This window comes from Hevea brasiliensis, chromosome 15, assembly GCF_030052815.1.
Source record: "Hevea brasiliensis isolate MT/VB/25A 57/8 chromosome 15, ASM3005281v1, whole genome shotgun sequence".
NCBI classification, from domain to species: Eukaryota; Viridiplantae; Streptophyta; class Magnoliopsida; order Malpighiales; family Euphorbiaceae; genus Hevea; species Hevea brasiliensis.
The window spans coordinates 73976524-74260636 of NC_079507.1; the positions used below are offsets into that span (position 1 = coordinate 73976524).

The 284113-nt window shown below is 35.1% G+C and overlaps 28 protein-coding genes, 2 long non-coding RNA genes and 3 pseudogenes across 56 annotated transcripts; 22 read left to right on the top strand and 11 right to left on the bottom strand.

The window, feature by feature from the left end:
* Window positions 1–903: 903 nt before the first annotated feature.
* Window positions 904–5111, bottom strand: LOC110670907 (BTB/POZ and MATH domain-containing protein 2). Of its 2 annotated transcripts, XM_021833209.2 has the most exons (5): window positions 4289–5111; window positions 3321–3472; window positions 3124–3221; window positions 1508–1784; window positions 904–1263 (listed from the first exon to the last, which is right to left on the bottom strand). In XM_021833209.2, exons 1-5 carry the CDS (start codon window positions 4708–4710, stop codon window positions 1088–1090), a joined length of 1125 nt encoding a protein of 374 aa, XP_021688901.1. In that variant the 5' UTR covers window positions 4711–5111; the 3' UTR covers window positions 904–1087. The 2 variants fall into 2 exon arrangements, with proteins under 2 accessions (XP_021688901.1, XP_021688900.1); XM_021833208.2 differs by having other exon boundaries at window positions 3124–3472; window positions 4289–5109.
* Window positions 5112–7109: 1998 nt separating this feature from the next.
* On the top strand, window positions 7110–9302 carry LOC110670868 (guanylate kinase 3, chloroplastic-like; annotated as a pseudogene).
* A 1491-nt stretch (window positions 9303–10793) lies between these two features.
* LOC110670863 (uncharacterized) lies at window positions 10794–14044 on the top strand. Its single transcript, XM_021833145.2, has 2 exons — window positions 10794–13237; window positions 13414–14044. The coding sequence occupies exons 1-2, from the start codon at window positions 11168–11170 to the stop codon at window positions 13858–13860; spliced, it is 2517 nt and encodes an 838-aa protein (XP_021688837.2). The 5' UTR covers window positions 10794–11167; the 3' UTR covers window positions 13861–14044.
* An 806-nt stretch (window positions 14045–14850) lies between these two features.
* On the bottom strand, window positions 14851–22321 carry LOC110648319 (uncharacterized). 3 transcript variants are annotated; one of them, XM_021802517.2, is made up of 15 exons: window positions 22151–22320; window positions 21914–22030; window positions 20652–20733; window positions 20232–20335; window positions 19812–19938; window positions 19440–19534; window positions 19101–19224; window positions 18108–18188; window positions 17360–17458; window positions 16813–16971; window positions 16648–16708; window positions 16462–16544; window positions 15999–16043; window positions 15617–15793; window positions 14851–15544 (listed from the first exon to the last, which is right to left on the bottom strand). In XM_021802517.2, the coding sequence occupies exons 2-15, from the start codon at window positions 21949–21951 to the stop codon at window positions 15068–15070; spliced, it is 1752 nt and encodes a 583-aa protein (XP_021658209.2). In that variant the 5' UTR covers window positions 21952–22030; window positions 22151–22320; the 3' UTR covers window positions 14851–15067. The 3 variants fall into 3 exon arrangements, with proteins under 3 accessions (XP_021658209.2, XP_021658204.2, XP_021658218.2); XM_021802512.2 differs by having other exon boundaries at window positions 21914–22321; XM_021802526.2 differs by having other exon boundaries at window positions 16462–16538; window positions 21914–22320.
* Window positions 22322–24832: 2511 nt separating this feature from the next.
* On the top strand, window positions 24833–29859 carry LOC110647574 (glutamine synthetase leaf isozyme, chloroplastic). 4 transcript variants are annotated; one of them, XM_058136860.1, is made up of 14 exons: window positions 24833–25058; window positions 26012–26295; window positions 26494–26533; window positions 26643–26746; window positions 26852–26900; window positions 27020–27126; window positions 27365–27452; window positions 27549–27677; window positions 27764–27838; window positions 28352–28405; window positions 28502–28539; window positions 28665–28824; window positions 28935–28995; window positions 29376–29859. In XM_058136860.1, exons 2-14 carry the CDS (start codon window positions 26042–26044, stop codon window positions 29513–29515), a joined length of 1299 nt encoding a protein of 432 aa, XP_057992843.1. In that variant the 5' UTR covers window positions 24833–25058; window positions 26012–26041; the 3' UTR covers window positions 29516–29859. The 4 variants fall into 4 exon arrangements, with proteins under 4 accessions (XP_057992843.1, XP_057992842.1, XP_057992844.1 ...); XM_058136859.1 differs by having other exon boundaries at window positions 24843–25058; window positions 26026–26295; XM_058136861.1 differs by lacking the exon at window positions 24833–25058 and adding an exon at window positions 25214–25750.
* Window positions 29860–30978: 1119 nt separating this feature from the next.
* LOC110648338 (membrane protein PM19L) lies at window positions 30979–32498 on the top strand. The gene is made up of 4 exons (XM_021802550.2): window positions 30979–31695; window positions 31799–32018; window positions 32120–32165; window positions 32248–32498. Exons 1-4 carry the CDS (start codon window positions 31569–31571, stop codon window positions 32350–32352), a joined length of 498 nt encoding a protein of 165 aa, XP_021658242.1. The 5' UTR covers window positions 30979–31568; the 3' UTR covers window positions 32353–32498.
* A 196-nt stretch (window positions 32499–32694) lies between these two features.
* On the top strand, window positions 32695–36861 carry LOC110670877 (protein ABCI12, chloroplastic). Of its 3 annotated transcripts, XM_058136865.1 has the most exons (9): window positions 33021–33159; window positions 33386–33442; window positions 33564–33680; window positions 33809–34045; window positions 34348–34512; window positions 34685–34760; window positions 35411–35475; window positions 36147–36322; window positions 36456–36861. In XM_058136865.1, the coding sequence occupies exons 3-8, from the start codon at window positions 33612–33614 to the stop codon at window positions 36297–36299; spliced, it is 765 nt and encodes a 254-aa protein (XP_057992848.1). In that variant the 5' UTR covers window positions 33021–33159; window positions 33386–33442; window positions 33564–33611; the 3' UTR covers window positions 36300–36322; window positions 36456–36861. The 3 variants fall into 3 exon arrangements, with proteins under 3 accessions (XP_057992847.1, XP_057992846.1, XP_057992848.1); XM_058136863.1 differs by lacking the exon at window positions 33386–33442 and having other exon boundaries at window positions 32697–33159; XM_058136864.1 differs by lacking the exons at window positions 33386–33442; window positions 34348–34512 and having other exon boundaries at window positions 32695–33159.
* An 8075-nt stretch (window positions 36862–44936) lies between these two features.
* On the top strand, window positions 44937–46196 carry LOC131173953 (uncharacterized). The gene is made up of 3 exons (XR_009144288.1): window positions 44937–45008; window positions 45447–45505; window positions 46070–46196. It is a non-coding gene; the product is annotated as an uncharacterized LOC131173953 (long non-coding RNA).
* Window positions 46197–62932: 16736 nt separating this feature from the next.
* LOC110670939 (F-box/kelch-repeat protein At3g23880) lies at window positions 62933–64557 on the top strand. Its single transcript, XM_021833262.2, has one exon. It carries the CDS (start codon window positions 63033–63035, stop codon window positions 64386–64388), a length of 1356 nt encoding a protein of 451 aa, XP_021688954.2. The 5' UTR covers window positions 62933–63032; the 3' UTR covers window positions 64389–64557.
* Window positions 64558–68248: 3691 nt separating this feature from the next.
* Window positions 68249–70459, top strand: LOC110648344 (F-box/kelch-repeat protein At3g06240-like). The gene has a single exon (XM_021802561.2). The coding sequence runs from the start codon at window positions 69198–69200 to the stop codon at window positions 70269–70271; it is 1074 nt and encodes a 357-aa protein (XP_021658253.2). The 5' UTR covers window positions 68249–69197; the 3' UTR covers window positions 70272–70459.
* A 1067-nt stretch (window positions 70460–71526) lies between these two features.
* LOC110647579 (F-box/kelch-repeat protein At3g06240-like) lies at window positions 71527–75914 on the top strand (annotated as a pseudogene).
* A 921-nt stretch (window positions 75915–76835) lies between these two features.
* LOC110670945 (protein FAR1-RELATED SEQUENCE 7) lies at window positions 76836–83120 on the bottom strand. 4 transcript variants are annotated; one of them, XM_058136955.1, is made up of 2 exons: window positions 82964–83120; window positions 76836–79361 (listed from the first exon to the last, which is right to left on the bottom strand). In XM_058136955.1, exon 2 carries the CDS (start codon window positions 79319–79321, stop codon window positions 76994–76996), a length of 2328 nt encoding a protein of 775 aa, XP_057992938.1. In that variant the 5' UTR covers window positions 79322–79361; window positions 82964–83120; the 3' UTR covers window positions 76836–76993. The 4 variants fall into 4 exon arrangements, with proteins under 4 accessions (XP_057992938.1, XP_057992937.1, XP_057992940.1 ...); XM_058136954.1 differs by lacking the exon at window positions 82964–83120 and adding an exon at window positions 79927–80262; XM_058136957.1 differs by lacking the exon at window positions 82964–83120 and adding an exon at window positions 79927–80249 and having other exon boundaries at window positions 76836–79356.
* Window positions 80967–83365, bottom strand: LOC110670895 (pentatricopeptide repeat-containing protein At5g18950). Its single transcript, XM_058137206.1, is given in 10 exon segments — window positions 80967–81766; window positions 81768–82023; window positions 82026–82092; window positions 82094–82174; window positions 82176–82261; window positions 82264–82365; window positions 82368–82616; window positions 82619–82781; window positions 82964–83027; window positions 83355–83365. Coding segments are annotated over 10 exon segments (1149 nt in total). The 3' UTR covers window positions 80967–81696.
* Window positions 83366–83429: 64 nt separating this feature from the next.
* Window positions 83430–85022, top strand: LOC110670944 (BI1-like protein). Its single transcript, XM_021833268.2, has 4 exons — window positions 83430–83776; window positions 84065–84178; window positions 84342–84499; window positions 84618–85022. Exons 1-4 carry the CDS (start codon window positions 83509–83511, stop codon window positions 84822–84824), a joined length of 747 nt encoding a protein of 248 aa, XP_021688960.1. The 5' UTR covers window positions 83430–83508; the 3' UTR covers window positions 84825–85022.
* A 25257-nt stretch (window positions 85023–110279) lies between these two features.
* Window positions 110280–116204, bottom strand: LOC110670919 (uncharacterized). Of its 2 annotated transcripts, XM_058136141.1 has the most exons (11): window positions 115895–116203; window positions 114984–115148; window positions 114780–114898; window positions 113863–113937; window positions 113614–113707; window positions 113448–113507; window positions 113006–113071; window positions 112824–112922; window positions 111743–111787; window positions 110945–111047; window positions 110280–110801 (listed from the first exon to the last, which is right to left on the bottom strand). In XM_058136141.1, the coding sequence occupies exons 1-11, from the start codon at window positions 116015–116017 to the stop codon at window positions 110713–110715; spliced, it is 1038 nt and encodes a 345-aa protein (XP_057992124.1). In that variant the 5' UTR covers window positions 116018–116203; the 3' UTR covers window positions 110280–110712. The 2 variants fall into 2 exon arrangements, with proteins under 2 accessions (XP_057992124.1, XP_057992125.1); XM_058136142.1 differs by lacking the exon at window positions 111743–111787 and having other exon boundaries at window positions 115895–116204.
* Window positions 116205–121379: 5175 nt separating this feature from the next.
* On the top strand, window positions 121380–147896 carry LOC110670943 (AP-5 complex subunit mu-like; annotated as a pseudogene).
* Window positions 147897–149418: 1522 nt separating this feature from the next.
* Window positions 149419–151074, bottom strand: LOC110670933 (probable galacturonosyltransferase-like 4). The gene has a single exon (XM_021833253.2). The coding sequence runs from the start codon at window positions 150976–150978 to the stop codon at window positions 149926–149928; it is 1053 nt and encodes a 350-aa protein (XP_021688945.1). The 5' UTR covers window positions 150979–151074; the 3' UTR covers window positions 149419–149925.
* Window positions 151075–160429: 9355 nt separating this feature from the next.
* On the top strand, window positions 160430–162162 carry LOC110670867 (S-adenosylmethionine decarboxylase proenzyme 4). The gene has a single exon (XM_021833149.2). The coding sequence runs from the start codon at window positions 160672–160674 to the stop codon at window positions 161692–161694; it is 1023 nt and encodes a 340-aa protein (XP_021688841.1). The 5' UTR covers window positions 160430–160671; the 3' UTR covers window positions 161695–162162.
* Window positions 162163–166343: 4181 nt separating this feature from the next.
* On the top strand, window positions 166344–170236 carry LOC110670857 (probable protein phosphatase 2C 35). 3 transcript variants are annotated; one of them, XM_021833135.2, is made up of 4 exons: window positions 166349–168146; window positions 168731–168862; window positions 169379–169588; window positions 169800–170236. In XM_021833135.2, the coding sequence occupies exons 1-4, from the start codon at window positions 167250–167252 to the stop codon at window positions 169809–169811; spliced, it is 1251 nt and encodes a 416-aa protein (XP_021688827.2). In that variant the 5' UTR covers window positions 166349–167249; the 3' UTR covers window positions 169812–170236. The 3 variants fall into 3 exon arrangements, with proteins under 3 accessions (XP_021688828.2, XP_057992653.1, XP_021688827.2); XM_021833136.2 differs by lacking the exon at window positions 168731–168862 and having other exon boundaries at window positions 166344–168146; XM_058136670.1 differs by lacking the exon at window positions 169800–170236 and having other exon boundaries at window positions 166344–168146; window positions 169383–169559.
* Window positions 170237–181367: 11131 nt separating this feature from the next.
* Window positions 181368–184210, top strand: LOC110670901 (peptide methionine sulfoxide reductase B5). Its single transcript, XM_021833200.2, has 3 exons — window positions 181368–181648; window positions 183600–183756; window positions 183865–184210. Exons 1-3 carry the CDS (start codon window positions 181554–181556, stop codon window positions 184012–184014), a joined length of 402 nt encoding a protein of 133 aa, XP_021688892.2. The 5' UTR covers window positions 181368–181553; the 3' UTR covers window positions 184015–184210.
* Window positions 184211–184864: 654 nt separating this feature from the next.
* On the bottom strand, window positions 184865–185509 carry LOC110670903 (uncharacterized). Of its 2 annotated transcripts, XR_009144198.1 has the most exons (3): window positions 185339–185509; window positions 185004–185077; window positions 184865–184903 (listed from the first exon to the last, which is right to left on the bottom strand). It is a non-coding gene; the product is annotated as an uncharacterized LOC110670903 (long non-coding RNA). The 2 variants fall into 2 exon arrangements; XR_009144197.1 differs by having other exon boundaries at window positions 184865–185077.
* Window positions 185510–187748: 2239 nt separating this feature from the next.
* On the top strand, window positions 187749–192352 carry LOC110670904 (putative E3 ubiquitin-protein ligase RF298). Its single transcript, XM_021833202.2, has 4 exons — window positions 187749–187967; window positions 188236–188279; window positions 188528–190692; window positions 191676–192352. Exons 3-4 carry the CDS (start codon window positions 188536–188538, stop codon window positions 192204–192206), a joined length of 2688 nt encoding a protein of 895 aa, XP_021688894.2. The 5' UTR covers window positions 187749–187967; window positions 188236–188279; window positions 188528–188535; the 3' UTR covers window positions 192207–192352.
* Window positions 192353–193069: 717 nt separating this feature from the next.
* Window positions 193070–201095, top strand: LOC110670935 (pyruvate, phosphate dikinase, chloroplastic). 3 transcript variants are annotated; one of them, XM_021833254.2, is made up of 21 exons: window positions 193070–193264; window positions 193351–193634; window positions 194527–194583; window positions 194895–195128; window positions 195265–195402; window positions 195657–195819; window positions 195913–196148; window positions 196272–196400; window positions 196623–196802; window positions 196883–197020; window positions 197166–197330; window positions 197428–197589; window positions 197686–197775; window positions 198124–198262; window positions 198532–198709; window positions 199036–199165; window positions 199400–199528; window positions 199722–199859; window positions 200001–200078; window positions 200539–200630; window positions 200708–201095. In XM_021833254.2, exons 1-21 carry the CDS (start codon window positions 193078–193080, stop codon window positions 200748–200750), a joined length of 3090 nt encoding a protein of 1029 aa, XP_021688946.2. In that variant the 5' UTR covers window positions 193070–193077; the 3' UTR covers window positions 200751–201095. The 3 variants fall into 3 exon arrangements, with proteins under 3 accessions (XP_021688946.2, XP_021688948.2, XP_021688947.2); XM_021833255.2 differs by having other exon boundaries at window positions 193125–193264; window positions 193355–193634; XM_021833256.2 differs by lacking the exon at window positions 194527–194583.
* Window positions 201096–201595: 500 nt separating this feature from the next.
* LOC110670864 (uncharacterized) lies at window positions 201596–204130 on the top strand. Its single transcript, XM_021833146.2, has 4 exons — window positions 201596–202077; window positions 202174–202275; window positions 202554–202680; window positions 203635–204130. Exons 1-4 carry the CDS (start codon window positions 201853–201855, stop codon window positions 203844–203846), a joined length of 666 nt encoding a protein of 221 aa, XP_021688838.2. The 5' UTR covers window positions 201596–201852; the 3' UTR covers window positions 203847–204130.
* A 258-nt stretch (window positions 204131–204388) lies between these two features.
* On the top strand, window positions 204389–207249 carry LOC110670893 (uncharacterized). Its single transcript, XM_058135924.1, has 4 exons — window positions 204389–206213; window positions 206303–206510; window positions 206599–206728; window positions 206835–207249. Exons 1-4 carry the CDS (start codon window positions 205333–205335, stop codon window positions 207095–207097), a joined length of 1482 nt encoding a protein of 493 aa, XP_057991907.1. The 5' UTR covers window positions 204389–205332; the 3' UTR covers window positions 207098–207249.
* A 563-nt stretch (window positions 207250–207812) lies between these two features.
* On the bottom strand, window positions 207813–208921 carry LOC110670869 (protein DMP2-like). The gene has a single exon (XM_021833150.2). The coding sequence runs from the start codon at window positions 208621–208623 to the stop codon at window positions 208063–208065; it is 561 nt and encodes a 186-aa protein (XP_021688842.2). The 5' UTR covers window positions 208624–208921; the 3' UTR covers window positions 207813–208062.
* Window positions 208922–209830: 909 nt separating this feature from the next.
* Window positions 209831–211309, bottom strand: LOC110670892 (uncharacterized). Its single transcript, XM_021833192.2, has one exon. It carries the CDS (start codon window positions 211027–211029, stop codon window positions 210406–210408), a length of 624 nt encoding a protein of 207 aa, XP_021688884.2. The 5' UTR covers window positions 211030–211309; the 3' UTR covers window positions 209831–210405.
* Window positions 211310–217116: 5807 nt separating this feature from the next.
* Window positions 217117–220412, top strand: LOC110670948 (uncharacterized protein At4g15545). Its single transcript, XM_058136224.1, has 9 exons — window positions 217117–217474; window positions 217559–217627; window positions 217805–217861; window positions 217983–218022; window positions 218534–218629; window positions 218859–219122; window positions 219707–219749; window positions 219985–220063; window positions 220148–220412. Exons 1-9 carry the CDS (start codon window positions 217205–217207, stop codon window positions 220232–220234), a joined length of 1005 nt encoding a protein of 334 aa, XP_057992207.1. The 5' UTR covers window positions 217117–217204; the 3' UTR covers window positions 220235–220412.
* An 827-nt stretch (window positions 220413–221239) lies between these two features.
* LOC110670909 (receptor-like cytosolic serine/threonine-protein kinase RBK2) lies at window positions 221240–224432 on the top strand. Of its 4 annotated transcripts, none has more exons than XM_021833214.2 (9): window positions 221240–221477; window positions 221909–222015; window positions 222086–222544; window positions 222664–222915; window positions 223014–223168; window positions 223268–223347; window positions 223428–223563; window positions 223649–223798; window positions 223905–224432. In XM_021833214.2, the coding sequence occupies exons 1-9, from the start codon at window positions 221443–221445 to the stop codon at window positions 224103–224105; spliced, it is 1575 nt and encodes a 524-aa protein (XP_021688906.2). In that variant the 5' UTR covers window positions 221240–221442; the 3' UTR covers window positions 224106–224432. The 4 variants fall into 4 exon arrangements, with proteins under 4 accessions (XP_021688906.2, XP_057992208.1, XP_021688904.2 ...); XM_058136225.1 differs by having other exon boundaries at window positions 222098–222544; XM_021833212.2 differs by lacking the exon at window positions 221240–221477 and having other exon boundaries at window positions 221621–222015.
* A 321-nt stretch (window positions 224433–224753) lies between these two features.
* LOC110670911 (probable prolyl 4-hydroxylase 4) lies at window positions 224754–229132 on the top strand. The gene is made up of 7 exons (XM_021833215.2): window positions 224754–224996; window positions 225110–225167; window positions 225250–225354; window positions 226233–226290; window positions 227794–227969; window positions 228450–228519; window positions 228638–229132. Exons 1-7 carry the CDS (start codon window positions 224857–224859, stop codon window positions 228931–228933), a joined length of 903 nt encoding a protein of 300 aa, XP_021688907.2. The 5' UTR covers window positions 224754–224856; the 3' UTR covers window positions 228934–229132.
* A 2618-nt stretch (window positions 229133–231750) lies between these two features.
* Window positions 231751–233741, top strand: LOC110670953 (histidine-containing phosphotransfer protein 1). Of its 2 annotated transcripts, none has more exons than XM_058136243.1 (7): window positions 231751–232046; window positions 232133–232259; window positions 232408–232538; window positions 232725–232793; window positions 233089–233160; window positions 233324–233396; window positions 233504–233741. In XM_058136243.1, the coding sequence occupies exons 2-7, from the start codon at window positions 232200–232202 to the stop codon at window positions 233561–233563; spliced, it is 465 nt and encodes a 154-aa protein (XP_057992226.1). In that variant the 5' UTR covers window positions 231751–232046; window positions 232133–232199; the 3' UTR covers window positions 233564–233741. The 2 variants fall into 2 exon arrangements, with proteins under 2 accessions (XP_057992226.1, XP_021688973.2); XM_021833281.2 differs by having other exon boundaries at window positions 231751–231937.
* A 1385-nt stretch (window positions 233742–235126) lies between these two features.
* LOC110670858 (nucleoside hydrolase 3) lies at window positions 235127–240589 on the bottom strand. Of its 4 annotated transcripts, none has more exons than XM_058136241.1 (13): window positions 240153–240586; window positions 239818–240043; window positions 239088–239267; window positions 238817–238921; window positions 238283–238618; window positions 237996–238172; window positions 237613–237897; window positions 237365–237487; window positions 237060–237257; window positions 236688–236926; window positions 236389–236593; window positions 235977–236282; window positions 235127–235768 (listed from the first exon to the last, which is right to left on the bottom strand). In XM_058136241.1, the coding sequence occupies exons 1-13, from the start codon at window positions 240167–240169 to the stop codon at window positions 235478–235480; spliced, it is 2688 nt and encodes an 895-aa protein (XP_057992224.1). In that variant the 5' UTR covers window positions 240170–240586; the 3' UTR covers window positions 235127–235477. The 4 variants fall into 4 exon arrangements, with proteins under 4 accessions (XP_057992224.1, XP_021688831.2, XP_057992225.1 ...); XM_021833139.2 differs by having other exon boundaries at window positions 239818–240050; XM_058136242.1 differs by having other exon boundaries at window positions 237452–237487; window positions 239818–240589.
* Window positions 240590–274546: 33957 nt separating this feature from the next.
* LOC110670940 (sugar transporter ERD6-like 16) lies at window positions 274547–278449 on the bottom strand. 3 transcript variants are annotated; one of them, XM_021833263.2, is made up of 18 exons: window positions 277914–278449; window positions 277620–277682; window positions 277431–277520; window positions 277282–277341; window positions 277087–277152; window positions 276936–277001; window positions 276778–276853; window positions 276613–276677; window positions 276443–276535; window positions 276262–276342; window positions 276094–276178; window positions 275962–276008; window positions 275797–275859; window positions 275652–275711; window positions 275509–275562; window positions 275358–275417; window positions 275139–275253; window positions 274547–275038 (listed from the first exon to the last, which is right to left on the bottom strand). In XM_021833263.2, the coding sequence occupies exons 1-18, from the start codon at window positions 278109–278111 to the stop codon at window positions 274923–274925; spliced, it is 1458 nt and encodes a 485-aa protein (XP_021688955.2). In that variant the 5' UTR covers window positions 278112–278449; the 3' UTR covers window positions 274547–274922. The 3 variants fall into 3 exon arrangements, with proteins under 3 accessions (XP_021688955.2, XP_021688957.2, XP_021688956.2); XM_021833265.2 differs by having other exon boundaries at window positions 277620–277765; window positions 277914–278060; XM_021833264.2 differs by having other exon boundaries at window positions 277620–277771; window positions 277914–278053.
* Window positions 278450–284113: the final 5664 nt, after the last annotated feature.

Consider the following 284113-nt stretch of genomic DNA (forward strand, 5'->3'; position numbering starts at 1 on the left):
ATTTGCTTGATTTAAAATTAAGTAAAGATTAAATAAAATTAAAATTCTTTTAGAAATAAAATAAATTCAAATAGAACTAACCAATTATTTTATTATTTTAATTTTTTATGATTAAAATATATTGAATTTATTTTTAATTCTTTACAATGAATATATTTAAAAATATATTTTTCTTATTGCCAAATAAATTCAAAATTAAATCCATAGCTTAAACCAATTGTGCTGAATGAAAAGTTAAATAATTAAATTTGATTCATTATATTTTAACAAAAATGTATATTTTTATTTTTATATATAATATTTATATAAAAATAATATATAATTTTAATCAACTTAATTCTATTTTTATTATAAAAAATAAACCAAAATACATTCCCATTTCAAATGCTTTTTATAAAAGAATACAAATAATTTACTAAGTATTATTGTAGCATTTTTAGAATATAAAAATGTCAAAAAAATAAATATTTGTTGAAAAACGAATCCACAACGCTACAGGCTTGGAATCCAATTGTTGAAAGCAAGCACGTCATACATTGGATTCCCAACATACCGAGAAATTGGTACCACGTGGCTTCTTTAAATCTTTCAAGCCAAGTATCATTTAATTTTAATACAAGGAGATTAAGGATGAAAGACATCGACAGTTGGACATAAACTAAAACTAAATGCGCAATCAATAACGAGAGAGAGAGAGAGAGAGAAGCAGGCGTTGTCCCATCATCTGCTGCAATAACGGTAACTAAAATACATTTGCAGGAGTAATGGAATATTTATTCTGCCACAGCCTACTGGAAATCCCCCAGAAAGGACATCTACATGGCACACTGCCGTAATACAAATAGTAACTACCCCTCGACAGCCGACAGCCATTCCATTTCACATTGAAAAATGGCCTAATGGTTGAGTTGCAACAGAGAACTTGAAATTCACAAAATTATTTAACCAAGGTACCGGAAAACATAACAAAATAACCACTACCATTGAATTTTCTATTAAATAGTCAACTGTTAGTACAATCTCAAAAACTGGAACAAAATTATGCTCCAGTTTTTGTTCAAATGCCGAGCTATATGTTATTCCTAAATCAGTGTAGCCTTTGCTTCACTCGCCTTCCATTCATACCACCATCCAAGCTTTCATTTCCATGTCCACAAGCAATGACAGAATGCTCACCAATTCTACCCACGTATTGTAGAAGTTCTGTGATAACAGAAGGACAACTTTCCTTTAAGTACTCGAATCCATCTGTCTGCATCACAGCTGAAAAGAGAGCACCAGCAAATTGTCAGTAATAATGCATGATTAAAATTCATAATCTATACATTAGTCACTACTCTTTATCTTATAATAGTGTATTATAGTTTATCAAATATAAATAGAAATATTTACTCTCAATTTCTATAACATACTTTCCACGTAACAGATGCAGCCATGTTGTAATGGAAAAAGACAGCTTTCTAAAACACATCAGCAGACCTCCACAGGTGTTGCCAAGAAAGTTTACCTTTCAAATTTTCAGGCAGTGCAATAAATTTGAGACAGATAGCTTTTAATTGGAGACACTGATGCTGCTCTGCCAAAGCAAGTGTCGTTGCAACAGTGTTTATGGCAACATCTTCACACAGTTTAGCCTCACAGAGCAATCTGAGCCTCTCCAATGCATAACGGTCTGCTGCTGCAAGCAGATGCTGAGCCATCAGTGTAGAAGCCCATTTAGAGTTCAGGCCGAAAAGCTCTTCCATATCTGGTAGGGTATTCCGGTAAATAAAATAGAGCAATGCCTGCAAACATGCAACCCATGAAAGGAAAAAAACAAGTTATATTGTGAAAGTTCACTTATTCACCTAGTAATCAAGGATGTAATAAGCTCAAAATATTGCAGTTATTAATCCTTAGTCGAATCCAGTTCAGAGAACATCACTATTGCCAACATGAAAAGGCAATTTGCTCAGTGAAAGAGATCGACACAAATGTGCATGGCAGGGCAGAAGGAAAGTACAATGGAGATTTCCTTCTTTAAACCTCCCCTAACAAGAAGCTCCTTTCTTTGGTCCAATTCCATTTTCACCAAAGGTCAATGGGGGGCACTATGTCACACATGACTGAAATTTAACAATAACAAGACCTGCTTCATCCATATCGCTTGCCACAATGCATGCTTGAGAAAATCTAAAAATAAAAAGTTCCATCAAATGAAAGAAAAATTAAAGCTAATTCAATTTAAAAGATCAGTATTTTAGTCACAAAGAATGAGGACAGCAAACTACTTATCCAAGGCCAATTTTATGAATTCATATATTTAGCTATTGCAATGCTGCAGAAATCATAAAAACTTTTGTCTACAATGCATTTAGAAAAATGAAAAATAATGTAGTAGTTAAATATCACCAGAGCACACACTGATAAAAATAAAAATGTTGTCAACTGGGCAAGTTATGGACTATTCATATACAACAGAGGGATCAGGAAGAAAAGCAAGAATAGTAAACCTTAGCTGGATGAATAAGATTGTGTACAGGAAAGCACTTAAGAGATGGATCCAGATGTAAGTTTGTGTATGGCACCACAATCACTCACCTTATGAACACAACCAACCAACAAAGCTACCTTTTCCTATGACTCCTATCACTATCATTGGAAATAAGAATCTCATACTCAACACATAAATCATCTTAAAAGCACAAAACATATGATACTTGAAGATAAGGGACAATATGCAGTATTATAGAACAAAACCGTTTGCTTGCTAGATCCATAAACAAATTATCTAATTGTTGTTAATCACAAAACTAAATAATTTCACCTCCACAATCTAAAAGGCCAGACTGCAATTGCACGAAATATATTTCTTGTATGGAGGAGCTAGCATTTCAGAATTTAACTCTTACTGCTGTTTTCTATAAGTATTTATCAGAGAATGAAGTGGAAAGTAAACAAAAAGGAGAATGAAGAACTATCTGTGAGTACGCAACAAGAGAAAAAATATGGTACAGATTCAACGACAGTAGAAAATAAGTAACACGTATGACTGGTTTTTGCAGTCTGCATGTTTGTATATGTAAGAGAGAGAGAGAGAGAGAGAGAGAGAGAGAGAGAGAGTGAGTGAGAGAGAGGGAAAACCTTAAAAACTGGAGCTTCTATGTCTTCAACTTTTATGCATTCAGTGTTTTGATCCTTCAATGGACCAAAAAGTTGTGCCCTAAACACAGGTGACCGTGCCGCAAGAACCAACTTGTGAGCAGCATATACTTCCCCATCAACCTCAAAATTTACATCAGTTCTCTTTCCACTTTCTAAAAGCTTTCCGAAATGCTTACTGATATCAGAGGGCGGCACTGCAATGGTATAGGCCTTCGGTCCCTCAGTCTGGGATTTTACAACACCAACACAACAGCGAATTACCAAGGTATCATCTTTGAGATAGTCTGATGTCTCTATTTGAGTTCTCTTAAAAAACCGTTTATAACCCCTGCAACATCCATAAGTAGCACCCTTAGGCTGTGCTTTTCATCCACCAAAATATCCACTCATGTTATTAATCAATACACATTATGAAAAGATAGCACATTTGTTCCTTTGAAATAAAACCTATCATCCAGAACAATAAGAGCTTGTTTGATTCAATTCCAAAACACAAAATGTTACGAAATTCAATTGTATTCCATGTTTTGTGTGTTTGGTTTGAAAAAAAAAATATAGAACTCAATTCTAATAATTTAACTCTAGGAATTGGTTATAACTAAAACCAATGTCTATCCAAATTATTGGAATTTGAAATGAATTCCACAAAATTTACCTAACAAATTTTTTTGACTAAAATACCCCTATCAAAAAACTTACTCCCAATTAAACTCCATTGACTAAGGAAGATGGAAACTAGCTTTTTATCTATTTATTATTAATATAATTGGACAAGTATATAAGATATTTTATATTATGTTGTTTATATATATCTCTTATATTATGTGAAAATTTATATTTATTAAATTATTGTTAGTTTATTTATATATTTGTTAATTATTATAAATTTATTGTATAAGATTTTGTTGAATTATGTAGAAAATTATAATGGTAATTTGAGGACAAATGAATTTCAATTATGAAATTATAACATGAATTATATGGAATTCCATTGGATTCTACATTTTAAGTTGTGCGTGGAATTCATTTAAAATGAATTCTAGCTAGAATTCATTCTAAATTCATTGCAAATGAATTCCAAAACTCAGGGGTAGAATTGAAACAAACACTGTGTACAAGTACTGTAAGAATCAGCAAAACTCACCACATACTGCCGCGATATTTCAACGTGTAAGGGCCACTTTCAAGAGCTCTACCGAAATGGCTATGAACCTTATGGTTTTCTTTCCCGCTCTGATCCATCAGCGAAAGCTCAAACAATGCCCTCACGTCAGTGCCCTCGCTTGCGAGCGCTATGAATAATGACACATATGTCGCATTATCTTCAAGGCTCTTTCCATCAGGGTAAAAGTAGATTGCCCACGCGTACCCACCAACGATGAACGTATCTGATGCTATGTACTTTCCGATTCCGATGCCCTTCGATGGAGAGTAGCCACCGATTTTGAACTCGTGAGATCCATTTATTGTCTCAGTGCGAGAGGTGGAAGTGGTGGTTGGGACAGGGGAGGAGGAGGTTGATGTGGGTTTGGAGAGGTCTGCGGTGGTAGCTCTGATTGTGCCCATCAACAAGAGAGAGATTTGATAATCTGAGACTTGTTGATGGGAGACTTAAACAGTGTTTGATTGAATTATAGGGACAGGGTGAGATTTTTTGGGTTTAGTAGAGAATTAGGGTTTCCAAGGATTTGAGGGGTAAAAGAGTCGAAATTGGAGAGGGGAAAACACGGGGGAAATAGATTGGATCAGGTATTGGGCGGAGAAAGGAGGAGAAAGAAAAGAGAAGGGATGTGATGGCGGAGATGGCTTACTATTGGGGAATGAGAAAAGTGTTTAGAATGGAGGCAGTGAACATAAGAACACGTTGAGGTTTTGTTTGTTTATTTATATTGATTTCTGTCAGAGCCGTGCCCTGACTTTACCTGTGCAAGAAGCTTCATTTTCATTTCTGCCATTTATCCAAAACTAATTGTTATTTTAATATTGTGGCATTCAATTTTATATGATTTTTCAATTTCTTTTATACTCTTCTCAGTTTGCTACCGATTGCTTACCCTCAAACTCGTTGCAATTTGATTGGAAAAGTGCAGTCTCTCTCTAAGTTTTTAGAGAAAGAATTTTTCTCTATTTGGTTTTTTTTCCTAAGGTTTAAAGGCATTTCTTTCTGTCATTTTCTATGGCCTTCTTCTGCCCCTCCGAGTAAGAGAAGGCCATCCTTTCTCGGCTCGGCTTATGAGTACCTTCTCTATTATATAGGCTAGATGTATGTTATTAGAAGATGATTCTCTAATAGCCTATTTGTTATGTTTATTGTTAATATTTAGTCTTTCTTAACTCTGAAAAAGAAAAATTGACTTTGCATAGAAGTTTGGTGTCCCTAGACGGGCCACTTGACCATGAGAGAGTGAGATGCCAGTGGACTCTGTCGTCTTTTTACCGTTGTCCATTGAATTGTCAAAGATTTACAATTTTTTTATCCCTTGTAGGTTGTGAATCTCTTACTTTGCTTGGTATAAGCATGCTCTTGGATAATAGCTTCTATGAAGATCTCTTAGTGTCTTCCAACCACAAAAAGCTTTGGGAGATGATGGCGCTAGAGCGACTGGAATACGAAGTTTCTTTGGTCATTTACTAGCTAGGGTTTTACTTTATTGGTCCATGGACTTGTTCGTGGACCTTGGGTACAATAGTTGTTTGTTTTCTTTATTTGGGTTGGATATCAACTTCGGCCTTATTGTAATGGTTAATATCTTTAAAAATTCTAATGTTTCCCTCTTTCACACATCTATTTATTATATAGATTATTATAAATAAATTAGTTATATTTTTTATTTTTTAATTTTTTATTTTAATTAATTATTTTTTATAAAATTATTTTATATTTAATTAAAATTATAGTATAAATAGGACTGAAAATTTCAAATATATTCAAATATTAAAATAATTTAAATAATAAAAATATAATTTTAAAAAATAAGTGATATTTTTAGTAAAGCCAATATTTCCCCTTCAAGAAAAAAATTTGCCATAGTGATTAAGTTTATTCGTATGCATTTATTATAATCAATAAAATTCATTAATGTCTTTTTTAATTTTCTAAAATTTAAATTAATTATGATAGTTAATTAAATAATAATATTATTAAAATGGATGCATTTAACATAAGTTTGATTTCATATGATAATAAAATTAATAATAATTAAATTAAATATTTATATTAAAATTTATACAAAATTAATTAAAGTATATATAATGATTGCACAAATATAAATACAAATATTTAATAACCAAACCTTATAAAAATACTTTATTATTTTATAATAATATAATTAATTTTCTAATAAATTTAAATTTATATTCATTAAAATTTATTTAATACATAGTTTATATTCATTTAGCACTGTTTTTCTATAAGATATTAGTTAGTAAAATTGTAATTTTTTGTATTAATAGATGCATTAAAAGATTTAATGAATTTAAATTTACATTAATTAAAAAATTATTATATAATAATATTTTCAATGAATGCAAATATAACTCATTAATATGTATTTAATATATAATTTACACATATTAATATTCATTTAATACACGATACTAATATATTAAAATATAATTAGTGATAAATTCAATTGTTTTATAATATTATTACTCATATTAATTAAATATATTAAATGAATCATAAAGGGTGTGTATTTTTTTTTTCTCACGAAATGAAGGTAACTAAAAGGACTATGTTATTTATTTTCTTTAGATAAATTTTCATACATTAAAATTAAAATTTTTTCCAAAAAAAAGTGTAAAATACACTCTTTTACATTCACTACTTTTAATGAAATTAAATTTTAATTAATAAAAAAGAAAGTTTTTATTCTTATTAATTAAATCAATTTTGTATGTTATCAAGAGTCTTTTTAAATAATAATAATAATAATAATAATAATAATAATAATTTAGATTTTCTGCCTTGTGCTTATCTGTGGGGAAACATTAGAGATATCCAGCTATTGCAGGCTGCAGCTGCTGAAAAAATTGGATATAATCAAAACAAACTCTCGCTTCAGTGGACCAAAACCCTAACCTCAACTATACCCTTGTAAATCCTAATTCCTTGTTCCGCTTTCTCCTCTTTATATAATCTCATCACCAACCTCTCAACAGCCTCATGTCTCGCAGAATCTGTTACTCTTTCTCCCTTTCCTTTAATCTCCACTCCTCACTCTTTCACGTCGAAACCCCTCTCCATTCCCTAAATATCTCGTAAACCAAATTCTCGCCTTTCACTTGTATTCTTTGAGTTTTTACCAAAATGGGCGATACCCACAAACCCAAATCCACCATCCCACATCTTGAAAAGGCAACTAAACCCGAATTGCTCCGTGCCCTTGAGTCCTCTTTAGGCTCTTCATTCAGCAGAGACCCCATTTACCCACCGCCGAATCCTCTAATCATTGTAATTAGCGGCCCGAGTGGGGTTGGCGAGGACGCTGTTATCAGAAAATTAAGAGAAGGGCGATAAAATTTGCATTTTGTTGTAACAGCGATTAGCAGGCCAATGCGGCCGGGCGAGGTTGATGGCAAAGGCTATTATATTGTCTCCAAAGAGGAGTTTTTATCAATGGTAGATAAAAGTGAGCTTTTAAAGTATGCACTTGTATATGGTGACTATAAGGGAATATCGAAGAAGCATTTTAGAAATTATCTGGCAAAAGGGTATGATATTGTGTTGAGGGTAGATACACAGGGAGCACAGACGTTGACGAAGACACTGACTAATTCTGCTGTGTTTATATTTTTGGTAGGGGAAAGTGAGTTGGAGCTTGTGGAGAGGCTAATTGATAGGAAGACGGAGACAGCAGAGTCTTTGCTTGTGAGGATTGCCACCGCCAGAGAGGAGGTGAAGCACGCCAAGAATTTTGGTTATTTGGTGATGAATGCTGAGGGGAGATGAAGCACACCAATAAATTTGATTATGTGTTTGTGAATACCAAGGGGAAGTTGGATTATGCGGTGAAGCTGGTGGAATCATTATTGATGCTGAGAAGGCTAAGGTTCGGCAAAGGAGAGCCATGATTTACCCTTTGTTTGGATTGAAGGAAATGGAGAGAAGAGAAATGAAAAGAAACCTAATTTCTATGAAACATGGCCACCGAATTGGCTCTTAAGATTTGGTGGAAACTGTTTGTTTTGTGGTAAGTTTTGCTTTCATGCTTTGTTAAGAGATAAATTATTTTGATTAGTACAATGGAGTTTCATGGCATTTATTTGAAATAGCTATTATTTTTACTGAATCTTTCCCTCGCTGTCTTCAACTCAGTGATAAAAGGTTATTTGGTACAAGTAATTCTTTTATTACTGTTTGTTTACTTCTAAACTAAGAGAAAGTGCAAGAAAGAGAAGGAAAACAGAGAGAGAGAGAGAGAGAGAGAGAGAGAGAGAGAGAGAGAGAGAGAGAGGAAGGAGAAGAAGACAAAGAAGAGGTACAGAAGAAACAGTTACAAATCACACAGGAGATTCGACCAACAGCTTAGCTGCTTCCTCTTGCTTACATCAGTTATTCCAGCTCTAACAACTAACAGTTTCCGTTTGACAGTTGTAACTAACAGCTCTTAGTTTTTTCTGCCTTCATTCTTTTCTTCATATATCATTATTAAACGTACAGAAAACCAAGCTATGAAAAAGGTAACTGTTGTTTTGACCAAATCTAGATGTTATCTCATGGAAATTCTTGAAATAATGTTCTTTTTCTTTACCCACATTTTGCGGTTATTTTGGTGAAATGTGTTTCTTGCACACTCGTAGCAGTGAATTTTCATTGCAGGAGAAATGTGATAATTGGTCGAAGACAGAATATTGGTCAGCTACTTTCCTAACAAGGCTCTTTGTTGATTAGCAAGTGGTATGTGTTATGTGCAGAGGCCTGTTTGAGAATCAAATTATCCACAGTACTAGGTGGGAAGTAGCAATAATGTTAGAGGAGAACTTGGAATGGTATTATTTTATGATTACATAGTTTGTACAAATCTTACACTAGGCGGCTCTTTCAAAGTTTATTAGCAAGATTTGTGTTTTAGAATTTATTTTTCCCCCTGAAAGGTTACTGGACAAATTTGAATGTCATTGAAATGGAAATAAAGAATTTTCAGAAGGTTAGCTCAGCCGTAAAAGCTTGGGAACTCATTAAAAGAACTCAAGTTCATATATTTTTGGTTGAGAAAATGGATTATTGGAAGGGAAGAGCCAACTCATATCATCTAACTTAATTAATATTTAGATGTACCGAAGGAAGAATTTTCCAGAAGGTATTAGATATGTGGTGATTTTGTGCTTCTGGTGCCCCAACATTATAATTGATTTGCCAAAGTTGGTGTTTTACATTTATTTTTAGCAGATGAAATTGAAAAGATGTGAATGAAGACTTGATAAGAGTATTAGGTGTGATGCCAACAGCAAGTCTCCGTCTCTGTCTCTATATCTTTCAGATATTATCTGGCAGGGCAAGCCTCCCTTGTACGATCGCAGTTTGCCATATTCTGAATCAGAATAATATGAGGGCTTGATATCGCATTAACAACGTGAGATTAATTTACTTGCCACATAGTTTCTAAGGTGGACTAATATCGCGGAACTATTTTTTATTAATATAATGACATCAAGTCCTTATTGCTGCCTGTGCCCTGTGGCTGTGGTTTCCCTCCCATAAAATAATAATTTGACAAATTAATGTGAACTGGCTTTCTTCGCTTATAAGTTATAATTAATCATTTGATAAGTCTTGCTGTCTTATTCTGCTTCCGTACATCCAAGCTTAAGACTTGACGATTCAGTAGTGTGTTTGTTTTTTTTAAATAAATATAGAATAAAAAGGAAAGAAAACTGGTTGGAGTAAAGACTACACGTAACAGCAACAGCAGAAGCAGAAGCAACGCTACCTTTTCGGCGGTGCCGAAGGAGATAATCTCATACAGTTAAATCCATTAAAGATCTAGATCACACAATTCTTGTAGTTAAAGGGATAATTGGTAGACTTGTGTTCCATTTGAGCCTTTAACTTGACACAATGAGACTCCCTTTTCTGCAAGTTATAACCTACCCAGTTGCCAACATTTCAGCGTTACAAGACTTAAACATATTGACAGTAAAAGAAACAGCCGGAAGATGGAATGTGTCAAGAAAATCTTGACGCAAAGACTCTTTCTGGAAACCCATTTCTGCAAGTCATGGAAGAGGATAGATAACTCTTGCCACGTCAACACCAGAATTTAAAAATTGTGATGCTAATAGTTTTAAGGTACGTAAGATCATTGAATCAGATTGAATTATTTAGAGGGTGCAACCAAATTGCTGATTAAGAAATTCATAATTAGATGGTGACAGTACCATATTCTTTTTCGCGGAGAGGAGGACCATGAATTAACACTGATCTTCATTAGTCAAGGGCTAGCTGGATGATAATGAGATCAAAGGGATATTCAAAGGACATGGAAATGTCAAGGCAACTTCTCCACTTTGACATTTATACCCTCTATGACATGGTCTATTGGTTCCTCCCAAAATGGGTTTGTTTAGGTTTGGAAATAAACAAAAAGGACAGCAAATCAGGAAAAGTAAATTTACTTTTGGCCATGAAAAAAACTTTTTGGATAATCCATCAAGTTCAAGCAACATATTAGTAAGAGCCAACAGGAAAACTAACTTTAAAACACACAAATCATCACTAGAGCAAAGACAACCCTTGCCGCCCAAGTTTAAGGGAAGTTGACTGCAAAGCATAGCAAAATTTTCCAGGAAAAGCAGCAGAGAAAAGGAAGCAACTTCCTATTTCCACATAATAAACGAGTTTCCTAAGATCATTCTTCCCTTTATAATCAACAATACTTGCTCATTTTCCCTTGCACAAACATTAAAGAAAACAGCAAGTATTTAATACCACAATCAATTTTTTTTTTTCCTATTTCAAGGCCAATTCTTTTACCAAACTCCCCTAGAGCATCCATTTTCCAGGCTTGTCTAATCCAGCAATATGGACACTGGCAAATCTGCAGTAAACGATGGTAGCATTTGTCTGCCGGTTGTTGAGCTTCGTAGGCTCAGCGAAACCTATGGTTCGGGCGGCACCATTTTTGAGCCTCGCAGTAGTATAGAGAAGAGAGACAGCGCTGCAAATTCTGCTTCAACAACACCAACTACACCAGTACGTGCACCAGAGAAGAAACTCACCCTCTTTGCCCTTCGCCTTGCAGTTTTTGAGAAGGCAGCTACCGGCCTGGGAACCCTCGGGTTTATCTGGGCAACAGTTGTTCTTCTAGGAGGTTTTGCCATCACTTTAGATACAACAGACTTCTGGTTCGTCACTATTATATTGTTGATTGAAGGAACTCGAATATTCAGCAGGAGCCATGAGCTTGAATGGCAGCACCAAGCCACCTGGTCAATTGCTGGTGCTGGAATCACTAGTTTCAGAGCATTGAGATCTAGCTCCCACTTTATCATTGAAGCTGTAAAGTCAATTTTCAGGCGGATTACTCAGGTTCGAAAGCAGAGTCAACATAAAAGAAACGTGACGCAGAGTTCTGATACAACCAACTCTACGAATTGGGATTGCCAAAGGAAGACAACTCGGACATGGAGAAGCTCAGATGTCCCTATTCTACCGTATGCTCAATGGTTTTTCCTTACAAGAAATATTAGTAAAATTCTCTATTGGCTTCAGCTTGCATCTGCTACAGCATGTGTAGCTTTATCATTAATGAAGCTCATCAAACATAACTATGGTGAGATAGCGAAAGGGGATACTGACAAGAGGAACAGACAAGCTGCTCTGACTATTTTCTATGCCCTGGCTTTGGCAGAAGCTCTGTTGTTTCTTATGGAAAAAGCTTACTGGGAGTGGAAGGTGATCTATTGTAAACTGTTGGAGGAGGTGAACAAAGAGTGTGAATTGGGGCCTTCAGGTATGATATCAATCAAAAGGTTCTTCTATGATGCTTATTCTAGATGTGTTAATGGAAGCATCTTTGATGGCTTGAAAATGGACTTGGTTGCTTTTGCTATGGATCTCTTGGCTTCAAATTCCCCTGATGAGCAGCTCATTGGAGTTCAAATTCTTTGCCAATTTGCCATGAGTGAGCGGTTTTCTGATGATACCCTCCAGAAGATTGGGACAAATATATCAGTTATAGAAAGATTAGTTGAGATGTTGAATTGGAAAGACCCACAAGAAGAAGTAATCAGGAGGTCGGCCGCGGAAATCCTATCTGAACTAGCTGGAAAAAAGCAGAACTCCCTGCGAGTTGCTGGAATTCCAGGTTCAATGGAATCAATTTCATCTCTACTCCAAACCAATAGAAGCTCCAGCGCCGCAGCTGATGAAATTGGCGAAAAGACAATCATCACTGATCATGTACATTACGGATTCTGGACATTCAATCATTTAGGACTTCTTATCCTGAAAAAGCTAGCTCATGACCATGATAATTGTGGAAAGATTGGCAATACAAGGGGCCTCCTCCCAAAAATTATCGATTTAACACACGCTGGAGAGAGAATATTGAAAGATGAAAATGTTGCACATTCTCAGATCTTGACAGTGAAAAGATCTCTGCAAGTGGTGAAGATGTTGGCAAGCACCACAGGTACGACTGGCAGTCATCTTCGAAGAGAGATTTCTGAGATAGTTTTCACCATCAGCAATATTAGAGAAATCTTAAGACATGGGGAGAAACGCCCAGTGCTGCAAAAACTCAGCATAGAAATATTGACCAATCTAGCACTAGAAGTGGATGCAACAGAGAGGATTGGGGGCACAGGTGGAGTTCTCAGGGAGTTATTCAACATTTTCTTTAGACATGGAGCACCTGAGAGTCCAAATCACGTAAGAATTGCAGCAGGAGAAGCTCTAGCCATGTTGGCCTTAGAAAGCAGAAGTAATTGCCATCGTATATTGAAATTGATGGTCCTAGAAAGACTTGTGGAAGCACTTGAGGATCCATTGCTTCGTGTGAATGCTGCAAGAATCCTACGAAACTTATGTGCCTACAGTGGTGCAGATTGCTTCAGCCGCTTGAAGGGAGTCACAGCTTCCGCGCCTACAGTAAGTGTTCTTCTGCATCAAATCAGAAGCCTATTCTAGTTCAAATAATATATAGCAAAATCTAGTTTCAGAAAGGCACAAACATGAGTTTTCGTTTTTCCATTCATTTAAACTATAAATATAAATACTTCAGACTAACAACCTTAGTCTCTAAAATCCTTTTTCCCCTATTGCAGGTGCTTATGGGAATTATGTCAGAAGAGAACAAACTGCAAGAAGTAATGGTTGGACTAGCCGCTGAAGTTTTCAAATTCATGAGTTCTCAGGAATCAAGCATGATGTTCAAAAGGACAGGAATTAAAGAGGCTGAACTAGCCAGCACAATAGTGCAGATCCTCAAAAAACATGAAAATCCATCGACTAAGGTTCCAAGAATTCGGAGGTTTGTTATAGAATTGGCAATTTGGATGATGCGAGAAAACGCAGAAAATGTACGTATTTTTACTGATTTGGAATTGGAGAAAGAGCTGGAGCATGTTTTAGAAACTACAGCAGAACTTGAAAGCTTCAACATATTCTCTGGCACAGTTGGGCTGAGCCGCCACAGCACAACTATTCACTCACTGGTTGAAACTGCACTGAAGCTGCTGGAAGAAAGGCAAAACCATGCAACAGAACAGTGATTTTTCATATCAGTACTCCATAAATCATTACAAATAAATGAACTTATGGCCTTGTAAATAAGAGTATACTATGGAAATTCGTTTTTTTATTTTTTTAAATCAAGTAATTATCACATGGAGGTAACTGTGATTATGTAAATAATACAATTATTTGGAGTTATTATTATTATTATTATTATTATTATTATTATTATTATTATTATTATTATTATTATTATCATTCTTGCCAGATTATGCTTCAATTATGTCCATTTTACTCGACCTTTGTAATAGCAGCAGTTTAGAGTAGTTCAATGGTTCTAACATGTGAGGTTTCCTACTCTGAAAGACGAAGATATTGGCAATTTACATTCCTTGGTTTTCTTTTCTTTATATATAGATTGATGGGACGAGTGAAAATGGCCATAGATCATCACCATAAATAGGAGGCGGCAGAGGCATTTCCATTGAGTAAGAGGGAAACAGACTAACAGAGGAAGAAACGAAAGAGAGAAAATGCTTTGAACTGCGGTTTCTGCGAGCATGAACAGCCATGGAGTTAGGACAGAATCTTGGAAGAGCAGAGGGTGTCAGTGATGAAGGAGTTAGGAGAGTGACTGTTGAAGCGATCGGTGATCAACATAAAAAAGTTACCATATTATTCTTTATTCTCTAATTTTGTATCTTTTATCTATTTTCTGTCACACATTTGGATCAGTAACCGATGATGTGAATCAAAATCCAAGCATCAACTTCAAGAACCAGAATCTAATACTGGGATCAAAGTTGCCCCCATACTACATCGAGGAACACTTTCATTGCGCAAATTTGCAGCCAACACAGGGGGTTCGGTTTCGCACAAGTACCGGAGATAAGCCTCTTGGAGAACAGATCAAGTAAACAACTAATTTTCGAGAATCCCATCGCTCATCAAATCAAATTGCTACCGCATTAGCTAAAGGCAAGAATATATGAAAATGGCATTCAAAGATCAGTTTCCTCGATCGTGGGTAGAAGAATAACCACAAACCTTTTCACAAATGAACAGTACAAATGATTTTGTATCAAATAAAACCAGCACCATCAACTTTAAACACATTCAATGAACCTAATTTCCTTCCTTACGTTTTGTGCATTTTTACAGTACTAAATCATTGCTACTATCTTAATTACAAAACAAATCATCATCAGACTGTTGAAACCAAAAAAAAAAAAAAAGTTTTAATTTTCATCGATTTCGGAACAAGCTGAAATCCCAACGGCGCATCAAACCATCCATAATGTGGCTTGCTGGGTTCCGTTCTACTGTCAATGTGGCTTTCGTGTTACTTGACATGTCAGTATCTGTTGGGTTCTGGACACTCCCTGAAGTATCACTACGAGTAGAGGTGCCTGTGCTACCAGATTCTGTCATGGATGGTGGGGTGTCAAATGCTGGTCCGCTGGATGACACACTAGGATCAGGTGATGGGTGTTCTGTTGCTGAATTTTCAACACTGGTTGCTGGAGAGGAAGCAGGCTCTATCTTTGAAGGTTCATGTTGCTCTACTGTCTTCAAGGAACGTTCTGCAATGGAAGATGCATCTACATAATGTTTTTGTGAAGATTCCATGGAAGTGGGGTTGACACTAGCCTGTTCTTGTTCAGCATTAGGATATCTCATCTCCAAGTCCTTTAGTGATGCAATCACTGCTTCCATAAACATCTGAAAAATGCAAACAGCCTTAGTCTCGAGAGGGTTGACATCATGTCACACATGCAATGTAAGATTACTCACCCTTTCTTCCTCCTCTACATTGCATGGAAAACCAGCCAAGTCATCCAGTTGATACTCCACATATTGATCATCATCCATCATTGTTGGAACATGTGGACCATAGGGATGACCATTGGATAATTCAAAGCTTATCATTTTGGATGATGATGGCAAATGATTGTTATTGATTTCTCCAACCTGCAGCAAAAACCATGCCATGTCAGTCTTCTTTTTGGTGCTCAGTGATCCTATGAATGGGGAAAAGACCAAATCATGTTACAAAAACAAGGACTCAAGTTTTGAAGAGAGGGAAAGAATTATGAATTGCTGTTAGGGGTCATATGTTTCCTAAAATGAACCATCAAGTGTTGTCTACTCTGTTGACAAAAATGCAAGAGGATACCTCAACTTCAGATTGTTTGCCCTCAGATGGAATCTCGGAAGGAACCTGAACAGAGTCAAAGAAGCTCCTCAATATAATGTAAGATACAACACAATACAGCCAAAAGAAACCAAAGTGTTATTTCTTTTCAGGTTAATGAAGTAAACCTAATTCTTGAAACTACTTTGTTACCATGCCACACGGGCAAATATTAAAATGGCTCTCAAGTTCTCTTATTCTGTTCACTCTTTTCTAGTTCCCTCCTGTAGTAGCATGTATAACTTGGGTTGGAAATGTGGTGTGTTAAAAGAGAAGGATCATAAGAGATATTAAATACTTCCAAATTTTGTACAAATCAAACAACGCTGGGGGCATAACTTAGGTATTTGAGGCATTTAGTTTAAAAAATGTCAAGTGTCTTTCACTTTTCATGCCGAGTGTCATTCTCATATTCAAGCAAAAAGCATAACAAATAATCACTGACCTCTGTCCGACTCATTGGTCTTTTGGGACGAACTTGTTCAAGGGCATGGGCATCTTCTCCACTGCTTGTTGATGGTTCTGCAACTAATAATCAATCAATAGGAGAATGAACAAAAGAGTGCCAAATCAAGGGTAGATGGAAATTAACATTAAGAAGTTAGAAAGTCACAAGGTATGTGAGCCATGCCTTTAGAAGCAACTGAAAATTCCAGGTTATTGCCTACTTCATGCACAGTGCTCCAATCACCCTGAAGGCAAAACAATCAACAATTGGCAAATTGTAGAGGATATGAAATCTGGTTCTTCCAATAAAGTCAGGACCTACAGCCAGATGCATTTTTGTTTAATTTACCTTACCAAAGTTATCAAGCATTGTGTCAAAATATGTTCCCCCCACCTCATCCTCTGGAGGATGCAAAACATTGTGGAAAAATATATTTATGGAATCAAAGTAGAACTGAGGACGTGGAGAATTGTGATCTCCTTCAAACTTGATAATATTCTTGTCCCCCTGCAAAATTCATTTCGAAGAAAACAAGTGCAATAGAGTATGAAACAGAGAAACTGCAAGGCAATATACACCAACAAACTATCTGCAAAAGTGTCAAACCACAAGAAAGGAATGGCATACAAAAGGAGATTTTTTGCAAACTTTTCAAAACCATTACCTAAAATTAAAATAACCTGATAAACATATTTAAGTGCCATTACCTAAATTTTAAGATAAATATAAGGCATATATGCCAAACTTTGGTAGGACTAGCACAACTTTAAGTTTGAAAATCCTGAACAAACTTTTAGGGAAAGAAAAAAAAGAGATGGTGTAAACTGTGGCATGACTGAACAATTAATGCACAAATTACTTCCAAGTGCTCATCATTAACAAGAACAGAACTTACCACATAAGCTTCAAATATACGATCTGAATGATGAGGTTGTATAAAATCATCATCAATGGCATGCCCAAATAGAGCCGGAACAAAGCAAGACTTAGCCACCTGTAATACAAAATTATTAATGGAATAATTTTCAGGATTAACAGGTAAAATGATTAAATTACACCAACAAAGACTTTTATTTTGCTTTACCAAACAAACACATTACTTGATTTTGAACCTTTTTTATGTGTATTAAGTCTGCCAGAATTAGTTAAGATTGCTCATTCCTGCTCCTAAGCTTCTTAACAAATAAAGTCATCTTATCATCTTGTTAGAAGAACTGAAAACCTAATAATCTTCTGATAATTTATAAAATTCTGTTGCTGAACTGATATCTTAAAGTTTATCAAGTTACTGTATAGCAACAACTGCATATTCCAGTCAATAAAAATATCATACAAATTAGTGACTTTAATTTAAATTTATTCATCTATGAAAGTATGAATAATCTAACATTAGGATCCTTACTAGTTCGAGATTTACAAAAATACTACCATAATAAGCTTTTTTAGAAAGAGGTGGCAATTATTAGAATGACAGAGAAGAGAATTGATAAGGATATAGGCCAAATGCTTCGATAGATAATATAAAGTTCTACTTAATTAAATTCAAATTCATCATATTAAGTTTTAAAAATATGTATTTAGTAAGTTCTTTATTACAAAACAATAATCAGATATACGGCCTAACAAACAAATAAGAACAGAACCTTGATAGTTTTCAGATCCATAATGTCAAACTTTGCCTTCTTCTGGATAGCTCTCCGCATATATTGGATTGCAAACTTCACCTAAAATGGGAAACAAAGAGTGTCAAGGTCATAGGACTATACAAGAGCTATGACTTGAATGTTCTAATAAAACATCAGAGCACTCATCAGTTATCATTGCATTGATTATTAAATATATGTAAACAGTCTAATATTTAAAGAGTGTGGTTGAGTTTCTGTTTGGAGCAACAACAAACAAAGACCACTATCACTTGGGTGCAAAATCAAATTTGAAATTTTGAGGAGAAGAAGATGGCTAACAAGCATACTCTGAATATCATTCACAAGTGTAAATATTCAAAGAAGTATCTCAGCTCCCAGAGCAATGTGCCTAAAATTCACTTTACAACATTAGAACAATCACCTTAAGTCATCAACATGCCATCCCCCCAACTTATGCTTCTATTTTCTCTCTCCCTATTCCTAAAAAGGAATTGAGTATACCAGTGGACAAACTTAAACAACAACGTGCAAAGTGTCCTAACCCATGTCTCCAGTAATTATTGAGCTTGACAAACCAGTAAAAGAGGTTTGTATTGGGTTTTGAGTTCAAGCTGATGCTTCATGAGACACTTGAACCCAATTACCCAAGACTAGAAGCCAGCCCTTGGGATTTACAAAACCATTTAAACCACCAAATGAGCTCCCAACATTACCAATTTGCCTTTCCGAGAGCACAAACAGCTTGAAAACATAAATGGATAAAATTATCAGCAGGCTCAAATACAGATAACAAAGTTACAGCTTATAGACATAGATAAGGAAGTGATTATAGGGATCTGTTACAAATCACCAACTTCTCAGTCCCATAACTTTATATATCATTCAAAACTTCTTATCATAATTATTTTGTTGTCCTTAGAGTTGTAAAATTATTGCATATAATACATTAAGGAAATAACAGTTATGATGTGAGCAAAAATATCTACTTACAGTGAATTTGGGAAAACGGAATTTGTATGTATCCACCAGTTCCATCATCAGGTCAACCAAATCAGAAAAGGGACTGTCAAGAACCATACCTGCGATTGAGGGATCTTCAGCTCCATACATTAGACTACAAAAAATATGCACGTCATTAATTACAGGAAAGCCACAGAGAGCATTACAAAGGGCAAAGAACAAAGTAAAACTTTTTTTTTTTTGCTTTGAAGAAATAAAGTAAGAGAGAATGTAGAGTGCAATAGCAAGAAAGAAAAACAAGCAGTCCCCTTTGTGTTCAAAATTTTGGATATGCCAACAAAGGAACCACAGCAAGTACATGAAGAAAACCTGGTGACAGCACCCATTGAACGGCCCCATAAGCCAATCAAAGAGACATTTCCATCTTGCCGCAGATAATCAACTACAGTCCTGAGGTCATCTTTCTGGAAAGAAGCCAAAGAATGTAAGATGGCAAATCTATAATGACAAGTAGCAATCATCAATTTTAAAAGAAAAAGATTTGTAATATGATGCATAAAGTAGAACTTGAACTTTTGTAAAGCCTTTTTAGGAGAAATACAAACCATAATTCTAATACACTATTTTTAAAGGGACAGGGAGGTTGGAAATCAATCTATTTGGATGATGTGGTTGATCAATGAACATCCTGCTTCGTTAATCAAACATATAATATATTCGACAAGATGTGCAGGCACTTACTTCATTCCACCCCAGAGTGACATGCTCTCCTCCAGAAATTCCAGATCCTGAGAAATCAAGAGTGAAAACTGTAATATTTGAAGGCAGCAGTATAATAGCAGCTTCACTTGCATCAGCCCTGCACCCACTGCCAAAAGCACACACTGCCAATCAGTAACAATCAATTCAACAAAAAAATTGTTGGGAATTCAACTTGATTGATCATTTCTATATAAGCTGTGTCACTGAAAGAACTGAACCCAATTTCACCCCCTCCAATGTTGATGGCAACTTATCAACAGGAGTAGGCAATTCTTAACATCTAGATAAATAAAAGTTCATTGATTTTGAAGATAAGATACTAACTAAAAATGCCTGTTAGAATATTAGTAGATGCTAACAAACAACAATGTTCATTCTAATCAACAACTTCCCAGTTACCTGTTTCCATGACAGTATATTACGCATGGCAGTGGCTTTCCTTCGGGAGTAACGATGGGTACGTAATGACTGCATTGAAGAATATCCCCCCGGCTATTTTTAATCTGAAGAATATTCAAAATGCCTATCAATGAGCTGAATATGCATTTAAAAAATTCAAGTTTCTGAAAAGGTATAAAGATTTTGACTTATGAAAATAAAAGAAAAAATAGCAAAATAAAGAGAACATCATTCCAAAGGATAGAAGAATATTAAAAAAAAAAGAAGTTAATGTGAACAAGGTTATTTACAAAATATTGATGAAAAAGTTTTGATGAATGGAGAAACTCTTCAGTCATATTTTTACCACCACAACATTGCCAATGAGATTGTTCATTAAAAAGGAGAGAGAGAGAGAACACACATAGTCTATTGATTTACCTCCAAATCCTTTCTTTGGTACCATTTCCCTTTCAGTATAAACTCCTGATCCAACAAGTCATGTTTTGGATTGTACTCAGCCCTGCAGTCAAAAAATGTAAAAAATAATTTAAAAGCTACAAAAGGAAAAAGACGCAATAAATCATCAAAATTTGAATTTCCTTTATTTAGACATCATAAAGCCTAGATAACAGGTGTCTCATATAAGTGTGCCTCATTCTCATTGAACCTTAATGCCAAAGAAGTGCATCTCATCAAATACATCTAAACTAGAAAACTTGAACATGTGGACCTAGATTACTACTACTAATGAGTGTTTTGATTTCAAATTCATAATTCAGAGACAAAGAAAATTTTTTAATTCAAAAATTCAACATTACAAACTCAACTCAACTCAACTCAACTCAACATTACAAACACAGTTTAAAAAACCAACTATTACCATTTTGAACTCTTATCCAAATTGCAATAAAACATCGACTTTTATCACATGAATCACATTAAAAGTACAAAAACCAAATCAATAGAAGTAAAAGAACCAAAAAGTCCTGAGCCTCACATGCTGACCTTATCAAAACTGCTATTAAATTTCAATACTTAAACCACTAAAAGAGACAAATATTACAATTTTCAACAGCGCATGTTAACAAAACATAGGATTTCCACTAAGTAATGTAAATATGATTGAGAAACTAATGAGATTGAAAATATCTAATTAAATTTTACATAAGAACATCAAAACCTATATAATACATTAAAAGATTCTCCATAAAGGACTTTTAAGAGGAGAAAATCAGCAAACCAGTATAAGAGATTTGCACATATATACTATGAGTTAGTAAAACCGTAATTAGAACACAGAGATCTCGAATTCTTAACGAATCAACTAAGAAAATACAAGTTAGATTATTTGAATGACTGAATCCTAATATGGAAATCGATACTAAGTCAAAATTAATACATGCTTCGGTGGCTAAGAAACCGATGCAAGTAAAATCAAAATCAAATCAAATTTGAATCTCGTACTCTACGTTCATCCCTTACATAGCCTAAAATTCAAAATTAAGCTCAATTAGAAAGGCTATCAAATTTTATTTCAACCTAGATGCCAGATCACCGAGATTCGACTTCTACTCCGTTTTGCTCAGGAACCCCAACTGACTAAACGCGAAAACGCCATGTACAAATTTGACCCCAAAAAAAGAAAACTAAAAATTACACAAAATACAAAGACAGAATTCAAAAGTAAGTAAATTGCTTACCTAGGAGGACGTATTATAAAGTTGACAAGCTGCTCCATATAGAGATTGAAAGCAATCAAGTTTGATTTGATCCCTTCTTCTCCTGCTTTGTCTCTCGTTTATTGCTCTCTTTCTTAGCTGTTGTATTTTACTTGTTTAGCAAATAAAGTAACAAAATATAGAGGCCATAGAATATTGGAAATAGTGAAAAGAGACAGAAGGGAAGAACAAAACAAGGGAACAGAGAAGAGAAGATACTCTGGCTGATCTCTGTATCTGAAGCAGATTTTATCAGACAGAGAAAGGGGAAGAAGAAGAAGGAGAAGGAGAAGAACCGGCCTCTGCAGATGTTTTTAACTGGTTTTTGTTTTGGTTTTTCTTGTCGCAGGTGGCTTCCATAATTCCATTTGGGGTTGTTCCTTTCATTCTCGACCCATGAACCAAAAATAATAATATTCTAAAATAATAATAATTTATTTAATATTTTAATATTAAAATTTATTTAATATTTTTTAATATTACAAATAAATTATTTTTAAAATTAACATATTATATTTTCAATTTATATTTTTTTTATAATTATTTAATTTTATATAAAATATAATTATTTTATAATGAAAAATAAGATAATTTAAGATAAATTTATAATTTAAAATTTTATAAAATAATTTTTTTATAAAATTATTATATTTCATTTTATTTTTTTAATATATTTTTAAAAAATATTATATTTATTTTTTATTTAACAAAATTTATTTTTAAATTAATAAAATTTTTATAATTAATTATTATAAAAAAATTAATTTACAAAAATTTCATGAAATGGATTGTAAATTTATATTAAATTATTTTATGTTTTAAATCTTTATTTATTATTAAATAAAAATGTTAATAAATTAATAAATAAATTATTATTTAAAAAACTAAAATAATTAATAATAATACTATATTCCTCTTCAATCCATGTCCCTGTCTTGACTCACAGGTGCGAATGTGGAACTTCGTTTTTGAGCCATGCAAGTGTGTGGATGATTTCAAGGCATTCCACGAGTTCATTGGGCTTAGTCCAACTCCCCTGTATTTTAATATATTAAAAATAGCTATTAACAAAGTTAACTTTATTAAAACCAAGATTATACTATTAATTAAAAAAAAAAAATCGACGATGCATATCTTATAGAGTCCTCAGAAAGTGGAACTGAGTTATGGAAGGAATATTTTAAACAAAGAAATCACTAAGGTTTGCTCAAAAAAAACAACAACCATTCAAAGTGCAATGTTGGAATCCAAATTTCAGTTCTTGAAGACAAAAACTATGTAATGAGGACATTCAATGGGAAGTTTCTATGCATTTGAGTTGGTGCCAAATCAAGGCTATGGTACTTCCAAAGAGCTATGGTATAATTTGCAAGGCTAATTGTTGATTTTGATTACAAATGAAAATGGCAACTTCAAGTGGGAAAAGGATGAAAAGGTTTGAAAAGCTCTAGCCAGTGGGCTTCAAATATAGCCTCACTTTTTACCAATGGTAAATTCAATGATGATGAGAAAGGAAGATGTGAGGTATTACCCACCCTACCAATTGGATCTGTTTGTTCAGGAGTTGGGTTTGGATTCTACTATTATATAAAAGTGATAGCTTAACCAAAGTAATTGGACTTTAGATGGTTTGAGTATAATGTTGGTGTATTTTCTGACTTTCAAAACTAGACATTTGAACATAAGCAAGGAAGCTCCAAGGGAAGGCTCCTTCCTCATCCTGTGGTCCCAGAAGTGCTAAAACAAATTTCATGATCATTACCCACCATTCCAAAGCCATGTTTGGAGAATTTTTGAGGACAGAAAAGGCCTCACCATCAAACATCAGCCAGCTTAGGTTCATCCATACAACTAAACCTGCAAAAAAGCAACAATCCATTTTACGTCAATTCCTAACTTCCATTGATCAATCCTTCATTTTTACTTTGCTTTTCACGTTTAATTACCTTTCCAATTATGATTTCTTCCTTTTTTTTTTTTTTATCTATGGATTTGAAATTAACTAAACTAACCTAATTAGCGACACCCCTCATGAAAAGCCAGAAAAAGGTTGGTGAGCTTCCCTTCACTGGAGGGCTAAGCAATCTTATGGCTGAAATTTAATTAAACAAAGACAGGGTACATACCCAAGTGGTCGCTTGTGGTTAAAATATGTCTACTAATCTGGTTGACTTGGAAAATATTTTTCTCCTTTGAGTAGAAGAAATATTTCTGAAGCAGGATAGAGGTTATTTACTCAATAGAATAGAGACTATATTTCATTACAGTCTTATGAGGAAAAAGGCTTCGGTTTCAATCAAAATAGAGAAATGACATATAATAAGAGGAAGGAATTTTGTTCTTTAATGATGGGATTTGCCTATGCAATTAAAACGGTATACAATGTAGTTAAAAGTAGTAAATATATTGAGTTATGTATATTAACTAATGTATTTATTACTTTTGGGTAAATTTTATTGTTGTAAATGTTTACTTTGATTTTTTTTTTTTAGTTTACATGTTTCTACTGTACACAACAACAGTCTCTGCTGTCTATTTGAGTTGGTAAATCTCTCACTTTTGCTTTCAATTATATATATATATATATATATATATATATATATATATATATATATATATATATATTCTGATCTCTTAACTTTCAAGTGTAATTTTTCTTTAACAGCAGATGGTTTTCATGAACATTGATATTCTTCTGGCATTATGTTGGGCAAATGTGTAATGTCACCTGTGCTCGGGGCTAAACATAGTTAAATTGGTTATTAATTTTATTAATTTATTATTATTATTTTAGAATCTCAATTGGAAATAATAATCAAATAGATTTCCTACTTCTCTGTGACAGTGATGTTGTAGAGAGAGAATATGAGACCCTTATCTATAATAATGTAAATGTAGTCCAAGCTTCTCTTGGCGTCAATGAAGAGCCCAGAAACTATTTTCTGCCACTCAAAGCACACCCCTATCTACTCAGGAAAAGCCAACACATACTATTTTATTTTACTCGTCAGTGCCTCCTTGCTGAACAGCCTCTCACTCCCTCTTTACCTCTCTACACAAACTCAGAGGCAAGTCCTGCAAGACCCACATTCATTTTGCTGTTCTTGCCTTTTCAGGCGGTTCCCAGGTAAGTTCTTTGTTCATTTCTCTGTCAGTCCTCGAGTGCTTTTCTATGCAGTGGTCTAATAAATAAAGAAAATGGACAAATGGGTTTTGACATTAGGCAACAATCATCTGACACACTATTTGTCCAAGATTGGGCCATGGAGAGATAGCATGATGAAGCTCCAGCCCATTTTGCTTTGTTAAGTGGAGCTCAAAGAGTTTTTAGTTTGCAACAAAAGGTGAAAGAATGGCGAATCTGTCATCCTATCTACCTACCTACCACGTTTTCATGATATATTATCATAGTTATACAGTAAGTTTTGGTTGGGGAATAGAAATACCACGATCAGTTTGGGACCTTTTGGTCATTTATGTAAGAGATGTACTTAATGTTCAATATGCCATTAATGACCTGGTCCACGCGAGGCACAATAGGAGGATAGCCCAACATACTCAACAGTCCACAGACCATGGCCATCCAATCTACATGGTTGGACTCGCTTTTTTCGTGCCATTTATTCCTTCCACTTTTATCATAAGCTACGCAGTTTGAGCTTCTCTCTCTACTATGCTACGTAGTCATATAAGCCTTGCTTATTGAGATCACAGCACAATGCCTACTGCGGTTTCATCTAGTTAAATAACAGTTAGGAACAATTAATAACTGTGAAAACCTTCTAACTTCCTAAGGTTGAGCAGAACTGGGCTAAGAAGGTGAGCATACCATCTAATCTAGAAGAATTCTACTGAAATATATATATATATACACACACACACACACACACAAAAGAAAGGAAAAAAGAAAAGCGGATATAAAGTTGGTTGGTTTACTTCTCGGTGAGTTTTGTGGTTGATCCACCTTGATCTTTTGGATTGTGCCAATAAAATTTCCCAGCTTTGATTTATCTGTCTCAAATTAAACATTAGTCTGCTTTGTTCTGAATTTTTCAGTTGTTAAGTTCTTGTTTATGCTAGTTCTAATTTTCCAGCAAGAAGTTGGTGAAAATGGCACAAATCTTGGCACCCTCTTCCCAATGGCAGATGAGAATACCAAAGAACTCTGCACTTGCAAGTCCCACGACAGCAAAGGTGTGGAGTTCTCTACTGTTAAAGCAGAACAAGAAAGCAACAGCTAAAAACACTGCCAGATTTAGAGTGTTTGCTGCGCAGTCTGAGAATAGCACTGTCAATAGGCTAGAGAATCTTCTAAATTTGGACATTACCCCGTACACTGACAAGATCATTGCTGAGTATATTTGGTACAAACTTCTTTCTATAATGTTTTGGTAACATATTGTGAGTTTTGGGCTATTTCCTATACAGTCACAGTTGGTCAGTTGACTTTTTTTTTTGGTGGGGGGTTTTTGGGGGAGGTGGGGGTTCTGGATTGAATTCTAGTTTCAAGTGGTCTTGAAAGTTAGCTGTATCATTAACAATGCTGTATCATTTTGAAACAGGATCGGAGGATCTGGTATTGATCTGCGAAGCAAGCCAAAGGTAATAAAACAGTACAACTTTTAGAGAATTGAAATAACTTGCATATGTTTTGATCTGATGCTTATTTTTTTTACTTTCCTGTTGAAATGTTATTTATTCGTGTCTTCAGACAATCGCAAAGCCTGTAGAACATCCATCAGAGCTTCCCAAGTGGAATTATGATGGTTCAAGTACTGGACAAGCACCAGGAGAGGATAGTGAAGTTATTCTATAGTAAGATCGCGTGAAAAAAAATGGGTTAATTTATGAGTGTATATATATATATATATATTTTTTTTTTTTCATCAAGCAATAATTTTGACTTGACATCATATCCAGCCCTCAGGCAATTTTTAAGGATCCATTCCGTGGAGGTAACAATATCTTGGTGAGTGTTGTTTGATTCAAGTAACTAGCAGTTATGGTTCTGAAATAGTGAATTGTTACTGAAATTGAGCCGGATAAATTGTCTTAACCATGTCGACATTGTTTTGTTTATTCTAAAAGGTAATCTGTGATTCATACACGCCAGCAGGTGAACCCATCCCTACGAACAAACGCCACCGTGCTGCTGAGATTTTCAGTAACAAGAAGGTTGCAGTTGAAGTTCCATGGTATGCCTTTTTTTAGTTATCTTGGTCTATTCTCCTGCTTTGCTATTGAAATTGATTTAATTATTAATTGAAAAGATCATGGATTTTTTTTTAATTTGGCCATTTTCAGCTCTAATTGTTTCAGAATATTATAATCTCATTTGTATTGTTATGTTTTAATTCAGCAATTATCATTTGCATGTTTGTGATTTGTATTTTTAACAAAAAATGTGCTATATTTCGTAATCACTTGATCAAGGTTTGGGATTGAGCAAGAGTACACCTTACTTCAAACAAATGTGAAGTGGCCTTTGGGCTGGCCTGTTGGAGGCTATCCTGGTCCTCAGGTAATAATCTGATAGCAATGGATTCCTCTCTTATGTTGATGTGATCTAACTCAATATGACATTTTAAGGTGCATAGCTCCTCTATGTTTATTCCAGGGTCCTTATTACTGTGGAGCTGGGGCTGATAAATCTTTTGGTCGAGACATATCAGATGCTCATTACAAGGCCTGTTTATATGCTGGAATTAACATTAGTGGCACCAATGGAGAGGTTATGCCTGGCCAGGTTTACCCCTCACTGCAAGCTTTTACATTTTGCATATGTCCCTAGTCATGCTTTATCCATTCTTATTCTGTTTCAACATTATGCAGTGGGAGTATCAGGTGGGACCCAGTGTGGGAATTGATGCTGCAGATCATATATGGTGTTCAAGATACATTCTTGAGGTAATTTATCTGTCGTGGTTATTTCAATAGATTATGACAAAGGAAAGAAATGAACTCTGTAAGAACAAAACAATTGCTGGAAAAAGCATGTTCCTACAAGTCAACTCGAGTAATCCTCAATACCAAACTAGTAGGGATTGGTTGTATGAACATTTTTCCACCATTTCATGCAGGTTAGGCCGTTAGGTTTACATCATCAGGAAGATTTAGGGTTGCTAAGCCCATTTATTGGCCATTCATAACCTTATCAGCAGTCCTAGTGATAGGTTTCACTGCTTTTCTTCTTTCTGAATAGTTCCTAATCGAATTGTTTTGGAGTCAATCATGTGCAACTTATTGCATTTCTCACAATAGTTTCTTGCTGCATTTCAAGTTTTCTGGTTCTGCCTTTGATAAGATGGCCATCAATTTTTGAAAAACCCCAAACTGGAAATAGGAGAAATTCAATTTTATTTTATGCAAAATTGGTTTAACATTAAACTATTGATGTTTTGTTTGTCTTCTTTCTCACAGAGAATCACTGAACAAGCTGGTGTTGTTCTTTCACTTGATCCAAAACCAATTGAGGTAATGTAAATCATCATATGGTTTTTTTTGCCTTCTTGAAACAAAATATTTTTTAATGTGAGATTATGTAAAACTCTCCCTTCTTTGCGCCAACAGGGTGATTGGAATGGTGCAGGATGTCACACTAATTACAGGCAATATGATATTACTAGTCCTTTAATATGAACTCTCTCATATGAAAATCTACCTAAGTTTTACAATAATAATGAGTTTTACAATAATAATGTTGACTATACTCTTTTGTTTTTTTTTTCGACAGCACAAAGAGGATGAGGGAGGACGGTGGCTATGAAGTGATAAAGAAAGCAATCTTGAATCTGTCACTTCGCCATAATGAACACATTAATGCTTATGGTGAGGGAAATGAGAGAAGGTTGACTGGAAAACATGAAACAGCCAACATCAACACATTTTCTTGGGTATGCTTTGACAATGTTATTATTGAATTCTAAAGAACTGAAAAACAATGATGAAACAAGGTTTTCTTTGCCATATGTTGCTAATTATGTTTTTAATTTTACATTTTTAGGGAGTGGCTAATCGTGGTTGCTCAATCCGGGTGGGGCGTGATACTGAGAAGAAGGGCAAAGGTATGTGACAGCACTACTAAGAACGTGAGAACTAGATAAAATGAAGAGGTTCAAACCTCTAATCACATTAGCGTCGTAATGAATTTGAGGATTATTTCTCTAGATGAAGGGAGTTGACTTCACTGAAACAAACAGAAGTTCCCATAAACAACCATCATCATCTATGAAAAATGTAAATCTAGAAACTTTTTCTTTAATGAATTCTGGATAGATGAAAAATAAATGCGTACATTCTAGTATCTCAAATGAAATGCTTCCTGTTACTTTCACCACATTTTAACATCCTGTGTCTAAAACTATTTTCTTTACTTCAGATTCATCACCAGAATCAACATCACATTGCTGGTCAATTTCCTGATATTGCCTTTTTATGCTATTAGGTTACTTGGAAGATCGGCGTCCAGCTTCAAACATGGACCCTTATGTGGTGACCTCACTACTGGCAGAAACTACAATTTTGTGGGAACCAACCCTCGAGGCTGAAGCTCTTGCTGCTCAGAAGTTGGCCTTGAAAGTTTAATGTTATTTGGTTGAAGACAACCTGACGGACGTAGGCAGCAATGGCTTGAATTTAGTTGGCCTGTCCTCAGGGAAAGTTTTCTCTTCTCAGTTATCAGTCATTAGGAAAGATCTTCGTAAATAAAGGTCCCGATGTCAGTAGACAGTTTATGCCCAAGCTTGTAAAATGGGCACACAGATGGAAGATACAAATGGATGAGAGTCTCTTCACTATTAGTTTCCACTTACGAGCAATTGGTTGATGTTTGAACCATTGACATCCTGGTCTTTTTCTCCCGCTTTTTGACAATGTCTGCACATTTTAATTTGGTGATATCACATTGATGTTCTGGATTTGTTTGATTAGCCTTTATAGTTGAAGTGCCTAGAGTTGAAACGAATGATGATATTAGACGTAACAGTAGTTTTTTTTTTTTACTTTCTTGTCATTGAAAGAGGCAGAAAAAGACAAGAAAATTAGAAATTGGAGTGCTGCTGTAACAAGCCCCAGGACCACCTTCTTTGGTACTGTTTTTACAGTTCAAAAAATAATTACATACTAGAGTCACCAAATTAAATTTATGATGTCCTGTTTCTGAGCTACAAAGGTCATGGCTTTACCTTTTCATGTCCTTGATGCTCAGTGTCTCAATATCAACCATATTTCAGTGTGTAAACCTTAATCACTGCATAGACTGTAAACGATGAGATTTAAGTTTCGGTTGAGTCATGTATTTTGGCTTGTGATACTACCCGCCCAAAATCGAGTCAAAAAGTCAGTGCTCGGTGTAAGAATCCAATATGCTAGTCAAAGTGTCAGTACTCAGTGAGGAGCCAGATTGACCATCACATGGTTAGGACCATCCATACTGAGCAAATGAAATCCAGGCTAACCAAACCTAGTAAAAGAAGACGTGTTTTAGGCCGAGCAAAAGATTGCTCAGAAAGGTATAGTTGAACAAACATGAACAAGATAACAATAAGTGTAGATGCTCATCAGACGAACCGAGCAGATAGCTACAATGACTACTTGGCATATAGTCTAACAAAAATAACATTAGTCAGATATGCTTACTATGTCAAATTGATTACTGAACTCTTAATTACTTATTCTCTCACTCTCAATCAACATCTCTAACTTGAGTCTTGGAGTGGCTAGCCAATAAGACACCAACCTCACTGTTTCACTTGGTACTTAGACTGGTCTTCAAAGGCTCACGGTTCTCTGAATATTAGTTGGTCTGTTGATTATTAGTCACTGATCTGTGGTGGTGGCTTTATTAGGCATCCTTTTATCATTCCTCTTCACATTTACTTTCTTTGTTCTCATTTTTTCAGTCAGTAAATATGGTACACAGAAGGAACTCTGGCAATTGGACACATGATTACGTAGACCTGGCGAAAGGGCCGGTTTTGGGCGGCTTGGGGGAGACTCAAACCGAAATGCAAGGTCTTCAATTTGGATTTTAGTTTGGTTCAATTCTGAATTTGATTCGATTTTAAACTGATTTTGATAATTCTGTTATGGTTCCAATTTCGAATGAATTGATCCCACTCTAACCTGTTTTCGATTCTGGACTGGCCCTTGACCGGGTCTATGCTTACGTCCAGAATTTTCTCATTTACATGTATCTGTCCAACATCCCAAAAAAGCTTGTGTGTCGCAAAGAGAAGGGAAAACTGCACACAATTAATTAATGCCTGAAAAATTATTTTAGAGCTTTTTAGAGCTTACAAAGGATTACAAGCAAACTTTATTCCTTCACTGTCTGCAGAGCCTAAAATATTCCAGAAAAAAGTAACCCAGAGACCCAAATTCAAGGCTTGGTTTGATTCCTTCCTCTTCAGTAAGGCAAGTCAGGAATTTAAGACATTTCTTGGAAATTAAGAAAGTCCAGAAATCCATTTTTATAATGAAAATAACAAAAATTATGCATAAAAAGACCACTTTTATCGTAACTTTTAGTCTGGAAAAGAACTCCTTGTATTGCATATTTATAGTTCTTCTCCAAGATACGCAAGGGTGACACAGAACAAGTTATTTTGTCCTTTTGCCTCCAATCTGCTAAATAGCCATGGCTTCAGGAGCATCTAAATCGGCAGCCTTCTTGCTCTTAATCGTCAATATTGCCCTTTACTTCATTATGATAGTAATTGCTTCATGGGCTGTAAATCATGGGATTAAAAGATCTCGGGAAACGGGTAATTCAGATATCTGCAAACATTAATTTTTAGTTACTTACAAGAGCTATTCATGTCAGCAACAAACAGCTAATAACTAGTGCTTGCCTCTGTGCATATGCAGCGTCTGTTTTATCAATTCCGGCTCGCATATTTCCAATATACTTCCCAATGGGAAACATGGCAACAGGTTTCTTCATCATTTTCTCCCTCCTTTCTGCCGTAGTTGGCATCGGTACCTCCCTTACAGGACTCCATAATATTGTTCAATGGAACGTTTCAAACTTACATGCGGCTGCTGCTTCCTCTGTGACAACCTTGTCACTCACTCTACTAGCCATGGGGTCGACATTTAACTATATTTATGATCATTTCTATGTTTCAGTTTGTTCACTTAGTGTTATTTTAAAATCTTATTCATTTTTTTGTTTGTTTGGTTTTGCAGATTGGCATGTAAAGAGATTAACATAGGCTGGACAGATTCAAACTTGGTAAGTTCACTCTTATTTAATGCAAGAAGTAAGAATTTTTGGCAGAAAGTTCTGATAGTGACATTGCTGTGTTGACAAACAGCGCACTCTTGAAGTTGTGACGATAATAGTGAGCGCTACCCAGTTGTTCTGCACTGGTGCTATATGTGCTGGGGTTAAAGATGTGTCTGCACGATACGGGGCCTAAGCCAGGAACAGTTCGATCTGCCAAATAATTGTGTTATGAATGTTCTATATATCTTTGTTGAGAATTTCAGAGGCTGATGGTTACACTTATTATTATTATTATTATTATTTAAAGTTAATTGAGCCATGGAATGGAACTATTATATATGTTTCTTTTGTTTGTAAATGCAATGATATGTGGTTTTGTTTTGGGAAAGAGAAGACCATATTCTTCATAAGACGACATGCCGTTTAGAGAAACGACGGTTCTTAAAAATTTACTGCTGTTCACAAATGAGAACACGACATTTCGTTTGCCAACGGTATTTAATTTCGTATAAAGCGGCCGGGTGCAATACAGCAATTGTCACTACTAAACGACAACCGTTTTTTGCCTGTCATTTAAAGGTAGGTTTGCAGTATCCGCTCTTCTCGCTCTCCAACAACACTACCGATGAACTCCGCGCACAGGCACAGCGCAATCCTAACGATCACTTCCCCTTCTTTCTCCGGCGAATTTCGAAACCCTAATTTCAAAACCTTAATTCCTCAAAATTGCGCTCGAATTTACACTAAATGTCGTCTAAACCCTAAACCTAGTATTTCCATTTATAAAATCCCTACAAGTTTGAAGCTGAGAACTTCCAAAATTAGAGCTTCAGTGGACAACACGGGTGAGACTGGGAACTGGTTAAATCGGTTTCCGACAGGCGCTTTGGCTGCCGATAAGATTTTTAGTCTTATTTCGGGTGCCACAGCGAGTCCTATTGGCCAGTTCATATCTTCGCCAACCACCTTTTTGCACTCTGTTGACCCCAGAATTAAATTGGTAAATTTCATTTTGAATTCAATTCTTGTTTTGTTGGTTAATTGGGTTCATGGTTTTTTTCTACACGTCTTGGGTTGGACACTCTCTTTGATGTCAAAGAGTGCAATGAGTTGTCAGAGTAGCGAAGTTAGAAAGCACTATTTTGTATAGCTATCGTTTGCAAATACTTTAGCACTCAGGCGTTTAGTTAACTTAACGTTTTGGCAATAAAATTTTATTGCTGCAGTGCACCCAAAGTTTCTAAACACTGTATGTTGCTGAGGTTGTCTTAATGACTTGACTGGTAATGATATTATTCATGCATGCGTTGGTTAATTTATCTTCGTAAAGCGCTGATTATTGCTAATTTTGAGAAGAAAATATATTTGCTTTTGCAAATTAATCCTATTATTTTGCTTATGTAGATATGGCTCTTGGTCTTAGTTGTTTTGCCAGCACGGTCACATATAGTAATGCGTTTTGGATTGGTAGTGTACATTGCTCTTCTGTCAATATGGATTCTCCCAAGACAAGTCTGGATGGTAAATTCAGTACTTTGACTTCTTAAATGCAAAGAGCAGATTATATTTTGAAATTTGCTTATGCTAATTTACTCTTTTGAATGGTTTTGTAGTGATACTCATTGCTGAATTTCCTGCAATCCTTGTAGGATCAGTTGGGAAGAGTGTCATTGCTTTCTGGAATTCTATTGATAATGTTGGGGCTGGGTTCAGATAGTGCACCTCCTCTTGTCCAGCCAAGAACTCCACCACCTGCAATGATGGACTTACCCAATCTTCCTATGTCTTTGGGAGGTTATTCGTATTTAATCATGAAGCTAGGGCCATTAAAGTTTACAAGGAAGGGTCTATCAGTAGCAAGCACAGCTGCATGCTTAACCTTTACTGTAAGTTCCTTTCATATCTTTAGGTCCTTTTTCTCTCTCCATGATAATTAAGTTCTTATGAACCGTTTCATGTAGCATCTGAGGACACAAATCATTCATACGTGCGCATGTGTACTCAGACATTATTAACATGGAGTCATATCTCAGACCCTTAAAAAAAAATTTATGTCATGGGTTTTAATTGAGCAGAGCTAAGTTGAATTCAGATTTGGTATATTAAGCACATATATAGTAATAAGTGTTTTTTGATGTACAAATAAACTATTGGTCATTCTGAGGAGTAGGTCTATGTTTTTTGAAAGATTTTCCAAAGTGCAAGCCTCTGCTTGGCAACCACAACTCCAGAACAATTGGCATTTTCATTGCGGTGGTTTATGCTCCCTTTGAGGTATATTGGTGTACCAGTGGCTGAAATTACCCTTACCCTCTTACTGTCTTTGAGGTTCATCAATCTAGTGTTTGACGAGGTAAGAGAAAGATCAGTTGATTAGTTAATTATTTGTCAAATAAACTGCAGATTTTTAAATATTTTCTGATGTTCTCTTTGACATTTCAACATATTATTTTGATGGCTTTTTGAAAATTTTTTACATTTGTAATTGCCCTCATAATCTGTTTTTTTTTTAATTTTGTTCGCAGGTACGGAATGTTGCACTAGGGATTGTATCTCGTAGGATCAATTGGGAGCAATTGACAATCATGGAGACAATTGATAGTAAGCACACAGTTCTGTCATTTATTCTTTTAAGAGTAAAAAGAGTGGAGAAAAAGATTTTTTTTTTTTTTTTTTTAGAGAAAAGGGGGGGGGGGGGGGATGGGATGTGTGGTTGCGGGGTGGAGGTGAGATAGGAGTTTGATTCTTTATTGATGTATAAAATTCATTTTATTGCCTGTTCTCAAATAAGTTCTTTCAAACTCAATGAAGAAGGCTTTTAGAATCTGGTCATGGATCAAATGCAGCTCTTCAGTTACATGATATTTATCTCACAAATGAAAAGAAACAATTTCCACTCCTCCATTTCATGTATAGTATTATTTAATGCTTCCATACTCTGTAACCCTTCATGGTTTTAAGCAAAAGGAATATTGTAATGAGCAACTGTGAGATATATGATATATATTGTACGGCCTAAGTTACTTGGATGCAAGTATGGGTATTAAATATGGGCATTCTCTGGGATTTCTCAAATTTTTAGGTTTTTCCTCTGATCTGAAGTGTTACTCAGATCAAAGCAACCTGATGATATGAGCAGTTTTGGGTATGGTGAAAAGTGAAACGTGTAAAGTAATAACAAGTTTTTGATTTATGCTTGAAAACAGTTTGTTGTAGTATTACTGATTTTCACTTTGTTCTTGGCTTTTCAGTTTTTGCTTCCTACATACGTAGAATCTTCAAGAATATTTTTAACCATGCAGAGCAGATATCTCAGGTTTTCCTCCACCTCCTCTTAATTTTTTTTTTCTCCCTGACAATGAGTCATCAATTCTAACGTTTGTCTGATTTTAACTGTGTTACTTCTAATAAGGATGTGACATCTCAATTAGTAAATTTCTAGCATATGCCAATCTCTTTGAGAAAATTTGATACTGGCCCCTACAAGAAAGCTCGATGAACATTCCAATGGAAGAGAAATTTGACAGGATATAGTATTGATAGTAGTGGTGGAAGTTGGGAAAATAAATTCCTTAAAAATAAGGGATAAGTTGTCATACGAACTCTTTTGAAGAAATTTATGCTGCATATTGATGATTCCTTCTTGAAAATGATAACAGAAAGTGGGGTATTATATTTGTTTTTGAGCTCAGACAAAATTCACTTGTGTGCTTAATGAAAATGGTAACTTTCAGGCTTCTTAACCAATTTTCTGAACTTTGGCCCCAATTTTAATGGCAGAATCCTAGGGCAGCAACCATTCATTATATTAACAACATCATGCATTAATTTTATATCCCTGTATATGAAAAAAAGTTCAAATCTTCATCTAATTGGCCTTTACCAATAAGGTTAGAAGAGAGGGATAATTATGTGATAATACTTGCTGTTTGCTGCTAGCTAAAGGTTTCTGCTTTTAATATTGTACCTACTCTATGGAATTTACAGGCCATGATTGTGCGGGGTTTTAGAGGGGACAGCAACTCTCATAAAATCTACTTCTTATCAGTGTCATCAATTGGGATGGCAGATTTTATTTCTGTACTGTGCCTGATTGGTGTTGTGGGTGGTGCTTTTCTATCTGACCATTTCCTTGTCTGAGTGCCATTTCTGCAGTTATATGGGTAAATTCATTTATCACAAAATATCTTGCCATGAATTTCAAATACGATCTCCCTGCTCTTTTCTAAGGCCACGATCAAAATGATCTGGAGGTCAAAATGCTAATTAATTCTTGGATATCATCTATACGTACAGATTCAGCTGCTTGTTAGCGGAGAGATTGTTACATGACACATGAAAATTTTACAATTCACTGGAGATAATGCATTGCAACTATTGTTAACAATGGTTTAGCCCTGTGACCAAGGCATCAAGTGTGAGTGTGCCAGGTCATCTGCTAAAATACTGAAGATTTTTGAAGTAGATATTTTGTGCATTTAAAGTGCTCAGGTCCACGCTTAAATTTCTAGTGCCTCCAAGGCAAGTTTCTACCATCGTTGTTAAGATTTTTGTAGCATACCCTTATACGTGTATAAGCATTGTTGTATGTGGCTGAAGGAAGTACTTTTGAAATAAGATCACTGCACATTTTAGCTGTGTCACTTGTCAGGATTCTCGTTTAAAATAGAAAATAAAGAAAGAATTTACCCGTTCTGTGGAATGGATCTCAGATTCAGTGAAGCCTCTGTGCGTTTTCTACTTCTATCTATATTTTTTTTGGGGAAAAAAAATCCCCAACTCGATATATTGGTGGATTGGGATTATTTCTCCCTAAACTTTGCTTGATTTTTCTTGGAATATGTGCAGCAGGGTAAGAATGACACGAGAAAAGAAAGCAAGCAATTTATTTAGAGTATTTTATTGTTACTTAATTCTATATAAAATATAATTATTTTATTATGAAAAATAAAATAATTCAATATAAATTTACAGCTTACTTTGTGATATCTTTTTAAAATAATTTTTTTTATAAAATTATAAATTACAGAAATTTTATTAATTTAATGAATTTTTTTTTCACATAAAAAATATATATAATATTTTTTACAAAAAATTTAAGAGATAAATTATATGTGATTTTTATTTTCATGGGATTTGGGAATAATCATTTCACTGATCATTACAAGAAGGTTAGATTTGATGAGCCGGAAAACCACCCTAGCTGGTTGAACGCGGTGGATAGGATGACAAGAATGTCGGTTGATATGTATATTCTAATTCCTAGAAGCAGATGCCACGCCTTCCTAGGGCTTTCCCAATTGGAGAACTGGGAACTTCTGTAAATTCGCTCTTCAATGGCTGGTGAATTATGTCAAAATTCGACATCAATTCAAGGTCATTCTTCATTTTGGATTTAATCACTGACAAAGTTCTCGATAGATGCTATGAAAGTGCCGCCAATACACCATTTTAACGACGAATTTGCTATGCGGTTGCTAAATTCATAGCACAATGCAGTGCTATCAGCACTTTTGACGATGAAAATCGTCTCTCAGTCAACTTTGACGTCAATAATCATATTTATTACCGTCGCCAAACATTGTTTTTTTTTTTTTTTTACATGTGCTCTGTGTGTGTGTATATATATATATATATATATAAAATTAAATAATTATATTTTACTATTAATCCTCGAATTGGCTTGATGGAATGATTAAGACATATAAATTTTTTATTCCACCCGCAACTAAATCAAATTAAAAGCTCAGGTCCAGTTTCTGAACTAATCCTGTCATTTGGAGCTTTAATGTACAACTGCATGCAAGTTGTATTGCGGCACGGACGGACTCATATGTTTGTTTAGATATCCTTTGGCTTCAACTTTATGCAAAGTTATGCATATGTGTTATGGAGTCTTCTTTTGCCCTTTACATATACCAAAAATTCGAAGGACTTTTGATTGTAAGTGATTGGAATTAGCAAGTTCTATTGCTCTTCCCAGGTAGTATAGTTTTCTTGCATAGCAAATACAAAAATTGGTGATAATCACCAGGTGTGCAGATTGAATTCGTCGCATATTGATTAGACACTTATAAATAGTCCCACTTTGGCGATGGCTGGGGTCACAAAGGGGAGAAAAGCCATCCACAGAATGCAACCAGAGAGGATGGCACAGAAGAGTTGCAAGCAAGCAAGCAATTCCAAGTGATGTTCATTATGAGATATTTCTATTTCTGTAACACTCCTAATTTTTAAATTAATTATTTTATGAATAAATATTAATATTTTATTTTATTTAAATTTTGAAAAATTATTTAAAAATTTTTGAATTTTTTAAATCGGGTTCAATTTTTCAAAATATAAAATTTTGATGATTTTTAAAAATTTATTTAAAGACCACATGGCAAAGTAAAAATATATTTAGACTCTATGAATTTTTCTGAGTTTTTTAAAAAATTTTCGAAATTTTTAGGCCTCATTTTCGATTCTAAGGCAGAATAAAAATTTCAATTTCAGATACCCTGAATCGAGTCAGCCGAATCGAACCAGATCCATTGAATCGGACCGGCTCTCTTTCCCTTCTTCTTTTCTTCCCCGCGCGCCCCCGACACCCTCCCTTCCCTTCCCTTCCCTTCCCTTCCCTTCCCTTTTTCTCTCTCCTCCCTCCTCCCCTCGTCGGCCAGCCACCGCCCCTCCCTCCCCAGCTCGTCGGCGCACCTCCAGCACCCCTCCCCGCTGTGGGCCGACGCTCCAAGCCACCGAAAAATGGCTCAAAAACTCTCCCTATGCGCCGCGCAACGTTTCACCTTTCCGCCCAAAATTCGATTGATCCGGCCACCAATCGGACTGGGTCTTATCCCAAAACACATCTACACCTCGAGAGCTTTCCATAGACACCAAGAACACAAAAATTCGTAGAGCTGTTTGTCTAATTTTTACCTGAAAAGTTTTAGCCCATTTTGACTTTCAGGCTAGATTTCTCAAAAATCGTAAACCCCACCAAAAATCCGAGAGTACCGGAGTGCTCCACTTGTCAACAGATTCGTGACAATACTCATTTCAAAATTTTCCAACACTGTTTTTTGGTGGATCCTGCGAGACTTCACAGTGTTTTTCCGAGTATTAAATAAGTTTAGAAAATTTCGTAAAAATTATATACTAACCCCCGTATTATGGGCTTCGTGTAGGTACATTCAATTCGCGAAAATTTGATGGTTGCTCGGATCTGCAATTTCGAGTCGGACAGACAGATTACTGAGAAATCTTCAAAATCGGGCTGAGAGTATAGGCTAACCCATCATTTTCAGACGTCCCGGACGCGTCTCCAAGGTCAAAATTAGCATAGGTAAATCCGAAGCCTCATTTTTCTTTATTATATAATGCCTGATTTCGATTAAAAATCTATAAAATATTCGTGGTACGTTAGAAAAATATAATTCTTTTTACGTTAGCTCTATAATATTGTTAAGGACCGCAGAGCAAAGTTTTAGAATTTTTGGACCTCAAATGGTTAGTTTTTGCAAAAGGGGTAATTATAGGAATTAAATTATAATTTTTAAATGATGGTTGTTGACTGTCTGGGTAGGTCCAGGAAGGGCCATGTGATGTGATTGAGTTGTGAATATGTGACTTGTGGATATAGAAGTGCATTTTGAACCATTTTGCAGGTTGGGTAGGTCCTAGATATAGGAGAGACTCTGCCGGATTTTCGGCACAACTTAGGGTATCTTTGGTTTTGTTTTCAAGCTTGTATTAAGTCAAATATATTAAATAATTGCAATGAAATTTGTCAGGTGAGCCGGAACAACCTTCCTCCTCCACCCAGCCGCCGCAGTGACCTCAATTTAAGTATGTGAGTAAAATATTAATTTTAATTATAATTTCAATATTATTATATGTTCAAGCATGCCTATGCATCACTTATAAATATGTATCTATGTAGTTAAACACTAGGCACATCTTATATTACATTCTTAATTGATGAAATACCATGGATGTTGTTTGTGATAATTTGGAGCCGTGTGCGTGCGTTGGTATGCGTGTGGTATTGGATATGAACAGGACGGGTAGACACGGCTTGAGAGACACTCGCTGAGACCCGGTCCTTTATGGATGAGTAGGAGTAGGCACGGCTTGAGAGACACTCACTGGCAGAGGTTGGATTAAGAGAGCTGTATAGGAGATCAGCTCCCATATATGTACCGTTTGAACAGTATTAGGTGTATGAGTGCTCCAAATTGCCTTTTTACTATTATGATGTGATTTGTATGAAATTTATGATGATATTGTATTCTATTTCTTAGGATGCATTAACTTTAGATAGCTATAGAAATTGTGTTAAAATTAGTATTTTACTATCTGAGTCGAACGCTCACCCTGTTCATCTATTTTTTCAAGCTACAGGAGAATTACTTGTTGTGAGTAACCTACTCTTCTTCTTCGCAGGTCAATTAGTAATATCTAATGTATTTTGTACAATTGAGTTAAATTTTAGACTCCGTATGTGTTAAGAGTATTTTAATAAATTTGGGTCTGTAATATAATATTGTGTTGAATTTGTAAAAATATTAAATACATGCATGACTGGATTAGATGAGGGAGCTGAGCTCCTATTGGATTTTATGAGTATGTGGAGGGTGAGCTAAGCTCCCCAAATTATTATATATTGTGTTTACAGGTCGGACGAGTAAAAAACTCCCTGTTAAATGGTCCATTTTATGGCCGAACTCTGTCCGATTGAATTCTTGAAATTGGGCTCAAATGGACAAAAATTAAAATTATAAAATTTTAATTATAAAATTTAAAATTTAATTCCTCAACAAAAATTATAAATTTTTTAATACTATTTTTTTCATGTTATTTAATGTATTTTTTTTCCATCCTCACTCATTACATCACTATTTTATCATGTTTTTTTATTAAAGCATTTGATTCTTTGAATTACATAGTTATTAAAAAAATTTAAAATAACAAACTAATATTTTTAAATTAAAATTTTAATAACATTTAAAATATAATTTTAAAAATTTATTCCGAATAAATTTTTATCTTTCAATTATAATTTCAAGAATATGAGAACATCATTACGCAAATGGCCCAAACTATGGTGCATGGAGTGGTCACATGGGCATGCCCTAAAAACTCTCTCTTTGAAGCCGGAGCCCAGCTTGGACAAATCCGTCTTCATCCCTTGACTCTTTATTTGAAATATATATATATAAAGTAGGTAAATTAAATTATCATTAAGTTTTCTCTTTTAAAATGAAATTATGATTAAGTTAGAAATTCTTTAATTATATAAATATTATAAATTATTTAATAATTATTCTTTTAATATTATAATAAGTAACTATTATTATTAGGTAAGTTATTGTCACGACCCAACATATGGGCCGGATTGGCACTAAGACCTGGGCCAGCCTAAAGCTCCCGAGGCCCGTAGTAAGCCTAACTATTCCTCAACCCAACTCTAAGGCCCATTTGGGCCCAATTTCAAGAATTTAACCGGACAGAGTCTGACCATAAAATGGACCTTAGAGTTGGGTTGAGGAATAGTTAGGCTTACTATGGGCCTCGGGAGCTTTAGGCTGGCCCAAGTCCCCATGCTTCTCCAATTTTTCCTGTTTAAGAAACACTGTATTTATGCTCTACGGACAGAGAAATAATGAAAATAATCTTACCAGAAGTTTATCTGTGTCTCAAAAATGTCAAAAATTTATGAGGAAGCCTTTGGAAGTTGAATCATCTCCAAAACCCACCGGAGCCACCGCCAGAACCACCGCGCACGGTGGCTGGCTGCCGGCTACATTTGCCATATCTAATCATACCATCATGTTCTTCTCCTCTCCCTCAGTCCATAGGTGGTTTCGGATCGTCAATCCAACGATCGGATCGTCCTAGATCTGACCCAAAAGCTTAAAAAACTCGAAACTTCTCTCCTTCATATCTCACTCATCCGACCTCCATTTGCTACAAATTTGGTATCAAAAGAAAGCTCTCAGAATAAGCTTTCCAATGCCACCTGAATCGCGTCGATCGGACGTCGGATGAAGCCGGAATCGCGACGGGAAGCCAATGCCCACTATGCGCGTTTTCTCTCTTGAATCTACTATTATCATAAACTTACTCTGACTGGGTAATCCATTGACAACTGCCAGCAGTTGTATCCTCACCCTTATCTAGTGCAATTATACTATCAAAACTCACCTTTATGTACTCATGCCTAGCACCAGATAGGCACAACACTTATACCCATACTGATAGAAATATAGTGTTTCTTGGAGAATGTATTTCCATGGCAGACCTCAACATGTCTGCTAACTCTATTTCACACTTCTATGTACTTCACAAAAATCAAGACACTAACTGAGGCACTTTTATATTTTCCGAGGTATAACGCAGAATCTAGAAACAAAGAATTACAGAAAAAGACAAAATAGAATTCTATACTTTGCATGTGACAACTCTAGATGTACACTTTCCCACGAATCTAAAGCCTAAGCTCTGATATCACATTTTGCAACAAATGGAGGTCGGATGAGTGAGATATGGAGGAGAGAAGTTTCGGTTTTTTTAAGCTTTTGGGTCAGATCTAGGATGATCCGATCGTTGGATTGACGATCCAAGACCACCTATATACTGAGGGAGAGGAGAGGAATATGATGGTATAATCAGATCCGGCAAATGTCGTCGGCGGCAAGCGGCCGGCCACCGTGCGCAGTGGTTCCGGCGGTGGCTTCGGTGGGCTTTGGAGATGATTCAACTTCCAGAGGCTTTTTCATAAATTTTTGAAATTTTTGAGACATAGATAAACTTTGGGTAAGATTAATTTCATTATTTCTCTGTCTGTAGAGCATAAATACAGTGTTTCTTTAACAGGAAAAATTGGAAAAAAATTCTAAGAAAAATATATAATGAAAGTAAAATTATTTGGAGATATTCTATGGTATTTGTTAAATTTTTGAGTGATTGTAGAATATTTTTGAAAAATATAGATGGATTCTAGTTAGATTTTTAGCATATGAGCATATAAGATTATTTAAGATTATGATATTTAAATTTTATATGATTGGTTGAAGCTTGAGGATGGAGGTTTAAATATGTGAATATTGAATTGGGTTGAATTAAGAATATGTTAGCTGTTGAAAACTTATGGAATTGAGTAATATTTTTGAATAAAATATTTATGGGTGATTAGAAAATTACCATTACTTTTGCGATAGCTTTATAACTTTATTAAGGACCGCGGGGTGAAATTTTAGAATTTTTAGAGCTGATTTGAGTGGATTTTTGCAAAATGTCAATTATATAGACTAAAACGTAATTTTTAAGATTTTGAATATTTGCTTGGTTTGAAGGGCCCAGGAGGGGCCATATAATGATGATGAGATATGGGTTGAGTTTAAAAATGCTATTTGAACTATTTTTGACAGGTTGGGTAGGTCCTAGGTATAGGGAAAATTCTGCCAGATTTCCGGTATGAATTAGGTTGTCTGTTGTCTCTTTAGAGTTTTATTTTGACTTAGTACTAATAAATTTATAATATAATTATTAGGTGATTGAGATCAGCTATCCTCCTTCATCCAGTAGCCACAATAGTCCTCGGTGTACTATGAGTAAAATATTAATTTTAATTGTAATTTCGATATTATTATATGTTCAAGCATGTCAATGCATCACTTATATGTATGTATCTATGTAGTTAAACAATAGACACTTTTTACATTGCATTCATAAATGTTAAAGTGCCATGGATATTATTCTGATAATTTGGAGCATTGTGTGTGCATTGGCGTGCATGTGGTATAATGTTGGATATAGACAGGACAAGTAGACATGGCTTGAGATCTTCGCTGGGACCCGGTCCTTCGGTGTAACACCCCAAGATTTTAAATTTTATTATTTATGAGTATTTTTGGTATTTTAATTTTATTTAAATTTTAGGAATTTTTTTGAGATTTTTTGGATTTTAAAAATCGGGTTCGATTTTCCGAAAATATAAACTTTGAGGATTTTTAAAAATTAATTTAAAGACCACGTGGCAAAACTAAAAATATATTTGGAGTCTACGTATTTTTCTGAGTTTTACGGAAATTTTTTTCGGAATTTTTGGACCTCGTTTTCGGTCCCGAGGCAGAGTAAAAATTCAAAATTTTGTATTTCGAATCGAACCGGCCGAATCGAACCGGACCGGATCGGACCGGTCGAATCGGACCGGTCTCTTCTCTTTTCTTCCTCCGCGCGACGCCTCTCCTCTCTTCTCTCGTTTCTCTCTCCTCTCGCTTCGCGCCTTGACCAGCGGCCAGCCAGCCCGGCGGCGCGCCGGCCAGCCAGCCGCGCCGCGCGCCGGCGTGCGGCGTCCCTCTCGCGCCGATCCGGCCACCAATTGGACCGGTCTTGTGTCCAAAATCATCTACTCGTGAGAGCTTTCCATAGACACCAAGAACGCCGAAATCCATCGAGCGGATTGTCCGATTTTTGCTCGGAAGATTTTAGCCCATTTCGACTTTTGGGCTAGATTTCAAAATCGTGAATCCCACGAGAAACCGAGGCCACCAGCACGCTCCATTCGCGAGAGCTTCGCGACATAAATTTTGAATTTTTCGACACCGTTTTCGGTGGGTCCCACGGAACTTCGCAGTGTATTTTCGAGCATTAAATGAGCTTAGAAAATTCTGAAAAATTTATGTACTAACCCCCGTGTTATGGGCTTCGTGTAGGTATCCTCGATTCGCGGAAATTCGGCGATTGATCAGTGCAAAATTGGCGAACGGACTGTTCTGGAAAAGTCTCGGGTGGGCCGAGGTTTTGGCTAGCCCCCCATTGTCAGACGTCCCGAGCGCGTTCCCGAAGTCGGAATCGGCAAAGGTAAACCCGAACCTAGTTTTTACGTAATTTTCTAGTGCTTAAATAGGATTAAAAATCCATAAAATATTCGTGGTAGCTTAGAAAATTACGATTCTTTTGCAATAGCTTAGTAATATTGCTAAGGACCGGGGCAAAGTTTTATAATTTTTAGAGCTTGTTTGGGCAGTTTTGCAAAAATGATCAATAATAAGGACTAAATTGAAATTTTGCGTATTGTGATGGATGATTGATTTGATGGGCGGGAGGGCTGTGTGATATGATTGAGCTGATATATGGATTGTGAATATAGAAGTGCGTTTTTAGCCCTTTTGCAGGTTGGGTAGGTCCTAGGTATAGGGGAGACTCTGCCGGATTTTCGGCACGACTTAGGACGTACTTGATATTTTTCTTTGTTTGTATTGAGTCAAATTTATTAAATAGATGTAATGTAATTGTCAGGTGAGTCGGGATAGCCTTCTTCCTCCGCCCAGCCGCCACAGTAATTTGTCGTCAAGTTTGTGAGTAAAATATTAATTTTAATTGTAATTTCGATATTATTATATGTTTAGCATGCCCATGCATCACTTATATGCATATATTTATGTAGTTAAACTCTAGGCACGATTTATGATGCATTGATAAATGTTAAAGTGCCATGTATGTTGTTGTGGTAATTTGGAGCAGTGTGCGTGCGTTGGCGTGCGTGTGATGTGGTGTGGACTATGGATAGGACGGGTAGACACGGCTTGAGTTCTTGGCGGGACCGGTCCTTGGGGTAGACACGGCTTGAGTTCTTATTTGGGACCCGATTTGGTAATTAAGTGGAAGTCCGAAATGAGTTCTTGGCGGCACCAGTTGGAATTAAGAGAGTCTGTATAGGGGATCGGCTCCCATATATTATGAATGATGTTACGAGTGCGTGAGTGCTCCAAATTACCTTTTGATGCTATGATGTGAATATGATGTTGATGTTGCATTTCACTCTCTGAGTTGCATTAGTTTGAGATAGTTATAGAGATTATAGTTAAGATTGATATTTTACTCTGAGTCGAACGCTCACTCCTGTTCAAAAATTTTTACAGGCCACAGGAGGATATTTTGTTCTGGGTTAACCTGCTTTTCTACCTCACAGGTTGTTTATCAATATTGTGTAATTTTAATTACTCCTAGAATTTTCGCATGTGTTAGCAGTAATTATTTGAATTTGGTCTGTAATATTATTATCATGTTGGACCTGTAAACTTAATATTTTAAGTCTGTTTTGATGGATTGGATGAGGAGCCGAGCTCCCATTTATTATTATGTTGATGAGTATGTGGAGGGTGGTGAGCTCCCAATTGACTATATATTGTGTTTACAGTCGGGTGAGTCGAAAACTCCCCGTTGGTAAGTCCATTTTATGGCCGGACTCTGTCCGTTTGTTTTCTTGAAATTGGGCCCAAATGGGCCTTAGAGTTGGGTAAATGAATAGTTAAGGCTTACTACGGGCCTCGGGGGCTTTAGGCTGGCCTAGGTCCTAGTCTTGGGTCAGGCCCATAGGTTGGGTCGTGACAAATGTGGTATCAGAGCTTAGGCTCCAGATTCTTAGGGAATGTTGTCTAAAGTGTTGGGAAGAGTCTACTAGGAGTCACATGCGGAAATATAGGGTCCACATTCGTCTTGCATTGTCATCTTTGCTTCTAGTTTCTGCTCCATATGTTATGTATAAATATGAGTCTATAGAGCTGTGTAATGCACAGTTTTGAATTTTTGTGGGCTAATCTTGAATTTCGGGAAAATGCGTAGAAGCGGGAGAGCCGCCACGCACTGAACGGATGTGCTGACGAGGTGTCGGCAGGATGAGGCGCGCCAGGAGGCGGGGTAGGAGGCCTAGAGCTGCTCAAGTAGAAGAGCGACTACCCACGCTTAGGAACAGTCTTTCATGGCACAGGTCCCATGGACCCCATGGCGGCTTCTCTGGTGCAGAGAACCATCGACATGATGGCACAGTACATGGTCCACCCTCCACAGCAGCAGCAGTCCACCGCACCAAGAGAGGAATCTTACAAACAGATTATAAATTTCAAGAAGTTGGTGCCTGGTACCTACGATGTGTCAGACGATGCATATCGGTTTTTGGATTCTGACGGCAGAGCAGTCTGATTGGTGATAGAAGATTGATAGAGTGTATGCAGCACGTCATGGGGCCCATGCCTAGACAATGGATGAATGACTACGTGTTACCTCGGATGGAGGGATTGACATGGGCTCAGTTTGTGGAATTATTCATCAATCGGTTTGTGCCAGAAAGCTTCAGAGATCAGAAACAGTGGGCTTTTGAGGCCCTAAGACAGAATGGCAGGTCTGTAGATGAATATGCTACAGAATTTCTGGAATTGAGCAGATATGCCCCTACAGCAGTAGCTACAGAGACTATGAAGGTGAAGAGGTTCCTAAAGGGGCTTGACAGGAGGTATGCGAACCTGGCCATGATGTCGGATCAGTCTTTTGATGTGGTGGTTGATCGAGCCAGACAGATTGAGATTAGCTATGCTGTGGATGACAGCGGGAGAGCAAAGAAAAACAGAGCAGAGGGTTCTTCAGGTGTTCCCCACATGGGTACTACGGATAGTGGTGGCCAAACTACTTATAGAGGAAGAAGCAGGAATAAGAGGAGTATGCTTCAGGTGTGGCCAACCAGGTCACTTTGCTAGAGAATGCCCCGTTTTCAGTGAGCCACAGATGGGGTCACAGGGTTCTGTTGCTAATGTTCCTCGCCAGTTGTATTCGGGTACTTCCAACATGGCGATCGATTCGAGAACAAGGGGACGTGGATTTGGAGGCGGTCAGAGGTAGAAGTCGATATCAAGGTTACGCCACTCGGGGTAGGGTCAAGCTCGGGTTTTCACCACGACCCACCAGGATGCTCGAGCTTCCAATGCGTTGTGGCGGTATTCTTCAGTGCATTCTTATGAGACTCGTGTTTTGATAGATCCGGGTGCTACGCACTCATTTGTCTCCCCTGTGTTTGCCATGAGGTTGGGTAGAAACCCTACAACTTTAGAGTGCCCTTTGTCAGTAGCTACCCCACTTAGTGATAACATAGATGTAGACATGGTATTTCCGGGTAGCCCAGTGATAGTGGATGGAAAGATCCTCCCAGCAGACTTGGTTCCTCTACCAGTAATGGATTTCGATGTAATCATGGGGATGGATTGGCTGTCAACTCACTATGCCACTTTAGACTGCAGGAACAAAAAGGTGTATTTCCACGTACCTGGTGTGGAAGAGTTTAGCTTTGATGGTGACAGGAGCGTGGCTCCATATAATTTGGTGTCAGCAATTAGTGCTAGAAAAATGTTGAGGCGTGGATGCCAAGGGTATTTGGCATTGGTGAGAGATACATCTGTAGAAGGTGTCAGCATGGAAAACGTTCCTGTTGTCAGAGAATTCATGGATGTCTTCCTTGAGGAGCTTCCAGGATTGCCACCAGGAAGGGAAATAGAGTTTTGTATTGATGTTGTGCCGGGTACAAACCCCATATCCATGCCACCTTACAGGATGGCACCGTGAGTGAAAGAGTGAAGGAGCAACTACAGGAGCTTTTGGACAAGGGTTTGTGCGTCCGAGCACTTCACCGGGTGCTCTGTTCTATTTGTTAGAAAGAAGGATGGGTCATTGAGGTTGTGCATTGACTATAGGCAATGAACAAGGTATTTGTGAAGAACAAGTATCCACTTCCTCGGATCGATGATTTGTTTGATCGGCTCAAGGAGCTAGATTCTTTTCCAAGATAGACCTACGATCGGCTACCATCGGTTGAGAATCGGGGATGAGGACGTGTCCAAAAGCGGCTTCGGGACAAGGTATGGTCATTATGAGTTCTTGGTGATGTCTTTTGGACTCACTAATGCACCAGCGACCTTCATGGACTTGATGAACAGGTGTTCAAGCCATTTTGGACCGTTTTGTCATCGTATTCATAGATGACATTCTGGTATACTCTCGGACCGAGGAAGAACACGTGTGGCACTTGAGGATGGTGTTGCAGACGTTGAGGGAGCACCAACTATATGCCAAATTTTCAAAATGTGAATTTTGGCTAGAAAGTATCTCATTCTTGGGACACGTGGTTTCTAGTGACGGCATTCAAGTGGATCCCAAGAAAATTGAAGTCAGAATCGATTGGCTTAGGCCTACAACAGTCACTGAGGTGCGAAGTTTTCTGGGTTTAGCTGGCTACTATAGGCGTTTTGTACAAGATTTCTCTAGGATAGCGGCTCCCCTAACTAAGTTGACCAGGAAGAATGTTCCATTCATTTGGACAGATGACTATGAGGTGAGTTTCCAGAAGCTTAAGGAGTGTCTAACCACCGCCTGTGTTGACACTACGTGAGTGGTGAAGGATACACCGTGTATTGTGACGCCTCGAGTTGGCCTAGGGTGTGTTTTGATGCAGAATGGAAAAGTAGTGGCTTATGCTTCAAGGCAGCTAAAGAGGCATGAGCAGAACTACCCCACCCATGATTTAGAAATGGCAGTGGTAGTCTTTGTACTAAAGATTTGGAGACACTGCCTGTATGGTGAAGTGTGTGAGATATACACCAACCACAAGAGTTTAAAGTACATCTTCCAACAGAGGAATTTAAATTTGAGACAGAGGAGATGGATGGAGCTTACGAAGACTATGATTGCACCATCGGTACCACCACAGGAAGGCCAATGTTGTGGCGGATGCCTTGAGCGAGAAAATCTTCCGCGATTTGGCGCACGTTTGATGAGGAAGAGACCATTGATTAAGGAGGTACATGGTGATGGATCAAGGTTTAATCCTAGATCTTTCGGATGAGGTATTGTTGGCTCACTTTTGGTGAGGCCGGACTTGAGGGCGAGTTAGAGTTTCCCGGCCACGAGACCAACAAGCGATGAAGATTATAGAAAGAGTACAGCAAGGTGAAGGTGGTGAGTTTGGATTTGCCAATGATGGTGCCCTAGTGCAAGGTTCTAGGATATGTGTGCCCGATGTGGACAACCTCAGGAATGAAATCATGCGAGAGGCACACTACACACTGTACAGTGTCCATCCAGGTTCCACCAAGATGTACCATGATGTGAAAGATAGCTATTGGTGGAATGGCATGAAGAGGGACATCGCAGACTTTGTGTCCAAGTGCTTGACTTGTCAGAAGGTGAAGTTTGAACACCAGAGACCGTCAGGGAAGCTGCAAGAGCTCCCTATCCCAGAATGGAAGTGGGAAATGATCACTATGGATTTTGTGACTGGGTTGCCTCGTACCACGCAAGGATATGATTCGATATGGGTAATTGTAGACCGCTTGACCAAATCAGCTCACTTCTTACCTGTAAAGACTACATACTCTGTGGCACAGTATGCCCTCTACATTCGAGAAATAGTCAGATTGTATGGAGTTCCGGCTTCCATAATATCCGTGAGGGCCGATTCACTTCTCGGTTTTGGAGAAAGTTGCAGGAGGCACTTGGCACACAATTGAACTTGATCTGACTTTCCACCCTCGGGCAGACGGATTGAAAGGACAATCCAAACACTGGAAGACATGCTTCGCATGAGTGTCTTGGATTTTGGAGGTCAATGGGATGAGCAGCTAGCTTTGGTGGAGTTTGCCTATAACAACAGTTATCACTCCAGCATAGGGATGGCACCCTATGAGGCATTATATGGAAGAAAGTGTAGGTCTCCTCTGTGTTGGACAGAAATGGGGGAAGCAAGGGTGCATGATGTAGACCTAGTGCAGTACACTTGAGGTAGTTCCTTTAATCGAGAACGGCGAGGGCGGCTTTCGATGAAGCGAAGAGTTATGCAGACCCAGACGGAGGATGTGGAGTTTGCGATGGCGACTATGTATTCCTGAAGGTATCTCCAATGAAGGGAGTCATGAGATTCGGAAATAAGGGCAAGTTGGCACCTCGGTATATTGGACCTTTTGAGGTTACGGATAGAGTTGGAGCAGTTGCCTACCAGTTGGAGCTACCACCCAACCTTTCTCACGTTCATCCCGTGTTTCACATCTCCATGCTCAGGAAATACATTCCCGATCCTTCTCATGTCTTTATTGGATGTGATAGAGCTAAAGGAGAATTTGACATTTGAGGAGCAACCTGTAGCCATAGTGGGCTACCAAGTAAGACAGCTAAGATCCAAACAGATCCCTATGGTTAAGGTTTTGTGGAGGAGTCAGTCGGTGGAAGAGTGCACCTGGGAGTCAGAACGGGACATGCGTAGCAAGTACCCTTATCTGTTCAATGTATAATCATGTGCTTTATTCTGCCTTGTGTAAAAATTCGAGGACGAATTTTCTGTAAGAGGGGAAGAATGTAACACCCCAAGATTTTAAATTTTATTATTTATGAGTATTTTTGGTATTTTAATTTTATTTAAATTTTAAGAATTTTTTTGAGATTTTTCGGATTTTAAAAATCGGGTTCGATTTTCCGAAAATATAAACTTTGAGGATTTTTAAAAATTAATTTAAAGACCACGTGGCAAAACTAAAAATATATTTGGAGTCTACGTATTTTTCTGAGTTTTACGGAAATTTTTTTTCGAAATTTTTGGACCTCGTTTTCGGTCCCGAGGCAGAGTAAAAATTCAAAATTTTGTATTTCGAATCGAACCGGCCGAATCGAACCGGACCGGATCGGACCGGTCGAATCGGACCGGTCTCTTCTCTTTTTCTTCCTCCCGCGCGCGACGCCCTCTCCTCTCTTCTCTCTCGTTTCTCTCTCCTCTCCGCCTAAGCGCGACCCGGACCCGGCGGCGGTAGCCAGCCAGCCAGTAGGCCGCGCCCAGCAATGACGCGTGGCGTCCCTGCGCGCGCTCACCCGACTTCCTCAGCCAAATCCGGCCGCTCCGGCCACCATTTGGACCGGGTCATCTGTCCAATAGCATCTCCTCGGCGAGAGCTTGGCATAGACACCAAACGCCGAAATCCATCGAGCGGATTGTCCGATTTTTGCTCGGGAAGATTTTAGCCCATTTCGACTTTTGGGCTAGATTTCTCGAAACCGTGAATCACGAGAAACCGAGGCCACCAACGCTCCATTCGTCGAGAGCTTAGCGACATAAATTTGAATTTTTCGACACCGTTTTCGGTGGGTCCCACGAACCGCGGTGTATTTTGAGCATTAAATGAGCTTAGAAAATTCTGAAAAATTTATGTACTAACCCCCGTGTTATGGGCTTCGTGTAGGTATCCTCGATTCGCGGAAATTCGGCGATTGATCGGTCCGCAAAATTAGGCGAACGGACGTTCTGGAAAAGTCTCGAATTGGGCGAGGTTTTGGCTAGCCCCCATTGTCGACGTCGGCGCGCGTTCGAAGTCGGACTCGGCAAAGGTAAACCCGAACCTAGTATTTACGTAATTTTCTAGTGCTTAAATAGGATTAAAAATCCATAAAATATTCGTGGTAGTTTAGAAAATTACGATTCTTTTTGCAATAGCTTAGTAATATTGCTAAAGACCACGGGGCAAAGTTTTATAATTTTTAGAGCTTGTTTGGGCAGTTTTTGCAAAAATGATCAATAATAAGGACTAAATTGAAATTTTGCGTATTGTGATGGATGATTGATTTGATGGGCCCAGGAGGGGCTGTGTGATATGATTGAACTGTTGATATATGGATTGTGAATATAGAAGTGCATTTTTAGCCCTTTTGCAGGTTGGGTAGGTCCTAGGTATAGGGGAGACTCTGCCGGATTTTCGGCACGACTTAGGACGTACTTGATATTTTTTCTTTGTTTGTATTGAGTCAAATTTATTAAATAGATGTAATGTAATTGTCAGGTGAGCCGATGACCTTCTTCCTCCGCCCAGCCGCCACAGTAATTTGTCGTCAAGTTTGTGAGTAAAATATTAATTTTAATTGTAATTTCGATATTATTATATGTTTAGCATGCCCATGCATCACTTATATGCATATATTTATGTAGTTAAACTCTAGGCACGATTTATGATGCATTGATAAATGTTAAAGTGCCATGTATGTTGTTGTGGTAATTTGGAGCAGTGTGCGTGCGTTGGCGTGCGTGTGATGTGGTGTGGACTATGGATAGGACGGGTAGACACGGCTTGAGTTCTTGGGGACCGGTCCTTCGGGGTAGACACGGCTTGAGTTCTTCGCTGGGACCCCGATTTGGTAATTAAGTGGAAGTCCGAGCTGAGTTCTTCGCTGGCACCAGGTTGGAATTAAGAGAGCTGTATAGGGGATCAGCTCCCATATATTATGAATGATGTTACAGGGTGCGTGAGTGCTCCAAATTACCTTTTTGATGCTATGATGTGAATATGATGTTGATGTTGCATTTCACTCTACAGGTTGCATTAGTTTCAGATAGTTATAGAGATTATAGTTAAGATTGATATTTTACTCTCTGAGTCGAACGCTCACTCCTGTTCAAAAATTTTTACAGGCCACAGGAGGATATTTTGTTCTGGGTTAACCTGCTTTTCTACCTCGCAGGTTGTTTATCAATATTGTGTAATTTTAATTACTCCTAGAATTTCCGCATGTGTTAGCAGTAATTATTTGAATTTGGTCTGTAATATTATTATCATGTTGGACCTGTAAACTTAATATTTTAAGTCTGTTTTGATGGATTGGATGAGGGAGCTGAGCTCCCATTTATTATTATGTTGATGAGTATGTGGAGGGTGAGCTGAGCTCCCCAATTGACTATATATTGTGTTTACAGGTCGGGTGAGTCGAAAACTCCCCGTTGGTAAGTCCATTTTATGGCCGGACTCTGTCCGTTTGTTTTCTTGAAATTGGGCCCAAATGGGCCTTAGAGTTGGGTAAATGAATAGTTAAGGCTTACTACGGGCCTCGGGGGCTTTAGGCTGGCCCAGGTCCTAGTGCCGGTCCGGCCCATAGGTTGGGTCGTGACATTCGGGGTAGACACGGCTTGAGTTCTTCGCTGGGACCCCGTATTTGGTTTATTAAGCGAAAGTCTGGCTTGAGATTTTCGCTGGCAGAGGTTGGATTAAGAAGGCTGTGTAGGGGATCAGCTCCCAAATATGTATTATTTGACAGTGTTGGGTGTGTGAGTGCCCCAAATTGCCTTTTTGATGTGATTTGTATGAAATTTATGACAATGTTGCATTTCACTCTACATAGTGCATTAGCTTTAGATAGCTATAGAGATTATGGTTAAAATTGATATTTTACTCTCTGAATCGAACGCTCACTCCTGTTCACCTATTTTTTCAGGCTAAAGGAGGAGGCCTTTTTCAGAATGACCTATTCCTTTCCTCACAGGTTATGGAGAAAATTACTTAACGGTATTATTATTATATAAATTTGTAATTTAGAACTCCGCATGTACTAGTAGTAGTATTAAGCCAGTCAGGGACTGCATGAATTTAAGTTTTTGTATTAACAAATGAAAATTTTTTATAAGTTTTAAATAGTTGTAAATGATGTAACAGGGTTGAGCTGGGCTCCCCTAATTTTAGTTTCTGATAATTACTAGGCTAAGTTGGCCTAAAATAAAATTATAACAGTTTAATTTAAATTATTTTATATGCATATTGGCCCTAAATTGTGGGCTTGGTCATAGGTTTGAGAACAATAAGGCTTACTACGGGCCTCGAGGGCTTTATGCCAGTCTAGGTCCTAATGCCGGTCCGGCCTATAGGTTGGGTCGTGACAGTTATAATATATATACATATATATATATATATATATATATATATATATATATATATATATATATATATATATATAATTTATTTATTCTATTTATTTATAGTTTTATACAGTGCATATATATATAATTTTATTTTTTTATTTTTCTTTAATATTACTTTCAAATCATTAATACTATTTTGTAAATATTATTAATATAACTAAAAAAATAACAATGTTTTAATATATTAGATTTATTTAATATATTATGATAATATAAAAAAAGTTTGAAATTTTAAAGTGGAGAAAATCATCTTATGATTTAACTATCTCAAGTTATTTCATTTCTTTAACTAAAATTTTTTATAATATTGTTATATTTTTATTTAAAAATTTAAGAGATAAAAAGTTTAACTCTATATAAAAAGTAATAAAAATAAAATATTGAATAGCAATAAATTTAAAATATCATTTTATTTCATATATTAAAATTAAAAAATATAAATTAAAATTATTTATATATTAAAATTATTAAATTTTTATGAATAGCGAGTGTAACTTGTGATGCTATTACATGTTACTCTTTATAAATAGTGAGTTTTTTTATGCTAATTATTCAATTTTTTATTATTTTAATATTATCATTATTTATATTATTTTAATTTTTATAATTTAAATAATTATTTTCTTTAAAAATTGATTGTCAAAATCCAAAGCTTTTAAGATTAAATGTCTTATTTAAAAATTTATTATATTTCTTTTTTTATATTGCTATTTACGTAAAAATAAAGTATTTTAATTTATACTTTTATATTTTATTTTCAATTAATGAAATATCTTTATTTTTTATAAAAAAATTAATTATTATAATTTATTTTATATTAACTAAATGATAAGTATGAATTTTATAACATTATTATCATTTTAAATGTGTTTTGACTCCTGAGGGAATTTTGTATCATTATTATAATATCTTTTTAAATATTTATTATATTAAACATGTTTACATATAAATAGTGTATAATTATGGAATATTATTTAAATAATTTTATATTATTACATTGGAAATATTATTTTATTGATTTAAATTTTTAAATAAAAGTATATATTTTTTATTTTATTTTACTTTTTATTTGTAATATTTTTTTATAATTATTTAAGATATTAATATAAGTTTATGCTCATAATGATTTATTTTAACATGTTACATAGTTTTAATTTATTTTACATATACTTTTAATAATTTGTGTAAGTTATAGCCAAATGGGCCGGGGGCCCTTACCATACGAATAATTTACTCATACTATGCCTTTTCCCTCTCTTAGGTACTCTCTGGCTATGCCCTTTTGTAACATTGTACGTATGATAACGGGACCATCGCATACAATATCATAACAAAGATATTTCTGATACACAGGATCCTCTAACAAGGCAAGTGTAGAGCATACGTATATCTGATTACAAGAGTATAATACACGTTCCAAGGTTTTCAGAAGAAAGAGAAGAGAATTAGAAAGCCATGGAGAATAAGAGATATGATTGGAAAACTTTACTTAGATTTCTCCGATTGATTTACAACTGATCTGGGAGTCTCTTTATATAGACTAAGAGACTCTTGCTTTAACAAGCAACCGGGTAGCAACTTGCTACCGACACTTAAAAGTAAAAGATTCACTCTTAAAGAAAAAGACACACTTATTACATAATATGGCCAACAAACTTTATATTTAATTATGGAGTTGTTGGCAGGTTGAGTGTCTCGTAGTCAGAATCATCTGAGTCATCAATTCCAAAAAAGTCTTCAGGCCACTGTCCATAATCAGTAGGAGAAGGTGGGTCAGCATTCTCGATGGTTTCATGTGCTTCAATGTCCATTGGGTCCTGAGAGTCTTGCTAGATTGGATTGGTCCAATCTATAGGTTCATTTTCAAGGGTCCGAATGGGTCCAAGGGACGTACAGTTCACATGGGGAAGAGCCAGAGGCTGGTAACGATTTATTTCACAGAGATGCTCTGCCAGCTATCTTCTTAGTGGTCCCATGGTGGCTTTTTCCAATATTGAGCTATCATAGTTCCTCCATTCATATTCAGAGTTTTGGGACCAAAGGAGTCCATCCGGCCTTCTGGAGAAGGGCCTATGCATGATAAACATTGTCTTGGTAGTGGGCTGAGTCCTGATGGGCCTTTCTTTAACTCCATGGACTTCTATGAGTCATCTGAGACTGTATTGCCATGCAGAGATGGGCTTGAACCATTCAAAAAACCTAAACAGGAGGGTCCTGTTTGTGTTGTTGAGTGTATGCTGATGAAGTACCAAGAGAGGAAACTCTATACCCGTAGAGTATAAAGTGACCATACACCATAGGAGCCATAGTTCCTCGAGGATAAGGTCTATGTCAGAATGAATGCTGAAGCATGTTAAGAAAGGATTGTCAGGGATGAAGAGAGAAGAAGAGGGGAGTAATCCTCTTAAGGTATTTCTAACACTCAGGTAATGGAATATGTGGTCTTTTGTAAACTGAGCTATCTTTGGGATGGGTTGATCAGGAGAGCAAACAAGTGGGAAACTATCTGGTGTAGGGATGAGAAAACCAGGAGTATTTAGAGAGGACGAGGAAACCATAAAAATCAAGGGGAATGAGAAATGTGATCTGATGAGGTGGAGCTCTTTGGGTCTAAATAGGAGATCTAGGATTAAGTTATGCTTTCCCTTTATGTGTTGGACTATGAATTTATACTTGGCGAACCAGTCCTTTAACCTTAACAGTTGTGGTTCTGGAAGTGACTTGTTTTTGAAGTCGAGGATCTTCGGGAAAGATGAGCTGTCCATGACTACAGTGAAATGGTGTCCAATGATATGGAACTCAAACTTTTTAATCTCACTCTTGATAGCCATGATTTCTTTATACACTGAATGGTAATGCTTTTGTGGCTCTGGGAACTCACCACTAGCATGTCCACAGATGTATTTTTCTCCTTGAATTTCTTCAATGAGGATAGCACCCCAGTGGGTGTCATTGGCATTAGTCTGGAGAGTGCGATGTCTTATGCTGGGAATCTTTAGAGGTGGCAGATTTGAGGCCACTGCTTTAAGAGCTTTGATTGCTTCTGTTTATTCTTTTCCCTAAGGTGGTGCAGTTTTTCTGAGCATCTTTGAAAGTTTGCAAGTGTGAGTGGCGACATGAGGAATAAACTTCCTAATGTAATTGATGATGCCTAGGAATTGCTGTATTTGTTTTACCGACAAATCCTTATCAGGGAACTTTAACAACTCTTCTGCAATGTGTGGTCCTGGCTGATACTTCCGTCTTTGAACCTCATTCCAAGGAAATCAATGTCAGTCTGTGCTAAAGAGCTTTCTTTTCAGACAGCATGATGCCATGAGAGTCTACTATTGATTGGAAAGTAGTCAACAGTGCTTTATGAGTTGTGACATCTTTTGAGAATAGGAGAATGTCATCAATGTAGATGAGGGCACTGTGGAGTATGGGCTAAAATATTTTTGTCATAGCCTTTTGGAAAACAGAAAGAGCTGTCTTTAGACCAAATGGAAGAACGGTCCATTGGTACTGGGCCATGGGAATGCAGAATGCAGTTTTGGGCCTGTCTGAAGGCTTGATACCTAATTGCCAAAAACTGGCTTTGAGATCAAACTTAGAAAAGATATGGGCTTCATGGAGTTGGGTGAACTGGGCTTCAGGCTTGGGTAAAAGAAACTTGTCATCTTGTAGGAAATGGTTAAGAGGCTTATAATCAATCACGAGCCTCTTTTTGCCCCTTAGTTTTTCAAATATTTTTTCCACATAAAAGGCTTGGCAAGCCCATGGAGAGGATGTGGGTTCTATGAGGCCTTATTGAAGTAACTGTTTGCATTCTTCTTGGGCCAAAGCTAGATCTGCTGGTTTCATCCTTGGGTGTGATGCCGTAGTAGGGTTTATGTCTTCATTTAGCTTAAATGGAAGATGGACAAAGAACTCTGGGTTTCTCCTTAAGGGGTGATGGTGATGGAACTGTGCATGAGAATCTGCACAAGATCTAAGGAGAAGTTCTTTGTGTTCTTGAAATTCTATTGATGCATCTGCTAAGGAATATAGTTTAGGGACATAGGTGAAAGGTTGGAAGTTTCTTTTGTATTTCAATCCTTTTGGAAAAATCTTCAAATGTTTTGCCTGCTGGTATAAATCAAATCTGATCAGCAAGTCTTTATTAGGGAGATTGGATCCAATGATCTTAGTCCACAGGATGCAGGTGGAGAAAAACTGAATACCAATGGGTTGTTTGGTAATCAAGTTAGTCTTGAAGATGTTTCCATCAGCTATTACTCTGTGTGCGGAACCCAATATTCTGGAGGGAGTATGGCATGGTTCATCATACTCTTGTGGGCTCCAGTGTCAAGAAACCCAATAACACTTATAGGCCACTCATATTTGCTGGGCAGGATATGCATTGGGACTAGAGGGATAAGAATAGTGTCTGGGCTGTAGGAAGGTTGAGAAGATTGGATATTTTGGGCTAGGTAGAATGGGTAATGGGCTTCAGAGTTAGACTCTGAGCTTTCTGAAGATAGAGACTGGGCTTGGTCAAAGTCATTATCTTCTCCAAGAGCGAAGATAGTTTCTTCATTGGGCTCATCTTGTTTTGAAAACAAAGATTCAATATCATCATGCTCCAAAGAGATATGAAAAGCCTGTTGAATATGCTGTAGCAGCTTGATAGCCTTGTTAGGATTCTTGGGATAGTTTTTTGCATAGTGTCCCCGGTTTATGCATATGTAACAACGATCAGACTTCTTTGTACCCATTCTTCTTTTCCTGAAATATCTGACTGGCTTCTTTCCCTTTCGATGCTTGAAAGGAGGCTTGAATCCTGAAGAACTAGGATATTTCTTATAATGACTTTTCTTCTTTGGCTTGCATTCACAGTTCTTCTCCTTGCACTTGATGGCAAGGTGGGACTTCTGGTAGATATTCTTCAAAGTCTTACTGTTGTCAACAATGTCTTTGAATAATTTTTGTTATTCACACATTTTGTCCAAACAAGCCAGTGTCATCTGGTATATTCTCCAATGGTTATGGCATTCATAGCCCTGTAGGTGGCAGCAATGCTATGGTGTAGCTCTGGTTGTAATGCTTCTGGGAGAGAGGCAATATAAGTATGCCACAGTTTTATGTCCTTATAGTCATTCAGTAGACAGTAGCGCTGGACCATACGCTGGTAATGCCTTTCTATGTCTATCCTTTTCAAAGAACAGCATCGCATGTCAAAGAACTCTTGTCATAGCTACTTTCTATATAGAGAGGCGTCTCAAAGGAATTCAGCAAAGATGGCATTGATTGCTTGCAGGATATTTAAGTGGCAGAACTGGGCTTTGTGGTATTCTCCAAGGGAAGCAAACCAGTCTTGAAGTGTTCCAATGGTTCGAGATATGAATTCCCTAAGAACAGTATGGGAATCAGCACCTTCTCGAAGCATTTGGACATCTAGCCAGGCTTTGAATTCTGCAAGGCGGTCTCTCCATTTGGATGGAGGTATATCATCTAAAGTGAACCATGGGCCTAAGCTGGGCCTAGACTATTTTTGGGCTCCTAAAAGACCAAAGTTCAATATTGGATCGTCTTCAGGTATTTCTACATGCAAATCTTAGGCTTGGGGAGGTCCTGTAGGGCCTATGGTGTCGCTGGTAGAATCTGTGGTCAGAGAAGGACCAATCTGTGATGAGGTTGGTGGAAGATCAGCCATGAGCAGTGTCGTAACATCCATTTTTCCATACTCACTATCATCACTGGAAAAGTCATCTTCATTGTGAGAAGAGTCATCTTCTGAATCAGAAGGGATATATATCATATGCTGAGATGGTGGTTCAGGATTCATCTTTTCTTTGCCTTTGTCAATCTTCCTTTTGGTGGATTGGGATTCATCGGAAGAAGATAGATTACTAGGTTCATATCTGGATGGTGCTGTAGGAGGTATTGGTCTTTGGAATAAGGGAGATGGCTGATATGTTACAGGAGCGAGATCATAGGAGTAGTTGAAAGGGCCAAAAGGAGAGTAAGCAGGCTCAGGTATTGCAAGGAAAGGATTTTGTGATCTTGGGGCAGAGAAAGGGCTGTAAGAACCAGGTGCTTCTGTCGGCCTGTGAAGTTTTACCTCTACTTGAGCCAATTGTTGCTTTAGTCTTTTGATCCTAGCTTCCTTTTGGGAAAACTCCATACCAAATCTCTTTTGTTGTATTAAGGACTTAAGATCCTTGTCAAGCTGTATAATCTTTCCTTATAATTCTCCGTGCATTTTCTAGGCAAATGCAGTAAAGGAATCCACCTTTTGATCAATGTGCTGAGTTCTGGTAAGAACTTGATCAATCTTAGAATCAATTCGTAGCAGCGTCTTGTTCTGAATTGCTGCATTCTTTGTTTGCCAGTTTAGAACTTCCTCAGCTTGAGTGATCGGGGTCATCTGGCCTTCAGCATCAACTTTAGTTGAGTGAATGAAAGGCCTTATAGAAATCTTGGTTTGCTGGTCTATTTGTTGAGCTAGTGGGGGAAAATCTATTTCATATGAGACAGGTGAAAACATCATACATGGCTATACTAATGGCAATGCAGGAGGTGGAGTGGGAAGAGCAGGATGAGAAGGAGGAGGAGGAGGCCATCCTTCTTTTCTGATGATTTCCAAGGCAAGTTCATAAATTGGAAAAGGCTTCTTCTTCTTTGTTTCTTTATAGATGCCTATCCATGCACTATTGTTAGGATAATCCTCCCTAAGAGTCTGGGGAGGTTTGCAAGAAGCTCTGGACTGCTTGTTAAGTTTCTTTCAATTTTTTTTCTGACAAAGGATGATCATATTCATTTTCCTAACAATTGTCACAACAGTCACAATCTGGGTCGCACATGCCAGATCCTGGGAGATCCCAAGGACAATGACCATTTATCCTCATAGGATAAACATAGTGGTTATCAGGTGTTACTGCCTCGATAGGAAAGTGTTTATGCTCCTTTTCTAATGGCTAGACCATCATGGTTTGGAACACAGGCAGAGATCCTGTGGAGTGCCTGGGTGGCTGGAAGGTAGTTTGTACTGTTCCATCAATATTCCTTCTAAAGGAGACTCAGTGATTTGAATTGGCTGAGGGTTGCATGGATCCTTTCATAGTTGGTTAACTAGGTATTTGGAATGAGCTGCTCAAGCTCGCCCCTGGGCAGTTGCCTAGGTATTTAGACTATAGTTGGAGTAGTCTCAGTGTCTGCGAGTGCTAGTAAGGCATCACTTGCAATAGAAGGCTATGACAGATCTACCGCATGGTCCTGTAGTCTGTAGATAATTTGATGATGCAAGGTGGCCATCATAGATGACATCACCTGTTCTGCTCCTGTGAGCTGGACTTCTACCTTCAGTGCGGTGCAGAGATGAGGATCTCATAGTGAGAGATTGTAATTTGGAAAGAATGTTATACCACGCTCCCAGCGTGAAGGGTGGTAAGACACGTTCCAATGACCGCATGCTCATACTAGAGAAATCTAGTGTCAAGAAGTGACACTCTAGCAGTTACTGGTAGTCCACGACTTCCATGTAGACTGAGAATAAGTTTTACTACTTCAAAGTGTAAATGAGAATATCATTCTTGTCTCCATTTGGGGATTAATGGAGGTGGGATTTCCAAAGTAACGTATTGTTTAGCAGAAGAACTCTGGAGAGAACATTGGTCTATTCGAGAAGCTTGGACATATTCTTTAGAAAGAGATCTCCTAGGAGAGATTAGAGATCTGATACTGCTGGTAAGAGATCCAGAACGTCTATAAATATTATAAGGACTGAGAAGTGAAAGGAGAGATTCCCCAACTTGAGCATCTTCAGGTAAGGTAGCTATTTCCACGAGGTTATCGATTCGAGAAGAAAGGGTTCTTCTGAGAGAAGAAGAAAAAGAAAGAGAAAAAGTAAGGTTTATTATTTCAGAAGGGGTAGGTTGTTGTAGAACTGTTTGAGAAGGAGTAGGTGTTTGACAAGACATTTTTTAGAGAAATTCTTCTTACTCACCATCGAAGTATGTACCATACAAGTATAATCAGGCTCTGATACCAAGATAGGCCGGGAGCCCTTATTATATGTATAACTTACTCATGCTATGCCTCTCCCCTTTCTTAGGTACTCTCTGATTGTACTCTTTTATAACATTATACATATGATAATGAGACCGTCGCATTCAATATCATAACAAAGATATTTCTAATACATGAGATCCTCTATCGAAGCAAGTATCTCTTGTTCTCCATGCTTTCTAATTATCTTCCCTTTCTCCTGAAAACCTTAAAATTAATAAGCCCACATGTTTTTGTATATAACATAGGCGGCCAACGCGTAATTCCATCTTCCAAAAGCAGAGACTGGGTGCAGTCATTCACTACCGGTCATGGCAGAGAAGAACGGCCTGGTGGCCGATTCGTGTCTCGAAGACCAATCATCAACGACTCCATCTCCGTCTTCTTCCACCCACAGCAAACCCTCAACACCCCACCATGACGAACTCTACCACTCGCTATTTCACGAAACTGGAATGCCATCACAAAATCCCAAAAAAGCGAAGAAATCACCCCAATCTGATCATCCACCTTCATTACCCACCCTTCCTCACCAAATCATCGCGGAAATTTTCTCTCGATTACCAGTCAAAGCTCTAATAAAATTCAGGTGCGTTTCCAAAACATTCAAAACCCTGTTTTCAGACCCCCAGTTTATAAATGCCCACCTCCGAAAAATCACATCTTCATCAGAGAAAAAACCCAATCGCTATCAGAAAATTGTTTTAACCTATAGTGGTCCTCCATCTAGTCGCCACAAATCTTGCTCCTTATACTCGATTTATAACAATTTACAAACTGATGCTATTGAGATCGGCCATTTCTTATTAAAGGATAAATATCGTTATGATTGGCTTGTTGGGTCTTGTGACGGATTACTATGTGTGGCTGCCAAGCAGAATTACGTGGCTTTATGGAATCCATCTACAAGGGTGGTTGATAGATTGCCTGGTTTAGGGTTTGGAAAGAAGTTGGGAAGCTATACTGTTTTTGGGTTTGGTTATGATAGTGAAATAGATGATTATAAGGTGGTGGCTGTGTTCTGCTTTCAAAATAGGGGTGGTAATGGAGGTATTGGATATGAAACTAGAGTTGAAGTTTGCACCTTGTGGACCAAATATTGGAGGAGGATTGAGGGTTTCAGATATGGTGTTCCTTGTGATGTCTCAGGGAAGTATGTCAATGGCAGTCTTATTTGGCCAGTGATGTGTGAAAGAGATTCTGGATTAGCGTGGATTATTGTTTCCTTTGATTTAGCAAAGGAGACATATAAGGAGATGGTGCAACCTGATTATGGGGAGGTTGGTTGTGATAGGACATTGGGGGTTTTAGATGGATGCCTTTGTGTGATGTGTAATTATAAGGCTGACCGTGCTGATTTTTGGTTGATGAAGGAGTATGGAGTGAGAGAGTCTTGGACCAAGTTGCTTAGTATACCATATTTGGATGATCCTGGGTTGTTGCAGTATTCAGTGCCATATTGCATTGCAGATAATGGTGAAGTTCTGCTGGAATTTAAAGGCCTCTTAATCATTTACAATCCTAAAGATGGTGCATTTAGGCACCCTGTGATCAATGGTGCTTGCCAGTGGATTGAAGCAGAAATTTACATCGAGACCCTGGTTTCCCCCAAAGTTGGGAATTGTAATTTGGAGACAACAGGAATGCTTGCGAACACTGAAAAGTAGATTGGAAACGCTTTTGTGATTCATGTTGTTGCTTTTACTGTCTAATGCATTTTTTTTTTTTTGTCTTTTCTTCCTTTTTTTATCATTTTCTGTGAAATTTAATGGAGTTGAGATCACAAAAGTTGTAGATAATAATCTCGCAATAAAAAGAAAAATTTGTAGATAACAATCTTGTTTGAGCAATGATGGCCGTCGTAGCCAAGACGGAGATTAAGGATGGTTGAGCTTGAGTAGAGTGAAGCTTAAAATATTAATCATTCCATCAAGGTAAAGGTGTGCCTGTGATCTCCCCTACGGGACTTCTCATAATGTTTGTTCTGGTATCAACTGCTTTATCTTCAACAGCTTTGGTATCGTTGATCCCAAACATATTCTTTATCCCCTGCAAAACAATCCAACCCACTACAAGAACCTATGATTTCGATTATACTAAATTTACCCAGTACTTCGAAAACGAAACATCTCAGGCAGAATGATCCTTCAATATGAAACCAAGCCTCTATGGTACAGAAACAGGTCTATCGGGGGAAACAGGGCAAAGCCCATTGTGAACAATATAGAACAGAGAGTTGAAATGCAGAAAGTAAGGCTCGTTATTGGCCTAAAGAGAACTCGTATCCATAATGATTCGAAGGTGGCTTAGGCAGGGTGCAATGGGTGTGTGCAGCTTCCAACAATTCCGTTACACTCATCAATTAAGCCACATATTTAATACAAGGATGACATGCAAAATTCTAGTATTTTCGCTCCACCTTTTATGTTGCTTTCTTGCTGAAATTGAAAACTCAAGCAGTTGTAATTAGAGTGCTATGAAATTGATTATAATTAAAATAAATTATTAACAAGTTTGATAGAATTTGAAATGAATTCTACAAAACTTATATATCAATATTTTTGGAGCTAAAATGACCTTCTATTGAAAATTTCATCACGACCATTCACCATTTTATATGAGTATGCTGATATTATTTATTTTGAAACTTTGATTACTAATGTGGCGATAAATTTATTATACACTATTTATGATATATAAATATCTTATATTATAAGATATGTGAATTTATGTTTTATTTATTAATATATTGTTAATTAGTTTATATGTTTATTAATTTTTGAATTTTATAAAAAATTAAAATTTTTAATTTTTATTTTTGAGTATAAGTTGGAAAATGAGGATAAATGAATTTTAATTCTAAAATTATATTAAATATGAATTATTTAGAATTCAATTGAATTTTATGTTTTAAATTATAATATATGCATTTTATGACAGTTTTGTATCTTATTTTACGTTTTTAATTAAATATTTTACATACTTTTAATCTTTGTTTTAATTATTTATTGATTTAATAGTTTTATATTAGATTAATGTGATTGTATTGTTTTTGATAAATTGAAATGAATTTTGGAGGCGAGTTTGGTGATAATTTAGAAGCTAAAAGTTGCGAAAAAATAAAAATTCTGCTAAAGAAATATCTAATGCTGAGGGGCAAATTACCAAAGGGGTGATATTGAAAAATTAAATTGCTAAAAGGTAGTGGGACAAATAATTTATCAAAAGGGGTGTAAATTGATGAGTCGACAAAAAGAGAACGAGGAAGACTCAACTATGGCTAGCATCAATGGGTTAAAATGAAATTAAATTAATTTATGTGAATTGAAATGAAAAAAATAATGTTACAAATAAGAAAAATAAATAAATAAATGCATGTGGCAGCAAGGTGCTACTATAAATAGCGACTAAGAAATACTTAAATTCCCTCTTCCCCCTTGTCTGGTATGAAGTGAATTGACTGAAAAAAAATATATATATATATATATATAACCGAGCAGCTAGGCGCTACGTATAGTAACGTCTCTCACTCTCTATATAAGTCTTTCTTTTCTTCTCTCATTTTCCTTTTATGCACCAGCTCTCTCTAAATTTTGAAAGTATGTGAGTGTGTGTGTGTCTATATATATATATATATATATATATATATATATATATATATATATATATAATTTATGTGTAGTGATAATTTTATAATTTTTGTATCAGTTAAATATTTTTTTAAAATTTAATAATAAAATAAAATATTATGTAATTATTATAATAGCATGATTAATAATTTATATTAATAAAAATAAAAAAAATATTAGTAGTGAAATTTAAATATTATGCTATAAAATTTAAGTTAGAAAAAAATTATTAAATTTATGGTATAAATTTATGTGTAAAGAAAATAATAAAATAATTAAAAATAAGAAAAAAAAATAAATTATTAATAATCTGTCAGTTGATGCACGGCAGCCTTGGTTGCTACCATTAGCAACGCCTTGCTGCAAGATACCTTTTTTAATTAATTTTTTTTTATTTTCACTTTATCGTTAGACGAGTATTTTTTTTTTTTATTTTATCAACTTCACATTAGATGATAAAGTAAAATATATCAAATGTCAAGTCGGTCTCTACTATGATAATACTTTGATGCCACATATATTTTTTTATTTATTTTTATTTATTTTTAACATCATTTTTTCATTTTAGTCTACATAAATTAATTTTATTTTATTTTAACTCTAAACACTAGTCATAATTGAGTTTTCCTCTCTCTCTTAACTCATTCATTTTTCACTCCCTTTTAATAAATAATTTATATCTCACTTCTTTTTAATAATTTAATTTTTTAATGTCACCCATTAATAATTTGCCCAATGATAGAATAACATGGCCAGCAGTATGCCCCCATATAAGTCATGCATAGCAAAAAGAAGAAAAGAAGAAATAATTTTAAGAATGACACGGTCTCTAACACGGGACATGTCATGGATCATGCTTAAATGAGTTGCACCAAAATAATTTTTTACATATGAAAAATAAATTATTATATTACTCACATTTTCAAAATATTTCTTATTAATAAAATACAATCATTTTTATTAATTTTAATTTAATTTTTAACAAAATTTATTTTATAATTTCTAATTAAAAGAAATTAATTTTCATATTATTTATTTACCATTAATAAAATATCACATTTATCATAAGACATTAATTTTTATTATTTTCATTAGATAACGAGCATTTTATTTAGACATCTCATTGTGTTTATAGTATTTAATTATATATATATATATATATATATATATATATATATATATATATATATTAACTATTGCACTATTAATTTTTCTGTGGCGTTTCTCCTTCCACAATTTGCCAAAAACCACCTTGATTTAGGTCTCCAAAACAAAACCTTTTTTTCTTGGGGAGAGAATCTCAATTTCTCTGCATTTAATCTCTATTCTTTTGAGTATGATTCTATATGCAATGCTAGTGATGGCGATTGTGTAGCTGTTGAGCTTTGATGAAAAGACAACCCTGGTGCTCGGGGTGATGTGTTGGAATCTAGGAAAAATGACTTGGCGTATTTTGAAGTGTCTGAAGTTGAAGACGAGAACCCAGTTATTGTTAAGGTCGATGCGCAATCCTCTGTTAATCCGAGAAATTGCGTTGAAATTTGGGGTTCTTGTATTGAATTGGTGTGTATAACCCTAGATAAAGATACCCCTTTCTTATTTAATCCTTCCACTGGAGAATTCAAGAGAATTCCAGAAGAATCCCTTTCTGGGCCTGCGGCATGTGGTGTTACTGCTTATGGATTTGGTTATATTTCAATTAGTGATGATTACAAGATGGTGACAATTGATGCTGCTTGTTCCTCTACCCTCAGTTTGGGTGGCAGAGTAAAAGTAAGGTTCCTTTTTTTTTTTTATAATTTTTAAATTTTTTTTAATTTATTAATATTTAGAAGAAAATGAAAATTTTTAAAGTATTTAGAGATTGTAAGTACAAAATCTCATTTCTTTTTTTTTTTTTTTTTATTAAATTAAAATACTGATAAAGGTTATATCAGTATTTGGAGAGTAAAAGTAAGGTTTTTTTGAAGTACAAGATCAAATCATATACTTCTTTTGACAGCCTCATTTCAACTAATTGCAACTGAGGGAATGGAATTCAGGCAAACCTCTTGTGTTTGTTTCAACTTGTATTATTGTTGAACACTTGACAGCCTATCGCTAGATTGAGTTTTACCTTGTTGTAATCGTGGAAAGCTTTGTTTGATGCATAGTACTTCTTCTCAACTATACTCGTACCTGTAAATCATTTTCAGAGGTGAACTTAGAGAAGAAAAATGGAAGCATTTACTCTAAAGAGGACCTTACTCTTGACAGATTAATTATTTAGTTAATCCGTAGCATCTGTTGTAGAGGACGGCCGTATAGAAGATCAATCCTTGATACTACCGCGTTTGATCCTGCGGTTGTACGGTCTTTCCCCACTAATCAATGCACGACAATTTATATCATCCGATTATACCAGCTTGTTTCTCTATGCCTGGTACTGACAAAAATTTTAGGCCCTTTTCGAGAGACGAATGAAATAGAGCCGTTAAAGTTTAGTTGACTTGGTAGCATGGCCTTTAGGCATTTTAGTAACATAAAGAATTTCTTTAGATAGTTCTGTTTCGTTTGCTGAGAAAATAAGACCATGAGTACGACATGGAGACCATAATGAATTCCTTGAAATTGCAATTGGGTTTCGTAGTTAATAAGGACTGTGACTAGAATGCTAAAGACAAACCTAGCATCGATTATTCCAGTGTTTGCTAATGTAATAGTGACCTTTACAATTTTAAATGTGATGACAAGGTTTAAGCATATCCTGCCAACATTGGAACCCGTCTATAAATGTTGATAAACCAACTTGAATGCATCAACTCTTAAAATCTTAAACCTGAGGTCTGTTTGCTTGAACTGAGATCGATGGTGATGGCTAACCTTGTTAAAGATGTCATCATCCAAATACTCTTACGACTATCTGTAAAGTCTCTCTGCCGATTAAAGTGTGTATGCAAATCCTGGCGTTTGCTTATTTCTGATCCGCATTTTATCAGAATGCACCTTAATCTAGCAACCAGAAATAATTGTGTAAACTGCCAAAGATGGAGACTGTGTCTCACATCTTTCTCTCTTCCTTCTGTTTACTCTGTAGGCTATGAAGCATATGATAGAGCAGTAGCAGTAACGATTGATTATCCACTGAAACGTGATTTCTACGATGAGGTCAAGTTCATTGGTTCTTGCAATGGCTTATTATGTGTTGCTTCTGAACCAGGAATCTTACTGTTGATAAACCCTTCTACCAGAGAAGCTGAGGAAATACCAAGATTAGGCAATCGTCGCCCCTTCACTCAATCATCGCTGCCTTACATGTATGGATTTGGCTATGCTCAGTCCATTAATGATTACAAGCTGGTGAAAATCTCTTGCAAAGGTTCTGTCTTTGTCTACTCATTGAAAGCCAACAGCTGGAGAGAAGTTGGAATGTTCCCTTACCGCATCCTTGCACTTGATCCTGGGATTCAGCTAAATGGAGCTATACATTGGGTGGTAAGTCACAGTACGGATTCACAAATAATCGGTGCCTTTGATTTAGTGGAGGAGAAGTTCTGGGATGTGTCACCACCTGCTTCCGTTAAAAATTTTTATGGGATAGGGGTTTTTGGAGAATGTCTCTGCATACTTCCTGATACTGATATAACCTCCCATAATGACTTCTGGATAATGAAGAGCTATGGCATTAAGGAGTCATGGACTAAAGTTGTGATCACCATACCATATTTTAGAATGAAGCCATTAGGCGTTTTTGAGAATCATAGAGCCCTATTAGAGATTGATGGAAAATTAGTCGTCTACAATTTCATAGATGGAACTTGCACGGATCTTGTTATTCATGGTATCCCAGTTGGAATCGAGTTTGAAGTAGAGACATACATAGAGAGTCTTTTTTCACCTTACCTGAGATTGGCACTTAGAGCAGATATCCGACAGAGTTGAATTCACAAGAATGGTTGAAGGTAAATGCATAAAGTCTCCATCTCTGTTTTCCATTTTCTGTCACGTGCTTTGGTTTCTTTGAATCAAGATTTTCGTTTCTTGTTGAATTACTTTCCTAGAAGACAGGCACAATGACAACAGATTTATGTAAAACTTAAAAGTTCATCCAAATCCAGTTTTGTTTTCAATCTCTATTTCCATTTTTTATTCTGAAGCATAGTTCTAGCAATCAGAGTTTCAGGATTAGTAAGACTTCTTGGGCTTAATTTCGGATATTAAATTTATCATTGATTTAAACAATATCACTAAATCTCAAATTTATAAACTTCTTTCAAAATTTTGGCAATATTGAGTGTTAATTTAAAATAAAAATGAAGTAACTTTGCTCAGTGATTATACTAAAATTTAATTCAATTATAAATGAAATTAAGTTGTCCTTTGGGTGATGAAAGAGATGAAAGTGTAGATGTGGACTTGACGTTGCCAAATAACACAAAGATCACAACCATAAACCGGCAATAACAATGTAATAATTCCTTGAAATTTCAGTTGGATATCATTATTAATCATTTGCAGCTAGAAAAATATATTTTTAGCCTCCTAACTTCACACTAAGCTCTGTTTGTTTCGCAAAATATTTTCTTGCATTTGGGTACTCAGGAAAATGATTCAACAGCAAATATTTTTTTGATTAAAGAAAAATTAAATCATTTTTAAAGAAAATAACTTTAATAGTCTTGTTAAAATATAAAAACACTTATACACATATATTATATAAATATATACAATTAGTTTAACATTATAACTAAATAACATAAAATATTTTTTAAAAGTAATATTTTTCATAAAAAATATTTTTCATACATAAATTATTTTCCATGAAACAAATTCATCAAACTAAAAATTATTCAAGTTCGCCAAAGCCCATTTAACAAGATATATGTCATTTTCCCCCTATTTGCTGATTCTTCATTAACTGACCACCTGTTGAAGGAATTTGGAATCACTCCAAGGAACGTTTCTGTTCGCTGATAGAGTTAAGACAACAAAGATAACAACAGAGTTCCTTGAAATTGCAGTTAGATGTTTTTATCAAAAAAATAGAGATTGGAATTAGTTAACCTGAAGGCAACCAAGTTAGATTATCCCAAGGCTTGATAATAATGATACTGCCGCATGTTCTGTTCTACCAATGTTGTAATGGGAAATTCTTGTCTATATACGAGATCATGATGCTATTGATCTGAGATGAACAATGATGGGTAATCTTCCTCCTGATATCATAATCCACATACTCTCAAGGCTACCAGTGAAGTCTTTACTTCGATTCAAATGTGTGTGCAAATCATGGTGTTCTATAATCTCTGACCCACAATTCATTAGAACTCACCTCAATCTGGCAGTCACAGACAACAATTTCAACTATGAGAGAGGGAGAGACTTATTCTCACATCTCCTTCTCTTCGCTCATTTTACTCTGTACGATATGAAGAAAACAATGATGCAATTGCAGTGGAGCTTGATTTTCCAGTCGAGAAGAACAGCTATGATGAAGTCACGTACTTCGGTTCTTGCAATGGTTTGTTATGCCTTTCTCCCGAGCCAGATACATTCTTGCTGTTCAATCCTTCTACCAGAGAGTCCAGGAAAGTACCGAAAGTAAAGAATGATTGCTTCCCATTCTCTAGATATCTAACTCGTGCCTTTACACATGGATTTGGCTATGATCATTCAGTAGATGATTACAAGTTTGTGAAAATAGCACTGGGAATTTATGTTCTTGTCTACTCGCTGAAAACAAATACTTGGAAGGGAGTTCAGGACTTTCCATACAATAGTCATGGCAGTGATCCAGAGAAACCACTGAATGGAGCTCTTCACTGGATTGTTAGCCGGACTGAGGATTGGCAGGAATCACAATTGATCGGAGCATATGATTTAGCTGAGGAGAAATTTCAGGATTCGTTCCCACCTTTTTCTGCAAAGAATTTCTATGTAATTGAGGTTCTTGGAGGATGCCTTTGCATACTTGCTGGTACTGTTCTAACTTCACGAAATGATTTCTGGGTGATGAAAGAATATGGAAGAAGAGAATCTTGGACAAAAGTTGTGATTACCATCTCATATTCCCACATGAAGCCATTGGGTTTTTTGAAGGAAGATGAAGCACTGCTAGAACTCCACCTAAGTAGTTTGCGCTTAGCCGGTCTCAAGGCCAGATAAAGGAGGAGGGTTACGGTAGGTGACAACAGGCGTAAAAATTTGGTCACACCATATAATATGGATTCAAATGATATAGGGGCGTCATCTACTTACGACGCGTTACATCGAAGCCCAGGTGTAGTGAGAAATATGCAAGGGTGTAGGGCGTTCACCGAAAGCGATGGGCCATGCCGACGCCCGGGTGTGGTGTTAAGTGAACAAGGATTCCCACATCATGGACAGGCGTAAATAAAGAAGTTAGTCCATAAGACAGATAGTAGAATATATTGTGGAACAGAACATAAGATAGACATAGAAAACAATAGAAGATATCATAGGAGACCAATTAGGAAGGAACATGATAGGAGGAAGATCAGGGTTAGTACTTGGAATGTTGGATCACTTACAGGAAAATTAATGGAGCTTGTGGATATCTTGGAAAGGAGAAGGGTGAATATTGCTTGCATTCAGGAGACTAAATGGGTAGGAGAGAAAAATAAGGAAGTAGGTAATTCAGGGTACAAATTGTGATTTACCAGAAAGGAGAGAAACAAGAACGGAGTGAACATAATCATAGACAGGACATTGAAAGACGCAGTAATAGCTGTGAAAAGAATAGGAGATAGAATTATACTAGTAAAGCTAGTACTAGAAGGAGAAACAATAAATGTAGTTAGTGCTTATGCCCCACCAATAAGACTAGACAGTGAGAGTAAACAAAGGTTTTGAGAAGATATGGATGATTTAATACACAGTATACCGAATGAAGAGAATGTTTTCATTGGTGGAGATTTGAATGGACATGTAGGAAGTGATAGGCAAGGTTATGAGAATGTTCATGAAGGTTTTGGTTTTGGCAGTCGAAATGAGGAGGGAAAAAGCATCCTAGATTTTGCTACGACATACGACCTAATACTAGTATATATCTACTTTATAAAAAGAGAGTCACATTTAGTGACTTTCAAAAGTAGACAACATAGAAGCCAAATCGACTTCCTCTTAACCAGGAAGACAAATAGAGCTCTATGCAAAGATTGCAAGGTCATTCCAAGAGAGGTTTTAACAAGTCAACATTAGTTAGTGATCTTGGATGTCAAGTTTAGGAACAATTAAAGTAAGATTAGAAGAAATAGTGTAGCTTGGACAAAGTAGTGGGAGTTCAAAGGACTAAAGCAAGTGAAGTTCAAAATGAGCTTCTCGAGTCCGAAGCATAGAAGCTGGATGTGGAGGCCAATGATATATGGATACAGATGGCATCAAAGATTAGAGAAGTAGCTAGAAAGTACTTGGAGAGTCTAACGGACATGGACCACCCTCAAAAGAGAGATGGTGGTGGAATGAGGAAGTACAAAAAGCAGTGAAGAGAAAAAGGGAATGGTATAAGAAATTACTTAAATGTGATAATAATGAGGCATATGAACAGTACAAGATAGCAAAGAAAGAGGCAAAAAAGGCAGTTAGTCAAGCAAGAGCATAGACTTTTGAAAAGTTATATGAGAAACTTGGAACTAAAAAAGGGGAGAAAGATATTTATAGATTAGCAAGGAGCAAAGAAAGGAAATGTCAAGATCTCAATCAAGTTAGGTACATTAAGGATAAAGAAGGAAAAATGTTGGTGAAAGATAAGTACATTAAAGAAAGATGGAGAAATTATTTTAATGATCTCTTTAATAATAGTCAAAATGGTAATAGCGTGAATATAGACTATAGAACAATAGGAAAAAAAATGCGAATTATACTAGAAGGATTAGATCTTTAGAAGTAAAGGAAGCATTTAAGAGAATGAAAGTGGGTAAAGCCTGTAGACTCGATGAAATACCAATTGAAGTATAGAAGTGTTTGGGAGTTATGGAAGTGACATGGTTAACTAAATTATTTAATAAGATTCTAAACTCAAAGAAAATGCCTAATGAATGGAGTAGGAATATTTTAGTATCTATTTTTAAAAATAAGGGAGACATACAGAGTTGCTCAAATTATAAAGGAATTAAACTCATGAGCCATACTATGAAGTTGTGGGAGAGAGTTGTGGAACATCGACTATGTCATGATACTTGTATCTCTCTCAATCAATTTGGTTTCATGCCCGGTCGTTCAACTATGGAAGCAATCTTTCTCGTTAGAAGCTTGATGGAGAAATATAGAGATGTGAAGAAAGATCTACACATGGTTTTTATTGATTTGGAGAAGGCTTATGATAGTATTCCAAGAGATATCTTATGGAATGTGTTAAAACAAAATAGGGTATCTATTAGGTACATATAAGTGTTGAAAGATATGTATGAAGGAGCATTTACTATTGTGCGGACAGTGGGAGAGGGCACAAGAGATTTTCCGATCTCAATTGGATTACACCAAGAATCAACCATAAGCCCTTACCTTTTTACATTAGTTTTAGATGAATTGACGAAACATATACAAGAGAGTATTCCTTGGTGCATGATATTTGCCAATGATATTGTTCTGAGAGATGAGACACGAGAAAGAGTCAATAGAAAGCTAGAGCTTTGGAGAAGTACTCTAGAATCATAGGGTTTTAAGTTAAATAAAACGAAGACAGAATACATGCATTGCAAGTTCAGTGAAGGCCAAACTGGTGATAGGGAAGAAGTTAGTTTGGATAGAGTGGTACTGTCATAAAGTAATCACTTTAAATATCTCGACTCAGTCCTTTAAGTAGATGGGGGATGTGAGGAGGATGTTAGTTATAGGATTAAAGCCGGATAGTTGAAGTGGAGACATGCCACAAGAGTTTTATGTGATCGCAAAATTCCCAATAAATTGAAAAGAAAATTTTACTGTACAGCCATACGACGGGCTATGTTATATGGTAGTGAGTGTTGGGTACGTCTAAAATAAGAGTTGCAGAGATGAGAATGTTTAGGTAGATGAGTGGCCATACTAGACTAGATTAAGTAAGTCCGTAATGAGAGTATTAGAGAAAATGTAGGAGTGGTGCCAATTGAAGATAAGTTGAAAGAAGGGAGATTGAGCTGGTTTGGTCATGTGAAGCGTAGACATACGGAGGCTCCAGTTAGACAAGTAGAGCACATTAGGTTAGGGGATAGAAAGAAAAAAAAAAAGAGTAGACCTAAATTGACCTAAATTGACTTGGAGGAGAGTAGTACAATATGACCTAAAAGCATTACACATTTCTGAGGATTTAACCCAAAATCGTTTAAAGTAGAGAAAGCGAATCTATATAGCTGACCCCAAATTTTTGAAATAAATGCTTAGTTGAGTTGAGTAGATGAAGCACTTCTAGAAATAGATGGGAAACTAGTTTTGTATAACCCGAGAGAAGAAACTTACAGAGATTTGGTAATTCAAGGAGTCCCTTATGGTATAGAGCTCAAGGCAGAGAGCTACATCGAGAACCTTATTTCACCCAATTTATGGAAGTGGCAATTAGAAGAGACAACTAACACAGCTGAAAAATAGTTTGCATTCTGAATATAACCCCTGTGCAATTTCCCAGTTCCTGAGTTTATCCTCTTTCAAGGATTCTTTGTAATTTGTAATTAGAATGAAAATTTTTCTGAAACAACCATTAATAGTTTTTTTTTCTTTATTAATATTTTCATTTTATAAGTTTTCGAATATACCTAAAATAATCCTATCTTGACTAGTATGTTCTACCGTGCAAAAGGAACGACATGTCGTGTTAGACAGAACTTCGATTCAGATTAACCACCTGTGCTTTTAGGGTAAAAAAAAAAAAAAGGGAAACTTTTGACTTTTGGCTTTCAAGGGAGAGATCTTTTGTGACTAAGGATCATTCTTTTACTGAAATTTCCCAGCAAATTTCAATTTCAAATGCAGGTCTTTATGAATCAAACCCAGGTACATACCACATTTGGAAGTGCTCTCCCTCTGGCACATATGTGGGCAACTTCATCTGCTCGAGAATGTATTCTTTCCACTCTCCTGGAATTATGAAAGGCCTAGATTTCTCTGAAAATGAAGCTCCAAACTAGATTATACGATAAAGGGAAAATGGCAAAAAAAAAAAAAAAAGATAGGTTAACAGTGACCAGAAGTAAATTATTCAGTTATGAAGATGTGATCTACCTTTTCTATGGTCACAATTACACTATAGCTAAAATTCATTTCAATTTTCCCTTTCACTGATAACTGAATCATCCAACAAACAATGTTCACAGGAAAAGCAGGAAGGTAGACAGTTTGGGTCAGGATACGCATATGAACCTTCAAAACATAAGCCTTCAGTCCCAAAAAAAAAGGAGGCAGAATAATGACCATATGTGTTGATTTTCAAAAAAATCACTATTAATCAGCATTACATCTCCATTCTCCCAAGAACAGCATCAAGTGATTCAAGAATCAGAACTCCAATTCAAATACAGAGAAAAGAAATACTTCACTATTCCTTTGCAAGTTATCAGTCTTTGGCCACACTAGCAAAAATTAAAACAAAAAATGTATATTATATATCTACAAAACAAGCTTAAACTACAAAATTTAGCCCTAGGTTGACATCTGACCTTTGTCTCCAACAATTACCTTTGCCAGTGAAGTTTTATTCCACCTTCTCTCATTATCTCATAGGCAATTTTGTATTTTTCAAGAGATGTTGTCCCCGCCTCTACAAATTTACAGGCCGTTTCTCTCAAACTCCACATGATTAAGGACTTGAGTTCCTGAGGGCTAACACCAGATTCAATATCACCAATAGTCCCATATTCAGCATCTTTCGTCCACCGATGCAAGATGTAGCAAGGTGGAATTTCCTTTATATCCAACAGGTTGAAGACTCTCAAAACATGTCTACACAAAATACCTTCAAATTCAAACATTTGACAGCTGCAACGCACATTGAGATTGGATGCACAGCAGGTAACAGCATGTTTCTCAATCTCATTCCCACACCTCCGCACTGAATATCTGCTAATGGTCCCTTCTTCATAAGTCTTTATCCCTAGATAATTGTAGCATTGTAGCAGTTCACTTTGAAATATTTTGAACACAGTGAGTGTATAAAGCCTTCTACATTGTTCTTCTACTGGTTCTTTTGTATGCAGAAAAGCCTGCAAATTATAACAGTTAAAGTCCTCTTTTCTTTCCTCATCACGACGTCGTGCAAGGCCTTGGTCGAATCGTGAAATAAAATCTTCAAGTGGTGTTTGAGCATTCAAGAATGTACCAAAGAATGATTCCAAACTTTCATTTATGGGGATTCCAGCACAAAATTTTCCCCTCAGGTACAATGGCACCCAACTTTCACGCTTTTCATACATTTCTCTAAGCCAAGCATTCTCATTCAGTGCATATCTGTTGATAAGTCCACTCCACATAGTATTAAACTCAACAGATGTTTGGCTCTGATAGATACATTTCTCATATTCATATTTGAATTCTTCAGTCATTGACCTTAAATTCTCTCGTTCCTTTGCTCTAATCTGCCACATTGAAAACCGATGATGAGTCCCAGGAAAGACTTTCGCAATTGCTTGTTGGATGGCCACATCTTGATCAGCTATAATACACTTAGGTCGACATCCAGACATTGCCCTAAGCCATGTCTGAAACAACCAAGTGAAAGAATCCTCTGACACATTGGCGAGTAGAGCACAAGCAAGAAGAACTGGCTGCTTGTGGTGGTTAACTCCAACAAAGGTTGCAAATGGCACTAGATAATTACCCTTCCTGAATGAGGTATCAAACACAATGGAATCACCAAATTGACTGCATGAGAATCTAGACCTGCCATCTGCCCAAAAAACACACATGCAACTGCCATTATCAGCCTCCACCGAATAAAAGAATCCAGTATCTTCTGCTTGCTTAGTTTGAAAATAATCCAGAAGCAATCGATACCAATCACTTCCAATGTTGTTTTCTCGAGCTCTCCCTATAGGACTACCGTAATTTATTTTAGCTATGTCTAAAGAGTCCAATCCACCATTTACATCGCCATTTACGTCATCTATGAATTTCTTTGAAGCATTAGAACTTTTCTGATGAGTTCCTGTTTGCAGCTCAAAATCATGATTATGATCCTTTTGAAGACGGTCCACTATCCAAGTTCCAGATTCTTGCCTCTTAATCCTCATAAATGCCCCACAGCCTACTCTTGACGGGTGTTGAAACCCTTCCTTGGAGCACACAAATCGCCGAGATGTAATAGACCCATCATTCTTTGAACGAAATAACTGACCAATCCGAATTCTAAATCCAGCACCATCTGCATATACTTGGTATAATTGGTATGCTTCATCAACTGAATTGAATACTAGACCTACATAAGGTTCAGCTTTGAATTGACCTTCATCTCCTCCCTTTTTAAATCGTTTGACATTAATGATACCAGATGAGCATGAGCGCTCATTATCGACATCCTCAATCAGTTTGAATTTTGGCCTCTGAGACACCTCAGTCAGTTTGAATTTTGGCGTTGACAACACTTCAGCTGATGATTTCTTAGCTCTAGGAGCTCTCTTCTGCAAAATAGGTGGATGACTTTCGTCTATAAGTCCAAGTTCATGGTTGTGATCCTTATGGATTTGATCAATCATCCATTTTCCAGAATCACGTCTTTGCACCCTTATGAATGCTGGGCAACCTGACCTTGAGTTAAGCTGAAAACCCTCCTTTGAGCACACAAACCTTCTTGAAGAAACTGAACCATCAGTTCGTGATCGATAAAGCTGGCCAGTCCTAATTCTGAATCCTATTCTCATTGCATATGCGCCATAGAATTCACGTGCTTCATCTGCTGAATCGAACTCTAACCCTATGCACGGTTCATGTCTTGACTCCCCTTCATCCTTTCCATTGACCCTGTTGTTCACTCGAGTCATACCTAGTGGATATGCTTTTACAATCATGGCGGTCCCACACTCCTCACTGTTGGGATTGGTTTCTGAACTGCATTTAGAGGAGCACCAAAAAGAGAATTAAGAAAAAAAAGGAAAATATCTATTGCAGTAGGAATTGTTGGGCAGCAACCAGAAATTGCTCTCTTCAGAAAAGTCGACATAGCTTCTTCTTTTTCCCCCTTAATATGCGGAATTGAAATGAGCACCTGTCACTTAGCAAGACCCAACAAAATCGTGTTTGTGTTTTTGCAATTTTATGATTGATAATGTATCTAAAAGGAAGTTATTCCCGCAAAAGTAAGATATTGTAATTGAAAAAAGAGAAATGGTAAATTTGCAATACTAAAACGCAGTTCTCAGCTCATAGAGTAATGAATTCCCATTTAAGCTCTTAGTAGCAGGAGAAGGAGAAGGAGAAGGAGAAGAAGAAGAAGAAGAAGAAGAAGCAAAACACTAATAGATAAATCCAGATAAACTGGAGAAATCAAAGAAAAGAACAAGAAATGAACCAGTCAAATATGCAACATCCAATCAAACCCAGCACAAATGTGAAGACAAATTAAATTCAAAGATCAAAGCAAAATTAGGGTTGTAAGAGCAAAAGAATGAATTACCTTCTGATATTGCTGAAGAGACCTGAACTCGGATGAAAACCCATATTATCCGGAAAGGGTAGAGAGAGCATAAAGAAGAGGGTGCGATTTGATAAGAGATGGTAATTGAAAAGGCGATTTTAATTTTACCTTTTCGGCCGGGAATTATAGGCCTCGAAATTAGGGGAAAGTGGAGGAGGGTAATTTTATCTGTGGTGGATTGCTGATCAATCTCAGCTCAGATGATTTAAAAAGCCCAAGGAGGAGTGGGAGGAGGATAGCACCGCTCCTCAGCCCGGAGGAGGTGGCAACTTTTTTTTTTTTTTTTAATGATGCCGATGCTCGCACTTCTGACTATTGGCCAGAGTTGACCTGGCCTTGGCTAAAAGCCTAAAACAGAGCCCATAAACCGGTGAGTTTCAAAGCAATAGTTTGGTTGTTATTGTTCGCTGCATCAAAGGACAAAATTCTTCATATGTTACTTTTTATACCTTCTTATCCTATTTTTCTTGATTTTCACAGTTTTATTTTAAATAAAAAAATGGAGCACTGATTATATGTATATACAAAGGTGTATTCGATAATTATTTAATTTAAAATGAAATAAAATTATTTTATTATAAAAAATAAAATGATTTAATAAAATTTTATAATTCATTTTATTAAATTTTTATAAAATAATATTTTTTTTATAAAATAGTTAATTATAAAAATTTTATTAATTTAATAAAAAAAATTCATGTAAAAGAATATATACAATATTTTTTAATAATATTAAAAAATATTATGAATAAAATTAAATAAGATATATTTATTTAACATTTTATATTTATTATTTTAATTAAAATTTAAGAGGTAAAAATGTGATAATTTAAGATATCGAAAAAATTTTATTTTTTTTGTTAAACTAATAAATTTTTCATAATTGATTTCTTTATAAAAAAAAGCATAATTTTATAAAAAAATTAATAAGATAAATTATAAAATTTTGTTAAATCACATTGCTTTTGATAATAAAGTAATTTTATTTTATTTTACATAAGTAACCATATAATACGCCATGAAACAACTACAAAGCTTTATGATTCTCCAATATATGAGAGCACACTAGCCACATGAGGAAGGACTTAACAATCCAACAGGATCCACTTGGTCCATCTTATTGGTCAACTTTCCACTTAATTTGGCGAAAAACAATTCTTATCTTTTGCAGGGCTTAAGCCAACTAAGAACCGTATTTCTTTCAACAAGATGAACTTCATAACACGTTCTCTCTTTCGCATGTGTAGGGGTAGGACCGATACAACGAGCTATTTTTCATTGGCGTGTTGGCCTCTCATTGGAGCATTGTTCCAGGTCAAAGGAGCAATAAGTATTCACAAAGGTGAATCAATAAAAATGCCAGAGTAGCTTTCGCACTTGGCAGAAGAACCTAGTACAACATGCTGCTCTTCCAATTCAAAATAAGGACAAATGATAAATCACAAGCATCAATCACTGAAAATAACACTCCAGTTGAAGCTTTTATGACTCGGATTTAAAGTAGCTGATTACAGGCACTTATTAGACTATAGTAATTCCATAGAGGAGATTAAAGAAAAAATGGGAAGGCAAATTGTATATCTTTTCCTTGCAGGAGTTACAAACAAGTTGAAAACGCCCAATTTAATTTCTTTCCAGGATCCTGTCCAGGCAAGTTTCAGAATAAAGAGTACTGCTTTTGCAGATTTTACTAACCAAAGAATAGCATATGCCCATTTCTAAGAGAATAACCTATCCCAAACAGAAAACCTAAAATAAAAAATCATCATACAGTTTCCTAGCCTCTTCAAAATCTTCATTCTTAGAAATTCCATGAATCAGTGTATTCTTTCGGAAGAATACCCTTATTGATCATCTCAAACCAAAGCTTCTAAGCATCACCAAGCCATCCCATCTCACAAAGACAATGAGTCGTTGTATACATGACCCTATCTGGGGCATAGCCTCTATCTTCAAGATCATTGAAAATCTAAGGCCTCAAAAGTGACATTTTATACTTGCAAAGTCCATTGATGACTTCCGGATATGTATTAATCTCAGAAGCACAATTCTTGGCTATCGTTGTGTGAAGAAGCGTACTCTTGCATAATTCCTCCACTTATAAAACCCAGATATCAATGCATTGAAAGTAATATTTCTAGGGACAAACCCCCTTTTCTAAAACCTGTCTTTCATAACCATTCAGAAGTTGACTATCAGCACAAAAGGCTCAAATAAAATATTCAACATCTCTCAACATCAATATCTGCCACAACCCCAGATTCCAACATTTCATTATGCAATTTCCAAACAAGATCAGTCCTCCCGAAACTAGACAACCCAACAAAGCTGAATTCCAAGCTTCAAGAACACATCAAGTGAATCCTGATTCCTGAACCATTCAACCATCACAAAGACAACATATATGGCGTTCTAAAAACCCTGCTCGGGACTAAAACCCGAAACTTGAAGGAAATATTTTGCTGCATTGCAAGCTTTAGCCTCCAAAATCGAACCAAAAAGCACATTGCAGGAAACTTGAACAGGTGTAAAATTGGAATGCAAACGCAGCCCAAGAAAGAATTTTAGTGAGAAAAACGCATTTGTTTTGGTGCTTCAGAAGCTAGTGAAAGAATTGGGGATGGTAAAATTGAAAGAAGGAAAATTCAACAAAAGAATTTGCTCCCATTGGAGTTTGTTCTCGTGATCTTCCCCACTCCTCTAGCTATATCACTGAAATGTTGGTTTACGTTCTCAGGGAGTTCGTGATTCCGAATTGGCTTGATTCCTTCACTAATAAATTCAATTTCTTCAACAGTAAGTTTTTTGATTTGGGTACTAGAGTTTGGCCGGTGCTATAAGGGCGAAGTAAAATCACAATAAGATGATGGAGGTCTAGCCATGAAATATCACAGATTCACTACTTCTCACTAACAATTTCCTTCTTCTATAGCTACATATTGAAGATAAAATAGAAAAATGATGAACAAAACCAATGATTAAGCAGAGAAGATTAGAAACTAGAAATTGAACTTACAGGCAAAAATGGAATCAGCGAATGCGATAAATCCCGAATTGCTACGTTTTCCAGTTCTGCCCACCTTCAACGGCACTGCCAAGGTAAGAATAGCATAGTTTGCTCCGCCCTTGATCCACCGCTTTGTGCTTAGCAAAATCCTAGTTTTTTATTATTATTTTTTTAAAAATTATTCGGTGCATATATATATATATATATATATATATATATATATATATATATATTTTATAATTATATAAAATTTATATTTTATATAATAAGAAAGATGAACGTTATTTTTTAGTGTTTAATAGTGTTTAGTGTATTTATTATTATTTTTTTTTCACAGCTTAATAATTGAAAAATGAAAATATGGATTTTTCTTTATCCATTTGTCGGTCACAATTTTAACCTCACCGCCATGTGACGTTAAGCTGTCAATGGAAGTCCTCGTCTACCTTCCCCACGTATAAACCATAAAGAAAGGCATTCTATTTCTATATCTCATCTGTTTCCCTGAAAAAACAAGGTAGACAAGAAAAGTCAAGAAATAGAGAGAGGAAGAAATGTACGGATTCTCGAGCCTGAGTACCAAGGATTTAGGGAAGGAGGTTGATCTCGAGGCTGGCAATGGAGAGACGTTGTACCCTGGTTTGAGTCTGGGGGAGAACCAACTTCGATGGGGCTTGATCCGCAAGGTCTACGGCATTCTTGCCGTCCAGCTGATGCTCACCACCATAGTCTCCGCCTTCACCGTCCTCTACACCCCTGTCAACGCTCTCCTCGGTGACAGTCCTGGCCTCCTTTTGCTCCTCTGCATCGTTCCCTTCATCCGTACGTTACAATTCAGATCTCATATCTTTCCTTGCATATTTTTGTCTTTCGAATTGAACTTTATTATGTGATCTGACGCTGGGTTGTATGGATTGATCATGGGTTGAATGATTAGTAGAATCTTTTTTATTTATTTTTGGGAATGGAATTGATAAATCAAATTTCTTGTATGATTTTCTTGGGGAAGATGGCAAAGGTCATGAAATGATAGATAGGGCGAGTCTTGGTTTTTTTATTTATTGAAATTATTGTGCTTTATCTCAACAACAACAAACTCAATAATTGCAGTGCTGTGGCCCTTGCACGTTTTTCACCAGAAGCACCCAGTCAACCTGATTCTCCTTGGTCTCTTCACTGTGTCGCTAAGCCTTTTGGTTGGAGTAAGCTGTGCTAATACAGATGGTAAGTATATTTTTTTCTCCCCTGCTTATGATTTCTATCATGTGTTGCATTTTGATAGTTCCATGGACAGTTTTACAGTTCCTTTTGTAATCCTATCTATCCGAGAACATACGGATCTTTTACTAATATCATCTGATTATGATTGTGCTATGTTTGTTTTCAGGGAAAATTGTGCTTGAAGCACTAATTTTAACCTCAGTTGTGGTTTGCTCTCTAACTGGATACACTTTCTGGGCTTCTAAGAAGGGTCATGACTTCAGCTTTTTGGGACCAATTTTATTCACCAGCCTCATCATACTCATCGTAACTAGTTTTATCCAGGTTAGATGTCTCATTTGTCTTTGTTTATTGAAGCGATGCAGCAATGAATTCATTAGTTGTTTAACAAATATTGGGGAATATATGGTAATTTTCTAACTTTTTATGTTTCATCGTGTAGATGTTCTTCCCTCTTGGCTCAACATCTACAGCTATCTATGGTGGAATCAGTGCTCTGGTTTTCAGTGGATATATTATTTATGACACTGACAACCTGATCAAGCGCTTCTCATATGATGAATATATTTTGGCCTCTGCTGCTCTCTACCTGGACATTCTGAATCTGTTCCTTTCCATTTTACGTGTTCTGAGTCAAAGAAGCAATTAGTTTTTACAAGATACTCTTTACCAGCCTAGCAGGCATGCAAGCTATACCTTCATAAAAACTAAATCCAGTTAAGATTGTGGATGGTTGATATTGTGTTGAATGTACTTGTGACGAGAGGATTGTTGATTCATGCAGAATCCTAATGTCTTGCATTTACCTTAATCAAATCTACTATAGTAAATAGATTTGTTGTTGGAATTGTTTCCCATTTATGTTTTTTTTTTTTTTTTATCTGCTTGTTTTATTAAAAAAAAAAAGAAGAATCTGTTTCTTTATATTTCTTTCTTTTATTCTTTTGCATGATATACCATAGCATGGTGGGATGGATTGAACTATAGATTGGTGTTGCAATTTTTGTTTTCCCTTTCGGTTGATAGACAGCAGCAAATCCTTTTTGCTGAGGAATTGCTTCCCAAATTCAAAGGTTCGCTCCCGGCTCTATTAGTAAATGAATGAGAATCCTCAGTGGGAGGGGAAAAAGCAAGAGGACAAACCTCCTTGTCTCAATACGTATGCGGTTGTCACCCTAGGCCTTGGTGGTGGCAGATTTATTTTTTTTTTTTTTTAGAATAAAGATTCATTCATGAAGAAAATCAGATGGATAAAGCATCTACCACAGATGGAAGGAGGAACCTCTTCCATCAAAATGTGTTCAGCAACCAGATTAACCTCTCTAAGCACATGAACACAATTGACGAAACTGCAATCATCCATCTCCATTAAGAGTTATTGTATTCTGGTTGAAGGCAACACCAATCTCTTCTACACATGATTAACGAGAAGCAAGGAATCAGATTCTAATGTGAAAACTCGGAACCCAGCATCTCGTGCACGCTGAATACCAAGACAAGCAGCCTCGACCTCCGCATCTTTAGGTGGAAGAGAATGGTTAAGGCGAAAAGCAGCAGACATGAGAATCTCCCCTTTTTGATTACGTAGCACCATTCCTAATCCACAACAAACTCCTTCAATAATTGCTGCATCCACATTCATTTTCAATGCATCAGTAGCAAGCGCTTTCCATTTAACAGAACGCACTAAAGGTCTGAACCATTTGAGAAGTGAAATTGCTGATATTCCTGTAAGAGTGTATCAACTCTAGAAATAATCTGGTCAGGTGGAACAATAGTCCCCTTAAAGAGAACTGAATTTCTTGAGTTCCAGCAAGCCCATACCAGCATATAGAATTGATGGAATTGTTCTCTATACAATTTATCTTTGCAAACATTAAACCACTGAATAGAAGATGAAAATGGATGCAGTATAACTGAACAAAAAGGAGATACCTCTCATATAGCCGAAGCACCAGGTCATTCATAAAGAGCATGTGTGATAGTCTCTTCATGAATGTTGTAGCTAGCACACAATGAACTGATATCCACACCTTTTCTATGCAACTTTGATGCCACTGGAAGTTGATTATTGCAAGCCCTATAGAGAAAATGACGCACTTTGGGAGGAAGGCACAAGTTCCACAAATATTTCCACATAGAGTCATATGTAGATCTTGATGAATTAGCTGACGTAGAGTTGCGCTCCAGCTTCATGGCTAAATAATAGGCACTCTTAACACTAAAGAGACTAGTTTTATCAAAATGCCAAATCAAAATATCTCTTTCTCTAATTGGACAAAAGGGAATGGCACAAATTTAAGAAGCTTCAAAGGGTGGGAATATCAAGTTAATTAAAGAATTATCCCATCGAAATTGGCCCTCCTCTAAAAGCATATCAACGTTGCATGTTCATCCAGAATTGAAGGGGGAGATCATACCGGAAATCTATTTTGAGCTAGGAGCCAAGCATCTTTCCAAATGCGAATATCTCTACCATTACCAAGCAACCATCTTGACCCTTCCTCCACTAAACATTGAGCATGCATCAAACTTCTCCATGTCTAACTTGGTTGAAATCCATAATCCGCTTCTAAGAAAACTTTTCGAGGATGATACTTAGCTTTAAGGATTTGAGCTAAAATGGAAGAAGTATCCATTGAAAGGCACCAATACTGTCTTGAGAGCATGGCTAAATTAAAAGCATGCATGTTACGGAAACCACCATGAGATTTGGATTGGCATAAAATGCTTCCATCGAGCCCAGTGAATTTTCCTTTCATCATTCTTTTTTCCCCACCAAAATTCAGCCATGAGAGACTCAAGCTTATCACAGATATCTTGAGGAATCCGGAAACAATTCATGAAATATGTCGGTGGGTTGATTGAACAACTGCTTTCAAAATCACTTCTCTCCCTGCTCTTGAGAGTTATTTTTCCTTCCAGGCCTTGAGTTTTTGTGCTACTCTATCCACTAGAGAGCTAAATACAACTTTCTTTTTTCTCCCAATAACAGCAGGTAAAACCAGATACTTTTGATATTGATCCACAGCTTTAACTGGGCAAATGACAAAAAAGGTGTAATCAAAAATACAAAATACAAAAAAAGGTTGACTTTAAAATTAATTATCAAAAAGGAGTGAATTATGCTGAGTTGGAGGAAGTGAATGCGGGACGCTAACTATAATAGCATTTTTAAGGTCCGGACGCTATTCAAAATAGCGATCTACGTCAAAAATGTGAAAGGAGAGCTGGACGCTATTCAAAATAGCTTCCAGCTCTCAAGTTTAAAGGTTGGACGCTACTTATAGTAGCGTCCAACCTTTTTTTTTTAATTTTTAATAATTTTATTTTATATTTTAAATAAAATATAAATATTATTTTAATAAATAAAATTATAATATGTAATATTATATATTATAATATTTTTATTATAAATATTATTTATTAATTTAAAATTAAATTAAAATTTAATAAAATAAAAAATTAAAATTAAAAAATAAATAATTAAAAAAATTTAAGAAAAGTTGGACGCTACTATAAGTAGCATCCAACTTTTTTTCAAATTTTTAATAATTTTATTTTATATTTTAAATAAATTAAAAATATTATTTTAATAAATAAAATTATAATATGTAACATTATATATTATAATATTTTTATTATAAATATTATTTTTTAATTTAAAATTATATTAAATTTTAATAAAATTAAAAAATAAATAATTAAAAAAATTTGAGAAAAGTTGGACGCGTCCAACTTTTTTTTAAATTTTTAATTATTTTATTTTATATTTTAAATAAATTAAAAATATTATTTTAATAAATAAAATTATAATAATTAATATTATATATTATAATATTGTTAAATATTTATTAAATTGATATTTATGGTCTTCCAAAGCAAAATAAACAAAAGGAAACAAAAGAAAAAAAAATTAGAAAAGTCTCATTTTTTCTTCCTTGTGCCGCCCCCATCCCCTCTCATTTTCCTCCATGGAAAGCCACCATTAAAGCTTGCATACAAGCTTTAATTTTCCCACTCAATTCTCATAACTCCCCTAAAAATACTACTAAAGCTTGTTATTACTACTTAAGAAGAAGATTTCAAGAAGAAAGAAGAGCAAAGGTTAGGGTTTTGAAGCTTTAAGTGAGGTTAGCATATCAAACTCTTTATTTTTCCATTTAAATGCATGTTTAGGTAATTAAGTGAGCTTAGAACTTGATTTAAATGAAACAAACATGGGAGAGGGACCAAACTGAAATTTTGGCAGCTTGATAGGAGTATGATTTACATGAAATTGATGTATTAGAATGAGTTTAAAAGCTTTGATTAGTTGAATGGTTAAGGTTAAGTGCATTAGTTATGGTTAAATGCAAGAGTTAGTGAGTTTAGGGTTTTAATGCAAGGGTTTATGAACAAAAAATTGGAGAAATGCATAAATGGCATATTTGACCTATTGTGAAATGAAATAATGATCAATTAGGACCAAATAAATTGTATGGGAATGGTGGAAAATTTAGCTAAATTCGTAGGTCAATGGTCATGCTGCTGGCAGCATGACCAAACCCACTTTGAAGGACCAAAACTCAAATTTTACAAGTCCAATTGATATGCCACCAATTGGAGATGAAAATAGACATAAAAGAGCACAATTTTCATTAAGGAACCATGGCCAAAAATTGACCAAAACTTGGTGAAACAATTGACCAAAGTGAATTGATAGCAGGCTGCCCTGCACCAAAACTGACCAAATGAACAGTAACTTTTCATTTGGTCATAACTCGAGTTAGACAGGTCAAATTGACCTGAAATTTGGCCAGGGGTTAGAGGGCATATAGATCTAAAACTTTCATGAAGAACATCACCCCAAATTATGCCATTAACCCATTCAAATTATTGAGCAAAGTTAGGGTACCAAACCTGCACCTCTGCAGAAATTTCATTGAGCAGCAATGTTTGGATGGCTATAACTCTCTCTAGGAAACTTGGATTTAGGCGATTCTTGAACCGATGGAAACCTAAGACATAGTAGAACATTTCATATGAAGAAAGTTAGACCAAATTATGAACTTAACTTAATCAAATTACTGACTAAAGTTGAACCAAAATCTGCCAGAACCCAAAAGTGCAGTATGAGCGATTGCGTGAGCGATAAACTTATTTTGGCCATAACTTGAGCTACAAAACTCTGATTGAGGTGATCCAAAAATGAGAATACACTTAAGACAATAAGAAACATTTTCTATGAAGGAAGTTTTGTCAAATTCCAACAGTAGATCGACCAATGGAATAGTGCAACTTCGGAGCACAAAACTGAAAACTGGCAATTTTTCCAAAATGACCTATGCTTTGAAAAAGTGACCAAAACCAACAAGTTTAATGAACAAAATGTGGTATGTGGGTGAAGTTGGAGTTCCCATACCTATTAATCCTTAGAAAGTTAATTATTTGACTTAAATAGTGCAGTGAATAGTAACCCGAAACACAAAATTTGAAGAACGTCGAATTTAACACGTTAAAAATAGGTAAATGCGAAGTTAAAATTTATTTTGGGATTTATGTTAAGTTCTAGTACTGAAACATTGTAAAATTTTGTGTTTCAGTTGAAAAGAATATCGGGAAGGAACCCGAGGAAACGAGTCGAGGCTAAGGGACGACTCGCTTGAGGTTTGTGCACAATAAACCCTATTTAAGCATTTTATCCTTGAAAAATTGATTTATTACGCATTATGAATTTATGAACTTTTGTGTTGCCACCTTGTGATCAAATTGTAACTTTGGAAATGGATTTGATTTTTGTATGCAATATTTGAATGAAATGTTTGAAACGAATTTTTGATTCACACTTAGCATGACAGTTACTTATTATTCCTCCTCCATTTATGGGGTTGAGATCGTTTATTTTCCTCCCTCTCTGGCTTGCCAGTTGAGGTTGTAGATCGGATGAGTACTCATTAGCTAGCTAGCTAGCCACCTCCCTCATTGGTTTCGATTAATGGGGTTGAGATTGCTTTGTCGTGGTGTACAACACGGCATTGATCGGAAATTTTGTGTCATGGCTTAAGTTGTGTACGACTTTGGCAACACTGTGTTTATGCAATTGTTTGACTAAACTGTTGTTTAATATATTATTTGACAAAATGAGTTGTTATGAGCTTTGATATTTGCGAAATGTGATTGTGAAGTATTCAAATTATGTTTTATCAATAAATGATTTATGTATCGCATTTTAAATCTTTATTGTGCACCACTGAGTATGTTTATACTCAGCGATAGTTTAATTTACTGTCGCAGATAAAAGTAAGGAGAAAGCAGCAGAGTGAGTCATGGATTGACAAGATCTTTTTGATCCCTTTTTGTACGGGTATTGTTTTATACCCTTATGGTTATTTTGATGTAAATACTGTAATGTCATAAGTATCAATGTAAATTGAGCAGTTGTAAATAAACTATAATAATATTATTTTAGATTTTCTTATGTAAATTTGATATTTGTACATATGGATTTTCTGCCTTATGTTTTGTGAATGGAATTATTGAACATACTGAGTTGACAAATTTGACTTGGATTGTGAAATTGTTTTGAAATGGATTGACTTGAGTTGAATTGTGAATTATTGGAGGTTGGGAGTTGTAAAATAGTTTTGGAAGTGCTTTTTATAGGTATTTGAAGAACTGGTTTCTCAAAATACAGAGGGAACTCTGTCAAAATTTTTATGAAATTTGCGACAAAATTTGAATGGACAAAAATTTTTACTAGTATTTAAACTTTGAATAAATGGTTTTTAATTCTTACCAAAATGCACACCACTTCCAAAATGTAAGAAAATTGTTTTAAAATCCCTTGTAGGGTACTTAATGAGTTATCGGTAGGTGAAGTTCGATAGTTCATTAAGTATTCTACGGGAGCATGCTATGCCTTACGGAGGGGTAAGGTGTGATAGATTTTCAGTGCAAAGACTACAGCCGCCATTTCCAAATCATGGGTGGGGTAGTTCTGCTCATGCCTCTTCAGCTGCCTTGAAGCATAAGCCACTACCTTTCTATTCTGCGTCAAAACACACCCTAAGCCAACTCTGGAGGCGTCACAGTACACGGTGTATCCTTCACCACTCACAGGTAGTGTCAACACAGGGGCGATGGTTAGACACTCCTTAAGCTTCTGGAAGTTCTTCTCACAGTCATCTGTCCAAATGAATGGAACATTCTTCCGAGTTAACTTAGTTAGGGGAGCCGCTATCCTGGAAAAATCTTGCACAAAACGCCTATAGTAGCCAGCTAAACCCAGAAAACTTCGCAACTCAGTGACTGTTGTAGGCCTAAGCCAATCGATTCTGACTTCAATTTTCTTGGGATCCACTTGAATACCTTCTCTTGAAACCACGTGTCCCAAGAATGAGATGCTTTCTAGCCAAAATTCACATTTCAAAAATTTGGCATATAGCTGGTGCTCCCTCAAAGTCTGCAACACCATCCTCAATTGCCACACGTGTTCTTCCTCGGTCTGAGAGTATACCAAAATGTCATCTATGAATACGATGACAAAACGGTCCAAAAATTGCTTGAACACCCTGTTCATCAAGTCCATGAAGGCTGCTAGTGCATTAGTGAGTCCAAAAGACATCACCAAGAACTCATAATGACCATATCTTGTCCTGAAAGTCGTTTTGGACACGTCCTCATTCCTGATTCTCAATTGATGTAGCCTGATCGCAGGTCTATTTTGGAAAAGAATCTAGCCCCTTGGAGCTGATCAAACAGATCATCGATCCGAGGAAGTGGATACTTGTTCTTCACAGTCACCTTGTTCAGTTGTCTGTAGTCGATGCACAACCTCAATGACCCATCCTTCTTTCTCACAAATAGAATAGGAGTGCCCCAAGGTGAAGTGCTCGGACGTATAAAACCCTTGTCCAAAAGCTCCTGTAGTTGCTCCTTCAGCTCTTTCAATTCTGCTGGTGCCATCCTGTAAGGTGGCATCGATATGGGGTTTGTACCCGGCACAACATCAATGCAAAACTCTATTTCCCTTCCTGGTGGCAACCCTGGAAGCTCCTCTGGGAAGACATCCATAAATTCTCTGACAACAGGAACATTTTCCATGCTGACACCTTCTACAGATGTATCTCTCACCAATGCCAAATACCCTTGGCATCCACGCCTCAACATTTTTCTAGCAATAATTGCTGACACCAAATTATATGGAGCCACGCTCCTGTCACCATCAAAGCTAAACTCTTCCACACCAGGTATGTGGAAATACACCTTTTTGTTCCTGCAGTCTAAAGTGGCATAATGAGTTGCCAACCAATCCATCCCCAAGATTACATCGAAATCCATTACTGGTAAAGGAACCAAGTCTGCTGGGAGGATCTTTCCATCCACTACTACTGGGCTACCCGGAAAAATCATATCTACATCTATGTTGTCGCTAAGTGGGGTAGCTACTGACAAAGGGCACTCTAAAGTTGTAGGGTTTCTACCCAACCTCATGGCAAACACAGGGGAGACAAATGAGTGCGTAGCACCCGGATCTATCAAAACACGAGCCTCATAAGAACGGACTGAGAAGAATACACCACAAGCGCATTTGAAGCTTGAGCATACTGTTGGGTCATGGAGAAAACCCGAGCTTGACCCCTACCCGAGTGGCGTAACCACGATCGACTTCTACCTCTGACCGCCTCCAAATCCACGTCCCCCTTGTCCTCGGCCTGTTGGCCATCACTGCCATGTTGGAAGTACCGGATACAATCGGTGAGGAACATTTGCAATGTAACCACGTGACCCCATCTGTGGCTCACTGAAAACGGGGCATTCTCTAGCAAAGTGACCTGGTTGGCCACACCTGAAGCATACTCCTGATCCCATCAAACAAGGTCCTGAATGTCCTCTTCCACACTGTGCACAAGGTGCCAAGGAGGATCCTGAACCAGACCCAGGCTGCTGTACCTGAGCGTGACCCGCTTTGGATCCGTACCACAGTGCGAATCCTCGAGGTTTGTGTCTAAAACCACTCTTCTTGTTCCTACTTTTTCCTCTGTAATTACTCTGGCCACCACTGTCCGGAGTACCCATGGAAGGAACACCTGAGGAACCCTCTGCTCTGTTTTTCTTTGCCCTTCCGCTGTCATCCACAGCATAGCTAATCTCTATCTGTCTAGCTCGATCAACTACCACATCAAAAGACTGATCAGACATCATGGCCAGGTTTGCATACCTCCTGTCCAGCCCCTTTAGGAATCTCTTCACCTTCATAGTTTCTGTAGCTACTGCTGTAGGGGCATACCTGCTCAGTTCTAGAAATTCTGTAGCATACTCATCTACAGACCTGCCATTCTGTCTTAAGGCCTCAAAGGCCCACTGCTTTTGATCCCTGAAGCTTTCTGGCACAAACCGATTGATAAAAAGTTCCACAAACTGAGCCCATGTCAAACCCTCCATCCGGGGTAACACGTAGTCATTCATCCATTGTCTAGGCATAGGCCCCATGACATGCTGCATACACTCTATCAGTCTTCTATCAGTCAACTGTAATTCTGTTCCTGCCTGTCTGCAGGAATCCAAAAACCGATATGCATCGTCTGACACATCATAAGTACCAAGCACCAACTACTTGAAATTGATGATTCGTTTGTAAGGTTCTCCTCTTGGTGCGGTGAACTGATGCTGCTGTGGAGGGTGGACCATATATTGTGCCATCATATCGATGGTTCTCTACAACCCAGCGAGAGTAGCTGCCATGGGGTCCATGGGACCCTGTGTCATAAAGGACTGATCCTGTACTGGGGGTGGCTGCTCCTCTACTTGAGCAGCTCTAGGCCTCCTACCCCGCCTCCTCGGGGCAGGCGCCTCATCCTGTGCCGACACCTCGTCCGGCACATCTAGTTCTGGTGCAGCGGCATCTCTCCTGCTTCTACGCATTTTTCTGAAATTCAGCAGCATTAGCCCACAAAATTCAAAACTGCACATTACACAGCTCTATAGACTCATATTTATACACAATATATGGAGCAGAAACTAGAAGCAAAGATGACAATGCAAGACGAATATGGACCCTATTTTTCCGCATGTGACTCCTAGTAGACTCTTCCCAACACTTAGACAATTTTTCCCTAAGAATCTGGAGCCTAAGCTCTGATACCACATTTGTCACGACCCAAGTTATGGGCCGGACCGGCACTAGGACCTGGGCCAGCCTAAAGCCCCCGAGGCCCGTAGTAAGCCTAACTGTTCACTAACCCAACTCTAAGGCCCATTTGGGCCCAACATTAAGAAATCAACCGGACAGAGTCTGGCCATAAAATGGACCTACTAATGGGGAGTTTTTGACTCACCCGACCTGTAAACACAGTAAATACTCAATTGGGGAGCTCAGCTCACCCTCCACATACTCATATCATCATAAAAACATATGGGAGCTCAGCTCCCTCATCCAGTCCATCAAACATACATATCATTATATGTTTACAGGTCCAACATGATAATAATATTACAGACCAAAATCAAATAAATACTTTTAACACATGCGGAATTTCTAGGAGTTAATAAAATTACACAAACATTGATAAACAACCTGCGAGGAAAGGAAGCAGGTTAACCTAAAAAATATCCTCCTGTGGCCTGGAAAAATATTGAACAGGAGTGAGCGTTCGACTCAGAGAGTAAAATATCAATTTTAACCATAATCTCTATAACTATCTAAAACTAATGCACCCTGTAGAGTGAAATGCAACATCAACAACATTTTCACATCATAACATCAAAAAGGTAATTTGGAGCACTCACTCACCCTGTAGCATCAATCATAATATATGGGAGCTGATCCCTATCTGACTCTCTTCAATCCAACACAGTGCGTGAAGAACTCAAGCGGACTTTCGCTTAATAAACCAAATCGAGGGTCCCAGCGAAGAACTCAAGCCGTGACTACCCCTCGAAGGATCGGGTCCCAGCGAAGAACTCAAGCCGTGACTACCCGTCCTATCCATAGTCCACACCACATCACACGCACGCCAACGCACGCTGCTTGCTCCAAATTACCACAACAACATCCATGGCACTTTAACAGTTATCAATGCAACATAAATCGTGCCTAGAGTTTAACTACATAAATATATGCATATAAGTGATGCATGGGCATGCTTGAACATATAATAATATCGAAATTACAGTTAAAATTAATATTTTACTCACAGACTTGACGATGGTCACTGAGGCGGCTGGGCGGAGGAAGAAGGCTGTCCCGGCTCACCTGACAATTTTATTACAATCATTTAATAAATTTGACTCAATACAAACAAAGAAAAAGACCAATACGTCCTAAGTCGTGCCGAAAATCTGACAGAGTCTCCCCTATACCTAGGACCTACCCAACCTGCAAAAGGGCTCAAAACACACTTCTATATTCACAATCCATATGTCCACAACTCAATTATATCACACAGCCCCTCCTGGGCCCACCAAATCGATCATCCATCACAACATGTAAAATTTCAATTTAGTCCCTATAATTGACCATTTTTGCAAAAACTTCCCAAATAAGCTCTAAAAATTCTAAAACTTTGCCCCGCGATCCTTAGCAATATTACTAGGCTATTGCAAAAAGAATCATAATTTTCTAAGCTACCACGAATATTTTATGGATTTTTAATCCTATTTAAGCACTAGAAAATTACGAAAAAGCAAGGTTCGGGTTTACCTTTGCCGATTCCGACTTTGGGGACGCGCTCGGGACGTTTGACAATGGGGGGATAGCCAAAACCTCGATCCAATTCGGAGACTTTTCCGGTAACGGGTCTGTCTGGCCGGAAATTCACAAACCCGGACAACTGTCGAATTTCCGCGAATTGAGGATACCTACACGAAGCCCATAACACGGGGGTTAGTACATAAATTTTTTAGAATTTTCTAAGCTCATTTAATGCTCGGAAAAACACTGCGAAGTTCCGTGGGACCCACCAAAAAACGGTGTCGGAAAATTTTGAAATTTATATCCCCACGAAGCTCTCGACGTGTGGAGTGCTCTGGTACTCTCGGTTTTCTCGTGGGATTCACGGTTTTCGAGAAATCTAGCCCAAAAGTCAAAATGGGCTAAAAACTTCCCCAGCAAAAATTGGACAAACCGCTCGATGGATTTCGGCGTTCTTGGTGTCTATGGAAAGCTCTCGCCGAATAGATGATTTTAGACACAAGACCCGGTCCAATTGGTAGCCGGATCGGCCGGATTTTGGCCGGGGAAGCCGAAACGCCGCGCGTGCGAGGGAGGGAGTTTGCGTGCGTTTTCCGACCGTTTAGCGGCGCTGGGTGGAGGTCGGGAGGCAGCGCCCGATCGGTGGGGTGGCGGAGGTGGTGGCGGCGAGGCGAGGAGAGAGAAAAGAGAGAGAGAAGGAAGAGAGGTCGACGCGCGCAGGGAAGGAAAGAAGAAAAATGAAAAGGCCAGTCCGATCCGGTCCGGTTCGATTCGGCCGGTCCAATTCAAGATACAAAATTTTGAATTTTTACTCTGCCTCGGGACAAAAAACGAGGTCCAAAAATTTCGAAAAAATTTCAAAAAACTCAGAAAAATACGTAGACTCCAAATATATTTTTAGTTTTACCACTTGGTCTTTAAATTAATTTTTAAAAATCATCAAAGTTTATATTTTCGAAAAATTGAACCCGATTTTTAAAATCCGAAAAATCTCAAAAAAATTCCTAAAATTTAAATAAAATTAAAATACCAAAAATGCTCATAAAATTTAAAATTTTGGGGTGTTACATAGTGCCTCCAGATTTTCAAAGCAAAAATTACTGCAGCCATTTCCAAATCATGAGTTGGATAATTCTGCTCGTGCCTTTTCAACTGACGAGAAGCATATGCAATAACCCGTCCATGCTGCATCAAAACACATACTACATAACCCCCTGATCCAGATGGAAGGGCTAACACTGGTGCTGTAGTTAAACGAGTCTTAAGCTCCTAAAAACTTTTTTCACAAGCCTCAGACCACTGAAATTTCACATTCTTCTGTGTTAACTTAGTTAAAGGTGCTACAATACGAGAGAAGTCTTGAACAAACCGTCTATAATAGCCTGCTAAACCCATGAAACTACGAATTTCTAACATAGTTGTGGGTCTAGGCCAATGAAGCACTGCCTCAACTTTCTTCTTATCAACGCACACCCCATCCTTAGATACTGTATGGCCTAGGAAAGCCACACTACCTAACCAAAACTCACATTTTGAGAACTTGGCATATAGCTTGTGTTCTCGTAAGGTCTGATGGACAATTCTCAAATGCTGTTCATGCTCCTCCTTACTCTTTGAGTACACTAGAATGTCATCGATGAACACTATAACAAATTGATCTAAGAAAGGCTTGAAAACTCTGTTCATGAGATCCATAAAAGCGGCAAGAGCATTGGTAAGACCAAAAGACATTACAAGAAATTCATAGTGTCCATACCTAGTCCTTAAGGCTGTCTTGAGTATGTCTTCTTTCTTGACCCTCAATTGATGATACCTAGATCGAAGATCAATCTTGGAAAAATACTTTGCACCTTGAAGTTGGTCAAACATGTCATCTATGCGTGGAAGAGGATACTTATTACGCACAGTTACCTTATTCAATTGCCTATAATCAATGCATATTCTCAAAGACCCATCCTTCTTCCGTATAAATAACACAGGAGCACCCCATGGAGAAACACTAGGGCGAATAAACCCCTTATCTAGTAGGTCCTGTAGTTGCTCCTTCAACTCCTTAAGTTCTGCGGGTGCCATACGATAAGGTGGCATAGATATGGGCTCAGTTCCAGGAACTAAGTCTATACCAAACTCTACCTCTCGCTCCGGGGGTAAACCTGATAAATCTTCTGGAAACACATCAGGAAACTCCTTAACCACTGCAACATTCTCCAAACCTGCACCTTCTACCTGAACATCTCTAACATAAGCTAGATACCCTTTACACCTCTTTCGCAATAATCGTCTGGCACTCACTACAGAGATAAGATTACTAGAGGCCATACTGCGATCTCCCTGAAATTGAAATTCTGCCTCCCCAGGAATTTTAAAGAGTACAACTTTATTATGACAATCCAATGAAACGTGATAAGTGGCTAACCAATCCATGCCTAAAATCACATCAAACTCAAACATATCCAAGGAAACAAGATCTGCAGCTAATTCCCTATCTTCAATGTGAACTATACATCCCCTATACACCATATCAGTGTCTATTGCATCCCCCATAGGTGTTGATACAGATAAAGGATACTCTAACAAAGTAGGTGGTGTACTAAATCTCATGGAAAAGTATGGAGAAACAAAGGAATGACTGGAACCAGGATCAAACAATACTCTAGCATCAAATGAGCAAATAGGAAGTGTACCTGTCACTACTGCATTAGATGCCTGAGCATCTTGCTGAGTCAAAGCAGAAACTCTAGCTTGACCTCTACCACCAGATGTCTGTCCCTGAGTTTGAGAAAATCCTCTACCACTAGAACCTCTACCACCCTATCCATGACTACCAAAACCCTGACTTCTACCACTATACTGTGAAACTGGTTGAACCTGAGAGGGAGCAGAATGTGTTGCTTGACCAGCACCCTGAGTTGTCTCACTAGTAGGACGATCCTGTCTCTGATGTCCCGGTATCCACAACCAAAGCATGCTCCAGTGACCCAATGACAAGTACCCTTATGTGGCTTACCACAATGCTGACAAAGAGTGGTAATAGGCTCAGTGCTAATCTGGTTATACCAAGCATTCCCTGCAAGTGTCCTCTGCTCACGTCCCTGACCAACTCCAGATTGATGTGCCCTATTACCAACTGTAGACTGAGAACCCTGCTTATTATCCTGATAAGAACCCTGATGACTCTGTCCTCTGTTAAATTGATTACCTTGACTATCTTTCTTAAATCGCTTGCGCTGCTCACGAGCCCAACGTTCATCATCATACATCTCCATCTGTCTAGCCCGATCAACCACCTCCTCATATTTAGGTAGTCGTAAAGGAGCTACACGATCAATTAGCCTGTCTCGTAAGCTCCTTTCAAACCTACGAGCCTTCTTCTCCTCATTTGGAATCAAGTGTTTACCAAAATGGGATAATTTGGTAAACTTCATCTCATACTCTGTAACTGTCATTTTACCTTGCTTCAAGGTTTCAAACTCCTAGGCCTTAGCCTCTTGAACACTAGGAGGGAGAAATCGCTCTAAGAAGAGAGAGTGAAACTCAGGCCAGAGGATAGAACCTTCGGGTCGCCCATTCTTCTTAGAGATATACCACTCACGAGCAACTCCCTTAAGCTGATTTCCTGCCAACATCACCATCCTAGCACTACTGCAACCCATAGTGTCATAACACCTCTCCAAGTCATCTAGAAAATCTAAGGGATCAGCTAATGCATCCTCTCCAGTGAACTCCCTTGGTTTTAGCTTGAGAAAATCTGTAGAGTCAAGGAATCGAGCCCTATCTTGAGCTGGTGCTGAAGTAGAGCCAACCACTAGTTGTTGTGGCTGAGTTGTAAGGTACTCAGCTATAGTATTAACAGCACGATTCACTGCATGTAATCCCGTTGCCAGATCTGCCACAGTAACTTGACCAGCCCTAGGTGCTTGAGCTGCAGTAGCTAATTAGAATGGTTGTGCCCCAGTCTTAGCCATAGGCGTCTGTTCAGATGTCTGATTAATAGTTTGAGGTGGTACTTCCCCTGTTGGATCAAGGTTTGCACCATTAAGACCCTTGGCCCTAGTTCTTCTCTTACGTCTAAGAGACCCAGGCACCTATTCATTTTAATAAACAAGCATTAAATTTGAAAATGTGAGCCAAATTAAGACAGGTGAAAAAGTATGAAGGACGCAGACATCTAAAGCAATGATAAACTGAAAAGACGTTAAGGATCCTATGCTCCGCAAGTTTACTAGACCTCAACCGAGCTCTGATACCAACTTTGTCACGACCCAAAATTCTGAACCGTGACCGGCGCATAATTTAAGTATTCTTAAATCATGCAAGCCTTATCAGAGTATCTTGAATGAATATATTGTCACTTACTAATCCAAAAAAAATAGACAAAATCCAAATAGACAAAATACTGAATAAACATCATAAATATCCCATAAGTAAACTGCGGAGTCTCTACAGATTTCAAATAAAAACTTAAACTGTTCGATAAACTAAACTAATTATTAGCCCAAGAAAATATGAATTCGAGCATACCATGAGAATAAATCAAAGTTGTCCCCCTCCAGAAAATGGACTGAATATTTGGATCATTGCGAATTCTCTTGATCTCAAGCAGATAATGCATGAGAAAAGCGTGGTTTGAGCTAGATGCTCAGTGAATGATAATTATAGCACACAACGGAATAGGAACAGGCAGACGCTTGATTAATTTCACAATAAATTTTCTATTCAATAAAATCATGCTCATGCTATCAAAAAAAAAAATCATTAATAAAATAACTTCATAAAAACATAAATATAAAAGAAATTCATTCAATAAAAATTTTATGGTACAGTGCACCAGGGTGATGATACCCTACATCACCAAAGGTCAGATGGTAAGTGCGCTACCAGATATCAGATACCTTCCTCCTCCTTCACAGATATCAATGCATATGATACTAATGCAAACCATAAACTGCAATGATGCATGACTCAACAATGCAACCTAATACCGTGATAGTCCACATGGCGGGGCCAGATAACAGAAACAGATACTGGGCACAGGTACTAATTCAAAATAGAAAATCAATTTGTACAAATCAATCAAAATCAATAAAAAATTTCAGATAGCAAATAATAACTGATAGTGCAATTTCAATAGTGTATTTCAATAGTTTCAGAGAGTCAATAAAACCAAATCAATCTCAAATAAATTCAGTAACACATCGGTAAATTTTATAGTCAAATATCAATCAATATAAATACATTAAAGGCTTGTTCCCAGAATCCTAATAGGTCTAATGCAAAGATAGTTGACAAAATCAATTATTTAATCAAAATCGAAATAAAATTCAATAATAAAATAAAACTATAGAAAATCACATATAAAATAATTGTTAAAATATTAATTTAAAATTTCATTTAATAACAAACTTAATGCTAAGAAATTTTGAAAGGGACTAAAACGGTGCCATGTTGTAACACCCCAAATTTTATTATTTATGAGTATTTTTGGTATTTTAATTTTATTTGAATTTTAGGAATTTTTTTGAGATTTTTCGGATTTTAAAAATCGGGTTCGATTTTTCGAAAATATAAACTTTGATGATTTTTAAAAATTAATTTAAAGACCACGTGGCAAAACTAAAAATATATTTGGAGTCTACGTATTTTTCTGTGTTTTCGGGAATTTTTTTCGGAATTTTTGGACCTCGTTTTCGGTCCCGAGGCAGAGTAAAAATTTAAAATTTTGTATTTCGAATCGAACCGGCCGAATCGAACTCGATCGGACCTGATCGGACCGGTCTCTTCTCTTTTCTTCCTCTTCCTCCGCGACGCCTCTCCCCTTCTCTCTTTCTTTTCTCTCTCCTCCTCGCCCGCCGGCCCCGCCTCCCTCTCGCTGCCTCTCACCGGCCACCGGCCCCACTGCCCTGGCAGCGCGAAGTCGCTGCGCGCAAGGCTTCCTCACCAATCTGGCCGATCCGGTCACCGATTGGACCGGTCTTGTGTCCAAAACCATATAATCGTCGAGAGCTTTCCATAGACACCAAGAACGCCGAAATCCATCGAGCGGATTGTCCGATTTTAGCTCGGGAAGATTTTAGCCCATTTCGACTTTTGGGCTAGATTTCTCGAAAACCGTGAATCCCACGAGAAAACCGAGGCCACCAGCACGCTCCATTCGTCGAGAGCTTCGCAACGACATAAATTTCGAATTTTTCCGACACCGTTTTTCGGTGGGTCCCACGGAACTTTGCAGTGTATTTTCGAGCACTAAATGAGCTTAGAAAATTCTGAAAAATTTATGTACTGACCCCCGTGTTATGGGCTTCGTGTAGGTATCCTCGATTTGCGGAAATTCGGCGATTGACCGGTTGCAAATTTCGGGCGAATGGACTGTTCTGGAAAAGTCTCCAATTGGACCGAGGTTTTGGCTACCCCATTGTCGACGCGTCGAGCGTTCGAAGTCGGAATCGGCAAAGGTAAACCCGAACCTTATTTTTACGTAATTTTCTAGTGCTTAAATAGGATTAAAAATCCATAAAATATTCGTGGTAGCTTAGAAAATTACGATTCTTTTTGAAATAGCTTAGTAATATTGCTAAGGACTGCGGGGCAAATTTTTATAATTTTTAGAGCTTGTTTGGGCAGTTTTTGCAAAAATGATCAATAATAAGGACTAAATTGAAATTTTGCGTATTGTGATTGATGACTGATTTGATGGTCCCACGAGGTGATCAGAGAAATGATTGAACTGTTGATATAATGATTGTGAATATAGAAGTTCGTGTTTAACCCTTTGCAGTCGGGTAGGTCCTAGGTATAGGGAGACTCTGCCGGATTTTCTACGACTTAGGACGACTTGATATTTTTCTTTGTTGTATTGAGTCAAATTTATTAAATAGATGTAATGTAATTGTCGTGAGCCGATGACCTTCTTCCTCCGCCGCCACAAGAATTTGTCGTCAAGTCTGTGAGTAAAATATTAATTTTAACTGTAATTTCGATATTATTATATGTTCAGCATGCCCATGCATCACTTATATGCATATATTTATGTAGTTAAACTCTAGGCACGAATTATGTTGCATTGATAACTGTTAATGTGCCATGAGTGTTGTTGTGGTAATTTGGAGCAGTGTGCGTGCGTTGGCGTGCGTGTGATGTGGTGTGGACTATGGATAGGACGGGTAGACACGGCTTGAGTTCTTCGCTGGGACCCGGTCCTTCGGGGTAGACACGGCTTGAGTTCTTCGCTGGGACCCCGATTTGGTATTTAAGTGGAAGTCCGAGCTGAGTTCTTCGCTGGCACCAGGTTGGATTTAAGAGAGCTGTATAGGGGATCAGCTCCCATATATTATGAATGATGTTACAGGGTGCGTGAGTGCTCCAAATTACCTTTTTGATGTTATGATGTGAAAATGATGTGGATGTTGCATTTCACTCTACAGGGTGCATTAGATTTAGATAGTTATAGAGATTATGGTTAAAATTGATATTTTACTCTCTGAGTCGAACGCTCACTCCTGTTCAATATTTTTACAGGCCACAGGAGGATATTTTGTTCTGGGTTAACCTGCTTTTCTATCTCGCAGGTTGTTTATCAATATTTGTGTAATTTTATTTACTCCTAGAATTTCCGCATGTGTTAGCAGTATTTATTTGAATTTGGTCTGTAATATTTTTATCATGTTGGACCTGTAAACTTAAATATGTTATGCATGTTGATGGATTGGATGAGGGAGCTGAGCTCCCATTTATTATTATGTTGATGAGTATGTGGAGGGTGAGCTGAGCTCCCCAATTGACTATATATTGTGTTTACAGGTCGGGTGAGTCGAAAACTCCCCGTTGGTAAGTCCATTTTATGGCCGGACTCTGTCCGTTTGTTTTCTTGAAATTGGGCCCAAATGGGCCTTAGAGTTGGGTAAATGAATAGTTAAGGCTTACTACGGGCCTCGGGGGCTTTAGGCTGGCCCAGGTCCTAGTGCCGGTCCGGCCCATAGGTTGGGTCGTGACACATGTATTATAATTACCACTCACCTGGAATCTCCAAGATAATAGTTATTTTCAATGGACGAGAGACAATTTCAACTGACTAATTGAATATTTGAATCTCCTACATACTCAAAATATAAAAGAAAAATATTAAATAATAATAAAATAAAATAATTTTAATATATATATATATATATATATTGGGTGGGACGAATTTGGTGAACAGAATTCGATGAACAGGGGGACGAAGGTTTATATATATATATATATATATATATATATATATATATATATATATATATATATATATATATATATATATATATAAAATCTAAATTGAAAGTTATTATCTCACAGTAATCATGATCAAGAATTTTTACCTTGAAAACAAATCGAACGTGATGCATAGAGAAGTAAAAATTTTGGGATTCTCTGTTGAGACTATTTGATAGAAAAAGGAGGTGACAAATAGGTTTTGAGAGCAAAATTTAGCAGAAGAGATTATTAGGGTATATATATATTTCAAGAGTTCTATTAGGTGTAGAATGGGATAAGAGTTATTATTGAACTAGGTTGTTCAGATTGCAGATATATATTTAATTTCAAAGATAATATATATATATATATATATCTAAAAATAAATACGCAGACCATCCAATAAAAAAAATATATTTTTTATAAGTATATTAAATTATTATTAGCTAACTAAAATAAAATAATAATAAATAATAAATATATATATGGATTCCCACAACTCAAATAATGAATTGCTTTATTACTATAAATAGAAAAAAAATAATATTTTATCAGTGGATGAAAATAAAAAAACCATTTTAAAGAAAACCATTCTAAATCACATTTTAGAGAAAACTGGGATCGTTTACCGTTTATCCCCCAATCTATTTTGCAAAATGAAAGTTATGTTGAAGAATGATCATTTCTATTGGGCAATCAATCAAGTCGATTTAACCTAAAAATAAAAGAAAATAAAATTTTAAAAAGCAAATAAGAAAGGATGAACTTTGATATGCAAAACCCAATGGTTCTTAGAAATTTCATGTCTTGGTGATGCTAATAAGGATTTACATCAAACATCTTCAGTGCATCAGCCATGACTACACCCTTGCTTATCTAAGGAGATCGCCACCAACACAACTCAGAACTAAAATTCCTCCATGAACACAAGGCATGATTCTCATGACCGAATGTAATCAACTCAAAAGCACTTCAACATAACCAATGTAGGAGATGATTAATGGATTAACAGAGAATGGGTATCCATTGTGAGCTCGCAGCGTGACTCATGCACCCTCCAACAAGAACCAGCGCGACTCACTTTGAACAGCTTAGGTTAGTTTCCTTGAGAAGGGAAGGAGCCCAACGAGAACCAAAATTCTTCATTATTCTTCCCCAAGACAGCAAGCAAAATCAATACAACCAACCTAAAAGAGCTCAAAATCAGGAACAGCACTAAAACTAGTGATTAAGGATACTCACCCTTGACTCTTGGGCCCCAAACAGACAACAAACAAAGCAAACTGAACGCACCAAATTAACCTCAGCACAAGCCACAAAATACACAAATTTCACCTACGAAAACCAAAATCCCACACACCCACTTCTTCAAACAACATCTAAGCCATTTACGATCATAAATCTTAGAAAGACACAAGTCGCACCAGGCCCCATCATGCCAAACATCACCACAACCCAAGAAAAAAAAAAATCCAACTCTTACTAAGCTTCCTCAAAATGAAACAGCTATCACGACAAAGCATGAAAATATTGTGAAAGAACCGAGAGAAGAGACAATCGCCAAATAAAAAGCAAACAATATAATAACAGAATAGGAGGAAGAGAACCACCCCTAATTCTGATTGTTATAGCAAAGGTGATCCTCTGAAATTTGTTTTTGATAGTTGATCAACTTGTCCATCACCTTCAAAAATCAAGCTAAGATTCTTCCCTAATTCAACTGTGAGTGCAGCTTCTTTACTAGGATAGAGAATCGAAAGTTCAGTTGTCTGCAATAAACCATTCTTGTACCCATCCCTCCATGTTATTTCTGCCATACTCAGCGCACATTATCTAAATAACCAAAGAATATCCAGCACAAGCGCAGAAAATCTTAAAGAAGCATCCTTGCAAAATCACGTTCAAACACAGCACCCAGAGCTACTGGATGCTTGTCCTATCCTCAGTCCTAAGATATCATCCAAACAACCTCAAGCCCTACTCATGGCAATCCCTTAAGTTTCCTTGTCTAAATTGAAGTAACCCCATACTAGCTTAATTTTGTCATAAGAAACAATCATAGACTGAATCCAACAATCGGTACAAATTATATATCATGCATAAGAAATGGTTATCCATCTATACTCGCAACAAAAAAAGAAAAGAAAGAAACAGTAATCGTAGCTACAGCCGGCGGCAACCCGTTAAAAAATTTTAAAAGACCAAGAAGCATGTTCAACTTTTGTTAACCCTAACACACTCATCAATCCATTCACTGTAAATGTCGATCGGCTCTGTCAAAGTGGTGATGGAGGTCGAGAAGCTTGCTTTGCACACACGGCATCCAGCTTCGCCCACGAACAACTTCCTATGGATAATGCACTCCACAGAGTTGGGATGGTTGCAAAAGGGACAAGTGAAGACTGTGTCGAGCTTCTGCACCCGCACTGGCTTCTTAACAGCCCGCTTCGACTTCTTTCTTGCCATGACAATTGCGGAAGATGATTGACAAAGAAAAGATTGCAAAAGACGGACTCGATGAATATCACCTTTCTTGATGACTTACTTGATTGATAACGATTTAGTATTGCTTATATATATATATATACAACCTTCACAGTCCAAATCCTACCAGGATTTGGATTTTGAGATGGCGGTGGCTAGCTGCCGGTTTTATTTTTTTGTTTATTCTTTGGAAAATCAAATGCAGGATTAAATTTTATGTCTATTACTTTTTAATCCTTGCATTTACCTAAAATCATAAAAAAATACATTTTTTTTTTTTATTGAGGTCAAATTCTAAAATATAGAACCAATTAGTAAAAGTACATGCAGTGCTGAATAATTTTTTCTTAATCGGAAAATATTAACAATATATTATTGAAAAAATATTCAATTTAACTTTATACTTATTGAGAAAGTTTAATTTAATTTATTTTTAATTTTTTATTTAAATTAATTTAAAATTTTTAATTTAAGCTCAATTTAATTTAAAAATTAATGTTTATAGGCTAAATTTTTTTATTTATTGATTTAAATAAAACATCAAAAAGTTAAATTTCTTAATTTTAGAAATAAATTTCTTGATTTAAACCCACAAAAATTTCTTGATTTTCTTTATTTTTGAGTTAATTTGAGCTTAAAATAAAATTTGTTATCTAAATTAGATAAAAAGTTAAAAATATACTAAATTGAATCTTTGCAATAAATACATAAGTATAATTAAGTTTTAAGAAATATATTATTTCTTAAACATTTTCTTTATTATTTATCTAAATTTTATTTCGCATAACTTGAAATCTATTATATAGGTTCAATAGAGTTTCAAGTTAATAAAGTAAGAATAATTTACACACTTTGTATTTTTTAAATAAATAAATTGAGAACTGATAAAATAAATATAATTGATGAATAAAAGTTTTAGTTAATGTAAAATTTTATTACTTCTTATTTTAGAAAAATAAAAGGAAGGGGACTCAAACAATCGCATTGCTTTATTATTATAATATATATATATATAGAAAGCAAGAATTTTTTTTTATCAATGGACGAAAGTGTAAAACCATGTTAAAGAAAACCATTCTAAATCACATTTTAGAGAAAATGGAGCTCGTTTACCATTTATCCCCCTGAGCTATTTCGCAAAATAAAAGTTATATTGATAAAAAAAAAAAAAATCATTTTTATCGTGTAATCACTAATCAATCCAGTTATGCATTGGCGCATAGGCTTGAGTTAGCATGGAGCTGTGGGAACCGATATTTATCTATTTATTTATTTTAATTATCTAACAATAATTTAAAATATTTATTTAAAAATAAAATAAAAAATATTTTTATCGGATGACCTATATATATATATATATATATATATATATATATATATATAATCTAAACAATTCAATTCAATAATAATTCTTATCCCATTTTACATTTAATAGAACTCTTGAAATATATATACATCCTAATCATCTTTTCTGCTAAATTTTACTCTCAAAACCTGTTTGTCAGCTCCTTTTTCTACCAAATACTCTCAACAAGTATTTTCATCATCTTTTATTTATTATTACATATATATATATATATATATATATATATATATATATATATATATATATATAAATTTACAATTTATAATCTGATGTGCGCAAAGAATCTCTAAATTTTAACTTCTCTATTCATCACCTTCGATTTTGTTTTCAAGATAAAAATTCTCATTCTTTGTTCAATAATGGGTGAATTTGATTTTATTTTCCTTCCTTGATTTGTTACAACTACTCTAGAAATTAATTTTTTTTTCTTCTTTAATCATTGATATTGAATTGGGTTAATAATGAGTACTGTGAGATAATAATCTTAAATTTAGATATTATATATATATATATATATATATATATATATATATATATATATATATATATTATTTTATTTTATTATTGAATTTTATTTTAATTTTGATTAAATAATTAATTTTATCAACTATCTCTGCATTAGAGCCAGTAGAATTCAGGGAACAGGTCTTTAATATATTTATATTAATTGATATTTGACTATAAAATTTACCGATGTGTTACACTGAATTGATTTGAGATTGATTTGATGTTATTGACTCTCTGAAATTATTGAAATAAACTATTGGAATTGCACTATCAGTTGTTATCTGAAATTTTTTATTGATTTTTATTGATTTTGTACAAATTGATTTTCTGTTTTGAATTGGTATCTGTGTCCAGTATCTGTTTCTGTTATCTGACCCCACCATGTGAACTATCACGGTATTAGATTGCATTGTCGAGTCATGCATCATTGCAATTTATGGTTTCCATTAATATCATATCCATTGATATTTGTGAAGGAGGAGGAAAAGTATCTAATATCTGTTAACACGCTTACCATCTGGCCTTTGGTGATGTGGGGTATCATCACTCTGGTGTACTGTACCATAAAATTTTTATTGAATGAATTTCTTATATATATATGTTTTATGAAATTAAATTATTAATGATTTTGACAGTATGAGCATGATTTTATTGAATAGAAAATTTATTGTGAAATTAATCAAGCGTCTGTCTGTTTCTATTTCGTTGTGTGCTATAATTATCATTCACTGAGTATTTAGCTCAAACCACATTTTCTCTGTCTGTTATCTGTTTCAAATCAGTAAAATTCTGCAGCTGATCCAAATATTCAGTCCATTTTCTGAAGAGGGACAATCTTTGATTTGTTCTCATTGTATGTCCGAATTCATATTTTCTCGGGCTAATAATTAGTTTAGTTTATTGAACAGTTTAAGTTTTTATTTGAAATCTGTAGAGACTCCGCAATTTACTTATGAGATATTTATGATATTTATTCAGTATTTTGTTTATTTGAATTTTACCTATTTTTTGAAATTAGTAAGTGACAATATATTCATTCAAGATATTCTGATAAGGTTTGCATTATTTAAAAATATTTAAATTATATGCCGATCATGATTCAAAATTTTGGGTCGTGATAGAAGCCCTGTTTTAGCATAGCATAGCCAATGTCAGGTTGCTATTCCAGTGTTGGGTGGCAAAAAGAGTTTGCTGATAAGTTGGCTAATTTATCTATTGAGGCGAAGTTAGGCGTCAATGTTGTGCATGCTTCTGCTGGCCTAAACCTGTTCGGATTACTAGGTGACCTTACTCCTTTAGGTTCTCCCCCGCCATTGCATTAAAATAAAATAAAATAAAATTTTACTTAACCTAAAAATTAAAAAAAAAAAATTTAAAAAGCAAATAAAGAGGATTTGATTCGCAAAACCCAATTGTTAGAATTTTTTTTAACCAAAAAAGAAAAAATTTATTCCCAACCAAAAGAACAAAAAAAACAGGTCAGCTAATATGTTCGCTACACGCCACGGTAACCGAAAGCAAGAGAGCACATAACCATCCAAGATTCCAAAGCACGCTATGAGAATAAGCCATTCTTATTCCCACGTCTCCATGTTATTTCTGCCATACTAGGCGCACATTTTATAAATAACCAAAGGTATATCCAGCACAAGCGCAGAACAAACTTAAACAAGCATCATTGCAAAATCATGTTCAACCAGAGTCCCCAGAACTAATGGATGCTTGTCCTATATATCATCAGATATCATACAAAACAAGCGCTCAACCCCTACTCATGCCAATCCCTCAAGTTTTCTTATCTAAATTCAAGTAAGCCATGCTAGCTTAATTTTTTCAATAAGAAACGATCATAGAATGAATCCAACAATCCGTTGAAATTATATTTCATGTATAATATGCATTTCCAATGCTACAATCACCAGTCTTGAACCATATAAGTGTAATAAACTTAATATTTGCTTACAAGAAAACCATGCCTTGAATCCACCAAGTGTTGCACGAACAAGATCAAAAGCAAGAACAACAAACTCCATATGATACAATACCTTTGATCACTCAAAACCAACAAATTTTATACGTGTTTTAGACCAAGGATACTCAGTACGACTTCTGGTGCAAAAAAAAATGACCACCAAATATCTCTCAGACTAGTGCTTGAAACTCCCCAAAAACCACTTCTCAGCGAACAGCAATTGCAGGTCATCACATAGAATTAGCATAAACCACAAGATGATATCTCAGTAAAAATGGGGGAACAAAAAAAACAGCTACTAAGATTAGGACCTAACTATCCAAAATTGGCTGGCATGATAGCCTCTTAATTTCCTTAATTATCAGTTCCTTTTCCTCTTCAAATTGCTCATCCTCAGAACCTGAAAGGAGAGGTTGTAAACAGGAGAAATTACAAAATTTTCCACAATGATTCTTTAAAAACACTATCTCAAGGGAAAATTTCATATGCCACTTGTACGTATCTGGTTCCACTGTAGCAGAAAAACATCATAATTGTAGTTACCTTTTCCAATGGAAAGATTATCAAGTAGTTCCACCAGTCTTTCATTGTTTTTTGCCAAAATTACTTTTACTTCTCGTGGCTTGTTGGGATTGGCAACAAAAACCTGCATGACGACCAAGGGATTGAAAACTCTGAATGACAATTTCTACTGCAAATTCCTAATTCATTATCCAAGCTGAAAATAAAGGATTTTTAGTTTAGTGGGGTGCATACTGCCTACGTGTACCAGAACCACTGCTTGTTAAGGGAGGAGAAAGAATAGGACAGTGCCAATGACATATGAAACTAAATACAAAAAAGCCAACTTGCATATTAAAATGCAGAAGGAAAAAAAAAAAAAAAAGGAAAGAAAGAAAAGAAAAGAAATGTTGAAACCCTCCCTTCTATTCAGCTAGCCTTTTGGGAAATAAAGGAAATGGAAGGGAAAGGGAAGAGTCTATTAATTTATGATCCATATCAAATTACCAATCAACTTAATATGGAAGAAAAAATTCCATACGCTAAAGCATATGCATATTTCATGTGCTAGACTGCAAGTACAAATGAGGCTTCCCCTCCACATTGTAGCCGTGTGGGCTTCAGGAGAAACTATTAGCTAATAATATACTTGCTCCATAAAAGAAAAGCTCTAGTTCCAATGGTATTGCACCAATGAGGAAGATCTTGGGACTGAATTGTAGACCGAAATTATGGGGAAACAGCATAGTCATTGCAATGGGATAGCTCAATCTGAATATTTTTCCTTGAGCCCTTGAAAATGACAGAAAGAGAAGAGATGACAAAATGAGATTGCAGAACCTTGAAAATGTGGAAAGCAGAGATCTGAATGTTTTTGCTCGAGTCCTGCTCACACCCAAAAACAAAGTAGATAAAATGGTCACACAACAAATCAGTTATTAAAAATGATTCAAATATATATTCAGAAAGGAAAAACAATCTATTAAACTCAAGATATCCATGAGTTCAAAGAACTAACAAATGCTACATTTTGAAGTTTGTAAAACACCAAGGAGACAGACTGAGACAATCATAGTATCTTATCACAGAGACAGGTAAAAAGCATGAAAATCTGATAGGCCCATTGCATATTGGACATTTAAATTGAACAGAAACACAGAGAGTTTCTGACAGCCCCAAGGACAGCCAAGAAGTGAAAATCTGTCTACTTTCCTATATAAAGAGATACCTCTCTGGACTCATTAATCCATCCCACTGGAAGTAGTCAAATCCTCCATAATTCAGTGTCCTGAGAATAAGTCTAGAATCATACTCAAATCATTCAGCAGCTCTCAAGCTTGTTTACCATCAAACACAAAAAACATTCAAGTATTCTTGTGCGCTGCGTATAACACAAATGTGGAGTGAAGTTTGAAAGCATGGCTGCTGGAACAAACAGGAAAGTCAGCAGATAACCGGGTGCCAACTCCCATGAAATTGTTTAGTTTCTTTACATTGAGGGACCGCATAGAAGTTAGAACTACAACTGTTTGTAAAACAGAACTAAGACAAACAAACCTGATTACAGGGGGATAACAGATAAAGATAGCTATCCTATTACTCTTAATAATTATCCATCCTGATATAATTGCAATCTCATTTATTTCTACAAGATATTGAGGTAGTTCCCATTCTCAGTAAACAACACTTCAAAACATTAGAATTGCAGAGACCTCTTCCCGTTCAAGGCTTTAAGGTCTTTAATTTCATGTCTATTTGGGCTTTTTTGAGCTCAGTCAGGATTCCAAATTTAGCGGTTGGCTACAAGGTAAAATTGCTTCAAAAAACCCATCTAATCCATTTACAACATATCCAATTGGTAAGACAAAATAAATCCAAAATTAAGATGCAAGAAATAGTGTCAAAATGAAAATTTAGATACCTTCAGCAATGTCATCATGACTTTTAAGTACCGAACTTCTAAAACATAGCGCTTCATTATATGGGAATTTGGAGCCTCCAAAAGGAATTCCGAGAGAAGCTAAATCCATTAACATAGTCCGGTTAACTTACAGATCAAAACAACAGCAGAGTAGGATTAGAAAACTTATAGTAGAAACTAACCTTCAATGATTGCCTTCTTGTCACATAATTAGGAGATGTCAATAGTTTTTCATACAGATCAAAGAACTGAAAAAACATCCACTTATCATATTAGCTATCTTACACAGGCAACAAAATAAGAATAAGGTGGAAATGCCAAGATAATTGAAAAGAGTGGTCTTCACTGTCCACACCATACAGGTGCAAAAAATCGGTGACAGATGTGCTTTTCTAAAAAGCATCAGGAGTTCAGATACTTTATCATCCTTCTCATTTACTTGGATATCAATAATTTGTTACTCATTGAAAAAAAAAAACAAAAAAAAAATTTCTTGACAAAGCATATTCTTTTGTTAGATACCAAGAAACTTACACAGATAGATCAACAGATTCTTAAGAAATATCTACATCTGTATAGATCTATCCAGAATCATACCATAAGAACAATTAGTAGGAAGTGTACCTCGTCATAGTGTGCAGTGAGATATTCAGCAACCACAGTGCCATGTTTAGTAAGCAAATCCTGAGAAGCATTTACTTACAAAAATTTAAAGTATGCATAACTAGAGGCTTAAAATTTAACAGGTATAACATAAAGAAACTAGAACTTACAAACTCATAACTCTGACCTTGAAAGTAGAGAAAGCATCAGAAGCAACATCAAAATTTGGCAACTCCACAAATTTGAAGAACAATTCAAAGCTTGCAGACTCTAATATGTATCTGAAAAAACACTACAAAAATTAACAGTGTGAAAGCTTGAAATTTGATTGCCTTAAATTAGCAAAGTTTCTTTTACACACGCCATCAACTTTGGAACTATCGTTAAGGACTTACAATAACCATTAAAGAAATTGACGAAAAGCTTGATGTCTTACTTTGCAAGGGTTGGAAATTTGATGCACTCCCTTAACATAAGTCCACAGTTCAAGGCAATTTCCTTGTTATCATAACTGCATCCAGAAGGCAATAATAAGTCCCATACAATATCACACTATTGGATTTCATAATCAGAATGCAATGCAACAACTCAAGAATTCAACTCTCTTTTTTCACTTCACACGACTTCTATAAAAATCGCAATTAGTGGATTCATGTGTTTGCCTTTAAGCATATTTACTTCAGCATTTAACCAAAATACATCTACCATATAAGGATACTTAGGCATATATATTGAAATTTTTGCATCTCAAATCAGTGGGAGATTATATTAAAATTTCACCAAAAAAATTGACTCTGAGTCTTAGACATATACACATAATCCATTACTAATACTCAAGTCCAAGTAACACAGCTTTAACTACAAATATAATGGTGTCAAATAGAAAACTGCATGCTCAGCAATAATTCAGATTTCTTACAGCTAATGGTTCTTTGCACTTATTAGAGTTAAACTAATACACCACCTACAACTGTAATAGTCTTAGTTTCAGATTTTAGCTCCACCAGTCAATGGTCATACCAGAGCCAGGTTGCCTTTAAAACATAAATCCTGAAATGTCATTAGCGTGAGAACTGAAGCGCCCTCTCTCTTCAACTTTTTGCGAATAATAATAATGATGATAATAATAACTCCAGTTTGCGATATGTTCAAAATGTTATCCCTATCCTTCCAAACGAAACTTTATAGACTTCTTGGCCATATATTTCACATGAAATACTCAGAAAGGAACAAAATCCCAAGTAGAAACAAATACTATATATATATATATATATATATATATATATATATATATATGGACATACTGATAATATTAACAACAGAAACAGAGAGGGGAAAATTATGTAAGCTTACCACACGACAAGAAAGTCTAATAATTCAAAATGGTTCTCTATATATTCTACGGAGCAATATTTGGAATCAACCTTTTGCTTCAACAACACGGACCAACAATGGACTAAATCCTTTCTCGCCTGTGTTAAAAAGATATATATCACATCAATGCATGCAAATAGACTTAGAATGCTTGTCAGAGTACTAAGAACAGTTCAAACTCACTTCCCATCCCAAGTTAGGGAGTTTGTGAATCACAAGAGCAAGAACGTCCTCTTTACAAACTTCAAGCACCAGCTGTGATACTTGATCTATATTTGGTTCGACCTCTCCATCTCCACAGAGCATACATCTCACTGCCACAAGATTTTTCTCAACTTCTTCCATCGCCTATGTTGAAAGGAGTATAAAAAAAAAGTCAAATATCTTGATTAAGGAAATGGCAAGCATAACGGAAAAACTTCTTCTCCTGCTTTTGCTTCCTCCAATAACAATTATCTTAATGGAAATTGGATTTGGATTTGGATTGTATTTAAATATAAGAAGTAACATAGATCTCTACGAGCATAAGACCAATTCAATTACCCTCCTAGCGCATTGCTCTCTTCTAACATTTTAAAGCTCTTTTTGCCCACTTGGCGACCCAAAGGACCAGTTTCTAGTAAAACTGCTGGGCCTGCAAGAAGGGATCGCAAGTTTGAAGCTTGAGAGTTATGAGCAGTCACCTCATGCAAACCGCCCATTTAGTTACTGAGCTATGAAAATACGACGTTTCAAATAACCACCACCGAGACAAAGGGGAACCTTGATTTCCATATCTTCGATATTATGACCATAATACCAATTTTCTTTGTTCTTAAAATCCTCAATCAATGTGGTTGTATTCCATTGTATCTATAAGCAAACAGTAAACAAGGCCCTAGGTTTTTCCCCCTTTTCCTGTAGGATTATTTCATGATTGACACAATCAGCCAACTAACCCGAGAAGATTACAATCATAAGAAACTGTTGTAAAAGCGTAATTGAATCAGCAGTAAACGAATTAATGCCTTGGAAACAAAATAAAAGATAATTTTCCATCAAATCGAGCAACATTTCGATTAAGCAGTTGAAAAAAAAAATAGAAAGAGAAAGACCTTCTCGAGAGCTTTAACGTCAACAACAGTTTTGGTATCGAGAGCCATGAGGCTATCTTTCACTGCTCTGACCACCTCTTGCGGCGTTTTAGGCCGAGACGGCTTGAAGAAGGAAAACGACATGATAGGATGATGATCGTCGATCGATCAAATTTTAATTTGCTTAGAGTTTCCCTCCCTCTTTTTCACTGATTTTGGTCGGGCATTCAGAGAATCTGCAAAAGTAAAAGGGGTTTTTGGATTCCAAGCTCTCTTCTTTTTTGCCCTTTTTTTCGGTTGTGGAAGGCAACCAATTTCATTTTCTTTTCATTTAAAAAATAATATATATATATATATATATATATATATATATATATATATATATATATATTTGCATAAATTTTATATAATTAAAATTGTTCATATAATTTTTTAAAAACTGTAAACTTAAAATTATTTTTTTTTTCTAACATCATAATTTTACTGTAAATTTTAACGATAAAAAAATTAAACTCATATTTCCCCACGTTATTTTATTTTAATTATGAATTAATTAAATTAGATAGTTTATAATTTAAAAAATATATAAAAATTAATTTTAATTAAAATTTAAACTCTATAAGAGAGAAATTTAATAATTTTAATTAAAACTCAATTACACTCATACACTTATGGTGAAATTTTAATTTACTTAATTTTTAACTTTTTAACTAATTTAATTTATAAATTTCAATTTAAACTCAATTTAACTTAAAAATTAAAAAAATTAAGAAATTAATTTTTTTAATTTTTAAACGTAACTCAATAAATTAAGAAATTTAGTTCTTAATTTTTTTTTATTTGAATAAAAAAAATAAAAGAAATTAAATTTTTGAGCTAAATTAAATTAAAATTAAAATTTATAAATTAAATTAAATTAAAAATTAAAAATAAATAAATTAAACTTTCTCAATAAATATAAATATTAAAATTAACATTTTTTCGTTTAAAAATTTTTTTGGATGCATTGCCCATTTTGCAGGGGCATATTATTATTGTACTTGCAAACACTCACAAGCCAACGATGCTGTTTTATCTCGTCATCTCTTTCCATCTATGTGTGTAGTAGCTTAGCCTTGAGCTTGAGGTATCTCCAATTCTTTGTTCTTCATAATTCCCGATGCTGCCATGAGTTCCTGGAATCTGGTCCTGATGTAACGTAAACCTGCAATAAAGAAAAAGGTGAAGTGGATGACCTTCTAGCAGACTACTCTAACGCTTAAATAAGAGAACTGAATATAAAAATATAGAGAATAACTGTAATGAGATTTGAGAATAAGAATATGCGCACCTTCTTTCTGATTACTTTGTTGATATTTATAAGTCTTTTAGGAAATAGACGTTTCTTCTTTTATAGAGATAATCTCAATTGATATGCTGAGATTATCTTTATAAAATCCGCTCTTATTTCATTACTGACGTGACTATTGCTCGATACATGAGATCCGATCTTGCTTAATTACTGGCATGATTGTTGCTCAGTATATCTTCCGCTTGCCTTGTAGGGTGAGCGAAAATACTTCTGTTTGGTTTTGTTTCAGTTCAATTATGCTTTGTTCTACTCACTGGTTTTTTTTATCAGTATTTGACTTTTCTAACTGTCACGTTGGATATTTATGTGAAATTTTGAGATTTGACTTAGATTTTTAGGCACATAGTATCATCATAATTTAACCAAAACTACGGCGATAGTCCGCCAGGCTAAGTACAATAAGGGTGCTTAGCCTATTCATGGTGATAGTTTGCCAGACTAAAATAAATGGTGCTTAACCCATCCATGACAATAGTCCGCTAAGTTAAAAAATCTAAGGGTGCTTAGCCCATCAATGGTGATAGTTCGCCAGGTTAAAATAAAGGTGCTTAGTCCATCTACGGTAATTGTGACACCCCTCACCCGTGTACAGTATACTCGAATAAGTAATGCCACACGGTGTACCGGCACACTCTAATATACCTTAATTAATTTATATCATGCTTTTGAATATAATTTATGAAATATAATTTATTCAAGCCATTTATCAAAATTATTATTTATTTGAGGTTTCAAAAATTTTAAAGAAAATCCGGCAGAGTACCGGCTAAAAATGGAGAAAACAGTTCTTCGGAACCTGTTAAAAACACTTCCAAATAATTTCCAAACAATCCCAACTTCAATTCATCAATAGAGTCTCAATATCAAAATCTCACATTTTTCAGTTTCAGTTCTCAATCATCATTTCTCAGGGTTCTCATATATAAACAACAATTAAATACTCAAATTACTTCCATATATAACCATAAATCTTTATTATTTACATGAACCTCAAAATGCATTACATAAATCCAAATACATATGAGAAAATAAAAATTTAATTACAAAATGACAAAATGACACCTAGTGCCCTACCAATGCACTGCAGGTAGTGAGGTGACACGGACACTGTGCAGAACTGCAAGATGGACTCACCCAGTCTGCGGTCTACTGGGCTTACGATCTGTATCTCCAGAACCTACGCGTGGCAAAAGCAACGCGCTAAGCAATAATGCTTAGTGGTGCAATAATAAAGTAAAAGAAAATAGCAGAAAATAGATAGGCATTGAATGTATATATATTATTTGTTTTGTATTTGTTATATTCATTTATTTCGTTAACTTTGTCCATTTTCATTCATTTGGTTGTCCAAGTAACCTATACTGGACGACTGGACTGGATAACGGGTCGTTGGCTCTGGACACCGCGGTGCCTCGGGCCGTCATACCATGGGACGCAGAACGTCAACCATGTATGCAGTCAGTATGGCTAAAAAGCCATGATATCACATAATCGGGCATAAAAGCCATGAATATGGGCATAACAGCCATGAATACGGGCACACAGCCTTTCGCAGTACTGCTAACACAATACCCTATTGGCATGCCAAACTATCCAAACCAATCTAGTTAGGTATACTAGGGCATTTGATACTTTTAAATTCTTCAAATTTTGAATTTCAAATTTTGGTGTCACTATTCACCTCATTGGTCAACAAAAATGTTGACTTTTAGATAGAAAATATGTACATTGACTTTGGCACTCCCAATATACCACATTTGGCATTCAAAACTTGTTGGCATTAAGCATTTATACCATTTTAAAGTTTAAACCAAGGGAAGCAGAATTTTCAGTTTTTGTAACTCAACTTTACTGTTCCATTGGACACTGTTACAGTGGGAATTTGAAGAAATGGTAAACATGAAAGTTGTTCCTTATTTTGTCTAGTTGAATTTCCTTTTTTGAATCACTCCATTTGGAGTTTTGTAGCTCCAGATATGGTCCAAAAACCACAGCTGGCCGAATTTCCATTCTGCAAAAATTACCATATCTACAGTAACATGAACAGTGACTATGAGTGCATGTTTGAATAGGTTTTGGCCATAATTTGGGGTAGGTTTCTTCATAAAAAGTTGTTTGTCTATGTCTTAACTTGTTGCTGTAAAAATTTCAGGTCAATTGACCATATCTACAGTAAGTTATGGCCAAATGAACAGGTACTATTCATTTGGTCATTTCTGCAGATGCTGTTGCAGGGTGTCCGGATTGGGGCCAACTTTTGGTCCTCTTGCTTTGGTCTTTTGAACATGGTTTCTTCAGCAAAAATGTGCCATTATAAGCCTAGTTTCATGTCCAATTGGCCAAACACCAATTGGACCTACACAGCCAAAGTTATGGCTGTCTAAGTGGACTGAAATCTCAGTCACCTTGCTGCTGTCTTTAGGCAGCCTACACATTCACTTTGCCAAGCTATATTTCAGTCCAAATTGTGGTCAACTTATCTAAAATGGTCACTAATTGACCATTAGAGTGTTCTTTAACAATTTCATAAGCCAAGTCAAGTTTTCTCTCCTAAACCCTAGCTCAAATTTATAGTTTTGTACAAACTACCCTAGTTAACTAACTAAATCAATATCCTTATGTTTATATACTTTAAACTTGATTTGTAGTTCATTCCAAGTCAATCAAAAACACCCAATTCTATTCCTTCCCTAGGGCAGCCGAAATCCATGGGGTGCATACACTCAAATTTTATTCATTTAAGTTACAAAATCTCACTTATTTCAAGTCACCATCATGGATTAAAAGAGGTTCATATACAAATATGCACTAACCTTTAAGTGGCAGATTTTTCCCAAGTTTAATCTTCACTTTCTTTCACTTTCTAGGCTGCCAAACACTTCCCAAGAGGTATAGACAAGTTTTTAGTGAAAGGACTTAGGGAATTTGAGGTAAGGTTGAAGAGATTTTTCAAGCTTGAGTGGAGAAGGAGATGAAAGCTTCCATGGAAGGATTCGGCAAGCTGAAAAAATGAAGAAGAAAACTGATTTTCTGTCCATTTTTTTTCCTTTTTTAATTGTTTTAGTGTGTGCTTGTCAAATTCCAATTGGTGGGAAAATTTAATTGCATCATGCTTACTTAAGCATGATGGCATATTTAAGCATTTACTTTCATTTTTCTTTTCTTTTCTTTTCTACTTATTTTCAATTCAATTTTTAGCAATATTTATTCATATTTTAGATTATAATAATTATTTACTTAACTGGACAAGTCGGCCAAAAATCGTCTCTGAAGGCGAAATGACCAAAATGCCCTCCGTTTGGCTTAACGGGTCAAAATTGTCTATACCGATTGAAAAATTTTTCTAAATATTTTCTTGGCATTCTAATGCCATAGGAACCTCAATGACCCTTCTCTGGAGTTCCAAAAATTATTTTATGAATTTTTCCCCGGGTCTAGGGCTCCTCGTTACGAGAACCGCAACTTACCTCTGGTTACCCCTCGCTTGAGCACCGGCTCATTTGACTTGGTTGTATTTTATTTCTAAAATTTTTCCTAAATTTTTCTTATTAATATTTGAGTTAATTATGATTCCTGACTTTAGTTTAAATATTTTTCCGGACGTTCTAACTGTCCGGACCGACACCGGTCACCGGAACAGTAGAATGTACGGAGTTGCTACCGGGAGGGTGTTACAGTAATAGTCTGCCAGGCTAAAACAAAGATGTTTAGCTCATCTACGACAATAATCCACCAGCTAAAATGATCCATCTACGGTAATAGTTTGCCAGGCTAAAACAAATACGTTTTGCTCATCTAGGATGATAGTCCATCAGGTTAAAACAAAGATGCTTACCCCATTTAAAATGATAGCCCACTAAGTAAGCAAATTAAAGGTGCAAGTCCACTTAAGAAATAGTTTACCAAACTAAGGAAATCAAAGGTACAAATTCACCTAAGGCGAAAATTCTACCATTATCAAGTTTATCAAGACCATAGTTCGCACTCAACAAAAAAAATTTAGGGGGATGACCAAAGCTTCCATATGTAAATGAACTTAAAGATTCGTACTCGAGGAGGGGATTAATGATATAGCTCCTCAAAATATATATAATTAATTCAGTAACTCGAGTTTTTGGATAGCCCATGATCCTAATGATATTTAATAGTTCAACCATGAGATTCATTCAATTGGTTCAACCACTGTAAGAACCACTTAATAAAAGAAAAGAATCTTGATTAAAGATAAGCAATCTTGATAAGATTATCAAATATAGCAATGCCTATAATTATGCACTATAAATAGAAATATAATTCTATAATTATGGTAACTGATAATATCTATATAATGTATAATTGACTTATCATAACTAACTATTATTTATATCCTATATAAAGAGATCAGATCATCATCTATGGAAGTATATTCTTTATTCCTAATCAATTTAATATACTATTCTCTTGTATCAGCTCTAACTTGAGTGTCAAATGACAAAATTATAAAGAGAAGGTGAAGTTCCACATGCCGGCAGTTGCAGCATCAGAGCTCTATGGATCATCAACAATCTTAATGTTGTCATTTTCTCCGGGCATCACCAGGAAATTACAGACATCAATGTTAAGTATATTCAAAATTCTCTCTTATATAAATGATTGGCATCTTCAATCTTTACTTACTAATATGTTGATTGGATTTCAATTTATGAATGGGATTCAATATGAGGTCAATTGGATATAAGTGTGGTTGATTTGAGGATTATGCATTTCTTCCTTTGCTATGTCTAAAGGTTGGCTTATTTCATGTATTTTTTATTATTTTCTTCATGTTTAAATAACATAGGAGGTTTCGGGTGGTGGAGAAGCAGTGGCAAGCTACTTGCAAGACCAAAAACGAGAGCTCAAATGAGGATATTGTTAAGTACACTCTGCTACCCTTTCTTCCAAATGACTCAAAAATAGCTGCTACATTTATGGAGAGGAAGAAAAAGTGTTACACCTTACCCCTCTGTAAGGCATAACATGATCCCGTAGAATTCTTAATGAACTACAGAACTTCACCTACCGATAACTCATTAAGTACCCTGCAAGGGATTTTAAAACAATTTTCTTACATTTTGGAAGTGGTGAGCATTTTGATAAGAATTTAAAACATTTATTCAAGTTTAAATACTAATAAAAATTTTTGTCCATTTTAAATTTTGCCGCAAATTTTATAAAAATTTTGACAGAGTTCCCTCTGTATTTTGAGAAACCAGTTTTTCAAAGACCTGTAAAAAGTACTTCCAAAAATATTTCACAACTCCCAACCTTCAATGACTCAATCATCTCAAAATATTTAATATTTCCATTCACAAAGCATAAAGCAGAAAATTCATATGAACAAATATTAAATTTACAGAAGAGAATCCAAAATAATATTATTACAATTTATTTGCAACTGCTCAACTTACATTGATACAAATAACATTTCTATATTTACATCAAGATTATCTACAAGGGTATAAAATAATACCCGTACAAAATGGTCAGAGTAGTCCTCGATTCAACAGCAGCTCACTCTGCTGCTTTCCCCTTACTCTTATCTGCGACAGCAAAATAAGCTATCGCTGAGTATAAAAATACTCAGTGGTGCACAATAAAAATTTAAAATGCAATAATTAAATCATTCATTGCCAAACACAATTCAAATGTTTCTCAAACACATTTCAACAATTATCAAAGTTCCTAATAACACCATTTTGTCAAATAATCTATTAAACATAGTTTAGTCAAACAATTTCATAAACACAGTGTTGCCAAAGTCATACACAACTTAAGCCATGACACAAAATTTCCGATCAATGCCGCGTTGTACACCACGACAAAGCAATCTCAACCCCATTAATGAAAATCAATGAGGGAGGTGGCTAGCTAGCTAATGAGTACTCATTCGATCTACAACCTCAACTGGCAAGCCAGAGAGGGAGGAAAATAAACGATCTCAACCCCATAAATGGAGGAGGAATAATAAGTATCTGTCATGCTAAGTGTGAATCAAAAATCCATTTCAAACATTTCATTCAAATATTGCATACAAAAATCAAATCAATTTCCAAAGTTACAATTTGGTCACAAGGTGGCAACACAAAAGTTCATAAATTCATAATACATACTAAATCAATTTTTCAAGGATAAAATGCTTAAATAGGGTTTATTGTGCACAAACCTCAAGCGAGTCGTCCCTTAGCCTCGACTCGGTTCCTCGGGTTCCTTCCCGATATTCTTTTCAACTGAAACACACAATTTTACAATGTTTCAGTACAAGAACTTAACATAAATCCAAAATAAATTTAGCTTCACAATTACCTAGCTCTAACGTGCTAAATTCGACGTTCTTTAAATTTTGTGTTTCGGGTTACTATTCACTGCACTATTCAAGTCAAATAGTTGAGTTTCTAAGGCTTAATAGGTATGGGAATTCCAACTTCACCCACATACCACATTTTGGTCACTAAACTTGTTGGTTTTGGTCATTTTCTCAAAGCTTACGTCATTTTGGCAAAATTGCCAATTTTCTGTTTTGGTGCTCTGAAGTTGCACTGTTCCATTGGCCAATCTACTATTGGAATTTGGAAAAACTTCCTTCATAGAAAATGTTCCTTATTGTCTTAAGTGTATTCTCATTTTTGGATCACCCCAATCGGAGTTTTGTAGCTCAAGTTATAGCTAAAATACAATTACTGTTCACGTGCACTGTTCATACTGCAACTATGGTTCTGGCAGGTTTTTTATCCAACTTTGTTTAGTAATTTGATCAAGTTAAGTTCATAATTTAGTCTAACTTTCTTCACATAAAATGTTCTACTATGTCTTAGGTTTCCATCGGTTTAAGGATCACCTAAATCAGAGTTTCCTACAGAGAGTTATAGCCATTCAAACATTACTGCTCAAATGGCAATCCTGCAGTTTTGCAGGTACAGTAACTCAACTTTGCTCAATAATTTGAATGGGTTAATGGCATAATTTGGGTTGGTGTTCTTCATAAAAGTTTTATATCTATATCTTATCTAATTGCTAGTAAAATTTCAGATCAATTTGATCTGTCTAGCTCGAATTAAGACTAAATGAACAGTTACTGTTCATTTGGTCGATTTAGTCTTGATGTGACTGCTCTCATTTCACTTTGGTCAATTGGTTCACCAAGTTTTAGTCAGTTTTTGGCCATGGTTCCTTAATGAAAATTGTGCTATTTTATGTCTATTTTCATCTCCAATTTGTGGCATATCAATTGGACTTATAAAATTTCTGTTTTGGTCCTTCAAAATTGGTTTGGTCATGCTGCCAGCAGCATGACCATTTGACCTACGAATTTAACTTCCATTCTCACAATTTCCACACATCTCTTTTGGTCATTATTGACCATTTTTCATCTCACAATAGACCAAAGTCATCATTTATGCATTTCTCCAAAATTTGCCTCAAAACCCTAATCTCACTATTTTGTTGCAATTAATCACATTTAAGAATTTCAACTTAACCATTCAACTAATTAAAGCTTTTAAACTCATTCTAATGCATCAAACCTCAATTACATGTTCAATTCTATCAATTCCATCAAACCCTAACCCCCATCAAGTTGGTTGAATTTCCCTTTTTCCCTCAACACAATATTTCTTTCCTTTTTTCATTAAATTTTCACTTGCTCAACATCATTTTCATAAGTATAAATTAATTTAAGTTAGGAGAGGGAGACTTACCTTTGCTGAAGCTTTTTCCAACTTCAATCTCTTCACTTTTTCTTCCTTTCTTTGCTTCTAAGTTCTTAACCAAGGTCTAATATCAAGATTTGGTGTTGGGAATTATGGGAATTATGAAGAAAATTTAGGGTTTTATGAGCTTCAAATATTCATCAATGGAGGATTTTTGAGAGAAATGGTGAGAGAGAGGGACGGTTGGACATGGGGAGGAAGAAAGTGATTTTTTTCTTTTTAATTGTTAGTAATTATCCCCTTTTAGAAGACCAAAAATCCCAATTTAATAAAATAAATTAATTAATCCTTTATGACATCATGCATAATGTCATCACCTTTGATTTTTCCATCTTCTTTTTTTTTCTATTTATTTTTTTCTATTAGTTCTTTAATTTAATTCTCGATTCCAAAATTTTCTTTTCTCCGATTTTATTTGACAGTTAGGTCAGGAGTCAGCCTCGGGGTCAATTGACCAAATTACCCCTCGCCGGTTCAACCCGATTTGTAAATAATTCCATATTTCTTCCAGCTCCCTGACCTAATTATTTGACTGGCTTAACAGTTCTTTTTCGTGATTTTCTCTTTTCCACTGTGTTCATAAGGGTCCTAAGGACTGCGGCGTCACTTTTTACAGTTCGAAATTTGAGTTTAAAATGACTTCGCAGTCGTTCCCGAGAAGGTCACTCATCGCTGCGACTCTCGGCTCGTTTAACCTCTTATGTTCTGTTTTTCTTATTTATAGTTAACTAATTAAACATTACTAATTATTTGTGTTTATGGCTTCTCAAGTTGTCTTAAGTGTGGCCCTAATCCCATTAATTGTCCGGACCGACACCGGTCACCGGAACAGTGAAATATACCAGGCTATACAAATAGGGGTGTTACAAAAGGTTAGCTTATTCTTTTTACTATACATTTTAGCTTTACTAAACTTCAAAGAATCAATTGACTTAAGATGATTTAAGTACACCTCAGGTAGCTGCATTACTAGATTAATCTTCACGCTTATAATGGCACTTTAATCATTTTAACTTATTGATAGTTTCAAAATTAACATGAATTCAATAGTTTTACATCGACTATACAGGTTTTATTTTTGCTTAAATTCCTTGTGTACAATGCTATTACTTTTTTCTCTTTTTAATTGTGGGAATAGCTATGTTAGACTGTTTCATTCCGCTGTAGTTATTGGTTTTTTTTGTCCTTGTAGTGAAGGTTCAACACGTGGGCATGGCATTGAAGGAACGGAAGCGTGAAAAATATAAGTTTATACCATTGAATTCAAAAATTTTCACCTAGAGTCACATGCATCATGCAAGATTTATTTTTATCTATTTGATTTCAATGATAAACAACATATTAAAACTCTTTTAATATGTTTTTGGATCTGTATTTGCCATTTAAGATTTTAAAATTAATCAAATTAATTTTAGAACCCTAGATTAAATCAAGAACGATTACACTAACCTCTTGATGCACTGCAGCGTGTCTGCGCCTTTGAGATTCGTCTTCAGGACACCAGATGTTGTCCCTCTAGCTTGTCCACACCAAGAACACCTATGGCAGCCCTTGAACAACTTCTAAAGCCTTTTCTATTAATTAGAAATTCAAGTTCTACCTTTTAAGAGATTAGTGATGTAAACAGGACACTAGAAACAATTTCTAGTGTTCTTAATTCAAGAGATTGATGGCTAATCTCTTTGAATTGATGAGAGATGAAGAAGAATAGAGGGAGGGCTGCAAAATGGCGTGACCAAGGAGTGTGGCTGCTGGTTATATTTTATTTTCTCATAACAACACTTAAATAGCTAGGTTAACACATTAAACCCTTGCCACATGTCACCCTTTGATTAGCTCTAGGTTTAAGTGACCCAATCACATTGTGTCAAGTGTCAAACTATATGTAATCTTGATTTTAATCATCTTACATGATTAAAAAAACATTTGGCAAGCTTATGTGTTATGCCATGTGTCACCATCTCATGGTGCCACGTGTCACACTGCAAAATGACCAAAATGCCCCTGTGTCTTAATTTTGAGTTCTCAACCCAAAATAATTATTTTTCTTCTTCTAATTAATTTATATCAAATATAAATTAATTAATTAATCTCTATTAATTAATTTCTCATTAATTAAATTAATATTTAAACACTTTAAATATAAATTTAACTTATATTATACATCCAATAATCTAGATTTAGTTTCAAGTCATGCTAGGGACTTTGCAAACTAATTGCAAACCAAACCTATTTAATTAATCAATTAAACTCTTTAATTAATTAATTAAATCATATTTAATTATGTGATAACTTGTGTATGTGTGTGACTTACTAGGCTCATCACTAATTGGCAATGAGACATGATATCAACTCTTAATATCATCAGAACTCTTTCTTACCATAAATGATTTCTCTAAATCATTTTATGAACCTCATAGACCATGGTTAACACCTAGCATAGCATGCCATGGCCACCCAATTAGTAATAAGGTTTACCTCAAATGAACCTATAATCATATGTTACCATGCACTAGAATCTCTCTGTTACAAAATCCCAACTCAAGCTGGAGTCATGGTTTATGTCAAACTCCATTTGCTATGAATATTATGTTCTCTTTTAATTCCAGTTCTTAATTAAAAAGATTTTCTCATCGAAACTCTTTTACGAATAAATCTATCTGTCTGGCAGGAACTTGAAACATCAAGAACAATTAAATGAACATAGGATTTTATCTCTATTTACTTAGAGGAACAGATTCCATCTTGATCAACACCTACCTCCATATATAACTAGTAAGAGCCAACACATGCCCATATACCCATACACAGTACAAGTATGAAAGCAGTATCAAACTCAAACTACCTATATACAAGATAACTGTGCTATCTCAGGTCTAAAGATTATATGCACTGATATGATTTATGACAAAACATTGACAAGAGTAAACTCCATGTGCTTATCATAAGTGTCACTGGTTCGGCCTACTTATTATTTATAAGTGCCTATCATGTTTGTTATATGGCATAAGACTCACCATTCCATCTTATTTATATCTCATATAAATAACTTGGGAACAAACATGAATACAATCTTTCTGGATAAGTCATGTCCTTATTATGAAGTATCCTCGATTGTGAACCTATTTATGATACTTCGTGCTAGAAATATTGTCACTCATTTTCTTAACAACTTAAGAATAATATTTCTAACAAAATATCAATGGACCTTTTCTATTACACATAAATATATTATGTAAACGGAAAAGTGGAAATGCCTTTTATTAATAAAAATATGTACAAGATACATACTAAATGATATGCTCTAGGGCATACTACTAACAATCTCCCACTAGCACTAGAGCCATTCATTACAATATCTTAGACCTATCTTCTCAAGATGTCGGTCTAACTGAGTGCGTGACATAGGCTTAGTGAATGGATCACTGGATTTTGGTGATGCTATTTCTGCATGGCTATATCGCCTTGCCCAACTATATCTCACGATAACGTGGTAGTGCCTTTCTATGTGTTTGGATTTTGGGTGAGACCTTAGTTCCTTAGCTCAGTATGATCGCTCCATTGTTGTCACGGTGTGGGGAACTCTTGACTCAATGGAAGGAACTACTGTAAGTTACATCACGAACTTCTTTATCCAAGCGACTTCCTTTGCGACATCGATCTGACAATATACTCACCTCTGTAGTGGAATCTGCGATCGTGCTCTGTTGGAACTCTTCCAACTCGCACCTCCATTACAAATGAACACATATCCAGAGGTAGACTTTCTATCATCGATATCTGATTGGAAATCAGAATCAGTATAACCATCCAATTGCAAGTCTCCACCTCCATAAATCAAGAATAAATCCTTAGTTCTTCTCAAGTACTTAAGAATATTCTTGATAGCTATCCAGTGTTCCAAACCTGGATTGGATTGATACCTGCTAGTCAAACTAACAGCATATGCGATATCCGGCCTAGTACACAACATTACATACATTAAACTTCCAATAGCCGAATCATATGTAATCCTGGCCATCTTATCTCTTTCTTCAAGTGTCTTTGGAGACATCTCTTTAGAAAGATGGATACCACGTCTCACTGGTAACAATCCTCTCTTGGAATCAAGTATGTTAAACCTCTTTAACACATTTTCCAAGTATAGACTTTGGGATAAACCAATTATTTTTTTCGCTCTATCTCTATAGATGCGAATTCCAAGAATATAGGTTGCCTCCCCTAAGTCTTTCATGGAGAATGTATTTGACAACCATACCTTTATAGTCGTCAACATACCTGTGTCATTACCCATCAACAGTATGTCATCCACATATAAGACAAGGAAAGTGATAGCACTGTCACTAACCTTCTTATATACACATGGCTCATCCTCATTTTTGATAAAACCAAAGGATTTAATGGCTTCATCAAAACGGATGTTCCAACTCCTCGAAGCTTGTTTCAACCCATAAATGGATCGCTTTAGCTTGCATACCTTGGAACCATCTTGGGATTCAAATCCCCTAAGTTGTTCCATGAAAATGTTTTCTTCAATGTATCCATTGAGAAAAGCTGTTTTGACATCCATCTGCCAAATCTCATAATCATAGTATGCAGCTATTGCTAATAAAATCCTAATTGATTTAAGCATGGAAACAGGCGAGAAAGTCTCCTCATAGTCGATTCCTTGCCTTTGGCGAAACCCTTTCGCTACTAGCCTTGCCATATAGGTCTCTACCTTTCCATCAGAACCAATTTTCTTCTTGAAAACCCATTTGTTCCCTATAGGTATAATACCTTCAGATGGGTCAACAAGATCCCAAACTTGATTCTTATACATGGAATCAATCTCGGATTTCATAGTATCAATCCATTTTGAAGAGTCTATATCTGATATAGCTTCTTCATAGGTAAGTGGATCATCTCCATGATCTACTTCTTCATGAGTAGACAACTCTTGTTTTTCTTCATGAAGAAAACCATATCTCACTGGTGGGTGAGATACCCTGGTTGTTCTACGAGGAACAGCTGTAGATGTTTCATCAATGGGTATTGGTTGACTAGATGGATCTATATCCATCTGATCTGTTGGTTGGTCAGAATTCTCCAATTCTAACTCTATTTGCCTTCCTTTGCCTCCTTCTTGAACAAACTGTTGTTCAAGAAATGTGGCATCTCTACTTATCACAACCTTTTATGAAGTAGGCAAATAAAAATAATATCCAAAACTATCTTTTGGATATCCAACAAATCGACCTTTTTCTGATCTGGTCTCCAATTTATTAGTGTTCAGTTTTTTGATATAAGCTAGACAACCCCAAATCTTAACATACTTAAGACTTGGTTTTCTTCCATGCCATATCTCATAAGGTGTGGAAGAAACTGATTTTGATGAAATCCTATTCAGAATATACAAAGCTGATTCTAATGTAAATCCCCAAAAGAAAATTGGCATATCAGTATAGCTCATCATACTACGTACCATATCCAATAGGGTACGATTTCTCCTTTCAGATACACTATTCAGCTGTGGCGTTCCTGGAGGAGTCAGCTGAGAAACAATGCCATGCTCTCTCAAGTATTCATGAAATTCAGTACTCAAATATTCACCTCCACGATCTGATCGAAGAGCTTTAATATTCTTTCCTGTTTGATTTTCTACTTCAGATTTAAATTCTTTGAACTTTTCAAAAGATTCATGTTTGTATTTCATCAAATACAAATACCCAAACCTTGATTTATCATCAGTAAATGTAATAAAATAATGAAAACCCCCTCTTGCCATTTCTTTAAATGGATCACATACATCACTATGTATTAGCTCCAAAATATTTTCAGCTCTTAGCTCTTGTCCAACAAAGGGTGATCTAGTCATTTTACCCTGAAGGCAAGATTCACAAGTTGGAGTAGGCTCAGAGCCCAATGAGGATAGAATCCCCATTTTCTCCAGTTTTGCAATCCTATCTTCTGCAACATGAAATAACCTTAAGTGCCAAATATATTTTTGAACTTGAGTTGGTTTTCACCATGGCATTGCATTAATTTAGATTGTTATACTCTGGGCAATGGAAACACTTTCTTACTGGCAATGGAAACAATTTCCTGTTGGCAATGGAAACACTTTCTTACTGGCAATGGAAACACTTTCCTTTGCCTTTGTCAGCTTTGGTCTTTGTTTTCTGTTTAGCTATTTTCTTAGAAGGACCAGGAATCTGAGGTTTCTTTTTCTTATTGCCCTTCTTCTTGTTGGACTTTCCAGCAGAAGAAGATGCAACCAAAGCTACCTCTTTCCCTTTATTGCCTGGCATATTCTTTTGGGCAATAACCAGCATGTTGAGTAAACCAACTAAGGTGCATTCCTGTTTAGTCATATGGAAATTTGTCACAAAATTCCCAAAAGACTCAGGAAGGGACTGAAGGATCAAATTAAATGCGTAGTTGGAAATCCATGTTGAAGTCAAGATGTTCCAACTGCTCAATCAGCCGAATCATCTTGTGGACATGATCCCCAACATTCTGTCCCTCAGACATCCTCATACGGAATAGCTGTCTAGATATCTCATACCTAGCATTCCTGCTGTACTCACCATACAACTCTTGTAGGTGAAGGAGGATCTCACTCGCACTCTGCATATTCTCATATTGCTTCTGTAACTCATTACTCATGGAAGCAAGCATGTAACACTTAGCTCTCATATCATGCTCCTTCCACTTATCCAAAGTATCATGTTCCTCTTGTGTGGCCTCTGGAGGTAAGAGACCAGGAACATTTGAATCTAGAACATATCCTATATGTTCAAGGTTCAGGACAAGCTTCAAATTTCTTAGCCAATCAGACAGATTTGGTCCTGTCAACCTATTGTGATCAAGTATGCTCGCAAGGATATTGGATGGTGGTGGTTGTTTTGTGCTCATTTTTATCAAAAAATTAACTGCAGAAAATAACCAGATTAATTAGTAAATGTATCATGTAATTAACCAAAATGATTATGGTCTTTTAATCAAATTGGTCCTCCCACTAACTTAGCGAATCCTACACTTCCAAAGTAGGAAACGGAAATCCTAGTTGGATGGATTTCTAGTGGGTGATTGAATTCTTATAATTCTATTGATCATCCTCAGGTACATCCATTATTGGAATTACAATAGACTATAAGTGGGCAACTCCTTGCCCATCACATCTCATGTGAGGTTCAATCCTTTACCTAGCCTCTAATGCTCAAAATCTCAGGTACATCCATTATTGACTTATCTTGCATTAGTTAAGTTGATCTCATTGAGCCAGTAATTATGTAAATAATTTTAATGTCCTCAGGTACATTCAATATTGGCCACCAAACCATTTACATATTTACAACATCTCATGCTTAACAATTATTCTTAAGAAAATCTCTTAAATTAATTGCATCTCATGCAACTATTTAAAATTTCTTAAAATAACTGCCCCAATGGAGGGCCAATGTTATAATTACTTTAATTATAGCATATCCAACTTAATCATTTGTTTGGAAGATTTTATGGTCATTCTAATTACTATTAAGGTCTCACTTTGCACATTATCCATTTAGCATGCATATATCATATAATTGCATACATTTCCATACATCTCATGCATTCATGGATAAGCAGTAAATATGGTATGATCATGGACTTTCTAAGGGATTCAATTCTGAGCCACCAAGAATTGAATCAGGGCATTCCTAGGTGCATTTCATTCATTCATTTTACAAGAGTTGCTGAAAGAGTACATAATCAACATTTGATCTTGAATTCCTCCCACTGGTCCCACCAATGCTCTTGACCTCCTTGAACTTCTTGCAATCCAATATTACATAGTAATCCTTGGCATACCAAAGCGAATTTACAAGAACTTAAATAAATGAAATTACAACCCAAAAATTATTACAAACTTAATAATACATTCCCAAAATAAATTAAAATAAATTAATTAATTTACAATCCCAAAGAAATATAAAAGAAATAAATCCAATCACATTGGTCTTTTATAGTCCAGATCATCCATCATGCATATCACTATTTAATAATTAAATAAAACATACATACTTAAATTAAATTGAATATCTCATATTCAACTTAAAAATCCAGATTTGAATATGATTCAAATAAATTTAAAAATTCAGATTTGAATCTCATTCAAACAAATTTAAAAATTCATATTTGAATCACATTCAAACAACTTCAAAAATTCAGATTTGAATCACATTCAAACATTTTTTTAAAAATCAGATTTGAATCACATTCAAACATTTTTTAAAAAATCAGATCTGAATTTTATTCAATCAATTTTAAAAAATCAGATTTAAATATGATTCAAACAACTTTAAAAATTCAGATTTGAATCACATTCAAACAACTTTTAAAATTCAGATTTGAATCACATTCAAACAATTTTTAAAATTCTGATTTGAATCATAATTTAATTGTATGATTAAAAATCATAATTAAACATTTTAATTAGTCATATGATGAACCTTTCATCATGCAACAATTGCAGAATTTAATAACAACCATGCGCACCATGATCTTCCAAAGCCATGCGCACCATGTTGGAGTTCATCAAGCATGCCGCCACACCTCTTGCTCCAACCAGCAATGGATCAATCATCTCATGATCAAATCACACAATTAAATCATATAATCAACAATATAAATGGCAAATATAGTGGCTCTGATACCAATTGAAGGAACGGAAGCGTGAAAAACACAAGTTTATACCATTGAATTCAAAAATTTTCACCTAGGGTCACATGCATCATGCAAGATTTATTTTTATCTATTTGATTTCAATGATAAACAACATATTAAAACTCTTTTAATATGTTTTTGGATCTGTATTTGCCATTTAAGATTTTAAAATTAATCAGATTAATTTTAGAACCCTAGATTAAATCAAGAACGATTACACTAACCTCTTGATGCACTGCAGCGTGTCTGCGCCTTTGAGATTCGTCTTCAGGACACCAGATGTTGTCCCTCTAGCTTGTCCACACCAAGAACACCTATGGCAGCCCTTGAACAGCTTCTAAAGCCTTTTCTATTAATTAGAAATTCAAGTTCTGCCTTTTAAGAGATTAGTGATGTAAACAGGACACTAGAAACAATTTCTAGTGTTCTTAATTCAAGAGATTGATGGCTAATCTCTTTGAATTGATGAGAGATGAAGAAGAAAAGAGGGAGGGTTGCAAAATGGCATGACCAAGGAGTGTGGCTGCTGGTTATATTTTATTTTCTCATAACAACACTTAAATAGCTAGATTAACACATTAAACCCTTGCCACATGTCACCCTTTGATTAGCTCTAGGTTTAAGTAACCCAATCACATTGTGCCAAGTGTCAAACCTATATGTAATCTTGATTTTAATCATCTTACATGATTAAAAAAATATTTGACAAGCTTATGTGTTATGCCATGTGTCACCATCTCATGGTGCCACGTGTCACACTGCAAAATGACCAAAATGCCCCTGTGTCTTAATTTTGAGTTCTCAACAAAAAATAATTATTTTTCTTCTTCTAATTAATTTATATCAAATATAAATTAATTAATTAATCTCTATTAATTAATTTCTCATTAATTAAATTTATATTTAAACACTTTAAATATAAATTTAACTTATATTATACATCCAATAATCTAGATTTAGTTTCAAGTCATGCTAGGGACTTTGCAAAATAATTGCAAACCAAACCTATTTAATTAATCAATTAAACTCTTTAATTAATTAATTAAATCATATTTAATTAGGTGATAACTTGTGTATGTGTGTGACTTACTAGGCTCATCACTAATTGGCAATGAGACATGATATCAACTCTTAATATCATCAGAACTCTTTCTTACCATAAATGATTTTTCTAAATCATTTTATGAACCTCATAGACCATGGTTAACACCTAGCATAGCATGCTATGGCCACCCAATTAGTAATAAGGTTTACCTTAAATGAACCTATAATCATATGTTACCATGCACTAGAATCTCTCTGTTACAAAATCCCAACTCAAGCTGGAGTCATGGTTTATGTCAAACTCCATTTGCTATGAATATTATGTTCTCTTTTAATTCCAGTTCTTGATTAAAAGATTTTCTCATCGAAACTCTTTTACGAATAAATCTATCTGTCCTGGCCAGGAACTTGAAACATCAAGAACAATTAAATGAACATAGGATTTTATCTCTATTTACTTAGAGGAACAGATTCCATCTTGATCAACACCTACCTCCATATATAACTAGTAAGAGCCAACACATGCCCATATACCCATACACAAGTATGAAAGTAGTATCAAACTCAAACTACCTATATACAAGATAACTGCTATCTCGTGTCTAAAGATTATATGCCTTGATATGATTTATGACAAAACATTGACAAGAGTAAACTCCATGTGCTTGTCATAAGTGTCACTGGTTCGGCCTACTTATCATTTATAAGTGCCTATCATGTTTGTTATATGGCATGAGACTCACCATTCCATCTTATTTATATCTCATATAAATAACTTGGGAACAAACATGAATACAATCTTTCTGGATAAGTCATGTCCTTATTATGAAGTATCCTCGATTGTGAACCTATTTATGATACTTCGTGTTAGAAATATTGTCACTCATTTTCTTAACAACTTAAGAATAATATTTCTAACAAAATATCAATGGACCTTTTCTATTACACATAAATATATTATGTAAACGGAAAAGTGGAAATGCCTTTTATTAATAAAAATATGTACAAGATACATACTAAATGATATGCTCTAGGGCATACTACTAACAGGCATAAGGGTGAAGGTTCAACACGTAGGCATGGCATAAGCGTGAATCATTCAGCTAAAGGGTCAAACTCCTGGGTTGATGACCTCATTATGCTCCACATTATAAGCCTTTGTATAGACTCAGAGAGGGAAGAAGAGAGTTATCTTTTATGGCCTTTAATTTTGCATGTAAGGGGCCCTTATTTTATTGTTGCATTACCATTGGTTGAGCCAAGGCATTTAAAAGTATATTTAAGATTATGCTCAATATCTGATTGTGGAAATGCTCTTGGAGTGGACGAAAGCATATCTTCCCTCCTGCCTGATCTTCCATCCATCACAGGGTATGGTAAGTTACTTGGAACATTATTTTTGATAAAGCTCTGGTGGCCTGGTTATCTTTTGGTTATGTTGATAGTAGTAAGCAGTGGGTGTTTCTGGTTATCTTCTGCCACTGATGGCCTTTAGAGTTTGGGCCTTTTTTGGGTGGCAAGTGCTCCTCACATCCTCCATTTCTCCCTATCACATCTCATTGCCATTTTGAAAGCCTTTCATCTTCCAGCATCTATCCTCATGGAATTTGTATGTCCCACAAAATAGGGATTTAAATTGGCCCTAAATGGTGTTGTAGTATATCTCATGGACCACTCAAATATTGGATAAATTGATCTGTAGTCGATCTTAGCATTTTGCATGTACAAAACAGGGTATAAGTGAAAATGTTGCATCTTTTTGGAATTGGATATGACTGTTCCATTATTTTTAACCTTTAAATATTTACCCTTTGATATTTCAGGTATGGCCTATTCTAAAGTGTCCTATCAGGGTGGTGCTTGAGTATCATGCAAGATGCAACAAATTAATTAGTTGCTTTGCATATAAGCTTTACTTCCAACAATTTGAATTTTTTCCAAGTGCCAATTGTATTGAACATTGAAGTGATTAAAATAATCATTGATACAATAAAGGTTTTAGTTAAGCTAATGCCTTGTTGGAATCTTGTATTCAACTAAGCCATATATCAATTGTTTAAAGCATGATAATTGGTGTCACACTTTCTAATAAATTTCTAAATCTCCTCAAAGTAATTTTCTTTGAACTTGGGAATAATCGATGCATTTCTTCCATTTTTCTTTTCCTTTACTAATAACATGTCATTCTGTTATGTCAAGGAAGAAAAGTACTGTCATTACATAGTGATATAACTTGCCTTTGAAGTTGATTGGTTTTCAAATTTTCATTATAGGGCATTCATGGTAGCGTTAGCCATCGGTGACATAATTATTGGTGATGTGGTGGATCCAAAGGTGTTTGTAAGTGTGTCACCATTTGTGAGAGGACTGTTGGATTCCTTAATTGGAAGCATAGGGATATCAGGGATCTCCTCTATGGCAAAACCTATTGCCACACCAATTGCATTTGCAACCCCATCCATCATTGCTGTAATTGGAGTTATTGCATCAAATGCTCCAAAAATTGGTTTGAGGCCTTTGGATAAAGATGCACTTCAAAATTTCATAAGTAGGGCAATGCCTTTCGATTGGTACTTTTTATGGTTTCTCTTGTTTCAAATCTTTACAAGCATTTAAGTTGTGAACCAATGTGTACTTGCATTTGTTTAATCCTACTAATTTTTGAGAAAGTTTGAAGAAAGAAATTTTATTGAATGAAAAGAGAGATTACAGAAGATATGTTTTGAGCTAAGTAACTAGCATATAAATACAGAGCCAAAGTAACTACTTTTCTAACTGACTTGTACACGTGGACTGTAACAAACTAACAATTTCTTCAGTTGACTTAACAGACTTTGGCACCTTTCCAATTTCATCCGATAGTCCCCGTAAGCTAGATAATAAATGTTGATCATTCCCAGCTTGAGAATGAGATCTTGAAAAGAAGCAACAGGCAATGGTTTGGTACAAATATCAACAAGTTGAGCTTGAGAATGAACTGAAAGTAATTTGATAAGACCTGATTGAACTCTCTCCCTGACTATATGGCAATCAATTTCAATGTGTATGGTGCATTCATGGAATGTAGGATTGGTTGCAATTTGAAGAGCTGACTTGTTATCACAAAATAGAAGAGCAGGTTGGTGATGAGGTACATGTAAATCTTGAAGGAAATAGGAAAGCCACTGAATTTCACATGTAGTTGAAGCTAAAGCCCTATATTCTACCTCTGAAGAAGATTTAGATACTGTGGTTTGCTTCTTGGCTTTCTAATAAATTAAAGATGAACCAAGATAAATGCAATAACTTGTAATAGACTTTTGAGAATCAAGACAACCTGCCTAATCTGAATCACAAAAAGCCTTAAGTTGAATGTTTGATTGAGAAGGGAAAAAGAGGCCTGTTCTAGGAGATGCTTTTACATATCTTAATACTCTATGTGCAGCCTGTAGATGTTGAGAAGTGGGCTTATCCAAGAATTGACTTAACTGTTGAACAGCAAAAGCAACATCTGGTCTGGTGGAAGTGAGATAAAGTAGCCTACTAATTAACTTTCTGTATTGAAGAGTGTCAAGCAAATGTTCACCTTCAGCTAGGCTTAACTTCAACTTGCTGTCCATTGGTGTCTTAGCAGGTTTAGAATCTAAAAACCCTATGTCTAAGAGAATATCCAAGGCATATTTTCTCTGATTTAAAGCAATACTAGAGTTTGTTCTTATAACTTCTAAACCCAAGAAATACTTCAAGTCCCCCAATTCCTTGATTTTAAATTGATGATCAAGGAAGGTTTTTACTTTGTTAATCTCAGACAAATTTGTCCCCACAAGTATCAAGCCATCAACATAGACTAATAATACTATCAAATCTGTATCAGAATGTTTAACAAAAAGAGAATAATCTAACTGTGATTGCTTATAGCCTAGAGATAAGAGAGCCTGAGATAACTTGGAGAACCATTGTGTACTAGCCTATTTTAGGCCATACAAGGACTTCTTGAGATGACATACTTGGTTAGGTTTTGAAGTAATGAAACCTAGTGGGAGTAGCATATAAACGTCTTCATGGAGATCTCCATGAAGAAATGCATTGTTGATATCAAGTTATTAAAGATGCCAATTACTTGTAGCAGCTAAAGCCAATAGTAACCTCACTATTGTCATCTTTGCAACTGGAGAGAAAGTGTTGAAGTAGTTAACACCTTCTATTTGCGTGTAACCCTTGGCTACCAAGCATGCCTTATACCTTTCCATTGTCCCATCAACCTTGTATTTGACTCTGAACACCCATTTACAACCTATAGGATTCTTTCCTTTTGGAAGGTCACTAACAACCATGTATTGTTTTATTCAAGAGCATCTATCTCTGTCTGCATTGCTTGCTTCTAGTAATCATGTTTCACAGCTTAATTGTAAGTCTTAGGCTCATGATGGACAGAAATGGACAAGCTAAAGTGTTTTTGTGTAGGAGATATATGAGAGTAAGACAAAACAGAAGATAAGGGATGAAAGGTACCTATATTGGAGAACTGCTCAGTAGCAAATGAAGTGGAGAGAAGGTTACAATGATAATCCTGTAAGTAAGAAAGAGGTTTTCTTAATCTAGTTGATTGTCTTATAGGTTGAGAATTATATATGGGAGGATCAGGAGATGGAGAAGTAGTAAAACAGTGTGGAGGAGTAAAAAAAAAAAAACCAGTAACAAAAGTGTAGAATCTTGAGGCAAAGAGAGAGGTGGAAAAAAAGGAGGTTCAGAATGAAATGAAAATAAATGTTCATGAAAAACAACATTTCTAGAGATGAAAATGTTTCTAGTGTGAAAATCAAGAAAGATATAACCTTTGGTACCAAGTTTATAGCCTAGAAAAACACATTTCTTGGCCCTAGGGTCAAATTTGGACTTACTTGCTATCAAAGTAGAAGCATAGCAGAGAGAACCAAAGACTTTAAGATCACTGATATTAGGTAAATGATTATAGAGAAGTTGAAATGGAGATTTATTTTGTAGAAGAGGTGAGGAAATTCTATTGATTAAGTAAACTGCATTGAGTAATGGTATAACACCAATATGATTTAGGAAGATTAGCTTGAAAATGTAAGGATTTAGCAACATTTAAAATATGTTGGTGCTTTCTTTCAACCAAACCATTTTTCTCAGGAGTTTCAACATAAGAACTTTAGTGAATAGTCCCTTTTGCAGAATAGAAAATAGGCATGTTAAACTCAGGACCATTGTCACTTCTAATGACCCTTATTTCGTTGAGAATTGAGTTTCAATTAAAAGAAAGAAAGACTGCAGAATTTGTCTTGGTTATGATTTTAACTGCAAAAGAAAAACCCAAGTTTGCCTTGTATAATCATCAACAACAGTCAAGAAATACTTGTGATTATGGATAGAGGGAATAGAAAATGGACCCCAAATGTCCACATGGATAAGATCAAATGCTTTATTGGATTGAGATTCACTTACAGGAAAGGACAATTTCTTTTGCTTAGCTGAATGACATATTTTATAACGCCTTTATTTTAGATAGTCCATACGTTCTACTATTCTGGTGACCAAGGTCTGTCCAGACAGTTAAAATGTCTGAAACTATAATTAGACTAGAGTGAGGAGTCATAAATAATTCAAATAAGTGTAAGAAAAATTAAGAAAAAATTTTAGAAATAAAATACAACAAAGTTAAATGAGCCGATGCCCCGATGATGGGTGATCCTAACGGGAAGTTACTGTCTTCATAGCTAGTGGCTCTAAACCCAAGGAAAATTCCGTGAAATAATTTTTGTACTTCAGAGAAGAGTCATTGAGGTTTCGATGGCATTAAAATGCCAAGAAAATGCTTAGAAAAATTTTTAGATTGGTACAGATAATTTTAATCTGTTAAGCAAAATGAAGGGCATTTTGGTCATTTCGCCTTCAGAGATGATTTTTGACCAACTTGTCCATTCAAGTAAGTAAGATTTGTAACATAAAATATGAATAAATATTGCTAAAAATTTAATCAAAAATTGATAAAAGAAAGAAGAAAAAGAAAATAAAATAAATTAAAATTTAATTAGAATTATTACGTATGCATGATGTAATTAAAGTCTCCCACCCAATTAAAACTTGACAACACATAAAATAAGAGATAAAAATCTATTAAAAAGGAAGAAAATGATATTCTTCCTCATTTTTCTTAGCCTTGGCCGAACTCCATTTTTGCAAAGTTCCTCACCATTTTTCTTCATACAAACTTGAATTCCCATGCAAACACACTTCAAAACTCATAACCTCCAACACAAAAATTAATAGTTAGACCTTGGGGAAGTGATTGGCTACCAAGAAATTAAAAGAAAGTAAAGATTGGACATCTCAAGATCTTTGCTCAAAGAGGTTAGTGCATATACTTCTTTCCTTCCTTCCTATCTTTTGTTTAGAAAGCTAAATTGAGTTCAATTTGTTGAAGAATAAAAGAAAATATATACGTATAACCACCCATGAATTTTGGCAGCTTTAAGTGAGTGATGATTTTGATGATTTAAACTGAATTAAATTGGTTTAATGATGGTGTTTGAGGAGTGTGTATGGATTAGAGGTTGAAGTCCAAGTGTTATGCATGAGTAGGAAGTTGGAAGTTAGGGTTTTGGGACTAAATTGGGAATTTTGTGCTTGGAGGTTCAATTGGTGTTTTAATGGTTAATTAGTGACCATTTGGTAAGGCTTGACCACAAAATGAAGAGAATTGTGGCATTAGATTAGGGATTTGGTATACTGCCCTGTTGTGCCAGTAGGTCTGGACTTTAGTCTAGTGTGTTTGGGCAGCCATAACTTGGTTTGTGTAGCTTCAATTGGTGCAAGACAAATTGGAGGTGAACTTAGACACATAATGACATAATTTTGATGAAGAAAGCCTGCCCAAAAAACCAACTTAGGATGACCTAAAAATTTTTCAAATCCCGGCAACCAATTCTGGACCTAGAAAAATTGACAAAATGAGGCCATAACTTTGTGTAGAGAGGTCCAAATGACAAGATTTTTATGGCAATGGAAAGCTTGAACAATTTAGAACAACTTTCATGAAGAACTCAAATTATGACCATAACCAATTCAAATTGCTAGTCTAAATTAGGACACCAAATCTGGTAGAACCAAATTTGCCCAGAAAATATGGGTAAAGACCAATCCGACCAGTTATAGTAAATTGACCATAACTTGAGTTACAAAACACCAAATGGAGTGATTCAAAAAGAAAATTAAAGAAGACACATAAAGGAACAACTTTGATGAATAGAATTTTGTTAAATTTCCACTGTAACAATGACCAATGGAACAGTAAACTTAAGTTATGAAATCTGAAAATTTTGAATAACATAAAATAAGTTTTGAAATGGTATTGAAAATCAATGGCAGCAAAAATAAAATGCAAAATATGGTATCTTGGTGAACTTAGGTTCAACAAATCTATTATGTATTAAAAAATCAACTTTTGTGTAGGAATAGTTAAGTGAATAGTAACCTCAATGAAATGAATGCAAATGACCAAAACTTAAATTACTAATGATATCTCACTTAAATGATTTAAGGTTTGTTTAAATCATGTGATTAGTTTGATGGGATTTATAGGCTCATCACAAATAGAACTTAGGAGAAATAGTTGATATAATTTGAAATGTGAATTGTCAATTACTATAAATGAAATATTAAAGGTATAAATGATGTGTAAATAATATTTGGAGACTTTCCTTTTTATTGAATAAAAATAAAAATTTGCTTGAACCTATGTACATATGAATTGGTGTGATAGATTAGAGATGAAATTATAAATGAACTATACAAATGAAATTTACGAACATATGCATTAGATAAAAATGAATTTGGACATTGTATTCCAACTAGGAAATAAAATAAAACCTATTGACACTTAATGGTACATGAGTGAAATTAAGAGTAATCATAAATACTTAGTAAGCAAAAACATTTCTTGAATTTCAAATGATAAATTATATAAATAGTGTAATAAATAAATAAACCATATTAATGTATGAATGAGATATGAGTTCTCATTATTGTAGAAGGAAAAAATATTTTGAGTACAATGGTAAAGAAAGATAATTGATGTGAATTGTGATCATATAAATGATCAAATGAATGTATAAATTATAGAATTTGTCATGAAATAATGAAGTTATAAAACATAATATATTAACATTTAATGGTACTATGTGCCCATGTATTGCCTAGACACGTGTGTCAGATTGGATAGATTAGCATGTCAATAGGCTATTGTTTTAGCAGTACTGCGTAAGGCTTTATGCCTATATTCATGGCTTTATGCCCGCACTCATGGCTTTTATGCCCGATTATGTGTTATCATGGCTTTTTAGCCATATTGATTGCATATGTGGTTGACGTTCCGCGTCCCATGGTATGACAGCACGAGGCACTGCGGTATCCAGTGCCAATAACCCGTTATCCAGTTTAGTCAGCCTGTCATAGGTTACTTGGGCAGTGTAAATTATTAAAATTATTTAAGAACATAGTAATTAAAAACATTAGAAAGTATTGAATGAAATGAAAAGAAAAAAAGGGATATACCTAAATTGACTTGGAAGAAAGTAGTATAACATGACCTAGAAGCATTACAAATTTCTGAGGATTTAACCCAAAATCGTTTAGAGTGGAGAAAGCGAATCTATATAACTGACCCCAAAGTTTTGGGATAAAGGCTTAGTTGAGTTGAGTATGAGAATTTTGATATGTGAATGGAGTATGAGGGAAAGTGGATGGAAATGAATGTGAGAATTGAAATACATGGATGATATTGAAATATGAGATGATTATAAGATTTTATTTTGAAAATATTATTGAAATTTCAAATAGGTGAATGGTGAAATACACCAAATGGTAATAGAAACAGGGGAAACTCCGTTGGTTTCTCCATAGAAAAATAATTGATATTAAAATATACAAAAACAAAATTTTTAAAGGAATAAAGTAAGATAAAATGGGGTGCTCCGGCACCAAGTATGACATGCTTTGCTCGGCTACACTTTAGTCGGGTGAGGGGTGTTATATATTTCACATATACTATTTTTGGTAAAAGTAACATCAAGAAAGAAATGCTGTAAAAGTTTTATTCTAGAAGTAGAAGGGTGACCAAGTCTATAGTGCGAGGTGTCAAATGTGGTGGAAGTAGCTAGAGATGTATGAGATGTGGATTTACAGAACTATGCATCACATATAGTCCTCCTTGAGCTTTAGTTGTACCAACTATCCTCCATTTGTTCAGGTCCTGAATGAAACATTTATGATGATGAAAAATGAGCAAGTAGTTAGTGGATGATAAAAGTTTAGTAGCAGAAATAAGATTGAAGTGAAAATTAGGCATATAAAGAACATCTTGAAGAAATAAAGAGCTAGAAAGTTGAACAATGCCAGAAATAGTGCTAGAAGTTTAACACCATTAGGAAGAGTAACATATATGGGAGAAATGGATTTAAAAAAAATGAAATTACTTATTGAATATGTGACATGGTCTGTAGCACCTGTATCCATGATCCATTTATGAGAATCAGTAAAGTAAGAGAAGATAAAATGAGTACCTGGCTATGGTGTAAAAGAAGAAACTAAATTAGTGACAAGAGTGGAATTAGGATATGAATTAGAGTTGGGAACAGAAGTGTAGAATCAAGTTATGATGCTTAAAGCAATGCTATCAGATTTTGATGTTGTTCTTGAGTCAAACCAATGTTGAAATTGCCATTACTTCCTTGAGCAAGAGAAATAGGTGTATTTATTGGTGATTTAACTTCAGCTCTGCCAGAAATATTATTAGCAACAACAGAATAACCTCTTGGTTTATAACTAGGAGGATAACTATGCTTCTTGTAGCATGTCTCAATTGTATGTCTAGGCTTTCCACAATAAGTACAAAATCTATTATCTCTACCAGAAGAAAACTGTTTTGGTATACCAGTGAATGTCTTAGGAGCAGAAAATGAACTTGCAGCAGAATTTGACACATCATATCTAACTGATCTATTCACAAACACCTTTGGTTCAGTGGCCAAAATAGGAGCTAACTGCCTTTCTTGTTGCACCACTGGAGAAAAAGCCTTATTGATGGAAGGAAAAGGATCAAGAAGCATAATTTGAGATTTAACAGTAGCATATTGATCATTTAGGCCTTTAAGAAACCTAATGACATAGTCATGATCATGATACTTCTTGATTTTCAAAAATGCTCCACATGTACATGAATTCTCACATGAACAGACAGGAATTAGCCTAAAATTTAGTAATTCATCCCAAAGAATCTTCAATTCAGTAAAGTAATCAGTAACAGATAGAGAAAATCTCCTCCTGTAAATTTGAAATCTGCAAAATATCTCCCTGAGAAAACCTCTCCTTCAGATCTTTCCAAACATCTACTACCTTATCAATCCAAAGAATAGTACAAGTAATAGATGGAGAGAAAGAATGGATTAACCATGAAAGAGCCATTGTATTGCATCGTTCCCAAGCACAATAAAGAAGATTTGTAGTTGCATGAATCGTCAAAGAACCATCGACAAACTTCAGTTTGTTTTTAGACAAAAGAGCCATTTGCATTGCCCTAGACCAAGAGTGATAATTGGGACCTGTAAGTACAGGAGACACTAAATTCAGTGCGGGATTTTCATTTGGCTACAAATAATATGGATTAAAAGGATTTTGTGTTGGATCACTGTTCGCAACCATGAAGAACAGATAGCAAAATCAAAAATCAACAAAGGAAGAACTCAACCTTGCAAAGAATTAAGAAAAAATAACCGCTCTAATACCATGAGAAAATTTGAAGAAAGAAATTTTATTGAATGAAAAGAGAGATTACAGAAGATATGTTTTGAGCTAAGTAGCTAGCATATAAATACAGAGCCAAAGTAACTACTTTCTAACTGACTTGTACGTGTCGACTGTAACAAACTAACAGTTTCTTCAGCTGACTTAACAGACTTTGGCACCTTTCCAATTTGATCTGATAGTTTTTTACATTTATCTACTCTTTCTTTACAGGCCTCTGGACCTAAACCACTCCAGTGTTTTCACCATCAAGGTTAATGGTTTTTCTTCATTAGATCTGCCCCCATCAGACCTAAAACAACTAGCATGGAAACCATATCTTTACAAAGGACAACAAAGAATACTATTCATAGTTCATGAGATTGTTCATGCTGCCATGTATGATAGAGATGACATTTCAGACACTCTATCCATCTCAGGCCAAATAAACTGTCGAGCAAAATTGGAAGGCTTGCACATTTGACAGGGTTGAACAAAGGTTCATGTTGAGGTTTTATCTTTCCTTCCTTGTGCTCAATTTCCAAAACAAGATGTGGATAAGCAGGCTATGATGTTTTCACCACTATTAGGCAATTTTGTTTTGGTGCGTTCCTAGGCAAATTGTGCCTTTGGTCCTCCTATAATAGGATTTTACCATTGTCAGTGGTCTTTGAAGATGAAGGTGCATTTCTATTCAAGGTGCAAATAATGAAAGGTTATAAGGCTCCTTTGACAATGGAGTTCTGTAATGTGACTATGCCTTTTCCAAGAAGAAGAGTTGTATCTTTTGATGGGACTCCTTCTGTTGGAGCAGTTTCAAAAACAGGGCACTCAGTTGAATGGAAAATTATTCCAAGTGGTAGGAACCTTACTGGGAAAAGTATTGAAGCAACTTTATCTGGAACAATTCGATTTGCACCACTGCAAATTCAAAGAGTGCCTTCCTCCAAGTATGGTTCTGAAAACATGAGTGAAGGAGAAAGTGATATTGAAGCAGAGAGTGCGAACAATATGGTAAATGTGGAAGAATTCTTAATAGGGAAAACGAAGGATCTTCCTCCAGTTGATCTAAAGGGCCATTTTGCTGGCAAGCATATAATCATGCCAATGTATGGGCTTTGCCTCCATTTATTTATCTTTGGTTGGTTTCATGCATTCTACAAGACACCTAAATTCATAAATAACATGGTACTTTTGTTACAGATATCTTTCAAGATTGCTGGGGCTTCATATCTGGAATATCTATTGATCCTAAATCTGTGAGTTTCTTACTCTCTAATGTATAAGAGCAGTTGATCTTCCATAATATAACAAGTGCACATTTGCAGATGCAACGCTGGTATAAGAGTAACATTTCTACATATATATATATATATAAACTGTGTGCACCTTTTCAATAATATCCCTAGGCTTTTAATTTTACCAGTTTGGGTCGTAAGTTACTGATTTTGTTTCAATTTTACTCAAAAGCGCTAGGGCATCGAGCAGGTGCTCATCCTAAAATGGACAAAAGTTATTGACTCGGGTCAAATGGGCTTCTCCTAAGCCTGAAGAGCCACCATATGGTTTGTCTTGCAAAATATGAATTACAAAAAGCATTCTATGCATTTTTTGTGCATACCTGTGTTCATCAAAATAGACATTTAAGGCACATTAACAAGAAGTTACAAGGAGACTTATGAAATATTCTGCCTTACAATTATTTGCTAGCTTTCTTGCATATCATGCTGAAAATAGGTGAGCATCTATCCAGCGGTTAAAGCGCCCATGGAGTTGTCAACTCAGGTAATCTTGTCTTCAAAATCCCATCATTTTAAATCTTGTAATATATAGACAAACTATAAGCAAGCAACTGATTAACTTCGTCTGAAAGTCGAAACTGGTTTATTATTGTCTGTCAATGTAACGTGTGAACATATTTGCAGAGGTTTCTACCCGAGCGCATTTCAGTTGTATCCCTAGAACTTTTTCTTGTCACCGCTGCTCATATCTTCTTCTGCTTCTTTCCTGTTTGAGTTCTTCCAATATTTAATTTTGACACCACTATGTCTTTACGTTAGTTTATTAAAATTTTTGATATCTTAAACTCTCAATCAAAGGACAAAGAAGTTGTTGTATCTTGAGTTAATTTGTTTAGATTCCTTGTATTTGCTGATATCATTCCTTTTTGTTTAGTTTTATCACATTCATTTCCAATATGCCCCAACTTTATGTGTCCTTGTAAAATAAATTTATGAAGCCTCTCCAGAATAGATGTTAATATAATCTTTTTTCACTTCTTCCAATTGCATTGACGGCACAAATACTTGAACCAGAATTATACATATGTGTGTGTATTGTTTTATACTCATTCTATTTAATTTAACAGGTTATTTCTGGGGATTGTATATTGTGGAATACGCTGAGGAAGTGTCCATCTGCAGCAACAGCTTAGGCGCAGGGATTTTATTGCAATGAAATAATGCAAGATTCATCTGATAGCACAAGACGGATGATTGCTGTTGGCTCGCACATGCTTTGAAATCCTATACATGCTGGCTGTTAATTACTTTGCCATAGGCAGACTTTTGATATTGGGACACTTCGTTGAGGCTCATTATTTAGTCTGTGGTGTGGACCCTGTTTTAGAACAGAGGAACGGGAAATGAGGGTAATGTAAGATTTTGGTGGGTTGGCTATATAAAGGACAATTTGCGGATGTTGTAAACTTTGTATCAGAATTGAGCCATCATGTTGTTCCACTGGATTTACTGGGAGAATAGGGCATAGTCTAACACGAGCAGCCAAATGCGTCCACCTTTGATTCTCCTCATGTTTGTCTGTATTCTGTAATTGGTATTTTCATTGTTGTATTTGCTTATTATTAATTATTGAAGAGGTGTAATTGAAAGGATTTTGAATTTGGTGGATTCCGACTTTATTTTTAAAAATTTGAACCGCTACTTAGGGAGAAGAGCTTGTTTGCGTATGGAATAAGATAAATGATTTTTTGTGGAGAATAAAACGACAGCGTATTGTTGGGATAAATATTGAATGTCAAGGCAGAAGCAGATGGCATTTTTCAATTTTCCTGTCATCAACTAAAGTCTTGTTTGGCATTGAGTTTCAGATCTTAAAATTATTTTTCTGAATAAAAATACTATTTTAAATATCGTTGAGAAAAACAATTTAAAAAAGCTATTTTGATATTTTAGTATTTTTATGACTAAAATTGATCAAATTTAATTTTTAATTATTTTTTAATAATCTCTAACTAATATATTTAAAAAAATTATTTTCTCAACAACAGTTTAAACAGTAATGCCAATAGGCCCCAAGTCATGCTTGACTATCCAAACTGAAAATTTAGCTACGAGCAAGTTGACGCTCCTCTTATTAGATCTACACATTTTTTAAGTTATCGTGTAGTTTATAGTTTTTTTTTTTTAATAAAGAGAGTAAAAATTCGAGTCTGTTATATTTATAGTCACTAAATTAAGGTAAGCGCTTGTTGATGCTCCTCTTATTAAATATTCTATACATTTATGAAACCGTAGTGTAGTTTTTATTTTTTATTTTTTAGTAGAGGGAGTGGAGACTGAGTCTATCAAGTGAGTGATATATTTTTAATCATTGAATTAAGTCAAACTATGTGAGAATATAACCTATAAATCTATAATGCCAAATTGTATATTTCAATCTCTACCAAATTATCTGAGTGTAAGCAATAACTATATTAGCAACTATATTTATAATTAAAGGAAAGATATAATGAAAATAAAAAGATTTTATGGTTAATTTTTTTTGGGAAAAATCATTTTATGTTGTAAGAAATTTTTGTCTATATTTAATAATCATATAATATGTATAGAGAGAGATTCATATATTTATCTTAAATTATAATAAATTGAGTTTAAATTATTTCTGTAATGTCAATTAATAATAATATACAAGACTATTATGTTGGAAATTGAATATCCATTAAAATGTTTCACGCTAAGAGTGATGCTGGCATAATGCTGGATTAGCCCTTTGATGCCTAACCAAAAGGTGACATGCATTATCTTGTTTTGTTTATGATGTGTATATATACAATTTCAAACCTAGCAACTGAAAGATCAACGATAGAGCAAAAAAGGGCAAAAGTAAAGAGTGAAAAAGTAAAATTAATCAACAACTTGGTATTTCCCTCCATGATTTTAATTTTGAACTCAACTGCATGAAGGCTAGCTGAAGCCATGGGGAGTTATAGGATGCCACACCCCCACCCTCAATCACTGCCTTGCTTGGAACAAACCTTACTTCAGGCTTGTTCTTGCATTTGTCACCAAGTCTCATTCAAGTCATCATTTTGTCAATGTGGGAAAAATACATACATATAAAAAAAGCCTTCCTTGTAGATCCTAATTAGAGTTCGTAATAGACACGATCTCACGCTTTTCTCTTCCTCAACATTTCCATTTCTTCTTTTCTTCCTCATTCGGCTATTCTTCTAAGTAATGTCTTGATGAACGGTAGAGATCATATGGAGCCCACAGATGATCAACAATGCATGGTTTCCTAGAATCTAACCTCAGCCATGGCTTACCCTTGCCACTCCAATGGAGGAGGCTAATTGGACCAGGATGAAGGCTCCTGCATTTCCCTTCAAAGTTATCACCACCTAGCCCATGTTGGTTCCACCTATGATCCACTGCCTTAATGTTTCCAGCAAAAACAAGCAAAAATGGTGGCAAAGAACCCAACTGATATATTCTCTTTTGTTTCTGCACTGCCATCCACTCCTCAACTTTCTGTGTATACTCTCCTTTTCTCCATTTATCTACGTCCACCACCATCACCCCCGTGTTAAAATAACAAGGAATCCTTCCTTCAAATGTTTTTGCCATTTCTGGGTCCGACCAAAATGTTTCGGTGAAGTACTGACTGAAATTTGCATGGCAATATTCTGGTGCAGCCACCACCTTATCCTCCATATCCACATCCCATAATTTTGCAACATCATCCACCACGATAATATCAGAATCCAAGTAAATAACCCGTCTCACATGGGTTGGTATGATATCAGCAAGATATATTCTTGCATAATTTAAAGGCTGGTCCAAAGCTTGTCGAATGGACCTTGAAATCTTTCCCTGAACCCGCTTAGAATCGAACCTATAAATCTTGAAGTTCAAGAAAGGGAAGGTCGAGTTTATGCTGGAAAAGAGCTCAGGTTCATAATGAACGAAAAGGAAATGGAATGACAGGTTTTCAGGGCACGTAGAATGTTGTAACATTGAGAGCACTGCAGCCATTGTACCTCGAAGATAATTAACGTCTAGGGTCATGGCAACATGGATAATATCACTCTCCTGTGATCCACAACCATCGCCATTGCGAAAAGAGGGCGCTTCCCGGAAAATGGGAAGCTCCGGGGAGGGCTTCCGAATAACCGTGCCAACACGGATACTTCCTACTGTGGTGGTGAAAGGGTGGAGGAAAGACAGGAGGCCAAGGAGGAGAAGATGGGAGAGGAAGCTCCAAATCAAGGCCATCCTGCCTAGTTAGGGCTTTGGGAGTTTTGGAAATGCTAAAGAATCATGACAAGGTAGAGAGAAATGTATCCCAAAATTAAAAGGAACAAGAGAGAAAAACAAATGCTTGAATGAATTTAAGGTTAAGTTTGGTGAAAATTGTGAGGAAGTGAAAGAAGGTCGGATTATCCCTAGACTTTGACAGTACCCTTTTTTAAAATTTTGTTCTTGGAGTTAACAAAAAACAAACAAATTAAAATGAATTAATTAACAAGTAATAATCTATTTCAGGGTTTAAATTGGTTTTTGAATGGTTATTAAGAATTTTCCTTAGAAAATTGGGATTGCATGCATCATTTCCTTCAATCTCTCTATCTGATTTGTAATTAAGCTTAACAACTTTGTTCTATTTTTGGGTCTTAGGTTTAATTTCAAATAAATGAATCCTCTTATGCATGTGCTGGATTTGCTACTTTTTCTTTCCTATATTGATTTTGATTCTCCTGGTCAGTCTCCATCTAGATTATGATTCACAAGGAGTAAGAAATGATTCTCATTTTTATGTAATAATTTTATTTTAATAATTAATTATCATAAATTTTATTATAAATAAATAATTAATAATCTTTTACCAATAAATATTATTAGATTCAGTGGTAAACGCACTATATTTTCAAACAGAGATATTATAAAGAATAATAACAATAAATATTAAAAAAATTAATCTTTTATAAACAGTAAAATTAACAATGAGAAATACTTAATTTTTTATTTTGTTTTTCCTTTTATAGAACCTCTTTCGATTTTTTAGTAGTTAATTTAGCAGTCTTCAAAATATATATATTTTCCTTTAAAAGAGAAAATATAGCTATTTTTGTATCCATCAGACAGATTTTATCCTAGGTAGGTAGGTGGCAACTATTTATAGAAATTATTAACATCTTAAAATAGAAATTTATCATTCCTATGAGCCTGACATGATAAATGTTTCGTGCCGATAGTCCATGATTTGGTGAAGTTCCGACACCGAGCCCAAAAACCTATGGGCCCAATCCTACAACTTGTCTGGGCTTACTCTTATCCTTTTTCAGATGTTAATTTCCATTTTAATATTTCAAAAGAAAATTCCTTTTTTTTAATAAAAATTTAAAAATTTGACTTGTTGGGAATCATAATTATCCAAAATCAAATTGATTAGAATTAACTTACCCAGTCAATTCCAACATAATATCTGTAAATCGGTGAATTCAGTTCTCTGATTTGAAGGGTTATGAGTGTTATATACAAAGAGCTTGAGCTTTTTTTTTAATAATAAAATATATATATATATATATAATACCAGCAACCTATCATTCTTTAAGGAAAATATATTTTTCAATATATAACATATGTATAATTGATTACTAATCTATTAAATAATGGCTGATGAGCTGTTTATGAAGAGAAGGAAATCTACAAGTATCTATATAGGTCTTGGGGTGTACAAAAGTCTCCAGCATTGATATATAAAATTAAATGGGTGAATCATAAATAAGTTAAATATTTTTTTTAATAAATATTTAATTACAAATTTATTAAATTTATTTTTATATAAAATTGAGTAAATTTATAAAAAATATATAAAAAATTTGTTATCCATGATCTAAGTTGATTGGAAAGGATTTGGTATTTCAATGAGAAACATAGGATCCTAACTCAAACCAAAGATTTGAATGGGAAAATTAAGTGATTATTCTTTACACTGACAGAGAGCTAATTGATTAATTACTAATTAATGTAAAGTGAAAGGTTAATTAGGGAATAAATTAAATTAAATACAATTGTATTATTCAAGTCACGTTAAGCATACAATCTACTCATAACATATCAACAATACAATCATTATGTTACATTTGTAGCAGGATACACTCTTCTCATTGCCCCTAATAGATTCTTGTCTGCCTTGTAACCCTCATCAAATCAAACCCACCATATGGGTTTCTTAAGGGTTTGTTTGGAAACCTAGAAAATCCTGCCCTAACGAACATTCCAGACTATTTACTAAAGAAAAAGAAACACTAGCTAGGTAATCATATGCAGTACGCCATTAGAATCTAAATGTCACAAAAACCACTCATTAAAGCAAGGATTAAGAGTTCCCAGATGTCGGCAATGCTTCCTAATCACACACTTTCTTAGTATTCTCATTGGAGGAACTGAAATTTGGAACAACTTTTCATCCACTTTGACTGGAGGAGATTGAACAAGCTAAGTAATAGAGTTATTGGTGGTAAAAAAGATAAAAGAAAGTTGGCACTTGTCATGGCAATGGTGGATGTTAAAAACCTAAAGTAATAAGTTAATTTGAAGAGGACGGAGAGTTTGGAGCAGAAGGAACATGATGGCTTCCATGTTTACATATCCATGCCTGACCCCTCACTCACTGTAATATCAAACCTATTCAATTGGGTCTCTCTCCAATTTCATCAAATCTCTTGAAAGTTTAAGGCAAAATTATATACTTGTTTCTCTTTCTTTGGACCACTTTCCAATTTTTTTACACTCCTCTTCTCTTCGGTGCTTTGCCTGACTTTTGCACCTACGACTGACGCATATGCTTATGTCAGCACCCATCAACACTCGTCCATCACTCGCTTCCCTTAACTTAATTTCTCTAACCCCAACCCTAACCCTAACCCTAACCCACCCATTTCAAGAATTTACTGAAATACAAATGGATTTGTTTCATTTGCAACTACAAATGAATTTTCAATGAGTATTACAATAAAAAAAAAATTATTCAATTTATGAACGGATTTTAAATTTATTTATAAATTATTTAGTTTGAAAAAAATAATTGTGAGATTTATAAATGGATTTGCAATCCATTTCAATCCATTTGTAAATCTCATAATTATTTTTTAAGCAAAATAATTTACAAACAAATTAAAAATCTGTTTAAAATCCGTTTGTAACTTTCGTTTGTAAATTTCTAAGTTTAAAAAACAAATATCGAGAATTACAAACATATTCTAAAATTCGCTTAAAAATTTAAATGGAAAAAATTCTTTTTTTTTTAAATCCCACCTTCAATTTTAATTAGAAATGGTCACAAATGGATTTTGTAATCTATTTGTAAATTTTGGAAGAAAAAAATTCTGCTTTCTTGAAAACCTTACAAACAAATTTTTGAATCCATTTGTAAATTACACTATAAAAAATAACTATACCCTTTTCATTTTTTCACTTTCATTTTCTTTCATTTCACTCACATTCTCCCATTTCTTTCTCCCATGACATTTTTTTTTTATTATTTCACTTCTATTCTCCCATTTCACTTTAATTTTCTTTTCCCTTTTTTTCATCTTCATCTTATTCTTCTATTGTTTTTTCCTCTAATTTCACTCTTTGTTCTATATTTTTTTATCACTATTTTTTTCATTTTTTTAATTTTCTTATTCTCTAATTCCTTTTTTCTCTTATTTATTGATTTCCTTTTCTTATCATTAATAATATTGTTTTAGTTATAAAATAGTATATTTTTAATAATTTTCAATTAATATAATTTGTTTCTCGAAAAATATTATTGTGATTTTATAAAATTATATTATTTTATTTATAAGTTTTTATAACATTATTTCATAGTAATTTTATTATAATATATTTCTGATAAATCATTATTTACAATTTCTATAGATAAATTATTTTTAATAACATTAGTATAGCATTTTTGTAATAATATATTTATGGTAAATTATTTTTATGATAAATTATTATTATTTACAATTTTTAACTAATTTTTTTTATTTCTTTTCTGTAAATACAAATGAACGGACTAAAAATTCATTTGTAAAGCACAAATGGATTTAAAATTTATTATTTTTTTTATTTTCCTTATAAATTACAAATGGATCGACAATCCATTGACAATATTATTTGCTGTAAAAATAATTTAACTGACAAACAGCTTGAATGTAGGTGTATTAGATACTGAGTGTATCAACTATGAAATTTGTACTTCCTAACTTCTGAATCGAACGATTGTGAAAACTGATTATACTGAATACAGTTTCCCCTTTAAATGTAATGTGATTGTGAAAGATAACTAGAATTGAAAAGCAAAACTGTATTGATTGTTGAAGAAAATTACAAGGTTTCTGAAAAGTAAAATAAAACAATTTGAAAATTAAAGATTACTTTGAATTGAAATTGGCAATAAATTTAAATGATAAACTGACTACTGGAGTCCTAAATTGATTGAACTACTGGAGTCATTTGATTGTTATTGATTTATTGATTGATTGAACTGGATATTTGGTTGAGTTGTTGGGGGCACTCATATTGTTGTATATCTCATATTTATAACACTCCCTGCAAGTCCCTGGAATAATCTAGAAGACCCACTTATTCTACATATGATGAAAGGTAACTATTCATTTCTTGTAACTTCTCTTTAATTTCTTATCACTCCATTAAACTACTCTCTTAGCTAACCACCTACTGTTGATAATCTCTTCTTATATTTATTTTATTTATTAATTCTCTTAAGCCTTCAATTAATTAAACCAATAAAATAAAATTAATTTAATTAATTTTATAAAAAAAATTAATTTAATTAATCTTAAGCCTACAAATAATTAATAAATAAAATTTAATTGTTTTGGTGCAAATAAATACAAACAGAATTTCCGTTAATAAATACAAATAAATTTTAAATCTGTTTGTGAAAAATTACAAATAAGAATTATATGAACTAATTTTATTCCGTTTGTAAATTTACAAACGATTTTTTCTACACTATCCATTGTAGTATGGAAAAATCTTGTAATGACCTCTAACCAAACTATTAATTACTTGAAGGTTTTCTCAAAGATATCTTAACTGGGAAATTTTTATTTCATTAAAAAAATTGCATATATATATATATATATATATATATATATATATATATATATATATATGTTTTTACGTTCTTTGGTATCTTCGGCAAGAAGTATCACAGCTTTTGCATATTAAGACTAAATCTTCTATCCAGACAATCTTAAAGGCTATATATTTTTATTTAAAAAAAAAAAGAAAATTAGAAAAATCACTCACAAGAAAATTACTCAAATGAAATAATAAATTTAAGAAAATGAAAAGTAAAATAATAATTTAATTGTTTTATAATTAAAGTTAATTTTCTACATTATAAAATATGCAATTAATAAATATTATTATTTTTTGTTCATTGATAGACATATTATTTACCTAATAACAAAAGTTTTATTAGCTAATATTGATTCTTGAATTAAAAATGTTTCGATTTTGAAAACCCTAAACAATTTGATAAAATGCCCATTTGCGTGGAAAATTGAGGTAACTTGACCAGTTTCCATTTCTGAGCCAACTCGGTGGTGAGTCGTAATAGACTTGATTGGGTGGGTCTCTTTAGCACAGCAGACTTAAACCGTGCAGGAAAGGAAGCGGATAAGACAGCAGTGAGCAAGAAAGGTCACACGGTAGAATCATGGTAGCTTGAAGATAATAGGATTTTTTTTTTTTTAATTATAAATAAAACTTAAAAAAAAAAATGAAGTTTGATATACAGGCAAGCACGTGGAATGATGTGGGTTGCTAGTGACCCTCTCTCTCTTCAATCTTGGCATTCATTCAACCTTGGAGATAGATTTTTGCCCTCTCTGGCTAAGGCTGGGGCTCGAGGTACAGAATTATTTGGTCACTTTGGGGATAGTGTTATGGGTTATTGTTTTTGTGACTTTTTGTGGGGGCAAACATGGCTTGGCTTCTTCGATTATGCCCACTTTATAACTGTCTTTCCCCTCCTAACATGTCTTGTTTGCCTCAAAAATCTTTGCCACCCTACCAGTTATGATGCTTGTGGGAACCATCCTTCTACATCATTTATTTTTAATCACCTTTCTAATTTCATTTTCCAATGCTACATATTGCTTAATTATGCATATATTTTCAACAAATGTTAGGAATTGTTTACTAGTAAGAAAATAATTCTCTGTATTTTTTTTTTTTCATTTTCTGTGAAATACAAGAAAAAAATATAATAAATACATTCAATTGTCAATAATAAACAATCATTTTTTAATTTAAAAATTATTCATATGTTTTATAGTTACTCATTGATTAATTTAGTTATTACTAAACAATTTATTACATATACGATATATTGTTAGTTTTATTAATTAAAAACAAGAATTTAGAGATGTAAAAGTAGTTTAATATAGTCAAAATTTCTAGGTATTAATGTATTTGACTTATGGTTAATTAATGTGGTTCTCTTTGGGCTATAGGGATCACTAGTCGATGAAGAGAAAGATATCAATTGTACTTAGAAGTACTAGAAATCAACATATGGGAAACAAGTGATTAAAAAATAAGAAAAAATTGTAAGGCCGTAAAATTCAGGGGTTAACTATCTTGATTTGGGTGAAACCACAGAGAATATGGTTTTCTATCTGTGGTTATATAAATAAAAAAGGGTCAAAGGAAAGGACAAAGACTTATCATATGACACCATTTAATCTTGGCATGACCTCAAAGGATAAAGCTTCCATAAACACCCGAACAAAAAAAAAAAAAAAAGCTTTGAAGCTTTTTCTTGAGATTATTATTGGAATCCCATGAGAATGAAGCTAGGCAGGTCTCTGAAATCTCATAACTTTTGGGCACTACCTCATCACAGTCACAGACACAGTGGCCACATCCAAACAACAATGGTGGTGGACCTTTTTAAAATTTGTCAAAATTTTTGTACGCATGGTACAGTAGCACTCACGGAACAGAAGGATGCTATTGCTAGCTCTCATTAGTGCTAAAGAAAAAGAGAAAGAAAAATAACCGTAAAATATATAGCAGATAAAACCTAAATACTCTGCATCAAAAAAATTGGCACATGTGTGGAAATGTGCGCATGCAAGGCAATGTATGGCGGCTAAAGGCAACTTGTTTCCATGCCCAACAAGATTGAAATGTCTGCCCAACCTAGGACCACATTAGTGGGGACTCCATGTCCCAAAAACAAATTTAGCCGTAGATCAACCATGGACCCCTTGTGTGCCAAGAAGTTAGGGCACACAATAGATGATGTGTAGTTGTGTGGGTCCAGCCACGGTGGTTGTCGGGAACACATACAGACTACAGACTGATGAGTGGGACCAATCATGGGTTGAAGACTAGCTGCATGATTTGGGTGGAAGGGGGTTAGCGTTAAAAAGGTGACTAGTGGGTCCAAAACTCAGGATTATTTTTTACTAGTGTCTTATGTCTTAGCTAGCTAGCTAGATATAGCTCTAGCTTTCCAGAATTCTTCATAAGAAAGAAGATTTTGGTTGCATCTTTTGATGTAAAAGGTAGGACTTTTATTTGCCGAGGAAGAAGATCAATATGGTTGAGTCTTTTTAAGCAAGATTTGATTCAATATTTGGTATTGTAGTTGGAATTGGTTGACCATTTTAAAGAAAGAGGCTTATGGATGGTTGTGTGTGTGTTCTTTGTATTGGATAGTGTTTTGAGTTTGGTGGGTGCGCGTGCAGCTCAAGATGTGGGAATTGTGGTCATAATGGAGGCTGCCAGCCACACCCCCATAAGATTATTCATGACGCTTACATTCTGAATCATTTCTTGCCCTTAAAACTCCTAACTTTGATTCTAAACTCACCATTTTCCATCATTGCCTTTCCCACTCTTATTCTCTATCTTAGTTGCCTGCTCATTTTCACTCACCTTTTCTTTTGGTATTTCTATTTCTACACTGTGTTTATCCTCCCTGCCTATCTCCTCTACGTTTTAATATTACAGGAAACTTTCATTACTTTCCTAGACTTTATCATGTTGAATTATTAATTTTTATCAATACTCTTGCTGTGTATGCAAAGTCTTAAATTATAAGCCAAGAAGGGTGTAAATTAAATTGATGAGTAAGGTAACACAAGTCAATTACGTAATCTACTTAGGCCTACCAAGCACTAATTACTCCATTTAAACTATTTCTTTTTTTCAACTTAATTTTTTTTTTATTGAAGATAAATACATACATATGATTTAAGAAAAGAATATACTCCTTAATAAAAATATAGTAATTTTATTAAGATCTACACATAGATCCATCCACAATTAATATAGAATCTTGAAAGACTAGTAGCCCCGAATTTTTCCCCACAAACACACGCATAGCAACTTTCATTGGTATTTCAAAACTTTTTTTTTCAAAGTATAAACTTTTTTAATTTGAACTTAACTGAGACTATATCGTTAAAAATTTTGCATTTAGGTACATGTTTCTAATTTAAGGGTATTTTTATTATCAAGTTTTCCATTTTTACATATGAATGTATAAACCTATTTAAATAATAATTAATACACTATTTAAAATTATAATAACTAGTATCTAAAATTATGATAGGTCATAGTTAAAATTAATTCTAATTTCTCACTTTTCATTAATTAAGTATAAATCAAAATATACATCCAAACATAAATAAATCGTTATTTATCACGTATTATTTTTTTGTCTTTTTCTTTTTTTTAGTATGTATACTTTTTCAATTTATAAACTTGTATAGTTTGTGTTGTGCATAATTATTATTTTAACCGTAATACATTGATGATATTTTGGCACGTCTTTGTTAATTGAAACATTGCCTTTAATTTCTTTGAAAACGACAAGATGCTTCATATGATCATACTATAGTTTTCACCTTTCCATTATCCAATAGAGTATAGACATCACAAGAAATTTTTTTAAGCAATGGAAGCTTTGTATATATATTAATATTCATTATGCTGTGTTTGCTGTAGCTACTTGAGATGGCCTATAAACGGCAAATTAAGATCTCATTGCATTAATTAGTAATTACTTTATTTTTTTTGGTTGCGATGCTAATAATTGTTGTCATGCATATATAAAAACATATAGTCGATCTAGCCTATGATTATGTTTGTGTTCCATAGAAAAGTGTCAATGCGAATGACTTGGGCACATTAATTGGTTTCTAATTGTGATTGTTGAATGTAATTTTGACCTGCAGGCCCCATGTCAATTTTCTCTGTTCAATTCCTATTTCTTGGACTGTTTTCATAATCATCCTTAATTAATTTTAATTAATGCCTAATAATGTTTTTAAAAAATCGATCTTGAAGTAAAATTGAACATTGTCTTAGGAAAATGTAAGAAAATGTGGGCATGTGCTGTCAGATGGATAGATATATATAGTGGCTGGAAACTGATACTGGAAAATTTGGCAGAACACACTCAAATTCAGGAGTCAATAGTAGTAAGAATATAGACAAATAACACAAGGAAAAAAAAAAAAAGGCATGCGCGTGGGCATAAAATCCATTCCCCTGTTCTTGTCTGAAGAAAGATTTAATTTTAGATGTAATTTCAATTTTAATTTTCTTTTTTTTTTTTTTGAAACCATATCATCATCTTATTCACTTCATTATGCCTGCAATCATGATTCTTGGTTGCCTCACCCGCATGCCCCCTCTCTCTCCTTCACTCACTATCTCCCTCTCCCTAACCCCACTGTCTCTCAAATCTCCTTTTCTCACCCAACTATAAATCCCATACAGACCCCCTCTTCTCTCTCTCACCTGTAGTCCCTCACACCCTCAAAATCTTCCTCTCCTATTTTCTCTGCTCCCTGCCTCTCTGTGTCTTTTTTTCTTTAGTTTCTATTCAGTTTGTGTTCTTTCTTTCCTTGCTATACTTCATTAATGGCTGTGTCTGGTTTTGAAGGCTTTGAGAAGCGCCTGGAGCTTCATTTCTTTGGTGATGATCCTGTGGTCGACAATATGGGCCTTAGGCTTCTTGATTTCGAGTCTTTAGTGAAAGTTTTAAATGCTGTGCAATGCACTGTGGTATCTGCTGTTGGGAACCACTATTTTGATGCCTACGTGTTATCAGAGTCAAGCCTCTTTGTCTACCCCACCAAGATCATCATCAAGACATGTGGGACCACCCAACTCCTCAAATCCATCGGTCCATTGCTACACTATGCTTGCAATCTCGGCCTCACTTTGTGCTCCTGTAGGTACACCAGAGGCAGTTTTATCTTCCCCAAGTCACAGCCCTTCCCTCACACCAGCTTCAAAGAAGAAGTCATTTACCTTGAAGAGAATCTCCCCTCCAATCTTTGCTATAGAAAAGCCTCTGTTATGCCCTCTAAAATGACTTCTCACTCTTGGCATGTCTTTACTGCTAGTGACCAAACTCACATAGTATCCCAAAACGATGATCTCTACACTATAGAGGTGTGCATGACTGAGCTCGACCGCGTCATGGCTCACAAGTTCTTTCAACCTCCCGGCGATGGCAAGAATGGTGATATAGCTGGGAAAGAGATGACGAAACTTACCGGTATAGGTGATATCAATCCAGGAGCTATCATTTGTGATTTTGCATTCGACCCTTGTGGATACTCCATGAATGGGATTGATAATGATCGTTACTCTACCATTCATGTCACTCCAGAGGATGGTTACAGCTATGCAAGTTTTGAGTGTGTTGGGTCCATTTTCGACGATAATGATGATATAGCTGAGGTTTTAAAGAAGGTGGTGCAGGTTTTCCGGCCGGCGACCATGTCGGTGTCTACTACATGCGCGAGCCACGAAGTTTGGACACGGGTTGCAAATGCTGTGGAGCCGCTTGGAATGAAATGCAGAAGTTGCGCGGTGGATGAGTTTCCAGATAGCGGAAGTGTGGTGTTTCAAACGTTCACAGTTCGCCGGAAGTAAACCGGAATATACTGGGGGGAGGGTTAGGGGTTTAGAGTCGAGTAGGAAAAAATTTTTGTTAGGGCGGGTGATGAATGGGAGCAATTACGTGGAGAGAAGTGATTGGTTAATTGGGGAGGGGGGAGGGGGGGGATGTTGGTGGTTGATGAATGTTGGGTTGACTTGTGTAGAAAGATAAAAGTGGGGAGGAATTAGAGATGAGAGGATGATGTGGATGCATCAAAAAAGATTGGGAGAGTGTGAGCATTTGGAATCTATCATGATAATGCACCCCACTTACGCTTGTCACGCCTAAGATTTTTGAGCTTGTGTAGTGCTCTTGTTTAATTTTCAGGTTTATATGAACTTTCGCTTTGTATTATTTTTCTTTTCTTTTTTTCTCCCTTCCTCAATTTGTCTTTTATAAAATCCACACTCTTGGTTAATTATACCCTTTTTTAACCCTTAATTCAGTATTGTTTATGTGCATGTTTGAGCTCAATCCCAAGAAATATGAAAAAAAAAAGAAATGGGTATTAGGTTAATTTCTTGAAGAGTCTGTGTTTGCATGGGAATTTTTCTTTTTTCTTTTTCATTTTTCATGTGAGTATAAAAAATATATGTATGATTTGGGTACGATGATTATGCATCTGGCGTGGAAGTCACCACAGACCCATGTACATGATGCAATCTAACAGCTCTTTGTCCCATTACAATACAGAATCTGCACGTGACCATGATTTGCCATGCGTTATCCTTCTCACTTTTGTCCAAGAATTATTTGCTTCACAAACTATGGATATATGTGGCAACCCAACTTTCTTTTCTTTTCTTTTCTCTTGTTTTGGAAAAGTCCCTCAAGTTTTCTTCTACCTTCTCTTCCTATATGTGGCTTTAATTCATTGATCTAAGACTAGTGGCTTATAGCTCATACCAGAACATGATTATTGGGTTACGAATTAAAGAATAACCAGACCATTTCAGGGTAATTATCTGTGAAAATTGATAAAGAACACATATCTTTGAGTTTGAACTGGGCTTTACAATCATAGGAGTGCGTTCTGATGAAGCTAGTCCTCAGGTTCTGATGATTGTTTGCTTTGCGTTTTGAATGTATATTTCTGCTTGCTGTGTTTTACTTGTGGGTTGGAGCTTTAATGGGATTTTGGGTCTTTCTGTCTCAACTACATTTCTAACTCCAAGCCATTGCAGACCCAAATAGTCAAATTCAAGAGAAAATTCCTGATGGGCCAATGTCCATATCATAAGTGTATTCAATAACTTCTGTATTAACTGGCATATATTTCTATCAGACAGTGTCAAGTTACCTTCAAATTTTTTAAGGGTCAGTTCTTCAATTCGATAGTTAAAAGCTATAACTTCTACTCTTCCTGAAAGAAAACCATTATAAGAAATCTATATATGCTTCCATGAGAGGTTCAACAAATAATATTGTTATATGGCATTAATTTTGTTTTATAAGAAAAAGATTTTATTAATATTGTGCCTTGCAGAAGCATATAAACTATTAAAAAATAAAATAAATATAAAAAATAATAATACTTACGTACTTCACTCTCTTAACTTAGAGCTATATTTACGTGCATTACATCTTCTACTATTATCAATAATAAATCATCAACGTCAAAACTATAATACCCATCAACCTAATTACACCCAAAAAACTCTTACTTCAAGTTACTCATGATAAATATATTAGTTAGTCCTCTCAATTTTTTCTAAATATAACTCAATATATTTATTATTACAACTGTTACATGGACAAGAGCCCAATTTCTTCCTCTTAAATTTTATGTCCTTTATCCACCTTAAACTGAAATCTCTTTCCTTCAATGAGACTGCAATAGGCAGAGCCTCTCATTAATAAGTAAAGCCAAATCCTCAGCAATTGAAAAGGCAACTCTATTCAATGGGCGAAAGCCCCTCTCAATAGGTAAAACCAAATAAATCTCTCATAATACTAATATTTTTCCTACTCAAATTAGAGAAATATCTTCTAAATCAACTAGTACTTGGGTCATAAATCTAAGTTAGGAAAAATTAGCAAACACCACCAAAATAGAAGATGAATGCTATAAGGAAAAACCTAGCACAGGGAGAAAAGCAAGGAAAACAATACATCAATGAAAGAGATATATGGCATTTTTCTTAATCTTCTCCTGCTAGAACACCAGAAATTATCACATCACCCAAGCTGCAAGTTTTGCTTGCAAAACTTACCAAGTGAAATGCAATTTTGATCTTCTTTCAACAGCACTAATGGAGCCTCAGCCTGATGGCAAAAGATGACTATTGAATTCACCAACAATACAAAAGAAAGAAAATTTTGACTGTTTAATTTTTGAGTTCTTTGCAGCATAGATGACATTGTTACTGAGATTTAATATATAGATGACATTGTTAATGCCTGTTTAATTTCTAGTTGGTAAAGGTCGATCTTGGAAACATGTTAGTGGAAATCAATTAGATTTCATTAACAATATTAAACAAACAATTTTTTTGGTTAACTAATTTAAGTAATTATGATTTGCTTTACTTTATTTCAAAGGGTAATATTTGCTTTTGAACAAGTGGGGTAGGAAAATTAACCAGGCAGTGACTCGTTGGCTTCATAATTACACAATAATCTTTTCTTACTTAAAAAATTTAATTAGTGCAGTGAAAACTAGAAAATGTGTCACTCAACTATGCTTTGATCTAAAATACAGCCAAAAGAAAACAAACAATGGTGGAGTCCCATTTGATAACATGAAATCATTATCATTTGAGATACACAATTTAGTGGTTTTATCTAACTGGTCAGCTAAACTATAATAAAAAAATTAAAAAAAAAAAAAGCAAATTATACTTCCACAAGTAGTAAAAGATAATATGTACCACTAAGTGTGGTGGAATGATTATGAGAATTTAATATTGAATGTCTCAATTCTGATATAATTTTTTGTTTTAGTGTTGAGACTAAATATTATCCCTGCTTTAAGTATAAGGTGTGAATTGTTATTTAGTTGTTCATATCTTAACGTTTTGACACCCATCTCAAATTTAGTAATAGGTCGATTCTTTTCAAACGCTGACCACAAATCTTGGATCCAAGGAATTACTCATTTTTCAAGAAGAAATAATATTTATTGAATATTTCTGTTTGACACTGCTTCACACTTGATAAAAGAGAGCTTTGTATAAGTTAAATTTGTTGACGAAAGTTATATTTCTCAACAATAAATATCAAGCTCATGAGTTTATCATCCTAAGTCGGAATAAGTTGATAATATTCTCTTTTTTACATCCTCATGCCCCTCTCTCATGGCGACATGGGAGCGAAAAGAGGAAAAAGAGGGATGGGCTCCGGATATTCCTCATATTTTCAAATATAAAAAAATAATAATTATATATATATATACACACGCTATTGGGCTCTTTTTGGTCATTGACTACACCGACAAATCGAAGTTTTGGGCTTCAGATTATAGGTTGTTGTTGGACCCTTGGTGGGTTGGACCTACTGAAACCCACAATGATCAGCCTCAACATTTATATAAACAACAAAGAAAATGGTTCTTTTTCAACAAGAATGGATATGGTAATTTTTTGAAAAATGAAAATAATAGTAGTACAGGCAATAATTTGAAATAATAACAAGCTTAGGTGATAAAAAGAAAACATTATTGTAAAATTATTAGAAAAAAGATTGAAGGATTATGATAAAGGGAGAGTGATGAAGAAAAATAACAAATGAAGGCTTAAAAGTGAGAGTATCCTGTGAGGATGTGAGACACACTTTTGGCCCCCTCGTCATCTAGAAAATTTTGCCTTTCTCAATTTTAGAATATATTTATTTAGATCTGATTTATTATAAATTTAAAATATAAATATAAGTCTGTATATATTAAATCTGATAAGTGTAAATGATACTTTCCTTGTGTGTTATAGCCTTGTGAGGTGACATCACTCAGATATTTCTATCTTTATATTCTCATATTATCTTCACACACTTTGAAAACAACTTATTAGAGATAAGGACAACCTGAAACATGCAATCCAATACATACACCTAATCCATGAGATGTTCATCTCAAAATAAAATGAATGATGCATCTTTATTCCTTCTTAAATTCCCAGTAATTAATGAGTTTTTTCTTATTTATTTGAACTACACCATTATCATGATTACAGTTATTTGATAAGAGTTTTCCTTCCAAGTAATGATTTGTCTATTTTAATATTAAGTTTGAAAGATCTAAGCTATTTTTTTTAAATAAAAATATTATTTATAAAAAAATATAATTAAAAAATAATATTTTTATTATTAGAATTTATTAAATTTAATTTTTAATTATTTTTTAATTAATATGCTTTAAAAAATAATTTTTTAAATAACAATTTAAATAAAAATGCTAAGCAGGCCAGTATCAATTTCAACTTTGATAGCAGCACTCAAAGATCATTTTTAAATTTGGATATTTTAATTCAAAATGAATAAATACAAATAATAATAATAATAATAATAGATTATAAATTTTAACATTTTTTTATGGAATAATAATAAATTTTTAACTTTTAAGGTAACCTATATATTAAACATTGTTTATTTACTAACACAAGGCAGAAAGATTTTAGATTTTAATGAAATCGAAAGAATAAACTACATAAAAATGGAAGAAAAGAGAATAGATCAACTGGTATCTGGTCTGGTCCCCTGGCACAAGCAAAAGAAGAAAGCCAACATCTCAGAGAGATTAATGCACAATCTTGGTAGTTCCTTCGCATTCGTTTCATTGTGGCATCTCTCTTACTTGGCTTTTGTTGTGTTGTTTTCTTGGAAGACGAGTTATTGTCTCTGTGCAAACAAAATCCACCCATGCGCACATCGAATCTCTCTGTATTCTCTCTGTCGAAAGAAATCCCTTTATTCGCGTCAGCATCAAACCCTTTCATTTTCATATTCTTTACTTTCTTGAGTTTTTCATTTTCTTCAGTCTTTAACATTGGTACTTCCTTTCTTGCTCTTGAGCCTTGATCTGGTACCCTAAACACTTGCATTTCATGTTCTTTGGAAACCTCATGAGAATAGATGCCACACTATGACACTAAAATGCCACTCGACTTTTGCTTCTTTTATAGCCTTTTGTTGAAAAAAAAAAAAGAAAAAAAACTTTATTGAGGTAAATTCGTTTCTGCTGTGCCGGACATTCTAATCTTTGAATGATTATTGTGGAAAACGTTTTCTTGGGTGTAACCCAGATGGGGATCATCATTATTTTTTAAGAAAAATTTCTCCTTAAAAACTGAGTTTTGGGGTTATTTTGCTTCTAGGGTGGGTTTGTTAGTTCGTTCTTTCCCCATTCCTCTTCTCTCACATAAATTCTCCGCAAAATTACTTTCCTAGGAGCTTCATTTTCGAAATCGCCTAGTTGACTACTTCTATAAATAACTTCATCTCTGCTATTTTAAGACCCAAACGCAAATAGTTTCGTGTTTCTTTTGGGACATTTCGCAAACAGCAAGTCTGAAGTTCGAAAATTTTCTCTTTTACCACTCAATTGCCTATCAGAAACATGGGTTGTGTCCACGGCAAGTGTGGCTGCTACCCGTCATCAGTAGATGGTGATTCAAGGGGCCGCCCTGAAGCGGGTCATGTTGGTAATAAACACGTACTCACTCAGAGACCGCTGGAGATTATTCCTGTCCCTTCCCATAACTTAAAATTGCAGTACTCTGTTCTGACTCAGCGAGGTTATTACCCAGGCTCGCCAGACAAGGAAAACGAAGACAGTTTCTGCATTAGAACTCAAATTCAAGGTAACCCTAATATCCATTTCTTTGGTGTATTTGATGGGCATGGTCAATATGGTGCTGAATGTTCAAATTTCGTTAAGGATAGATTGGTTGAGATATTAGCAAATGATCCCACGTTGTTAATTGACCCTGTTAAAGCTTATAGTTCTGCATTTTTAAGGACGAAATCTGAGTTACATAGTAGTAAAATTGATGATACGGAGAGTGGTACCACTGCAATAACGGTTCTTGTTATTGGAGATAAGATTTATGTTGCCAATGTGGGTGATTCGAGAGCAGTCATTGCTGTTAAAAATGGGAATAGAATTATGGCTGAGGATTTGTCTAATGATCAAACCCCGTTCAGGAGAGATGAGTATGAGAGGGTCAAGTTATGTGGGGCTAGAGTTCTGAGTGTTGATCAAGTGAAAGGGTACAAGGATCCTGATATACAGACATGGAACGATGAGGGTGATCCTCCAAGGTTGTGGGTGCAGAATGGGATGTATCCAGGGACTGCATTTACGAGAAGTGTAGGGGATAGGGCAGCTGAGACGATTGGTGTTATTGTTGATCCAGAGGTTTCCATTGTTCAGCTCAGGCCCAGTCATTTGTTCTTTGTGGTTGCAAGTGATGGAGTTTTTCAGTTCCTCTCAAGCCAAGCTGTTGTTGATATGGTATGCATTCACCTTTGTGTCTTTCTTTTGTCTGTATGTTGTTTCTATGACTCGCCAATTAATTTTCAAATGTGTTGATATGGTAAGACTATATTGTATGCTGTCTCTAATAGTTCTGAGCTAAGTAATAGTCTTTTCCTGGAAGTTCATGATTGCTAGCTGTTTGAGAACTGGACTCAGAAATCGACTTCATTCTAAAAATATATTGAACATGAATGTGCCTGTGTGTTTCTGTTTGTAAAGTTTCTTGAAATAATCAAGTTTGATTTGCACCCATAGTTCAAGATTTGAACACAAGGGTGAATCAAACATGGGTGCAAATCAATTCTTTGTCAAGTTTGTCAGACACCACAGTCAGTAGCATATGTTCGAATGTCAATTGTCAATAAACTGTGTGTTTTCCATTTACCTAGTTGAATGAAAATCTATTATATTTCCAGTTTAAAAAAAGGGAATAAAAATTGACTGATGGATTCAATTCCAAGGATGACAAGAACTTTCTTGATACCATATCATTTTTCCCCTTTGTTTACCACTTCTCTTATACCTGTTGTTCCTTCCATTACAAATGCATCTCTCTATAGGTGGCAAGATATACCAATCCCCGAGATGCATGTGCAGCCATTGCGGGAGAGTCTTATAAACGTTGGCTGGATCATGAAATCAGGACAGATGATATTACAATCATTATTGTACACATTAAAAACTCATCTAATGTAAGTACTAAGAAGACAATCCTCAGCCTCTATTGCTTCTTAATTACCTTTTCCAATGCTTTAGGTTGAGTTTCATGTTGATCTTCATTGTGTAGTAATTTTTTGTGGTAGCAATTTTAAGTGTTCTATGACATAAGAATCCTCAAATGAGGCCTACATATATTTTGGTGTCATCTGATGTTGAGAATAAGTTGCATATTGTTCCTCTCAAAAACTGCTATAATGTATGTGAAAAAATGAAACCCCCTCTAAAACAACAGTTTTAATATTTTAATCTTTTTATTTTTTTAAACCCAAGTGGGGTGTCCATTTTTTTTTTGGGGGGGGGGGGGGGGGGGTGGGTTTAGATTAAATTTTGTTTGGCATTTAGTTAGGTTAAATCCATCACTTGGAAGAAAAATGAAGAGAATTAATGGGGCACTGACAGTTAGTAATGACTTACACTCTGCTTCTGACACATTAGTATAACGTGCCATTGGTTGCCTGTCATTTTCTAATTTTAGTTCTGATTAATAGCCAGGTGCTGGTGCTATTGATGGAACTGCTAAAGTGAATAGGAACTCAGTGAGTTCAAGGGCACGAAAAGAAAATTCTGACTTTTCCATTGCCTCTCAGTCTGAAATTTTCCGTTCGATGAGGAGTGAATTCTCAGATCAGCAAGTTTCAGTGAGTCTAAGTGCAGCTATTGTTGTTCCAGCTCCTTCACATCAGAGGGCCTTGGAATTGGTGGATCTCCTTGGCTGTCTTAACTTTTGACGAGCAATTTTTTTTTCCTTTGTTTGCTGCAGTAGTCTTGTTGCATTGCCAAGCTGCCTCAGATCCTTTGTTTCATTCTCTGTTGTTTTGCTTCCAGTGAATTCGTTCTTTTTGATACTTATAGAGTGCAGTCTTGTGAGCTATTGGTTCATTGATTTGACTTGCTTTTGGCCTGTATCAGGATGGGGGTTAGCGATCCTGGTTAGAAGTTGAAGACCATATGCTCCACGTTCAAGATGTACTTGCCCCAAGTATCTGCATGCAAACCATGGTTTCTTGCTAATGTTGCTGAAACACTGCCACTAACCAGTAACCACACACAATGGGTGTAGGAGAACAGAATGCTCTGATTTGTGCTGTCACCAATTAGCAGCTAAATCCAAAACACAAGAGACATGGATACTGAAGTTAGAGGAGATTCCTGGAGGCTGGGAAATGATAGTTGTAAATTTCATTACTTTCTCATTCACACTGTATTTAGGAAGAAGATGTAGTTTATTAATTATGACCTATGAAATGATAATTCAGCACACTTGTGTTCAATCAAATGGTTGGCGTGCTTACTGAATTGATATTTAATCAGAAAGAAGTAGAGTAAAAGGATTAATAGATTATCAACCCTTTTCTTCCAATTGATCATTTAGGTGCATTTTCGCCTGCATGCATCTATAACAATGCTAGTTAAATTTTATCTTTAAATTATTCATTTCTGTCTAAATTCTATTATTAGTACTGAGTAATATTTTAATTAATAATATATGTAAATATATATTTTTATTAATAATTTATATTAAAAAATTAATAGTTCTATTAAATATTTTTGTTATATTTATTTAAAATATAGTATACAAATATTATTATAAAAATATTTGTTTATATTTAATTAATTACTTATATAAATAAAATTTAGAAAATAAATATCTAATAAGTAAAATTTAAGTTGAATATAAATATTATTTTTAAATTTAAATTCATATTTGAGTCGAAAATATCTTCCTAATGCTTGCCTATTTCTAGGGGTGGTCACAGTTTAGAAATCGTCAGTTCATGTTCAATGAAATCATGAACTTGAATCAAACTGTTAGGGGATGGTTTGAAAGATGATTCTTGAATCATCGGTTTTGGTTCGAGCTCCGGTTTAAAACGATTTTAAGCGCAGTTCAAGACGGTTTGGGAGCGGTTTAGGGGTAGTTTAAGGGCTACTTAGATAAAAAAATTAGAGAAAAATTTTATTGATTCAGAATTTAAGTTATATTTATAAAAATATTTTAATTTTTCTTATAAATCTTTCTATTAAAATAAAATTAGAAAAAAAAGAATGAAAATAATTTATCTTTAAGAAAAAAATTAATAAGTAAAGACTTGAACTTGATTAAAAAATTAGAGATAAAATTATTTTTTTTTAAAGAAATTAGAAAAAAGTGTGAATTTAATTTTGTCTATGTTTCCCTTTAGTATTTAGAGGAATCAAAATTTCTAGTTCTATTACTTACTTTTTTTTTAAATTATATGATAATTGATAATTAAAAAAGTATAAAAGAGAAAAAAAATTAAAATAAAGGGTATTGAAAATTTTATTGAGGATATAAAATAATAACAGAGTAATTGAGATAGTATTAAAAATTTCAGTGAACATATAAAATAATAAAGTAGAAAAATTGAGAAGCTACTGAAAATTAAAAAAAAAGTATAAAAAATAATTGTTTAGAGAATTTGAGAAAAATTAAAAAAGTATTAAGAATTAAAGAGAGTGTAGAAAATAATTATATAGAAAATTAATGGTATATATAAATAAATTAGGAGTGATGTCACGACTCGACCTATGGGCCGGATCGGCACTAGGACCTGAGCCAGCCTAAAGCCCTCGAGGCCCGTAGTAAGCCTAATTATTCTTCAACCCATGACTAGGCTCATAATTTGGGCATAATATGCATATAAAATAATTTAAATTAAACTGTTATAATTTTATTTCGGACTAATTTAGCCTAGTAATTATCAGAAACTAAAATTAGGGGAGCCTAGCTAAATCCTGTTACATCATTTACAAACTATTTAAAACTCATAAATTTTTTTTTTCATTTATTAATACAAAAACTTAAATTCATGCAGTCCCTGACAGGATTAATGCTACTACTAGTACATGCGGAGTTCTAAATTACAATTCAGACAATAATAATACCGTTAAGTAATTTTCTCCATAACCTGCGAGGAAATGAATAGGTTATTCTGAAAAAGGTCTCCTCCTGTAGCCTGGAAAAATAGGTGAACAGGAGTGAGCGTTCGACTCAGAGAGTAAAATATCAATTTTAACCATAATCTCTATAGCTATCTAAAGCTAATGCACAATGTGGAGTGAAATGCAACATCATCACAAATTTCATATAAATCACATCAAAAAGGTAATTTGGAATACTCACACACCCGATAAGGTCAAACAATACATATATGGGAGCTGATCCCCTGTACAGCCCTCTTAATCCAACCTGTGCCAGCGAAGAACTCAAGCCGGACTTTCGCTTAATAAACCAAATCGGGGTCCCAGCGAAGAACTCAAGCCGTGTCTACCCTGAAGGACTGGGTCCCAGCGAAGATCTCAAGCCATGTCTACCCGTCCTGTCCATAGCCAACACCATACCATAAGCACGCCAACCCATGCACACTGCTCTAAATTACCACAACAACATCAATGGCACTTTAACAATTATGAGTGCAACATAAAATGTACCTAATATTTAACTACATAAATAAATATTTATAAGTGATGCATGGGCATGCTTAAACATATAAAATATCGAAATTACAATTAAAATTAATATTTTACTCATAGTACACTGATTACTATTGTGGCTGCTAGATGGAGAAGAATAGCTGATCTCAATCACCTGATAATTATATTATAAATTTATTAGTACTAAGTTAAAATAAAACTCTAAAGAGGCAATAAACAGCCTAATTCATGCCGGAAATTCGGCAGAGTTTCCCCTATACTTGGGACCTATCCAACCTGCAAAGAGGCTCAAATAACACTTCTAAATTTAACTCATATCTCATCATCATTATATGGCCCCTCCTGGACCCTCCAAACCAAGCAATACTCAAAACCTTAAAAATTACGTTTTAGTCCCTATGATTGACATTTTGTAAAAATCCACTCAAACAAGCTCTAAAAATTCTAAAACTTTGTCCCGCTGTCTTTAATAATATTATAAGACTATTGCAAAATGAATTGTAATTTTCTAATATCCCATGAATATTTTACTCAAAAGTATTACTCAATTTCATAAGTTTCCAACAACTAACATATTCTTAATTCAACCCAATTCAATATTCACATATTTAAACCTCTATCCTCAAGTTTCAACCAATCATATAAAATTTAAATATCATAATTTCAAATAATCTTATATGCCTATATGCTAAAAATCTAACTAAAATCCATCTATATTTTTCAAAAATATTCTACAATCACTCAAAAATTCAACAAACACCATAGAATATCTCCAAATAATTTTCCTTTCATCATATATTTTTTTTGAAATTTTTCTCCAATTTTTCCTGTTTAAGAAACACTGTATTTATGCTCTACAGACAGAAAAATAATGAAAATAATCTTACCCAAAATTTATCTGTGTCTCAAAAATTCCAAAAATTTATGAGGAAGTCTTTAGAAGTTGAATCATCTCCAAAGCCAATCGGAGCCACCGCCGGAACCACCGCACATGGTGGCCGGTCGTTGGTCACCGGCGACATTTGCCGGATTTGATCATACCATCATGTTCCTCTCCTCTTCCTCAGTCCATAGGTGGTCTCAGATCGTTGATCAAACGGTCGGATAGTCCTAGATCTGACGAAAAAGCTTGAAAAACCCAAAACTTCTCTCCTCCCTATCTCACTCATCCAACCACAAAATGTTGCAAAATAGGTATCAAAAGAAAGCTCTCAGAACAAGCTTTCCAACGCCACCTGAATCGCCTCGATCGGACGTCAAATGAAGTCGGAATAGGGCCAAAAATCCGTTGCCCACTGTGCCCGAGTTTCTCTCTCTTCACCCTCTCTTGCCGCCGTTTCTAGTGGTTCTGGTCGCCGCTGGAGAGTCGCCGGAGTTTTGCCGTGTTGGTGGGCGTCGCCGGTAGTAGTGGTTTGCCAGAAAAAGAGTGGAAGAGGTAGGGAGAGGTGAGAGAAAGTGAGTGAGAGAGGTGAAATGGGGGGGGGGTGTTGTGCTGCGAAAATTTTCTGGGTTTGTTTTTCTTTTCTTTTTTTTCAATTTCTGGGAATGAATCTGGACAGCCATGTTGTCCATATTCATTCCTGGAAAAATTTTAAAATTAATGTTTAATTTAATTTTTAATTAATTAATTTATTTATTTTTATTATTTTTAAATTTTTGGGTTGTTACATTCTTCCCCCCTTGAGAATAATTCATCCTCGAATTTTTGAATAAATAAGAGATAAGGAAAAGAAGATTATTAGAATAAGTGCAATCATTACTCCTCCAGCTATGCAGAGATTGGTAAAATATTTATTCTTCAAACTCTTTGTATATTATATATGACATTCTACTGCTCTCTGATTCTACTATAGTGTTCTATTTGTCATCATCTCTTTCTAGAGATGCTCTTATCTCTTGGCTATTAATTGACTATTCTTCTGACATCTCAGGTATTCATTATAACTCCACTACTCTCGACTTGATATCTGATAGCTTTAATCAACTTTGACGATTACCTCACTTTTATTACGCCCTAACGTGTCTCTTGGTGACTTCAGTCCTTATTCCTTTGTTTCAATAATCTTTGTTTCCCCAAAACATGACTTATGTTCCTTATCCTAAGGCATCCTATGAGTAGCTTTCCTGTAGCACCTATCATAGGTATCTTATTCTAAATCTTTACTTGTCCTTTGACCTCAATGGTTAGCACCTATGCATCTTCTTATTTTCATGATACTTCAGATTTCCAATTTATTTGTGTCATTACTAAGGTACTTAGACTAACCTCTGTCCATTTATGTAACTAGTCAGGTAGAGTCCCCTCTAAGGGCCAAGTGTATCATTTATCAATATTGAAAAGTGAACTGGGTCTCTCCTTCTAGATGACAAAAGTGTTTAAGTTCCCTGACAACTTAATCAATGCAACTTTATTGTTTCCCACTCTTTCTCTGGAATGGAAATATTTAGACTTCTTTCTATAGCTTCTTAGTATGTGGCCTACTTCTGACACATTGGCACTTAGATCGAGGCTCCACTACTCCTTTAATCTATCATCTCATAATAACTTGTTTCAAATATTTCTTAGTGTGTTCCTAGCATACCTATTCCTTCTTATCCTCATCATTATAACTAGCTCTATCGAGCTTTCTTCCTGTCCTTTGGATCTTATCCACTTCCTTTTCCTATTTCTGCTATTGTTGATATCTTTTCAACCTGCTATACCTATTCCTTAATCTTAGTCCTATTTCACCCTTACACCTTTTCCTTCAAGGATGTTCATCCCATCATCAATTTTTGCCTTCCTTTCGTTCCTTAGTCCTATCTTGATTACTAGTTCCATTACTTTAGGAATTTTAACCTTATGATTTACTCCTACCAGCACATTCTTCACCTTATGTAACACTTATAATTACCCATAGAAAATTCTTTTTGTATCCCCTTTTTCCAACTTAACTATCAGAACATTATTATTCCCTTCCAGCCTCAGTAGGAAATTGCTCATCCTGGATGGATAGGAGCCCCTGAAACTATAAGTTCCATCTGAACTAACACGGTTGTGGGAAATGTGTGTCATGCCTTAATTCTAAACAAAATCCTTTATGTGTTCATTTTCCTTAATATAATCACATATGCTGCCTATAGCTTTCCAAACTTCAGCCTCAAATTTTCCCATTAGCAACAATTTCATCTATTAAAACTCATCCACAATTAGTATTCCCTCCAGCTCATAGTTTAAAACAGTTGCAAGCCTTAGTAGCTAACTCAATTTAACTCCTCTCATTACTCTGATCGTCCTTTCGTACTTAACACTAGGTATGCACTTACTGTCATTCTCATATCAGGAAATTGTGTATGAATTGGTGCCTGCCAAACTCTCAAATAACTAGGTCTCCTTGACTCAGTCTCTGTTCCTTATATAACCTTCTAGAACTAAAAGCACAAGCTAAACTTGAAAAGAAAGAAAAATATATCCTCTTATATTCAACTACGCCCGATTGTCCATATAACAACATTTAACCTATGTTTCTTGGTCTTTCTCTTCAAATTTCATCATCTCCTAGCACAATTGTGCTATACCTATAAGGTATCATCTGCATGAACCCTTTACCATACCATTGTCCTTCCTGACATAATATTTTACAATTTGTTAACTTTACTTATACTCGACCTATGATTCATATCTATCATCGTTTATATTGTGCCCTTAACTTTTGTTGAATCTTGAAAGATTTCTCTCACTAATAGATTCTTCCAGCACTAATTCCACCCTTATCTATGGTCATTAATTTGATCCTTGAACTTTTTAGTGATTTATTACCACCCATACTTGTCACTTTTCGTTCTACCCCTACTGTTGTTCTGTCGTTATTGCTTCACTGCAAAGTGATTCTGTTGGTCACACTAAAAATGTTTGCCTGACATTCATAATGAACCTCTAACCACCTTTTCACTATCTCAAAAGTCTAACCTAAAGCCTCTGTGTCATTATCTATCATTCTTTTCCTCTCATCATACCTATTTGATCCCTTAGATTGACTTTTATTCAACTTACTACTTACTAACTTCTTTTTCTTTGCCTAATCTTCTTTATACTGTTAACAAGTTAAAAGAATCTTGCTCCATTGCTATCCACTTCACTTTAGGAATAGGGAATAGATAGAGTATGATCCAATCATACAACTCCAAGCACTATATTTTTTTGCCCCTGGTACTACCTTAACTACATCATGCTTTAAGTATTAAATTACTAGATTCCATACCTCCATCACTATTCTCACTAATATGGTCCCATTTCAGGTTCTCCATCCTTGTCATTCACCTTGCCAAGAATAACACTTAGCCTACCCTATATCTTAACTTTGTTCCTTTTATTATACGCCATTCAGCTTTTCCTTTCATTTATTTCCTTTGTTTTACCCAAAAATAGAACTTGACTATTCTATCCCTGGTTCCATTCTTCTTCCTAACATGATAGTTGTACTTGCTAACTATATCTTTCAGAGTCTCTATCGCATTATCACATATCTGTGCTACTCAGATTTGGTCCTTTGACCACTCTAGCTAGTACTTCCATTGGCATTTAGATTATATTGCATCTGCAATCAATTTGTCCAAACTTTCATTCTGCACTTTCTCTATCTATTGGCCTTCTGTGATTTATCTTCGCTAATTTATTACTCTTAACACTATTATGATTATATTATACTATTGTTTTGAATAATACGAAGTTAGAAAGGAACTCAGGAAATTGTAGTCATACCTTTATCGTATGACTTCTATTTTTATCCTTTAGCTTACATAATACCCTTACTACCTCGAGAACTGATTCTGCAGTAATTTTATTTATTTTTTTATTAATAATAATAATATTATTATATATATATATATTTATTTTTTTTTATTTTTTTTTTCATGTTTACTCAATTAGCCAAAACTTAAGATTCCGGGCACCTAAACCCGTCATCCAATTCAAATGATTTACATCCATCATGATCTGATTATATATGATTCCTATAATGGAACTTGTATCCTCTCCAGGATACCCGAGCCAATTACTCTCTACCACACTCTACAGTCCCATCTGGGACACTATTCCATAAGTCATCATTATTATTAATAACCTTCGATCCTTTCTGAAAAGATAGGACTATACCCTAACTTACTGCAACAAAGGTACTACATTTACCACCTTGCCAAAACCATGTCAAATTAATGACTCTCTTATCATATCATAGCTCTGCAAATCATCAATTCATAGTTTTGACCTTCTATAAGTAGTAAGGTTGTACTTTACACTTTGCTGATACACACAAGGTATACTATTCTCACTAAGCTCTAAGCAAAACGTTTATCGTATAGAAAAAAAACCATCCAAAATTCCATACTGAAGACCAGATGGTCTCATTCTATAGATGTCACCTTTACTTTGCAACTAATCCGCAACCTCTGGTCTGATGGCAACTCTTGATGTAACTCTAGCTCATGCTAAGGTAACTAAGTCACTGACTCTAGTTATGACCGAACTGTGATCTTTCGATATTCTAGCTTTAGACCCCTAACCAAGAGTTCCCAACTCCTCTGCAGATATAAAACTCTATTCTGGCATAACTGTATCAAAACAGAGGCCATCCGCAAACACCCTCATTATGGAGCACTACGGGGATGCACGTAGCTCTACACAATAATCTCATGTCGGTACTGTAATCTGCAGCTTATAGAGCAGACATCGAGAACATTGTATAGTTACTACGATACGTCCTAACAGACTAGGTCTCCTAATCTCTTATCTCTCTTGAATCTACTATTATCATAAACTTACTCTGACTGGGTCATCCACTGACGACTGCGAGTAGTGGTATCCTTATCCTTATCTAGGGCAACTGTACTTTCAAGACTCACTTTTATGTACTCGTGCCTTGCACGAAATGGGCACACCATTTAAACCCATAAAGACAGAAACACAGCGTTTCTTGGAGTACGTATCCTCATGACAGACCTCAACATGTCTGCTAACTCTGTTTCACCTTTCTATGTACTCCACAAAAATCGAGACACTAACTGTGGCACTTTTATATTTCTCGAGGTATAACGCATAATCTAGAAACAAAGAATTACAGAAAAAGACAAAACAGAATCCTATACTCCGCATGTAACATCCTAACAAGACTCCTTTTACACTCCCAAGTATATTATTTCCCATGAATCTAGAGCCTAAGCTCTGATACCAAGTTTGTCACGACCCAACCTATGGGCCGGACCGGCACTAGGACCTGAGCCAGCCTAAAGCCCCCGAGGCCCGTAGTAAGCCTAACTATTCCTCAACCCATGACTAGGCCCATAATTTAGGCCCAATATGCATATAAAATAATTAAAATTAAACTGTTATAATTTTATTTCGGGCCAACTTAGTCCAGTAATTATCAGAAACTAAAATTAGGGAAGCCCAGCTCAACCCTGTTACATCATTTATAAACTATTTAAAACTCATAAAAAATTTTTCATTTATTAATACAAAAACTTAAATTCATGCAATCTCTGATAGGATTAATGCTACTATTAGTACATGTGGAGTTCTAAATTACAATTTAGACAATAATAATACCGTTAAGTAATTTTCTCCATAACCTGCGAGGAAAGGAACAGGTTATTCTAAAAAAAGTCTCCTCCTGTAGCCTGAAAAAATAGGTGAACAGGAGTGAGCGTTCAACTTAGAGAGTAAAATATTAATTTTAACCATAATCTCTATAGCTATCTAAAGCTAATGCACCCTGTGGAGTGAAATGCAACATTGTCACAAATTTCATATAAATCACATTAAAAAGGCAATTTGGACCACTCACACACCCGATAAGGTCAAACAATACATATATGGGAGCTGATCCCCTATACAACCTTCTTAATCCAACCTGTGCCAGCGAAGAACTCAATCCAGACTTTCATTTAATAAACCAAATCGGAGTCCCAGCGAAGAACTCAAGCCGTGTTTACCCCGAAGGACTGGGTCCAAGAGAAGATCTCAAACCGTGTCTACCCATCCTGTCCATAGCCAACACCATACCACACGCACGCCAACTCATGCACACTGCTTCAAATTATCACAACAACATCCATGGCACTTTAACAATTATGAATGCAACATAAAACATGCCTAGTGTTTAACTATATAAATACATATTTATAAGTGATGCATGGGCATGCTTGAATATATAATAATATCGAAATTACAATTAAAATTAATATTTTAGTCATAGTACACCGAGGACTATTGTGGCTGCTGGATGGAGGAGAATAGCTGATCTCAATCACCTGATAATTATATTATAAATTTATTAGTACTAAGTTAAAATAAAACTCTAAAGAGGCAACAGACAACATAATTCATACCGAAATTCGGCAGAGTTTCCCCTATACCTATGACTTACCCAACTTGCAAAAAGGCTCAAATAACACTTCTAAATTCAACTCATATCTCATCATCATTATATGGCCCCTCCTGGACCCTCCAAATCAAGCAATACTCAAAAACTTAAAAATTACGTTTTAGTCCCTATGATTGACATTTTGTAAAAATTTACTCAAACAAGCTCTAAAAATTCTAAAATTTTGCCCCGCGGTCCTTAATAGTATTATAAGGCAATTGCAAAATAAATTGTAATTTTCTAATCACCTATGAATATTTTACTCAAAAATATTACTCAATTTCATAAGTTCCAACAGCTAACATATTCTTAATTCAACCCAATTCAATATTTACATATTTAAACCTCCATCCTCAAGCTTTAACCAATCATATAAAATTTAAATATCATAATTTCAAATAATCTTATATGCCCATATGTTAAAAATCTAACTAAAATCCATCTATATTTTTCAAAAATATTCTACAATCACTCAAAAATTCAACAAACACCATAGAATATCTCCAAATAATTTTACTTTCATCATATATTTTTCTTAGAATTTTTCTCCAATTTTTCCTGTTTAAGAAACATTATATTTATGCTTCACAGACAGAGAAATAATGAAAATAATTTTACTTGAAGTTTATCTGTGTCTCAAAAATTTTAAAAATTTATGAGGAAGCCTCTGGAAGTTGAATAATCTCCAAAGCCAACCGGAGCCACCACCGGAACTACCACGCACGGTGGCCGACCGCCGGTCACCGGCGACATTTGGTGGATCTGATCATACCATCATGTTCCTCTCCTCTTACTCAGTCCATAGGTGGTCTCGGATTGTCGATCCAACGGTCGGATCGTCGTAGATCTGATGAAAAAGCTTGAAAAACCCGAAACTTCTCTCCTCCCTATCTCACTCATCCGACCACCAAATGTTGCCAAATAGGTATCAAAAGAAAACTCTTAGAACAAGCTTTCCAATGCCACCTGAATCGCCTCGATCGGATGTCAGATGAAGTCGCAATCGCGCCGGAAAGCTATTGCCCACTGTGCGCGAGTTTCTCTCTCTTCTCGCTCTCTTACCGCCGTTTCTGGTGGTTCTAGCCGCTGCTAGAGGGTCGCTGAAGTTGTGCCGTGTTGGTGGGCGTCGCCGGCAGTGGTGGTTTGTCGGAAAAAGAGGGGAAGAGGTAGGGAGAGGTGAGAGAAAGTGAGTGAGGGAGGTGAAATTGGGGGGGGGGGGTTGTGCTCCGAAAATTTTCTGATTTTTTTTTAATTCAATTTCTGGGAATGAATTTGGACATTTCTGAAAAAAATTTTAAATTTAATATTTAATTTAATTAATTAATTTATTTTTATTATTTTTAAAATTTTGAGTTGTTACAAGTGAGATGAGATATTTATTAAATTTTTTTATATTTAAATTATTAATTTATTTTGATTCAGAACCATCGATTTAATTCGATTTAAAACAATCGATTCACAATTTCTAATAAATATAAACTTGAACAAAATCATAGAAAAATAATTTCCATTCAATTTAAAATTGATCAAACCAATTCTGATTCAATTTCTATTCGAAATCAGACCTGGGCCACCGTTACCTATCCCCACTCTTCAAAGAGAAATTGTTGTACCGGGTGTACTACTGTTCGTGAACATCTGCATATGCCCTGTATTCCGTCTTCATACATTCCACGAATATCGGGTCTATGCAAGGGTGCGAATATTATAAAATAAAAAAAGAAAGAAAGAAAGAATATAACTCTGAGCGGCAGTCGAGTGATCGAGTCAGTCTCTTTGGAGGGAAGAGAAAGGTAGATAATTGGCGATGGCTGCACCAGCTTCGATTCAAAAGACGGAGGAAGAGTGGCGGGCTATTCTCTCTCCCGAGCAATTTCATATTCTCCGGGAGAAAGGAACTGAGTAAATTCCAAAATTTGCTCTATCCTCAATTATATTATTATTTGATATTAGAACAATTAGTCCGTAATGTTTGATTTATTTCGACTTTTCTATTTCAGTCGAATTACTGGCTCTTTGGATGATTGGAGTTGCGATTCTATCTTAGTTATGAAACTGAGTTTGTCGATGTGATAACATCGAGCTACTTTTAGGCGTAGAGATTGTTGATTTTTTGGGGGTGTTGCTGGGATTCTTGTGGTATCACTACTTCAATTCAATTGGCATGTGAAAATAATTATACTTTCTGTACAACAATGGAAGTGACCGCCGTTTTGATGAATCGTTTCATTTCTTTTGTGGATCTTACAACTCATTTGTTTAGTTAAATTTTTTGTTTTCCAGAAATGTTTTGGAATGTCTCTATTCTATCAAATATTCACCTTTTTGCTTAAATAATGAAGGAATTAATTTCTGAACAAGGATTTTCATTTATGACCAAAAATCTTAGTTAATTCGAAAAAATTTTCCCAATTTGGGTGGGACCTTTATAACTCTTATTTTAATATTATTTCTAAATTAGGATTTCTGATTAGATTAGGAGTGAGGACTAACGTGTAGAGATTAATTTGGCTTTACACATAGACGGTGACTTTGCCTATCGAAGATATTGGCTTTTAGCTTATGGTGTGGGGGTTGTCGAATATAGTAAAAAAGGGCTTTGGCTTAATGTGGAGAAAGGATATAATGCAAGAGAAATGGATTATTGTCCATTGTAGTTGAAGACACTTTTATGGATGGTGTACTAATTAAAGTAGTAACTATATTAGGTTATATCTAGAGGAGACTGAGAGGATTAAACTAATATGGGTAATATAATTTTGAGTTTGTAATGATTTAGCATTTGATTGTAGCGGATGATCGCATACCCGTAGATGTAGTTCTATGTGGAGAAAGTAACCATGTAAATATTGGTGTTTTGTGTGTTTATTTTATTTCTTTTTAGTTTATAGGCTTTGGCAGTGCACAACAATTGGGTATGGGGATAATTTTGGTGAGTTTGGTTGAAGGTAAAGCTGTTGAGACATGTAAAAAGTCACACATGCAACAATGATAATGGTGGAGAGTTGATGCAAAATCAAGAAAATTGATGATGCATAGATTTTTTTTGAAAAAAGAAGCAAATTATATCCAAAATGAAGATCGAAGAATAGAAGATTTAAAAAATTCAAGCTCAAGTAGGAAAATTTGCCGATTTGATAACACTAAAAAATTTGAGGTATGCAATGGTTGATGGATTTTGTGTCAATGTGAAAATTGTCGGATTTATGACAGAAAATCTTAGTTTATTTGGAAGATATTTTCCTAATTTGAGTGAGAGGAAAATTTTTGAATAAGATAGAGTTATATTTCCTATATTATGTAAATTAGGACTGAGTACTAACATTATTAATAGAAGTACTGTATAGAAGTTCTTTTGAGTTACTATAGTTTTGAGCCTGTAATGATAATTTATTATTTGATTGTAGTGGATAATGGAGCCCATGGATGCCTGTGATTATAGTAAAGGGTGAATCATGTAAATATTGATATTTTGTGTATTTATTTTATTTCTTTATAGTTTATGCGTTTTCGCGGTGCATAACACCACTATTTAGGTGTTCGCTAGAAATACTTGGAATGATCAAACGATTGTATGATGAAAAATATTCATCATGCGATTCCAAATGTTATGTGTTCAATAGAACAAATTAAAATTTGAAGGAATTTAACAATTTGCTTCTATCATTGCCTGCTATTGTAATGACTGGCTCCTTTCATCGTTTGATATTTATTTTGATTATTCTTCTTGAATATACGCTAGTAATGAGTTGTAGATTTCAATGATTGGCAGCCTGTCTCTGACCTTCAAGATGTGTAATTTAATGTGATCCTGTATCTCTCATTGTGCCTGTGTTGATGACATGACATACAGGATGAAATTCACTGGAGAATATGATAAGTGCTTTGGTGAAGGAGTTTACAATTGTGCTGCTTGTGGGACGCCACTTTACAAATCAGTTACCAAATTTGACTCTGGTTGTGGTTGGCCTGCTTTCTATGAAGGTCTTCCTGGAGCCATAAATTGCTCTGTGAGTTTTGCTCTTTTTCTTTCATTTAGTTGAAACTTTAATGTCTTTACCACTTGTAGGCATCTTTGGTTGGATTTAATGAAAATAGAAACAATGGATATATTTCAGCCAGACCCAGATGGGAGGAGAACTGAGATCACATGTGCAGCTTGTGGGGGGCACTTGGGTCATGTTTTCAAAGGTGAAGGGTTCAAGACTCCTACAGATGAACGTCACTGTGTCAACAGCATCTCAATCAAGTTTGTTCCAGGAAATTAATTCTCTATGTGAAGATAATAAGGTAGTCATCATGCAAGAAAAAAAAAAAAAAAAAAAAAACATTGTTCCTACTAGTTATTTAAGTAGCTACCACCTGCTATGAGCAGTCGCTTGGCAAGTAAAGTGATGAATAATAATATCCAAAAATTCTGATAAAAATGTTATAAAAGATGTGTGGATGTCTGTTTTTCTCTTCCATGGTGAATTCGTGTTTGTAATATTATCCAATCTCATTTTCTCTTCCTTGTTAAATTCATAGTTGCAGAAGCTGTATTCAATGTATATTATTATAGACCAAGACATTTCACCGACTCAGTGCTGATGCTACTTTTGTTTTTCTTTTTTTTTTTTTTTAAATTGTTTTCAAAGGAGAAAGACCACCATATCAGTTTATGGCTATAGTAATGATCAAGTTTATTTTCTAAGACATCTTTTTTCTTTAAAATGTTAATGCAGGTTGTTGCTACTTATATTAGTTATAATGCTATAGCATAAATTACCAATTTTCCAGTGTGAAATAATCCCCTATGATCTGTGTTTTTCCCTTCTTATTTGGTAATTTATTGCTTTGCAGATTATTTGTGTTTATATATCAGAGTTGATGAAGATTTGATGAGTGAATCCCTGCAGCATTAAAGAGCCTCTATGATTTCTAGTTAAATTTTAGTCTGTAATGATCACATGAACCAAGACTAAACTATTTACTACATCTGAAAGATTGACACTATCATTGAACTAGAATAATGTATATTTGAGCTCTCATACCAAAGCTCAATCTCACCAGCATTAGCTCAAGCTCGAGGACAGTTTCACGCGAACGCAGACCAGCATTAGCTCAAGTTAAGGATAGTTTCACGCGAACACAGTAGCTCTCATGCATTTAAGGTGACTGTTTGTCCAGCAAAAACAATAACAAAAGATCAGATTTTAAATGTTCTAATGAATCCAAAAGGTTTAAAAAAAAAACGCCGCCAATGAAGCCAAATGACCTGTGAGGTACGCAACGTCTTCATTTCCCTTTATCATTCCTTCTTCTCATTGCACTCCTTCGAGGGTTGAATTTCTGTTGAGCATTTTAACAAACGCCACATGTCAACAACTTGACAAGCAACAACATATAATACAAGAATCACCAGACTTAAAAAAAAAAAAAAAGAAGCAGCACTCAGCCCAGGAATGGAAAATTGGAAAATCATTCAACACCAAAAATTGCATAAAAAGTGGCATGAGGCCCCACACCTACAGTTAATCTTAAATAAGCAATGCAAAGGCTTAGGCCGGGGCCACCTCAAAACAGATGAAACAAAAAAGCAGAATAGCATACCCTTCTGGCAAGATTTCCATTTCCTATTATTGTTAAGAAGACAATCCTACAAGATCCAAAAAGGCGGTTGGTTCATATGAGACGTCATTTGGAGGTGTTGGGCTTTGGAGTTTCTTCGATTTTCTTTTTGTAAGTTAGAAAGTAGTAATTGCTTAGTGAAGCAACTGTAGGGAAAGGTAGGGAGAGGAGCATTCTCTGAGCTGCTTGACGTTCTCGTCATCATCATCTGCGTCGATCTGAAGCACCGGCTACTGTTGTTGTCATGCAAATGCAATTGATTGGGCCATTGAACCAATCAACAGCGGTATAGGGAGAGTTTTTAATCATCTTTCTCGCATTAAAATTTATTTTTTTAAAAAAATCAATTTTAATGATGTAGTTTTATATCGATTTAATTCTTTGTTCATAATTAATATTTAATATGATAAAAATTGAAATTTAATAGATTTATTTTCAAAATGTAAAGTTATAAATTCGAATTTATAATTACATTGATACATTATACCATATTTGAAAACAATAATTTAATAATTTTATAAGAATTTAATTCAATAATTAGTATTTTATTAATTCTCAAAAAAAGACAAACAAAGTGAAACATATATATATATACACAAACAAAAGAAGTAATATTATTTATGAGAATTAAAAAAAAAAATTAAACAGTGATTTAATTGGTATTAAGAAAATATCTATAAGAGTAAAATACTTATTTTGAGATTGAACTTAGAAAATAATAATGATGAATAATTAAAGCATTAACAAATATTTTTTATACAATTAATTTCAATTGTTTGAAACTCCTGCTTAAATTAATTATATATATATATATATATATATATATATATATATATATATATATATATATATATAAAAAGGACAAATGCCATTTTCTCTTTTCTTAATAGTTTCTCTAAATTTTAAATATATTTTTCAATTTTTATTAGAAAAATAAAGAATAAGAGCAATTTTTTAAATCTCATTTACCAACTTTTAATTAAGGGAAATAAATAATTTTTAATTAAAATCTATTTATATCTATATCTATCTATATAAATATATAAAAATAAAAAACATATGTAATTTTCTATTTCTTACTTAAGAGTTTCTCTAAATTTTAAATATATCTTTTAATTTTTATAAAAATTAAAAAATAAAAATAATTTTCTCACCCCTATTTAGTAACTTTTAATTTAAAAAATAAGTGATTTTTAATTGAAATTAATTTATTTATTACTTGGTAATTCCTCAAATTACTTCTACGTTCCATTTTAGTTTTTGATATACAAATATTGTAATATCTGTAGTAGCAATTTTCTCACTACTACTAATAATTTTTAAGTTTTAATTAAAAAAATAAGTGAATTTTAATTATAATAGATTTATTTATTACTTAAAACTCCTCAAATTACTCCATCATTTTCATTTTAGTTTTAATATCCCTTCATTATAATTCCATAATTATAATTCAATATTTGTATATTTTTGCCTGCTCCTTTTAAACTCTCAAAATATTTAATTATTTTCATATAAAAGTAATTAAAATGCTTAACTTTTTTTTCTTTCCTTTAAAATTTTAAAATATTTAATTATTTTTACGTGAGTTTGAAATTTTGGATTAACTTTATGATTTTTAATTTCAAAAATTAAGATCTTGTTTGAGCAATTATATCGCTATCTCTCTTTTCCCTATTGCACAAAAGTGAGTATGCTTTATACTATATAATTTAATACATATTCATATTCATAGTTTATTTTATTTTATTTGATTCCTAATAAATAAAAGTATTTTTAAAATTAAAAATAAAATTAGAGTAAAAGTGGTTTGAGTAGAGTCGTGTAATCTTAGAAAAGAAGAATTAGTTCTTAGTATTCAAAAAAGTTGCCTAATACATTATCTTATTTTCTTTTGTAGCAACAAAAGAAAATTTTAAAAAATAAAATGAATAATATAAGAGTCATGTGATTATGCTCATTTTTTAAATCTACGAACAATAATTATTTTTAAAAATTTAAAAATATTAATTATAAATATAATATTTTGTAAAGACAAATAATATTTACATATAAAATTTCATGATATATTTATAGTATAAATATATAAATTCAATATAAAAAAAATCATCATATGTGATGTAATAAAATTATTAATATTTAATTATAATTTAATTATTATTATTATGGTTTATTTTATAATATTTAAATTTTTATGATTAAAATATTATATAAAATATATAAAAATATCTTTATTAATAATTTTTTTTTATATATAAAAAATAAATTATTAATAATATAAACCTATGCAACACATAAACATAATATATATATATATATACATATGTAACATTGGTATGTCTAACCATGATTACTTAGTTCGGCTAGATGTAATAAAAACAACAAATTATAAAAATTCATAAAGGCCATATTTATTTTGTAGAGAGAGTGAGGGTGAGGAGAGGGGAGGAGGGGAGAGGAGAGGACAGGCGTTCGCTACTAAATCAAAAAGGAAAATTAAAAAAATATACCAAAACGAGCCATATATATATTTTTGTATTCTTTTTTCCTTCAATGTTCTGAGATTCGTCTCGCGTGCCTTTGATTTTGCTCCAACAGTAACCTGAGAAATCCGGTACGTCTCTATCGTTGATTATGATTATACATCTCAAATTCTCGTACTTGTTTCGTGGATCTTCGATATTATAATCACAGTATTGTCTCATTTATGGGATATTTTTTTGAGCTGTTTTGTTCTATGGAATGATTCCTGATTTTAGAAATTGATATAGTCGATGTAGAAATGTCCTGTTGTTTGAACTGGGTATGTTTTAATGCACTTGTTATTAGTTTTTCGTATCTGGGTACTTGTTTTATTGACTGATTTGCGATTTTTGATGCAGAAATTTGATTTTTGATTCGTTAAGGTTGATAGGAAGATAAAAAGGTAATTTTTCTTTTTTCTTATCGCCATTTAACGCAAAGATGAATTTCTGTGTTTTGATGGTTTGATATAAATATATATTGTTTCATTTATAAGTAGATGATCTATTGAGCTAGGTTTGATGTTGAATTGCAAAGTTTATCTTTATGTTTTTTTCATTTTGATGCATTTAATTAGTGTTATATCGAGGATTGGCATATGGATGATCAATGAGTTTGACAATTGAATTGAAATATTTCAAATTTATGCAGCTAAAAAAATGGCATCGATGGTTGCTAAAGCCACTGGTGGTAGCTGTTGCAGTCAAGTGTCACCATTGCATCCGGTCCAGGAAAAAGGAAGCAGAAATAAGAGAAAATTCCGGGCTGATCCACCTTTGGGCGACCCCAGCAAGGTTATGCCTTCACCTCAGAATGGATTTTCTGGTTATGAATTCTCTGCTGAGAAATTCGAAGCTATCCCGGTTCATGGGCAATCCAGTGTATGTGACCTGTGCGGCATTAACCAAGGCCACTCTGATGGGTTGAAACTTGACCTTGGATTGTCTAGTGGGGTAGGATCATTGGAGGTTGGAACAAGCCAGTCTAGAGAGGAATTAGAATCAGAAGAATCCCATGAAGCTGATTGGAGTGATCTTACAGAATCCCAGCTAGAAGAACTTGTGTTAAGCAATTTGGATGCAATCCTTAAGAGTGCCATTAAAAAGATTGTTGCTTGCGGTTATACTGAAGAAGTTGCTACAAAGGCTGTTTTGAGGTCTGGTCTTTGTTACGGGTGTAAAGACACAGTGTCTAATATTGTGGATAATACTTTAGCATTTCTTAGGAATGGTCAGGAGATTGATCCATCAAGGGAGCACTTTTTTGAGGATTTACAGCAGCTGGAGAAGTACATATTGGCAGAATTGGTTTGTGTACTTCGAGAAGTTAGGCCTTTCTTTAGCACTGGGGATGCAATGTGGTGCTTGTTGATTTGTGACATGAATGTCTCTCATGCTTGTGCAATCGATGGTGAACTCTTTAGTGGTTTTGCTGCTGATGGGGCTTCAAATGGGACTTCAACTATTTCTACACAATCCCAGATGAAAACGGAAGCCAAATGTTCTGAATTAAATCTTCCAAATCCCTGTAAATTGGAACCTTCTGTTCCTTGTTCTCCTAGTTATCAATCTGAGGCAACCAACAACATGACAGGAGTTCCAAACATGACCAAAACAAAAAACTCTGGTGTTCTTAACGGACTAGTCTCAGACAAAGATGGATTGAATTCTACATTTGATCCTGCAGATAAATCTTTCCACATTGCAGGAACATCTCAACCTCCTGCACTGGAAGAAAAGTTTATAGTCAGTAGAAAGGTTCATGCCAATAGCACCAAGAGGGAATGCATGCTACGGCAGAAGTCACTTCATTTGGACAAGGGCTACCGGACATATGGGCCTAAAGCATCAAGAACAGGGAAATTGAGTAGTTTGATTTTGGATAAGAAACTAAAATCTGTTTCAGATTCTGCTTTAAAAATGAATAATGCTTCTTTAAGATTGAGTAAGGTAATGGGAGTTGATGTGTCTCAAGAAAATGGAAGCCAGAATCTTTCAATCAATTCTGGATGCTCTCCCCCAGCATCATCTAGTCTAGGAACTTCTACCATGATTTCTTCTTTGTCAGAGACCAATGCCCCGTCTACACTATCCTTGGTTAACACCCCACCTGCATTACCTACACTCAATACTCCACCTGCATTGGCAGCTTCTGATACTGAGCTATCACTTTCATTGCCTTCAAAAAGCAACTTGACTCCAATCTCTGCAAATTGTAATGCCGAGGCATCTAATTGCAGTTTTACTGGTATGCCATATGATAAATCACTCGCACAGAGGGTTTCAAGGGACAAGAAAGATGAGATGATTATGGAGCTGGCTCCTAGGGTCCAGGAATTGCAAAATCAGCTCCAAGAATGGACAGAGTGGGCAAACCAGAAAGTTATGCAGGCTGCTCGAAGGCTAACTAAGGATAAGGCTGAACTTAAGTCACTTAGACAGGAGAAGGAGGAAGTTGAACGGCTCAAGAAAGAGAAACAAACTTTGGAAGAGAACACCATGAAGAAGCTCACAGAGATGGAAAATGCATTGGGCAAGGCTATTGGGCAAGTAGAGAGAGCTAATTCTGCTGTCCGGAGGCTTGAGGTGGAGAATGGTATGCTGAGGCAAGAGATGGAAGCTGCAAAATTGCGTGCAGCAGAGTCAGCTGCAAGTTGTCAAGAAGTATCAAAGAGGGAGAAGAAGACGCAGATGAAGTTTCAATCATGGGAGAAGCAGAAAACTATTTTACAGGAAGAACTTGCAGCTGAAAAACGCAAGGTCACACAACTATTACAGGATCTAGAGCTGGCTAAACAACTACAGGAACAACATGAGGTATGCTTCTGAACATTCAATTCCAATTTCCTTTTGCACCATCATTCTTCAGAGGTTACATGTGCAGGAAATGTTTGAACCAGTTGCTTGATTTTTAAACTTGGCATACATAACATGAGTGGATTGGGCCAATCAATGGATGTGGTGGGCATTAACAGGTTTCTGATTACTACTGAACTGGTTGTGCATTGTAACTTTTCTGTGTTGCATATTTTAGCTGGTTATTCAGGAACATAATTATTTTGGATATAACGACAGACATCATCCAAATAGTCTGACTCCTGGTGTAGAAGTTTTTGACATTAAATTAAACTTCATTATCATTTTCCATATCCTCTGTATTACATGCAGTTACTTTGCCATGGGCACGTGCATACAATATACACAACTTCTGCTAAGTACGAATTGATATGGTAAGCACACATGTGGAGGTAATTATGCATGCATATAACATAGAATTTGTGCCTCTGCTGCTAAGGGAAAGCGGCACATTACATTGCCAGCATTGGAATGTACCGGTATAGAGGTGATGTAAATGTAGATGAGTGTAGATTACATAGGATCATATTTGGTCAGACGTTCATGTGTTTTTCTTTGGCATGACAATTATGTTTCTGTTTTTTTTTAATCAAAATTTTGTTCATCTGAGTTTTTCTTTAGTTTATTGCACACTTTATTTGTTTTTTCTAATTTTGCTAGGTGCTTCCAAAATAAAATTTAAAAAATTGAAGGAAAAGGCTGATCAGATACGCCTTGTGCTTAAGTCTTTACCTTCAAGTCAGTTGATAGATGTATGTATGTTTGTGTTTACCTTATTCTGATCTGTTTGCACCATTTCTTTACCTTTTTTCATCATAAATGTTTTGGGTATTGTTCTTTTATTTTTGGCCAGACTGCCTCACACCAGAAGCAAACTATCAATAGGATGAACATCTCACATCCAATTCCATGTCTCTAGTAGTTATAGCTTTATCATTTTACAGGCTAGATGGCAACAAGAAGTGAAGATGAAGGAAGAACTAATTTTGCAGGCTGGTTCAATAAGAAAAGAAAGAGAACAAATAGAGGCTTCAGCTAAATCTGAGGAGGATACAATTAAATTGAAAGCTGAAACAAATTTGCAGAAGTACAAAGATAATATTCGGAAGCTTGAAAAAGAAATCTCCCAGACGGACTCATTGAAAGTTGCAGCACTACGGATGGGCATCAATGAAAGCTATGTTAACAGAGTCACAGATGTGAAGTATAGTACTGTACAGAAGGAGTTCTTGACTCCTGATTACTCAGTAATGGATGCTGATTTTCAAGAGTACTCCAACATAGGAGGTGTGAAACGGGAGAGAGAATGTGTGATGTGCCTTTCAGAGGAGATGTCGGTAGTTTTCCTCCCATGTGCCCATCAAGTAGTTTGCACAACATGTAATGAGCTCCATGAGAAACAAGGGATGAAGGATTGCCCTTCTTGTAGAAGCCCCATTCAGCGTCGTATTCTCGTACGTTATGCTTGCTCTTGATTTATCTATACGAGGTTGGTTGAGTGCTCTAAATAATGATTATGGTAATAATACATCTGTGTTGCATCTTAATAGACAATTAAGCAAGCTTTATGCGATTGTTGATTTGAATTAATACTAAATTTCAATTTATAGCTTCTCCCAAATATCTCGTACATAGTCCTCATTGTCTGAATTTGATAATTTTCTTTTTTTTTATTTATTTATTTGATTCTCATTATAATGAATTCATAGATAACTGAAATATTATTAAATTAAAATTAATTAATTAATAATTTTTCTATAAAAAAAAAATAAATCTATAATTTCGGCATATGATGTTACTAATTATATGTAAGAACAGAGATAGTACAATGTGAGGGAGCACCTGAGCAGCCGAGCAGGACCGCATCTGCATTATGTGTCTAAGGCTGAGCCACGTGGCACCATTTATTTGGATTCAAAGAATATTCCATCCCAAGTATAGTGGCCCCACCACCGGGGCACTATTTTTTTCCTGGCCTCAAGTTGTTGTGAAATTCTAAGCTATTACTATTAGCCTAATCCAAAAGGCCTTTGTTCGCAATAAATTATTTTTATTTTTATAAAAAAATATTATTTATCTCTGAATTTTGACGTGGATATTATTAATTTGCGTGGCCGGTTTGTCCATGCACGAGGAATTGTTGCAATCACTCAGATTTTCAGAAAATGATGACGCGTATATTTCAGAAGACGCCACGTTGCAGAATAACATTTAATTCACTGTGCACCCCCAGGTCAGCATAGAACAAATAGGGGCAATCCGGGTAATTCACATATCTATCTTGACTTCATTCATCTTCCTTTGGATAAATGCAAACCGGTCAGCCAGCGAGTCAAAACTCAAAATATGGGCCGCTATAACCGTAATTTCTTGGCCACTTACCTCGCTCCTCATCTGAAGTTTTCAAAATATTATATATTAATAATACCAAATATCATCAACCGCCATTTCTGTTTTCAAGCACTACAGTTCAGCTCTGGCCTAGCTAGTTCTTCACCAAAATACTTTCCTCTAGCCTTCTCTGTATTTTCAGGTGCGAATCTTTGATCGAACAAGATGACTTCACGATCACAGTTTTTTTTCCCCCTAATTTTTACTAATTTTGTTTTGGTGTGGAAGGTAGAGGTAGAGTATCGTCAAAAATGTCGTCGACAATGAAAGGAATGTTTATCAAGACTGCGCCGGATTTTGGTAATAATCAGTGCTTATTCAAGGGGAAGTATATCGATCCGAGTGATCATTTTCTTTTTCGATCGAACCGTTCTATCTTACGCTTCACTTGGAATCCTCATCTCGTTTTCAATGGTTTTGCTAATTCAAAGAGCCAGAGATTTGACCAGCCTTTACAAGGCAGAATCCGAGGGCAAGTTCTCACTCCGGTGTCTGAATCGACCATCAAAAAGGTCCGTCTAAGGTTAAACAAGTATTCAACGTGCAAAGATTAATAAGAACAAGTTTAATGCGATTTTTTATTATATAATACTCAAAATTAATTAAGCTAAATTTCGAGCTTATATTTAAGAAAATATATGATTTTAGGACTTATCTTCAAAATTTTCCACAACTTATCATTAGTTCTGGTGATTGATAAGTTGGAAAAAAAAAAAAATCTGGTGATTCACATTACGGTTATGTATGGCATTCTAGGAATATTCCCTGTGTAATTAGCCTTTCCCCCACCCTCCATTTTGTTGGGCCACCAGTTTGTTCCGTTTGGGAGACGCATGGCCTGTGTAACAACTACCAACTGGGGCTGGAGCCCACTTTTTTGAATGACGTGTCTCTCACTCACCTCCATGGGAATGATGGGATTGGTACCGTGCCTCTCACATTGCCATTGGGCTAGGCCGGCCTGGGCTGGTCCATTCACCAATGTTTTGTTCGATGCAACAATTTGGTCAGTTGCCAACAATTTATTGCGGAGTCACATTGAAATCGGAGGGAAGCAACGAGAACATCTTTGGCAATTTAATTAATTTCCTTTTATTCTGCTCACTAGTGTCAAAGCCTGAAAATTGGAACTTGAGCAATTGTCAAGTGCTAAAGCTGGAAGTTCTGAAACAAGTGCAAGCTTTTTCTAATTGAATCTACCAGCTCTAGTACCAAATTTCAAATGTTTAAGCCCAAATATTTGAAGTTGTCAATTTTGTAGCTAGACAGCCTCAACTTCAAATTCAACGATGGAATTGGTAGACAATAGTTGTTATCCAGCTGATAAATATGTACGGATTAATGCCTGCGAAATAGTTCCTAGAGCTTCAAAGCTGAAACTCTTTTCTTCTTTCATTTACATAGCAAGTATTTACTTTTGGCAAAGGAAGGAGCGAAGGCAACAAGAGCATGAAGTCCTTAGTAAGTAATCTTTGTCTATATTTAAGCTAAGTAATACTGCATTTGAAGAGTTTTCTTTCACATTTCACTTTTCTTTAGTTCGCATCCGTCATTGCAAATTTCTTGTCAAGGAAAATACATTTTCCTCACATCATCTCTACCTAAAAGAATTTTGTTGGAAAGAACTATATTTCATTTTACTGTCTAATTCATTTGATGCGATGATTGTTTTTTCTTCTTCTTCTTATATATCTTGAAATATGACATAGATAAGCAATCCTTACTCCAAATTATTTTGCTTATATGAAGTTATCCATGTGTGCTTATTATAGTTGGGAGGGAAGGGAGCAAACCTGGCAGAGATGGCAAGCATTGGGTTATCAGTGCCGCCTGGACTTACCATATCAACAGAAGCTTGCCAAGAATATCAGCATAATGGGAGAAAGCTGCCAGAAGGTTTGTGGGAGGAGATATTGGAAGGCTTGCAAAGTGTGGAAGAAGACATGGGAGCTTCCCTTGGTGACCCGTCTAAGCCTCTCCTCCTCTCTGTTCGCTCTGGTGCAGCGGTAAGAGTTTGGAAAGATTATCCAGGGCAATGGCTCCTGAAACCACAGTCGACTCTAGCAGTCACTATGACTATGTGTACCTTCAGAGTGTTTAGACCGCCGCACATACTAATTAAGATGTCATCTGTTTGTCTAGATTTCTATGCCTGGCATGATGGACACTGTCCTTAATCTTGGATTAAACGATGAAGTGGTAGTTGGTTTGAGTTTGAAAAGTGGAGAGCGTTTTACTTATGACTCCTACAGACGTTTTCTAGACATGTTTGGAAATGTTGTAAGTGATTCTTCTTGATGCAGTCCATAGATTGGTGTATCTCATCCTTTAGCTTTTATCAACTAATGTGCTCCACTTCCATATAATTACTCCATTGACTCAAGGTTACAAAAAGATGGAAAATCTTATGTGCAATCTATTGATATATTCTTGATTGTGAACTGAAACACATTATGTATTCTTGATATGGAATAGTCCTGTCATCTTTATCTCTGTTACTGAATTTGTAGAAACATTCTTCTACTTAATTGAAGGTAATGGGAATCCCACGCTCATCATTTGAGGAGAAGTTAGAAAAGATGAAGGATGCAAAAGGAGTAAAACTTGATACTGATCTATCAGCCCATGATCTCAAAGAGCTGGTGGAGCAGTACAAGAAAGTCTACCTTGAAGCTACTGGTGAAGAGTTTCCTTCAGGTACTTAAGACACCATCAATAAGTTTGTTCGTTTACAACAGATGGAGCAAATACTAAATCTAATGCTGATCATCAATCAACCTGCACTTTCAGATCCAAAGAAGCAACTGCAGTTAGCTGTTAAAGCAGTGTTTGACTCTTGGGACAGCCCAAGGGCCATTAAGTATCGGAACATCAATCAAATTAGTGGCTTAAAGGGAACTGCGGTAAACATTCAATGCATGGTGTTTGGTAATATGGGAAATACTTCAGGAACCGGTGTTCTGTTCACTAGAAATCCAAGCACAGGTGAAAAGAAGCTCTATGGGGAGTTTCTAATTAATGCTCAGGTTATTCATATGCCAATCTTTATCCAGATATATGCTATCAAGTGCTATACATGTACTCCAACTGTTAGTATAGAGAATGCTATACAATTTTGACAAGTTTAGCTGGTGTATGGCTCTGGATAGGGAGAGGATGTAGTTGCTGGAATTAGAACACCAGAAGACTTGGATACCATGAAAAATTGCATGCCCGAAGCTTATAAGGAGCTTGTGGAGAATTGCGAAATTCTAGAGCGTCACTACAAAGATATGATGGTAAACATTCTCATTTCCATTGGTCATCAGAAGATGATCCTGAGATCATTCAATCATCTCTTTATTAATGTATAAATAGTCTAGCCTCTATTTAGAAGATCAGTTGAACATTTTCTGCCCATCTATCTGGAGCATATTTATTTAATTTTCCTTGTAATGAAGCATTCCTAAAAATAATTGCAAATAAAAAGAAATAAGCTAGGTCATCTCTGGTACATACAGGATATTGAGTTCACAGTTCAAGAAAATAGGTTGTGGATGTTGCAATGCCGATCTGGAAAGCGTACTGGTAAAGGTGCAGTGAAGATTGCGGTGGACATGGTTAATGAAGGGCTTGTTGATAGTCACTCTGCAATCAAGATGGTGCAGCCACAGCATCTCGATCAACTTCTTCATCCCCAGGTGCATACTTATGCATCTGTTTTCTGATGGAATTAGATAGTAGGAGTTCAACTCTGATAATTAACACCTTGTATGGCTAGTTTGAGGATCCATCTGCGTACAAAGACAAAGTAATTGCAACGGGCTTGCCTGCATCTCCGGGGGCAGCAGTGGGGCAGATTGTGTTTAGCGCTGATGATGCCGAAGCATGGCATACACAGGGAAAAAGCGTCATTTTGGTATGTTGAGTCTCTTCAAATTACATATCTGGTTCAAGCTGACAACTCATGCATTCCCTACATGCAAGGCAAACCATTTTGATTGTTTATTTACACATACTGTAAATGAATGGATGAGGAAAATTATGATTCTACATGATTGAAGGTAAGGACAGAAACAAGTCCAGAGGATGTTGGGGGTATGCATGCAGCTACTGGAATATTGACAGCTAAAGGTGGTATGACATCTCATGCTGCTGTTGTAGCACGGGGTTGGGGCAAATGTTGTGTTTCTGGCTGCTCCGATATTCGTGTAAATGATTCTGAGAAGGTGAATTTTTTGTTCTTCTCCCCACATGCAAATACAACAGTAATTTCACTAAATGGCTATTCTATAAATCTATAGCTTTGTTAATTTTATAATGCAGGTTGTTGTAGTTAGGGATATGGTGATTAATGAAGGAGAATGGATCTCACTCAATGGGTCAACAGGTGAAGTGATATTGGGGAAACAACCACTATCTCCTCCAGCTCTAATCGGTAATTTAGAGACATTTATGTCTTGGGCTGATGAAATAAGACGCATCAAGGTGCTATATTCCCCTCAGCATCTAGAATTTCGTATTATATTATTATTTATTAATGTGAGTTGTCTCTTCTGATTTAGCTATACGATGTTGTAACAGGTTATGGCCAATGCTGATACTCCTGAAGATGCGCTAACAGCAAGAAATAATGGTGCACAAGGAATAGGACTTTGTAGGACAGAGCACATGGTAATTATTTCACTCATCACCAGGCCCAGCAAAACAATTAAAAAAAATGAACATCAGGGCCATATATATATATATATATATAAGGAAAATTGTATAAATTGCAAATTATTGCGGTTTATCAGATTCTCTGCACAGGATTGATAAAAAGTCCCATGGAATTCAATTTTTCATTGTGTTCTAAACAGAGTTTTAAATGAGTCTTCAGTCACCGATATAACTTATGCATCTTTCCTTGACTAAAACAATAAGAAGCTTCAATACTGTATTTCACTTACCATGTCATTTTTTTCTGGTACAGTAAGGTTTAATATTTATGAGTTTTTAAATCTCTGTGGTGGAATGCTCTAGTTCTTTGCTTCAGATGAGAGGATAAAGGCTGTAAGAAAGATGATAATGGCAGTTACTCCAGAGCAGAGGAAGGCAGCACTAGACGTTTTACTACCTTACCAAAGATCAGACTTTGAGGGAATTTTTCGTGCAATGGATGGTACTTTCTGTTATTGTAGTTTCCTTTTTCAATCAGATCTAATAGTCTTATTTTCGACCAATAATGTGGATATAGAATCACAGGTTTATGTCACTAACTGTGCACTTCATTATCATTTTCACCTTCTGAGCTGCAGCTAAGAGTGCAAATGGGTGTGTAGAAGTTAGGTTTGGGTCCTAACATGAAAAAGTAAAGGGCTTGCTCATATCGTTTGGTTTTCTTCAATGGCTACATGTTCACATTTAAGGAATTTTTTTCTGGCATTTCAGGCCTTCCGGTAACAATCCGACTCCTGGACCCTCCACTTCATGAATTTCTTCCAGAAGGTGATCTGGAACAGATTGTTGGTACACTAACTACTGAGACTGGCATGACTGAAGATGAAGTTTTCACAAGAATCGAGAAATTATCAGAAGTAAACCCTATGCTTGGTTTTCGAGGTTGCAGGTTTGATGGCTTTTCCTATGAGCTTTTTAGTCTAATGTTTTCTGAAATATGTTTCATGAACCAAACAAGTCTCTCCTTGCCCCACTTGGATCCATCCCTGCTTCAGAATATAGATTGATCCTCAAATTTCAGTGTGCAATCCATGTCTTGACTAATGCAGTACAAGGGCAGTGTTGTCCATAAAAAAAATGTAATGAAAATACTTTGAAGCAGGTAACTCCTATATGAACAAAAGCAACCAAGCTAATCAATTTCAAGTAATAAAATGAAAATTTTACTCCGATTATCCGATTCTTGATGTGTGGAATTTTTTAATATGTACACAGGCTAGGGATATCGTACCCAGAACTTACTGAAATGCAAGCACGTGCAGTCTTTCAGGCTGCAGTCTCAATGAGAAACCAGGGTGTTACAGTTCTTCCAGAGATAATGGTTCCCCTTGTTGGAACACCTCAGGCATGACTATTATTTCTTCCTCCCTTCTTTAATATATATATTTCATTTCCAGCATTAGATTGAATGATATGCATAAGTTGGGAACAAATTGTAGCTTTTTCCTTGGGTTTTAATCCTGTCTTCTTGACTACTTATATATCTTGAAACGGGAGAAGAATTTTGTGTGACAACATGCATGCATCTCCAGTTTACGTTCTGTAAACGTCCATAACATTGGTCATTTTTCATTGTCAGGAATTAGGACATCAAGTGACTTTAATACGTAGTGTTGCAAAGAAAGTGTTCTCAGAGATGGGTGTCACCTTAAGCCATAAGGTGGGGACTATGATTGAGATTCCTAGAGCTGCTCTGGTTGCAGATGAGGTATGTTAAGACAAATGTTTCTTCCATTATTGTTAATTTGAATATGCTGGAATCACAGAGCATAACAATGAGGAAAAGCGGATCTTCCTATAGCTCCAGTCAGGAATCAACATCTGGTGTTAATATAACTTGCAGCTGGGAGTAAAATATTCTGCAACTAAGTTCTCTTATTTTTTCTATTTGATCATAACAGATTGCAAAAGTAGCAGAGTTCTTTTCCTTTGGGACCAATGATCTCACTCAAATGACATTTGGCTATAGTAGAGATGATGTTGGCAAGTTTCTCCCCATATACCTATCCAAAGGCATTTTACAAAGTGATCCATTTGAGGTTAGTCACATCATTTGCAAGTTTATTTGCTTTTGAAGAGATTATATTAGTTTAAAAAAAATCAATAGAATTCATCTGACTAAAAAGAGAATAGTTATAGCTGTTAGCTTGAAAATAACCATCTGGATGTTTTACATGTAGGTACTTGATCAGAAAGGTGTAGGCCAACTCATCAAGATGGCCACAGAAAAAGGCCGTGCAGCTAGGCCTAGCTTGAAGGTTAGTGATGCTTAATGTGAGTTTGTACAAAGCGTATAAAATGCATGGTGCTGGTGCTGATGAATCATACCATCTTCAAGGAAGTTAATAGAATATTGAATTTTATGTGGAAGAAATTAAGTGTAATGGTCATCTGATTGTAGGTAACTTGTAAAGTTCAAAAGCAGTCAAAAGTTTCTCCCTGATATGCTGTAACTGTCCTAATATTTGTAACAACTTTAGATACGATACCACTCTTTACGTTGTATATATTCACAGCTTCAATAATACAAAACATAAGTTCAACCCAAACACTTTCACTAAGCAGTACAATTTTATATTGGATGAAAATAGATGGCGTTTCATCATATTTTCTCTATAACTAGGTCTCAACTAATCAGCAGTATTAATATTATGTCTTGCAGCATTCATTTTCTTTATTTTCCTTGACATATATAATTGATGATATGGTGAACAACAGGTTGGAATATGTGGAGAGCATGGTGGGGAGCCTTCTTCTGTTGCATTCTTTGCAGAGGCTGGACTGGATTATGTTTCATGTTCTCCATTCAGGTAGTTTTTGTTTGTGTAAGATATTCAATAGTACAATGAGTATTGGATCAAATTCCTGATTTCAATTTGTTTGACAGGGTTCCCATTGCAAGGTTAGCAGCAGCACAAGTTGCTGTCTGAAAGAGAATTCAAGAGGAGCAGCTCTCCATCACCATGTTACTGTCACTTTGTGCAGTTGTCAATAACTTATCCCTCGAATGCCAATAATAACCTCGACCACAGTTGAATAAGATAGCTTCTTTTTTTTTCAAATAATAATGATAATAGCAATAATAAATGAAAAAAAAAAAAAATTGAAGTGAACATTATAGAGGTGTAAGTAAGAAATGTTCGACTCCTTGTAGGGGGCCCAGGTCTTCTGAATTATAGAGAAAGCTCCTAACAGCGATTATATATAATCAGTGAATAAATTATATTCAATGTGAATAATATCCAACAGTCCCGGGGGATGCATGTTCATGTTTATGTACATATTGCTGATAATAACTAGGTAGGGGTGTCCATCGAATCGGTTCTAAATGGGAGGATCAGAATCAAATTACAGTCATTTTGTTCAGATTTTGATTTTGATTAAATATAATGATTGAAATTTTTAATTTTTTTAAATGAATTTTAACTAAAAATGGATTGAATTGACCAGTTTAGTTTGGTTTCAGTTTAATTTAAAATAGAATCGATTTTAATTTTGAATTAGATCCATTTTGATTTTGATTTGGTCTACTGCAATTTGGAATCCAAATTTTCGCTTGAATTTTGTTTTTTGATCAGAAAGTGAGGCCAGGAAAGCCAGGGGAATGAGCTAATCTCTATTACGCAAATTTGATTTAATTCAATCGAAGCAACTACAATACGACCAACTTCTCAAAAAAAAACAAAGTCTGATTAAGGTTAAACGACATGTAGTTTGATGGATAAACGACAGCAGTCGAGCGCTGGTGGTTTGACCGCTGAACGCCTCAAAGTCGAACTATTCTCCGTGGGATAAACACGTCTCGTCGTTGAATGACAGCGTTGTTATGCACTGTTGTTTCTCTAAATAGGGACCGTGTGCAGTGTCCGTTTATTGCTGGTGTACTCTCCCTCTCTGTCCGAGTGTCCCTGTTCAACAGTAAAACCCTAGGCCTAGAGTGGAGAATAACCCAAAGCCTCTTTGCGTCTCTTTTTCTCTCTGTGTTTCTGTGTGGGTAAAACTGAAGAACAAAAATCGAAAAGAAAAGAAAGAATGGTGATAGAAAGTTACGTGGTGGTGCACAACATTGCGAAGAGGCACAACATTGCGAAGAGGCACAACGTGGGCACTCTGGCACGAAGCGCCACCGCATTTGGCGTGACGGAGCTCATACTTGTTGGCCGTAGGGACTTCAATGCTTTTGGTAGCCACGGCTCCACATCTCACCTCCGATTCCGCCATTTCCACTTTCTCCTCGACGCCCGCCATTTCCTCAAGGTTCTATCAATTATCTCTCTCTCAACAAAAAATTGACCTTTTCTATTTCTGGGGTTTTATTTTGGCGATTGTGATTGGATATTATGTTATTTGTAGGGGAAGGATTGTGATATTTGTGGTGTGGAGATTGCCAATGGTGCTTTGCCAGTCAATGAGCATCCTTTCAAGAAGAGCACGGCGTTCCTTCTTGGCAACGAGGTTACCTATTTTGATTTCTAATGTTGCTTTCTCTTTAAATGTACTGTTGTTAGTTTTGTCCTCGATTACTACAGAATATTTGCTTGCAACATCTGAAAGTTCAATGTTTCCCGATTGATTAATAATTATATACTTCCAGTTGTTAATTGACCTGTTTATGTTTGATTACATGTCGGTAATTTTCCACAATGCATTTTGCTACTTGCACTAATTTATTTGGCTGCCAACCACGCTTGCATGTTTCAGCTACATTATGTTTTATTTTGTACTTTTTGCAGGGAACAGGCCTATCTGCTAAAGAATGTGAGATATGCGACTTTTTTGTTTATATCCCACAATATGGGTGTGGTACAGCCTCATTAAATGTTACCGTAGCAGCTTCCATTGTTTTGCATCATTTTGGAGGTAATTGTCCAACTGATTAGAGCTTACCTATTGGTCTTTGATGTGAGATATATTTTAGAATGGTTAATTGTGCAGTGGGCATGGAAGTTAATGCTTAAATTTTTATTCTTTTGTGGTCAGTGGTATTGATTTAAGATTCTTTTGTGAATCTGTTCTAAAGAATCATCAGTCCATATATTAGAATTTGTTTCTCTTGTTCAACATCTATTCTAACTTTTATTGTGGCCTTACTCGTTAACTGATTCCATTAAGATTTTTCATCAGCTTATTCCTAAATAGTTGGGGTCAGCTATATGGATTATTTCCCTCCACTTTACATGATTTAGGGTTACCTTCTTAGAAAGGTTTAATGCTACAAAATCATTTTTTAGTGTTTTGCCCGAAGTCAAACTAGTTCTACCTCTGATCCTCTTCACTCCAATAACTTGGATATGCTCAACGTTTCCCTTTAGTTATTAATGATGGGAAAAAAGAAATCTGACGAGTAATATGTAAAAAGCTTTTGCCGGAGAAGTTACACAAATTAATGTTTTAATAGTGTCTTTTACTGCTGATTGCCAACAAATGCTTAAACATCTTCTGGGTGCTTTTGTGTTGGGCACACCCAAGAGGATATTGAACGAACCTACAAAGTAACCATATTAGCAACTTTAGTTATTTTAACTGAAGATTCCCATCGTTGAGTACGTCTATTCTAGATGTAGCGTTTGGAGAAGTTATTCTGTTTTGTATTCTAGCTATTTCTTTTTACTCTCCAGTACAAGTTTGTGGCAATGTTCATATTTGGTTTTCTTTATTCTCTTTTCAGTTGCTTGCCTTATGTTTCTATTATCTTTACCTAATAACCAAGAAACTAAATTAAAATAGAGTTTTCCCCCTGCAAAAAGAAAATCAACTAGATGGGAATTCTGTTCGTAACCTGTCAAAATTCTCACTCATGGTTTTTCTTTTCAGTTTGGGCAGCCTTTTCTGAGAGAACCCGTGATGGAAATAAGTTTATTGTGGCAGAGAGACCTGTGAAACAGGTGAGATACTGCACAGAAACTGAAGAATCTATCATTGCAGAGCGAAAATCTAGAAAAGAACATACCCGTAATGGATTCTTTGATGAGACAAGAAATGAAGATTCAACTTCTAACCTTCTGGATGTTTTGTTTAGTGAGTAATTGAACTATGTAATTTTTCTCGACCTGATAAAACCCATTGATGTCACGAAATTCATGAGGTACAAGTGTGAGGTCATGGATCGTCCTGGTTATGCATTGTTGTAAGGAAGCAGCAAGCAGCTTATAACAACCGCTCAGTAAGGAGAAAAGTTTATCATCAGTGAAAGTTTTGTTAGTTAACCTATTTAAAAAGGAACTTAATGATAGGGTTATGACATTTGCAGGTTAACTCTTCAAGGAGAACATTAGCGGTAAGGAAATGTTGAAATTGATTTTGAGTATAACCATGAATGACCAAATACAGGATTTTTGCCTGGGCGCTATTGTAAAGGGTGCTTAAAAAAGTGTCATACCAAAAAACTATTTAGAAGCATCATTTAGATGAAGTTAATCATTTCCTTGTTTTGTATCTGTTACCAATAAAACATGCGACTTATCTTTTTAGTTTTTAATTTTTTTTTTCTCTCTTATCTCCTATTCTGTATAGTTGTACTGTTTTGAGGAGTCCATTATTTCACGATCCTATTGTAAATGCATGCCAGCCAAAAGTTGAAAAGAAGTGTCTAAAGAGAGGAAAATTCAAGTGCCCATAATTTCAACCCAGAGACGTTCCTTCACCCATCTCAAGACGGAATTATGGCTCACACTTTCTACTGGTGTATGCCTGGATTGAAAGATGACAATGGTTTTTAGCTATGGACGAGTCAAGTCTGCGCAGCGTGGTCGTGAACCCAAATGACCAGTCACAGTCATCTAACTGTTCACCATTGATTATGGTTCTAACTGGTCGCCATTGATTATGGTGCGCTTATAGTTGGGCCTTCATCTCACTATGAGCAAAAATTCTCTTGAAGGAACCTGCATTAACAATTAACAAATATTCTAATTTGTAATTGCATCGCAGTCAACGTAGTTAAGTATGATTGCTTTTTTTTTTTTCATCCGCAGCCGGCACTGGATGAAATTTTATTGGGGTTTATATCATATCCTGACCTACCAAAGAAAATTCATTCCAGTTGTATTCATACGCAACACCATTTTTCAAGTTATTATGGTATTGGAGACTTGGAGAAAGTTCTTTTTGATGTCTCCTCACACATGGTGGGTTCCATCTTCAAATTAGATAATTAAGAAATTTGAGATTCGTATTTAGTAGTTGGTCTGTTTTTGTTGTGTTGGAAAAGGAGCTCAACAATGTGGCTATTTTGTCAACTCTACCCCACTTCTTGGAGCAGTTGGGAAAGCATTTTTGTCTTTTTAACAACTTTCTCGCTACCATACTGTTTTTTTTTTTCACCATTAATCTCGTCTTGCCTCCCAACTTTTCCATCTATCTAGTTCTAAAATGACTAGTTATTTGACATAACGTGAGTATAGAATCAAATTATAGTGTAATAAGGGAGAATTGAAAAGCATTGAGCTTCTTATCAAATTAAGAAAGGTTCAAAAGATCCTGATTCTTGCAATTACACATTTAACATCTTACATGTTAAGTTCAGTGACCAAGAAATTGCGCCAGCTCTGCTCAAGGATAAGTTGGCTGATATGGAAACGTCCAAGGCCAAAAGTTATCATCAGAAGGTTTGGAAAAACCCCCAAAGATCGATGTAAATGGAAACCTGGCATCCATAAATCTTCTCCTCATCTAAACCGCAAACGAGATGATCAAGAATCCAGTGAAAGGCCGATTCGAATTGCCACATTCAATGTGGCCATGTTCTCTCTTGCACCTGCAGTTCCAAAGGCTGAGGAAGCAGTTGTTTGCCGCCAAGAACATGAAGATTTTATGATGTTCAAGAATTCAGTGGAGATGGATACTCAAGCCAAGTCTGTGAACTATCATCCCAAGAGTATTCTCAAGCAGTCTCCCTTGCATGCCAGCCTGAGAAGTCCTGAGCAACTATCCCCGCAAAAGAAGAACTCGATATCCAGACGGAAGGTTTCCATTAATCTTCCTGATAACGAGATTTCATTAGCACATGGTAAATTACTTGGCTTTATGGAAGATGAAAGAGTGGGATCATCAAATATTATTGCTAGCAGAAACTATAGAAGCAGTGTGGTGTTGAGGTCCCCCGTGTGCCTGCCTGCCAAGTTTTTGACTCAGTTTACAAATGAAGAGAACTTGAAAAGCAGCAGAAGCATCTTGGAAGTGCTTAGGGAAGTGGATGCTGATATTTTAGCCCTGCAAGACGTCAAGGCAGAGGAAGAGAAAGCTATGAGACCTCTGTCTGACTTGGCTGCTTCCTTGGGGATGAAATATGTGTTTGCTGAGAGCTGGGCACCAGAATATGGAAATGCCATTTTATCTAAGTGGCCAATTAAGAGGTGGAGAGTTCAGAAGATTGCCAATGATGAAGATTTCAGGTTCTTATTACTCTCACTAAACATGTAAATCAATTTCAATTTGGAAATTTGTGATTCATCTTTAAGTTTAACCATCTTGTGCAATGCAGGAATGTGCTAAAGGCCACAATTAGTGTTCCATGGGCTGGAGAAGTAGACTTTTACTGTACACAACTTGACCATTTGGATGAAAATTGGAGAATGAAGCAGATAAATGCAATAATACAATCAAGCAACTCTCCACACATATTGGCAGGAGGTCTCAACTCTCTCACTGGATCAGATTACTCTCCAGACAGATGGATGGACATTGTCAAGGTAAAATCTTTAGCAACCTTAATTACCTTGATAAATTTTCTTTGATACCCTTCTTGTCTGCTGATCATCTGATCAACTAATCTTGCAGTACTATGAGGACATTGGAAAGCCAAGGCCAAAAATCGAGGTAACCAACTTTCTAAAAGGAAAAGAGTACATAGACGCGAAGGACTTTGCAGGGGAATGTGAGCCAGTGGTAATCATTGCCAAAGGCCAAAGTAAGCAAACAATCTTATTTTAGCTTCTTTCCCTGGTATTTTGTCTTTTTTTTTTGTTTTTTTCCTTTTGAGATGTCAAGCTTGAGTGTGGATTTTGGTAATTTAGATGTTCAAGGAACGTGCAAGTATGGCACACGAGTGGATTATCTTTTGGCATCTCAAGGTTCGCCATACAAGTATATTCCAGGATCATACTCGGTGATTTCATCAAAAGGTACCTCTGATCACCACATAGTTAAAGTTGACATTGTGAAAGCAAGTAAGAGTCATCAAGAGAGTGCTGCTAGGCAAACCCAGAAAGCAAAGCAGAAAGTTTTTCGGATAACAAATCCTTGGCCTTCAAAGGGTATATGGAAGTTAAACACCTGAGATTTCTTCTTAGAAAATTATTCTTTTCAATTGCTACTGTCTCCTATATATTTTAGTGCATTATTTGTAAATCACAGTACTTTTTGACAGAACAAAATTGTATCTCATGTAGATCCATAGTAACTTAATATAAGAAACCTTTTTTGCTGCTATCCAAGTCACCTGCAACCATGCAATTCCCACAAAGAGATATTGCTCTGTAAAGTAATTCTGTAATATTTCTAGGAAAAAAGGTTTGCCATTTCTTGAAATGCATAAAACTGTTTTAAATTGGTTTTTACTTATTAATGGGCTCTGCAAAAATCAGGACCACACGGTAATGGAACTTACCTGATTGATGGAGCCTTTTTTGCCCCAATCTTATTTTGGTTGGCAGCAGCTTAGCTTTTGCTTGCATTTGCATTCTTTACTTACACCACAAAATCCTTAAGAATCAAGCAAAATGAGTTCTGTCTGTGTTAGGTCTGGTTTTAGTTTCTTCTGACAACATTTTAATCCTTAATAGTGCAAGCATTGCCTCATGCTTACCTGGAATTGCACTTTGGCCTTTGGCTGCAAATTTGCAAATAAAATAATCCAATTCGCATTAAAAGATCAATTTTCCAAAACCTATGTCATCATTTCCTGGTCAATGGCAGGTAAGGTTAAGAAAAAATAATCAATTAACTTGTTGATTTTGCAATAATTAAGACTTGCTATTATGCCAGAAGCAACATAGTTAACAGCATCATCATTTCTTAATTAGCAAATATGGACTAACAAAAAACTTATTACATTTTCAATAAGGGGAATGATATCCAATCTTCCCTCTACTTTTTGAAACAATAATACAAATCAGAACAAAGTAAACTTTTTTACAAATACTGTTTAATAACCAAGAAAAGAAGAAACAAAGAACTTTTCGAAACTTCGTGAAGCAAATAATGAAGAACAGATATTAATACATAAGCAGCACATTGCACACACTAGGATTGCTGTGAAGAGTCACTTGAACTTGGAGGATACCCAATTCCATGGCGCTTGTTAGGGAAGAGCATGAAGACAGAGCCTGAGATTGCGCCAATAACTGGAGGCAACATCATGAGCAGAGTCTTCTCAGAGGACTCAAAAGAAGGGTAAAAACATTCCACTGTATTAGTATCCAAAAGAGACAACACAGCAAATACAATCAGTGAAAAGAAAGCATGAACAAAGTCACCAAATTGAAGCTTATATGATGACAAGTTCACTGATCCTGAATTTGTAGATGGCCATAGTCCCTTCATAGTTGCAATCCCATAGTGAATGATTCCATCACTTCCAACATAACTGTCAGTGAAAGAAGAGAACGCACAAGAAAACCCACAAAGCCCTATGAGGATCCCACTCAGGTACTTGTTAATGGTGTGGCAATGACCATTGTTGGTCAAGACAGGGTTAAGGAATTGGAAAACGAAGACTGTTCCTGTAGGGAGGAGCTTGATGAGGTTGCCAAATCCTGTAAATGTAATGTCTTGGATTGATTTCTTGGCGCTATCTTTGGCCATTGGAGTCTATTTTAGTCTACACTAAAGGACTGATTATAGAGAGAGCTATACAAAATATTTTCCTGAGTTTTGGTTTGATGGTTCTTGAAGCAGATTTTGCAGGTATATATAGACATAAATAAACTTAAGATGAGACAGCTCAAGATAGTTTTAAGAGGGGGAGACAGTTGCTTCTACGAAAAATGGTGAGCTGCTGAAAGATGGGTTTGCTTCCACTCTTAGGAAGGGGTGGGCTTCCTTTGTAATTCAAGCTTTGAAGCACTATATTCGCTGCAACCCAATTGTCCTTAAAATATGTTGAAGAGTGCCGTTGGTTCAAAACATAACATATAATAAAATTTATATATAAAATATGTGAGATTCCTTATCTATAAAAATTATTTTATATAAATTATTAAATTCAAATTCAATTAGAATTTTCGATACCTAAATTTATTTATTATTATTCAAATATTACTTAAATTTGTGTATTTTTATATATTTTAATTAATAATTTATATAAAAAATATTTCTATTAATAATTTATATTTTAAAATTTTAATAATTTTATAAAATTATTTAAATTTTATTTATTTAAATATAATATATAAATAATTTATAAATATTATTATATAAAATTTATATTTATATTTAATTATTTATTTATTTAAATAGTTTTGGCAATGGAACTCAATGCATACAAGTCAAATTTGATTAAACTAAACACAAATGCTAATTTTTAAACTTAAACTTAATTATATGCTATTTAAATCTATCTAATAGGTTCGATACTTGACTCACAATTATTTTTACATTTATATCTTAAGTTTCTATATATATATATATTCAAGAGCACAATCAATTGGATAATTATGTTAAATTAATTGCTTAATATTTTGGTCATACAATATCATATATGCTTTCATCAAACGTAGAAGAAACCTTTAAGATTGATTCTCCTACCAATTTTTGCCAATCCCTTCTTGGCAAATCTACCTTAATAGTTATTCTAACAGTATCCTCAATCCCTTAAAATTTCAAAGAAAAAAAACCCAAAACTTCACAGAAATGAGATAATTTCTCAGAAACAGAAAGATTTATCTTTAAGAGTCAAAACTTCTGATTTCAATTAATTAACTTTACCCTAATAAGCTTAAATGCGTGTTGCAGTAAAACAAAATTAACAAAAATGAAGCTTTGCACCCTTTGCAAGTATAAACATGGAGAATTAAGCAAAGACTTGACTGATCATACTGTTGTTATTTTAAAATTTTATTATGATTAAGGATAAATTACAATCAAAGTAAGAAAGAGCAGAGTTACATATAACTGAGAAAACTACAAGAGAGACATATTATGAAATCTCCCCTAATTTTCCCTAACTTTTAAATTACTTCCTATAATACACAAAACACATTCTCTACATCCCCCTCTTCCTTCATCGTTTACATTTTACAGCTCCATACGCTACCAACTAACTCCACTCAACCTCAACCATTTTCCTCCTCCGTTCAGCCCCAAGATACTATCTAAAATATACCCATAAACCCCAAATACACAACCACCCCACCCAGGATTAACCCCCATGTTTTACACTTACATGATAACATACTTTTTTTGCTTTTTTACTAATTCGTCCCTATACTTTTACCGATTTTCAGATCTACCTCCCGTTTTATAAAAAATCTCACGGGAGGATCCGACCGTTGAAAACCAGACGGATGTAACAGAGACGAAACCGACGAGAGGTATAAATAGTGATAACTTATCCAGACGGATCCTGACCCATTTTATAGTCGGATCTTAAACGTCGAGTCGAAGTAAACGCCTGAGGTCTCTGGTAGCTGAGTCATCAAAAGTGACTTGCTTTTTCTTATAGAAAGACGGCAACGGGAGCGAGCTCGGTGCTGGAGATACTGCAAAAGCTGAGCCCGCATACACATCGCACTTCCCGGCCACCGGAGACCTCAGGTCAACGATTCGGATCTGCTTCGGCACCATTTCTGGGCCCGGACCCAATCGATCCGTACCAGTGACAACCATATCACCGGCTTGATACTTCTTCGATGCTGCAGCCGTTTCACTGCTCCGGATCTTAGAGTCTAGCGACTCCCCTCGTCGCAAAATGGTCACCTTCTCCATAAGAAGATCGTTGCTGTTGTTGGCTTTGTGGCCATGGTAATGGTTTTTGGAGATCTTCAAATCATCAACCGAATTCGACCTCTTCGATATCAAGGCAGGCTCGGAGTGGCGCTTTCTCGGGTCAGTCCTCTCAGACCGCACAGCTGGTTTCCTGTTAAGTCTAGGGTTAGAGTCATAGTACTTGGGGTTAGTATAAGAGTTGCCATAAAAATTTCTCCGGCGACAAGAAGAAACTCTGGTCCGTTCAATCAAACAATCCTGAGGCCTCAAAATCTCAATACCCATATCCTATTCTTTTGATATAACTTCGGGAAGAGAGAGAGAGAGAGAGAAAGAGAACAAAGAGACAGAGAAATGAAATAATTTGAAAAGGAGAAAAAAACCGAAAATTGATTAGCACTGGCTTGCTCTTGCTTTGAATCTGTCTGGTTTTCTGGCCTCTTTCTTCCTCATGTGAAGAGAGGAAGAGGAAAAGAGGATGATGAAGAAGAAGAAGAAGAAGATAGAGGAGTTCAGTGACTTTTCGGGGTACGAGACGTGTTGTGATGATAGAGTAGGTGTGGCTAGAAATGAGGGACGAGGGTGATATATAGGGAAGCTAAAACATTTTCAGAAAAAGGTGTGGTTGGGTGGGAGCGTTCCCACCGACCTTCCCTATTACGCGTCAAGTTCGAGAGATTGAAATTACGAAGACAGTGAGTGGCCGCCTGGCTTGAGTCTCCCTTCTAGTGCTGACCTGGCTCTCTCTGACTGGGTCCATCAGAGAGAGGCCGGTGGGGTCTACTGTTTTTATTATTAACGGAGTTAGAAAACTTAATGGCTCTTTTTTTTTAAATTACAATTTAATCTTTTTATTTAAACAGCTTTACACTATTTAATTTAATTTTTTTTTTACTCTTTAATCTTTCAATCAAATTCTTTATTACTTAAATTATTCTAATATACATTAAATTACTATTTAATTTCATTATTTTTATAAAAATTAATTAAATTATATATTTTACAAAAACATAATTATTTAATCCTCTATTTTAATTAAATAAATTAATTTATCTTCATATTTTAAAAAATATAATATTTTAAAAATATATTCTAAATAAAAATAGAAAATTACTTATATAGAGATTAAAATTTAATTTGATTTTTTAAAAATAGTTCAAATATTTTCAATCAATTCCCTAAATATTATTTTTCTATTGAGAAACAAATTTCTTAGATTGTCACCTTAATTACTTAAAATTTTATGGAAACTAATTTATTTTGTTTTTTGTAAATACAGTTCGTATCACTTTTTATCAAAAAAATAAAAAATAAAAAAAAAATTGAGGAAAGAAAATTGTGAGTGTAAAGGGTAAAAAATGTGAAAATAGAAAAATAAGGAAGAGTGAGAGATAAATAAGAAAGAAATGATCAAGATAATTTAATTATAAAAAAAATAAAGAGTAAAAAGAATTAAATTATAAAAATTAATTAATATATTTTTTTAAATATAAAAATTAATTAATTAATTTTATTAAAATATAAAAATTAAATAATAATTTGATTAATATTAAAAATTATTAATTAATGATAAAATTGATTAAATAACTAAACAATTTAAAGAAATCAAAATATAGATACTAAGAATTTTGTTTGTTTTATAGGATATATTTTTTAAAAAATATTTTTCATACTTTTTAATATTTAAAGCATTGAATAAAAGAAATATTTTTTTAATTAAAAAAAATTAAATTATTAATTTTTTATATTTTACACTTTGATAACCTATTAAAATATAAAAATAATTATTTTAATAATTTATAAAAAAATTTCATATATAAATTATTTTGTTACTTTTTATAAAATAAATGGTCTACGGTCGTAACGGCGATGTCGAGGGGTTGGTTGTCGGCTTTATATCTTGTTTATGCAAAATTATTTTTGGGTGGGACCCTGTGTTCGTCTTGTGAATTCTGATAATCAATCATCCTCACCATCCTAATCCTATGGGGTTGGTTCCATTTTAAGATTGTGGTGCTCATTGACCTAAACTATAAAAATCCTGTAATATTTTACACTTCTTAAGTTGTTTAGGGATATCTATATAAAAAAAAAAATCATATAATATTTCATGCGACCGTTTCCTGTCGAGTAGCCATTGGTTCAAATTGATTTCAGAAATTGAGAAGTTTGAATTTAATTTCAATTTTAATTTGATTTAATTTAATTTTAATTAAGTTTAATTATTAAGTTATTAATTTGTTTTATAACAAGAGAAAAAAATTTTAATAAGTAATTAAACTTATCAATTTTAATTTAATTTTAAATTAAATTAAATTTTAAATCTTATCAATTAATTCTAATTTCAGAAAATATAATATAAAATCAATTTCCCTCTTCTTTGATTCTGTCCACAGACTCTAATCTATGACAATTTCCCATGAATCTCTTAGCTGACCAAAGCCTAAGACCAACCATTGCTTGCCCTGGCCATCCTTTTCAATTTCATTATCAGCCATGAATTTTATATTTCTTGATTTATTTTCTTATTTTTAACATTAAAAATTATTAATAATAAAAATATTTAAAATTTAAATAATTAATTAGCTCCATATTATAAAATAAACACTCAATCATTAACTTAATAAATAGCAATTTAATTGAATGTAATTCACAATGTAAATAGCCATGTTTGCTTCATACAATACAAGGCAGCCAACTACGATCTTGGGTCCAAACGACGGCCAAGGCTTAAAATATAATAACAAGAGAAACAAATATTATAATAAACTCTTAATATAGTTATTTATTTAATTAATTACTAAAGAAAGCATTGCATATATACCATTGATTCATTGCAACGAGTTAAAAATTAATTAATTGTACACTTGCTTAATAATTGCATGATTATATGTGGACTGACTCGGATTAAGGATTAATTTAATACATTCGTCTTTAACAAATGAATAATTTTATACTCCACATGTCATTGTTCTTGGTGTAAATTATTAATATTTATTTCATATTTCAAAGAGCATTGAAATTTGGCCACTTGCTTTGCATTTGTTTTCCTAAAGTATCATTAAAGGTAATATATGCTTTTTAAAGCAACAAATTATTAACATTTTATAAAAATTCAAATTTGAATCTATTAAATGAATAATATTTTTTTAATATATTAAATTAGACTATTATTATTTATTATATTCATATACATTTATAAAAATTCTTACTATATTTATATTAAATTCATATTTTAAAATATTTTTACACTATAATTATAAAATATATATAGATATTATTAATTTTAAATTAGGAGAGAAATAGAATTGAATTCTCTAATTTTATTTGAGCTGCATAGGTTGATGATGTGTGTTTTTGTAGGTTTGATTTGGTCAAGGATTGTAACATATAATTCAGGCTACTCATATTGAGGTTAAGAATATTATTAATTATTTAAATACTAAACCTACTTAGAGATAATTCAAAATAATGAAGGAAATCTTTAGTCTTGATATTGTTTGTATTAATTAATTGATTGCTTATGCTTGCCATTAAGGATGTGATGAGTGATGACTCCCACCCTAACCCACCCCACCCACCCAAGATTAATGAATTTTCTTTTGATTGATTAGATTTTAATAGGAACTCTAATTTAAAATTTTATAGTATAATAGACAACTTTAATGAGTTAAATTTTACTGATAAATTAATATTATATTTAATTATTTTTGTTGAAAAAGTATCTATATAAATATATTAATGGGAGAATATTAAAAATTTATTTTAAATTAATTTTATCATGATCATAAATTATTAAAGTAATTAAATAAAAATTTTAAATAAAATTTAAAATGATATTTTTCAAAATGTATTATTTTTTTAACCTTTTAATTTAAGTCTAAGTGCATGTTTATACTTCTAATTGACAAATCCTGAAAGATTACTTTAAACCATGAACCTAGCATATGAATGGTGGACTTATCCTCAAACTATTCAATGAAAGTTTTAGAAAGGAGTTAAATTCGTTGCTTTGTGAAATTAACAATTACAGGCCTAAAACTCAAATGCTTGATTCTACCTCAATCGACCCAAACGCCAGGTCTGAAGAAATCTTTGATTATACTCATTTTATTTAACAATATTCACAAGACCTGAGTGAAGCAGGTCCTATAAGAAAAGATAAGACCATTGCCAACACAATTGATGTCAAGACAAGATGATCATGGTACAAGAATTTTTATGGAGTAATTGACTCAGATGATTCATACTACAATAACTGTAATATGAGTTATCGTGGAAATTCTTTATGACCCTAAAACAATATTGTTGAGCTGGTTTAAGTATAGGATTCAACTCTTATGACTATTTGTATTATATACCTTGTCACTTATGTACAATTGAACTAAAAGTTTAAATGTGTTGTCAGGCTATTTATACTAAAAGGTATTGGATGCCTTTATTACGTGGTTATTTGTACTGAGAGTCATAGTGTTAGTCACATTTGTATTTTGTCTGTTTTCTCTCATTTCCTGTATATTAGGAGAGCCTTGTGTAGTGCTATGGTCATAATGCAATAAGATACTAACTCTGTTATTAATAAGTTTTTTATGGCTTTCTAAATTCTCTCCTTCTTATGAAAGTCTGAAACTATATCTTATTCATGTATTTCTCTATTAAAATATAAGTATGCTTTATGTTTGCCTCTTTAAGAGGACTATGTGTATCAGAAAATGTTAATTCATCGATCATTTATTAGGATTCTTATAATATGGTTCTATATAACAATATAAGAAGGACACCGCCTTGAGATTGAGTTATGGCCATCGTGACTAGTGGTTATCTTGGCATTGTACGAGTATTGTTATATCCTATCAAGGTCAAAAGGCTCTTGGCTAGCAATAGTATCAGAGCAAATTTTGCCAAAAAATGGTGTACGAATAAGGAAGGTATTTGGTTGATGATGAGTAAGAAGAACTAATTTACTATGGCTTGCATAACTTTAACACCATCCTCCAATTTAGTTACAAAATCACCTTCACATAGTCTTATAAACCTTATTTTTTCTCTTTCTTTATCCCTTTTTGCATAAAAACTTTAGCATCAAAAATAGATAATTTTGTAGAAATCTCCCACGTCTTTAAAAATGGTCAAGCTAAAAAATGTCCTTCCACTATTAAATTTTTATAATATTTGCAAACGATCTAAATCTCTCACCAAAGTATCCAGTTTTTTTATTTATTCAAGATTTATATAAAAAGAAATACATTTTATTTCAAATCTTTTTAAATGATACTAAATTTTTACAAATAACCGTGTATCTTCATACTGTAATTTTTTATTATTATAATAATTTTCAAAATAAAAAAAATATTATAGAAATATTATTTTCTTTTATAAAATTTATATTGACATGAACACAAAAAGTTATTTATAAAAAATATATTTTTAAGTGAAATATTTATTTTGCCCTCATAAAGGGGCAAGATTGGATTTTATCACTTTATTATCCTTTTAAAAAAAAAAAAGATGAGTGAACTTGAATTTTTTAACCCATCCAATTCTTTAATAATATTTTAAAATAAAAAAAATAAAGAAGCTTTTCTGATGTGGGGTCCAACAAACTTTGTCAATTTTTTTTTAATTTATTTTTAAAATTTTGAGAAGTAAATTGCAAGGAAGTGGTGAAGATATTTCCCTGCCTCTAGCTTTTTCACATAAAAATGAAACAGTCCCTTGGGAGGGGGTAGTGGAAACATCCTCCTCAAAAGAAAAATGACAATACTAATAATAATTAAAGTTAGAATCTTTAATTGTTCATGCCTTTCAAAATGATTTGGTCGCCTTTGGTGAAATCACACACTTACCTTACAGGCAATGGAGGGTTCAGAGCTGACCTCTAAATTGCTTGGGTTGGTGCTCAATGGGTGATGTTAGTATTCCCTTTTGTCACTTTTGATTGGCCCTTTCGTCCAAAGATGAGTTGTCCTCCTCCTGTAAGTTATATCACTGTCATGTTTTTATTTCACGGATTGTATAAGTCAAGTTGGTTGGAACTTGCAAGGTGTTTTGGTCAAATGCCCACAGCCTACGGACCTTACAGCAATTTTCTTATCAAACACCCAAAACATTATTGCCTAAGTCCTTAAAATTATAAAAAATATATATATATTTTTAATAAAATAATATTTTTTTAATAATTTAATTTTAATATTAATTGTTAAGATTGGGCCTCAAGCCCAACTCAATTGAAGGCCTAAGAAATTCTCATATATGGTATGGGCCTGGAAATGTATGGGACTCTGGGTTCTTCCAGGTTCTTAGAACAACAACAAAGAAAGAAAATAATTTAGCATATAAATATAAATTAATAATTAAATAATTGAGTATACCAAAAGTAGAGAAGGAAGGAAATTATTAAAAAAAAAAAGGAAAATGGCAGGGACAGAAGACCAGAGTATTAGTATTAGAATACAAAAGAATGGAATTGGGCGGTTCTACCTTCGATCTTCCCGAGGAGGTATTGCAAGTGTTACCGTCCGATCCATTTGAACAGCTTGATGTGGCCCGCAAAATCACTTCCATCGCTTTATCGACACGTGTCTCCTCCCTCGAATCCGAGATCTCCGCTCAACGTGCTCAACTCGCCGAGAAAGATGACCTCATCGTCGACCTCCAATCCCGGATTGAGTCCCTGGACGCCTCCCTTTCCGATACCACTGATAAACTTGCCCTGACTGCTCTCGAAAAGGTCCTACCTTCTTTCTCCCATTTCTTTGGACCCGGTCCACAGCTTTTATTATTATTTTAATTTTTAGTTTGATCAACTCGGCAGGAGAACTTGTTGAAAGAGAACGCTTCAATATCTAACACTGTAAAGAAGCTCCAAAGAGATGTTTCCAAGGTGCTTATAAATGCTCTTATTGACTATAATTACAATTCAATGATGAAATTTCCATTGCTTGAACATGCTTTGAAATTGCATTGCGTCGGTTTTATTTTCATTTCATTGCTAGATGGGGTTTAGGGTTTAGGAATTGACTGCTTTCTGTGTGTTGATACTATTGAAAAATGTTTTTAGTTGGAGGTGTTCAGGAAGACTCTCATGCAATCACTTCAAGAGGATGAACAAAATTCTGTAAGTGATCTTCCTTGATTGTGATGAATATTGTTTACCTTGCTTGTGCCTGTACTGAAAAATAATTATTCTAAAACAATGCATCGAGATTTTCGATTTGATTACTCTGGTTTTGTGACAGTCAGGAGCTCTGCATATCATTGCCAAGCCAACGCCAAGTGGTATGTATTTTATCTTCCTCATTATTAATTATACATTCTTTAGGCTGGTTATATGGATTCTTTTACCATTTAGTACTGTAGAGTGGACAGAATTAAGCACCTCTATGATGGTGTGATGGTATACTGGGGATTATAGATTGCCTACCGTTGGGTCTTAATTTCTTATGCAGACGCAGTCAAGCCAAAAACCTGCATTGGTTTATCAAGAACTGTAGGCCTTTTGTGTATGAAAGGAATGTTTGGTGTTTATAATTGATGCTTTATAAGAAATTCAACAGAGTAGGCAAAAATATATGCTTAATTGAACACTTCTTTTGCTTTAACATGGGTAGGTTTTACAGCATTTTGAAATGCTATGGTCTTATAGAACACTGGTGGAATGCTCCATAAGTTTATATTTAATAAATTTCTGATGTTCTTTTTCATTTTTTACCAATTAGACATTTTGGTTTATTATGTTTATTTATTTTTCATTGTTTAATTGCCTAAGAAAATTTTTTACCTTTTTCAGAAGATGATGTCACCTTGCCACCTTTAAGATCATCTTCTATGCATAGCCATTTCTCAGATGTGGGAAACTCATTTGCAGAGGATCGTGAAACAGATGGTATGCCACAATTATTTTGGTTTTGAACACCTCTTAAAATGAAAAATTTCCATCAAGCAATTTGATGAAATTTGCTGGTGTGCTTAACTTCCTCAAGTTAATTAATACACTGGCACATGCAGTACCATGTCAATGTCAAAGAATTATATATATGCTAGTAGGCATATAAAATTCTTCTTATCTATTTTGTAAAAATCTACGTTCTTACAATATATTGCTATTATGGCAGTGGCGAGACCTGGCATATCACACGGTATTCTCCTAGCATCTCAAACAAGCACTCCCCAACTTACTCCTCCAGGTTCCCCTCCTAGTTTTTCAGCTTCAGTGTCTCCAACAAGAACTTCTAATCCAGTGTCCCCAAGACGACATGCAATGTCATTTTCTAGTTCTACCTCAAGGGCCATGCCTGATGATAATTCTTTGATATTTTCTTCTCTGCCATCAGGCCAACACAGGTCAATAACAAGCTCTGACACGGGTTCACTTACAGGTTAGCTCTAAAACTTTATCATAGAAACAATTAGATATAGAATTTAATTGTTTTCTTAGCTGGATATCATGAGCGTTGGAAGCTATGTCGAATGCTCTAAACTCTAAACAACTAAGTGGTTTGTGCCTGCATTTTCCTTGCAAAGCACTTTGACTTTAATGATTTGATAGTGCCTATTTTTCCTTTTAAATGAGCGAAGCAGTGGTGGACATATTAATCTTCAACCAACACTAGATATCATTGCTCTTTGAAATTAGATAACTAATTTTTGCATTTGATGGCGTCACGAGTGACTTTTTTCTTGACCAACATAATGTTTTATAGATAATTTATACATTGCAGTGAATTAATTGATTGCAAAATTGATAATTGTATCCATATATCTTTTAGTTACTTTCCTTGCGCCAGAATTAAGATGCTTGATTGACTAGGAAAGCCTTTCAGCCTTTTTTGGCAATGATCATTTTGTGATTTTGTGTTCTAGGAACTAATGTCAATTATTAACAGCTTAACTAATAACCATGTTTAAGATGTCTAAGCATTTGCAGTTTCATGTCGTTACTCCTTGATTTTGTATGTTTCAGGGCAAACCCGTGTGGATGGGAAAGAATTCTTCCGCCAAGTCAGGTAAAATTTGTGATGGTTGAAAAGTTTGATTTGTGAAAAGAGTTTCACAGTTCAATAATCTTCAGCACTGGATTATGCCAATGCCAGTGTCAATGCCCACGCAAATGAAACTAATATACATACATGCCTTGCACTCAATATTTCTTTTCCTGCTTCCAGTAAAACACACCATGCATACAGCTGAATTGATAACTCTTTATAGGTTCTAATCTAATCTCTTCTTTTGTTTAATTAGGAGCCGTTTGTCTTATGAGCAGTTTGGTGCCTTTCTGGCAAATGTTAAGGAATTGAATTCCCACAAGCAAACTAAAGAAGTAAGTATCTGCCGCTCTTCATTTATCGTTAAAAAGCTGAATTCAGAACCCATTTTCATCTTTCTGATTTTCTGTAATGCACAGGAGACTCTGAGGAAAGCTGATGAAATTTTTGGCCCAGATAACAAGGACCTTTATGTAATATTTGAAGGATTTATCACTCGCAAATAATGTTCACCGAAGCTGCTTATGTGGTACTGCATCAAATGTTTGTGCGCATTGGTTACACTTTGTAGTCCTTTTTTTCCCGGTTGTATATTTTTTTCAATTGTAATTACACTTCTCCATGGCATACTGTCAATTGCACTTTCATTATTTGCTAACATTTAACAATGGTCATTGAGAGAAATTGTGAGTGGCCTGTCAAGAAATTTTTAAATGGATAAAGAGAATTTTTAAGATGGATAAAAATGCTATTGTAGGGATTTTCTTCAAGTTCTGCAATTACTTCAATCAAAATTTCTCTTTTTTGTTCAATTAATCTCAGAACCACCCCCCCCTCCCCCCTTCTCTTTTTTTTTTTTTTATGTAAGAACAGATGATTGGTCTCACAATTTTTTGATTCGACGGTGAAAATAAATTAAATCTATCACTAACGTTTGGCAACTGCTCTAATAGGATTTCTTGATGCGCAAAAAAAGAGATTTATGGGAAGTTTACCTGACATCCCACGAGGCATTATGCACAAATGCTTCCATTGCAAAATTCTTCCCTCAAGATAGGCTTTATCACAACCGTAAGCAAAGGCTTTGTGAGAAAGCAACTTCTCATGGGTGACAAATTAGGGGTGTCTCTAATTCCAGCTTAGCTGTCTACTCGTGCTCCACACAGATAACCAAGTCTTTAATTAATAATTATCCTAAATGGATTTCCTTAATTGCACCCATATAAATTGTTTAATGAATCATCTTTAATTGATTAAGAAATATGAGTGCTTAACATGCCAAATCCTGGTATTCCAAATCCTGAAGGCAGCAGCGTTAACGTTGGACTTGGTCTCTCCTTACAAACCGTGACTGAAACGTGGCAAAAGCCCAATAAGACGGACCCCATTTAACGTGCTTACTTGCAAGCCTTCAATGTACTAATTTTTTGGATTTATTTTCTTAAAATTCATTTTAAGATGATGAGCATGAGCTCTTCATTAATACATGCTAGTATTTATATTTTCCCAAAAATGAGGAGGAAACAATGATAGATAAAGCCGATTTTTGTGCATCAAAATCAGGTGAATTGTCCAAAAAACAAACAAATATTAGAGAAGCAAAAAGAGAAATCAAGCCAACATCTATTTACATTTCTTCCTGTCTCTCTCTCTCTCTCCTTGTACGTACATCTCAAAGACGTTTCTCTGGTTTTGTCACCTCTAATAAGGCATCATGGAAAGTGTCCCGGAACCTTCAGTTTCTTCCTGGTACTTTCCCCCCTCTCCTTTTCAGCTTTTTCAGTTTCTGGGTTTCGAAATTAACAGTGAAACCTTGTTTATTGCATTGTTAACGATTTCATTTTTGTAATATTCTTGTTTTTTGGCTGCATTATATCTCTTTTTATTGGTTTCCTGAGCATGCATTCATGTCTATACATTGCTGATTTTTTTTTCCCTCTCCCTATTGTTGGTTTTAGATGCCTATGGAGCAATAGAATAGAAGATCAATTCTGCATTTTTCTCTTCTGTTCTGTAACATATTATGTTCAATTTAATGGGTTTCTTGTGATATTTCATACATGAAAATTTTGTTTTTGGGTTATTGCTGCTGTTATGGGTTGTTTTAACCCGCTCTGGATTTTCTCATACTCTTCGTTTTCTTTGAAATTTGATTTGATACCAAGTTTTTATATTGGCAGCAATGGTTCCCTGGACACTGCCAGAGAAGATCAAGAAAATGAGGATATTCCTGTTGCAGGCAGAACAATAAAACGACATGGGTTCTCTGACACTTTTTCATCTAATGGTATGGTACTTGCCATTTTTCTATCCCTCTCAAAATTCGAGTTTTTAAATTTCTTATTATCTAGTGCTAGACTTTGTATCAGAATTGAGAACTTTGAAAGCAGAGGAGGAGGAGGAGGAGGAGGAGGATGATGATGTAAAATCCTCTCCGAGAGGAGGTCCAGAAGACTGCTCAATTAGCTTAGAATCTGAGACACTTTCCAAGGATAGCACTTCAAATAGCTTAGAATCTGAAACAGCTTCCAGGGCCAGCACTTCAGGCTCAGAAGGCCAACTAAATCCATTAGTTGCTACTCATTGGCGCGACTTCTTTCGTGGACTGAAGAAGGGAGCAGCAAGACGCATTCAAACCTTCCCTCCTCCTAAAAAACATGGCCCCAGGCTCACCAGAAGTAAAACCAAAAGAATTAGGGAGGAATTGATTCCAGTTATAAGTTCTCCTCTGGATACTGATCTCTACTGTCTGAAATCTTCTTGGAAGAACTTTACACTCTCAGAAATCAAAACTGCAACCAACAATTTCAGTCATGGTTTGTACCTCTTTCTGAATCTAAATTCAGCAAGTTCTGATGATTAAATATCCAACTCCAAAAGAATTATGGTATTTTGGTAATGTTGTTGTTGTCCTGCATGTTATATTTTTTTGCAGAAAATTTGATTGGAGAAGGAGGCTACGCTGAAGTTTACAAGGGACAATTAAAAGATGGGCAGCTTGTTGCGATAAAAAGGCTGACCAGAGGTTCCCCAGAAGAGATGACTGTTGATTTCTTATCGGAGCTTGGGATGATGGTTCATGTTGACCATCCCAATATTGCTAAAGTGATTGGCTATGGGGTTGAAGGAGGGATGCATCTTGTGCTTCAGTTGTCTGCTCATGGGAGCCTTGCATCCATACTTTACGGTTAGATCATTACTCATAAGATTAAGTAGTTCATATCCTTGCAAGGTCCTTGCTGGATTTGTTTATCGATTCATTCATTAATTACCACATGTTTATAGGCCCAAAGGAAAAACTGGACTGGGGAATGAGGTACAAAATTGCTACAGGAACTGCTGACGGCCTTCAATATCTGCACGAAGGCTGCCAAAGGAGAATTATCCACAAGGATATCAAGGCTTCTAATATATTGCTTTCCGAGGAATTTGATCCTCAAGTAAGTATTCAAACTTGAAACTTTAATACTGCAATACTGAAATCTTTGTTTACCATCTAGCTTTCATATGACTCAGTTTGGAACTTGATATTTGTGCAGATTTCTGATTTTGGTCTTGCAAAGTGGTTACCGGAGCACTGGACTCATCACACTGTATCCAAAGTTGAAGGGACATTTGGGTTTGTAATCCGAAACTTCACTTAGTCTATGAATCATCTTCTAACCTACTATTTAATCTCATTTCCTATCATCATGACAGTTACCTTCCTCCTGAGTTCTTCATGCATGGCATAGTGGACGAAAAGACAGATGTTTATGCTTATGGGGTATTACTATTAGAGCTTATTACTGGAAAGCAAGCAATAGATAGTTCTCAGCAAAGCCTAGTGTTGTGGGTATGCATTGCCTCTTTCTGCCCCAATTCAAGTCTAGTACTACTGTCAAGAACTTAACTGAACCGTTTCTAACCATTGGTTTCAGGCGAAACCTCTGCTTATGAAGAACAGTATCAAGAAGCTTGTCGACCCAACTCTTGTAGATGCCTATGATAAGGAACAGATGGAAGTTTTGACCTTTTTAGCTTCTTCCTGTATACATCAATCGTCAATGCAACGACCTCAAATGAACCAGGCATGTCTTTTAATCTTAGAAATGCTAACAACAAAACTCTTGGTTCTGTTTATGAAATAGCTAATAGTATAAATTTTTTATTTGCTTCGGTTTGCATTTGAAGCAGATTGTAGAGATTCTAAAAGGAAATAAAGATGCTTTGGAAGAGATAAAAGAGCTCCAGAAGTCTATACACCAAAGGACATACTCCGAGGAGCTCTTTGATGCAGACGAATACAACTCAACAAAGTATCTAAACGATATGAATAAACACATGGAGATTGTTTTGGGCCAATGTGATAGTCCCAAGATTGCAGAAGAACTGTAGATCCCAAACTGAAAGTTAAAACCATGTAATATTCCATGTATCTGGGTTCCTGATCTTGCTCCCACAAGCGAAACATTGAGCTAAATCTCACTAAGATGGAGCCAATACCACAGGACTAGAACAGTTTTGAAGAGGCTAAAACTGTGTATTAAAAGAGCAGAAAGAACAATGCACTGCGGACAGACCAATTGATGCAGAAGCAATTTGGACAGTATAGGATATTTGTTTTGCTATGAAGTTGAGTATAAAAGCATAATCTTGTAATAGACATTTTTATTTTCCATTTTCAATCTATGTGAAGAAATCCAGGATATATCTTTTCTTTCATGGTTCTCATAAATCTGCTGACGGCTTTGCCTTGTATTTCATGTTATTCTTCAGATTTTAATAGGGAGGTACACATTTCCTTTTTTAAGAATTGAAAGTTACTATTTATTATTGAATAATTTGATAATATTTAATCTAATCAAATGATTAAGAGCACGAAGTAAAAGTTAGTAGACGCCAATTTTACTCTGTTAACTCTCAAAGATTTTTTTTTCTTTTTTTATAAAAAAGAAAATTTATTGAAGTCAGGGTAAAAATTAAAAAAAAAAAAAAAAAGAAGGGCCTGGACGACGCCGTTTATTGCTCCCTTAACACACAGGTGCCAAAATGGCGGTTGGAAGGTAGTCGCAACTCACAACATCATTGGATTTTCCTGGAAGAAGTCTGAAAGTTTCTGGAAATCATCCCGCTTTAGCCTGCTCCCATGGCCGCTATCATCAATCCCCTCCAACTCCTCTTTTGGCTATCGAGCTCTTTGATTCTCCATACATCTAGCTCTTATCCAGGTTCTTCTAGTTCCATTATTGACCCTGCTAAAGTCAAACAGGTTTCATGGAAGCCAAGGTCTCACATCCTCTCTCTTTCTCCCTCTCTTTTTCGTTTCAATCATTTATCATCTGTTTGATTGCTGAGAAAATTTGGAAAAGGAAGAAAATTTTATTTTTTATGATTTGTAGGGCATTTGTGTACGAAGGTTTTCTTACGGACTTGGAATGCGATCACCTGATCTCTCTGGTGAGTGCGCATTAATAATTGTTGTCAATTATATTTCTTTCTCCTTTAGATGCAATTGAATTGATTGTCTTCAATAATTTAGGCGAAATCAGAGCTGAAGAGATCAGCAGTGGCGGATAATGTTAGTGGAAAGAGTAAGCTCAGCGAAGTTCGAACCAGTTCTGGGATGTTTATCTCTAAAGGAAAGGTTGCTTCTTTGTTTATTTCTTCCTATATCCGGTTATAGACATTATAATCCTCGCCTTAGTTGTGCTTAATCTTTCTGTGTTTTTCGATATTATTAGATTTGAGGGGTTAACAAAGAAGTAAAATGTGGTTGGAATTTCATGTTTGACTTGATATTATTTCTGAATCAGATCAACTTAGATTTTCTTTTCTCTTTTAATAAGGCTGGCAAATTCTGTTGTTTTCTGATGACTAGGCGGAAAATTTTTTAGCAATTTGCCCTAGGATAATCACTGCTCCAGTGAATCAGTTATCCATTGGGTTTCTGGTATGGTAATATTCGAGTATGAGCAGAATGATTAATTAGTTGGTGCATAAAATGCCTTGTTATATTTTTTTGCTAATGTGCTTACTTGGAAGTTGGAAGAAACCAATTGGGAGATGCTAAGTTAGAGACTGATAATATTTATAGCTTTCAATGATCTATCTTGAGTTTTCCCAGATATAAACGACTTGTTTTTAATAGAATTTTAACTTCTTTATTTTTCTCAGTCATTTGCAGTGGTCTGTAGTTTCATTGATGATTCTGTTGCCTGTGCGACTAATTGAAGAATCTAGGAATGTACCTTCTTCAATCATTGGGACTCAAATATTACAATTGATTTCTTGCTTGTTTTGTCTCTTCACCTATAATAAACAAATTGGAGCTTAACCAATTGTGCTACATCCTGTCTTGGTTTTCCAATCGATTATCAATAGTGATGTTTGAATGTGTTCAGGCTTATTAAAGCATGAGCAGCATAGAAATAATGCTTTCATAATGCATAACTTCTTTTCTATGATGATTGGATTTTCTCCATGAGTGCAGCATATAACTCCTTTTTCAAATCCATTTTGTAGGATCCAATCGTTGCAGGTGTAGAGGACAAAATTGCAACGTGGACCTTTCTTCCAAAAGGTGCGCTATAATTGAATATTACTTGTTTTAATACTGAGTGTTTGGTTCTGAAGCCAAAATTCACAAGTTTTGGTTATATATATATTTTTTATTATAGTTTTGCTTACTAGGGAATCATACATAATCATAATTCTATTCCATATTTAATAGTATAAAAGTTAGAAAATGAGCAAGTATAGCCAGACTCAGCATTGCCAAAGCTTTGACCTGGCCATGTGAGGTCAAGGCCTTGCTTGGCATGCATGAGAACATGGCTATCACAAAATAAACTGCTGCTCTTAGTACCATCATAAAATTCAAATATAGCCCTTTTCTTTTAGTCACCAGTGCCTCTAAAAAATTTTTGTTCCAAAAGTTCTAAATGGTCTACTCACTTTGATGGTGTGTGTGTATATATATATATATATATATATATATATATATATATATATATATATATATATATATAAGGCTGTACATTGTGAGATATCAGGGCATACAAATAAAAAACTTTCAAACTTCTATGGAAAAATCTGCCTCCTTAACTTTAAACTTGTTTCATTTTTTTTTTCATGATATTGCCTGTTGATTTTAATGTAATAACATTATTTGAAATTTAGGATTTCATGCATTCTAAAATCAAACCAATGGTTGTAATATGGAGATGCTTGGTACTCACATGCTAGCACACACTCTGGATACAGAAGATGTGAGATGGTTTGGAATTAGCAGTTCGATATGGATTATGATAAAGTTCAGGTGTAATAAGGGCCTTTAACCATTTTGACACCACTATATAATATATGGTTTTTAAACTCTAGACCCTCAAGCATACTGTTGCACTCCTTTGCCAGCAGTGGGATAGCAGAATAGAAGCCAACAAAATTCAAGACATCATATGCTTAACAATACCAAGGGGAACATAGTCCTGCGCTCCTGCCCATTACTTATTTTCACAATGACAAAATCTTTTCATTGTGATTGGCATAATGATACTCAGGGTCGGGGGATCATACTATCATAGTCGATCACTGCATCTTCCCCTAATGAACCCCCCTTGGGGGCCCCTTAAAAATAATAACAACAATAGTAGTAAGAGGAAGATGTGTTCCTCATGCCACGTGGTTCATTGCTGGAAGTATAACAGTAGAATGATGTTTGGAAGTAAAATATTGTTCTGACCTGACCTGTTCACAACAAGGGTGTTTGGCAGAATAGAAAGTAGAGGAAAGGGGAGGAAAGTAAAAGAAAGGGAAGATCAGAGAGAATCAAGGAAAGAAAGTGAGATTTAGAGAGGGAGAAAGAGAGAAAGTTAGAGAGAGAATGATATATTTCTTGTGTTCAATTGGTTAACTGTTTCTAATACAACACTAGTGAATTTATTATTTATACAACAATTCCAGCTACTCTTCTTCTAGGATTAGTTGCAAGTTCTATTATCCACTCTTGAGCTTGATATTTTCCTCTGCTTCTCATTTGACAACAAACATGTATCAATGATCTTTTTTAAATCCCTTGTTGCAGAAAATGGGGAAGACATTCAAGTTTTAAGATATGAGCATGGGCAAAAATATGATCCACACTATGATTACTTTGTTGACAAGGTTAATATTGCTCGTGGTGGACATCGCTCGGCAACTGTGCTCATGTATCTTACTGATGTGGTAAAAGGCGGAGAAACTGTGTTTCCCTCTGCAGAGGTTTTCACTAATTCCTCCTTTTTTTTTTTCTTTCCAATACACAATTGCATTGTTTCGTATGTAGTTTCAGCTTCTTTTCCTTTCCTACAATCAGTGTTTCACAGTGGGTGAGCAATTTGGTATAGTTTCCTTATTTGGTATTCTCTCCAAGGGCTTCCTAGGTTCATCAGTGTGTATGACCGTGTTGATAGATCTGTTTGACAAGCTGTATCATTATGTTTGCTCTACCTTATGATCATTTATAAACATATGTTGACTCAGAAACCATTGAAAACAGTCCACAACTAGAATTATCTCAGGATTTGATAACTTTTGAGTGTGAATATTTGGCTGGACTTTTCAAATAGCCAGTTAATGATCAAACTATAGATGGTACTTGTGGGTTGGGGTGAGGAGGGGGAGGAGGTATTAAATACTAGGTTGTTTCCTGTAGTTAGACTAGAGGGGACATCTTTTAATATAACAAACAATTTGAAACAGGAACCTCCTCGACGAAAAGCTACTGTAAGTGATGAAGAACTCTCTGAATGTGCAAAGAAAGGAATTGCAGGTTAGCCACTTTTGACAGATTACAAATGCTTTTATTAAATTTGCATTCTCTCAGTTGCAAAATGCCCAGAGTTAACGTGTTTTTGGGGTCTTCTTATCCTGTCTTTGGAAACTCTTAGTGAAACCACGAAGAGGTGATGCCCTTCTTTTCTTTAGTCTCCATCCTAACGCCATTCCAGACCCAAGCAGTCTTCATGCTGGATGCCCAGTGATTGAAGGTGAGAAATGGTCTGCCACAAAGTGGATTCATGTGGACTCATTTAACAAGAACTTGGAAGCTGGTGGGAACTGCACAGATCTGAATGAGGGTTGTGATAGGTGGGCTGCCCTTGGGGAATGCACCAAAAACCCAGAGTACATGGTAGGGTCTCCAGACCTTCCTGGATACTGTAGGAGGAGTTGCAAGGTATGCTAGAATATTACCATATGCTTTCCACACGGAGCATCCTTTGTAGGTTTACATTGCACTAAAAGATGATTTCTGTTTTGGGGGATTGTATTTATTAAATATTTGTTTTTAAAATTGACAATCTCTTAAACATTGCTGACTTCTGTATTTTGTATCTTGCATTTTAACCCAGTTGTATTAAATCTTTTTTAAAATGGTTTTTGAAGTTGTATTGCTCCTTCATTGTCATCAAGCGAAATGTAAACAAGTAGTCTAACGCGTTTCTTGGTAACTGTTATTGGGAGGAACACCATATATTATATGATATTCTATAAAATCCCAGATCTAGCATTACCTGGTGGTTCAAAGGCTCAGGTTTGGTCTATTCATTTGCCAACTGGAAGGGGATGCAGAAGGGTGGTATCATATGCCGAATAAACACACAAACTTATTTTCCCTCATACCTGTGAATGTTTAAATTTTGTTCAAGGGGAAAATGAAGTGATAAAGACTAGAAATCTTCATACGCTGAAAGGAGTTTCAGAAAATTGGAAAACTAGCCTCTTTATGCTTAGAATTTGAAGGGTTTGCTTGCATGAGTTGGTGTATAATTGATGTTTGTGTGCATGCACCACCGATCAGAAAGTATACTTGAAGAGAGTGGCGTGCAATATTTTGCTTCTTCCAAGCGTTTTCAGGAAGAAGAAAAAAGAGATGGTCAGACAGAGAGAGGGGATGGACGGTAATGCGTTGGCAGGCACAGGCAGGAAAAGGAATTGCGGCTTGAATTGTTGATTGTCTACTGTTGATGTGGCGACCGTCACTTTAGTATTCTTTTTTGAAAAAATTGAAAATGTAGACGCACACTTTTATGCTCCCATCATATCAAAAAGGAAAGTAAAGCAGATTCAGACGAGATCATCCCCATTAAGTTTAAGATGACAACAATGCTCAAGCTGCCTCCTTTTTCTTCTATTCATTTAGAAATGGGATATCTTAAAGTTTAAAAGAGTTGAGATGAGAAAGTTTTTTTTGTTTTTTTTTAATAATTTTGATATAAAGATTAATTAAAAAGTAATTATAATCATAAATACTAAAAGAAAAATTGAGTTGATGTCTTTTCACAAGAAAAGAATATCTTCTCCACACCCTGATGTAAACTTAGCATGATATATTCGAATAATGAAAAGAGAGAGAGAATATTAAGTAATTTGGCTTAAACACAATAATGAAAATGATAAAGATTCCGAAGAGGTGGTGGTGATGTAGCAAACAACCGCCCAAAAGCATTTAATACTCTCGTTTATCTCCAGCTGTCCCTCCCTTCTTTGATGACACTTAATAATTAAAATGAGTTTAAACAGCTGTAGCCTCTACCATTGCCAAACCAAGATTCCCCACAATTTCCCAATTTGATCATCAGGACGCAGGAGATTTCAACCCTGGGAAAATTAATTAATAAAAGAAGCCTAATAAAGACTAGGGATTTTGGACGTTTTTTAATTAAGGCCAATCTAAAATCCTATGTACACGTCGGTGATAGAACAATGAGCTGAAATGGCAGTTGAAACAGAGTGGTTAGCAGGCAAAGCATACCAGCTTGTTATGACAAGATATGTTTGCGGTTTTTTAATTCTACTTAACTACAAATAATAAAAGGCAGTTGGTATTGAACAGTGAATGTCAAATTGATTTACAATTTTCTCCTTCATAAGAGACCACCTTTTGTTTTCTTTTGAGGCTGTTTTTGTCTTTAAAATTATTACATGCAGAATTACGTATTTGTACATCATGCTCTGTGTCTTTGGGAGGGCTTTTGTGTCTTTGTATAATATTTTACAAGATTTTGGAAGAATATTTGTAAATTATATTATTAAAATGTCGAGAGTCCTGTCTCCCTTCCTAACTTAGTGCTTGAAATATGTAATGTGAAAACTTTTTTTTCTCTCTCTTTTTTAATTCTCAAAGTTTCATATTTAAATTTTATTAAATAATTAAATAAAGAGATGTTAGTATTTATAATTTAATATTTTTAAATTTTAATCAATAAATATTTAATTTAATAATAATAGAGTTATTCTATTAATGGAGATTATATTAATAATATATTTATAATTAATTATGAATGAAATTAAGAATAATTAAAATATAACTTAATCTGAATTGGTTTAATGGTTGAAGGCCTCCCAATTCTTAACTAAAATAAATAATTAAAATATAAATACACATTCAGAAATATTTTGTGTAATTACTTAATTTAACGAAAATTATTATAAAAGTCATTAAATTTTAATTTTTTTTATAAAACTTATTTAATTTTAATTTAATTTCATAAAAATTAATTAAAAATTAAATATATTTAAATTAATTTAATGACTTGTTAATTATTTTATAAATAAAATTATCTTATTTTATTAATTTTTTTAAAAAATAAAATATATAAGATGCATCTAATTATCCTTTGCCATTAAATCCTCCTTTCCTTTTTTATATTTTCTCCACTAATAATTATTAATTAAATAATTTTAAATATTTAACAGAATTTTAAATTAATCTTAAAATTTTTAATTTTAAATTATATTAATTTTTATAAAATTAAATTAAAATTTAATAATTTTTATAAAATTAAATAATTGTATATGATTATTAGTTTTTTTTTAAAATATTTTGAATGAGAAAAAAAAAAAGGTTTAGAAGGGTCTGAACTCACTTCCACCTACGTCAAACCCATGTGTAGTTTTCATCAGAAACCAACAAATGGTTTCATGAGCACATTGATATGGGAAAAGAAGAAGATATATATATATATATATATATATATATATATATATATATATATATATTAGAAAAAGGTTATTAAGAGAGGTAAAAAGGTTGAAACTTGAAAGCAGATGGAATATGGGCTCTTTTAGGGGCTTAAGTGCTCTTAAGTGATGTAAGAGGAGGTGCTAATGGTGGGGGATCTGTGACTCTCTTAGCTAAAAACGTTCAAGAACAGAACACGGCACAAATCCAGAGGAAAGGATAAAAGGTGGATGAGTCCACTTGTGCTTTACTGGGTATTAGTAATATCCGAAAAGCAAGCCAAATTTTGGAATTTTTTGGCGTTTTAGCATTAAATTCATTCAATCCTTTTCAAGGTTTTTCTAGCATTTATTCCCACTTTGATTATGCAATAATTCCTCAAATCTGCAAATTTAAGCCACAAAGCTTTCTTGGTTCACAGCTTCAAAAAGCACAATCTTTCTGTGGTATAGAGAGAGAGAGAGAGAGAGAGCACAGCAAAGGCAAGCATGGAGGTGGGTCAGATGCAGAGAACATGGGTTGAGTATACCAAGTCCTTGTTTATGGAGGTAAAGCACTGGAAAAGTAAATCTGCTTTTGTTCTTATATGTTCTTGTTTTGTTGCATTTGATCTCCTTTTTTTTTTCTTGCTTTTCGGATCTTTTCATGTTTTATTGATGTTGGGTTTTCATTTTTGTTCGTTTTGGGTGGGTTAAGGGGTTTCTGGACGGTCAGTTTACACAGCTTCAGCTGCTACAAGACGAGAGTAACCCAGATTTTGTTGTTGAAGTTGTGTCTCTCTTCTTTGAAGATTCTGAGAGGCTTCTTAATGATCTTACCAGAGCCTTGTAAGGACCTTCGCCCTGATTCCTCACCCCCCTGCAAACCAAAAAGGAAAAAAAAAAAAAATTCTCATCCGAGACTGCCTTTTTCTATTTAGATTAGGCTTCACTTTTGGTGATGGTTAATTCAAGCTAGCTGACTGTCTTCCTCTTTTTTTCTTTGTTTTTTTTCTCTCGACTCTTCTTTTGTAGAGATCAGCAAAGTGTAGATTTCAAAAGGGTTGATGCTCATGTGCACCAGTTGAAGGGTAGCAGCTCCAGGTACCTTCTTTTTGTTTTGCATTTCGTAGCTGTCTTGTCGAGCCATTGACTCCTACATTACTCTTTTAATACTGTTCGAACTTTTATCCATCTTAGGTCCGATTATTGGAGTCTGCAGCCACATTTTTAAAACCAAGAAAGTTCATCGAGTCTCAAAACATTAAAAGAAAAATAAAATTCTATTCATTTCAGATCTGACACAGAGAATAGAAAGTGAGACATTGAGTTTAATTGTTCCTGTTTAGCTCATTTCTTGTTTGATGAGAAAAGAAAATGGGTTTCTTTCTGTGAACAGCATAGGTGCACAGAGGGTTAAAAATGCCTGCATTGCTTTCCGCAGCTTCTGTGAGCAGCAGAATTCTGAAGCGTGAGCTATTCTACTATCCCTTATTCACTTAGTTTGTTACTTTTCTTTTTTTTTTTTTAAATCCCCCTCTTGCCAATATATTTTTTCTCACTTATTTTTTTATGAGGATATGAATTTTGAGCCATGAAATCCTTGCATATAGTATTGAATTCCTGGATTGCAGGTGCCTGAAATGCCTGCAACAAGTAAAGCAAGAGTATTATCTTGTGAAGAACAAGCTTGAAACTCTAATCAGGGTGAGTGGAGTATGGTTTTGTTTAATTGAAAGTTCATTTCTCCGAGAAATCTACTTGTCAAGTCTCTATTCATTTCTGTTGCTTAAAATGTTTATTGTTGATTGCAGCTGGAGCAACAAATCGTGGCGGCTGGTGGGTCAGTTCCCATGGAAGAATTGAGTTTTTAAGGTTATCAACTGAAATTGGGAGGATTATTATAGAGATTTTTTTTTTTTTGTGTGTGTGTTTCACTCGTCTTTCACCATCAGGTTCTGTTTAATCAAATGTGCTTTGTAAGAGTTCTGTCAAAGATAAAGAGTCTTATCTACTGCCACTTCTCATTATGAAGAGAACCTTTGCTGTTTATGCTTCTCTTCTATTTATTCTTTTTTTCTTCTAATATTTTATTCTTTATATTTATCTATATATATAATTCTACTAGAGAAATATTCTTTCTGCTGATAGAACAATTCAAAAGTGGATTTGAAGAAATATGTCAATCCTAGGACCATGGAGATGGAGGGCGTTCTGTGGATAGGTTTTGTAATCGTGAATGTGATGGTTAATTTGATGGGTATTATGCGAAGCAGGGGATTGATCTCCCTGTTACTAATCTTTTCCTTAGTCCTTTGTTTGTTTCCATGCTTACAAAAATCATAAAGACGACAAGAAGACACTCTAGCAAGCAGCCAATGCATTTTTATAAATGTATTAGGGTCCTGGAAAACTGAATCAATGGGAAAGATTTGATTCCAAAAGTCAACTAGAATCTGTTGTAGCTGTCGCTGTTTGTCTGCTGCTGAAAAATGGCACAAACGGGGAAATTTGTGGTGATTTCAGATTCTCCATATCTTCCATTTCTATTGCTTCTCATTATACATATCCAAGATAAATGGCCAATCGCCATCATCAAACATTTTGGTCTTTCCAAAATGAATACCCATTTGTGTTTGGTATCTGGTAAGAGAGAGAGAGAGAGAGAGAGAGAGAGAGGTTTTCTTGATAGCTCAACCAACGATAACGTTAAGTCCATGTAGAAATAGACAAAATGAGAAGATTAGGAAGAAAGGAAAACCTTGTAAGTGTTAATTAGTCATCAAGTAAATTAAAAGAAATCTAAGAAAGCATCTTTGACTGAGGAAAATTTAGTGAATTAACATTGATGTCTGATTAAGAAATCAACAGTTCCATGTTTTTCGCCTTCTAGATGACTGGCATCGAAAGAAAACATTTGCTTTTCTGAAATGGCTTAAATGAGTACAAATCAATATTGAATAGTCTCCATTAAAAGATATCAAGATGTAATCATTTTTTACTTTATTAATCATGTTGAGAGTTTGGAAAGCTTCGGTTTCGAACCACCCAACTGCCGAGGAATGGCAATCAAGTCCCATGAGTAGTTTTAGACCCTCATGTTATGAGTCATGAGATTCTTGATATTGTGGATGACATTTTACCAACTTATGATGTATTTCGATCGTAAAAGAAATGAAGGCAAAAAATAAAAAATCTAGATGCAACTCTTTCTTCTCTTTAATTCTTCATTCTTTTGTGTATGTGAGCACTGCAAAAAAAAAAAAAAAAAAATGCTTATACTATAATTAGCAGCTGAGAATATGAAATAGCTAAAATTCAAGGTACAGAAAGGGCTAAGCACTTCAATGAGGTTTTGACAGTCATAAAATCTTCCAGGAGAATTTGCTGCAGAACTGGGACATGAATTTGTTAGATGAAAATCTTTCTGCAATAAATAAAATTGAAAGCCATTCATCGGCATCTTCATTCGACTGATATATTTTCCTAGTGTTCACATTTCTAACTTGATCTGTGGGATTACAAACAATTTACATCCAGTAAAAGAGAGGGAGAGAACCAACTTTAAGTGGTATGCTTTCACGTTTCCTAAGCTGTTATTTTTCTTTCATAGAGCTAAACAAAAAATACAGTGAATACTTGCTACATCAAATATCTGTCTGTTGAAAGTTTCTAATGACAGGAGTATAGGCACACAAATGAAACTTCTGTATCTTACCAAGGAAAGAAATAACTTCCTGCTGTCAGAATAATTAGTCCAATGCATTTAAGAAGTGTACTCTTCATTTTCAAGAATTTGGTTGTGCACTCCAGATTCTCCTCTGCTCGTCAAAGCTTCCTATGACAGCGGATTGCTTGTTAACTCCCAATTGATTTGCAAAATTATCATAATATGCTACAGGGTCTACAGCTTGCAACATTTTCACCAATTTTCCTTGTTTTTCATCAACCACAATTTGTCCATCTTTGGATTCAGCACCATCAGCCAGGACCTTAATAGGCTTGATTTGCAAAATTGGGTTCAGGAAGGAATCCCCAGCCAAGACTACTGCACCAAGGATTTCTCCCAAGAATGTATCCTGCATAATAATATCAACTCAATTTAACTCAACTAAGCCTTTATCCCAAAAATTTGGGATCGGCTATAATATCATTCAGAATAATTATATCTAGCAGGAAATCCAAGATAGTAATGATAAGGCAGTGAGACTTTTCATTTGGGATTACACTATTTCATGTATGGTACGGAAAGAACTTGAGGCTAGTTCTCCGATTGTATTATTTTACCATGTGATGGTATCTGTGGTGAGTTTGTTGCAACCGGTAAAGCCTTGAGAGCAAACGGTAGGCAAACAAAGCTTCAGGTGTCTTGTTTGTCCTGCCCAGCCTTTGTAGGATCTTGGAGAATGAACTTGCATTGCGTTGGGCGTTGAGTGGAATAAGTGTAATATCCAGTGATGACTCAAAAACTATCTTTGCAGCCAAGGGGTCAAGATACAGGTTCATTTCTCTATATTCATTAGAATGGACAGTCAAGACATTTCCCTTGTCCAAATTGCTATGGTTAATGTGTCCTCCAACAACATATACATCCTGCAATGAAATTTGTAACCTCTTTACTTCACTGCAGTGCAAGTAACTGTGAACATTTTGAAGTCTCAAGTTCCCTTAAAAGACATGAATTAGTAAGTCCACTGACCTGAATCACAGAGCTTGAGTTTTTCCTTAATCGAATAATCTTTGCTAAATTAGTCAATGGTCCATTGGTCAATATGCTAATCTTAGATCCTGGTTCCAATTTTTTCACTATGGAATCCCAAATTTCAAGTGCCAGAGGCTGTCTGAGTTCAGGGTGATCTGTGTTGCGGGGAGCTCCAAATTTCAGAGAGTTTTCTGCAGTATATCTTGACAAGAATTTTTTTTTTTTTTAAAAAAGTCCCAAACTATTCAAGCAGCAAACAGAACATCACAAACAATATCCAAACAATACAATTTCACCTTCTAGGGCTTCGTGGCAGATGCCGTGCAAGCCCATATAGAGTATCTGAATCCAAAAATCCACCACTCCCTTGTGGAATGACCTTAATATACTTGCAGTCTCCTGGATCAGTCTGGTTCAATGCAAATATATCTCCTAGACCCACTGGAATGTCATCACGACCCATCATATGCAGTAAATCATAAACCACATCTATAGTTGCAGCATTTGCCCAGCCGGTTGGACTTACAATGACAGCCTAGAAGAAAATAGCAAGAGGATACAAATTGAATTAAAAATGTCCTGCCTTGTATAGTAAATTTAACTGTGATGAAGCAAAAGTGTAGATGCCAATTCATGTTTATTTTAGCTAGAAAATGAGTCTCATTTACCTTGAGGTTGATCACTTCTACAGGTAATTTAAGAAGGTAGTAGAGAGCCAGAAAATCTCCAGCACTCATATCCATGTCAAAGACAATAGGTTTTCCCAGTTTCTTGCTACCAAAATCTGGTTTGTATAGAACTTCTTTGTAATAACGAAATTGTGTTGTAAAATTGAACTTCCCAGTTTGCTGAGGGTGATTTAGAACCTGCATAAAAAAGTTTCATCAGTTTCTCAGCATATCAAGGATCCTAAAATTGAAGTAATAACCAACTAGAATTTTAGAAGAAAATTAGTAATTAAATGAACTTTTACATCCAAGAAACTCTTGAAATATGCCCTGTCAAGTTCACTACTAGTGTCTGGATTAGGTTTAGCTCTGGTAGCGACGAGAACACGTACCCCCTGTGAACCTTTTACCTCCTTTGTATAGCCATCCTGTCCCATTATGAGAAACAAATTGTCCAAGATCATCAAATTTTGAAGAATGGAAAACATTAGGTAATCTCTACACCACTCAGCATTAATTACCCTAACAAGCTCAAGATGAAATAAATAATCACCTGGCATCTTCCCTTCCCATTCTGCATTGTGCAGAATGGATCTCTGAGGCCTGTCTGGACATGACCACTGTGTACTCCACCTTTCTCTAGATTAAACTTTGGAACTTTATGGCCATCAAAGAATGGATTTGAACCATCATGTACCCCATAAGGTTCATTTGAAGTAACTACAGTTATGTTCATATATTCCATTTCGGCAAATTCATTTTCTCCATTTTTGTTATGTGAATTGCGCATGATAGAAACTGCTACGCCGGATGTAAATGAGTCCCACATGGAATAGCTCTGCAAGAAAGTTCGCTAAATTGCGGGCCTACCGGACATGTTTTTTGAGAATGAGCCTTTGAGGACATTGCAACAAAGAAACATCTTAAAGAAAATACCGTATAAAATTGGTCATCAAACCAAGTATCACGAGCCATTTTCAAGGATTGGAAACAGTATTGTGCCTCATATGTATGTTGGCTCTTTTCAAATGCCTTAAAGAAATCCTCATTTATGGGAATGGTATTTGTTGCATCCAGGGGCACCAGTGTGACTGGTATTCCAGAATGGATCACCTGAAATAGAAGCAGAGGTGTCACTAACATTTGCAGCCAATCTTTAGCATTCATAATTGCAACAACTTGACAAAGATAATGGTTTCCTAAAGAGTTGTGTGTTTGCTTGCCTGATATGCAGCAAAAGGATCTCCAAAGATATTAAACTCAGCATAAGGATTGCTAATGAAGTCTGTGAACAGATTACCTCGGTCACCACATTGTATTGGCTCGCAAGATGAACTTGCATTTCGTGGGCAACAACCGGTTGGGTTTCGCGACCTCACCCCACCTCCCATTATATATATGTGCTTAACATTCTTCTTTAGATGTGGATTTTTCAGAAGAAAAATGGCAAAATTCGTATGACCTCCTGTTATGAAGATAGTAATAGGACCTGCAGATATTTTATCAATCAGCACTTGCTGTGCAGTGGGTTGTCGAAGAGGAGAATATTTCCTGCTGCCCTGGTATATAGACAGAATCGATGAGCTGCTTATAAATATAACATGAAGGAAAGGACATCTCTTCAAATCTAGAACTTGAATTGATTTAACTGTTGGATAGAGAGATTGCAGGACCGAAAATTTCCTGGGTTTTGTTTCACAGGAAATTCTTATATGAACTAGTACCTTGGCGCAAACATGATGCCTCCAATTTCATACCTGCGGTAGGAAAGCTTTCCTTAGGCCATAGTTTGAATCAATATCTAGTCGTCGACCTATAGGAATAGCTTGTCTGTATCTACAGCCTCCTGCTGTTGAATTTCCCTATTTAATATGCGATCCTTAGATATCAATGACTTATCCAATATAATCAGAGAATTGTGAATAATATGACATTGTATGTAAATGAAATTTCCTCATTGGCAACATTATAATAATTAAGCAAGCATTTTTCCTTGTTTTAGTAGAAAAGGGATGCTTGAATATTCACCTGTTCAATTATGGGAAGATATCCACCAACATCTGGGAGTATAGTACCATCTTCCAGTATTCCACCCTCACCTCCCACTCCAACTGGTATATCGTCGCGGCCCATCATGTAAAGAATGTCATAGATTTGGTTCACAGCATGACCTGCATCAGTCCATGCATTTGCATTGATAGTGATTGCCTGTGCCAATATGATAACATAACAAGGGTCACTGAATCTTTCTGGTAATGGCAGAAACCAGCCTTCGTACAGATAAATTTTTTTTCAAACTACGACAAATCTGTAGCTGAAGTCCATAAAAGAGAAGGAAAAAAGGTCTTGAGAAGGTGAATTTAATCAAGAAAAATCAAAGTCAGTTTGTGAAAATTAGTTAATAGAGAATATGTCTATTAACAGTAACGTACTGTATATCCAATAAGCACATAATACTTTTGACAGAATAAAAATTCAAAGAAAACATTGTTCTGGGTTCGAGAACAACACAAGAAGTCGATTCAATTAGATAAAAATATTTCTGCCAATCTTCAGAGACTAACAGCTAAGAGGAACATAAGCAGAAAGTTGCTGCAGCTAAATCTTGAGTGATCATAGCAGGAATAGCTTAATGAAAGCAACAATTCCATAATGATTCATATTTGTCAAATTTCCTACACATGGTTCATCAATGGCCAAAAGCTGAACCATAGTTAAAAATAAATTGTAATCATCAGAAAAGCATAAATACTTTCACCTCCAACTCAAACTCTGATCTGTTAAGCTTCAAGATGTACAAAAGAGCAAAGAAATCATCAGTATCGACATCCGTATCCAGAAGAATCCGATGAGGCCTACTGTCCACAATATGTAATTTAGCAACAGCAAGTCCAATGATCAATGCAATAACCACCCAGAAAGTCCTCTGCAATAACATTTTTCGTATTCCAATCTCAACCCTCAAGAGTCTACTCGCTGCAAACCTGCAAACTGTTACATCCATCTCAGTCTTGAAGAAAAAACAGGAAAAGCATGCATATAGTAGCGGATTGACTAAAAGGAAAGGAAATAAGAAAGAGCTGAGAAGGATACAGGAGACGGCTAGACATGACTGAAAGATCAACACTAGCTAGCTGGAGTTTGAAAATATATACGGTAATGGTTTCACATGTGAAGGAAAACAGTAAATATGGCAGCAAGCAAAGAGAAGAGACAAAGGAGAAGCAATTATATTATATGTTCATTACTAGTGCTGGAATAGATTCTTGGACTCCGAAATCCTAAGGGGAAGAAAAAGTTATCATTATCTTAAATCAGAGAAATGATTTAATTTGAGAAGTGATGAATGTTCATGGGCCTGGCATGGTCGATTTAGTTGTGTCACTCTTGCCATACCAATACCATGTGAGGTCACTGCTACTTTCATTTTTGTTCCTACTTGGCTTGTTTTTTGATTAATTTCCAAAGCATGAGTTTGCAGAAAATTAATAGAGAATCCAAATTTAACAAATCAACGGCTGCAAATCAAGCAAATAAGTGGATACGCTATAAGTATGGGTTCCCTTTACTCTAAAGGTATGAATAGTGTAACACCCCAAAATTTTAAATTTTATTATTTTATGAGCATTTTTGGTATTTTAATTTTATTTAAATTTTAGGAATTTTTTTGAGATTTTTCGGATTTCAAAAATCGGGTTCGATTTTCTGAAAATATAAACTTTGATGATTTTTAAAAATTTATTTAAAGACCACGTGGCAAAACTAAAAATATATTTGGAATCTACGTATTTTTCTGAGTTTTCTGAAATTTTTTCGGAATTTTTGGACCTCGTTTTCGGTCCCGAGGCAAAGTAAAAATTTAAAATTTTGTATTCTGAATTGGACCAGCCGAATCGAACCGGATCGGCTCCCTTTTTCTTCTTCCCTTTTCTTCCGCGCGTCCCGACCTCTCCCCTTTTTTCTTTCTTTTCTCTCTTCTCCTGCCCCTGCCGCTGGCCAGCCACCTCCCCCTGCCACCCCAGCTCACCGGCGCCGACCACCACCATCCCAGCCCACTGGCCGCTGCCTCGAACGGCCGGAAAAACGCGCGCAAACGCCCTCCCCTGCGCGCGTGACTCTTCGACTTCCCCGACCAAAATCCGGCTGATCCGGCCACCAATTGGACCGGGTCTTGTGTCTAAAATCATCTACTCGACGAGAGCTTTCCATAGATACCAAGAACACCGAAATCCATCAAGCGGTTTGTCCAATTTTTGCTCGGGAAGTTTTAGCCCATTTTGACTTTCGGGCTAGATTTCTCACAAACCGTGAATCCCACGAGAAAACTGAGAGTACCAGAGCGCTCCACTCGTCGAGAGCTTCGCGGCGACATAAATTTCAAATTTTTCCGACACCGTTTTTCGGTGGGTCCCATGGAACTTCGCAGTGTCTTTTCGAGCATTAAATGAGCTTAGAAAATTCTGAAAAATTTATGTACTAACCCCCGTGTTGTGGGCTTCGTGTAGGTATCCTCAATTCACGGAAATTCGACAGTTGACCGGGTCTGCAAATTTCGGGCCAGACAGACCCGTTACCGGAAAAGTCTCCGAATTGGACTGAGGTTTTGGCTACCCACCCATTGTCAGATGTCCCGAGCGCGTCCTCGAAGTCGGAATCGGCAAAGGTAAACCCGAACCTTGCTTTTTCATAATTTTCTAGTGCTTAAATAGGATTAAAAATCCATAAAATATTCGTGGTAGCTTAGAAAATTATAATTCTTTTTGCAATAGCCTAGTAATATTGCTAAGGACCGCGGGGCAAAGATTTAGAATTTTTAAAGCTTGTTTGGGTAGTTTTTGCAAAAATGATCAATTATAAGGACTAAATTGAAATTTTACATATTGTGATGGATGACTGATTTGATGGGCCCAGGAGGGGCTGTGTGATGTGATTGGATTGTGGATATATGGATTGTGAATATAGAAGTGTGTTTTGAGCCCTTTTGCAGGTTGGGTAGGTCCTAGGTATAGGGGAGACTCTGCTGGATTTTCGGCACGACTTAGGACGTATTTGGTTTTTTCTTGATTGTATCGAGTCATTTATATTAAAAATTGTAATGTAATTGTCAGGTGAGCCGGGACAGCCTTCTTCCTCCGTCCAGCCGCCACAGTGACCGTTGTCAAGTCTGTGAGTAAAATATTAATTTTAATTGTAATTTCATTATTATTATATGTTCAAGTATGCCCATGCATCACTTAAATGCATATATTTATGTAGTTAAACTCTAGGCACGATTTATGTTGCATTGATAACTGTTAAAGTGCCATGGATGTTGTTGTGGTAATTTGGAGCAGTGTGCGTGCGTCGGCGTGCGTGTGATGTGGTGTGGACTATGGATAGGACGGGTAGTCACGGCTTGAGTTCTTCGCTGGGACCCGATCCTTCGAAGGGTAGTCACGGCTTGAGTTCTTCGCTGGGACCCTCGATTTGGTTTATTAAGCGAAAGTCTGGCTTGAGTTCTTCGCTGGCACCAGGTTGGATTTAAGAGAGCTGTATAGGGGATCAGCTCCCATATATTATGACTGATACTACAGGGTGTGTGAGTGCTCCAAATTACCTTTTTGATGTTATGATGTGAAAATGTTGTTGATGTTGCATTTCACTCTACAGGGTGCATTAGTTTTAGATAGTTATAGAGATTATGGTTAAAATTGATATTTTACTCTCTGAGTCGAACGCTCACTCCTGTTCAATATTTTTTCAGGCCACAGGAGGATATTTTTGAGATTAACCTGCTTTCTTCCTCGCAGGTTGATTATTAATGTTTGTATAAACTTGTTAAATTTTAGAATTTCCGCATGTGTTAGAAATGTTTATTTGATTTGGGTCTGTAAACTAAATTATTATTTTGGACTTGTAAACTTATATTCTATGCATGTTGATGGATTGGATGAGGGAGTTGAACTCCCATTTATTTTTATGCTGATGAGTATATGGAGGGTGAGCTGAGCTCCCCAATTGGGTATTTATTGTGTTTACAGGTCGGGTGAGTCAAAAACTCCCCGTTGGTAGGTCCATTTTATGGTCGGACTCTGTCCGGTTGATTTCTTGAAATTGGGTCCAAATAGGCCTTAGAGTTGGGTTAAGTGAATAGTTAGGCTTACTACGAGCCTCGGGGACTTTAGGCTGGTCCAGGTCCTAGTGCCGGTTCGGCCCATAGGTTAGGTCGTGACAAATAGTGATTGATAGCGAAGTAGTATACTCAGGAAAGGATAAATTATTCCACTATGATTTTGATCGAGGAAAAATAGTAGTGGGAAAGCTAATGAAAGATAGAGGACATCATCAACAAAAAAATTAAAAAAAAAAAAAAAGGGTGAGACCATCTTCAACAACTGAAACATTTCCATATTTATAAAAGCTCACTTTTCTTTATATTCATAGGGTTTTCCTCTGACTTTAAGTTTTCAATTTTCTTGGGTCTTTCTCTTTTGTTGAAAAATTAATAATTATTTAAATATAATAATACTGTTTTCGATTTTGGGCATTTCCTGCTGCTGACTGTTGAGGGATTAAAAGATTGGACTTGACCATCCTAACACTTTATGGGAACATGAATGTACGAGTACATCTTCTATTCAACAGTTTTGTCATGTTGTGTTTTGTACAAATATGTCCACAGTGGAAGTGGAACCCACTTTGAGATCTCCTTGATTCTAAAATACCAGACCAAAGATAACACACTCAAAATTCAACTGGGTTTTTGTCCAATAGTTTCAAACCACTCCATTATTGCACTGCCTATGTGTAATAACTAGTTTAGGTCTTTGTTTGGACGTGTGGAAGGTTGGAAAAAGTAAAATAAACTAAGAGAAAAATAAGAGTGAATGCACTTTTCTGTATTTATAGATATGAGAATGAGAATATTAAGTGGATGAATGATCATGTTATATTAGATAAAGTTTATAATAAAAATATTAGATGAAAGATAAGAATAATGTCAATTAAAAATAAGTTGAAAAAAGTGAGATTGAGATGATTTAATTATATAAAGTGTAGACATATAAAAATTTTGGTTAGACAAATAGAGCACATTAGATTAGAGGATAAAAAGAAAAAAAATGATAAACTTAAATTGACTTGGAGGAGATTAATACAATATGACCTATAAGTATTACACATATCTGAGGATTTAAACCAAAATCATTTAGAGTAGAGAAAGCGGATCCATATAGTCGACTCTAAATTTTTAAAATAAATACTTAATTGAGTTGAGTTGAATTGAATTACACTTTTCTTTATTTGGAAAAAAAATAATAAAAAGAGGATAGAAAATAACTAAGGCTCCTTTTAATCGTTTAGAACTTGGCAAATTTTTTCTTTAAGAATTTTATTTTGTAAAATAATTTTTAATATATCATAATAATTATCATTATAATAATAAATTTAAAAGTAAAATAATTTTATTTTTTATCATTTTATATTTGGATAGAGAGAAAATAAGAGAGGAAGAAAAATTTGAGAAAAAAATAAATATATTTTATTCACTTCTATTTTCTCTCTAAAATAAAGAGAAAGTGAAAAGAAAATATACAAAACTACAAATATATAATTATATTATATAAGTTTTTATTTTTTAATTTATAGATAAAATTATAATTTTACTATTTATTAAGTAACTTTTCCTCTTTTATTTTTCCTTCATTATCCAAATATAAAAGAGAAAATATATTTTTTTTTCTAATTATTAATAATTTTTTTTATTTTTCTCTCATTATTTGACTTCCTCGGATCCAAACATAATGTAAGTCTCAGTTTAGATGCGTGGAAAGTTGGAAAAAGGAATAGAGAAAAATAGGAGTGAATGCACTTTTTTTTTATTTGGAAAAAAAAAAAAAGGAAAGAGGATAGAAAATAACTAAGGCTCCATTTAATCGTTTAGAACTTGGCAAATTTTGTCTTTAAGAACTTTATTTTGTAAAATAATTCTTAATATATTATAATAATTATCAACCTAATAATAAATTTTGAATAAATAAATTTTTACAAATCTAAAAAATTTACCTAATATTCTTGAGTATGTATGACCTTATGAATAGATAAATGACCAATCTATATATAAAATAACCCATGTAGGATCAAGATTTATTTTTATTAAAATAAATATTAAGTGACAATTAAAAAATTAATTTTGACTCATATAATAATTAATATTACCCGTCAAAATCTTAAATATATGTAAGAAAGGAAAATTTTATCTATATAAACTAATCCATGTATGATCAAAATTTATTTTATTAAAATAAATATTAAGTCACTGTGACACCCCTTACCCGTCTACAGTATATCCGAGTAAGATATGTCATACAGTATACCGGAACACTCTATTTTATTTCAATCATTTTTATTCTTCCTTAATTTATTTTTATCATAATTTTGAATATAATTTGTGAAATATAATTCATTTAAGTCATTTATTGAAATTATAATTTATTTGAGGTTCCGAAAATTTTATAAAAAATTCGGCAGAGTACCGGCTAAAAATGGAGAAAACAGCTCTTCGGAACCTATGAAAAACACTTCCAATAATCATTTCCAATCATTCTCAAACTCCAATAATCATCAAAATCTCAATATTTTTCAACAACATTTCCATTTCTCAATCATTCATTTCTCATGGTATTCATATATAAACAATAAATAAATATTCAATTTTCCATTCATATGTAACACCCCTGATTTTTTATATATTATTATTGGGCTTCGTGTAGGTATCCTCAATTCGCGGAAATTCGACAGTTGTCCGGATCTGTGAATTTTCGGCCAGACAGACCAGCTACCGGAAAAGTCTCCAAATTGGATCGAGGTTTTGGCTACCCCACCATTGTCAGGCATCCCGAGCGCGTTCCCGAAGTCGGAATCGGCAAAGGTAAACCCGAACCTTGCTTTTTCGTAATTTTCTAGTGCTTAAATAGGATTAAAAATTCATAAAATATTCGTGGTAGCTTAGAAAATTACGATTCTTTTTGCAATAGCTTAGTAATATTTCTAAGGATCATGCAAGAGTTTTATAATTTTTAGAGCTTATTTGAGCAGTTTTTGCAAAAATGATCAATTAGAAGGACTAAATTGAAATTTTACATATTGTGATGAATGATTGATTTGATGGGCCCAGGAGGGGCTGTGTGATGTGATTGAGTTGTGGATATATGGATTGTGGATATAAAAGTGTGTTTTGAACCCTTTTGCAGGTTGGGTAGGTCCTAGGTATAGGGGAGACTCTGCCGGATTTTCGGCACGACTTAGGACGTATTGGTCTTTTTCTTTGTTTGTATTGAGTCAAATTTATTAAATTATTGTAATAAAATTGTCAGGTGAGCCGGGACAGCCTTCTTTCTCCGCCCAGCCGCCTCAGTGACCATCGTCAAGTCTGTGAGTAAAATATTAATTTTAATTGTAATTTCGATATTATTATATGTTCAAGCATGCCCATGCATCACTTATATGCATATATTTATTTAGTTAAACTCTAGGCACGATTTATGTTGCATTCATAACTGTTAATATGCCATGGATGTTGTTGTGGTAATTTGGAGCAGTGTGCGTGCGTTGGCGTGCGTGTGATGTGGTGTGGACTATGGATAGGACGGGGTAGTCACGGCTTGAGTAATTCGCTGGGACCCGTTCCTTCGAGGGGTAGTCACGGCTTGAGTAATTCGCTGGGACCCTCGATTTGGTTATTAAGTGGAAGTCCGAGCTTGAGTAATTGGCCGCACCAGTTGGATTTAAGAGAGTCAGATAGGGGATCAGCTCCCATATGTTATGATTGATACTACAGGGTGTGTGAGTGCTCCAAATTACCTTTTTGATGTTATGATGTGAAAATGTTGTTTATGTTGCATTTCACTCTACAGGGTGCATTAGTTCAGATAGTTATAGAGATTATAGTTAAAATTGATATTTTACTCTCTGAGTCGAACGCTCACTCCTGTTCAATATTTTTCTCGAGCTACAGGAGGATTTTATTGTGGTTAACTCGCTTTTCTCCTTCGCAGTTGTTTATCAATAGTTTTGTAATTTTATTTACTCCTAGAATTTCCGCATGTGTTAGAAATATTTAAATGATTCGGTCTGTAATATAAATTGTCATGTGGACTCAGAAATTATATGCATGTTTGATGGATTGGATGAGGAGCCGAGCTTCCATTTATTTTTATGCCGATATGAGTATGTGGAGGGTGAGCTGAGCTCCCCAATTGATGATATATTTTGTTTACAGGTCGGGTGAGTCAAAAACTCCCCGTTGAAAGGTCCACTTTATGGCCGGATTCTGTCCGGTTGGTTTCTTGAAATTGGGCCCAAATGGGCCTTAGAGTTGGGTTAATGAATAGTTAAGGCTTACTACGGGCCTCGGGGGCTTTAGGCTGGCCCAGGTCCTAGTGCCGGTCCGGCCCATAGGTTGGGTCGTGACAAATGTGGTATCAGAGCTTAGGCTCCAGATTCATAGGGAAAAATTATCTAAGTGTTGGGAAGAGTCTACTAAGAGTCACATGCGGAGTATAGGATTCATTTCGTCTTTTCCTGTAATTCTTTGTTTCTAGATTCTACGTTATACCTCGGGAAATATAAGATTACCTCAGTTAGTGTCTTGATTTTCGTGGAGTACACAGAAATGTGAAATAGAGTTAGTAGACATGTGAGGTCTATCATGAGGATACGTACTCCAAGAAATGTTATATTTTTGTCAGTATGGGTTTAAATGGTGTGCCCATTTCGTGCAAGGCACGAGTACATAAAAGTGAGTCTTAAAAGTACAGTTGCCCTAGATAAGGATGAGGATACCACTACTGGCAGTCATCAGTAGATGACCCAGTCAGAATAAGTTTGTGATAATAGAAGATTCAGGAGAGATAAGAAATTAGGAGACCTAGTCTGTCAGGACGTATCGTAGTAACTATACAATGTTCTCGATGTCTGCTCTGTAGTCGCAGATTATAGTACCGACATGAGATTATTGTGTAGAGTCGCTGCACTTCCTTGTAGTGCTTATGTTGAGGATGTTTGCAGCAGTCTGCTTTGGCATACGATTATGCGTAACGAGTTCTATATTTGCAGAGGAGTTGGGAACTCCCGGTTAAGAGTCTAGAGTTAGAATATAGAAAGGTCACGGTTGGGTGATAATCGAGTCATGACTCGATTACCCCAAAGATGAGCTAGAGCTACATCAACAGTTGCCATCGGACTGCAGGTTTCGGACTAGTTGCAAAGTAAAGGTGACACTTATAGAGTGAGAATAGTATCCCTTGTGTGTATCAGTATGGAATAAAGTACAACTCTACTACCTAGAGAAGGTCGAAACTATGAATTGATGATTCACAGAGCTATAATATGATAGGAGAGTCATTAATTTGACATGGTTTTGGGCAAGGTGGTAAATGTAGTATCTTTGTTGCAGCAAGTTAGGGTATAGTCCTATCTTTTTAGAAGGGATCGAAAGTTATTACTAATAATGGTGACCAACAAAATAGTGCCCAAGATAGGACTGTAGAGTGTGGTAGAGAATAGTTGGCTCGGGTATCCTGCAGAGGATGCAAGTTCTATTATAGGAATCATATATAATCAGATCACGATGGATGTAAATCCTTTGAATTGGATGACGGGTTTGGGTGCCCGGAACCTTAAGTTTTGGCTAATTGAGTAAACATGGATAATAATAATAATGACAAATAAATAAAATTACTACAGAATCAGTTCTCGAGGTGGTAAGGGTATTATGTAAGCTAAAGGATAAGAATAGAGATCATACAATAAAAGTATGACTGTAATTTGCTGAGTTCCTTTCTAATTTCAAATTATTCAAAACAATAGTATAATCTAATTATAATAGTGTTAAGAGTAATAAATTAGTGAAGATAAATCATGAAGGCCAATGGATAAAGAAAGTGCAGAATGAAAGTTTGGACAATTGATTGCAGATGCAATATAATCTAAATTCTAGTGGAAGTACTAGCTAGAGTGGTCAAAGGACCAAATCTGAGTAGCACAGACATATGATAACGCGATAGAAACTCTGAAAGATATAGTTAGCAAGTACAGCTATTATGTTAGGAAGAAGAATGGAACCAGGGATAGAATAGTCAAGTTCTATTTTGGGTAAGACAAAGGAAATAAATGAAAGGACAACCTAAAGAGCGCATAATAAAAGGAACAAAGTTAAGATATAGGATAGGCTAAGTGTTATTCTTGGCAAGGAGAATGACAAGGATGGAAAACCCAAAATGGGATCACATTAGTGAGAAAAGTGATGGAGGTATGGAATACAATAATAATGAGTAAATGTTAGAAGGTGTGCGATGGTATTGCGGACTACCTAAATAGGTAGAGAAAGAGAAGTTAGTAAGCAGTAAGTTGAATAAAAGTCAGTCTAAGGGATTAAATTAATGACCCTAGATAAGGGTGGAATTAGTGTTGGAAGAATTTATTAGTGAGAGAAATCTTTCAGGAATCAACAAAAGTTAAGGGCACAATAAAAACGATGATAGATATGAATCATAGGTCGAGTATAAGTAAAGTTAATAAATTATAAAATATTATGTCAAGAAGGAAAATGGTACAAAGAAAGGGTTTATGCAGATGATAACTTATAGGTAGAGCATAATTATGCTAGGAGATGATGAAATTTGGAGATAAAGACCAAGAAACTTAGGTGAAACGTTATAATATGACAATCGGGTGTAGTTGAATATAAGAGGATATTTTCTTTCTTTTCAAGTTTAGCTTGTGCTTTTGGTTCTAGAAGGTTATATAAGGAATAAAAACTGAGTCAATGAGACCTAGTTATTGAGAGTTTAGTAGGCACAAATTCATACATAATTTCCTGATATGAGAATGACAGTAAGTGCATACCTAGTATTAAGTATGAAAGGACGAACAGAGTAATGACAGGAGTTAAATTGAGTTAGCTACTAAGGCTTGCAACTGTTTTAAACTATGAGCTGGAGGAAGTACTATTTATGGTTGAGATTCAATAGATGAAATTGTTGCTGATGGGTAATTTGAGGTTGAAGTTTAGAAAGCTATGGGCAGTATATATGATTATATTAAGGAGAATGAACACGTGAAGTATCTTGTTTGGAATTAAGGCATGACACATATTTCCTACAGCCGTGTTAGTTCAGATGGAACTTATAGTTTATGGGGCTCATATTCATCCAGGATAATCAATTTCCTACTAAGGCTGGTAGGGAATGATAATGTTCTGATAGTTAAGTTGGAAAAAAGGAGGTACAAAAAAAAAATTCTCTATGAGTAATTATAAGTGTTACATAAGGTGAAGAATGTGCTGGTAGGAGTAAATCATAGGGTTAGAATTCTCGAAGTAATGAAACTAGTAATCAAGATAAGACTAAGAAATAAAAAGAAAGTTAAAGTTGATGATGGGATAGACATCTTTGAAGGAAAAGGTATAAGGATGAGATAGGACTAAAATTAAGGAATAAGTACAGCAGGTTGAAAAGATACCAACAATACCAAAAATAGGAAAAGGGAAGTTGATAAGATCCAAAGGACAGGAAGAGAGCTCGATAGAGTCAGTTATAATGATGAGGATAAGGAGTGTCTAACCACTGCCCCTGTGTTAACACTACCTATGAGCGGTGAAGGATACACCATGTACTGTGATGCCTCTAGAGTTGGCCTAGGGTGTGTTTTGATGCGGAATGGAAAAGTAGTGGCTTATGCTTCAAGGCAGCTGAAGAGGCATGAGCAGAACTATCCCACCCATGATTTGGAAATGGCAGCTGTAGTCTTTGCACTAAAAATCTGGAGACACTACCTGTATGGTGAAGTGTGCGAGATATACACCGACTATAAGAGTTTAAAGTACATCTTTCAACAGAGGGATTTAAACTTGAGACAGAGGAGATGGATGGAGCTTCTGGAAGACTATGATTGCCCCATCCAGTACCACCCTGGGAAGGCCAATATAGTAGCAGATGCTTTAAGCAGAAAATCTTCTGGCAGTTTGGCGCACATTTCAGCAGAGAAGAGACTGTTGATTCAGGAGGTACATGAGTTGATGGATCAAGGTTTAATCCTAGATCTTTCAGATGAGGGGGTATTGTTGGCTCATTTTTGGTGAGGCCAGATTTGCGGGACAGAGTTAGAGTTTCCCAGCACAGAGACCAACAATTGATGAAGATCATAGAAAGAGTACAGCAAGGTGAAGGTGGTGAGTTCGGATTTGCCAATGATGGCGCCCTAGTGCAAGGTTCTAGGATATATGTGCCCGATGTGGACAACCTCAGGAATGAAATCATGCGAGAGGCACACTACACACTGTACAGTGTCCACCCAGATTCCACCAAGATGTACCATGATGTGAAAGATAGCTATTGGTGGAATGGCATGAAGAGAGACAGCAGACTTTGTGTCCAAGTGCTTGACTTGTCAGAAGGTGAAGTTTGAACACCAGAGACCGTCAGGGAAGCTGCAAGAGTTCCCTATCCCAGAATGGAAGTGGGAAATGATCACTATGGATTTTGTGACTGGGTTGCCTCGTACCATGCGAGGATATGATTTGATATGGGTAATTGTAGACCGCTTGACCAAATCAGCTCACTTCTTGCCTGTGAAGACTACATATTCTGTGGCACAGTACGCCCGACTCTACATTCAAGAAATAGTCAGATTGCATGGAGTTCCAGCTTCCATAATATCTGACAGAGGGCCCCAGTTCACTTCTCGGTTTTGGAGAAAGTTGCAGGAGGCACTTGGCACCTGATTGAACTTTAGTACGGCTTTCCACCCTCGCATGCATACGATGCTGAAAGGACAATCCAAACACTGGAAGACATGCTTCGCATGAGTGTCTTGGATTTTGGAGGTCAATGGGATGAGCAGCTAGCTTTGGTGGAGTTTGCCTACAACAACAGTTACCACTCCAGCATAGGGATGGCACCCTATGAGGCACTATATGGAACAAAGTATAGGTCTCCTCTATGTTGGACGGAAATGGGGGAAGCGAAGGTGCATGATGTAGACCTAGTGCAGTACACTTCAGAGATAGTTCCTTTAATCGAGGAGCAGTACGACTTTCGATGGCGTAAGAGTTATCACGGACCCAGGACGGAGGGATGTGGAGTTTGCGATGGCGACTATGTATTCTGAAGATTTCTCCAATGAAGGAGTCATGAGATTTGGAAAGAAGGGCAAGTTGGCACCTCGGTATATTGGACCTTTTGAGGTTCTTGATAGAGTTGGAAGCGATTGCCTACCGGTTGGAGCTACCACCCAACCTTTCTCACGTTCATCCCGTGTTTCACATCTCTATGCTCAGGAAATACATTCCCGATCCTTCTCATGTACTACTTTCGGATGTAATAGAACTAAAGGAGAACTTGACATTTGAGGAGCAACCTGTAGCCATAGTGGACTACAAAGTGAGACAGCTAAGATCAAAAATAGATCCCTATGGTTAAGGTTTTGTGGAGGAGCCAGTCAGTGGAAGAGTGCACCTGGGAGTCAGAACGGGACATGCGTAGCAAGTACCCTTATCTGTTCAATGTGTAATAATGTACTTTATTCTGCCTTGTGTAAAATTCGAGGACGAATTTTCTGTAAGGGGGGAAGAATGTAACACCCCTGATTTTTTATATATTATTATTGGGCTTCGTGTAGGTATCCTCAATTCGCGGAAATTCGACAGTTGTCCGGATCTGTGAATTTCCGGCGCATGCACTACCGGAAAAGTCTCCGAATTGGATCGAAGTTTTGGCTACCCCACCATTGTTAGGCATCCCGAGCGCGTTCCCGAAGTCGGAATTGGCAAAGGTAAACCCGAACCTTGCTTTTTCGTAATTTTCTAGTGCTTAAATAGGATTAAAAATTCATAAAATATTCGTGGTAGCTTAGAAAATTACGATTCTTTTTGCAATAGCTTAGTAATATTTCTAAGGACTGCGGGGCAGAGTTTTATAATTTTTAGAGCTTATTTGAGCAGTTTTTGCAAAAATGATCAATTAGAAGGACTAAATTGAAATTTTACATATTGTGATGAATGATTGATTTGATGGGCCCAGGAGGGGCTGTGTGATGTGATTGAGTTGTGGATATATGGATTGTGGATATAAAAGTGTGTTTTGAGCCCTTTTGCAGGTTGGGTAGGTCCTAGGTATAGGGGAGACTCTGCCGGATTTTCGGCACGACTTAGGACGTATTGGTCTTTTTCTTTGTTTGTATTGAGTCAAATTTATTAAATTATTGTAATAAAATTGTCAGGTGAGCCGGGACAGCCTTCTTTCTCTGCCCAGCCGCCTCAGTGACCATCGTCAAGTCTGTGAGTAAAATATTAATTTTAATTGTAATTTCGATATTATTATATGTTCAGCATGCCCATGCATCACTTATATGCATATATTTATTTAGTTAAACTCTAGGCACGATTTATGTTGCATTCATAACTGTTAATATGCCATGGATGTTGTTGTGGTAATTTGGAGCAGTGTGCGTGCGTTGGCGTGCGTGTGATGTGGTGTGGACTATGGATAGGACGGGGTAGTCACGGCTTGAGTAATTCGCTGGGACCCGTTCCTTCGAGGGGTAGTCACGGCTTGAGTAATTCGCTGGGACCCTCGATTTGGTTATTAAGTGGAAGTCCGAGCTTGAGTAATTCGCTGGCACCAGGTTGGATTTAAGAGAGCTGTATAGGGGATCAGCTCCCATATGTTATGATTGATACTACAGGGTGTGTGAGTGCTCCAAATTACCTTTTTGATGTTATGATGTGAAAATGTTGTTTATGTTGCATTTCACTCTACAGGGTGCATTAGTTCAGATAGTTATAGAGATTATAGTTAAAATTGATATTTTACTCTCTGAGTCGAACGCTCACTCCTGTTCAATATTTTTTCTCAGGCTACAGGAGGATTTTATTGTGGTTAACCTGCTTTTCTCCTTCGCAGGTTGTTTATCAATAGTTTTGTAATTTTATTTACTCCTAGAATTTCCGCATGTGTTAGAAATATTTAAATGATTCGGGTCTGTAATATAAATTGTCATGTGGACCTGTAAAATTATATGCATGTTTGATGGATTGGATGAGGGAGCTGAGCTTCCATTTATTTTTATGCCGATATGAGTATGTGGAGGGTGAGCTGAGCTCCCCAATTGATGATATATTTTGTTTACAGGTCGGGTGAGTCAAAAACTCCCCGTTGAAAGGTCCACTTTATGGCCGGATTCTGTCCGGTTGGTTTCTTGAAATTGGGCCCAAATGGGCCTTAGAGTTGGGTTAATGAATAGTTAAGGCTTACTACGGGCCTCGGGGGCTTTAGGCTAGCCCAGGTCCTAGTGCCGGTCCGGCCCATAGGTTGGGTCGTGACATCATAAATACAATTTTCACTATTTACATTAACATCAAAATACATGTCATAAATCTCAATTACACATGAGAAAATAAAAATTTGTTACAAAATATCAAAATGAAACCTAGTATCCTACCAATGTACTGAAGATGTTGAGGTGACACGGACACTATGCAGAGCTGCAGAAGGTCTCACCCAGTCTGTGGTCTACTAGGCTTTTGGTCAGTATCTCCAGAACCTACGTGTGGTAAAAGCAACGCGCTAAGCAATAATGCTTAGTAGTGCCAATAATAAAATAAAAAGAAATAACAGAAAATAAATATGCAGTGAATGTATCGATGTCTCATTCCAAATAAATTTTCGTTGAGTATTTGTAGTCTCACTTATTTTGTACTTGTTATATTCATTATTCATTAAATTTATCCACTGTCATTTTTGGTTGCCCAAGTAACCTATACTGGACGACTGGACTGGATAAGTGGGTAAACTGGCACTGGGTATCAAGTACCTCGGGCCGTCACACCATCGGTCACATATATATCTCCCGGTGTGCAACAGAACAGCTAATAAGCTGTAATAACATTAGGCACAAGGCCAAGTCTCAACACAATGTCAGAATGGCTAAAAGCCATGAAATCACAGAATGGCATAATGTCATGTGCGATCGCTAATCGAACCCTATTGGCATGCCAAGCTATCCAAACCAATCTTGTTAGGTATACTAGGGCATTTCACACTTTTAAGTTTCACAATTTTTGGAATTTAAGTTTTAGTGTTACTATTCCATTCATTGATCAACAAAAATATTGACTTTTGCATAGGCAATAGGTACATTGATTTTAATCTCATCAACATACCACATTTTGCCTTCAAAATTTGTTGGTATTGGTTGTCAATACCATTTCTAAGCTTAATGTTAGTTGGGCAGAATTTTCAGTTTTTATGCCTTGTTTCTACTGTTCCATTGGTCAATTTTTGCAGTGAGAATTTATCAAAATGATCAACATGAAAGTTGTTTCTTATTTTGTCTAGTTGAATTTCCTTTTTTGAATCACTCCATTTGGAGTTTTTTAGCTCAAGTTATGGTCCAAAAACCACAACTGGCCAGATTGAAATTTTATGGACTGACCATATCTACAGTGCAGTGAACAGTAACTTCAACTCACTTGTTAGATAGGCTCTGGTCATAATTTGGGTTAGGTTTCTTCATGAAAGTTGTTGTTCTATATCTCAGCTTGTTGTGGGTAAAATTTCAGGTCAATTGGACCATTCTACACTGAGTTATGGCTAAATGACCAAATACTGTTCATTTGGTCATTCTGCAGAAACAGACTGCAGGTCACCCGAATTGGAGCAAGCTTTTGGTCCACTTCGTTTGGTCTTATGGGCATGGTTTCTTCACCAAAGTTGTGCCATTTTGTGTCTAGTTTCATGTCCAATTGGCCAAACACCAATTGAACCTCTACAATTCAAGTTATGGCTACCCAAACCTGCTGGACTCATGTCCAATTCTGCAAGTCACCTAGGGCAGCCACACTAAACCTAAATCCCATCACTAAACACACTTTATTTCTTATTTACCAATAACCAAATGGTCACTAATTGACCATTAAAACTCACTTTCATCATTATATGATCAAAGTCTCAATTTCATGCTCAAACCCTAACTCCAACAACTAAAATTTTCATACACATACAATCCATGGTTTACAACACCAAAATCATGTTCAATGGCAGCCATACACAAAATTTTTAGAAGAATTTGACACTAACCTTGACTTAGGCAGTTTCCAAAGCTTCATAACTTCACTTTCTTCCTTTCTTTTTGCTGTCCAAAGCTTATTCTTGGTGTAAGGATGAGTTTTTGTGAAGGGAGACTAGGGTTTTGAGGTAGTTTTGAGGTGGTTTGGAGCTCACCTTAAGCTTTCATGGTGGTTGAGGTGAGAAGGGTGACGCCAGGTTTTTCTTGAGGAAGAAAGCAGATGGCTTTTGTTTATTTTTTACCTCTTTTTATTTGTTTTAAGTGGCTTAGTTAAATGTGATTGGTGGAGAAGAGTTTAATGACATCATATGATGTCAAAATTGGCATATTCTTTCATTTTATTTTCCTTTCTTCTCTACTTATTTTCAATTTAATTTTTAACAATATTTATTCATATTTTATATCATAATAATTATTTACTTAACTAGACAAGTCGGCAAAAAATCATCTCTGAAGACGATGTAACACCCCCGTTTGCATAGCCTGGTATATTTCACTGTTCCGGTGACCGGTGTCAGTCCGGACAATTATTGGGATTAGAGCCACACCTAAGACAATTTGAGAAGCCATAAACACAAATAATTAGTAATGTTTAATTAGTTAACTATAAATAAGAAAAACAGAACATAAGAGGTTAAACGAGCCGAGAGTCACAGCGATGAGTGACCTCCTGAACGCATCACAAGTCGTTTTAAACTCAAATTTCGAACCGTAAAAAGTGACGCTGCGGTCCTTAGGACCCTTATAAACACAGTGGAAAAGAGAAAACCATGAAAAAGAACTGTTAAGCCAGTCAAAAAATTAGGTCAGGGAGCTGGAAGAAATATTGGATTATTTGCAAATCAGGATGAACCGGCGAGGGGCAATTTGGTCAATTGACCCCGAGAGCTGACTCCTGACCTAACTGTCAAATAAAATTGGAGAAAAGAAAATTTCAGAATCGAGAATAAAATTAAAGAACTAATAGAAAAATAAATAGAAAAAAAAAAGAAAAGGAAAGAGGTTGGAAAAGTCAAAGTTGATGACATCATTAATGATGTCATAAACAAATTTGTTAAATATTTATTAAATTTGATATTTATGGTCTTCCAAAGCAAAAACGTGTAAAGGAAAAACAAAGAAAAAAATTTAGGATTTTCTTCTTCTTCCCCTCTCTCTTTGCCACCCACTTGTTTCCTTAAATCCCCCATGGAAGCTTTCTCTTTAAGCTTACATTAAGCTCAAATTTTCCTTACCCAACCATAATAACTCTCATAAGGACTTCTTTAAAGCTTGTTATTACTACTTAAGAAGGAGATTTCAAGAAGAAAGAAGAGCAAAGGTTAGGGTTTTGAAGCTTTAAGTGAGGTTAGCATATCAAACTCTTTATTTTTCCATTTAAATGCATGTTTAGGTAATTAAGTGAGCTTAGAACTTGATTTAAATGAAACAAATATGGGAGAGGGACCAAACTGAAATTTGGGCAGCTTGATAGGAGTATGAATTACATGAAATTGATGCATTAGAAGGAGTTTAAAAGCTTTGATTAGTTGAATGGTTAAGGTTAAGTGCACTAGTTATGGTTAAATGCAAGAGTTAGTGAGTTTAGGGTTTCAATGCAAGGGTTTATGAACCAAAAATTGGAGAAATGCATAAATGGCATATTTGACCTATTGTGAAATGAAATAATGATCAATTAGGACCAAATAAATTGTATGGGAATGGTGGAAAATTTAGCTAAATTCGTAGGTCAATGGTCATGCTGCTGGTAGCATGACCAAACCCACTTTGAAGGACCAAAACTCAAATTTTACAAGTCCAATTGATATGCCACCAATTGGAGATGAAAATAGACATAAAAGAGCACAATTTTCATTAAGGAACCATGACCAAAAACTGACCAAAACTTGGTGAAACAATTGACCAAAGTGAATTGATTGCAGGCTGCTCAAGACTGCAACTGACCAAATGAACAGTAACTGTTCATTTGGTCATAACTCGAGCTAGGTAGGTCAAATTGACCTGAAATTTTACCAGAAATTAGATATGATATAGACCTAAAACTTTCATGAAGAACACCAACCCAAATTAGGCCATTAACTCATTCAAATCATTGAGCAAAGTTAAATTTACTGTACTGAGATTCTGCAGAATTTTCATTGAGCAACAATGTTTGGATGGCTATAACTCTCTCTAGAAAACTCGGATTTAGGCGATTCTTGAACCGATGGAAACTTAAGACATAGTACAAAATTTCATATGAAGAAAGTGAGACCAAATTATGAACTTAACTTGATCAAATTATTAACCAAAGTTGGACCAAAAATCTGCCAGCACCAAAATCTCAGTATGAATAGTACACGTGAACAGTAAACTTATTTTAGCCATAACTTGAGCTACAAAACTCCGATTGAGGTGATCCAAAAATGAGAATACACTTAAGACAATAAGGAACATTTTCTATGAAGGAAGTTTTATCAAATTCCAACAGTAGATCGACCAATGGAATAGTGCAACTTCGGAGCACAAAACCGAAAATTGGCAATTTTGCCAAAATGACCTATGCTTTGAAAAAGTGACCAAAACCAACAAGTTTAATGAACAAAATGTGGTATGTGGGTGAAGTTGGAGTTCCCATACCTATTAATCCTTAGAAAGTCAATTATTTGACTTAAATAGTGCAGTGAATAGTAACTCGAAACACAAAATTTCGAGAACGTCGAATTTAACACGTTAGAAATAGGTAAATGCGAAGTTAAAATTTATTTTGGGATTTATGTTAAGTTCTAGTACTAAAACATTGTAAAATTTTGTGTTTCAGTTGAAAAGAATATCGGGAAGGAACCCGAGGAAACGAGTCGAGATTAAGGGACGACTCGCTTGAGGTTTGTGCACAATAAACCCTATTTAAGCATTTTATCTTTGAAAAATTGATTTATTACGCATTATGAATTTATGAACTTTTGTGTTGCCACCTTGTGATCAAATTGTAACTTTGGAAATGGATTTGATTTTTGTATGCAATAGTTGAATGAAATGTTTGAAACGAATTTTTGATTCACACTTAGCATGACAATTACTTATTATTCCTCCTCCATTTATGGGGTTGAGATCGTTTATTTTCCTCCCTCTCTGGCTTGCCAGTTGAGGTTGTAGATCGGATGAGTACTCATTAGCTAGCTAGCCACCTCCCTCATTGGTTTCGATTAATGGGGTTGAGATTGCTTTGTCGTGGTGTACAACACGGCATTGATCGGAAATTTTGTGTCATGGCTTAAGTTGTGTACGACTTTGGCAACACTGTGTTTATGTAATTGTTTGACTAAACTGTTGTTTAATATATTATTTGACAAAATGAGTTGTTATGAGCTTTGATATTTGTGAAATGTGATTGTGAAGTATTCAAATTATGTTTCATCAATAAATGATTTATGTATCGCATTTTAAATCTTTATTGTGCACCACTGAGTATGTTTATACTCAGCGATAGTTTAATTTACTGTCGCAGATAAAAGCAAGGAGAAAGCAGCAGAGTGAGCTGCGGGATTGACAAGATCTTTTTGATCCCTTTTTGTACGGGTATTGTTTTATACCCTTATGGTTATTTTGATGTAAATACTGTAATGTCATAAGTATCAATGTAAATTGAGCAGTTGTAAATAAACTATAATAATATTATTTTAGATTTTCTTCTGTAAATTTGATATTTGTACATATGAATTTTCTGCCTTATGTTTTGTGAATGGAATTATTGAACATACTGAGTTGACAAATTTGACTTGGATTGTGAAACTGTTTTGGAATGGATTTACTTGAGTTGAATTGTGAATTATTGGAGGTTGGGAGTTGTAAAATAGTTTTGGAAGTGCTTTTTACAGGTATTTGAAGAACTGGTTTCTCAAAATACAGAGGGAACTCTGTCAAAATTTTTATAAAATTTGCGACAAAATTTGAATGGACAAAAATTTTTACTAGTATTTAAACTTTGAATAAATGGTTTTTAATTCTTACCAAAATGCTCACCACTTCCAAAATGTAAGAAAATTGTTTTAAAATCCCTTGTAGGGTACTTAATGAGTTATCGGTAGGTGAAGTTCGGTAGTTCATTAAGTATTCTACGGGAGCATGTTATGCCTTACGGAGGGGTAAGGTGTGACATGTTTTAGTGGTATCAGAGCATGGTTTTGCAATAAATTTTGACTATGCATGTGAATATTTCTTTGATAAGTACAACTGCTCAAGTGTCTTTAATTGATGCATATGACATATTTACATCATGAATATGCACTAACGGAGTTCAACCTCATTGTGTTTGATCTCGAAGTAGAAAATTGTGAAAAGCGGAATGGAAGAAGGAGATCATTCAAGAACAACTGCTGAGGCCGAGGTTCAAGGAAGCCCCACACTCCAGAATGTGAGTGGGTCACCACTCCGCTCTCGCTCCAAAGACCAGCTTCCTACTCAATTTATGCGGCAGATGGTCGCTTTTTCAAAGAAATGGCGGGTAATGTGCCACCCCAAGCTCAAATGCCGATTGCGGCACAACCACGACCCTCACTCGGCAATATGAAAAGCGATGAAATTTGGGGCCACCGAGTTTAAAGGCACCGTGGATCCACCGAAGCGTAATGGTGGTTAGAAAGAATGGAACGGGTTTTTAGAAAGTCAGCGATTACGTAAGAAATGAAGTTTGAGTATTCGTCTCCTTAATACAAAGGTATGCCTATGAATGGTGGAAGACCATCCCCACACTGGTGGAGCCACTGTGTTAACACAGTCGACTTCTTGAGGAGTTCCGGCGAAATGGGTTCCTGATGGATATGTGGACATGAAGTTGCAAGAATTCTTGAGTTTGAAACAAGGGAACCGAACTGTAGCAGAATATGAGAGAGATTTTTCAAGACTAAGCCACTATGCTGGAAGCTTAGTCTCCACCCCTAGAGACAGATGCAAGAGATTTGAGGCTGGGCTAAGACAGAGTCTGAGAATGCAAGTTGTGGGATTCAAACATCAGAATTTCGCCGAATTGATCTCACAGGCCCTAGAACTAGAAAGGATAGAATCAGAAGGGGCAGTGAAGAAGGGTCCACAAGAGAAAACTGAAAAGACTACTGAACAAGCATCTGGAAGTGGTTCTGGGAAGAGGAAACAGTTTGGGGGATCTAGCTCCCGTAGAGGCCGAGGCGATTTTTCGGCCAAAGACCACCTCGATGCAGTCACAGACCCAACCAAAGACCCGAGGAGCTCTATCAAGACGGGCAAGGCGAAACCTGTGGTAGAACTCATGGTGGGGTTTGTTACAGAGCTAATGGTGCGTGTTTTAACTGTGGAGGGAGCGGACATTTCGCTAAGGATTGCACTAGTCCGCGCCGGTCTGGGTCTTTCACTACATCTGAAGGATCAGCTCAAGTCTCTGCACCCAGGGTCACGCCACCGCTAGAGGCAGAGGCGAGGTAGGGTCCCGGTAACACCCACGAAGTCGAGCCAGCATCCAGTGGCGCACCAGTTAGAGTATATACCATGCGTCAAAGGGAAGAGGCTGAAACATCAGATGTTGTAGCTGGTAATTTCTCCATCCTTGACAAAGATGTGCATGTGTTATTTGATCCTGGCTCCACACATTCGTATGTTAGTGCTAGTGTGGTGTGTTCTACTACTATTCTGTGTGTACCAATGGACTATGATGTGTTAGTAACTAGTCCATTAGGCCAGGAGGTCAGGGTAAATAGGCTATATAGAGACTGTCCTTTGGTGATCCAGGGGCACACTTTTTTGTCTGATTTAATTGAAATTCCCTTCAGAGATTATGACATTATCTTGGGCATGGATTGGTTAGCCAGGCATTATGCTATGATTGACTGTAGACTGAAGACAGTCACTTTTGGTCTTCCTCAGTATGGTGATATAGTAATACATGGGGAGAGGCAGTTATTGCCTTCAAACATCATTTCAGCTGCACTAGCTAGAAAAATGATTAGAAAAGGGTGTGAGGCGTACTTGGCACATGTGATAGACACCCAAGTGGGGGGTCCAGCACTAAAGGACATTCCTACTGTATGTGACTTTCCGGATGTGTTTCCTGATGAATTGCCAGGATTACCTCCAGAACGAGAAGTGCAGTTTGAAATTGATGTTATGCCTGGTGTGGACCCAATCTCCATAACGCCATACAGAATGGCACCAGCGGAACTAAAAGAATTGAAAGTGCAGTTGCAAGAGTTGCTTGATAAGGGCTTCATTCGCCCTAGTGTGTCACCTTGGGGAGCGCCAGTATTATTTGTAAAGAAGAAGGATGGCACTCTCCGGCTATGCATTGACTATCGGCAGTTGAATAAGGTGACAATAAAGAACAGATACCCATTACCCCGTATTGATGACTTGTTTGATCAGTTGAGGGGTGCAGCTGTATTCTCCAAAATTGACCTGAGATCAGGTTATTATCAGCTGAAAGTACAAGAGCAGAGTATTGCTAAAACTGCCTTCAGAACCCGCTATGGCCATTATGAGTTCTTGGTCATGCCATTCGGGTTAACTAATGCTCCGGCTGCTTTTATGGATCTGATGAACACTATCTTCAGACCATACCTCGACCAGTTTGTTGTGGTATTCATTGATGATATATTGGTCTATTCGAGGAATGCAGAAGAGCATGATAGACATCTGCGGATTATACTACAGACTTTGAGGGAGAAACAACTATATGCCAAATTATCGAAATGTGAATTTTGGTTGAATGAGATATCCTTTTTGGGGCATGTAGTATCAGAAGAGGGCATTAAGGTAGATCCTAGCAAAATTGAAGCTATCCTTAATTGGAAGCCACCCAGAAATGTCACAGAGATTCGCGATTTTAAGGGTTAGCTGGATACTACCGTCGATTTGTGAAGGGATTCTCCATGTTGGCATCTCCATTGACCAAGCTACTTAGGAAGGATGTGAAATTTCAGTGGACGGACAAATGCCAGCAAAGTTTTGATGAATTGAAAAGATGTTTGACAGAGGCTCCAGTCCTGACTTTACCTACATCGGGTAAAGGGTATACAGTTTATAGCGATGCTTCTCACAATGGGTTAGGTTGTGTGTTGATGCAAGATCGAAATGTTATTGCCTATGCATCACGCCAGCTAAAACCGCATGAGAGGAATTATCCGACGCATGATTTGGAGCTTGCAGCCATTGTGTTTGCTCTTAAATCTGGAGACATTATTTGTATGGGGAGAAGTGTTACATTTACACAGATCATAAGAGTTTGAAGTATTTGGGCACCCAGAAAGAGTTGAATTTGAGACAGAGGATATGGTTAGAATTGATAAAAGACTATGATTGTCTGATAGACTATTAGCCAGGGGAAGCTAATGTTGTGGCTGATGCCTTAAGTCGCAAGACTATGGCAAGTCTACGGGTTACTCCTTTGTCTTTGGTACATGAGTTAAGATCATTGCATGCCAGCTTAGAGGTTAATGATGATGGGCAAGCAGCAGTTGCATGGCATGTACAGCCAGTGTTGATTGATCAGATTAGAATGGCTACTCAGAATGATCAGAAGTATCAGAAGCTGTTGGGAGAAGTCCGGCAGGGTAAGAAACCAGAGTTCTCAGTTAGAGATGATGGTTTACTGCTACACCAGGGCAGAATATGTGTTCCTATTGATGTTGAATTGAGGAAGATCATTTTGAAGGAAGCACATGAGTCTCCTTTTGCCATGCACCCTGGTGGCACAAAAATGTATAAAGGGTTAAAGGAGCATTACTGGTGGATGGGTATGAAGAGAGATGTGGCAGAGTTTATTTCTAAATGCCTAACTTGTCAGCAAGTAAAGGCAGAGCATCAAGTACCCGCTGGGTTGTTACATCCACTACCAGTACCAGAGTGGAAATGGGAGAGAATAACAATGGATTTTGTGATGGGACTTCCGAGGACACAGAAGAGTCATGATGCAGTTTGGGTCATTGTTGACAGACTAACCAAGTCTGCTCATTTTCTCGCCAATCCAATGGACTACGCTTGGACAGATTGGCCAGTTGTACATCGATGAGATTGTGAGATTGCATGGAGTGCCAAGATTCATCGTGACGACAGAGATCCTAGGTTCACTTCTAGATTCGGGTAGTCTTCAGAGAGCCCTAGGAACTAGATTGAACTTCAAGATCGCATTCCATCCACGCATGTGTGGCCACCCGAGAGGGTAATTCAAATCTTGGAGGATATGCTACGGGCTTGTGTGATTGAGTTAGAGGGCACTAGGGATACACACTTGCCTTTGATAGAGTATGCTTATAACAAAAGCTACCAATCAATCAATGGGATGCCACCATATGAAGCTTTATATGGAAGAAAATGAAGAACCCCGGTGAGTTGGGATGACGTGGGTGAAAGAAAGATGATCGGACCAAATTGTTCAACAGATCAAGAGAAAATCGTGGTGATCAGAGATCGACTTAAAGTCGCATCGCATCACAAAAGTCGTATGTTGATTTGAAAAGAAGGGATATTGAGTATGCAGTGGGTGAGAAAGTTTTCCTCAAGGTTTCTCCTTGGAAGAGAATTATAAGATTCGGTAGAAAGGGGAAACTGAGTCCTCGTTTCATTGGGCCATATGAGGTTCTAGAGAGAGTGGGTCCTTTGGCTTATCGTTTGGCACTACCTCCAGAGTTGGAGAAGATACATAATGTCTTCCATGTGTCTATGTTGAGGAGGTATCGATCAGACCCATCTCATGTACTACCAGTAGAAGAAATTGAAGTGAATCCAGACCTCACATACGAAGAAGAACCCATAGAGATTCTGGCATATGAGGTGAAGCAGCTACGAAACAAGCAGATACCGTTGGTAAAAGTGCTGTGGAACCATCATTCGGGCCAAGAGGCTACTTGGGAACGAGAGGAGGACATGAGGAGACAACACCCACACTGCTCGAGATTGATACTGGTAAAAATTTGAGACGAAATTTATTTTAGGGGAGAATTGTAACACCCCGCTTGCATAGCTCGGTATATTTCACTGCTCGTGACTGTGTCACCTGCACAATTATTGGGATTAGAGCCACACCTAAGACAATTTGAGAAGCCATAAACACAAATAATTAGTAATGTTTAATTAGTTAACTATAAATAAGAAAAACAGAACATAAGAGGTTAAACGAGCCGAGAGTCACAAATGATGAGTGACCTCCTGAACGCATCATGAAGTCGCTTTTAAACTCAAATTTCGAACCGTAAAGTGACGCTGCGGTCCTTAGGACCCTTATAAACACAAAGTGGAAAAGAGAAAACCACGAAAAAGAATCATAAGCTACCAAAAATTAGGTCAGGGAGCCGGAAGAAATATTGGATTATTTGCAAATCAGGATGAACCGGCGAGGGGCAATTTGGTCAATTGATCCCGAGAGCTGACTCCTGACCTAACTGTCAAATAAAATCGGAGAAAAGAAAATTTCGGAATCGAGAATAAAATTAAAGAACTAATAGAAAAATAAATAGAAAAAAAAAAGAAAAGGAAAGAGGTTGGAAAAGTCAAAGTTGATGACATCATTAATGATGTCATAAACAAATTTGTTAAATATTTATTAAATTTGATATTTATGGTCTTCCAAAGCAAAAACGTGTAAAGGAAAAACAAAGAAAAAAATTTAGGATTTTCTTCTTCTTCCTCTCTCTTTGCCACCCACTTGTTTCCTTAAATCCCCATGGAAGCTTTCTTTAAGCTTACATTAAGCTCAAATTTTCCTTACCCAACCATAATAACTCTCATAAGGACTTCTTTAAAGCTTGTTATTACTACTTAAGAAGGAGATTTCAAGAAGAAAGAAGAGCAAAGGTTAGGGTTTTGAAGCTTTAAGTGAGGTTAGCATATCAAACTCTTTATTTTTCCATTTAAATGCATGTTTAGGTAATTAAGTGAGCTTAGAACTTGATTTAAATGAAACAAATATGGGAGAGGGACCAAACTGAAATTTGGGCAGCTTGATAGGAGTATGAATTACATGAAATTGATGCATTAGAAGGAGTTTAAAAGCTTTGATTAGTTGAATGGTTAAGGTTAAGTGCACTAGTTATGGTTAAATGCAAGAGTTAGTGAGTTTAGGGTTTCAATGCAAGGGTTTATGAACCAAAAATTGGAGAAATGCATAAATGGCATATTTGACCTATTGTGAAATGAAATAATGATCAATTAGGACCAAATAAATTGTATGGGAATGGTGGAAAATTTAGCTAAATTCGTAGGTCAATGGTCATGCTGCTGGCAGCATGACCAAACCCACTTTGAAGGACCAAAACTCAAATTTTACAAGTCCAATTGATATGTCACCAATTGGAGATGAAAATAGACATAAAAGAGCACAATTTTCATTAAGGAACCATGACCAAAAACTGACCAAAACTTGGTGAAACAATTGACCAAAGTGAATTGATTGCAGGCTGCCTCAAGATTAAAACTGACCATATGAACAGTAACTGTTCATTTGGTCATAACTCGAGCTAGGTAGGTCAAATTGACCTGAAATTTTACCAGCAATTAGATATGATATAGACCTAAAACTTTCATGAAGAATACCAACCCAAATTAGGCCATTAACTCATTCAAATCATTGAGCAAAATTAAATTTACTGTACTGAGATTCTGCAGAATTTTCATTGAGCAGCAATGTTTGGATGGCTATAACTCTCTCTAGAAAACTCGGATTTAGGCGATTCTTGAACCGATGGAAACTTAAGACATAGTACAAAATTTCATATGAAGAAAGTGAGACCAAATTATGAACTTAACTTGATCAAATTATTAACCAAAGTTGGACCAAAAATCTGCCAGCACCAAAATCTCAGTATGAACAAAGACACGTGAACAAGAAACTTATTTTGGCCATAACTTGAGCTACAAAACTCCGATTGAGGTGATCCAAAAATGAGAATACACTTAAGACAATAAGGAACATTTTCTATGAAGGAAGTTTTGTCAAATTCCAACAGTAGATCGACCAATGGAATAGTGCAACTTCGGAGCACAAAACCGAAAATTGGCAATTTTGCCAAAATGACCTATGCTTTGAAAAAGTGACCAAAACCAACAAGTTTAATGAACAAAATGTGGTATGTGGGTGAAGTTGGAGTTCCCATACCTATTAATCCTTAGAAAGTCAATTATTTGACTTAAATAGTGCAGTGAATAGTAACCCGAAACACAAAATTTCAAGAACGTCGAATTTAACACGTTAGAAATAGGTAAATGCGAAGTTAAAATTTATTTTGGGATTTATGTTAAGTTCTAGTACTGAAACATTGTAAAATTTTGTGTTTCAGTTAAAAAGAATATCGGGAAGGAACCCGAGGAAACGAGTCGAGGTTAAGGGACGACTCGCTTGAGGTTTGTGCACAATAAACCCTATTTAAGCATTTTATCTTTGAAAAATTGATTTATTACGCATTATGAATTTATGAACTTTTGTGTTGCCACCTTGTGATCAAATTGTAACTTTGGAAATGGATTTGATTTTTGTATGCAATATTTGAATGAAATGTTTGAAACGAATTTTTGATTCACACTTAGCATGACAGTTACTTATTATTCCTCCTCCATTTATGGGGTTGAGATCGTTTATTTTCCTCCCTCTCTGACTTGCCAGTTGAGTTGTAGATCGGATGAGTACTCATTAGCTAGCTAGCCACCTTCCTCATTGGTTTCGATTAATGGGGTTGAGATTGCTTTGTCGTGGTGTACAACACGGCATTGATCGGAAATTTTGTGTCATGGCTTAAGTTGTGTACGACTTTGGCAACACTGTGTTTATGTAATTGTTTGACTAAACTGTTGTTTAATATATTATTTGACAAAATGAGTTGTTATGAGCTTTGATATTTGTGAAATGTGATTGTGAAGTATTCAAATTATGTTTTATCAATAAATAATTTATGTATCGCATTTTAAATCTTTATTGTGCACCACTGAGTATGTTTATACTCAGCGATAGTTTAATTTACTGTCGCAGATAAAAGCAAGGAGAAAGCAGCAGAGTGAGCTGCGGGATTGACAAGATCTTTTTGATCTCTTTTTGTACGGGTATTGTTTTATACCCTTATGGTTATTTTGATGTAAATACTGTAATGTCATAAGTATCAATGTAAATTGAGCAGTTGTAAATAAACTATAATAATATTATTTTAGATTTTCTTCTGTAAATTTGATATTTGTACATATGGATTTTCTGCCTTATGTTTTGTGAATGGAATTATTGAACATACTGAGTTGACAAATTTGACTTGGATTGTGAAACTATTTTGGAATGGATTTACTTGAGTTGAATTGTGAATTATTGGAGGTTGGGAGTTGTAAAATAGTTTTGGAAGTGCTTTTTATAGGTATTTGAAGAACTGGTTTCTCAAAATACAGAGGGAACTCTGTCAAAATTTTTATAAAATTTGCGACAAAATTTGAATGGACAAAAATTTTTACTAGTATTTAAACTTTGAATAAATGGTTTTTAATTCTTACCAAAATGCTCACCACTTCCAAAATGTAAGAAAATTGTTTTAAAATCCCTTGTAGGGTACTTAATGAGTTATCGGTAGGTGAAGTTCGGTAGTTCATTAAGTATTCTACGAGAGCATGTTATGCCTTACGGAGGGGTAAGGTGTGACAGACGAAATGACCAAAATGCCCTCCGTTTGGCTTATTGAGCCAAAATTGTCTGTACCAATTGAAAAATTTTTCTAAGCATTTCCTTGGCATTCTAATGCTATAGAAACCTCAATGACCCTTCTCTGAAGTCTCAAAAATTATTTTATGAATTTTTTCTCGGGTCTAGGGCTCCTAGTTGTGAGAACCGCAACTTCCCACTAGGTTACCCATCGTTAGGGCACCGGTTCATTTAACTTGATTATATTTTATTTCTAAAATTTTTTCTAAATTTTTCTTATTAATATTTGAGTTAATTATGGTTCCTCACTTTAGTTTAAATATTTTTCCGGATGTTCTAACTGTCCGGACCGACACCGATCACAGGAACTGTAGAATATACGGAATTTCTACAGTGAGGATGTTACAATCACAATTAAAAAATTAATTTTGATTCATATAATAATTAATATTACCAATCAAAATCTTAAATATATGTAAGAAAGGAAAATTTTATATAGGTTTTTTTATTTGATTTCAATAAAAATTTAAAATTAAGAATTTAAAAATAATTTGATATTGATTACATGTTCTTGAAGAAATTAACAATATGTAGTTGGATGACATGGTTCCAATGTCGACAAGGTCTATTAATGAGAAAGTGAAGTGAATCTTTTAAAAGATTTTTTTTTTTTAATTTTAATTTAATAGGACAAGAAGAGGTTTTTATTTCAATGATATTTCAAAAAAAAAAAAATCAATTACGCATAACACGTTGAAAAGAAATTTCAAAAAAAAAAATCAAGAAGAGGTTATTATGCTTGCCTTTTTTAAAATGAAATTTTATTTAACTTGATTTGAAACCTACAACTATTTTTTTATAATTATTTTAAAGCCATATGGATTATTTAGTCATGAGTTATTGATTTGATTTTCAATTAAAATTTGTAACTTTATTATTTAAAAAATAATTTTAATATTACTTAATCATTTTTTTTATGATTAAATTATTATTTAATTTATATATTTTTAAAAATATATTATTTAGTCTCTCTATTTTAGTGATATTAATTAATTGATATCTATATTTTAAAAAATATAATATTTTAAAAAATATATTATTATATAAAAATAGAAATTGCTATGTGGAGATTAAATTTGAATTGACATTTTTTAAAATTGTTCAAGTATTTTTATTTAATTTTTTATATATCATTTTTGTGTTTTTTATTGAAAATTATTTTTCTTGATTACTTAAAAATTTAGGAAACTGATTAATATTTTTACACAGGTAACTTACATAATTTTTTATCAAAATATGATAAATAGATAGAAAATGACGGGAAAAAAGGATGTGTGTAAATGAGAAGAAACACCAAAAGAGAGAAATAAGGGAGAGTAAGATAAAAATAAAGGGGTAGATAATTAGATTAATTTAGATATAACAAAAAAAATTAAAAAATTAAATAGTTAATAAAACTAAATTACAGGGATTAAGTAATATATGTTTTAAAATATAAGAATTAATTAATTATTTTACTAAAATAGAGGAACTAAACAAAAAAGAATTCATATAGCCAATCCTAATAAATTTTTGGGATAAAAATTTAGTTAAGTTGAGTTGAGTTGAGAGGGACTAAATAGTAATTAAAGTGGTATTAACTAATGGAAAATTTGATGAAAAAACTAAACAATTTAATGAAAGCAAAATAGCTTAAATAGTGTATTTTTAAAATACAAAGACTAAATAGATAATTTCATTAAAATATAGAGATTAAATAATAAATTTTCTTTTTTTAATTTAAAATCCATTTAACATTACTGTTGATAGTTAAAAAATATTAATTAAATTTAATATATTTTAACTATAAAAATTTTAAAATAAATAAATAGCTTTAAAATTGTTTATTCTTTATTTTATAAAATATATATTTTTTTTCATAAATTAATTCAAGTTTACAATCCAAAATAAGTTTTTAATAATTTCAACTGATTGAAACTAATCAAATTTATATACATCTCAGTAATATACCCTCTAAACGAATCAAAGGACAAATCCAAATCTAATTTTTAAAAAATTATGAGTTAAAAATTCAATTAGGACTAATTAAAATATGTAATTCGTAAGACTAATATATATATATAAAATAAATATAAATTATAAGAAAATTTATTTTAAATAAAATTGACTTAATAAAAATTGAATAGAATTATAATTAATTAAAATATAATGAATATTTAACATTCGAAATTATTAAACTTATAATACATTGATGACTTAAAATTAAAAAATTTATCAAATTTATCTTGAATTAATTTTTTTAAAGTAATTATGAAAAATAAGATTCATTAAAATTGTAAATAAAATAAAATAAATGGCATAATGTTAATTTATGAAATATTTTTTTTTATTATGACGAAATTATAATAATTAAGAGATTGTTACAATAACAATTAAATTATGAAAAAAAGTTATTAAAATTTTAAATTGCTGAAAAAATATGAGAGAAATATGCTTAGATTTGATAATTTATCTAATAATTTAAATTTAATAATTGCAATAAAATAAAATTAATAGAGAATAAGAATTCAAGAGAAAATAATATTTTAGATTTTTTTGGCAAAAGGATTTACATCTTATTTTTGATATCATTCTTTTAATAGAGCAATAAAAATTTAGAGTTTTTTTTAATTATTAATAAATATTTTAAAATTTTTAAAATATTAGTGCCCAATGCCTAATTAATATCCGAAAGTAATAGTAAAAATAATTAATTTTAAGAAATTACTACTATGTTTATATCTCTAAAAATTTTATATTTTTAGAGTCAAATAAAAAGAAAAAGAAAATAATTGAAAGGAATTGGCCGACAGACAAGAAATTACGCTCACCTCACGTCGTAGGTAATGTAGTAAGTAAAGACTCGCTTTTAGAGGATCCCAATCCCAGGAAAAAAGTGAAAGCTAAACAGTCCAATGTGCTGAGGTTTGATTTGATTAAACTAATAATATTTTGTAGGTCCCACTTCAAGATTCCAAGACAGTGATTGGCCATCTCACTAAGACAGTGATTCTTTTTCTTTTTTATTTTTTCATTATTTTTTTAAAAATAAAAAAATTATTATAAAATTATACTAAATATATAATAAGAAATCTTATGTATTATTATTTCTTTATTAATTGAATACATAAATCAAGTTAATTAATTTAGTGTCTGTTGTAATATTGAATTTGACAGTCGTAAATTTATTAATTTACACATGTAAATTTTTTGCAAAAAATTTTCTAAAATCCAATTATTAAACATTATGTTTTCAATAGCATTGATGGTTGCCTTTGTGGTCCATAATGAAAATTCAACAATGATGGCATAATTGACATTATATTTTTTTTTTCCTATAGGTAATATATATCATAGTTGACTACACCTAGCCCCATATGAGTGTGACAATTTTATATATATATATATATATATATATATATATATATATATATATATATATATATATTTTCTAATTAATTATAAAGGAGCAATGGTTTTGTACATTTTTGAGAAAATAAACATGGAAAAATATAGAAAATATTTTTTTAAAAATTATTTTTAATGAAATAAACGGTGTCTAAGTTTAATAAGTAAATTAGGATAATGAGTGTACGTTGTTTTGCATAATGGAAGAAATAATAAGGGGATTAAGTTAATGTTTGGTCCCCTAGAATATCAATCATGGCCTTGATTAATTGGTATATTAAATGAAAGGAGTGGAGGTTGAAATAGCAATTACAAGTAGATAATATCAAAAACTATGGAACAATGATTACTCAAACAACACCAACACCTTTATTTGGTTCAATTGTAATTAGTCTAACATGCTTATAAGCGATAGGTTTGAAGCTTCAATCAAGCCTACTTGTTTTGTCTCATCATTATTTTATCTTTTGACTATATAATTGTAATTAAGGGGGAAATTAGAACTAATTTTAAGTGGGATTATGAATTTCAAATACTCACAATTCACATGAAGAAAGAACAATAGATGGCTTCAACCAACAAACGGTAAATGGGTTTTCTTTGGTTGTTTAAAGAAACTGGACCTTTAACTTCGAACGGGTTGGCCCATTACTAGAGAAGTGCTATAATTCATCCGCCCATTATATATATATATATATATATATATATATATATATATATATATATATATATATATATATTTCTCATTAATAATGATTAATATGTATATAAATAAAATTTATTAATTTTATTATTACCGCTAATTAATATATGACTTTTTATTTTCTTAATACTTAACATGAAATTTTAAATAAAATTAATACACATCTACATTTATAAATTATAATGGTAGAAAATATACAGTTAATATGTGTATATTAAATAAAGTTTATTAGTCTTATTAATATCACTAATTAATACGTGACTTTTAATTTATTAATATTTAATATAAATTTAAATAAAATTAATGCATCTTACTTCTATCTTTTTTAGTTATATTTTATCATTAATTATTGAAATATTAATATGTATATATTAAATAAAATTTACTGCTTACTAAATTTATGATTACATTATTATCACTAATCACTTATTAATATGACTTTTCGATTGTTTTAGCTTTTAACACAATAACTATATAAATCTATATATGTATAAATGTTAAGATTAAATTATGAAATAATGTCACAACATAAAATTGAGTTATAATAAAATGATAAATAAGCTATTGACAAGTAAAATGAAAAATAGTTAATGAACATGAAAATGACATATAAAAAGTAGTATATAATCATGAATGAATAAGATATAAATTGTTATTGAAAAGTTATAATTCTATTAAATTTTAGTAACAAAAAAAAATTATATAAATTTAACATCAATATAAATTTATATCATCAGATCTTTAAAATTGTACTTAAAAAAAGTACGTGGAGATAATGAATAAGAATTTTTCCTCGATTGATACATGGGTTTACCGTCTTCAACGACTCCAGAATTGGACTCGTCGTGGAAACAACCGATAGATTTATGCACTTCATAAACAATCTTTGAAATGCCTGTGGGCGAAGGCACGAAACAATCTAGAACTAGAAATCTCAATATGCTTAGGCGTATGTAGAGAGGCAGAGTAAAAGAAAGAAACCTTGTTTGATTGTGCGTATGCACCCGTGATTCAAAAAAGGAGAGAGTCTTTGAATTTTGGATGGCAATAGCTAAGCATTTGCAGATATCAGACCAACGGAATAATATGATGGATTGGATAGTATATAATCATGTTAAAGATGAATTTTATTATGGGTTTAAATTTTATATATATAAATAATTAATAAAATATAAAATATATATTTTTTATAATATTTATAAATTTTTATATATTATATTTTAAATTTTAAATATTTTATAAATGTACTCATGGAAAGGTAATATCAATAATACAAGTTAAAAGTGATCTTTGGATTCCTCTGCGATGAAAAGAGACTGGAGAGAGCAAATGTTTCGAGATATTTGTTGCAGTGTTTCTGCAATGAATAACCAAGGTGGTCCAAGGTCCATGGCTGCAAATCACGACGAATGAGTAAGGAACAAGACGACAAATTCCTTTGTGGGCTAAATGGGCGCTGCTGATTGAACTTTTTCTAGATAATACTATCCCCCTCTTCCCCTCCCTTTATCCTTTTTCCTGTTAAGGACCCAAGTTTTGAAGTTATGCTTTTTAGATATTTTCAGTTGAAAATTCAAGAGGCCACTTCCAAACAAAGCCTTTTAGCCTTTTGCAATTTCTGGGTGATAAGAAACTTGTCTGTCATATTAGCGAGCTGAAATTTGAAATTAAGCTTGCATATATAGCAAGAGCAAGCATGAAAATTCTTCTTCATTGATTGGCTACAGGTTACTTTCATTACTTCTCTCTCCTACATGAATGCAAACCACAAGCACTAATACTTTTATATGGTAGTTACAACACGAAGACCCTGGTCCTACATGGTCTCTTTCTGTCTAACATAAAAAATTTTGATGGACTTTGTTGCAATATGCAGGGTGTCCAACTGGAACTTCTTGCTGTATTGAGATTGGACCTTTTGCTGCTGTGCCATCAAAATTTTTAAGGTCTTCAAAAAAATTTCCAGTCAACTTCCAATAGATTTCAACCTTCTTCCTTTCTATGAATTGATAGATTCTTGAATTTCTTCTAGTGTTTTTCCTTTGGTTTCTGGCACAAACTTGGCCACAAATAGAATAGTTGTCAATGAGACTCCAGAGTACAGAAAGAATGTGCCTGAAAAGAATCAACCATTGCAAAAGAGTCAGTGGGATGATAGCTCTTCAAGCTGATAAAAATCCACTTTCTGTGCCTTGCATTAACAAATTATATTAACCTGAGGAACTCCAGCTCACGAGAAAGTTGAAAGTGTAAGAAACTATCCAGGCACCTAACCAGTTCACCAGCACCACCAAGCTCCCTCCAACTCCCTTTATATTTATTGGGAAGATCTGCCAAGAAACCTCAAGTTTTAGATGGCATAAAACCTTCGAATGCTAGCCGCATCATCTATTGCAATAGAATCAGTGCACAGACGGTAAAAATGTATGGTTACCTCAGACATGATCACCCATGGAACTGCTCCCATCCCAATTGAGAATGCTGATATATATATCTGATTACATTGGAAAAAATATCACATATGTTGAATTCTGGAGTTGCTGAATTATTAAACAAAATTGCAGTAAGACTCTAGGTAAATTTACCAGCACTCCTGAAACAGCCATTATAGGTACCCATCCGAGCAACAAACTGTGTGCCTGGAGAAAAAAAACAAATCCATACTATGAGGAGCAGAAATTACATGATAAACTATACAATTCATTGTAATACTGATTTGGCGACTTACCTTAAGAAAGAAAGAAATTCCTACTAGGAAGCAGCCTAGGAATGTCCCAGCTGCAGAAACCTTCACATAAGCAAAAGCATTTTAGTGATAAACATATGAAATTTTATTTGTCAAAATATAATCATTTGGTTGAACAAATATATACCATTATCAGTGGTCTTCTTCCTGATTTGTCCATTAACAGTGCTCCCACTAGTGTTATTGGAACCTGAATTGATTTCAGATGGATCAGCTATCAAGTTTCAACAGAAGAAAAAATAATAATAATAATAATTAATAAACTTTTATGAACATTAGCCAAGTCGAATACCTGAACACAAGCATAAGCTATGGTTCCAATTGTTCCGGAAGAAAGTCCTGCAGTTTTCATAAAAGAATTAAGAATCAACAAGGAAAGCAAGGAACTAATAACAATCGAAATTAAAATTACTAATTGGTTTACCAGCAGATACGAAGGTTTGACTAACATAAAATCCAATGCCATTGATTCCTCCAAATTGCTGGAATACCATTATTGCTATTCCAATCTGAAAATGTCAGCAAGATATCAGAAAACACGAAGGAGCATAAACGCATAGATATTAAACTTTGAATTTCTTAATATACTTACAAATACACAGCGAATGTATTGTCTTTGAAATAAATCAAGAATGCTGGCTTTAGGAAGGGATTGAAGAGTTTGGATATAAACCTGTCAAGAAACAGGACAGAAATAGTTAGTTTCCAAGATTCAAGAGTTGTTATATTTGAATTTTGGTTGCATCTTTTTTAGGTTAGTTCAAGAAAACTACTTGGATTTCTTCGGCTTCGCGGGTAACATCAGTATCTTTGCCACGGAGTTTCTGCAGTGCAGCCTGGAATTCTCCTTCTCGGCCAACTTTTGCCTGGAAAACTAAAACGTTTAGTCTCATTTCGGAAAACAATAGTTGTCAAAGCTGAAAGCTTATATTTACATTCTTACCAGCCATCTGGGAGACTCCGGAACAAAGAACAGACCAACGAGCAGGAAAATGCATGGAATAAGGCCTTCAAATTAAAATCAACCGTCAGTTCTAATGTAAATTCAATTCAACTTGAGATCAACATTAGAGAAATAACATTATATTATAACAGAATTAGAATTTACCAGTCAAAGCTAGTGCTCTCCATGTTATGACGCTTCCTAACAAGAATGCAATTGATGACCCAGTAACGATCATGAGCTGCAAATCGGGCAAGGTTAGTGATTATTGGACTTCAATCGGTGTGGACATTTTTACGTATAATAGTTTTATGGTCTCCCACCTGATTCAATGTGGTAAGCCCTCCACGAAGATTCTTTGGAGCTATTTCTGCTATGAATATTGGGACCTGTTTTATTTTCACACGGTCATTAGAATTTACAAGGCAGAAAAATACATGAAGCTAGTAAGGGTAATGATTATCAAGTAATTACCACGAAGGAGAAAACTCCAATGCCATAACCAGTGAAAAATCTTCCCATGTCAAGCGACAAATATCCCTGCATCAAACCCATGACCAAGAAACGACATAGTAATAATTAGATATAACTGGAAGGCCACAGAATTATGACAGAAACCGCATGTTGTCAATGAATTTCCAGGAACCAAAAGGCAAAAACTACACATACTTTAGAGAAGAACACAGCTAGCCACCCTGTAATGCAGAATACAGCCGACATTCTCATCGCCTGTTCACATAAAACAAATCGTATTAAGTAAATTGGAGATTAATCAATTCTTAGATGGCCTGAACTTGGAATTTAATTTACTAACATACCCCTTTTCGACCAATGAAGTCTGCAATCCGGCCACTTGTAATAGCACCAAGCATTGCACCAATTGTTAGTATAGAGCCAAACATGGAGTACTGCCAAATGAGGAGAATGCAGTCAGTTGCAATTTAGATAATGCGATGCATATATTGGCAAAGAAAAAACAAGGGAAAAGAAAAGAAAAACAGGCTAACCTGGGCTGTTGTGAGATCAAGATCTTCCATGATTGCGGATTGAGTGGGTGCTGAATAGCCCACCTGCCAAAAGAATAACTTAAGCTAAAAAAACCTGACTTTTTTTTTTTTTTTTACATTTCTGTGTTCATTTGTGTTTTTGCATTCTGTTCCTAAATGGAAAAAACAAAAACAAAAAAAAAAACACCCACTTAGTAAACCATGAACAAAAACTCCAGTTTCTTTCCATCCTCTAAGGTGATTTGGAAAAAAAAAGAAAAAAGCTGAAACAGAGAATGAGTTTAAAGATCTTACACAAGAACCAAATCCAAAAGAACCACAAACAGCAACAAATGTGCTAAGCAGAACCATTCCAATGGATCCATTCTCCTGATCATTCCCATCATCAGTTTCATAAGAAACCATCTTCTCTTCATGGATCAATGGCCTTTCCAGGTCTTCAAGGCTATTAATTTCGCCTTGTTCAACATCTTTGCACTGGCCAATTGCCATGTTTCAGCTAAAGAATGAAAGAAAAGAAAGTTGCAAGGAAGAACTTTTTGAGAGGGGGTTGTGTGAGAAAACAAGGTTTCAGGGTGGGGTATATATATGCATGCAACTGGGAAGATATTAAAATTTTATCTCAAACTCCATGATTGGGAGATGCTATAACTACTAAAAAAAAGACTGCAAAAGATTGGAAAATCCATGTGAGAGTAAGGCTGTCAATGACGTGGTGATCATAATAGCTCATCCATTTTTATACAGACCAAAACCTCATCAATTCTATTTCCAGAATTCATTTCCGTCTTTAAATTTCTTTTTTTCCTTTCCTTTTCTTTTAACATTTATCTTCAGCTTACGTGTTGCTTACTTGGTTTGACGGCCAAGGATATGTGCCTTATAAGAAAGAGAAATTCCTAATTCCCCCGCATTATTTATAAACTAAATTAATTATTGTTTTTCATATTATTCATACTTATCTTTAATCATAGAAATGTAAAATTTTTTTTATTAATTTTTATTTTTTAAAAAAATTAATTCTTTTTTGTTTAAAAAAAAGTAATAATTTATTGCAATAGATTTGAAATTAGAAAAACAATTCGGACACAGTATTTGAATTCTCTTAAAGAAATTAGAAAATAAATAAATAAATTCGGACATTGGATTTGAATTCTAAGCCGCGTTTGCAACCTAGAAGTCATCAACTAATCTTCTCTTTCGTGAATGTCGGTTTAATAAGCTTAAATATGTAAAAATGGTGCATTCCATCATTATTTTATTTTTATTCATTTTTTTTTATGCTCTGTTGTTTTTATTAATGATGATTATTTATAAAATAATATTTATTTTGTTGAAAACAAAATAATCATGGGTTTACTTCCCAATAATTATTTTTAAAATTAAATTCTCATTCTTAACGCTTTAAATAATTTTAGCTCGTTCACATGAAGTGTATTTTTAAAATTTATTTTCTTTTGGAGTCATAGAGTGAGCTGCCTTTCTCATTATAATAGTGAAGATTTTGGAAAAAATAAATAAGAAGACTCGAACTTATATTTCTTCACTCTCTATATCATTTAGATATAAAAATATCAATCAAACATCATTTAAAATATAATATCCTAATTAAATATAAATATATTATTGAATTTATTTTAAAATTAATTAATTAAAATTTATATAAAATGAATGGAAATACTATTTTTTTTTTTGGGTATTTAAATTCCCTAGTGTATGATTTTAGCATAAATGTCACCACCTAACCTATGGGCTGGACCAGCATTAGGGCCTGGGCCAACCTAAAGCCCCCGAGGCCCGTAGTGAGCCTAACTATTTTTCAACCCAATCCTAAGGCTCATTTGGGCCCATTTTCAAGAATTCAACCAGACAGAGTCTGGCCACAAAATGGACCGTTCAACGGGGAGTTTTTAACTCGCCCGACCTTGTAAACACAATATATAATAAATTGGGGAGCTCAGCTCACCCTCTAAATGCTCATAATATCAAAAGTCCAATGGGAACTTAGCTGCCTCATTCCATCCAATTATACATACAGTCAATAATTTTACAGATTCAACATAACTTTTATAATACAGGTCCAAAATAAAAATAAGTACTTCTGTCACGACCCAACCTATGGGCCGGACCGGCACTAGGACCTGCGCCAGCCTAAAGCCCCCGAGGCCCGTAGTAAGCCTTAACTATTCATTAACCCAACTCTAAGGCCCATTTGGGCCCAATATCAAGAAAACAAACGGACAGAGTCCGGCCATAAAATGGACTTTCCAACGGGGAGTTTTCGACTCATCCGACCTGTAAACACAATAAACAATCCATTGGGGAGCTCAGCTCACCCTCCACATACTCATCAACATAATAATAAATGGGAGCTCAGCTCCCTCATCCAATCCATCAAACAGACTTAAAATATTAAGTTTACAGGTCCAACATGAATACAATATTACAGACCAATTTCAAATAATTACTGCTAACACATGCGGAAATTCTAGGAGTAATTAAAATTACACAATATTGATAAACAACCTGCGAGGTAAAAAGCGAGTTAACCTGAACAAAATATCCTCCTGTGTAAAAATTTTTGAACAGAGTGGCGTTCGACTCGAGAGTAAAATATCAATCTTAACTATAATCTCTATAACTATCTGAAACTAATGCAACTGTAGAGTGAAATGCAACATACACAACATTTTCACATCATAACATCAAAAGGTAATTTGGAGCACTCACACACCTGTAGTATCAATCATAACATATGGGGTGATCCTATCTGACTCTCTTAAATCCAACACAGTGCGGCGAATTACTCAAGCTCGGACTTCCACTTAATAACCAAATCGAGGTCCCTGAATTACTCAAGCCGTGACTACCCCTCGAAGGATCGGGTCCCAATTACTCAAGCGTGGATCGCCTGTCCTATCCATAGTCCACACCACATCACACGCACACCAACGCACGCACACTGCGCTCAAATTACCACAACAACATTCATGGCACATTAACGATTATGAATGCAACATAATTCGTGCCTAGAGTTTAACTAAATAAATATATGCATATAAGTGATGCATGGGCATCTTGAACATATAATAATATCGAAATTACAATTAAAATTAATATTTTACTCACAGACTTGTGACAAATTCTTGTGGCGGTGGGCGGAGGAAGAAGGCTGTCGGCTCACCGACAATCATATTACATTTATTTAATACAATCGACTCAATACAAATAAACAAAAAGACCAATTACGTCCTACGTCGTGCCGAAAATCCGGCAGAGTCTCCCCTAAACCTAGGACCTACCCACACTGCAAAAGGGCTAAAAAAGCACTACTATACTCACAAACCATACAACAACAGTTCAATCATATCACACAGCCCCTCCCAGGCCCATCAAATCAATCATCCATCACAATACTCTACATTTCAATTTAGTCCTTATTATTGTTCATTTTTGCAAAAACGCCCCAAACACGCTCTAAAAATTTTAAAACTTTTCCCCACGGTCCTTAGGAATATTACTAAGCTATTGCAAAAAGAATCGTAGTTTTCTAAGCTACCTCGAATATTTTATGGATTTTTAATCCTATTTAAGCACTAGAAAATTACGTAAAAACTAGGTTCGGGTTTACCTTTGCGATTCCGACTTGAGGACGCTTCGGGGCGTCGACAATGGGGGCTACCCAAAACCTCGGCCCAATTCGGAGACTTTTCGGTCCGCAGTGCATGCGGCGAAATTTGCGAACCGGTCAATCGCCGAATTTCCGCGAATCGAGGATACCTACACGAAGCCCATAACACGGGGGTTAGCACATAAATTTTTCAGAATTTTCTAAGCTCATTTAATGCTCGAAATTACACTGCGAAGTTCCGTGGGACCCACCGAAAAACGGTGTCGGAAAAATTCGAAATTTATGTCGTTGCGAAGCTCTCGACGAATGGAGCGTGCTGGTGGCCTCGGTTTCCTCGTGGGATTCACGGTTTTCGAGAAATCTAGCCCAAAAGTCGAAATGGGCTAAAATCTTCCCGAGCAAAAATCGGACAAACCGCTCGATGGATTTCGGCGTTCTTGGTGTCTATGGAAAGCTCTCGCCGAGTAGATGATTTTAGACACAAGACCCGGTCCAATCGGTGGCCGGATCGGCCGGATTTGGCCGGAGAAACTGGAGCGACGCGCGCGCGCAGGGGAGGGGAGGAGAGAGAAAAGAAAGAGAAAAGAGAGGGACGACGCGCGCGGGAGAAGAAAAAGGAAAGGGAGCCGGTTCGATTCGGCCGGTTCGATTCGAAATACAAAATTTTGAATTTTTACTCTGCCTCGGGACCGAAAACGAGGTCCAAAAATTTCGAAAAAATTCCGTAAAACTCAGAAAAATACGTAGACTCCAAATATATTTTTAGTTTTGCCACGTGGTCTTTAAATTAATTTTTAAAAATCATCAAAGTTTATATTTTCGGAAAATCGAACCCGAAAAATCTCAAAAAAATTCCTAAAATTTAAATAAAATTAAAATATCAAAATACTCATAAATAATAAAATTTGGGGTGTTACAACTTCTAACACATGCGGAGTCTAAAATTTAACTCGATTGTACAAAATACATTAAATACTATTAATAGACCTGCGAAGAAGAAGAACATGTTAGCCACAACAAATAATTCTTCTTTAGCCTGGAAAAATAGATGAACAGGAGTGAGCGTTCGACTCAGAGAGTAAAATATCAATTTTAAGTACAATTTCTATAGCTATCTATAGCTAATGCACCCTATGGAATGAAATGCAACATCATAATAATTTTCATACAATTTACATCATAACAGCAAAAAGGCAATTTGGAGTACTCACACACCCAACACTGTCAAGCAATATATATATGGGAGCTGATCCCCTATACAACCCTCTTAATCTAACCTCTGCCAGCGAGTGTCTCTCAAGCCGGATTTTCGCTTAATAAACCAAATGCGGGGTCCCAGGGAGTGTCTCTTAAGCCGTGTCTACCCCGAATGACTGGGTCCCAGCGAGCATCTCTCAAGCCACGTCTATCCGTCCTGTCCACATCCAATACCATACCACACGCACGCCAACGCAAACACACTACTCAAAATTACCACAAACATCCATGGCACTTCAACAATTATGAATGCAATATAAAACGTGCCTAGTGTTTAACTACATAGATACATATTTATAAGTGATGCATGGCTATGCTTGAATATATAATAATATCAAAATTACAATTAAAATTAATATTTTACTCACAGTACATCAAAGGCTATCGCGATTGTTGAGTAGGAGAAAATAGCTGTCCTCAATCACCTAGATAATTATATTATGGATTTATTAGCACTAATTCAGAATAAGACTCTAAAGAGACAATAGACAGCCTAATTCATACCAAAAATCCGACAGAGTTTTTCCTATACCTGGGACCTACCCAACCTACAAAACGATTCAAATAATACTTCTAAACTCAACCCATATCTCATCATTATTATATGGCCCCTCTTAGGCCCTCCAAACTAAGCAATAATCACAACATCAGACAACTCAATTATATGACTTCAAAACTAATATTTTTCAAAAACTATCCAAACTAAGTTTAAAAATTCTATAAACCTACCTCGCGGTCCTTAACAATATTATAAGGCTATTGTAATAGGAATCATAATTTTCTTATCATCTGCGAATATTTTATAAATTTTATTCTAACCCAGTACAAAGCAAATATTGAGTAATGTAGAGTTCGAGTTTACCTATGCCAAATCTGACAACTGGAACGCGTCCAGAACGTATGAAAATGGTGGAGTAGCATATAATTTTGACCCGGTTCTGAAATGGTTCCAGCAGCTCATCTGCTCGGCAAGAAATTGCAGATCCGAGCGACGATCGAATTTCTACGAAATGAAAGTACATACGCAAAGTCCACAATACCAGGGTTAAAATAATATATATATATATATATATATAATAATTATTTGAAAATTAAGGATGTTACATTCTTCCCCCCTTATAAAAAATTCGTCATCGAATTTTAAACAATGCAGAATAATGACACATTGTTGCATATCAAACTTATGAGTACTTGTTGTGCATATCCTGCTCTAACTTCCAAGTGCATTCCTCCATAGATTAAGTCCTCCATAGGAGTAACCATAGAGATTTGCCTTGACCAAAGTTATCTCATCTGATAGTCTACTATAGCTACTAGTTGCTCCTCAAAGATCAAATTCTCATTTAACTCCACTGTGTCAGGTCGCAGCACATGAGAAGGATTGGGAACATACTTTCTAAGCATAAAAATGTGAAATACTGGGTGGACATGAGAAAGGTTTGATGGCAACTCTAACTGATAGGCAACTGCTCCCACTCTGTCCATGATCTTAAAAAGTCCTATATAACGGAGTGCCAATTTGCCTTTTCTTTCCAAATCTCATAACCCTTTTCATAGGAGAAACCTACAAGAACACGGTCACCCATTGCAAATTTTACATCTTTCA

Bases quoted from the DNA above. Each gene is read 5' to 3' on its own strand.
- LOC110670907 (XM_021833208.2), bottom strand. From the start codon at position 4,710: ATGGGCACAATCAGAGCTACCACCGCAGACCTCTCCAAACCCACATCA. The intron at 1,785-3,123 runs GTTTTCCCTCTC...GCATGTTTGCAG, and splicing joins TAGAAGCTCCAGTTTTTAAG to GCATTGCTCTATTTTATTTA. The intron at 1,264-1,507 runs GTAAACTTTCTT...CTCTCTTTTCAG, and splicing joins ACTGCCTGAAAATTTGAAAG to CTGTGATGCAGACAGATGGA.
- LOC110670863 (XM_021833145.2), top strand. From the start codon at position 11,168: ATGGACACTGGCAAATCTGCAGTAAACGATGGTAGCATTTGTCTGCCG. The intron at 13,238-13,413 runs GTAAGTGTTCTT...CCCCTATTGCAG, and splicing joins TCACAGCTTCCGCGCCTACA to GTGCTTATGGGAATTATGTC.
- LOC110648319 (XM_021802512.2), bottom strand. From the start codon at position 21,951: ATGGAGCAGCTTGTCAACTTTATAATACGTCCTCCTAG. The intron at 19,225-19,439 runs GTTTTCTTCATG...TATTTTTTGTAG, and splicing joins TCAATGGGTGCTGTCACCAG to TCTAATGTATGGAGCTGAAG. The intron at 15,794-15,998 runs GTATCCTCTTGC...TTTTTGCTGCAG, and splicing joins GCAAACAATCTGAAGTTGAG to GTTGGAGAAATCAATAACAA.
- LOC110647574 (XM_058136860.1), top strand. From the start codon at position 26,042: ATGGCACAAATCTTGGCACCCTCTTCCCAATGGCAGATGAGAATACCA. The intron at 27,678-27,763 runs GTTTACCCCTCA...AACATTATGCAG, and splicing joins GAGAGGTTATGCCTGGCCAG to TGGGAGTATCAGGTGGGACC. The intron at 28,996-29,375 runs GTATGTGACAGC...TTATGCTATTAG, and splicing joins TACTGAGAAGAAGGGCAAAG to GTTACTTGGAAGATCGGCGT.
- LOC110648338 (XM_021802550.2), top strand. From the start codon at position 31,569: ATGGCTTCAGGAGCATCTAAATCGGCAGCCTTCTTGCTCTTAATCGTC. The intron at 31,696-31,798 runs GTAATTCAGATA...GTGCATATGCAG, and splicing joins TAAAAGATCTCGGGAAACGG to CGTCTGTTTTATCAATTCCG. The intron at 32,166-32,247 runs GTAAGTTCACTC...GTTGACAAACAG, and splicing joins GCTGGACAGATTCAAACTTG to CGCACTCTTGAAGTTGTGAC.
- LOC110670877 (XM_058136863.1), top strand. From the start codon at position 32,785: ATGAACTCCGCGCACAGGCACAGCGCAATCCTAACGATCACTTCCCCT. The intron at 34,761-35,410 runs GTAAGCACACAG...TTGGCTTTTCAG, and splicing joins AATCATGGAGACAATTGATA to TTTTTGCTTCCTACATACGT. The intron at 35,476-36,146 runs GTTTTCCTCCAC...TGGAATTTACAG, and splicing joins ATGCAGAGCAGATATCTCAG to GCCATGATTGTGCGGGGTTT.
- LOC110670939 (XM_021833262.2), top strand. From the start codon at position 63,033: ATGGCAGAGAAGAACGGCCTGGTGGCCGATTCGTGTCTCGAAGACCAA.
- LOC110648344 (XM_021802561.2), top strand. From the start codon at position 69,198: ATGGTGATGGCTAACCTTGTTAAAGATGTCATCATCCAAATACTCTTA.
- LOC110670945 (XM_058136954.1), bottom strand. From the start codon at position 79,997: ATGCTCTCTCTACCCTTTCCGGATAATATGGGTTTTCATCCGAGTTCA. The intron at 79,362-79,926 runs GTAATTCATTCT...CTCTAAATGCAG, and splicing joins CTCTTCAGCAATATCAGAAG to TTCAGAAACCAATCCCAACA.
- LOC110670944 (XM_021833268.2), top strand. From the start codon at position 83,509: ATGTACGGATTCTCGAGCCTGAGTACCAAGGATTTAGGGAAGGAGGTT. The intron at 83,777-84,064 runs GTACGTTACAAT...CAATAATTGCAG, and splicing joins CTGCATCGTTCCCTTCATCC to TGCTGTGGCCCTTGCACGTT. The intron at 84,500-84,617 runs GTTAGATGTCTC...TTCATCGTGTAG, and splicing joins TCGTAACTAGTTTTATCCAG to ATGTTCTTCCCTCTTGGCTC.
- LOC110670919 (XM_058136141.1), bottom strand. From the start codon at position 116,017: ATGTCGTTTTCCTTCTTCAAGCCGTCTCGGCCTAAAACGCCGCAAGAG. The intron at 115,149-115,894 runs GTCTTTCTCTTT...CTTTCAACATAG, and splicing joins ACGTTAAAGCTCTCGAGAAG to GCGATGGAAGAAGTTGAGAA. The intron at 112,923-113,005 runs GTTAGTTTCTAC...TAATGGATTTAG, and splicing joins CAAGAAGGCAATCATTGAAG to CTTCTCTCGGAATTCCTTTT.
- LOC110670933 (XM_021833253.2), bottom strand. From the start codon at position 150,978: ATGGCCTTGATTTGGAGCTTCCTCTCCCATCTTCTCCTCCTTGGCCTC.
- LOC110670867 (XM_021833149.2), top strand. From the start codon at position 160,672: ATGGCTGTGTCTGGTTTTGAAGGCTTTGAGAAGCGCCTGGAGCTTCAT.
- LOC110670857 (XM_021833135.2), top strand. From the start codon at position 167,250: ATGGGTTGTGTCCACGGCAAGTGTGGCTGCTACCCGTCATCAGTAGAT. The intron at 168,147-168,730 runs GTATGCATTCAC...ATCTCTCTATAG, and splicing joins GCCAAGCTGTTGTTGATATG to GTGGCAAGATATACCAATCC. The intron at 168,863-169,378 runs GTAAGTACTAAG...TCTGATTAATAG, and splicing joins ACATTAAAAACTCATCTAAT to CCAGGTGCTGGTGCTATTGA.
- LOC110670901 (XM_021833200.2), top strand. From the start codon at position 181,554: ATGGCTGCACCAGCTTCGATTCAAAAGACGGAGGAAGAGTGGCGGGCT. The intron at 181,649-183,599 runs GTAAATTCCAAA...CATGACATACAG, and splicing joins CTCCGGGAGAAAGGAACTGA to GATGAAATTCACTGGAGAAT. The intron at 183,757-183,864 runs GTGAGTTTTGCT...GATATATTTCAG, and splicing joins CTGGAGCCATAAATTGCTCT to CCAGACCCAGATGGGAGGAG.
- LOC110670904 (XM_021833202.2), top strand. From the start codon at position 188,536: ATGGCATCGATGGTTGCTAAAGCCACTGGTGGTAGCTGTTGCAGTCAA. The intron at 190,693-191,675 runs GTATGCTTCTGA...ATCATTTTACAG, and splicing joins AACTACAGGAACAACATGAG to GCTAGATGGCAACAAGAAGT.
- LOC110670935 (XM_021833254.2), top strand. From the start codon at position 193,078: ATGGGCCGCTATAACCGTAATTTCTTGGCCACTTACCTCGCTCCTCAT. The intron at 193,635-194,526 runs GTCCGTCTAAGG...TCATTTACATAG, and splicing joins CTGAATCGACCATCAAAAAG to CAAGTATTTACTTTTGGCAA. The intron at 197,776-198,123 runs GTAATTATTTCA...GGAATGCTCTAG, and splicing joins TTTGTAGGACAGAGCACATG to TTCTTTGCTTCAGATGAGAG.
- LOC110670864 (XM_021833146.2), top strand. From the start codon at position 201,853: ATGGTGATAGAAAGTTACGTGGTGGTGCACAACATTGCGAAGAGGCAC. The intron at 202,078-202,173 runs GTTCTATCAATT...TGTTATTTGTAG, and splicing joins ACGCCCGCCATTTCCTCAAG to GGGAAGGATTGTGATATTTG. The intron at 202,681-203,634 runs GTAATTGTCCAA...TTTTCTTTTCAG, and splicing joins TGTTTTGCATCATTTTGGAG to TTTGGGCAGCCTTTTCTGAG.
- LOC110670893 (XM_058135924.1), top strand. From the start codon at position 205,333: ATGTTAAGTTCAGTGACCAAGAAATTGCGCCAGCTCTGCTCAAGGATA. The intron at 206,511-206,598 runs GTAAAATCTTTA...CTAATCTTGCAG, and splicing joins GATGGATGGACATTGTCAAG to TACTATGAGGACATTGGAAA. The intron at 206,729-206,834 runs GTAAGCAAACAA...TTGGTAATTTAG, and splicing joins AATCATTGCCAAAGGCCAAA to ATGTTCAAGGAACGTGCAAG.
- LOC110670869 (XM_021833150.2), bottom strand. From the start codon at position 208,623: ATGGCCAAAGATAGCGCCAAGAAATCAATCCAAGACATTACATTTACA.
- LOC110670892 (XM_021833192.2), bottom strand. From the start codon at position 211,029: ATGGGTATTGAGATTTTGAGGCCTCAGGATTGTTTGATTGAACGGACC.
- LOC110670948 (XM_058136224.1), top strand. From the start codon at position 217,205: ATGGAATTGGGCGGTTCTACCTTCGATCTTCCCGAGGAGGTATTGCAA. The intron at 217,475-217,558 runs GTCCTACCTTCT...TCAACTCGGCAG, and splicing joins CCCTGACTGCTCTCGAAAAG to GAGAACTTGTTGAAAGAGAA. The intron at 220,064-220,147 runs GTAAGTATCTGC...TGTAATGCACAG, and splicing joins CCCACAAGCAAACTAAAGAA to GAGACTCTGAGGAAAGCTGA.
- LOC110670909 (XM_021833212.2), top strand. From the start codon at position 221,823: ATGGGTTGTTTTAACCCGCTCTGGATTTTCTCATACTCTTCGTTTTCT. The intron at 222,545-222,663 runs GTTTGTACCTCT...ATTTTTTTGCAG, and splicing joins AACCAACAATTTCAGTCATG to AAAATTTGATTGGAGAAGGA. The intron at 223,169-223,267 runs GTAAGTATTCAA...ATATTTGTGCAG, and splicing joins CCGAGGAATTTGATCCTCAA to ATTTCTGATTTTGGTCTTGC.
- LOC110670911 (XM_021833215.2), top strand. From the start codon at position 224,857: ATGGCCGCTATCATCAATCCCCTCCAACTCCTCTTTTGGCTATCGAGC. The intron at 225,355-226,232 runs GTTGCTTCTTTG...TCCATTTTGTAG, and splicing joins TGTTTATCTCTAAAGGAAAG to GATCCAATCGTTGCAGGTGT. The intron at 227,970-228,449 runs GTTTTCACTAAT...AATTTGAAACAG, and splicing joins CTGTGTTTCCCTCTGCAGAG to GAACCTCCTCGACGAAAAGC.
- LOC110670953 (XM_058136243.1), top strand. From the start codon at position 232,200: ATGGAGGTGGGTCAGATGCAGAGAACATGGGTTGAGTATACCAAGTCC. The intron at 232,539-232,724 runs GTAAGGACCTTC...CTTCTTTTGTAG, and splicing joins AATGATCTTACCAGAGCCTT to AGATCAGCAAAGTGTAGATT. The intron at 233,161-233,323 runs GTGAGCTATTCT...CCTGGATTGCAG, and splicing joins GAGCAGCAGAATTCTGAAGC to GTGCCTGAAATGCCTGCAAC.
- LOC110670858 (XM_021833138.2), bottom strand. From the start codon at position 240,063: ATGGATGTAACAGTTTGCAGGTTTGCAGCGAGTAGACTCTTGAGGGTT. The intron at 239,268-239,817 runs GTGAAAGTATTT...ATATTGGCACAG, and splicing joins GATCAGAGTTTGAGTTGGAG to GCAATCACTATCAATGCAAA. The intron at 238,173-238,282 runs GCAAGCAAACAC...CTTCTATTTCAG, and splicing joins ATCCTTTTGCTGCATATCAG to GTGATCCATTCTGGAATACC.
- LOC110670940 (XM_021833263.2), bottom strand. From the start codon at position 278,111: ATGGCAATTGGCCAGTGCAAAGATGTTGAACAAGGCGAAATTAATAGC. The intron at 277,002-277,086 runs GTAATTACTTGA...AAAATAAAACAG, and splicing joins TTGGAGTTTTCTCCTTCGTG to GTCCCAATATTCATAGCAGA. The intron at 275,563-275,651 runs GTAAGTCGCCAA...TTTTTTCTCCAG, and splicing joins GAATTTCTTTCTTTCTTAAG to GCACACAGTTTGTTGCTCGG.